The sequence below is a fragment of the Thamnophis elegans genome, chromosome 1 (genome assembly GCF_009769535.1).
Source record: "Thamnophis elegans isolate rThaEle1 chromosome 1, rThaEle1.pri, whole genome shotgun sequence".
Lineage (NCBI taxonomy): Eukaryota > Metazoa > Chordata > Lepidosauria > Squamata > Colubridae > Thamnophis > Thamnophis elegans.
Window position 1 is genome coordinate 16,681,305 of NC_045541.1, and position 288,358 is coordinate 16,969,662.

At 40.1% G+C, this 288,358-nt stretch overlaps 4 protein-coding genes and 1 long non-coding RNA gene across 6 annotated transcripts; 1 reads left to right on the top strand and 4 right to left on the bottom strand.

The window, feature by feature from the left end:
- Positions 1–70,761: 70,761 nt before the first annotated feature.
- Positions 70,762–85,165, top strand: ZSWIM2 (zinc finger SWIM-type containing 2). Its single transcript, XM_032226757.1, is given in 15 exon segments — positions 70,762–71,045; positions 74,936–75,012; positions 75,808–75,848; positions 76,070–76,204; positions 76,207–76,282; positions 77,721–77,972; positions 79,080–79,164; positions 80,816–80,928; positions 82,125–82,278; positions 84,676–84,699; positions 84,701–84,915; positions 84,917–84,960; positions 84,963–85,028; positions 85,031–85,113; positions 85,115–85,165. Coding segments are annotated over 15 exon segments (1,560 nt in total). The 5' UTR covers positions 70,762–70,901.
- A 4,594-nt stretch (positions 85,166–89,759) lies between these two features.
- On the bottom strand, positions 89,760–133,405 carry FAM171B (family with sequence similarity 171 member B). Its single transcript, XM_032236521.1, is given in 13 exon segments — positions 89,760–91,672; positions 91,675–91,893; positions 91,896–92,352; positions 92,354–92,556; positions 92,559–92,607; positions 92,610–92,682; positions 93,229–93,304; positions 103,651–103,767; positions 106,294–106,464; positions 110,529–110,687; positions 112,635–112,727; positions 115,880–116,113; positions 133,109–133,405. Coding segments are annotated over 13 exon segments (2,325 nt in total). The 5' UTR covers positions 133,287–133,405; the 3' UTR covers positions 89,760–91,376.
- Positions 133,406–144,257: 10,852 nt separating this feature from the next.
- On the bottom strand, positions 144,258–231,429 carry ITGAV (integrin subunit alpha V). 2 transcript variants are annotated; one of them, XM_032215584.1, is made up of 30 exons: positions 224,948–231,429; positions 204,273–204,400; positions 182,570–182,661; positions 181,285–181,399; positions 179,612–179,673; positions 176,711–176,756; positions 174,630–174,755; positions 173,424–173,468; positions 171,462–171,505; positions 171,303–171,359; positions 169,221–169,273; positions 167,301–167,509; positions 165,206–165,397; positions 164,798–164,843; positions 163,997–164,098; positions 163,063–163,121; positions 161,637–161,791; positions 160,706–160,843; positions 160,226–160,293; positions 158,090–158,237; positions 156,865–156,957; positions 156,460–156,539; positions 154,322–154,402; positions 154,120–154,225; positions 152,254–152,412; positions 151,045–151,158; positions 148,929–149,042; positions 148,280–148,390; positions 146,761–146,883; positions 144,258–145,122 (listed from the first exon to the last, which is right to left on the bottom strand). In XM_032215584.1, the coding sequence occupies exons 1-30, from the start codon at positions 225,097–225,099 to the stop codon at positions 145,027–145,029; spliced, it is 3,114 nt and encodes a 1,037-aa protein (XP_032071475.1). In that variant the 5' UTR covers positions 225,100–231,429; the 3' UTR covers positions 144,258–145,026. The 2 variants fall into 2 exon arrangements, with proteins under 2 accessions (XP_032071475.1, XP_032071483.1); XM_032215592.1 differs by lacking the exon at positions 148,929–149,042.
- Positions 231,430–240,637: 9,208 nt separating this feature from the next.
- On the bottom strand, positions 240,638–252,891 carry ZC3H15 (zinc finger CCCH-type containing 15). Its single transcript, XM_032218919.1, has 10 exons — positions 252,651–252,891; positions 247,193–247,294; positions 246,910–247,021; positions 246,661–246,813; positions 245,784–245,875; positions 244,500–244,682; positions 243,766–243,912; positions 243,540–243,641; positions 243,166–243,292; positions 240,638–242,004 (listed from the first exon to the last, which is right to left on the bottom strand). Exons 1-10 carry the CDS (start codon positions 252,729–252,731, stop codon positions 241,811–241,813), a joined length of 1,293 nt encoding a protein of 430 aa, XP_032074810.1. The 5' UTR covers positions 252,732–252,891; the 3' UTR covers positions 240,638–241,810.
- Positions 252,892–268,577: 15,686 nt separating this feature from the next.
- Positions 268,578–286,506, bottom strand: LOC116515390. Its single transcript, XR_004256244.1, has 2 exons — positions 286,350–286,506; positions 268,578–268,799 (listed from the first exon to the last, which is right to left on the bottom strand). It is a non-coding gene; the product is annotated as an uncharacterized LOC116515390 (long non-coding RNA).
- Between the last annotated feature and the right edge of the window lie 1,852 nt (positions 286,507–288,358).

A 288,358-nucleotide genomic window follows, 5' to 3' on the forward strand; every position in this document is an offset into this window, starting at 1 on the left:
CAGGACAACACTTAACAAAAAAATTCAGAGAGCTATTAGAAAAGATGGCAGAACAGTATTAGAAGAGAGAAGCAGTACTACATCTATAAAAACACGGATAATGTAAATAGATCCAGAAAAAACAAAGACTTCCAAGAATTTCAAATTCAGGAAGTTCCAACCTTGAATTAATATGCTAAATGATTCCAATAAACAGATTGTACTTTATTCAATTAAGATCAAAGAGACATAAAAGATATATTGAAATTTAGTAAAGAGAGATATCAATATCCACCCTATCTTAGGAAGTATTCTCCAACCTGTATTATTAGACATGAAATTATATCACCATCCTGATCATTACGAAGTCAGAAGGCTAGAGGAATTGATGGAATATCTACAGAAAAATGGCAAGCAACAAAAAAAATCAGTAAAAGTTCTAACAAAACTGTCAGTAAACTTGGAGAATGACACAGTAGAAAATGAAATCAGAAAAGATCAGGCTGTGTATCAATGTAAAAAAAAAGGAGTCTTAACAGATTTGGCAAACTATCATACAATATCCTTAATTTTACCCAGTAACAAAACAGAGGTGGGTTGCTCCCAGTTCGGCGTAGATAGGGAAAACCAGTAGTGGCAGCAATGGGAGGCTTCACCCACCCACCTGGGCGCTTCTGCACATGTGCAGAAGCATCACACACGCGCAGAAACACACAAGTTCATGAGCAAACCGGTAGTAAAAAAAAAATGGAAACCCACCACTGTAACAAAATAATGCTAAGGATTACCCAACAGACATAGAATCATACACAGAAAGTGTGATGCCAGATGTTCAACCTGGCTTTAGAGAAAGCTGAGAAACAAGAGACATTGCTGATGCATGCTGGATAATTGAGAAAGCCAAAGGGTACAAAAAATAAGTCAGTACGTGATTCGGGTTTTTTTTAGCAAGTTCTTTGATTGGGTTGACCATAACAAGCTTTGGAATGTCCTGAAGGGAAATCAGACATTTTATGTTATTTATTTATTAATCGCATTTATACACCTGCCCATGTCACAAAATGTTTCTGCGTAATTGATTGCGCTTTTCACTTGCAGTTTTTAAATATATGTCAATGCTATTAATTGGGAGTAAAATTCCCAAGGCAGCCAATTTAAAGCAAACATATATTCACAAGAATTGTTGATAACTTTATTACAGATAGGGAAAAATGTCAATGTAGCTTGTAGTGCAGAAAGCATGTAGAGTGCATAAGGATTTTACAGGTAATTTATAGTGCAATACTATACATACACTTTATTATGTACATACACGAGCCGAGGTGGCGTAGTGGGTAGAGTGCAGTACTGCAGGCCACTTCAGCTGACTGCTATCTGCAGTTCAGCGGTTCAAATCTCACCGGCCCAAGGTTGACTCAGCCTTCCATCCTTCCGAGGTGGGTAAAATGAGGACCCAGATTGTTGGGGGCAATATGCTGACTCTGTAAACCGCTTAGAGAGGGCTGAAAGCCCTATGAAGTGGTATATAAATCTAACTGCTATTGCTATTGCCAAAAGTATTTGCTCACCCATCCAAATAATCAGAACCAGGTGTTCCAATCACTTCCATGGCCACAGGTGTATAAAATGGAGACAGTTTTTACAAACATTTGTGAAAGAATGGGTTGCTCTCAGGAGCTCAGTGAATTCCAGCATGGAACTGTGGTAGGATGCCACCTGTGCAACAAATCCAGTCGGGAAATTTCCTCGCTCCTAAATATTCCACAGTCAACTTTCAGCTGTATTATAAGAATGTGGAAGTGTTTGGGAATGACAGCAATTCAGCCACGAAGTGGTAGGCCACATAAACCCGTCCAACATCAGTGTGTGACCTCACAAATGCACTTCTGGAAGAATGGTCAAAAATTCCCATAAACGCACTCCTGAACCTTGTGGACAGACTTCCCAGAAGAGTTGAAGCTGTTATAGCTGCAAAGGGTGGATCGACGTCATATTGAACCCTATGGATTAGGAATGGGATGTCACTTACAGTAAGTTCATATGCGAGTAAAGGAGGGTGAACGAATACTTTTGGCAATATAGTGTATATAGAGAAACTACACTATACTATACTATACTATACTATACATATATAGAGTGACACAGTAGTTCAGTGGCTAAAACACTGAGCTTGTCGATCAGAAAGGTCGGCAGTTTGGCAGTTTGAATCCCAAGCGCCGCATAATGGAGTGAGTTCCCATTACTTATCCCAGCTTCTGCCAACCTAGAAAAATAGGGACCATCTTTGGTGGGAAGGTAACAGTGTTCCGTGCACCTTCGGCATTTAGTCATGCCAGTCACGACAGTGCTGGCTCATTGACTTTGAAACAGAGATGAATACCGCCCGCTAGAGTCGGGAACAAGTAATATATATATACGAGGGGAATCTTTACCTCTACCTTACTATACATATGTTTCACAAAGTAGATCCCCTTGGATTCATTGAGATTTCCTCAAAGAAAATGAGGAATGTTAAATCAGGCTACATGTTAGTAATGTTTGAATTCCTTGTTGGAGACTTCCCATGTTTCTTTTACAAACCAAATAGAGATTTGGTTGCTTCTTTAATCTCAACCACAAAAGAATGGTTCAACTGATCCCTTCTCCACGAAGTTACTATTTGCTCTCAGAATTATCACTTGATTCAAATAGAATTTTGGATGTAAAACATCTGCTGGGCAAAAGGCAATTTTTGGCAGACAATAAATGTTCCAGGTCCAAAGAATGGATTTTGAATTTACCATTAATAGAATGGTCCACTTAGATAATATTCTCCAGTCCTCCCCCAGCTCAATTTGTGGCCTTAATGCTGAATGCAACATAAAGCAAGAAATGGCGGCTGTCTCTTTCCAAGCCACTAAAATGCTTTGCATCTACATTCTGTGTGAGATCATGTCATATGCAATATATAACATTTTATAAAACCTAAAACAAAATGTTCATGAACTATCTCAAACAACTATAAGAATAATAAAATAAACACACACAAAGCAACAAATAAAAATACAAATGAACAAGCATTTGTTATTAAAATTCCCATTGTTGCATATCTATTACTATATCTAACATCTATTTAATAATTCAGACTTTAACTTGTTTCACTCCTGTCATACTTTACCAGCAATTTCTGAATAAGGCACAGCAAATGTTCCAAATTATATGATATAAGATTTTTAAATTCAGTCGAGTCTTTAGAAGTTCCCGCTTGTTTCTTCAATTATTCTAATATTATGCTGCTTATTGGAAGATATTGCAATCAGTGAGCTAGATCACCATGAAATCTCAAAAGAATTTACCTTCAATTTATTTTTTTTAAAAATCAAACCTTACAATCCAAATAAGTTGTTCTCTCTCCACTGAGTGAATATCTTTGTATTTTCATCTTTGTAAAAGTGAACGTTTAATAATGAAGAAAGAGGAGGAAAATTCAGGCTTATGCTTTTTCTGTATTTATCCCAGTTATTTGATACTTATTACTTATTATTGCACAATTTCTTATGAATTGATTGTTTATTTTTAGTTGTATCAGACCATCTGGAAATTGTGTCATTTCCACATATCCTTTAACTGATATGAAATTTAAATGTTCAGACTGCTTGGTTTTTTTTCACTTTAAAATACTTCATAAAATTTTTAAAAAGTTATATTTGAGAGTCCTACATTTCATTCTTTAATACATTTGAGAATCCTCATTATTTCACAACTGAGTTATTACTAGGTACTGTACCTGAAGATGAATTGCAGACACAAAATGCTGCAAGAGGGGCATGCATAAGTGTACCAATGTGCCTACCATCCCTGTCCTAATATTTCTTTTTATTCGTATCCATTTCATGTATCCAAAATCATGTTTATACTTATATGTGTTATCTAATATATGCTTGACAAAATAAATAAAATAAAATAAAATAAATGCAGAAGCCTATATGTTGTGGGGGGATGAGGTGGGACATTTTTAACAGGGTTCGGTCAACGTTGCAGTTGTTCTATTTTGGTTACCTGTTTCTTTCCAGATACAGTTCAAAATAATAAAGTCTGCATGGAATAAATCCAGGTTACCTATAAGAACACCTCCTGCCGAAGGGATATATCTATTCTATTTAATCAGTCCAAAGCAGTGTTTTTCAACTTTGGCAACTTTAAGTTGTGTGGATTTCAACTCCCAGAATTCTCCAGCCATTTCCTAGAATTCAGAATAAGAGAATAACTGAGTTGGAAGGGAACCCTTGGAAGGGATCGAAAAAGATATGAGGATTTTAACGGCTGGCTCATATTCACAATTCTGAGAGTTAAAGTCCTCATATCTTAAATGACCAGTTTGAAAAAACATTAGCCTAATGGGAGATGCTCTGGCTTCCTTTTCTTCAACAAATTAAAAGGCAGGGCCCGGAGGCATCTTTCCAATACTCTGCACTTTCCTCTGGAAGCGTTTTCCTTCCAATCTAGATGGCATCCATATTCCTATCTTTTTGGCAGACACTTAAGATTGGCTTGCTTACTTGAAAGTAAGCTGACTTATTCAGTTCCCAAATACTCCATATGAGTTTTCCCTGGAAAACTGTTTAAGGAAGAGCCTCTGTGAAACCAAATTCTATTTTCAGAATTTATAGCAATGGCTGTGAGAAAGTAAATAAATAATAAATATAATTAAAGTGATTCCAAAGGCTTCCATCTAGCACTTGTGTTTAGAGCAAAGGATCACTGAAATCAGTGGTGGGTTTCAACTTATTTTACTACTGGTTCGCTCTTGTGCATGCTCACACTCACGTGACACTTCTGCACATCTGCAGAAGCATCTGGGTGGGTGGGTGGAGCCTCCCCCACTGCCACTTCCAGTTTGCCCGATCCAGGGCAAACCAGCAGAAACCCACCTCTGACTGAAATGAATTAATGAAAGTCCTAAAAAGTGACAAAATGTACAGATTTTGCACATAAAGATACTCCTACGGTAAGGCAGTGTCAGTCCTTGCAAATATTTTCTGCTTCACAAGTCGGAACCATGTGGTTAGGGTGCATGTTGACTAAGTCAACCTCATGCAGGGTTGCAAGAAGGAGCTGTATTTCTTAGACTGCCTACTGGATATTAGTTATGTAGTTCTTGCACAAGAATGATGAATGCAACCTGGAAGGACTTCTCTGCACTCACTCACTGTGGCTTCAAGGAGCAAACACCACAACCTCCTTACAGAATGACAGCAATCTGAAGAACATTTGCCATTCACTTGCTCAGAAAATACCACCCCGTATATCGAAACAAGGAACGTAGTTTGCACGGACAGAACAACTTTTCATTATCAGAGGAAACACAGGGGCCCTGAATCAAGACTGCCTTCTTAAGGATCTCCTCTGAACACAATGAGAGTGTTGTGTTTCTCTTGCCACATATGTATTTTGTCAGGACTGCTTGACCCAGAAATCTGGAGATTCCTGTCTGGGGTGTCAGCTTGATGAATGGAATGCTATGATTTGTCTGATCTGAACCAAGCTGAAATTTGGGCTGTGACTGCAGGGCTGGAGACTGACAGCATAACCCATGACCTTGATAACACTTCCTATAAACTCCAATACACATTTGGTATTTCTGAACTTTTTATTATACCTACTAGAGATAAGTCACAGTCTTCTGGTTTACAGTCTTTTTCAAATGTTCTCTGTCATGGCTGGCAGAATCTTTTTCCTCTCTGGATGTAAAAAAGTGACACCCTTTTCCAGAAGCACAACTGCTCCTTTCCACATCAGCACCATTCTGGGGAAGTATTTCTGTCTTCCCTCTCCTCTTTGTAAATTAAATGAAAAGAGAGGGGAACATTGCATTAGGAACCCCCCCCCCAAACTAAAGTTGAGAAGGGGGCATTAAATATGAATCTGACCCAAAAACAAGGACAGCTGCTTTCCAGAGAAAGATCTGACAAAGCTAGGCCTCTGGGTGTAACTGAGTGAAGCTAGGGTTTTCTGTTCTTGTTAAGTAAACAGAGGTCAAGTACAAACAATACCATCCTCCTCCTTGTTTACCCAATGGTGGGGGGTTGATGAAGAGATTACCGCAGAAAGTCTCAGTCAGTGTCTTGATTCTTACAAGCTTCAGACTGGCAAGACGCCAGATTCACTCTTGGAACACGGTTTCCCAAAAGCACACATTCATCAGAATGATAATTCATTGGAGCCCTTTCTTTGTCCTTGCGGACAATAACCTAAGGACAACCTAAGGATAACACCCATCGACCCACATATTTCAGTCAACACATACAGTATATGCATACATAGGCCTACTCTAAATAGAGTTATTCGTTTCTAGATTTAGACTGTTTTTAGATTACTACTAGAGTATCCCTGATCCATTGGGTCATTGTTCCAGAAATATTTCCTTATCTAAACCAGAAGCAGAATGACCACAGGTGGGCAAAAAAGCAGCGGGAGTGGGAGTGACCGCCAACCTCCTTCAGATTTTCCCACCGAGTTTCCTTGTGGGAAGCTGTCAGGAAGCATCAGAATCCTTCCTCCCTCCCTCCCTCCCTCCCTCCCACCCACCCACCCACCCAAGAGTGGGCTTCAAAAATTTTAGCAAGGGGGTTTCTGCCTGGTTGCTGGGTGGGCGTGACCATGGTGGGCATGGCCTAGTTGGCCTCTTGCACCATGGCGGTTCTGGAGGCTTTCTTTGAGCCTCTGGGAGGGTGAAAATGACCTCCCCAGGCTCCAGAGGCCATATGAAGGCCAGAAAGAAGCCCATTTCTGGCCTTCCCGAAATTCCGGTAGGCCTGTTTTTTGCCCTTCCTGAGCCTCCGTGTGCGCCCTGCATTTACCTGCAGGGTAAGCCACTTGGGGAGTCCTGGGAGGGGCAGGGTGGGTGGGGCCAGCCAGGAGTGGGATTTGGGGGTTCTCCAAACTGCACAAAATCTTAGCTAGAGGTTCTGCTGAACCCCTGAGAATCCCCAGCAGGCCATCTTCTGCTTGCTGAATGGAACTGAAGTCCATCTCTAGAAAGTGAGGGGGAAACAGTTTTTAAAGAGACTATGACCAAGATAAATGAGAAACAAAGAAAGGCAACTTTCGCCCAGGTGAAATTCTAGCTGATGCTTTCTGTAATTTTTGAAGCCTAGGGTTACATTCCCAAATGTTTATTTTTTTCCCCCTGAGGATGATTTATACTGAAATTATCTGAGTAGACATAGTTATATTTGTATTGTTGGCAGCATTCCTGTCCTATTTGAAATTAACTCCACTGGATTCAAGTAGTCATGTACAAAGTTGGGCAATCGTGTGTACAGCATCTACCATCTATGAATGAATATTCTGTAATGTTCAACCTTTAATTTCAATCCTTGTTTCTTGCAATTGTGGGCAATTGTGTATGTTGGAAAATGTGAGGACCACCCATGTATATAACCACCCTTTTCCTATGTTTTTGTCATTAAGGTCACAAGAGTTCATGTTTTTCTGCAAATGAAATGGTGATTATGATTGTGTTGGCATATACTTTTCCATCCCATCCTTTTAGGGTCATTTGAAAATTAAACTTTGCATTGTTCCCCCACCCCCATTCAATATTTACCAATTGAATTATTTCATGTACTTATGTCACCATCATCATAACAGCTAGTAATAAAACTTGCTGATCCAGAATGTACTTCATCAGAGCTTGAGGCAAATGGGTCTCCAGCTCAATGAAAAGAGAGAGGGAGGGAGGGAGAGAGGGAAGGAGAGAGAGAGTGGGGAGGGAGGTGTGCTATTCATCTGGCCAATTTGTTCTTTTCTTTTCAGCCTGTTTATGTGAGATAACAGTTCAACTTAGATAATACATGAGTCCTTATTATCTATAACTGCATTCAAGACTTGCAACCACTACTGCCACTTCACTCAGGGGCGTGGCACGCATGCACATTTGATGCGTGCTGCATGCGCATGCACAGTACCACTAAATTTGCTCTGTGCATGCACAGAAGCAAAAAAACAAGTTGACACCGCCTATGGCGCCGCTCTGAGAACTGGTTCAGGGGCATGACAGGTTCCAGCAACCCAGGCCGCCAAGTTACTACCAGTTCAGCCAAACTGTTCCAAACTGGTATGAACCCACCTCTGCTCCTACTTGTATTATCACTTGTACTCTCTAATAAAACAGTTGTCACCCACTGGTCTGTTTTTATAAAATGGGCTAGTGGTAGCTGCAGGGAGATGGGAACTGAGACATTGGGAAGCTTGTGGTGTTTCCAATTGAATGGCAATGAATTCAGAAATCTTTATCCACATAAACTTCCTCTGTGGACTACACAGAGTATAATCTTTTCTAAGGGCTGGTCATAATAATAAAAAATGTCTGACTGTATCTCCTGCCCCTTCTTATAATTGGGTAATTAGGGAAGAATCTAAGTGACTTTTGAGTGTTATCTTGCTTCTCTGGACTTTAAAAAATTTCAGTTCCTTTTCCATAGGTCCTTGCATATTTCTGTCCAGGTCATCTTCCTTACTCTCTATGTTCAGGTCCTTTCAGTTCAGATGGACATCACTATGCCTGTAGTGTCTATTGGTAGTTCAAAGTCTTGTCCATTGAAGTATCTGTGATCAGTAATATCCAGTATCTTTAAAAACACCTAGCAACCTTGTCAGAGGGCGCATAATGGCTCAGTGGTTGCTGAGCTTGTCAGCTGTAAAACTGACAGCCTAGCTTCAAGACCAGAGTGACATAGGATGGGCTGATCATCCATTATTTGCTTCTATCCCCCCCCCCCAGCAGTTTGAAAGCATGCAAATGTGAGTAGATAAAGAAGTACCACTTTGATGGGAAAGTAACAGCATTCCGTGCACCTTGGTGCATAATCTTGCGGGCCACATGACCATGGAAGTGTCTTCCGACAACACACAGTCTCTTTCAACTAAGAAACAGAGATGAGCACTGGCCCCTAGAGCCAGACATGATAAACCTAATTTATCTTTTGTATCTTTAGCACCACTAGTGATCCCATTTTATATAATAAAAAGGATTATAAAATTGACTTTAAAATTTCTATATTGAGAGAAATGAAATGGGTCAAACTAAACTAGACTATAAGTACAAAGAGTAGAAAATTAAATGAAATTAAATAATTAGAACTAATTCATTAGTATATTCAATAATTTTGTGAATAAAATGCTAACATACTAAATTACCAAAACTATTATGTAAATAATTTTGTTGAGATCATTGACCAATTTACCTGTGCCAGAAAGACATAGAGTCATGCAGTAAATTCTATAACAAGTGCAAGAAAATTGTGTGCATGTTCAGCAACACACACACACACGTGTGTGTGTGTGTGTGTGTGTGTATGAATGTATGTGTATGTGTATGTGTGTGTATATATATATACATACATACATACATACATACATACATACATACATACATACATACATACATATATATATATATATATATATATATATATATATATTTAGTGTCACATACACACACACACACACACACACACACACACCACAAACACAGACCCACAATCCCAAAACTAATTTGGCATTTTCCTGTGTAAAGCAAAGCAACTGAGAGAATTTTATAACATTTCTGGAGATGTTAGTTTGGGTCTGGCTGCAAAAAAACAAATGAAATCATCCTCAGAATGGGTGGAACTTTTATTAGTGAATAGAGTGAATAGAGTTGTGTGAGTGGGCACAAACTGCTGTTGGAAGAACAATGAGGAACAGCATGGGCTAGAGTTTCAGGTTCTTCTAGGTCACAATCATGACTGCAGAAATGTCTCAATGGCCTTGAAACCGAGAGGAGCATCACCCTCGATAATCAGGAATGACTAACGGAGTAAAATCCGCAAGGGCTACTCTCTCTTTTTAGGTCATAGTAGTTCATTCTGCCAGAGGGGTATAGTTATACATTCTCTTCAACATGGTAGAGGAGGACAGATTAAACAGGTAAAAGAAAGAGTTGTGTTAGGCAAGTAATTTGATGGCATGAAGGATTGTCTGTTTATATTCTGCCAACATTGGTTTACTATATTTCCCTGCCCTACTTAAAGAGCTACCTATGATCAGAGGTGGGTTGCTCCCGGTTCGCCCCAGATTGGACGAACCAGTAGTAGCGGTGGCAGTGTGCTCCACCTACTTGCCCGGATGCTTCTGCACATGTGCAGAAGCTTCTGTACATGCACAGAAGCGTTGCATGCAGGAGCACATCCGAACCAGTAGTAAAATAAATTGGCAACCCACCACTGCCCGTGACCATTTAGCAATAGCAATAGCAGTTAGACTTATATACCGCTTCATAGGGCTTTCAGCCCTCTCTAAGCGGTTTACAGAGTCAGCATATTGCCCCCAACAATCCGGGTCCTCATTTTACCCACCTCGGAAGGATGGAAGGCTGAGTCAACCCTGAGCCGGTGAGATTTGAACAGCCGAACTGCAGAACTGCAGTCAGCTGAAGTAGCCTGCAGTGCTGCATTTAACCACTGCGCCACCTCGGCATTTTTCAGCTCATCAGTAGTATCTCAACATCTTCTTTTCTGCTTATCTGTTACAATTGCCTTCAACATTTCTAGCAGTGGTGGGAGTCAGCCGGTTAGGAGCGGTTCGTGCGAACCGGTAGTTCTGGTGAGAAGTTCTATGATATATGTGCTCAATGTAAAGGAAATGTATTGGTAGCAAAACAGTTAAGTTGGTTTTTAAAAATGTTGCTGGTACAATTCGCCTATCAGTCACGATGATATGGCCTTTGTAAAATCACTGATTCATAGTTTATCACAGCACTTGAATGTGTATGCTTTCTTGCTCTCTTCCATTATTGTCATTATTACATGTAATGCTCCAAGACATTGGAGTCTGCAGTCTAAAATAGCATAATCCTGATATACAGCTCCCAGGATATAAGCTTTTTGTAAGAAGCAGCTCTTAGTTAGATTCAACAATGGACATACATTTCTCTTGATGTCTTCCTGTGTCCCCCATTACTGTCCCCGAGGCCTACATATTATGGTATCAGAAAAGGACACAAGTCTCTTTCGGATATTAGCTATTTTAGGGACTCTGATCTAGAAATCTGTCTTAGCCCCAAACAATATAAAACAAAAATACAATCCCTGCATATATCAATCTCATTTGCCATGGAGAAGATGACTCTAGAATCCTTTCATCCAGGTCCAATGCCCTACATGGCATTGGACCTGGATATCTGAGAGACCGTCTCCTGCTACACACCTCCCAACGTCCGATTAGAACCCACAGGCTAGCCCTCCTCCGGGTGCCGTCAACCGGAAAATGCCGGCTGGTAACCACTCGGGGGAGAGCCTTTTCTGTAGCTGCGCCGGCTCTGTGGAATGAGTTACCAACAGAGATCCAGACCCTTCCCATGCTCGCGGCCTTCCAAAAAGCCACCAAAACCTGGCTGTTCCGACAGGCCTGGGGTTGCTGATTTTAAATCAGGTCCAAACCCCCAGATAAGCCAAATGTATGTTGTGTTTTTTTAAACTGTTTTTGTTCTTTCCCCCTATGTGTTATTTTATTTCATTTCGTATTTGTAAGCCGCCCGGAGTCCTTCGGGATTGGGCGGCATATAAACTCATTAAATTGTGAATTGCGAATATAGGCAGTGATCCCACTCCTTGGAAGCTATGAGAGCTCCCTTTTATATTAGAAGTAGCTCCACTAGATTTAGGAGGTTTACCCCTAAATCTACTGGTTCTGATCTCTAGGATTTGAACTGTGGATGAGAATCCCTTTGATTGCAACAGAGCATAAAGTTACCAATACCCTCCAAAAAAAGGCATGGCACCTGTTTTCCCTCCCCTCCTGACCTGACTCTTCACTTTTCACAACTGGGTGACAAATAAAAATCCAACAGCTGCCCCTCTCTCTCTCTCTCTCTCCTCTCTCTCTCTCTCTCTCTCTCTCTCTCTCTCTCTCTCTGTGTGTCTCTGTCTCTCTCTCTCTCTCTCTCTCACACACACACACACACACACACACACACACACACACACAAAGATATGAGACATGAGAGGAAGTCCTCAATGAATTGTTATGTACTCATTTTATGTATTCATGGCCATGTTATACTTATTTATATCCATCTATTTGTACCAATCTCATGTGATAATGTCCATATCTATACTAATATCTGTTGCCTTGTACATGTTGACAAAATAAAATTAAATAAATAAATACATTTTTACTTCTCTTGCAGCTGCTACAAGCTCAGGAACTATAGTCAGGAAAATAAGGAGCAAACTAGGGCTGCCCAAGGAAGGAAAATATTGATAGTAGAACAGCTAAATGCCTCCCTCTAGTGACTCTGTAATTCCCCAAGATACTTAAGGCAGCTTTCCAATGAGTCCTTCAACAATTAGGGGAAACCCGATTTTTAACAATGCTCTTAGTCCACAACAGTGGTGCCTTCCAGAACTCTTGGCTACAATTCAAATAAACTTCAACCATTGTAGCCTCTATCAGAATAATAATGTCATCTTGGAAAAACTTCAAGACATCAGTTTGAAGAAGGCTGATCCATAGAGAAAGATTAAGTAAGCACACAACTACAGCTTCTGGGGTTTTTTTGTTTTTGTTTTGTTATCACATCTCTACCCTCAAGATGCTTTGGTTTAAAATTAGATCATAAATAAATACCTTTTTTTTAAAAAAATTCTATTTCCTGGGTAATTTTCAAGCTGCAGAAAGAGAACAAGTTATTCACAGGCAGGCAAACAACCCTCTAGGAAAAATTTAGGATGTTAAATGAGGGCATTTCTTTGTTCTGGTTAGAAATGGATTAGAAGTTGACATTCACAGTCTTTTTTTCTCACTCTCTATAAGAAATTGTTATGCAAATGTTGTGTGGATATTCTTTTGCACAATTCTTCCCACCTTTCTAAGATTTAATCATGCTGGATTAATTAGGATTAGAAGCCTAAATGAAGTGATTGGAGCTCCCAAGTAACATGAATTGTAGGAGAGATGCAGTGTTATTATTGTTTTTGATTGAATCAGTCTGTGTGTGTGTGTGTGTATTATGACAAGTCTGCAATTTAACACCAGGACTCAAAGGCTGAGCACTATACAATGATAATGATTAAATGCAATAAACCTGGTCTTGATGTTATATTTCATTATATTACTTTCGCAGTAACAAAAAAAAGATACTAGATACCCTTAAGTTTTTAATATCCTGTTGTTGTAGTTACAATCCCAATGGATAGAGCTGAAAGTTCAAATACTCCAGTGTAATATAATGTAACGTTTTAATATGATTTCTTCAATAATGGTCATATAATAACTACAAATATCTCTGGCTAGTCTTTTTCACTTCTGGAGTTAAAGAATCTTGGGGGTTTCAAATTGAGAGTCATTCATATTATTTCCTGTCTCAGTTTCCTTTAAGTAAAAGTGTTGAGGACGAACACAATTAATTTTGGCTTTCCTGGTTTATATAATGTACTTAACTGTATTGTTTAACAACAGGGCTGGGTTTAATTTAATAACCCAAAATGACATCTACTGTGTAAATAATGTATACAACCATAAATAAAATTAACAAAAATCAAGGAACTGTGCTAAATAACTTTGTGTGATCAAGCTATAAAATGTAATAAAAGCATCTGAAGTGAAATTTAAGCAGGCCCAAATTATAACATTAATGGATTGACATTACAAATATATCAATTGAAAATAAAAATTGATCCAGGTGCTTTTTTATTAAGTTAGGCCTCTATGATCAGTTTATATTCCTCAAAAAATTACTGAGATAGTTATGAGATTTTTTAAAAATGTTGACTTTCATGGTACTATTTTCCCCCATTAGCCTTTTTCTCCAAATCACATTACGAAAGCAGTAGATGAAAATCAAAGATGGAGGAGGAAGCACAAGTCTTGTGTGTTTTGTAGTATTAATTTTTTTAAGCAGCCACAGCAGGCTTTCCAAACAAATGAAGGAATACTTGTCATCAGGGACAAAGGATTCTTTTCCAATATAGCTGGAAGGTGAACTTTATCTGCTTGATCTCTGTTCTTAAATGGCAATTACAGAAGTCGTAACGAAAAGACATCTATATCAGAGGTGGTATTCAGCAGGTTCTGACCAGTTATGGAGAACCGGTAGCGGAAATTTTGAGTAATTCGGAGAACCAGTAAATACCACCTCTGCCCCTGCCCCCATCTATTCTCTGCCTCCCGAGTCCCAGCTGATCCAGAAGAAATGGGGATTTTGCAGTAAACTTTCCCTGGAGTGTGGAGGGAATGGAGATTTTATCCTTCCCCTGCCACACCCACCAAGCAACACCCACCAAGCCATGCCTACAGAACCGATAGTAAAAAAAAATGAATCCCACCACTGATCTATTTGTCTTGCAAAGCCAACGCTGGGTAATGTTTCTCTGTTCTGCTCTAATATAGTTCTTTCTCTTTTTCCAAGCAGAATTGGGGTTAAGTCACACAACATATACATCACATCATAGCACTGCCATGTTAGTCTCCTAAATATCTGTTTCTGGGAAGGAATTTTTACAGTGGAAAAGCAGAGGAGGGGAAGAAAAAAATTACATTTTATCTACCCAATATCACCTCAATATCACCTCACAATAAATTGACTTTCCACAGGGCTTTCTGTAGGGCTTACACAGAGAGTTTCCCAAGCTTATCTGTTTGTTTATTCAGTGTTGGTACAGCCCAACTCCAGATTAAGTGTAGGTAGCTCCCCATATAAGAAACAAAATAACAAATGCAAAGTCAAGATGGAAAACATTAAACAAGGTGGTAAAATCAATCAAAACATATGTCTTACAACCAGTAAGGTGCTCCAACTACTATATTAACACTAGCCAATCTGAGAACTTTTCCTCAACACTTGCTTACTTTTGGATAAATAATTCAATCCCCTGTGAAGTGGAGTTAAGAACACTAATAATTTAAGGTAATTTTTATCTAGAACAAAGGTAGGCAATGTGGTGATCACAGTTTTCTCAGTGGTAACCAGATTCCCTCTCCCATCTGACTTTTGAAGAAATGCTTTTTACCGAAGGAACAAAATAAAGATCAACTTGGTATGTGCAAAGCAAAAGTCTAGCCTTTAGCATCATCATTATTTACACAATTGCTACGGAGTACCGTAAAGATCCCAAAGAGAACCTGGAAATCTAATTCATAAACAGATAAATTTATCTGTTATAGGGGCCATTTTTGTGAAGAAAGAGGTAGCTCTGAATCCCATTCAAACAAACAATTGGTTCATAACCCAAAGTTCCACATTCCAAATATGTTTCCAGTCCACATTGCTCACCATGATTAAATCCCTTCTTTCTTTCTTTCTTTCTTTCTTTCTTTCTTTCTTTCTTTCTTTCTTTCTGTCTTTCTTTCTCTTTCTTTGTTTCTTTTCTTCCTATCATCCATCTATCTATCTATCTATCTATCTATCTATCTATCTATCTATCTATCTATCTATCATCTTTTGGCTAGGTTTATTTTATATGATAGAAATACAGTTGTTATCATAAGCAAAGTATTTGTGATTCTATACATCTGCAAAGATTTTTCAACCAAAGCTAACTCAGCTTTATAAAACAAAGTTCAGCACTTCATAGAAATACTGTACATAAACAATCCTTTTTTGCTGATATGTTTCATATCAATAAGCAGAGCTGTGTAAATCATGTTCCATATGAAAGACGTTACCCACTTTAGCTCTTCAACAAAACATTTGGATCTGGTCTTAAAAAAAAAAGAGCCTATCTTGGATTTTATTTGAAGATTTAAGTACATACACCAAAATATTCATATGACCTATCTCTATATATCAGCATCAATTCATGTGTTTCCACTAGATCTTTCAACATTGTCATAGATAGCCAAAAATATGGCTAATGACAGAGAATCAATTAAAGGGTCATGTCCTACAGAAAACTATGACATTTTTGGGACAAAAGTAGATCTCAAAATGATGGTATATGTACTTTTTTCACCAGCCCCTATCATTAAAATCATTTTGAATGAAAAATGAATTTGGGATTCAAGTCATGAACTATTCACATACGATGAATGATATTATTTAATATCATTGTTCTGATTAATTTTACAAACCCAATTCAAAGTGGAATATGTTGTCATATTTTCTCAGGGTTTCACTCACTATTGGTAGGGCTTTTTGGGGGGTGGGGGAAGGTCATGTTTTGTATGTGAACAGGAAAAAAAAAACTGTTCACCAGTGCTGGAGAACCACTGTATATCTTGTGGGTACCTCTGTGAATACTTCTTTGTAGATCTCTGCATACGTCTTGATCATTTGGGGGGAAATGTTGCCCACTCTACATAGTTTTAGCTCAATGCTAGAAATATGCAAAACATTGCAAATTTGAGGTTTTTCAAATTTAAAACAACCAATTTCAGGCACAAGATATCTTGTTTCAAGCACTAAGTAGGTTGTTTGGATCATTTTGTACAGCAAGTGATAAAACAGTTTTATTCAGGTTCATATTTTGCTTTGAGGTCAATGTGCTTCTAAAACCATTGAAACAACCTTTTTTTAAAAAAAATCACAATGGAGATGTTTCAAATACATCATTTTGTGTATGACATCGATGCCATTTTACAGAAACCTCTGACCATAAAGTCTGACATTTGAAAATCACACAATTTTTAATGCCTCACAATCCATTATGTGGCTTTAGATGATAAATTAATGGATATCACTAGACAATTTGTGACCTCTTGGGTCAGCATTTCAGAGATATTTCCTTACCAGATCTCTCAATGCCTTCAACAATGGCAGAGCTTCTAATGTAATTTGAAAAGTTCTTAATAATCCAGGGAGAAATTTGGAGATGTATCTGCCTTGAAAGCACTTCATATTGAATTGTATAGCATGGTCAAATAATCAGAAGCTGTCTACAGGAAACTTTTTCTGACATTTCATATGTCATAAACTGCTCTAAGATAGTGTTTATATCATAAAATGTTTTATTGAATTTCCCAAACTTCAGTTCCACAGGAGTAATGAATCTTGCTTTTTATATGCACTCAAATGAATTAGCTCATTTAAGCTACCTTGTTTGAAAAATGTTTTGCCTTATCATGTACCATTTCACCCAGTTAAAGATTAAAGATGCAAGAGTTTAGTAGTATATAGTTTAATTACCAATTTGCAAAGTGGAAGTTGGGTTGCTACTGAATTTCTCTTAATCACTACCATACTTATGAGATGGTTCATACATCAAAACGTTAGCAGATATTGTCCTTCTGTTTCTTCCTCCGGACAATGGTGAAGGGGGAAGAAAGGAATCCCTCCATCATAACAAAGCTTTGTTTCTACAGGATAAACCCTTGCATTTCATAAGAGATGTTTTCTGTTGTGATTTGATTTTGTTCTCTGAACACTCCTTGGGATTTTTAGGGTAGCATGTCATTCCGTGATGAGAATCTTTGATATACAAGAAGGTGAAAAAGAAGAAGAAATCCTCTTACAGCAATATCTGAATGCTGTTGTAACCTTATCGTTTGTGCCAAACATTTTTCTTTTTACTGATCCTGTTGCTTTCCCCCACCCCTTCACCTCAAAGACACATTTTATACTATGTGAGTAATGGAGATGCTGCTGAAAAAGCAAACTTTAACCATACTTTTCTGGATGAGAAGTTGGTATTCTGATTTAACCTAAGTTGATTTCACACATACCAATAACCTATTCCCTCCCCCCTTCCAGTCTCTGCCTCTCCCCTCCTCCCCATCATGTCACACCAAAATACTACCTTTCCTTCTACCTAAACCTAGCTTCTCTTGAGAAAGATTACCGCCAAATGTTATATTTTCCCCATTAGTACAGAGTAAACACAGCTGTGCCAGTGACCTTTCTCACTACTGAGAGATATTATCCCAGACTTCTGCTGAGCTCTGCAAAATACAGTATATGAAACATCAGCTACCTTCAATGTCCCAGCATAAAATATCCGGGAAGTTCATCTACTTGCTCATCTTCTTTTCTTTCTCTTAACCATCACTGCTGCTGTCCAGAAAGACAGTTAACAATTATGCTCCTCAGCCTTGGTTTCCCCCCCCGCCCAGCCTTACAAAACACTTCTTCCTGTAAAAACATTTATAATGATTTTTTGAACAAAGTATGTTTTTTAAAAAAAAATTATATTTTTTTATTTTTATTACACAGACAACACATACAGACAACAATAAAAAAAAAAAAAAAAAAAAAAAAAAAAAAAAGCATCATCACATACAGCATGTCGTTTGGTTACAGGTGTTTTAACATCCATATTCTCGAATAACTTTTACCATCACAGATTTTTCATCTAGTATAACTAAATACCTCACTTTCATTGTACAGTATATGTTCAATTACGATTAGTATTATTTTTTTCCCAATAAATCATAATTCCCTTACATTCTTGATTATCTATTTGATAACAGTATACCTTTATATAATCCCCATGTGAACGAAAAGATTTTTTTTTTACCAACCATTTATATTTATATATCACTATTTTCCATTATACATAATTCCACCAATCAACTATCAGGTATGCTTATGTTCATTGTTATCCTTGTACCTCATACCTTCAAACAGAAATCTTATTCCTTCATTTTTCAACAAAATATTCTAAATAGTCGCTACATATATATACAAATTTTTAATTATTCCCTTATTAAATTTATCAACAACAAGATATCATTGTAATATGTTCTTAAGATTATACATTATATCACCAATCCTCTATCAAGTACACATAAAATCGTTGTTATCCTTATCCTTTTTAAAGCAAAAAATTCTAAAGTATTCAATTTGTAGATGTATCAGTTTTTCATTGTATCGTTGTTAAGAACAAATTATGTTTTGACATGATCGGGACCACTCTGACCCACCCAGCTGTTCTGCTCACAGAGTGGTTTGTGCCAAGGGGGCTAGTATAACTCACCACAGCCTACTTGGCAGTGGCCAACTCACCATGGTCAATTCTTCATGGGCGACTCACAGTGGGACAAGTCGCCATGAGGCCAGAATTGCATTTTTGAAGAAATGGTGGAATAGAATCATTAAAGAAATGGTACAAGGGGAGGGGCAAAATGAAATAGGAATGATAAAAATTACAAGAAGTTGTTTTTATTTTAAATTGTAAAATAATTTTAAATAATTAAATGGAATTGCTGAACCCTTCTGTGGCGAGTTGTCCCATGATGAGTTGGCCATGGTGAATTGTCCTGTGATGAGTTGACAGCAGCAAGTTGTCCACCACTACATCTGGTGACAGTATTTTGTGCATACCTCCCATCATGCTTCCTACCAAGTATCACTGCTTCAGTTTGGGAATTGAGATGGTCTCAGGCAAAAGGAAACTGAATTCTGTAATCAGAGACTGATTAGAGGTGGATGAACCCAATGTCCTTAAAATCTCCACTATGTTTAAGAGCTTAATGGCCTCGTTCATCCACCAGTGCTGAGACCTATGAGACAACCACTGTCCTGTAGTCTCCTCGTGAGAAGCAGATACCCAGTGCACAAATGGGGAAGCTGTCATCCTACCCTTGTCTGGAGAGGTTCCATTGGACTGAACTTGCTTGCTGCTGTCAATGATCTCCCCGTTGAGATCCGGACACTTACTACCCTTCCGTCCTTCCGCAAAACGACCAAGACCTGGCTGTTCCGGCAGGCCTGGGGCTGTTGACTTTGTCCAGCCCCATCCTAAGTGTGAATGTTGTGGACCTTTTAATGTTGTTTTGTTTTTGTATGTCTTCCCCTTCCCTTTTTTACTTGTAAGCCGCCCTGAGTCTCTAGAGAGTAGGCGGAATACAAACTAACTAACTAACTAACTAACTAACTAACTAACTAAATAAATAAATAAATAAATAAACAAACAAACAAACAAACTTATCACCAATCCATTAGCCCACTCTTTGAAGATGTCTAGTTCACCATTTTCATCACCCAGAAGTCCTAGAAATCTCTGCCTCATAAAATCCTATGAGGCTTTGGAAGTTATCCCTATATCGCATGCAATACTCAAAGCAACAAAAATAAATATTCCTCATTATAGTTATTTTTCATTTACTTCATTTTTAGTCAAGCATATATAGGAAAAATCACCCCTACAACCCTTAAACTGCTGTTCAATTGTCCTTATTTCAGAAAGATCGAAAGTAGCAAAGAATACTCCAGATGCATCTTCTGAATACTCCAGAAGAGCCGATGACCAGCTATTTCCCCGTCCCATTAACATGATTATTGATTAGAAAATGATGGAAGCTAAGGTATGATGCTGGAACAGGTTGCATTCTGAAAGGCATATCAGTTTTTTCTCTCCTTCCTGCTGATAGTTTTTTTAGGATATTCTGATTTTCTTAAAAGACCAGATTGCTTTTCAGAGGAATCTCTTTCCAGGGTTTCATTACAATCTGAACAAGTTGGAGTTTTAACACAACAGCTGATCACCAACTGCTGTCCAAAGCAGCCAGAATGTTACTGTACGCATGTATCTACATTTCAGAGTTTAAACTCTATGCTTCTCCTTCCTGCTCTTCCAAGTTAACAGGACCTTGGCTCATATATTAATGTTCTTGGAAGGCAGCGGAAATATGTTGATACAACAGCTCTCTCTAGCTTGGTAATTACTGGTTCCTGCTTTACCAGTCCCAGCCCTTTGAATGTATACCCCCTTTCCATGTTCAACTGAAGAATCAGTCCTGGTATTTGAAGTGTCTGTTTCAGTCCAGCAAAGACAGAACCTCTTCCTCCTCAAGAGAGTTCATATAAATACAAGGCTATGCAGGAGAATCCTATATGTCTTTTCCACAGCAATTGCCACTGAGTGGGATTTAGTCCCTTTCCAGATAAGTATAGGCTTTCAACGTATAAGGTAAAGGTTCCCCTTTAACATATGGGCTAGTCGATCCCGACTCTAGGGGGAGGTGCTCATCTCTGTTTCAAAGCTGAAGACATCTCCGTGGTCATGTGGCCACATGACTAAATGCCGAAGGCGCATGGAATGCTGTGCGTGCGTGCGTGTGTGTGTGTGTGTGTGTGTGTGTACAGTATATGCTGGTCTTGTTGTATTCGGGTCTTTTCCCATGTAAGATTGAGATTGTCTTGGCAATGTTTCGGCGAGGTCTCAGGCTGGTGTTTTTGGCTTAAAGCATGGCTGGAGCTGTCGTCTTTCTATAAATCTTGTTGGTGTGTGTGTGTGGAGTGCTGGCTTTGTTTCAGTAAGTGGATTGATTGGATGTGTGGCTCTATCATGATTGGTAGATTGGTGCTGGGAGACTCTCCCCAAGAACCAAGACACAGAACGAGACAATGGCATCACCCTCCTCCCTTACATCAAGGCACCACAGATAAAATTAGCAAAATCCTCCACAAACACAATATCAAGACAGCCTTCAACAATGGCCAAAAAATGGCCAACATCTTAAGAAGTCCCAAAGACAAAATCCAGCTAGAAAACCAAGGAGTCTATGAAATACCATGCACTCCACACACACCCACTAAGATTTATAGAAAGACGACAGCTCCGGCCATGTTTTAAGCCAAAAACACCAGGCTGAGGATGGCGAGTGAGACCTCGCCAAAATGTTGCCAAGACAATCTCAATCTTACATGGGAAAAGACCCAAGAAAAACTACCTACCTACCTACCTACCTACATACATACATACATACATACATACATACATACATATACATACATATATATATATATATATATATATATATACATACATACATACATACACACACACATAAATACATACATACATACACACACACACACACATATATATATATGTGTGTGTGTGTGTGTGTGTGTGTGTTCGCGTTGTATTTGTGCTGATAAATAAATAAAGGGAGACTAGTATAGATCTATTTCAAGCTATTTAGCTCGCATCAGCTAGCCATACCCTTACTGGGATTCGAACCTGGGCTGTTTTGACATATTAGGCAGTTGTAACAACACACACACACACACACACACACACACACACACAATTGGCAGTTAAGCAGTTCCTATCGTAAGAATGATACAGAACACCATATTGTTGAACTGCACATTTTGTTGAACTGCACATTTTGACTGCACATTTTGACAAGTTTTAATAGTGAAATGTGTATTTTGGTTCTCAAACAGAAAGAAAGCGAAAAGGGACTAATATTTTAAGCAAAACGTTTTTGACTAGACTAAGCAAATTGTTCTTCCCTGTTTCTCATCCATCCATGAAGTTTTAAGTGCTCTATTTGTAGTCTGATACCAATCACAAGTCAACAAATATTGTACAATGTCATTTTTATTGGCTCATCTTACTGAGCTTCTAATGCTCCCACAGCAGGGAAGGTGATGGAATTCTTTGCCTGATTCCCATGTTGGAATCAGACTGTGCAAAATGGAAACAGAACTCTTGGTATAATGTTACCCCTTTCCAATTTGTCTGTGTCTGTTAAGAGGTTAGTACAAATTAAACTTGCCAAAGGCTCAGCCACTGTTCAGCTTGGCAAAACTATGAGACATCCTATACATTTCATTACAAAGCCACGGTTGCCAATATAACTTTAATGTTTTTATATCTGCTCATGTACTTATGCTTGTTTATATATTTAAGAAACCCCCGAAGGCATACAGTCTTGAAGAAAACCTACTCAAAATGATACATGCATTACAATTTTTCTAAATAAATCTATTTCCTCTGAGTCATAGCCAAACCACTGCAAATCTTCCAGAAAGAAAGAAAGCTATCAAACAAAGAAAGAATCATCACCACCTTTGGCCAGTAGAAGCAAATTGGATAGATTCCAATTTGAAACCAGAAAGCCATGGTGACTAGCCTTTGCAATGTACTTTAGGAAGAAAAGATAACAATAGCATTTGCATTAGCAATAGCATTTAGGGTTGCATGCTGCCCTGTAGTACTTTACAGCATTCTATGGGTGGTTTACAATGTAGAAGCATTATTTGCACATTGCTCCATCAGTCTGGGTTCTCAATTTATTGACCTCAGAAGGATGGAAAGCTGAGCCAACCTTGAGCCCTGTCTTGAACAAACTCCTGGCTGTGGGCAGAGTTTGCCTGCAATATTGCATTCTAACCTCTGCACCACCAGAGCTTTGGTTGTTGCACCATAAAAATTAAGGAGAAAGAGAAAGAAAGAAAGAAAGAAAGAAAGAAAGAAAGAAAGAAAGAAAGAAAGAAAGAAAGAGAGAGAGAGAGAGAGAGAGAAAGAGAGAGAGAGAGAGAAAGGAGGGAGGGAAGGAAGGAAGGAAGGAAGGAAGGAAGGAAGGAAGGAAGGAAGGAAGGAAGGAAGGAAGGAAGGAAGGAAGGAAGGAAGATTGGTTCAAATTATCTTGAATGGAAACATGAGAACTATAATTACTTTGCCTGCTTGGTTATGTAATGTCTACCTTGATGTCTTAATATACTTCTGAGTTTCCTTATCTAGCATGGACAGACTTGTCAGTTTTGGGACTAGAAATTTTCTGAAGATAAATATACAGTATAAAGAATTCTAAACTATTAATGTCATAAGGTTTTTTTTGCCAGAAAAATAATGATGGACACCAAGTCTGTACACTATTTACTATTTCATACTAAACTTAGACCTAGTCCTAAAATATTAGCATTCTACTGATTGTTCAGTGATACTAAGAAAGTTATGAACTTCTTGACAGAACATTCACAGCTACTTGTTTGCCATTTTGACTAGATATGTCAATATTTTGACTGGACTCCCAGGAACATATCTATCCATATTCAATTATTGTAACTTAAAATTCCTTTTCACTCCCAATGATGTCTCTTTTCTTGGCTTAGGGTAGCCATATTAATAACCTAATAATAAATCTATTATACAAACCTACAGTATATGATATCTAAAATCTATACTGTAATTATAGCAGAGTGTGATAGAACTAGTTGGATCAGTAATATTCCTGTTGCTAATGCCAATATTCTTCCTGAGATATTAATAATTTCTAACATAAGCCTTGTAAACATTGGCAAATGAACAAGAAAGGCAAACAGCAAAATTACAAGTATGGTACAGGAGAGTGTAAAAAAGATGACAACTGTGGCCAAAGTCCCATCCACTTCATACACGTTTCACCATCTCATGTGCCTTCAAAGGGGTGAGGCTTTGATCATGAGGTCATAACTGCCATCTTGATTCTTTTCCACGCATCAACTGCCCCAGCTGTGAGACAGCATCTGTGCAGGATGTTTTAATTTATTAATTATAATTTATTTCAGCCCCTATGGTTACTTACTGGCTGCTGTCTTCTTTTATTCTGTTTTCTTTACACTTTAATGTTGCTATGGAATCAGGGACATCAAAATTAATTCAATCAATCAACTTAGATTCCTATGCCTAAATAGCACTTCCCAGCTCTGTTCTATGATTTGGGGATATATCTTCATCCTTTTTCAACCCTATAAAGTAGACCAGGTTAAAACACTAATTCCATAGAGATGTAAAACTAATTGTATTCAAACTGCATTGCTCTCTCGCCATAGCAGCTCTTGTTCTTGTCCTTCAAGGCCATTCCTTCTGCCTTCTACACCCCTACAGACTTCTGAGAGCACCTAAAATCTCTTCAGAGGAACTTCCTGAATAGATGAGAGGGATCTTGGAATCCTAGTAGATAACTATTTAAATATGAACCAGCAGTGTGCAGCAGCTGCCAAAAAAGCCAGTTCTAGGCTGCGTACACAGAGGGATAGAATCAAGATCATGTGAAGTGTTAATACCATTTTATAATGCCTTGGTAAGGCCACACTTGGAATACTGCATTCAGTTTTGGTCACCATGATGTAAAAAAAAATGTTGAGACTCTATAAAGAGTGCAGAGAAGAGGAACAAAGATGATTAGGAGAGGTTAAAACATATGAAGAACAGTTGCAGGAACTGGGTATGTCTAGTTTAATGAAAAGAAGGACTAAGGGAGACATGATAGCAATATTCCAATATCTCAGGGGTTGCCACAAAGAAGAGGGAGTCAACCTATTCTCCAAAGCACCTGAGGGTAGAACAAGAAGCAATGGGTGGAAACTAATCAAGGAGAGAAGCAACTTAGAACTGAGGAGAAATTTCCTGACAGTGAGAACAATTAATCAGTGGAACAGCTTGCCTCCAGAAGTTGTGAATGCCCCAACACTGGAAGTCTTTAAGAAGAGATTAGATAACCATTTGTCTGAAATGGTATAGGGTTTCCTGCCTAGGCAGGGGGTTGGACAAAAGACCTTCAAGATCTCTTCCAACACTGTTACTATATTCTACAGTAGATTTGGGAGGAAAAAGAGGAGCAGGAGAAACCTATATTGAACAAATGAAAGTTCAACATGTGCAGTGGTAAACTTTATTCGTTATATTTATATGTTGCACAGTTTTTAATCTACTTTTTTTTATATTCTCCACGTCAAATTCTCAAAGATTACAGACCTGTCATATGGACAAGCCGGATATAGAGTGCAGACTTTCTTATCTATAGTTATTGATATTAAGGCAAGTGCTGTCAAGAAAAAGATTTGTTCACCCTGTTCATATAACTATCTAGCATTGTACATCTTTCATTTATTATATCTTCTCCTACTTTTTTAAAGATATGCTGTTTCCTTTGCCATGAAGGGAATAATAGGCTCATGTTAAAGTCAAAATAAACAAATCAATCTTAGATGTTATGCTACACGAAATAACCCATTTAAATGCAATAAATATCTTGCGTAAGAGAAATGAAAGTGATATTTTTCAGTGTAGCTAGTGCATCTGCTAGGTTTGGTAAATAACTGCAAAAGATTAATTACTTTGATCTCAACCCAGGTAATCTCGGAAACCATTTGTCACTCTGACATCTGTAGACAAACATCAAAATCTATATTGAGGTGGCTCTTGAAACCTAAGATCATTCACCCCTTGAGATTTGCTTTGAGTAAAATTGGACATAACAGGTGTTGTAGTAGAGCCTACTCTCTCTGCCAAATCATCCTAACACATAGCACATTCTGATCCGCATATAAAAATCCAGGAAGGAAACCTGCCCTTGTGCATTCTCTCATCCTGCTGAGCTTGATTTAAGCTAAACGAATGCAAAACTTGATCTGTTCAAAAGCCCTCTTTAAAAAGATAACTGCATTTTTAAACATTCAAAGTACTACATTATTTCATGCTGCCTAATTGTTTACTGTATAAATGCCTTAGACTTATGCCTTATGGCTCAAGCGTTATCTAAAGTAATCACATCATAAAATATTATGATGAATAATAAAACAAATAGCTGATTATATAAATTAGCTAGGCGCAAGTAATAAATTCTTTCCAGAATTCATGCCTATGCCTACACTCACACAGACGCTCTTAAAACTTGTTAAAATTCAAAACAGGGAAATGTGCTGCATTCAAAACAGGGAAATTTGCTGCATTTCTCCAATCTAGCTGAATAAAAGTTTAACCCTTCAACTTCCTCCCTCTTCGGAGGAGTAAGGAGTATTCTATAATACAATATTGGAGGTGAGCAATCTATCATAGGGAACATTCAATTTTTAAGCACAAATTGGCTAGACAATTTTCATAGTCATTTAGCCGTCACTTACCTTTCACCCAGTGTCACCTGGTGACTACTTTAACATTAAAATAACCACAGTCATTTTATTTTATTAAAATGACCGCAGTCATTTATTGCTTTTTTTTTTGCTGTTGCCAAATCTTAAGACACTAAAGGGTTAATCATAATCATTTTCACCTATTGATACAGATCCCACCATCAGGATTATTTTAATATTTACAATATTAATATATTGTATAATTTAATATTAATTAAATATTGCAATATTTAATATCGCTATCAATATTTTCTCCTACTCTTAATTTATTTATTTGACTTATACGACCACCCATCTGAAACAAGAGACTTGGAATATGCCCTGGGAATCATTGCCTGCAGATCGAGTCATTTTCATTTCTGGGCACATGATGAAGCAATTTAAGAGGTACAGTCTGGTTTTTTTCTATAGAGTCCAAAGCAAATGAACAGTACAAAGATCATCCTGGAGAACTTCATTTGTAGAGAAGCAAAGAAAAAGTTGAAAATACTTTCATGCAATATGGAATGCTTAAGAACATTGAAGCCTTGGGGAAGAGATTGAAGAAGAGAGCCCACAGTCAATTTCATCAACTGTATGTCATATGAGAACATCATCTTACAATTTCTCTCAAACAGTGCAATACCTTGGATACCTGAAGATGCTAAAGGGGGAGAGACCCAGAAGTCTCTGCGGTTCCCATTGATTGTTCCAAAGCTAAAGGAAAGAATAAACAGATCAAGAAACTCTTGTTATATAGCTATTCCATATTACTGTTCTTTTAACAGACTAATAAAGTTGGAACAAACATTGAAGGTCTTCTAGTCCAACCCCTTACACAAGCAGGAGACCCTATACCATTTCCAGTCTCTTCTTAAAAGCCTCCAGTGATGGAGCAGCCACAACTTTTGAAGGCAATCAGTTCCATTGATTAATTGTACTCAGTGTCAAGAAATTTATCCTTAGTCAGTTTGGGTCTGTCCTTGATCCATTGCTTCTTATTCTGCCTCCAAGTGCTTTGGGGAATAGGTTGATCCCACTCTTCTTTGTGGCAGCCCCTCAAATATTGGAAAACTGCTGTCATGTTCCCCCTAGTCCTTCTTTTCATTAAAACTAGATGCAGCTAATTCATTTAATCATTCTTTGTATGTTTTAGCCTCCAACACCCTAATCAATTTTGTTGCTCTTCTCTGCACTCTTTCTAGAATGTCAATATCTTTTTTATATCATGGCCACCAAAACTGGATGCAATATTCCAAGTCTGGTCTTTTGGCATAACAATTGTTGGAAGAGTCTAAAATATGGTATAAATAGCTAGCTAGTGTGGCTGAAGCCAAAGTCCAAGGCCGGAAATAAAAGGAAACTATAGCATGTAATGAGAAAGCTTAAAGAATAAGGATATGAGAGAAGAATATTGCAGGGGCAAAAACTGATTGGAGGAAAGGGGTGATTTGCATAAATTCAATTGGCCAAGAAGCTCCAACAGATCCCATTTGCTAAGAATCACCTGAGTGTGCCATTTGTGGAATGGACAGTTCAAGACAGCAGATTTTATATACTTTACAAGTGCCTCAGGATGCTGTTTGCTTAATGGGGAGATGATTACATTATCTAAGAAGAATACCTCCAAGGATGATTTAAGATTGTTTCACACTTAGATTGTGGGGAAAATTAAGGCAGTGTCAAAATATATTTCACGGGTATACCAGAATCAGATACAGTTAAGGAAAATCCCTCTGAAAAAAAAAGAGAAAAAGGAAGGAAATGTGAAAGACATCTGCCTCAGAGGTGGGTTGCTCCCGGTTAGGCCCGGGAGTGGTGAGTTGGCCTGGGTCGCAGAATCAGCAGCAACCCACGCAGGCCACGCTACTCGAAGCGGTTCCCTGGTCTCTTCTGCCGCTGCTGGCATGTTTCTGTGCATGCACAGAACAATTTACAGGCTATAGCGCATGCATGAGCAACATGTGGCAGGTACCCGCGTGAAGCGAATCCGTACTAACCGGTACAGTAACCTACTCCTGATCTGCATGGAAACAGAAAAAGTGGGGGAAGTTGAAAGCTGTAAGTAATTGGTTAACTCTCATTTGTTGCGTTCCATCCACATATGCACAGTTTGAAATATAAATTTCAAGATAAGTTGAGAATTGTGGGCTTGAAAAAAATGAGGTCTTTTTGCATTCCAATGGTCCATGTGAACTGTCCAAATAATGATAAATATGCCGTTAAATTTTCTGCCTCCATATGAATCTCTTGTTGATACTGGCTGTTCCTATTTAGAGACTATTTAAAGGGACAATTTGTAAAGTCATACCCAGGTCACATATTTAATTGGGACATGGCTGGTTTACAGTTGCTAACAATCCTGATGTTCAGTAATGAGAGCTGAGGAATACATATATAGCAATACCAATAGCAATAGCAATAGCAGTTAGACTTATATACCGCTTCATAGGGCTTTCAGCCCTCTCTAAGCGGTTTACAGAGTCAGCATATCGCCCCCACAGTCTGGGTCCTCATTTCACCTACCTCAGAAGGATGGAAGGCTGAGTTAACCTTGAGCCGGTGAGATTAGAACCGCTGAACTTCAGATAACAGTCAGCTGTAGTGGCCTTCAGTACTGCACCCTAACCACTGCACCACCTCGGCTCCCTATATAGGTGAATGGAAATATGGTTTTGTTTTTGATAAAGAAAACAGAAAATAGCAATAGTGCTTAGACTTATATACTGCTTCATGGTGCCTTACAGCAGTGACAGACTGGTTAACAATGTCAGCATATTGCTTCCCACAATCTGGGTTCTCATTTTACTGACCTTAGAAGGATGGAAGGCTGAGTCAACCTTGAGCCAGTCAGGATCGAATTCCTGGCAACGGGCAGAGTCAGCCTGCAATACTGCATTCTAACCACTGTGCCATCAGGGCTCTTTAAATAATATTAATAACAATAGCAACAACAATATGGCTGTAAAAGGAGACAAACCAGTTTCAGGTTATATGAAAGCTATTGCACTTCTCTGTATGAAAAAATATAAAAGCCCCATGAATGAGGCAAATTATTATACATTTCTATATATGTCTGCAGAGAAATCAATCCAATTGAGTTTAATGGCTCTTATATCAGGTATGTAATCGTAAAACTGCATCCTTGGAATCCTGCTTAAAGTCCCTGTTATGGCCAATGTGGCTTGTTCCCAAGAAAGGAATACATATCTGTTCAAAGCCCAGAGCAGTTTAGGTCTATCCAAGTTGCAGGGATCATGCTCTTGTTCTTAAAATATACACCACCAAATTGCATGAACTGTAAACACTATAAGTGGGCTGACATTTCTCATAAAATAATATTATAATTGATTGCATATGTGCTACAGAGACAAGTGATGAAGGGGAAGCTCCTCCAGAATTTTTAAAAGCTCAGAATGGTTTCACTCTTAATAACATAGCCTCATTACTGGGATTTTTTTCGTACTACATTGTTTTAACAATTTCTTCCATCTCATTTCCATTAGCATTGGGATTTTTTAAAAATCATTAAAATGCCATTCTTTGGAAGTGTTGGGAACCCTCCCTTTAAAGCAGACATCCACAAATCTTAAAGTTGCCAAGATTGAGAAACACTCAAGAGAGAGTGAGAAGACACATTCATCCTCTTTGAGCACAATGTAACATTATGGTATGTCCCAGTATTGCTAAATCAGAGAAGCATTTTAAAAATAGCTCAGTCCTTTTGTTTGTTAACAGTTTACAGTTCCAATTTAAACCAAACTAAAAGAAAATGTCCTCAAGAGGGATGGAAGAGGCGTGTTCTGATATCAAACAACACACAAGGCAAAATAAATAATGAAGTAATATAATAAGGTGGTGCTATCAATTATGTTTAGCTTCGGTGGTTTTGAATATGGCTGGATGACTTTCAGACGATGAATGATTTGCACTGCAAGCAACTGAAAATGTTGAACAGACTTGTTAACAGACTTGTTAAATACTTCATAATTTACTTTTTAAAACCATCCCCATTAAGAAACAGTTCCTCGACCATTTTCTGGCTGTTTTGAGATAAGAATTGCAAATATTGCAAATTCTGGGGAGGGAGGGAGGGATTTAACAATCGGAGGAAGTCCTGCCACCAGCTTTTTAGCATTCCCTTGAGACTTATGAATGTAATGAAGGACTTCATATTTCAGTGCATGTAAGATTTCAGGGACTTTTGCCTGTGTCTTTTAGCTTCCCTTGAAAATGGCATTTCCCCCCTGTATTCGGAGTTCTAAATATATTTGTTTGAAACACTGCACAATCTATCTTAAGGGAACTTACTTGAAATGCCTTAGATCAGTGGTCCCCAACCCCCGGTCCGCGGACCGGTGCCGGGCCGTGGAGTACCTGGCACCGGGCCGCGCAGCGGCCGGGGGCCATGATAGCTGATCTCCCCCCCGCCCTCTTGCTCTGCTCGCCCCGGGAGGGAGGGGGCGGCGGTGGCGGCCTCGGCCCGAACTTGGGATGCTGCTGGCGGAGGCTGCCTGGGAGGCGAAACTTTGTCCGCGGACTCGCCCGGCCCGCCTGCCCCGTGGAATGACGAGGGGGGGAAGGAGGGGGCGGCGGCGCTGCATTTTCCTCCCAAGGAGAAACTAAGGTTGCGGGGGGGAGGGGCGCAGCGCGGCCGTTTCGGGGGAACTTGGGGAGCTTCGCCGTTCCGAGAGGCCGAGGGAGGCTCCGCTGCGGGAGGGAGGGGAGGGCGCCCGCCCGCCGCCGGCGGCTCCCTTCGCCCAGCCTGGCACCACAGTAACTCTCCAGGGCTGTCATTTTGTCGCCGAAGCGAAGGCGCGCACTTGGCCTGGCGGCCGCTCGGGCTGAAACGACGCGGAGCCTCGTGCTTCCCATGGAGGGGAGGGGGCAGGCGGCTGACCTCCCGTGTCGCCAGGCGGTTCGCTGACACTTCTGAGAGGCGAAGGCTTCGGTGCGCCAGGCCTCCCGCCCAGCCCCGAATGCCAAGCCGACTGCGGCTCCTTTGACCCGCCTGGTGAAGCGCCCGTTGCCGCCCCCCGACCGAGTCTGCTTCTTCCCGTTTTATAGCTGTGTATTCTACTCCTTGTGAAGAGTCAAATATGGTGTCAAGATGCGTATTCTGTAAACTCTGGGAATGCTCCATACTTCATGGAGGGATATGAGTTCCTTGAATGTGTTGCATGGAGTCTTGCGGATACAGGCTCAAAAGGAAATAGAGAAATTCGGCTATTTAGAACTTACTCAGAATGTTCACCTAAGAATAACGCAGGTTTATGCCAAATTTTCATGTACTACTCTTGAGAATGTTGTCAAATCAGATTTTACTTTTTAAAACATTAAAATAGCTTAAAAGAAGCAACCTAGTTAATATTCAATAAAATTTTACATTTTACAGCGCGCGCGAACAACGCCCCCCCACTCCTGCGCGCCCTCAGCGGGCCACGGTAAAATTATCAAAGGCTGACTGGTCCGCGGCGATAAAAAGGTTGGGGACCACTGCCTTAGATCATCTCCTGACAATGGGATTTTATTGATATGGCTCAACTGTCCTATGCCCTGATGTAGCTTCAGTGGTTAGTACACACTTTATTTTTGTCCATTTGTGACAATGCCTATTATTTCGACCTACCACAATATCTCAGGCATGTAGCATCATATTGTGGTAACTGATGCCTTGACAATCTTCAAATTAATATGGTGATATACCACTCCAATCCCTCTATTACCTTATTTAGTCTATTTATATTCTCAACTTTCTTCCATAGAACTCAGAACAATGTAGGTCTAAGTGATTACCAGTAGGAGACATGGTTAGTTTTGGAATCATGATTCAATTGTCTTACCCTGAAAATACACACTAAATGGATAACTGACACTCAGTGGTACACTCTTAATATATTCTTACTACATAATCAGTGTACACCAGTGGTGGGATTCAAATAATTTAACAACCTGTTCTCTGCCCTAATGACTATCTGGGTAGGTGGGGCTCAGTGGTCATGTGACTGGGTGGGCTTGGCCAACTCAAGGTCACTCAGGTCGATGGGCGCTTCGCCTTAGCTGTTACAATGTAATAAGGGTTAATGGGAGAGGCGGTTTCTGTAAGCAGGGCAATAAAGATTAGGCTAGAAACAACACTAGAATGTTTCCTTCCTGCCTTCCTTACAGGATTAGCCCTGTAAAGTGGGGAAAAACAAAAGGAGATTTCTTCCAACAAGTGGTTCTCTGAACTACTTAGAAAGTTACCAACCGGTTCTCCCGAATAGGTACGAAGTGGCTGAATCCCACCACTGGTGTACACCTTCCAACTTATAACATGAAGATAAACCTGCCATGAAATAACTAAAATAACTGAAATGTGGTTTTCTATATTGCAAGATTAGGTAATATAAGGAAGAAAAAAAAACAGTCCAATTGCATTTTGGGAAAGTACCTTTGAGACAATTACAGCCTGGATGACTGAGAATTTCCACAGACATTATACATTTGCTTAGCACATTTCCTTGCCCCTGTGACACTAGTTGATGATACCAGATGATATCATATTTGATGGTCCTGAAGGATTCTGAGAGATCAAATAAAATGAGTATAGTTATGTTCCACATCTCAGCTAAGTCCTATCATACTTCATCAAAAAGAGTGACTTTCACAATTGACATTCCATATTTAGGTCTGACCCAGCTCATCTATTTTGTCCAGAGCTGTTTCAGATCAGTCAGCTTCCTTAAAAAGGTTAAGATTGGATAATAGTTGCTTTATACAGCAAGACAAGGGAAGGCTTCAAAATTTTTAGCAAGGGGTTCTCTGCCTGGTTGTTGGGTGGGCGTGGCCATGGTGGGTGTGGCCTAGTCAGTCTCCTGCACCACAGCGGGGGCGGGGTTGTCCTCTCTGGGCTCCGGAGGTTTTCCTTGAGCCTCCAGGAGGGTGAAAATGGCCTCCCCGGGCTCCAGAGGCCCTCTGGAGGCCCTTCCTGAACTTCTGGGAATGGGCTGCATGGGGACTCCTGGGAGGGGAGGGGTGGGCGGGGCAAGCCAGGAGTGGGATTTGGGGGTTCTCCGAACTGCACAGAATCTTAGCTAGAGATTCTCCTGAACCCCTGCGAACCCCCAGTAGCTCACCCCTGCAGCAAGGCCCAGAGTTTGCCCATTAAAGTGGGAATGCACCAATACCATCTTTATCAGCACTTTCTCTCCTGCAATGAGACATTTACCACAATTTTCTGGCTCTTTTCTGGAATCATGTACTGGCCAGTTGAGGCCCAAATACAGTTCACAGGAGTCAGAGCTCATTTCACCAAGGATTCAGTCCAATTCCTCAGGAACCATAGATCCAGTGGTGGGTTTCAAACCTACTCTGTGGGTGTGGCCTCCTTTGTGGGAGTGGCTTGCTGCCCATGTGACCGGATGGGAGTGGCTTGCCACCCATGTAACCGGATATGAAGATGCCGAAGACACTTGTCAGAACCACCTTAAATTACCTCACACACAGCACTGGCATGCATAAGAATATGATGTAAACTTGTTTTTTAAAAGGCATCTTTGGTTTGCCTTAAAACAACTTCAACTCACACAATGTTCTTATTGCACCACAAACGCAGTAGTCATCCTTACCTTTCACAGAGGCACTGAGCTTTATAAATATGAGCATGATAGTGTAGAGTAATCCTATCCAAGGACCAGTGGTGGGTTTCAAAAAATTTTGGAACCTCTTCTGTAGGTGTGGCCTGCTTTCCAGGTCCACTGGTGGAACCTCTTCTAACCGGTTCAGTAGATTTGACGAACCGGTTCTACTGAATAGGTGCGAACTGGTAGGAACTCACCTCTGCATAGATTTAAACCCTTTCCAGATAACTAGCCTCAACTCTTGCCATCATCTCATCTGACAGTTTCTAACTCCAAGCCGATATCAGTGATATCACTCAAATTTGCTGTCATACCTCAGTCAAGTAAAATTCACTCATCATCCCCCATACTGTACCATTTCATTTTTCAAAAACCCTCAGAAAATCAAGGGGCCCTGCCATTAATGTGAAAGACTGGCCATTCAGGAGTGATTCTAACAAGCCTTCATGTTGCCTTTATATTTCAAAGCTCAACTAGGCTCCTACCAGAATCATGCTCCAAGTTTGAAATCCCTCTATCCTGTCTTCTAGAGAGAGCATGCATCTAATCATTTTTTACCCCTAAAGAAATGGAAATTGTTGGTCAACCATGCAGATGGAAGAGTGTTAATGGGATCATGTTTTACTTTTCTTGAGCAATGCAATAGGATTACATATTATTGCTTTAGGACTACACTATACTGTTTATACTTTGTTGATCTGAGCGTGTAAGAAATATTCTAGTATATCAGATAATTTTTAGAGCTTAACCATCACAGTAACCAGAGGTGACTAGCTTGGCACCTGGGATTTACAGCCTTCACAGTTCCACTCCTTCCTGCAAAAAAGAAAAAAAAACATTTTAAAACTACAAGACATAACCCAAAGAGGGCTAACAATATTAAAAACAAAGAGGTCCTCCTCCAAATAAAAAAATAAACCCCAGAAATATTGGCTTTAGCAACATATGTAAGATAACAACATTGACCTTTGTTGCCTCCTGGAAAATGCTAACTACAACAATTCTTCTACCAGTCACATTCAGGGCCTTCTTTGCAAGATTCCGTGCTCCCTGAAATGATACAAGGCCTGTCCTTACTACTATTTCTTTGGCAAAATGGTGGTTGCTTCACTATAGAAAGCACTGTAAGTTCTAATGGGGAAACTACTTAAGGCCTCCTACCAGGGGTGAAATTCAGCAGGTTCTGACAGGTTCTGGAGAACCGGTAGCGGAAATTTTGAGTAGTTCGGAGAATGGGCAAATATCACCTCTGGCTGGCTCCAGAGTGGGGTGGCAATGGAGATTTTGCAATATCCTTCACCCAGAAGCGGGGTAGGAATGGAGATTTTGTAATATCCTTTCCCTGTCACGCCCACCACGCCTACAGAACCGGTAGTAAAAAAAATTGAATTTCACCACTGCCTCCTACCTTCTAAAATAATTGCCCACTGCAGTCATAAAAAGAGTAGAAATAAAATGTCTCTTAAAAATTAAGCCACATGAGTGAATGCTAAGTACGGTAGTTGTAATTTTAGCATCTTTGGAATTAGTTACCTTTTAGATACCAAATATAGAGCAACTGAGTACTTTTGAACATAACATGATATGGGCTGCAATTTATACTAACACAAGAAGAAATAATTCTTCTTTTACTGCCACAGATAAAAACTAAATAGCATCATAAAGTTTAGTACAACTTCTGAAACACTGCATTGTGGTCTTTCAAATATATAACCCTGGGAAGTGAGGTGGGGAGGTAAATCTGAAATTATGTCTGGAGGATAAAATTACATCATTGATTTTTTTAAAAATGTTTGGCATATAAAAAAAGAATAAAATATATTGATCTAAGTACAAATGGACCATTAAAAGTAACCCTTCTTGAAGTTGAGTTTGGCTCCTTGGTGATTTCATGAAGACATTCAGTACATATAATTTTCTTGGCAATAATATGAATATGGTTTGCCATTGCTTTCTTTCCTATCTGATCCAAGGCTCTGACATTTTCTGGGAATTGCTCATCCAAGAAGGAACCAGAGCTGACCATCTTAGCTTTTCAGATCAGCCAGAAATTGAGTATAGTGGTATATCATGTAATTGGAACTATGGAACAAAGAAGTAAACAAAAAGGTTTGTCTTCCTATGTACTAACAATTATCTTACCCTTTCCTGTAAAAGTGCATTAAATGAAATATGATTAAATAAGATGTACATTAAGTTCATCTGAATCAAACATAATAATGTGGTGGCGCAGTAGTTGGAATGCAGGATGCATTATGCCAGATCAGCTCAAAATTGACTTAGTCTTCCATCCTTCTGAAGTCAGTAAAATGAAGACCCAGATTGTTGGGAGCAAAATGCTGACTCTGTAAACCACTTAGTGAGGGCTGCAAAGCACTATGAAGTGGTATAGGTCTGAGAGTGCTATTGCTGTAATATCTTGGATGTTTTGCTGGCAGGTGGCATATACAGTACATCTTTTAAATAGATATATTAAAAAGGGAAATTGAATTAATGAATGACTCTTTAAAATGTGGAGCCGCAGCCAAATATTGGGCTGTGAATTATTGTTCTAACTAACCAGCACAGCCATTTCCACCCATGTTGTAATATTGATCCAACATTCTGAGACACTTAGCAATAATAATAGCAATAGCACTTAAACTTGTATACCGCTTCATAGTGCTTTACAGCCCTCTCTAAACTGTTTACAGAGTCAGCATATTGCCCTAAGCAATCTGAGTCCTCATTTGACTGACTTTGGAAGGATGAAAGGTTGAGTCAACTTTGAGCCAGTGAGAATCGAACTGCCAAACTGCTGGAAGTTGGCAGTTAGCAGAATTAGCCTGCAATACAGCATTCTAATCACTGCGCCAACCCAGCTCTTAATTTACTTAATCTTCATTACACAATTTACCACATTTTTGGAGTATAAGACGCACCAATGTTTTGAAGAGGCTTTTTTTTAAAAAAAAAGTAGGTAGGTAGATAGAGGGATAGAGAGGGAGAGAAAGAGAAAGAAATACAGTAGGTAAGTAAGGAGAGAGAGTAGTTTAGATAGATAGGTAGCTAAAGGGATAGAGAAAGAGAGAGAGAGGGAGAGAGAGAAATTGAGAAATACAGTAGGTAGGTCGGGAGAGAGAGAGAGGGTGTAGGTAGGTAGAGGGATAGAGAGAGAAATAGAAAGAGAGAGAGAGAAATACAGTAGATAGGTAGGGGGAGAGAGAGAGTAGGTAGGTTGGTAGATAGAGGGAGAGAAAGAGAGAAATACAGTAGATAGGTAGGAAGAGAGAGAGAGTAGGTATGTAGGTAGGTAGGTAGGTAGATAGAGGGAGAGCAAGTGAGAGAGAAATACAGTAGGTAGGTAGGTAGGTAGGTAGGTAGGTAGGTAGGTAGAGAGAGAGGGTGGTTAGGTAGGTAGGTAGGTAGATAGAGGGAGAGAGAGAAAGAGAGAAATACAGTAGATAGGTAGGGAGAGACCAGGTAGGGAGGTAGGTAGGGAGGTAGGGAGGTAGGGAGGTAGAGAGAGAGAGAGGGTGGTTAGGTAGGTAGGTAGATAGAGGGAGAGAGAGAAAGAGAGAAATACAGTAGATAGGTAGGGAGAGAGTAGGTAGGTAGGTAGGTAGGTAGATAGAGGGGGAGAGAGAGATAGAAATAGAGTAGGTAGGTAGGGAGAGAGAGAGAGAGTAGGTAGGTAGGTAGATGTTTGCAGGTGTATTTATCCATGTGCTGGAGAAGGAAATCACTGACAATCTGCAGCACTTAAGACTTGTTTCTTCTGGCAGAGCACTTGATCAATCTAATTCTTATTAATCACTGTAACAAAAGAGCTTTCCAAAAGGAAAAAAAAGTTTTTGCACTCTGCAAACCTCCCCAAAATGGGCCGTTTTTTGCAAAAACGGGCCTGTTTTTTTCAAATAAAAGGCATGATTAGCCTTGGGAAAGCTTGTAGAGTGCTCCTGCGGGGTGCCCCCCGCAATGAGCAAAATATGGCCTGTTTTTTGTCAAAAAAAATTGCATGCATAGCCTTATGGAGGCTTATAGAGTGCTGCTGGGGGCTGGGGGAGCAAAAAAAGGGCCCATTTTCTGCTCATTTTTGCCCTCCCCAGCCCCCAGGAGCTCCCTGAAAGCCTCCATAAGGTTATGTAGTATGCACGGCCATTTTGGTGAAGGGGACAGGGCTTTGGGAAGCAAAAAAATCCTGTATTCGATGTATAAGACACACCCAGATTTTCAGCCTCTTTTTTGAGGAAAAAGGGTGCATCTTATATTCTGAAAAATACGGTAGATGCTCCTATGCAAACTGGCAGAAAAGAAAAGGGAGATTTCTTTTGTCTAAATATATATATTTTTCTTCTATCCATGTCAGGTAATAAGAATTTAATAGCTGCCAGCTGATGTAAGGTTGCAAACTGTAAGCTGATGTAATGTAATGTAAGGCTGATGCAATGAGATGTCTCTATATATAGGTGGCCATTAGGAGGGTGTTTCTTTCTCTCTCATCATGTATCTCATTTTTTTCCTTGTGTTCGCAGCTGAGTGGTAAGGTAATGTTTATGCCTGTATATAGTTGTATATATAAACCACTACCAATTGTCTAATGGCTCTGTGTGCTGTGTTTTACTCCTGGATCTATCTCATAATAATAGTCACACTGCGAAAACGCTTAACAATCCAGTGTGTCCAATTATATGTTCATTAGAGTTACTTGAGAGGACACACTGCAAAAAGCTGCGTTATACTTGTAAATGTGTTCTCTTTAGGAGCCACTGTATGAAATGAACAATTTAGAGTTGATTATGCTTCAGTGCAGGCAACACATTTCCAATTTCATCTTAATCATTATCTGTCCACCTCCTCCACCAATCCCTTCTCATTCTTTTCTCTCTGTGGTTTAACTGAAACCATGTGACAAATGATTGCCAAATTCTCTCATAAGAAGGAAAAAAAACACCCACTTCGGGGTGGTTTTTTTGTCCCCCTCAATTTCTGATTTAGGATTCTCATGTTATCATTCTCAATTAGAGTCATCACAAGGAAATGTACTGTAATAACAAAAAATAAGAGTCATATTATATAACGATGAATGATTAACAGTAGTGGGCTGAATATAAGTCTTATGATTCTACACTATAATGAATTCTAGGTGATCATTTTTGCACAATCAGTGTGTGCTGATATTTTATTCAAAATAAAGAAGCACATTTCCTTGCAATGAAATAAAAGAAAAGAAAAAGGAAAATAGAATTATGGCATCAGATAACCTTTATTGTCATGTTTCTGTGTACACGACACACATTAAAATGAAATTCCAATGCCCACTTTTGAAAGAAAAAAACCCACCCATCAACCATGTCACCATCCCAAGGATAACAATAATAATATAATAACAGTGGCAGTATCCAAACGCCCCAAGTTATACAAAATGGATAATATCCAGCCAAGAATAATCAGACAAGGAGCTAATTTTATGACATTCCCACATATTCTTCCTTTAAAACAATTCATTGTGGCTTATAAAATTATCAGGCATTATTTCTTGGCAGGACAGAATGTTAACATCCTTAATGAGTTTGGCATTGATGTAGAAAAGTTTGACTTTACTTCATCCAACTCTTATTCTAAAATTAACAATAGTCTACATTATAGCTATAATCCCATGTAATTCTAAGCATCAGATCCCAAAATTAAAATGTGATTATTCTCAGTTTTATAGGTATTTATAAGTCCTTCCACCTTGTGCATTTAGGAGCTATCATGCCCCCATCGGAGCCTGAATCTGCGGGAGAAGTTGAGCTGGAATTGGAGCCGACAGAGATCGAGTGGGCAGCTTCATTGGCTTCAGAGGAAAATGGGCAGGAGCAGGCCGAGTCAGGATTGGGATGGCTTGTAAGAACAGGGGCAGGATGACCAAGAAAAGCTAAGCAGTGAACATAGGAGACAGAGCTCAGGTGATGAGCAGGGACCGCCCTCTCCTAATCCTCGAGCACAGAGAGAGGAGACAAGGCGAGAACAGCGCAGACTGGCTTGGATAGTTGGGTGGAGAGCACACCACCCCTCTTCATAACGCACATCTAGGGACTGAGATTGTAGGGGGGGCATTTGTCGGGAACAAAAGCTGACTTCTTGGAGTGTTAAGTGCCAACATTTGAACTTTCCTGGATTCCTTGCATTCTTTCTGAATGTGGATACTTACCTTGCTCCTTTGCTTCCTAGGTAGGTTATAGGTTATAGGTTTATTTCATTTATATGCCGCCCTATTCCCGGAGGGACTCAGGGCGGCTAACAAACCCAGGGGAGGGGGTAATACAGACAAGGCAAAAACAACAAACAGAATACAGAGAAACTTTTAAAACAATCAACAGTCACACAATTCGAGCGGGGAAGGGAACTCATCAACCCCAGGCCTGTCGGAACAGCCAAGTTTTAACGGCTTTATGGAAAACCTGAAGGGAGGCTTTCGTGAACTTCTCAACTTGCCCTGCTGGATTTCTTGCTTTGCAGCCGTGATACTCACAGCATTGGGCTGAACTATTTGCATCCATATGCTGCTAGAGGTGTGTGTCCATACAGGTTATCATTTACCAGAAACATGGGAGTGTTTGGGCAAATTTGGAGCAATAAAGGGGAGGTTTGAACTGCCAGCTGCCTATGTTGCCTCTGTGCCATGCCCCAGGTCATCACAAGAGTCTTGCCATTTTTATCATATATAAAAACAAGGTTCCATGAGCTCTCTCAGTCTATTGTCAATTAACCCAAAACAAAACCTCTGGTTGCAATTATAAATTTACTTTAAAAATCTTATGATTCAAAATACATATTGATCCCGATATTTTCTCACATATCCACCAAAGATGAAAAATGTACCATCAGAATGATTAAATTTACAACAAATATTTGAAATTCCATTATACATTTTTAACAATTTATTGGGTATCAAATACCAGCAATAACATCATTTTATAAACATGTTCTTTAAAGTTAGAATTCAATGTGAATTTCAGTCCTTTCTTCTACATATTCCTCATTGGTCCAACAGCATATTCTATCCAAGATTTTCTACCTATCTTATATATTTGTATTTGTATTTATTGTCACTTATAGGCCGCCCTTTTCCCTGAGGGGACTCAGGGCGGCTTACAATTCATGGGAGGGGAGTGCAAGACAGAACGTAAAATAATATGTGAGTACAAATAAAAATAGCAATGAAACACAACATTCATTCAACATTCGGGTGGGGTGTATGAAGATCTTATCCCCAGGCCTGACAGGATAGCCAGATCTTAAGGGCTGTGCGGAAGCTCTGGACTGTGGTGAGGGTGCGAATCTCTATGGGGAGATCGTTCCAAAGGGTCGGAGCTGCTACTGAGAAGGCTCTCCTCCGCATAGTCGCCAGTCGGCACTGACTGGCGGATGGAACTCAGAGGAGGCCCACTCTGTGCGATCTGATGGGACGAAGGGAGGTAATCGGCAGAAGGCGGTCTCTCAAGTACTCAGATCCACTACCATGGAGGGCTTTATGAATGGTAAGTAGCACCTTGAAGCGCACCCGGAGATCAACAGGTAGCCAGCGCAGCTCGCGGAGGATGGGTGTTATGTGGGCGTACCGAGGTGTGCCCACTATCACTCGCGCGGCTGCATTCTGGACTAGCTGAAGTAGCCGGATGCTCTTCAAGGGCAGCCCCATGTAGAGCACATTGCAGTATTCCAGCCTAGAGATCACAAGGGCTCGAGTGACTGTTGTGAGAGCCTCCCGGTTCAGGTAGGGTCGCAACTGGCGTACCAGGCGAACCTGGGCAAATTCCCCCCTGGTCACAGCCGACAGATGGTGGTCAAAAGTCAGCTGTGGGTCCAGGAGGACTCCCAAGTTGCGAACCCTATCTGAGGGGTGTAGAATTTGACCCCCCCCAGCCTGAGCGATGGAACACTGGCCAAATTATTGGGAGGGAAACACAATAGCCATTCGGTCTTGTCCGGGTTGAGTACCAGTTTGTTAGCTCTCATCCAGTTCTTAACGGCCTCAAGACCCTGGTTCATCACATCCACCGCTTCATTGAGTTGGCACGGGGCGGACAGATACAACTGCGTATCGTCCGCGTATTGATGGTATTTTATCCCGTGCCTCCGAATGATCTCGCCCAGCGGTTTCATGTATATGTTAAATAGTAGGGGGGATAAGACCGAACCCTGCAGCACCCCACAAGTTAGGGGCCTCAGGGACGATCTCTGCCCCCCAACCAACACTGACTGCGACCTGTCCGAGAGGTAGGAGGAGAACCACCACAAAACAGTGCCTCCCACTCCCACCTCCCGCAGTCGTCGCAGAAGGATACCATGGTCGATGGTATCGAAAGCTGCCGAGAGGTCAAGGAGAACCAGGATGGACGCATGGCCTCCATCCCTGGCTCTCCAGAGATCATCGGTCAATGCGACCAAAGCGGTTTCTGTGCTGTAACCAGGTCTGAAGCCGGACTGGAAGGGGTCAAGATAACTTGCTTCCTCCAAGGTCCGTTGGAGCTGGAAGGCCACCACCTTCTCAACAACCTTCCCAAGAAAGGGGAGGTTGGAGACTGGATGGTAATTGTGACGGTAATTGTTAAGAACGGCTGGATCCAAAGATGGTTTCTTTCTATAGTTTTTAACTTCTTCATCCAGTTTCCATTAGCAATAAACATTTATATATCTAAGCAATAACATGATCATCATTTTTCCACAATTCCATCTCAAGTTCAACCTTACAACTTTTAAAATAATGGTACTTTTTAACAAATTTAAATTTTTCCATCAGTTGTGCATAGGAAAGCTATAAGTGACATATGATGATGATTGAACATCTATTCAGTTGTGTCCAATTCTTGGAGATTCGATGGGCCAGGTCTTTTCCCTCATTCAATCTTGAACAATGTTGAATTTTTCTGTGCTCTGATGTGTCAGCTTTGGTAGGGTCCAATGACATATATAACCTTCCAATTCCAGATCTTGTTTTTAACAAGGTCTTAAAAGAAAGGCAGTATTTCAGCATAGGTTAACCATGTTTGTTTAACTGTCGTTTCTGAAGTGTTTAGTTTCTAAACTTTAGAAACTGATAATGCTTAGGAACATAATGCCTATGAGTTTCAAGCCACTAAAACAGAACAAGAAATGCATACTAGTCAATAATAATGTTCCCTTGTTACTGAAGAAATCTACCTGTATGTTTTTCTAAATGTCTCTTAGCATAATTTTCTCACACTGCACCCCCTTTTGTCCCATGACTGATTATTAGCATTAGTATTTTTTTTTAACCTTGGCAGCTTTAAGATATTTTGACTTCAACTCTCGAAGTTCTCCAATCAGCATATTGGTTGAGGAATTTGGGGAGTTGAAGTCCACATATTTAAACTTGCTAAAGTTGAGGTACACTAATGTGAATAATGAGAATTGTTGCCTGTGACACTTGCTGTGCTTTAATTTAGATTTAAACTTCTCATGGCAATAATTGTGATTTAGATTTAAGCACCTCACAGAAACAATTGTGAAATCTACATAGTCTAAATAGTGCTTTTCTCAGCAAAATTGATGGGGGAAAAAATAACCAAAAATAAATTGGGCAAGAAGGTTTTGCTCTAATCTAAAGAAGAAAATACTGCTAGTACTGAATAGTTATGCAAATTTTGTTATGTAAATATTTACATATCTCAGAGGAGGAATATAAACATTGTGCTCCAAGCCACTGAGTGTAAACACATACACAATTTACATTTAAATAAATAAGCAAGAAAATACTACAAGGCAAAGGCGACATAGTCACACTTAAACTTTATTTTGCTTCTAAAAAAAGAAACAAAACTCAGAAATAAAGACATTGTTCAGTAGATTCCAAAGATAGGCTCCTTCAAAAGTCTGTGGAGAAGACAGATATTTATTTCCCACATTTGAAAAAGGGAGTTTCCACTGGCAAACTTAATGCACAGCCGAGTAAAGGACAAAAATAGCTTCACAAAAAGCTTTTCTCACAGACTTTCTATGGTAGGAAGGAAGATAAAGTTTAAGCAAGAACCGCATATCCAACATCTGAACTTTAAAATCCCATCACAATAATTGCAAAGAACAATATGCAGAGCGGGTCTTTCCTCCTCCCTTTCTTCAGATAAAATCTGTTAGCTGCCTGTCACTTACATATCCTGACAATCAACTCAGAAAATACAGTTGATGGACACCACTCTGTAGAACAGCCCTTTTAATGGAAGAGGTCATGACAGGCAAACAACTTCAAGAAAGTGCTGGGATTTATTTCTAGATAATAAGAGTTTCCCCATGGAACCTTTGCCCGGTTAAACAGATTCACAATTGTGCCACACCCATGTTTGCTGCATATGTGTGGTCACCACACTATGGTGGTTAAAGCTGGGGAAAGAAAGGTCCTGGGAAAGACCTTTGTCTTGCAGAACCAGAAGAGAGCATTGCCAAAGATGAATCAGTAATTCAGCTAAGTTTATGGCACTGTTTATGTAAGAGAATAATCCCTAACCTGGCAGAACTCAAAGGGAACGGGGAGAAATGTATGTTGAAACTAGCAAGAATAATGTCAGCATTGTGAGTAATCCATGTAGGAAGCACATCCAGAAGAGCTAAGTCTACATCATGGTAAGTTACATTAACAGACTCTTGTAAATCTGAAAGTGCATTTCTCCCCCATGGCCTTTTACAGTCCAAGAAGGGTTTCTTCTGAGATATTTTCCTTGCCCCTTTTCCTTTTTCCCTATTCAGTTGCTGCTCGGCCAATCATTCCTCCAGCTGGCGCTCCTCCCCGTCTTGCAAGGTCATTCCCATATACCATTAAGCAAAAATAGCTGGATGATTTTGGATCAGTCATTCTCCCTCAGCCCTAGAAAAAAAGGCAATGATAAATCACTTCAGAAATCTTGCCAAGAAAACTGCAGGGATTGGTCCAGGCAGTTACCAAGAGATAACACTGATTTCAAGGGGAAGGAAGGAAGGGAGGGAGGGAGGGAGGGAGGGAGGGAGGGAGGGAGGGAGGGAGGAAGGAAGGAAGGAAGGAAGGAAGCCTTTTGTTGCTGACTATCAATGATGGAGTGGTTTATTGACCATTACATTGGTCAATGATGGTAAAGTAATAATTTACAAGCTAATTGGGAAGTTCTCATTCAAAGAAAACTGCCTAGAATATGTTATTCTCGTCATATTTTTATTCTTCTTGCCTGCCTGCCTGCCTGCCTGATTTCTATAATAAGCAATCACAAAGGAAGTTACCCAAATTGGGTCATGGCAGCAGGCTATGTGTCAGAAAGTCTGGTACATGTTGTTAATTGTTAGAGTCAGAGAGAGGTAATGTGGTTCTCAGAAACTGGGAATCAGAAGCAAAAGATGTGGACACAAATGTGTTGTGCATAGGCCAGTTATGTTGGAGATGGGGGGGAGGGAGTCTGCTAGAGACTGAGAAAATCAATGCTTCTGAAGTTAGCTAGCCGTCTTTAGGTTCTTGGTCAAGTGACAGTACTTAGTGCTTTGAGTGAGTAGTAAAAGATCCTCTGTCTGATTGAAACCTCTAAACCAGGGATGTCAAACTCGATTTCATTGAGGGCCACATCAGAGTTGTGTTTGACCTCAGGGGGTTGGGTAGACGTGACCAGGGTGAGCTTGGCCAGCTCAACGTCACTCATGTTGGGGCATGTAGTGGCATGAATGCTCTGCCAGCAAAAATGGAACTCAGAGGGGCTGTGCGCAGCCGTCCTGAGCTCCATTTTTGCTGGCAGAAGGTTGCAAGAGGCCATCTCAAGTAAAATGGAGCTCGGGGGTGTGTGGCCCTACTGAACTCCATTTTTGCTGGCAAAGGCACTGTGGGCCAGCCCTTTGCTGTTTCCATGGCGACCCCATGGTCCAGATCTAAGCACCCCACGGGTCAGATTCGGTCCGTAGGCCTTGAGTTTGACATCCCTGCTCTAAACTGAAACTGTACTACAAGGGAATAGGTAATGGACACTATCTGCTGGGATCCTGATCTGATATCTCCTTTGAACCTTAGACCATCAAAGGATGCTTAATACAAAAACAAGACTGAATAAAGAATGAGGGTGTGGCTTATTTGGTTTTCTCTTGTGAACACAACTGCCTCCGCTTATAAAATCAGGCTATATATATATTTAATGCAATAAATAAATTCAGCCGACTTGGAATCAAACCATAATTAAGAAAACTGTGATATAGCTCAACATGTGAATTAGAGATTAAAATGGTATTTTGAGCCACTTGATCTCAGCTTTTGATACCTGATAGCTACATTTGCCTTATCAATTATCTTGCTTTGAGAAGACATTTTTGAAAGGCACAAATTCACATAGCTGGAAGAGAATAATTCTAGGTTTTATCTGCACAATGGCCTCTTCCGGTTAAATGAATCAACAATTTTGTGGGTACATTATGGGTATGAAGGTATGAAATAGCTTTCTTTCTTTAAGACAATCATACAAACTGTGATCCCTTGTAAAAAAATGTTGGAAATGAAGCTTTTGTCAGTTTTCTATATTGCACTTGTTTCTTTAGGCTCTCAAAGAACTGTCTCAGCAGGAGGACTATAAGAAAAACTGCATTATTTGAACAGCTGAAGATCTGTTCGGAGACTTTACGATGGGAATATTCTGACCTCTGGACACTCTATAATAGCAGCTGTGCTCAACAGCTACACAAATGCAAGGGGCACTGAATTCTTCTGTTAATTCAATGAAAAATACAAAGACATTCTTAACCAAAAAAATAGAATGGTATTTCATCATAATGTGCATCTTCATAATGTTTACCAACTAGTGTGTGTGTGTGTGTGTGTGTGTGTGTGTGTGTGTGTGTGTGTGTGTGTTTCAGCATAACTCTGGAACTTGCCTCGAGCAATTTCAACCAAACTTGGTATACATATGACTTACTCTCTGGAAACAAATACTGTGGGGGTAAGACACCCCTAACACCCCTCTAGGTGTGTGTTCTGTTACAATACAGCCTGTTGTGCCTTCAAATGGCTTCTACTGTACTGTTGTAAAATGACTTCTACTGTACAGTGCAGTGGAGTTGCCATGGTAACAGCTTCACAGTACTCCACAAGGGGGCTCCCTCTGGTAAGGGGGAAAATCCAACATTACAAATTATGTTTGGTCCAGACATTTTCCCCCTATAAATAAATACCCAGACAATGCCGGGTATTTCGTTTTAATATATTTATACAGATACCAAGAAATGTTCTTATTTATAGTTAAAACCGTCCATAATTATAATAATAATTTTCTTCTCTGTATTCATTCCAGTCCTGAATTATGACACTTTATGGCCTAAAGCAGAACAGCAAACGGCACTCCCAACCTCTAGGTAAGGTAAATATTCCACAAGTCTGGTTTAACTATTTGACTGAAACTGGAGGGAAAAGGATCCTCCAAAAATCTTCTCCATGTCTTTTATTGAAAAATTGTAGTTAAATATATTAGATAACCAAAGATGTTTCTCTTGACAGCAAAATCAATTGCAAAGGGGAAATTGCAAGGAAAATTTACTCTAACCTTGGTGCCCTTAGATGCGTGGAAGCCTAGGAGAAGTCTAGAGAGTGCACAGACTGATAGGTAAGGTTTTAGCAAACTGCATGTTCAACAGTGGACTTGGGACACAAAATCTACAAACCGAGAAGCTCATAGCAAAAGTTGCTCCAGGCAATGAAGGTTAAACCTGTTTTCTCAAAATCTTCGGGGGATGAGCTTGACAATTATTGTGGCAGAAAGAACTTAGCTAAAAACCATAGTGGCATAGTTAGAATGTAGTAGTGCAGGCTGCCCATAGCCAGGAGTTCAATCCTGACTGACTTAAGGTTCACTCAGCCTTCCATCCTTCCAAGGCTGGAAAAATGAGGACTCAGATTGTTGGGGGCGATATGCTCACTCTACAAAATGCTTAGAGAGGGCTATAAAGCTTTATGGTAAGTGGTATGTAAGTCTAAGAGCTGTTGGTATGGCTATTCTAATCTTGAGACTTCCGAATTTGGTACTAGGGTATATATTTCTGCTGTTTGTGTGGATGCATATTTAAAACTCACCAGGCTCTTGAAGACATCATCAGTTGCATGAAAGAGCTTGAAGGTCTTCCTACCCAAACACTTAAGAACCTACACAGTCTATCCCCTCCCTTCACCTTTCAATGTAGAACTCTTGCATCAGGGAACCAGCAATGGCAATTGGAAGGCACATCTACACAGAGTTTCTAAAAACTCCTTCCTTCACAGTGTAGCATGTCCTTCTCCGCATTCATGACACAAGCTGAACAAACTTCCCAATAGTTTCAAACTGACCTTTGATTGTATATACTATAATGATGCTGACATAAAGAGAACGCCATAAGCCTAGCATTGTTCCTCTTCTTTCCCACCAGCTGGCCAATAGGAAAGTGCAAAGAACGTCACTCAGTGGTTGGTTGATGAGCCACCACCAGACATGGAGTTCAAAAAATAAACCTTACCCTTCCCCCCAAAGGAAGTATAATAACTTACTATTGTTCCATTTCCCTCTCCATATTTCTGTCTCTCTGCCTGCCTATCTACCTATCTATCTGTCTAGTTTTATTCTTCACCTAATGAGAAGAGCCGAGGTGGCGCAGTAATTAGGGTGCAGTACTGCAGGCCACTTTAGCTGACTGTGATCTGCAGTTCAGCGGTTCAAATCTCACCGGCTCAAGGTTGACTCAGCCTTCCATCCTTCCGAGGTGGGTGAAATGAGGATCCGGACTGTGGGGGCAAGTTGCTGACTCAATTTGCTAAAAAAAATTGTAAACCGCTTAGAGAGGGCTGAAAGCCCTATGAAGTGGTATATAAGTCTAATAAATAAATAAACAAACAAACAAACAAATAAATAAATAAATAAATAATGGTACGAAGCAAAAAACAAAAAAAGCAGAATAGTATCCAAGGAAATGTTCTTCCTATTAGTAAAAAGAATCAGGCGTATGTTACATAAAGGAATATGCCAATGTAGCTCATATGCCCAATAATACAATACAATACAATAGCAAAGTTAGAAAGGACCTTGGAGGTCTTCTAGTTCAACCCCCTGCCTAGGCAGGAAACCCTATACCGTTTCAGACAAATGGCTATCCAGCATCTTCTTAAAGACTTCCAGTGTTGGGGCATTCACAACTTCTGGAGGCAAGCTGTTCCACGGATTAATTGTTCTGTCAGGAAATTTCTCCTCAGTTCTAAGTTGCTTCTCTCCTTGATTAGTTTCCACCCATTGCTTCTTGTTCTACCCTCAGGTGCCTTGGAAAATAGTTTGACTCCCTCTTCTTTGTGGCAACTCCTGAGATATTGGAACATTGCTATCATGTCTCCTCTAGTCCTTCTTTTCATTAAACTAGACATACCCAGTTCCTGCAACCGTTCTTCATATGTTTTAGTCTCCAGTCCCCTAATCATCTTTGTTGCTCTTCTCTGCACTCTTTCTAGAGTCTCCACATCTTTTTTACATTGTGGCGACCAAAACTGAATGCAGTATTCCTAGTGTGGCCTTACCAAGGCATTATAAAGTGGTATTAACACTTCACGTGATCTTGATTCTATCCCTCTGTTTATGTAGCCTAGAACTATGTTGGCTTTTTTGGCAGCTGCTGCACACTGCTGGCTCATATTTAAATTGTTGTCCACTAGGACTCCAAGATCCCTCTCACAGTTACTATTATTGAGCAAGGTACCATATATACTGTATCTGTCCATTTTGTTTTTCTTGCCTAAATGTAGAACTTTACTCTTTTCACCATTGAATTTCATTTAATTAGATAGTGCCCAATGTTCAAGTTTGTCAAGATCCTTCTGTATCTTAAGCCTATCTTCTGGAGTGTTGGCTATTCCTGCCAGCTTGGTGTCATCTGCAAATTTGATGAGTTCCCCATTTATTCCGTCATCCAAATCATTGATGAAGATGTTGAAGAGTATTGGGCCTAAAACAGAGCCTTGGGGTACTCCAGTGCATACTTCCCTTGATGTAGACGCAGTTCCATTGAGGACTACACATTAAGTGCAGTTGGTCAGCCAGTTACGATTCCATCTGATGGTGATGCTGTCTAACCCACATTCTTCCACTTTATCTAGTAGTAGGTTATGGTCTACCTTATCAAATGCCTTACTGAAGTCCAAGTAAACTATATCAACGGCATTACTCTGGTCCACTAATTTTGTCATTTTGCCAAAGAATGCAATAACATTAGTCTGGTATGATCTTTTTTGACAAATCCATGTTGGCTTTTGGTTATTACTTTGTTTATTTCTAGGTGTTTGCTAATTTGTTGCTTGATTATCTTTTCCAGAATCTTTCCTGGTGTTGAGGTCAGGCTGATAGGTCTATAGTTTCCTGGATCTATTTCTTTTCTTTTTTTGAAGATGGGAACCACATTAGCTCTTTTCCAGTCCTCTGGCAGTTCCTGGTGCTCCAGGATCTCTGAAAGATATAGTTTAGTGATTCTGAGATCTCGTCTGCCAGTTCCTTCAGAACCTTGGGGTGTAATCCGTCTGGTCCTGGTGATTTGAAGTCGTCTAAGGTAGACAGGTGCTCACTTACCATTTTCTTCCCTATTTCAACTTGTGTTCCTAATTTGATTTTTGTAGTGCTGTTTTTGATAGGTTGGACTGTTTTATCCCTTTGTGTAAAGACAGATGCAAAACATGAGTTAAATAGTTCTGTTTTTTTCCTGTTGCTTGTCACCTTCTTGCCACTTTCTCCCAGCAATGGACCAATTGTTTCCTTAACTTTTTGCTTGCCTTTAACATGTTGGAAGAAGCTTTTTTGTTATTTTTTATTTTTGTGGCAAGCCTTTCTTCATTGTGAGCCTTAGCTTTCCTTACTTCGTCTTTACAGGCTCGGGCTATTTGCTGATATTCTGCCTTATTTATGTCCCCTTCTTTCCACTTTTTATACTTATCTTTTTTGTCTTTCAATTTGTCAGAGAGTTCTTTATGCAGCCATGCTGGTTTCTTTTGGGAGCTGTTATTTTTCTTCTTCATTGGTATTATGCTTGACTGGGCTTTTGTAATCTCATTTTTCAAAATTTCTCAAGCTTCTTGAGTTGTTTTCCCCTTGAGGATTCTCATCCATGGAATTCTTCCCAAGCTCTCTCTAAGTTTATTAAAATTAGCTCTCTTAAGTCCAAGACTCTAGTTTGACTTTGTTCTACTACTTGTGTTCGCATAATGTTGAATTCCAAAATTGCATGGTCACTTGCCTCCAGGGTTCCTATGGCTTTAACACCATAGGAACCCTTTGGTGGTCTCTGTATTTAAAGACTTGGTTGTTGACTTTGTTCTAAACTTTTTTTTTAAGATGGCCTTTAGAGTAGAGTAGTAGTTGTTAACTACAGTATTAGTGGTAGGAATTTTAGTGCATGTTTTTAATTTAGGGTTAATAGCCCATTACCGGGTTCCTGTGGCTTCAACACCTTCTATCATTTCCTCTCTGTTAGTGAGGATTAAGTCCAATATGGCTGATCCCCTTGCTCCCTTCTCTACTTTTTGGGAAACAAAATTGTCTGCTAGGTTCATTAGGAACCTGTTGGATCTTCCACTTGGTGCAGAGTTTGTTTCCCAGTTGATGTCAGGGTAGTTAAAATCCCCCATTACTATTGTGGTGTGCTTCCTACATACCTTAGTTAGCTGACTATCAAAAGGTTCATCTACTTCCTCTGCTTGGTTGGGTGGCCTGTAGTATAGACCTATGGCAATGTCATTTCCCCACCAACCTTTAAAATTGACCCAAGTGCATTTGAGATAGTTCTCATCATTGTTGTGCTCTATTTCTGTAGAGATGTAGTTATTTCTTATATATAGTGCAACTCCACCTCCTCTTTTATTTGGTCTATTTATTTTAAATATTTTAAATCCTACTAGCTGTATGTTCCATTTGTGGGTTTCATCCCACCAAGTTTCTGTAATGGCAACAATATCGTATCGTATAAGTCAGAGAGAAATTTAGAAAAAAATGATTGTTTTGTCTATGACACAAAGTCAAGTCTATCCCTCATTGAAGGCAAGAGAGTCCAGTCTGAAAAAGAAAAGGCTATAGGGACACTTAGTGTGGGAAAAAAGGGAGTGTGGGAAAATCCTAACAGAACATGGAGATGGCATAGCTAAGGGTGACCTTTGTCAGGCATTCCCACAAATTCAAAGTCTACTGCAACTCATAAAATCTGGGTGTCTTTTCTAAGTTACTGGACTTGATTTGGGAATATGACTCTCCTCCTAAAAACAATATTAGCAAGAGGAAAGATTGGGAATCCTTCCCGTTGCAGGAGAAGTGCCATAAATCTTAGGGATATATGAGCTTTAAAATGGCTATGTTACGCCCATGGGATTACTGTATGTATTTTGTCCTTCAGAAGTCGTCCCATCGTAAGGCCAACCATGAAGCCTCAGAAACAATGAGTAAGGCTCATCAAGAGGGTTCCTTTTCCTCATTACTCTATTTGCTATGATTCTCAACCTTGGCAATTTGAACTCATATGGACTTTAACTCCCAGAATTCTCAGCCAGCATTCCCAAGTCTTCAAGTTGCCATGATTGAAGGGGAAACCCCCTGCTCTATTGCTACTATTAATGTACAGGGTCTTTTTGCTAACTGGGTCCCTCTTCTAATGTGTGGATTTCAATTCCCCAAATCCCCAAACTATCCATCCGTCCATCCATCCATCCATATCATATGACATACAATGTCAGGAAAATCTACACATGCTAGACACAATGCAGTCCTGACAGCCTAGATTTCCCAAACAGTACAACGATGGCTGAGAATTTGGGAACTCAGGTTCATACATTTAGAATGAACCTAAATTATGGAAGGTTAATTGACACTATTGGTGATGGTTGTTCAAAGCCTGAGACAGAGGTCCTTCCCATTACCTGGCGCTTTAAACCAGGCATATCCAACCTGCAGCCTCCAGGCTGCATGAAGCCCACAATGTGGCCCTACAACATTGTAAATTTTTAATTATTATTTAATAATAATTAAATAATAATTATGTATGCATGTATGCTTACACACACATACATACACACATCAACTACATTAACCGTATATTATTTATTTTATATGTGACCAAGACTTTTCCTCTTCCCTGCATGTGGCCAAATGGTTAGTCATGCTTACTTAAAACTCAAGGGTGGGCAGCTCTTGGTCCATCAGCTACTGTACTTGTGGTCCTAATATAGTTTTGCAGCCCCCAGGCACTTAGAGCTAAATATTTAGCTTATTTTGGGGAAAGGGATGAATTGAGATATTTAGGAAGAGAAGTGAGTGCCTTAAGTCTTTGCTAAATTACACATTTAACCCTTTAAAATGTTCAGAACCCTACTTTTTCCATTGATTGCTTTGCTGCAAAGCTCTGGAAATACCAGAGAATTCAGTGCCTCTAAAAATTTTATGTAGACTGTGTATTCTATAGCTCTTCCCCGAGATGGAGTTGTTATATTTGCGGTATTTTAAAAAAAAGTGTCTCTAAAGAAAACATGGTCTGAATGACAGGACATTGCTGAAATGAAGTGCTTTAAGTTCTTCTGAAGATTTATATGAATTGGATTAGAGCCATCAAGACATGGATTTTGAATTGGTCCCAAGTGCTCAGTTCAAGTTGAGAGAAGCTCTTTTGCAAAGCAAGCCACAGACAGAAGTATAAAACATTTTGAAAACACCATAAACGCATGAGTGAGCAAACGCTTCTGGAAAGTTCCTCAAATGATGATTAAAGGCTTAAGAAAGAATACTTAGGGAGATATAAATAAATGTTTTCTAAGACAAAAGAGAGCCAGTGGTGTAGTAGTTAATGTACCAAACTAGAAACGGGGAGACTGAATTCTAGTTTTGCATGAGGCATAAAGTCAGCCGAGTGACCTTGGACCAATCACTTATTCTTGGCCCTAGCAAACAGACAAGGGCAAACCGCTGCTGAAATCTTGCCAAAACACTGTGCAGGGATTAGTCCAGGCAGTCATCAGGAGTCAACACTGTCTGGAAAGGAAAGGAAAGGAAAGGAAAGGAAAGGAGAGGAGAGGAGAGGAGAGGAGAGGAGAGGAGAGGAGAGGAGGAAAGGAAAGGAGGTTCAGTAAGTTTCACATTTCCCTATATTAACTTCTATACACCTGTTTTCTTGCTAAAATTATCAATTTTAGCAAGAAAACAGATGTATGGAGGTCAATATAGGGAATGCTACTCTTTCTTATTCTCCCTCTCTTTAGTCTGCCTGTTCACTCTCTGATAAATTACTATTCTTGTGCTGTTGTGTATGTAAGCTTTTATTGTATTTGAAGGAAATAGACCACCCCTGTGTTTCCTAGCCAAAAACATCAAGAAGTATTTACACATTGGCTTTTTGGATTCTACTGCCTAGTTTTTAAATACTTTTCTTGTGCCTCCTTTTTCCTGGCATAAGCTAGATCTGAGCTGGGTTATTTTCAACAAGGCCTATAATAATCCAAAAATTGTGCTGGTACCTGGAACAATACTGTAAGCCAACTAGAGTTGTTCTGTAGTAAGAGGGTGGCCAATAAATTCTTTAGACTAGACAGCTTTATGGACTGGAATCCATTTATGGACTTTCTATGTGTTTAAATACAATAACAGATGGTTAACAGAGGGATTTCAAGACTAGTGCAATATTTGGGCTAAACTGTTGACTGGTGTATCTATATACAAAGTAATAAATACAATTCCTAGCTTTTCTACAACAGTGCCAAAAGTCATTAAGGATATTACATTCTGTCCTGCCAAAAAATAATGCTCGATAATTCCATAAGCCACAATTAATTGTTTTAAAGGAGGAATATCTATGTTTTAAAGGAAGAATATGTGGGAACATCAGAAAATTATTGCATTCTTTGACAAAGTGACAAAACTAGTGGACCAGAGGAATGCTGTTGATATAATTTTCTTGGACTTCAGTAAGGCATTTGACAAAATAGACCATAACCAGAGGTGGGTTCCTACCAGTTCGCACCTATTTGGTAGAACCGGTTCATCAAATCTACCGAACCAGTTAGAAGAGGTTCCACCAGTGGACCCGGAAAGCAGGCCACACCTACAGAAGAGGTTCCAAAATTTTTTGAAACCCACCACTGGTCCTTGGATATGATTATTCTACACTATCATGCTCATATTTATAAAGCTCAGTGCCTCTGTGAAAGGTAAGGATGACTACTGTGTTTGTGGTGCAATCAGAACATTGCGTGTGTTGAAGTTGTTTTAACGCAAACCAAAGATGCCTTTTAAAAAACAAATTTACATCATATTCTTATGCATGCCAGTGCTGTGTGTGAGGTAATTTAAGGTGGTTCTGACAAGTGTCGTCGGCATCTTCATATCTGGTCACATGGGCAGCAAGCCACTCCCACAAAGGAGGCCACATCCACAGAGTAGGTTCGAACAATTTTTGAAACCCACCACTGACCATAACCTACTACTTAATAAAATAGAAAAATGTGGGTTAGACAGCATCACCACCAGATGGATTTGTAACTGGCTGACCAACCGCACTCAATGTGCAGTCCTCAATGGAACTGCATCTACATGGAGAGAAGTATGCAATGGGATACCCCAAGGCTCTGTTTTAGGCCCAATACTCTTCAACATCTTCATCAATGATTTGGATGACGGAATAAATGGGGAACTCATCAAATTTGCAGATGACACCAAGCTGGCAGGAATAGCCAACACTCCAGAAGATAGGCTTAAGATACAGAAGGATCTTGACAAACTTGAACATTGGGCACTATCTAATTAAATGAAATTCAATGGTGAAAAGAGTAAAGTTCTACATTTAGGCAAGAAAAACAAAATGCACAGATACAGTATATGTGGTACCTTGCTCAATAATAGTAACTGTGAGAGGAATCTTGGAGTCCTAGTGGACAACAATTTAAATATGAGCCAGCAGTGTACAGCAGCTGCCAAAAAAGCCAACATAGTTCTAGGCTACATAAACAGAGGGATAGAATCAAGATCACGTGAAGTGTTAATACCACTTTACATTTAGGCAAGAATGTTTATATATTTTTCTTGTTAAATAAATATGAGAAACTTTATAAATATTTATAGCCTCATTATGTAAGGGAAAGAGTATTTATCAAGTTTTTCTGATTTTTCTTTTCAGCATCCAGCCCTGGGTGGATTTTTTATATATTTCATCTTGGATGTATTCCCCCCCCCCTTTTTTCCCCTTTTATGTACACATTTTTTTTTCCTTTTTGCTGTTGTTGGATGTATTTTTTCTGTTTTGTTTACTATTTTGTATTTTATTCCTACTGATAAAACATAATAAATATATTCAAAAAACAAAGAGAGTGGTCAAAAAAATTAATTAAAAAATAAAATTAAAAACTCTGAAATACCCACAATGGAGGAACAGTTGGTGAAGATGACAGGATTTGCAGGTGGCAAAACTGACTTGCCTGATTGGGGAAAAGACAACTACATTTGCCAGTGACTGGAAATCCTTTATTGATTTTTTCTTTTTTGCTGAAAATGGTAAAAATGATCTTAGAATTCATGGATTCGACAGTTAGAAAAAGTAGAATATTCATAAGTCAACTCACCATGTGACGGAAGTTGATCTTATGATCATTTTTTACAATGATAATTAAGCAAATTATGTGATTGTAAGTCTGAAATCAGTTTATCCAATGGGCGGTTTTAGCCAAAAAATGGCAAAAAAAAAAAAAAAAAACCCATTGCAAAACATGATCATGTGAATGTGGTTCACTGCAACAGGTTGTAAATAAGAGCCAGTTACCAAGTATCTGAAATGCAGTAATGCGACCATGGCAGTGGCACAGCAGATGTAACTTTGAAGAAGTTTCATAAGTAACTTTTTTTTAAAATCCATAGTAACATCAAACAGTTGTTTAGCAACCATTTTTAAGGTGAGGATTACCTGTACTGTGATTTGCATTTCCAGTCATGGGTAAAATATTGTTCAAGAAGAAGGCCATGATATCTCTTCATACCTCCAGTATCTTTTCTACTATCCCCAATTTATCTTTGTTATTTTTTGTGAGCTGATATCACACTCTCACAGAGTCTGTCAAACTGCAGCCAGATGGCATTTTATTTAAAAGGCCCAGAACTGTTCTGAGGAGTAAATATGATATTGGAAGAGGAGATTTTATTTGCAGAACCCCAGGTTCCTATGTAGCCTTTTTTTTAAGCCAGTAGGACAATGATGTTGACAGGCATAAAGAAAATCATCTATGTACATTGATTTTAACAGGCTTCAAAGTGGGAAGCTTAATTGTAGACAATTTGTTGGACAATGTAGGAATGAAATGCTGAATTAGATAACCTAGCGATCTGCTGTAGGAGAGATCTTTCCATATTTTTGAAGTCTTCAAAGAAAAGTCCTCTGATGCAAGCTAGACTTTCATAAGACATAAAGGAGGAGCAAAGGCATGTGAGCCTTTTTAGGAAGCAACCTTGTCCGTTCTGGTTAGTTTAAAGTCTAAAGCTCTGTTTGGACTCTGTTCTCTGTGTGACCTTGCAAAGCTAATTGCCAATTGGGTCTTTGGCAGCATTTCAAGGGAGATAAAGGTGGGTGCTTATCAGCCTTATCCTGAAAGACTTTGGCAGACTTCTGTCGGACTCTTTGCAAACTATTGGAGACTCATTACAGACTATGAATGAATATAATTCACAACTGTTGAAATAAAAAGACTAAGCCTGGGCTTTTTACTGTCTTATATATAAAATCAATTAAACCAACTCTGTTATAACTTTAATGTACAATGATAAAATCATTATTTAAAAAAACATACAAATTAAACAATCACAGGTTTCTAGAATAATAAACGCTGTTATTCTAAAAATAACACGGCATGGAAGACCCAACATCTTGTCTAACCCAAGGCCTGGGAGAAGGAATCAAGTGTTAAGACTCCTAAACATGGTCAGGGTGCTGGTCAGACATACAGTATCTTGGGTGACCGATATTCCACAGGTGTTGTGACAGAGAAGGCTTCCCCCCCCCCTTTTTCGCTTTGGAGGGCAGCACAGCTTCTCTTTAACTGACTTGGTATTGAACTTAGGGCACACCTGCCCCATAGGACTGCTAGAGGAATGACTGAAATAATGCTTACAAACCAAACACCTTCCAACCCTCCTAAATTGAAATATATGAAATGAAGCTAAAGAGTTCTGCCTGATTTTTTTTTAAGTGTTTTTGCTTCAGCTTGGAACAAAACAGCCACATTCAAAACATTCTGTCAGAAAAATGTTGGGCTTTTAAAATATAATTTTTATTCAAAGAAAATTTTGCATAAGAATAGAAGCCCCAAAGAAAATGTAGACAGATGAAACAATTTTTTTTAAAAAAGGAAAAAGATAGCAAAAAAATAAAGAAAAAAAAATAAAGAAGTGACTTTTGATTTTCTTTTGCAGTAGTTGCATGTTAATTACTATTTCCATCCTGCCAAATTACATCTCATGGTTCCCTTCTTCCGATAAACAACCCTTTTAATCAATAAATCCCAAAATGACCAACTCACTTTTATCCATCATCAGCAAAATATCCATAAAGGAATTATGATAGAAAATGTTAAGTTACTTTCGACTGAACCAAACTGACAGTACCCTAGAATAAACGTTGAAATGGGCCATATGTTCTGGCCATAGGAAACAATAGGTGGGATAGTACTCCATATTGGAGTGCTACCAATTAAATTTCAGAAAATTTGGCCAAGGGGTTTATTTAAAACATGATTTTTTTTTAAGAAATGAAAATAAATCTCTATCAAAAATGATGGAATCATACCTCCCCTCTCAAAAACTCTGTTTAGATTAGAATCTATTGCAGGCAGTCTCTTTCTCTCCTACCCTCTCCGTTTCTCAAGAAGAGAAAGTAGGCAGAGATTGTTTTAATTTGTTTAAATATAACATCTCACTCCTGAGCCATCTCCTTATTTGAGAAAGAACACTAACCACTTTAATAAACAGGTTAAAGGTTAAATAGCACAGCTTGAAAATAAAACAAAAAGCCAGTCTTAAAAATAAATAAGCAAAACAAAGTAGTACAGATTGCATTTCTTCATTCTTATGTGATTTTCTTAACTTTATAAATAAATGAAATGCAGTCAGTTGTCCATAGGTACAACTGCACAGCAATTTGATCTGTTTTTTTTTCTTTTCTTTTTGTATCTAGCTGCCAGGGGTAAAGCAAGGAACAAGCAACTGTGACATCTTTGCTGACACTTCTGATTACACATACTGGCTGCTGGCTGTAGAAAAATAAAAAGAAGACTGCTGATGCAACCGAACTGCATGAAATATTAACATTGCACCAAGTGCACCTGCAGATCGATGTCAGACTTGCCTACAGAATAAAACCCAGCACAATGCATATGCAGCAGGTCTCCCATTTACTCACCAGTATGCAATCCCTTAGCAAAAATTAGCAAAAGAAAAGCCAATAGAGCTGGCAGGCTGGCAAAAATTCATCTGCAGTCTTCATCTGGGCACTGACCAGAAAACTGCTTTCTTCCTCTGAGGGCTCCAGGCTCATCCAGACCACATTGGTCTAGACCCAGCAGGCCTCTACTACTGCAATAAAGACTATAGGTTGGGAGAAGTTTCAGAAGAGAGCAGCGCCAAGAGCTCAAAAGAGCCAGCATACCTGAATCAGTGGTGGGATTCAGCCAGTTTGCACCTATTTGGGAGAACCGGTTAGTAACTTTCCAAGCATTAAGAGAACCGGTTGTTGGAAGATAGAGCCGAGAGGCGCAGTGGTTAGGGTGCAGTACTGCAGCCACTTCAGCTAGTTCTACAGCTCGGCGGTTCAAATCTCAGGATTGACTCAGCCTTCCATCCTTCCGAGGTGGGTAAAATGAGGACCCAGATTGTTGGGGGCAATGTGCTGACTCTGTAAACCGCTTAGAGAGGGCTGAAAGCCCTATGAAGTGGTATATAAGTCTAACTGCTATGGCTATTGCTATTTTGTTTTTTTTCCATTTTACAGGGCTAATCCTGTAAGAAAGGCAGGAAGGAAACATTCTGGTGTTGTTTCTAGCCTAATCTTTATTGCCCTGCTTACAGAAACTGCCTCTCCGGTTAACCCTTATGACATTGTAACAACTAAGGCGAAGTGCCCATCGACCTGAGTGACGTCAAGTTGCCACGCCCATTCAGTCACATGACCACTGAGCCATGCCTACCCAGCTGGTCATTAGGGTAGAGAACCAGTTGTTAAATTATTTGAATCCCACCACTGACCTGAATGATGTCTACTTAAAGCATCCACTTTCAAAGAATCTCTGAAAGCACATTTCCCCCCTCATGCTTGCAACACTCAGAGCAACTGCTTTGAATCTGAAATGTTTTGCACATTTTATAACCTAAGGTTTCATGATCAAATGTGAACCATGAGTATAAAGGGTTACTTTAAGTTTTAAAAGCTGAATCTACACCTACTAACACGTCTCGATTAGTGTGGTTAATGAATCCCACAAACTGTTGCATTTTTTTAAAAAATCCACACTATTTGAAGTGACATTTCTATGGAAAATAGGGTAATTGGTTCCAGCTTGATAGTACTAAACAATCAAATTTTTGAAAGATACATTTTTATATGTTTCTAGTATTATGGCAAATGATGAAAAGAATATGCTTATAATTTAAATGTATGGTTAACAAAGTCACAGTATGATCATAGAAAGCAAAATAAAAATAAAAATATTTACTGCAGACTCAGAGAATTCTACATCTTGTCCTACTTTAGCATTGCTATGATCACATTCGTGTCTGTCAAACACATCTGATATTTTTGCTCTAATGCAATAAGCCTCTTTTTAAAATTTTTCTACTGCTTTCCTGTGATGTAATCTTCCTTTACTCCATTTGGCACATAGAAAAATTAGCAGCAACTGCCAACCGAATTGCAACTGGGCATTGCACACACTAGCCTCTGATTAATTGATTTGAAGCACCTTAAATAGATATCAATTTACAATTCACACTAAACTGAATAGTGCATTTGCACCAGAGGTGGGTTCCTACCAGTTCGCACCTATTCGGTAGAACCAGTTCGTCAAATCTACCGGACCGGTTAGAAGAGGTTCCACCAGTGGACCCGGAAAGCAGGCCACACCTACAGAAGAGGTTCCAAAAATTTTTGAAACCCACCACTGCTAAAGAGTTAGGGGGTACAAGGATCTTGTAACTTGACAGCTTTAAGACTTGCACGCTTCAATGCCAGAGTTCCTGAGCCAACGTGGACTGGAGGAGGAATTCTGGGAGTTGAAGTCCACAAGTCTTAAAGCTGTCAGGTTTGAAGATCCCTAGTTTTTTTTTCTAAAGAGTTAGGGGTGCAAGGGTCTTATAACTTGACAGCTTTAAGACTTGCATGCTTCAATGCAGAGTTTCTGAATAGCTACTTGGACCGACCTAAGTACCAATTCATAATTCATATCTGGTCACATGGGCAACAAGCCACTCCCATCCAGTCACATGGGTAGAAAGCCACTCCCACAAAGGAGGCCACACCCACAGAGTAGGTTCGAACAATTTTTGAAACCCACCACTGATTTGCACTAATCACAAGCTACCTGTACATACTGATATTATTTCTAGGTATCCCTATCTACCCTATGGTTTGTAATGTGGAGAATAAATAAATAAACAAATAATCAGACAAATAATCAAATATTAAATAACATTGAATATACAGATAATGCACTACATTAAGAGACAAGTGTGGTTGCAACTGTTTGGTTAGTCTAACTCATACATTCATAAATAAAGAGAGAAAACTATTACCACTCTGATTAAGTCATGCTTCCAAAAACTACAAATATGGATTTCTGCTGCCCTCTTGTGACGATCTAACCTCAAGTGAAAATGCACTTTTCTTGTACTGGTCATAGAAGCCTACGGTAATTGCAGTCATCTATTTGAGAGGGAGGGGGAGTGTTTCTCTGTGTGCAAGTATATCAGTGGTGGGTTTCAAATTTTTTTAGAACCTCTTCTGTAGGTGTGGCCTGTTTTGTAGGAGTGGCTTGGTGGTCATGTGACCGGCCACTTGGAAAATGTGTGAAACTCACTTAACGACGCTCTTGCTTAGCAACCAAAATTTTGGGCTCAGTTGTGGTCATAGGTTCTCTTTCTTTCTCTTTCTTTCTTTCTTTCTTTCTTTCTTGTCTTTCTTTCTCTTTCTCTTTCTCTTTCTCTTTCTCTTTTTCTTTTTCTTTCTGTCTCCCCCCGCGGATGGCCTCTGGAGTAATCGCCGGCCACGCAGAACCTCGCCGCTGCTTCATGCCATGGAAAACATAGCGCCCCCATGCTTAGTTGCAGTTTACTTACAGTTTACAGCTTAGTTATTGCTATAACTGCTATAGTTGCAGTTTACTTACCTCCTCGGCAGGCAGCAATTGAGAGGCCAAGCAGGAAAAAAGGTAAGTGGGTTTAGATAGGGCTCTTATAGGCAGGTGGGTGATTGATGAGCCAGCCAATCAGTGACTGGTGGGCAGGGCAAGTGTGGTGCGGACGGGTGGGGGGAGGGAGCTGAGACCGGTTCTAAACAGCACGCTAGATTTGTGGAACTCTTCTATAGAACCGGTTAGACCGTCAGGAACCCACCCCTTCCATACAGGAAACACCCCTGTATGGGTTTTTTGTGTGCCCGTGTAAATAAACAAGCCAGCTGAGTGATCTTGGGTGAGTCACTTTCCCTTCAGTTTTAGAAAGGAGGAAAGTCAACCACTTTTGAAAAACCTCACCAAGAAAACTGCAGGGACTTATCCAGACAGTTTCTAAAAAATTGGAACACAATTGAATGAAATCTCTGTGGTTTTGTATGTTGGTGTTTCATACCCTGACTACTGCTTACCTAATACCATTGCAGCTTACAATAATTACAAATTACATAACAAATTACATATAACAAAAAATAAAAGTAAAATCAGTACAAAATATTGAATCAAATTAAGGGTCATTAGTAAAAAACATTGCCACTAAGGCCTAACCACACCAAATGGTCCAGAGAGATTCAACACTCATACATATTTCCCCCACCCCTGGCATCTATCTATTCTTACTAAACTAATGCCCAACAGTAGTACTCTGTGGCATCTCTGTAATTTAAATACATATAATAAGTGAAATGCAGTCAGCTAAGTTTAAAAAAGGTTACTCATAACGACTAAGTTGCATCAGATCTGAAAATATTATGCATTATTATTTTATCTATATTTGTGAGGAAGGCACGTATGTTCTTGAACTAAGACAATATCTCAATTTACTTATCAGTTTCACTTGTATTGTTCTATGTGCATTATAACAAATTTTTCTGGATCCCATTAATTGATTATGTGCTGCCAAGTCTATGTCAGCTCTTAGCAAATGCATTGATTTCTCCAGGATGCTCTAAACCCATCTTAGGTCATTCAGATATTCCCATGACATACCCATCAGAGGGGGTATTCAGCAGGTTCTGACCAGTTCTGGAGAACCAGTAACGGAACTTTTTAGTAGTTCGGAGAACCGCAATTATCACCATCTGGCTGGGAATGGAGATTTTGCAATATCCTTCCCCTGCCACGCCCACCAAGCAATGCCCACCAAGCACACCATGCCCACCAAGCAACGTTCACAGAACAATAGTACCTTTTTTTGAATCCCACCACTGATACCCCATTGCAGAGGTGGGTTCCTACCAGTTCGCACCCTATTCGGTAGAACCGTTCGTCAAATCTACCGAACCAGTTAGAAGAGTTTCCACCAGTGGATCCGGGAAAGCAGGCCACACCTACAGAAATGTTCCAAAAATTTTTTAAACCCACCACTGCCCCATTGCCATTGTATTAAATCCATCCATCTTGATGCTGATTGGTCTACATTTTCTGACCTTCCATCTTTCCAAGCATTATAAGAGTTCTTAATACTGTGAGAAATATCTTCGTGTAATGTGTCTAAAATAGAATAATCTGACCATTTCTACCCTTGAGTGAGAATGGATTGATTTACTCAAGATGCCATTGCTTGTTTTCTTCATTATTCATGATGTTCTCACGGGTCTTCTCAGACATCAGAGTTCAAAAAAATTTCACTACTCTTTCTATCCTACTTTTTCAAAGCTTACTTTTCACTTTCATAGAGTGAAAAGGGAAAGACTTTGGCAGCACAATTATGTTAGTAGATACATTATAAACATTATAATAAGCAGAATAGTACAGACATGTCCCATATTTGATTCCATATTCCATATCTTAATATACAGTTATGGTTGTTGTAGCATAATTTGATGCAGTGTAATAGTGCAGCATTATATAATGCAACACATGACTTTATATTTTCTATTAATTGATAACAAATCAATTTCTGTTATCAAGAAATATTGTACAACTCTTCTGTCTAAATCTCCTATAGAACAACCATGCAGTATCTATGGCCAAAAAAGTCTGTTTCAAAAAATTTAACAAGAGGTAGAGTTAATAAAATCATGATGTCACTATCAAAGTAATACATTTTAAAAGGTTTTCTACATATAATTTCTCTTTCAATTAGATCACTAGGAGTTATTTTCATTGCCTTTTTAGAAAGTCATTTCATTTCCTTATTCATTCCTTTATTTGTATGCCGCCCTTTTCCCTGGTGGACTCAGGGCGGCTCACAATTCAAAAAGGGAGGGGGGAAGACAAACAGTATTCCAATATGGAAAGTATTTTAATAGTATACTAAGACATGGCACTAATTATTTTTTAGGGACTGAACATGTAGTATATATGTAATTACTTACATACCAGCACATATTATTGGCCTGTGAACGTACAATTATATACTTCAGATCTATTAGAGAAATATAATTTAAGAATAGTATAGAAGAATATTCACATCTTAACCAAGAACTATTATATAAAACATGAATGCTAATTTTTGGGGGAGGAACTCTGCTAAATTAAATAGAAATATGGTCCTTCCCTCTCTCATCTTGCCTGATTATTTCTTATATTTCTTTTCCCTTTTGTTTCCAGTGACATGTAATGAGCAGGGGAGAACAATTTCTAATTCAAATTTTTGTATTTGCATTCTGTGTTTTCATTGTGTATCTATTAAAACAGATGCACTCTTGGGCCATTCACTTTGTCTCAGCCCAAGCGACCTCACAGGGTTGTTGTGGTAAAAATAAAGGGCTGAAGTATTAGATATGTTCACCTTCTGGAGTTAGGTCATATGTATTGTATTGTATTGTATTGTATTGTATTGTATTGTATTGTATTGTATGTATTGTATTATTATATTATTATATTTATTATATTACACTATACTATAATTTGTCATCATTATCATCTCAACGTACTTGATATCAAAAAAGCAAGATGACAAAGTAGCCATCTTATGGCAGATCTCATATTACACCAACTATATTTCCTTCTTGATCCATTCTCACCCTACAGCAGCCTGAAAAAAAAAGTGATGCTCAAATTCATTAAAATAAAACAGTATTTTGTTCATGTCTACATGAAGAAATGAAAGACAGGTGCTGTGGTCTTGCCCAGTTACATGTGACTCCTTTTCAAATGTTCTCAGGCACTTGCGGAATATCTAGAAGGCAGAGCAGAAATAGATTCATGCTTTTTACTTCCCTACATTTCTTTGTTCTCCTTCACTTTTTCTGGTGGAGCAGAAAGTGCCCACCTATGGCTGAATTGATCTGCCGGGCTTCCAATCCCAAGGCACCACTCTGTGTACCGCCATTCACTGTACTGTATGCAGGGGTGGGTTTCTCGCCCCTTTCCAACTGGTTCGGTTGGAACGGGGCCGGCGGCGCCCTTGTGCACGCGCGCGGCGCACGCATGCGTATTAGCGTCTGTGCGATCCTCCAGCTGCTCCTGGAGGATCGCGCAGGCGCTGTATGCGTCCTGTGCATGCGTGGAAGCGCAGAACTCGTCAAAACCGGGTAAGGAGCGCAGGCGGGCGGGTGGGCCCTTCGCCGTTCCCGGAAGTTACTTACCTCCGGGTTCGCCGACCAACCGGTTCGCAGGGACCGCCGCAAACCGTTGAAACCCACCCCTGACTGTATGCCTTTTCAGGTCCTCAAAAGTTGGAGGATGGGGAGATGGCCATTCAAGGAGTCCTGCCTCCCACCACTGCTTACTATGATCCACATCCAATGTGGACAACTATGCTTTTCTTTACCACGTACGGTAGCGGCAGTACATGACTTGGCGCCTTTCTGGTCAATCTTATCACACGTACAGAACTGTGTCATGAGCTGAATGAATCTCAACAAACCAGCCTTCGATTTCAAACCAACCTGACTCTTTTCCTGGCATTTGTTATTCCGCCAAGCACAAGGCCATGCTGGTTTCCTGTATGGCAACACTAGTCCATGTCTGGCTTTATTATTGGCTGGTGAAATAAAGTAGAAGACAATGCCCTCTGACCCAGGGAAACTGCAGAATCTTATCAGATCCTTTCCAGATATTTCTTAAGGAAATAGACAATGAGGGTTCGCCCTATTTAGGAAATGTTACTTTTCTTATGTCGGTAATAATCATTTTTTAAATTGTCATTAGATAAGCACTTCTGTACATTTGAGTCTACTCTTTCCAGACTATGCACTTTGCATAATGGGATATAGCAAGGGCAAACACCTTATTTGGCACATTATGTGTATTCTTTAAATTTACACTTGTAATGGCTTGTGTGATTTCAAAACGAAATGTATCAGTAATGGCTAACCTTTTTGTTGTTGGGTGTCAAAAATGCATGAGCACGTGTGCAATAACACATGTGTGTGCCGGCACCCATAATGCAAAGTGTGCACCCACATGCATGCACAACCATGTGTGCCACACTGTTCACCTCCAAGCTGCTTGGTATTTCCTCTGGAGGGGTGGGGGAGTCTGTTTTCGCTCCCCCCAGGCTCCAGGAAAGACTCCAGAGCCTGGGGAGGGCAAAAAAAACGGGCCAACAGGCCTACTGGAAGTTCATAAACAATCTGTTTATGGCTTCAGAGCCTTGGAAGGGTGGAAAGCGGGCCCAATGGGCCCAACTTCTGGTAGGCCCATTGGCCTGTTTTTCCCTCTCCCCAGGATCCAGAGGCTTTCCTGAAGCCTGGGGAGGGCAAAAAAACGGGCCAACAGGGCCTACTGGAAGTTCAGAAACAATTTGTTTATGGCTTCCAGAGCCTTGGAAGGGTGGAAAGCGGGCCCAATGGGCCCAAACTTCTGGTAGGCCCATTGGCCCTGTTTTTCCCTCTCCCCAGGATCCAGAGGCTTTCCTGAAGCTGGAGGAGGGCGAAAATGGCCTCCCCTGGTCTCCAGAAGGCCAAAAATCAGTTGGTTGGCATGCACATGCGCACTGGACCTGATGGCTGGTGTGCCAGCAGATATGGCTCCCTGTGCCACCTTGGCACACGTGCCATAGGTTCGCCATCACGGAAATATATTGATTTCAACTACATGAAGTACATTGTTCTGAAGAGTTATTTTTCCCTTTTTTTTCCGACTAAGAAATTCTTTGGGATTCTTAAATATGTAAAGGATTACTCTATAATTCTATGACAAAGAAGGAAGGAGGGAAGGAAGGGAGGGAGCGAGGAAAGGAAAGAGGAGAGGAGGAGAGGAAAGGAAAGGAAAGGAGGAAGGAAGTAAGTGTTGGAAGAAATGTCCTTCTGGGTTCAGTTCCAAGTGAGGAAAAAGACACTGGAGACATAGAGGCTGCTTGGAAAGATGGTTTTAATGGTGGACAAGACCACATGGCTTGAGCTCCTGAACAGAAAAGGGGGATCACATGCTTCAAGATGTTGGGTGAAGAAGAAAAAGGGCAGAAATGCTGAAAGACCCTGGTTTTATGCCCTCTCTGGACTTTGAACTTGAGCTTGTATTCTGATTGGTTGACAGACTCCCATTGGGGCAGGGGGAACTCTGTAGGCTGTGTTTTGCGTCCAAATTTGGTTGAACATTGCTTCATCCTATGTGCCATAGGTGAGATGGGTTAAGGGCTAATACTATCATGCCTTAATCTCATCGCTCTGGAGCTGAAGGGGGAGATATTTGTTATGTAGAATAGACTGGCTCAGCCTTTAATGGCCCATTGACAAAGGTGAGGGCTATTAAGAGTGAGTCTGTTTCCTGCCCAAAAACATGTTTCTCCATTTCTTACCCAGGGAAATATAATATTCTGCTTTTTCAATATTTCCTAGGATATTTCATTTTTCTAGGAGAAGGGTTGGTTTTAATTCCTACAGAAGAAGGCAGGCAGGCAGGCAGGCAGGCTTCAGGATAGAGAAGTCACTGAAATTATCAAATAATTAGATCATTTGGTAATGTATAAAAATAATTTATATTTGAGCTGGCAAAAATATAGTAATGAAAATCAGCTAGGTATTTGCCAGTGAATTTCAACAGTATTTTGTAGATATACGAGAAATGGAAATAATTCCTGAAGTTTCTGTATTTTCCAGATGAAGAATGGTTGTCAAAAAATAAAATCATTGGAACAAGACTCTATTTTTATTTTGCTAGCTGTAGAGTAGTGACTCCTCTGTAAGTAACTTCATAAAAATGTAATTGTTGGAGTCTTAACTACTAGATTCCATGAAATTGGGAAGGAAGTTGAAAACTTAAACAGGATGCAGAAGTGAAATCTATTTTCACTTGCCCCTCTCCTACTTTCTTTTTCTGTTGCAATTAAGAGTGGCAGTCATGTATAGGTCACAACAGAGAGATTCTGAACACAGCGGAGCTGGGACTGGATCATATCCAGGCAAAGCAATTCAACCCTTGGCATCTTTCTTATAGCCACAAGTGCTGTTAACTGATGCTCCCTAGCAAGCCATGTTGAAGGAAGCTTCCCTTCAAAATAAAAGCAGGTTTTATAAATATATGAAGTGGAAACATTGATAATGGTCTGAGTCTATAATAAATGTTATTGATTAACTGAGCTGATAAGACTTCATTACTTCCAAATTACTGAGAAAAATTTAAAATGCATTTTTCCTTTGTCTCTTTTATGCAGCAGGATACACTTTTAAACAAAGCTGCAACATCCTTCCTATCTGTCGTTTGTCTATCATCTATCTATATCTATCAAATCTATCAATCTATATCTATCTATCATCTATCTAATTGGTATCTCTATCTATCATCTATAATCAATATCTAGAATTGATATCTAAAATTGATACTATCATCACCATCAATCTATCTATCTATCATGATATCAATCTATCATCTATCACTGATCCCTCCATTGTCTCTCTCTCTCTCTCTCATCGATATCTATCATTTATCATCAATATCTAGAATTGTTAACATCAATACCTATCATCCATCCATCCATCCATCCATCCACCATCCATCCATCATTGAGATCTATCATCTATCGGTATCCTCCATCCATCCATTACCTACCTACCTACCTATCATTGATATCATTGGTATCATCCATCCATCATCTATATATCTATCTATCTATCTATCTATCTATCTATCTATCTATCTATCTATCATCCATCATCTATCTATCATATCATCTATCTAATTGATATCTATCAAATATCTAGAATTGCTATCTAACATCAATACCTATCATTAATATCTATCTATCTATCATTTATATCGATCAACTATCTATTGGTATCATCCATCCATTATCTATATCTATATCTATCTATCATCTATCTATCTATCTATATATCTATCATCTATCTATCTATCTATATTATCTATCTATCATCTATATCTATCTATCTATCTATATCTATCTATCTATCTATATATCTATCTATCTAATTGATATCTATCATCTATCATTAATATCTAGAATTGCTATCTAACATCAATACCTATCATTAATATTATCATGATATCTATCTATCATTGATATTTATCATCTATCTATTGGTACATCCATCCATTATCTATCTATCATCTATCTATCTATCTATCTATCATCATCATCTATCATCTATCTATCTAATTGATATCTATTATCTATCATTAATATCTAGAATTGCTATCTAACATCAATACCTATCATTAATATCTATCTATCATCATTGATATCTATCATCTATCTATCTATCGATATCATCCATCCATCCATATATCTATATCTATCTATCTATATATCTATCTATCTATCATCTATCTATCTATCTATCTATCTATCTATCTATCTACCTACCTACCTACCTACCTACCTACCTACCTACCTACCTACCTACCTACCTATCATTGATATCTACATTCTATCTATCATTGATATCATCCATCCATTATCTATCCATCCATCCATCCATCCATATCCATCCATTTATCACTGATATCCTATCTATACATCCATCCATCTGTCTATCATGTGTCTATCTCTTTACCTATCTACCTAGCGATATATCTCTACCTCTGGACGGAGAAAACAGGTAGAACAATAGATCGAGGGGGACAGAAGGGAAGATAATGAGCACAGATATACTGTAGCATCTTTCAACGAATCAGAACTCAAGGACAAAGCGCAAACGTAGGAAAGAGGCTGGAGAAGCGTGAGAGAAACCCCATTACGGCTCTCCTTCCGTCACCTTCAGTCCACGCCCGGCCGGCCGTCTCCATGGAAACCCCCGCGCGCTTCTCAGCGACCGTTCTTCCTCCGGTCGCGTGAGGCCTTCCTCGCGCGGGTTGCCCCTCTTCCTCGGAGCGGCGCTTCATTCGCCAGGCGGCTCCTCTTCGGAAGGAGACGGTTTTGGTTTTAGGGGCGGCGGCAGCAGCTGTAGCGTTCATGTCGCGAAGGCGCGTTTCCGCCAGCCCGGAGCTGAGCTGGCGACAGGATCAGGCGCTGGGCACCACCATGCGTATCGTGCGGGAGCTGGGCCCCACCGCTTTCATCCTGCAGGAGGAAGACCGGAGGGCGGCGGAGCTCAGGGTAGAAGAGGGGAGAGGGAGGCGGAGGGCAAAGACATGGATGGGACCCTCATCCCCGTTGACGCAGCTCGGGAAGGCGCAGAGGACTCGCGTGGGTGTGGATGCCAGATGAAGTATTGGGCTTTGCATTCTTTTCAAGAGACCAGAATTTATCTCTTGCAAAGCCAACCCTCCAACCCTCTTTTAGTTTCCCAACTAATTTTAAAACTTAGTGGCATCACTAACACACAAACTCCCAGATTTGGGATGTTTTAACTGTGGGTGGAGAATACCTCTGAGCATGCCTTTTGCTCACGGTAGAGTTAATATCTTAGTTCAACATGTTCCCTTCCCTTAGAAATGCCTTGAGGCCTTGAAAGTGAAGGAAACACTGCCCAAACACTGCACCTCATTATTATTATATTATTATTATTATTATTATTATTATTATTATTATTATTATTGTACAATTGTATCACAGCGGCCAGTTGTTTCGCCGGATTTGGCATTGATTACTAGTCGGGCCCCACCCAGGGGCCTAGGACGTCGTAACGTATTTTCGTAATATGCGTGCAGATCCAAGCAGTGCGGCTTTTTGCATTTGACTGAAGGTGATTTTGTCAATTTTTAACTGTTTTAAATGTAATTCCAGTGCTTTTGGAATAGCACCCAGTGTGCCAATTACCACTGGAATTACCACTGCTGGTTTGTGCCATAGTCGTTGAATTTCGATTTTTAAGTCCTGGTATCTTGCGATTTTTTCATGTTCCTTCTCGGTGACCCTGCTATCACCTGGTATTGCGATGTCTATGATTGTGACCTTATTTTTCTCAACCAGTGTGATGTGGTGTATGCGCCAGTATTTTGTCGGTTTGTATACGGAAATCCACAAGATCTTGACCATCTGATTTTCGGTGACTTTTTCAGGCTGATGTTCCCACCAGTTTGTTGCTGTTTTAATATTATAATTTTTGCACAAATTCCAATGGATCATTTGTGCTACTGAATTGTGCCGCAATTTATAATCAGTCTGCGTGATTTTTTTACAGCAGCTGAGTATGTGATCAACAGTTTCATCAGCTTCTTTGCAAAGTCTGCATTTGGCATCATCAGAGGATTTTTCGATTTTGGCCTTGATGGCATTTGTGCGGATAGCTTGTTCTTGCGCAGCCAGGATTAGTGACTCTGTTTCTTTCTTTAATGTACCTGTTGTTAACCATAACCAAGTTTGTTCCCTGTCCACTTTATCTTTATTTTTTCCAGAAATTGACCATGCAGTGCTTTGTTCTGCCAACTCTCCATTGATTTTATCACATCTTTTCTGTCTTGTTTTGTCTGTTGGGCCTTCAGTAGATTTGTTCTTTACTTCGATTAATAGATGTTCTTGACTTTTTCTTCTTCTTCTTATATTATTATTATTATTATTGCCTTTAACATTGTCAGTGTATGTTCATAGTCATTGTCAAATTACGTTCATAGTCATGCAGGAAGTTCATAAGCCAAGTGAAATAGTGATTATATGCTCACTTTCGTTGATTTAGGGGTGGATTATCTAGTATTGCTATTAGAAAAGGGAGATACTCTTCTTACAACCACAATGGAGCCCAAAATTTCTGTTGATAAGTGAAAAAAAATTGTTAAATGAGTTTGTCCCAACTTATGAACTTTCTTGCCACAGTGAATTACCGCAGTTCATTAAGTGCAATAACTCTGTTATACCAATTGTTGAGTGAATCTGGCTTCCCCATTGACTTTTTGTCAGAAAGTTCACACATGACCTTGGGACACTGCAACCATCATAAATATGACCCAATTGCCAAGTTTCTGAGGTTTTAATCACGTGTGTGAGAACCCTGCAAGGGGGATGCTGCAACGGTTGCAAGTGTGAAAAAAAGGCATGTCACTTTTTCAGTGCCGTAACTTTGAATGGCCACTAAATGAACTGTTATAAGCGGAGGACTGCCTGTATAAACCTATGGCCAATTCTGTTTGCACTAGCAATACTACTGATTTGATCTGTTTTTTTGTTCTGAAGATAAAAAATTTCCTGCATACTTATGCAGAAAGTTCATAAACCATGTGAAATACTGATTATATGCTCCCTTATGTTGATTTAGGGGTGGATTATAGCAGCATTGCTATTAGAGAAGGGATATTATAAACCTATGGCCAAGAAATACTGCTGATTTTACCTTGATTTGATTAAAACTAAAATAAGTTATCCTAAATATAAAACTAATTGATTACTGATGTGCAATTACTGCTGTTGTCTTTCATGTCATGAGCCACTTACTTTTCTCTGAAGCCCTGTCACTTGACAAGTAGCATTTGCCACTGTATAGTCATTCCACAAATCTCCTTGCTTTTAATATCCTCTCATTATCCCAGCCCAACTGATAGGCCCACAGAGATATATCTATTATCCCATTTAGTGAGAGACTGCTGCTCCATGCACAAACACACACCTGCTATTTGAATGGAAAACTCCGTATTGGACTTCTTATATTACACTTTGTAGCAAACCTGCTCATATTTTCTCTCCTGCTGCTAGTTGAGGTACCTATTGGGATCCTATCTCATTATTTTTTAAGTTCTTTTCCCCCCCTTTTTTGGTAGATATAAGCAGTTTTCTGCTGCCAGTTTTGTTTCTCCTCAGGGACAGTACTAGTTGCTCTATTCTCCATACTTGCAAGGGAAAGCTACACATCTTGTGTCATAAAACTGCAGTACAACAAACTTCTCAAATCTAGGCTTAGAGCTAATTTTAAAAGTATTAAAAATATCATTCACATTTTCTCCAATGGGCATATTCTGGTTTCCTTATTGATGAGCAGCTTCAAGTCACATTTTGAAATTCTGTAACACAGGTAGTCCTCATTTTACAACTGGTCAGATAGCGACAGTTCAAAGTTATGACAGACCTACCTGGGGGTTAGTTTGAAGTTCTGATGGTCACACTCTCCACTTTAGCCACATGACCAACTTATGCACTCAGCAGCTAAGCTATATTTATTGCCATTTGCAGTGTCCCAGGGTCTCATGACTGCATTTTACAACAGTTTTGTAAAACTGTTATTTATATTCACTGGCTTGCTTAACAATTGGGTTAACTTGACTGTCCCCAAAATGGTCATAAAATTGGATTGGTCAAATGACTGAGCTGTTTTATGACTCACAACTCAAAATCATGATGGGTAGGCTCCATTATGGTTGTTTGTCAAGGACTACCTATATGAGATTAAAAACGTACGGTGCAAAGTGCTAAATATATTCCGTACTTGCAATATGAAATTATTGAAAAGTTGAAAGAAAAAGAATAGAAATAGTCTAGTCTTCTGTATAGCATACACAGAGCAAAAGTGGGACATAATGAACAATGCTTTTCAAGTGGGAATTTGATGTATGTCACAACATTTCTAGTTTGGAGGAAAATTGTCATGCTGTGGGAGTATCTGATCAAAAAAAGCTTTTATGTTATGCTTAGTAGTTAAAACCTATGATTCATAATATGCAGTTCACACCTAGTCATTGAAGCAATGTATTCTTATAGCTTTACAGAAGTACATTTTGATATCATTAATGGACTTCAGAGGACTTTAGAGAAAAAAAAAGACTAATTGTCTTTTTCTTCTGTTTCATTGAATGATAGATTTTGATATCATATTTTGAAACTATGTGAATGTAAATAGGTTTTTCTGAGAAATAGTACATTAGAAGAGAAGTAGTTGTTACACTATTTCTAGTACTATTAATCTGTCTAGTACTATTCCAGATACACCGTATAGATAATACGGGTAAAATATATATAATTTCAGTAAATGATGTCTTTCTGCATCTTAGTTTTCATTTTTCTCCATTTTATAAATGCTGTGGTATAATTATTAAGCATTTTTTCTATTGTTTTGGTATAAGGTTTCCCTGGGGAACCCACATTCATGCAGCTGCTCAGTATTTCTGAAAGAGAAGGACCTTTGTAAACATATCTGCTGGTAAATTGTTTTTATTAAAATGTAAAATGATACAACTTTCTCATTCTATTTTTGGTGTACATTCTGCAGTGCCTCTTAATGTTATTTGGCTTTTTAAAAATAAGATATTCTGCCATTGGGGAGGGAGGAATCAAGATAAGGTAAAATAGAGAGATAAAAGGACAAAAGAAGATAGGAAAGGAGAGGATGCTGAAAGATGAGAAAAAAGGCTTGTGTATGAAAAAAGTAGAGACAAATTATAAAGTTTTCTTCTAGAAAGTTTTAGATTGATTTTTTAGTATTGGAAGACAAAATGTTCAGGGAATTCAGTCGGGTCCGAGGCATTTTTAGAAATAAAGATAATATTGAAGGTCTGGAACTTTTCAATATTCCATTTGTATTTTTCTTTAATTTAAAAAAAAGGGATATGGGGAGTATGCATGTATCAAAAAAGGAAATATCTGGTTTGGAAATCCAGTTAAATCTGTGCATAAGGAGAGCTCCTAAACATCCATCAGGGAAAATAGAAGACAGCATAATGTTTCACCAAATACAGGGTTGAATATGGGGAAGAGGGTCAATAATTCCTTTGTTTGCTATGGGTTACAGGGTACAATAAGAAATATGAATGATAGTTGTAAACAAACAAGTTTTAGTAAATGTCATACAGATGAAATACAACTTTAAGGAAGATAGGGAACTGTCTATCATTTTTGCATAACTGAGCTTATGTTATGCCTTTAAAATTGAAAAGCCAGTTGTATTTAAATCATAAAGTTACTGAATAAATTATACTTAATTTGCTTTTAATTTTAGGTTATTACTAAAAAAGTTCAAACTTCCAAGAGACCATGAATGTAGGTATAAGTTAATCTTGTCATTTTAATTTCTGTTTGGAATTCATTGCATGGAACATTTGATGTTGTATTTGCATCCCCCAGAAAACCCGTCTATATTCACCATCACTCAGATGATCATCCCGTAGCTGGGAGGGAGGGCAAGAATTTGCAACAAGCAAACGTATTGTATATTTTGGGGCTTCATTATATATATTAAAGTTATTTTTTTTCTTCAACAGATGCTTTACAGATTGGTCTGTTAGAACGAGAAATTAACTATCTGCTTCAAAGCCCACAACTTTCTCCCCAAGTAAAAGTAATTGCCCATTCTCTTAAGGAATTGAAAACAGTTGATGATGGGTATGTTAAACAAAAAATATTGATAATGAGGATATATGTCCTGTTTGCCAGGAGACGCTACTCAAAAAAATGCTTCCTGTCACTTATTGCAGGTGAGTCCCCCTTGGATTTAAATTGCTAGGAGAAAGTAACATATTTGTAATCATGCAGTTTGACTGATGTCATTTTCCTACATTTTCCTATACATTTGTAAGAAATAATGTTTGGGGGGGAGTTTTAGGAAGCATATGCTACCTCATTTGGATTCATGTCCATAATTCCACTTTACTCTAGAAGTGTTCCATGTGTTACTAGCAAAAGATTGCAGCACTCCTCAGAATGGCCTTGTTTGGCAGGCACTGCTGCTGTGAGATTGGCAACAATATCTGGAAAATCACAAGTTGATCCCTGGAGAGGCTATTTGATATTTGGACTCACAATTTTCAGGCTCACAAATACATTTACTAGTAGTATTCTTTGTCACAATTTTAGTGATATTCTCTCCTTTCAGGGTTAGATTTTCCTATGTAAATATCATCTGTGTTGGTTTTTACATTACTGTAGGATATATTTTTTTATTCTATTCAGATTGGTGGTCATCAAATTGATGCTGGCTGTGAAAGCCCTGCATCAGTATTAAAATTGTTTATTTTCGTAAGTAGATAACTAGGAAAAGTATTCCTTTTTTATTTGGAATTTAAACTTTAATCTTTTTCTACATTAAAAGCAGTCTATGATTCTTTAGTTACCAAGTACTGGTACAGAAAAATAGAAAAAAAAAACCCATATTTCAGCATTTGATAAAACTGTGTTATCTCCTCTTTGCTTTTATACAGAACTAACAGGATTTCTTAAATAAATACCTGACCAAATTTTGGTAGATCATGTTACAGATAACTAGCAGAGTTGTAGATGGAATCCCAAGTTCTATACAGGCTACTTGTGACGTCAGTCCCTTATTTTGCATTCTCTAAACTCTAGAGCCTGATATAGATTATGCCATCATTTTTTGTGGCAGATTCTATTTTTTAAATGTTTCTTTATTTTTATTAGTTACATTGTTTTGCAAAACTCCTTGAGGATTTGGGTTTTTTTAAATTGTCTTAATTTTTTTTTAATTTGGAGATTATTTTTGCATCACACAACTTTCCCATCATGGTCCTAGTATGGTTTTCTATTATTAAAATATTGTCCATTCCTTTTCTAATGGATCATCTTGAATTTCACTATTTTTAGTAAGAGTTGTATATGTGCTCACAGAAAAGTATTTACTACCCGACAATTTGGCTTTAAGAATTTGATACATAAAATTCCATGACAACAGGTGGGTTACTCCCGGATTGGCCTGGATTGGTAGTGGCAATGGCAAGAGGCTCTGTCCACCTGCCCAGACACTTCTGTGCATGCGAGCCGGTAAAAACCCACCATTGCATGACAACAAATGAAAAAAATGTAATTCTAGTGAAATTTAAATTTATTAAATAAATATTAAATGTATTTAAGTTATGTAGCATTTCAAAAAATAATTAAGTAAATTTCTTGTGTACACAGGTTTGGTTGTGGGAACAACATACATACAGTGTGTATGAAAATTTTGATTGATCATCAGCGAGATTTAGAGAAAAATTCTTTAGTAAAGTGCCCTCTATGCAGGGAAAATTTTGCACCACTGAAGCTTATCTTGGAAGAATTCAGAAACTGCAAAAAACTTGTGACTGCAGCAGAAAAACAAAGTCTTAACAAACACCTTGGAATCCCTTGCAATAATTGCAGAGTACTACCCATTGAGGGAAATTGCTACAAGTAAGCATTTAAGGCATTTAACTAGTTACACCTGAATCAATTTATTTGTAATATTTCAAGCATTTTTTCTGCAAGGAATCAAAGATGAAACCTTTGTGATTATTATGAGTAGCTATGTCAATTATTAGCTCAAATTTTCATCTAAGTTCATATATTAAATAATGCCACATCTCAAAATTGTTTCATGAAAGTTTATTGGTGAAATCTTAAGCTTATTGCCTAATGAATAAACTCTCTGGCACCCAGTACAACCAGCTCCCTAACAAAAAGATGTAACAAAACTCTACTTTATCTATGATTATGTCTTGAATCATAGGACTCAAATTTTATTCACATTAATAATATCAATTTATATAGTTGGTTAGGTGAGATTTCCATTAGGAAATATTAAAACTCAATGTGACATTTGCAACTATTTTTAAAGTTCCTTAATAGGAAATGATTAGATTCTAGTTTCTTTAAAAATATGATTGACACTAAAAATGTAAACATATTTAGCTGTACAATTAATTTTAATGTTAACTATATATTTATACAACTGCATATATACATACTGTATATCAAAATTATTTTTCCTCAATGAATCAAAAGTGCCAATTAAATCAGAAGAGAAAAAAAGACTTTTGCACCACCTAGTGTCTGCTTGAGAATGAGTTTTCCCCCCCGCAACTTTCCTCATTTCATTTGAAGAAAATATAAATCAATTTATTGATAGCATCCAAGAGCATGAAAAGCTTCTAAACTACTGTGTGCATTGCACTATTTCAGTATGTAATGCAAGATTATACACAGAGTAAGTCTTTCCATCTTAGCACAGATGTCCACAATGAGCCACAGTCATGAAAAAACGAAGCAGTTTCACCCTATTGTCATTGCATTCTGACATTTAGTGCAAGTACAGAAGACATAAAATTGGTGTCATGACATCATGAGGCAGGTTTTCACTTTCTGCTCAGTTGCCCCTCTGCAAATGCTTGTGTTTATGAACATGAAATTTTAGCTTGTTGATCTATTTTATTTTAAAGTAGAACATTTCTTTAAATCAAACAATACTGTTTTAAGGAAGGTTTGTATAAATGTTATTAATATTAATATTATTATTTCAAGGTGTACTGAATGCAGTGATTACCATCTATGCCATGGATGTTTTCAAAGCTTTTGTCATCCATCACATACTTTTTCTTTCCGAGAGGTATAGTATAAATTCCCTCCCTTAAAAAAAGCGAACCTTAATACAGCAGTTTTAAAAGCAAGCAATAGTAAAGGAAACTTAATTCTTCCTATTATGCCTTGTCTCTAAATCAAAGAATGATTTGGTTATTTTATTTGCTTGCTTTTAAAAGTGATGTATATTCTTGTACTGTACTGTAGTCTAAAAATCAAAATAAAGATGAGATTCTAAGTACTGTTTCAATCCAATAAAGATCTCTCTGGCAGTATTTATATTTGAGTTGATATGCATGTAAGATTAACTTGAAGCCTTCTTCTTTTAGCTGCTTTCCTTTTCTGAACAGAATATTGGGTTTCCTTTCAACCATGCCTTGGTTAATAGCTGTGATGCTTTTAACTTAACCAGTGGCCCACTAGCCTAGTTCTGTTGAGCAATACAACTCCTCCCAAATCCAGAGTTGAGCATCCCACTACTAGTTGTGGAGAATCATAGCCTCTGAATGAACACAATAGGGGTGAAATACAGCCTTTTAGAAACAAAATTTTCCCAATTATCCTTCCTCTCTAACCTGCTTCTTTCTCCCTAAAATGAGAGTAAATATTCTGTGGCAGTTGATGTAGCTTTTTACAATTCTCTGGGAAAAGCAAGGTATTTATCGTGTAGAAATGGAGCTTCTCAAGTCTGTGTAGTAAATGCCTCCCTATCTGCTTCTTTGGAAGTAAGGTTGAGAAGAAAGTGTTACTATGTTTGATCTCTCCCTCATGGGCAGAAGATGTTAAAATCATAGATCCTAGAATATAATTCTAGCAGTTAGACTTATATACCGCTTCATAGGGCTTTCAGCCCTCTCTAAGCGGTTTACAGAGTCAGCATATTGCCCCCAACAACAATCCGGGTCCTCTAAGGATTCCTAGAACTAAAACTCTATAAAGTAGCTATTTGATCTAGTTCAAAAGATATTTTGAAATGTCTTGTGTAAATATTTAAAGATATTTTAAAAAGCAGCTGGCTTTTCATCCTGAAGGCTTCAGTTGAAGAAAGCTTTGTATAATTTATTTACTGTTTTGTTTGGGGATTTTTACCTTTGTTTAACCTGCCTATAACGTTGACAGTATTGGTATGCCCTGGTGCAGTTTTATTTGCTCATATAACCTACATAATTTTTCAACTCTTCTGTCAGGAATACTGAGACAGACCTGCTGAAGGGAAGTCTGTAACTTGCTAATATCAATCCTGGATCAGAATTATTTATACAAACTGGAATCTGCCATCCTATTTAACCTCCTCCTTTTTTCAGAGCCTGTGTTCTACTTACTAATTAGAATAAACTGTTACCCTGTGTCATCAAGTTGGTATCAACACTTAGTGATCGTACAATGTGAGATCACTCTACCTTCTCCAGGATAATCTGTCCCAACCTGACTTTTTGGGTCTTCCCGTGGTCTCTATCACCACTATGACTGAGTCCGTTCACATTATTGCTGATTTTTGTCTTCTCTTCTAAGCAAAACATACAGCAGTGATGTGTGAAATTAGTATTTATTCAGCTTTTTTTCAAATATCATTTTTATGTAAACTGAATTCATTTTTCTGCGATTTTACTGAAATGATACATGAATAATTCCCTTTAAGCAATATGTCCTGTTGCTTAGTTTCTTTATGTCTACTTCAGAAAAGGAATCAGAGATGGAAATCATTTGAACCAAAAGTGCAACTGTCAACAACAGAAGAAAATCCAAAGATTAATCCAGAAGAGAAGTTTATAGAAGAAAAAAACAAGGAACAGTAAGATGAAAAATTCAATGAAATTCATTTCAGTGTTTATTAATTAAAAAACTTAAAGGAGAGGTATGATTTAAGAAAGTAGTTATATTAATTATACATTTTAATCCATTTTATTTTAATATTTCTTGGTATTTATAAAGAAGTGTAATCTATTCCCAGTGGGCTTCCATAGTGCCAGTGAAACAAATATTCCTGTATTAAACTGACATTATTAGTAACTTTTTGTCATGTATGAGTCTGTGGTATTTATATGAAATCCATTCAAATCTTTCATCTTAAGATTTTATTTTTTCTAACTAAAACAATACTCAACTTACTTGCTCATCATGTTCACAAATGGTGATGGCCATTAAGTGAGATGATCAATCCCTTAACAATCCCTACTTCCTGCTCTCCTTGATGTCGTTTTTAAATGACCACTAAAGGACAATAACTGGAGTACAGGGTTTCTCAGGTGGCAGAGGCACTGGGAAGCCCAGTGCAAGTGCACAACCCCTTGCCCCAGGGCTTACACACTCTGAGACATCCTGTGCTCCACTTTCCATCCCCTAGGATCTCCACAGCCCTTGCGGCTCCTTCCCCATCCCCGAGTCCCTGAAGGCTTTCCCCTCCCCTTCAGATTCCTGTAGGACTTGGCCTCTTCCCCATCCTGTCACAATTGCATACTATGATCTCTGGAGCTCAGGAAGTTAGGGTGGGAAAGGGCACTCCATTTCAAGCCACCTGGGTTGCTGGGCCAAAGCAATTTTCAGCTGTCTGATTGCATAAGCGCCAGCTTCAAAAAAAAAATGGAGCCTTATGGGATCCAAATAATGAAGAGGCTTCCTTTCCTTTGCTAACATGAATGAAGCAAAGCAAATCTTTTGTTCCCTCCCTCCTGAGCTTTGGGGATCAATAAGATATAGGTAAGGAGGCGCATGTGGGGACCGGAGAGGTGGGAAGCAGGCCTAAGGCATGTGGGGACCCGGTGTAAGGGATGGGAGATAAATGGGGGACACTGCAACATCCTGCAATTGGTCGTAAGGGTGAATGACCACAGGAACACTGCAATGGTCATAACTTTCAGAATGGTTGCTAAGTGACCAAATAGAAGTACCTGTACTTGTACTTTGTATCTTTTTCTTTGAAATAAGATTTTAAAATCAGATAAATGCATAAACTCATATGGAATAGATGCTCTGTTACATCTCTTTCAGATTCAGCTGCATACCACAGCAGGTAATGAACTCAATACCCAATATGGTGATTAGAAAGGGCAGCCCTTTACTTGATCCAGGTTTACAGTGTAGACTCTGTTTGAAGATATTCTGCCTTGGCCAAGTCACAAGGACCTTACCATGTAATCACAAGGTAAACGGAAGATCTGTTTGAGCAGGAGCTTAGTTGTTTTTCTGAAACCCAGGTTAATTTCCGATTTTTCAAGCCATTGCAACAAAAAAAAATGAAACGATTTAACATATGTGTAATATAATGTAAAGCCTGCATGCTGCTGTGACATACCTTTTTAATTATTGTTTTGCACTGAGGCAGACTACAGCGTTAGCAAGCAGAGTCTGGTGTCTGAAACATCTTTGTGAAATCAAGAAATTCTGTTTCAATCATTAGTGGTAAAGAGTCAGTGATCTTGTCAGTGATCATAATTCCACTGAATTTTAGAACTAGAACCTCAGCCACTTCCAGAATATGAACTACTTCAGGATAAAATGGTGCCTTGTTCCCAATCAGATCACATTTATAGTTCTAAACATCCTTTGGTGTTAAGATACTTGTCACAGCTACATTGGTTTTACTAAATCCAGGTTAGACTGTAGAATGCAAGACTCTTAGTCAAGTACAGCCTCAACCATGTAAACTAACTGGATGGGTTTGGAACAGTCACTCTCTCATCCCAACCTACATCAGAGTAGCTGTGGCATAAAATGGATGATCTCCCCCAAAGGCTCCTCCAGGTCAGGTATGAAAATCACTAGTCTCTGCAGATATGGTTGTACAATGTTCAATGTTTTTTGAAGATTAGTCTAAATATTAGCTTAAGTTTCTCTTTTTCCTGCATTGTTATTCTTCCTATGTATCCAGTTTGGTCACTCCTCTTTCTTTCTTTCCTCCTAAGTGTGGGTTCCTTTTCCTATCACCATCTTCTCGTTTCCTGCTACTTGGCTATAAGGAGGAAGGGAAATATGCATTTCTATGCTATTGCATTTTATGTAGGAGAAAAAAATGGTTGGGCTATGTGAAGGAGGCTCAGTTGCTTCTGTAAATAGGTTACCTTATTTTAAAAGGCATTTTTAATTCATTAATGTATGCTTATTTTGTTCTATTTGTGCTGTTTGGTGAAGTGGGGGGGGGGAGGCACTGATACTGTACATGGAAGGATATACTGTAAATTTGCACATACCCATATTTTTCGGAGTATAGATGCACCAAGATTTTGAAGAGGCAAATTAAAAAAAAAAGTTTTTGCACTCTGCAGACCTCCCAAAACGGCCCATTTTTCACGTAAACAGGCCTGTTTTTTGGTCAAAAAAAAGGCATACATAACCTTTAGGAGACTTATATAGAGTGCTCCTGGGGGTTGGGGGGGGGACAAAATTGAGCAAAACCCGCGCCCATTTTTTCACTCATTTCTGCCCTCTCCAGGCCCCAGGAGCACTCTAGAAGCCTCCTAAAGTTATGCATGGCTATTTTGGTGAAGGGGCTGGTTTCGGGAGGCAAAAAATGAGTATTCAGTTTATAAGATGCAGATTTTTTAGCCTCTTTTGAGGGAAAAAAGTGCGGTAAATACCTTGGATAGTTCCAGACACTGGCAGCTCTTACATTGACAAGATAGGGAAACCGTTCTACCCACCCCACTAGATCCAACAAAAGGGGCATACTCCAGGTCTTTGCAAGAGACCAAGAAACCATTTGCAAGATGGACAGCAAGTAAATAAAATAAATATTTATTGTGGTAAATCAGCTACTTCACTTTCCTAGACTCTGTTAATAACCTTGGCTATTGCCTGTGTGGCTACCCTTAACTTGAGCAAGATTCACTACTAGGTATTTTTTCAGTTAATTATTTTCAGATATTTTTAGAATCATTAGAGTGAATAGAAGCCATTTAGATGCTTAAGTCCCATTATAGGCTTTGCATGAATCCAAATCCAAGTATCCCAGATAGCAATCTAGCCCGTTTGAACACATCCAAGGAATGGGAGCCTTTTCCCTCTCAACGGCTCTGGTTCCCCTTAGGAAGCTTCATTCAAATCTATACTTAAACTAGCTTGTTCAAATATTGTATGAAGGTATTTTGCTGAATCTGTGACCCATTGTGTTTACAGTTCTAAAGACTATTAAATAACATTACTTCAACAAGAACTAATTTTATTTAAAGCCTTCTAAATGAGCTTTTATATTCTTAGCATCCCTCATAACTCATTTTGAATGATCATTTTGAGCTTTTGAATACATAAAAATACAATTTATATTGCTTCAAAGGAAGCGACTCAGAAACTTCTTAGTTGTTTCCTAGCAATTCCAACAAACCTTAATTAACAATTGTCTTAAAATGCATGACACAGAGATAATATGGATGTTAACAGACATCAAGAGATATCTCTTCGATCATGGCATTTACTTGCCTCAAAGAACTGAATGGCAGCTCAGATGTATTATTTCATTTTCACATGTAATACTTGACTCATGCTAGATACATAAATAATGTTGGCGGAAAATTACCAAGCTTAATACATTATGTATTTTATTTAGTTCCACAGAAAATGCATTGATCGTCGGTTTTGCAGAAGAAAATGCATGTCCTATTGATGACCATGTTGTATATAATCCATTAACTTGGGAGACGGCACCAAGCAAAGACAAAGTAACTCAATTAGGGTCTCAAGCAAAGCACCTCCTTGCAAAGCAGCCTGGGCTGGATCTTTTTATACCAGGCACTGGATTGTCTATCAAACAAATAAAGCCTCACCATGTCACAGAGGTATCTCAAGTAGTTTTCAGGAAACTGGAATAAGAAAAAAAATTCTGCAGAGACTGAGCAAATTTAACATTGAATGGTTTCAGCTATCCTTGTACCAGAGATGCTGGTTCTAGCTTGCTTAACACTCAAAACCAAGACATTTGAAATTTTCTAGACATATGAAGGGTTTAGTCCTTATCCCAAAGGCTCATGCTGATACAGTTACCGAATAAAGTAGTTGGTACTGATTTAAGATTATATGCAAATTGAAAGACCGATTAAAATTGTAATGCTACATATTTTTAAAGAAAATAGATTCTATTGTAGTTGTTTGGATGTACAAGGATCCAGATGCTTTAGGTTTTTTATATAAATTTAAAAAATGTGAAAATCATTTTTATTTGGTTTGATGTTCAATAAAGTTTTACATAAAATAGTGTTATCAGCATTAAAAAAGTCTTGAAGGATTTTTTTTGGCTGCAGTAAATTCAACTTTTTCTTTTAAGACTAATATCTAAATTATATATTTGAATATATAAAAAGATCAAGACCCAACCATTTGACACTCAACTATTTGTCCCAATTCCGTTCTTAACTGATTTTAAACTCTAATTTCAGCTTAAATGGTAACTACCCATTTTTGTGGAAATATTTTTCTTGCTATCTTTGGTAACTGGTTTATTGTTTTAACTGAATAATAATGTTAATCCAAATTCTAAACTAAGTTTATACTTATTAGCATCTTCAGTGTTTGTGTCCCTTGGGAGAGAAAGAGATGATTAATAAAAAAACATTTGCTCTTTCTTGCCGATAAAAGTGGAATCCCCTACAAAGAGATAAATTGCTCTTGTAATGGCATTGTAATAAAATGTTTTATTTAATCATGAATGGTAGCTCTAGTATGAAACCAGCAAATAAATGTAATAGGAAATATTGCTTTTATAATATGAACAATAGCAAGTATAGCAAAATATAACCAAACGAATTGGATGTACAATTCCACTGGCCTACAAACTGGAACAAATGTTTTACAAAACTGCTATCCATATTAATGTATTAAAGTTGAGTTATGTAAAGTACCCAAGTATTATCCTGTTACTTCTTTCAGTTTATGTTAATAAAGAGCTATACATATTTCTGGATTGCTCAAGTGCTGTCATTACTAAATTTAGTATTTGCGATGGTTTAAAAAAAACCTCAGATATGGATGAAAATAAGAATGTTGGATTTGAAGTGATGCACTAGTAATCCATGCACATTTAACAACCATATGCTATATTCAAAGAGAGATTTTCTTTTATGGAGAAAACACCATATACATTCAGGGTGTACATACAGTCAGAACTGCAAAGTCACCATGATCATGGAACAATGTCAGAATGTGGAATAAAATAATGGGAATACTTGAACCAGGCATTCATATATGCCACTTCAGGTCTTCTAACCAAGATTATAATTAATACTGGAACATCCCTATGGATCAACAATATTTCCAACTCTCAATATAATGGGTTCACCATGCATGACTGTCAAACCTGCCACAATCCTTTAAACCTAGATTCATTATTTCCAAGCTTGTCATTCTGAAGCAGTAGCACCTCCAGGTATTATCTAGCACTGCCCAACTCACTTCTTGAAGCATGGCATTTTAGCAATTTCTGCAAGCTGCTCCTTTCAAGAGTCCCTGGTACTTGTATTCACTTGTGTGGGCCGTACAGTGAATAGCTGTAACACATTCTCCATGAGATGCAACAATCGATTTGTTTTTTAAACAATCGAGAATTACAAAGTTATTGGTAAGATTTTTTAAATTAAACTTAGTGTCTTATAAAGTGTAAGATATAGACAATCCATTGGCACTGCAGTAGTTGCAAGCCAGGAACAGCTTATTCCTGGTAGAAAAATGTAAAAACGTGAAAAGGATCAGCATTAATAAACCAGAAATACAAATTTAAAATAATAACTGCGCTGAATGATAAAGGAGGGGCAAACGTCAGATCTCTACTTGGCAGGATGAACAGGTGGGCCCAAATGCAGCAAGAGTGACCTAAATGATTTTGTAATCTTAATGGCCAATTTTGTAAATATGGAGTCTAAATTTATCTAAACATCTCTCCATATCACGTGGGGTTGGAATTGAATATTTAGCAGTTCCTCTATTAGAGAATATCTCAACTTTTAATAACATCTGTCCTAAAGGGTTTATTTCAGTGGCGACTGTTTCCATGTCTATTTCAGATTCTGTTGCAGCCATTGCTGCTCACAAAATTGGATTTCCAATACAACTATACTCTTTAAGACTACAAGCATATGTAACACATGTACTTATTTAGCAGGAAATTCCATTGAACTATAAAGAGCTTCCTTCTGAATAAGCATGCATACATAGAACTGCTCTGTGAACATGCATGCAATACAGTAAAACTGAACCGGTATGACATAGAAATACATTTTAAAAAACCCACAAAGATTCTACATATGCTGAAGAGTTACACACCAGTATTTTAATGTTAAAGAACAGTGTATCGCAATTGGGAAATGTACAATTCCTTTATGTGACAATTCTTTTTGTTATTTTCAAAATTAGTTTAAATTTCAGCCAACTAATTGATACAAAATATTAAACAATGTATTGTTTCAGAAATATTGATTAGGCATTAAGAGGAATACCACCATCAAGTTTACTAGGCATAATTCTATCACTGCTGTTTAAATATAAAATGGCAAAAACATTTTTGTTTGAAAATTATTTAATATTTCAAAACGCTTAAAATGTCTGGTGCTATTTCAGTGCATGTGTCATCTATAAAGGGAAAAGCACTTCTTTTCTGAAAGTGACTTCCAAAAATATTTTAATATACATTATATTTAAGTCATTATTATATATCCTAGATACCCAGAGAGGCATTTGTGCTTAGATTAAATTTGAAATATCTTAGTCTTACCCTTTTATGCACACTCTACTAAGAACCAATAATGTGAACAATTAAAGTGGTAAAAAAAGATTTTTCTGGACAAAATAAATGTTAAAAAGTTATGATATTCATGTAGTTACTTCTAAATTATATTAAAGAACTAACAAATATCTTTACAATCCCCAAGGCATGTCATACCTTTTGAGCGCCCCTAATGTTTGCAAATTTAAAGTTTAAAAAATTGGCATGGCCTAATTATCAAGCTGCAGATGAGACAGTAAAATGTTTGAATGTAAGTATTTCTTAAAGCCTTTGGATGTATACCATTGTAGGATTCAATGCAAGAACAGGATAACAAATGAGTTTATCATCTCTATACAGCCATTAATATTGGCTCCATTTATTTCCAAACTGAAGAAAATGTCCATCTTGTCTCACGTATATTCTGTAAGCACATACATATTTTCATTAAAATCCACCACTGCAGACTAATAGCAATAGCAGTAGACTTATATACCGCTTCATAGGGCTTTCCGCCCTCTCTAAGCGGTTTACAGAGAGTCAGCATATTGCCCCCAACAATCTGGGTCCTCATTTTACCCACCTCGGAAGGATGGAAGGGCTGAGTCAACCCTGAGCCGGTGAGATTTGAACCGCTGAACTGCTGATCTAGCAGTAGCCTGCAGTGCTGCATTTAACCACTGCGCCACCTCGGCTCTTATGGTATGCGTATCACACTAGTCCAGTAAAAGTAACCCAAATCCTCAGGGTATTTCTTTCCCATCAGTTCAAACATTATGGCCTGCAAATAAATAGAATTCAAATCTCATAAGTTGAGACAAACCAACTATAATATTTTATTCAAAATCCATCATTTCTGTATCATTGTGCCTTTCAAAGTTTCATTTTTTCTTTACATTTTTTTAAAGAAAAGCAAACCCAAAACATAGGTAGTTGTGTGGTTCCACACTATAACCTTTCAATAAATGTTGTGTCATTCAGAAACTACTCCATTTTTCTTCCAACAAATCTTGGATTTGATTAAAATGCTACTATACTTCCATTCATAGTACAAATGTAAGAAGGCCTTTTTATTATTTATATAATTCATTTCTCTGTATTATTTCAAACAAAAAAGCCCTATGAGAATATTAAAAAGATAACTCAGAAATGTTAATAGAATTTTTTTTCTGATCACACATAATTAAAACTGATTTTTAGCAAGGTAGGGTACTTTCTGTTCACACTCAGAAAGACCATTACCTTGCTATAGTTGGAACATGATTTCTGTGCCACCTGTCCCCCATGAACCTATACGTTTCTGTATACAAATTTTTCTATTTATTTCAATATAATGAGACAAATGAATTTTGAACTGAAAAAATAGGGTGGTTAATGCTTCAACCACCTTCAGCCTTACTGCAATAGAAATAAGCCATTCCTCAAATGATTATGAGATGATGAATGAGAAAAGCCTCTAGTTTGCAATAAGTTTCATTTTACTTTGACTTTAGGAACTTTCTGATAACAAAATAGTATCATTAGATTTTTCTAGCTGATTGCAAAAATCAAAATTCTGGAAAATACTTTGGTTAACAGGCTTCTCTAGCTATAATTCACTTATGGATATCAATTTTTCTCTTAGCCCAAAATGAATTATCGGAAACAAATTTATATTCAAAAACAAATGAACATTGTGAACATTTTTTTCTTCTATAGTTCCTTCTTTTCTATTCTTACAATCAGTTCTTCATATAATCAGTGTTTTAACTCTATAATGAATTCTATAACCTAAGGATGGCTGTTGTCTTACAGGCCAATCCCAGCTTCCATTTAATTTATACAAACACCCCAATTGAGAATCCCTGAACATGTTCATAGTGCACAATCCAGTTATGACACACAGTAGATACTTCTAGTGAATGGTAAATCAGTTGACAAAGTACACTACCATGTTTAGTATAAAGACATGTATAATTGTCCGGCATGAAATTTACTTTTGTCCTATTTGCAGAAATGGCTAATGCCATTTAACATTTGTCCACATCTTTAATGCCTCTTGTCAAGTCCTCCTTCTATCCCCATATGTTCACCCTCCCATTTTTACACCAATTCTCCTACTTAAAAGTGTCTCATAAGACATCTAATGTAATGGATGGAGATTTCCATTTTGTATTTAAAAAAATTACAAAAGATATACAGGTAATACAAACGTATCAATATCTTAATTGCATCTCCACTGAAAAGGTAATGGTGAAAGTTGTTCAGGGGAAAATAATAGGTTGTCTTGTAATTTCAGGTAGTGATGTATGCATTTTTAACTTTTAATTTGGATACTTTTATATGAAACAAGTTCCACTGAAATCAACAGAATCTAATTCCAACTAACCATATTTAGAGCTGTAATATGTATTTCAGAGGACTCCATATAGATTCCAAAATCCATAACTTTCATTAAGGAAGACTTATCTATACATGTTGGAATCCTTCCCCAGGGAATCTTCCAAAATCTTCATTTTGCATACTATCAAACTATGGTGTTCCCCTTTTCTGCCTTACAGATTTATTATCAGATTAGAAATTATGGGTATAACAAAGTGGTCCCATCATCCCAATTTTTCATTAATGATTATAGTTATGGCTAAATTTATCCAATAGATTTCAACAGCTCATAAGCAACTATTGAATTTCATGACTTAGAAAAAGCTAGCTGAAAAGGGAGGCATATATCAAATTGCTTAATACCGCACCTATTTTGTCTTTTTAAGGCTAGTACAGAATGCTGTTTCTGGTGGGAAATATCTAAAAAGGCATCTTTTTGACCATGTTTACGATGGCACACATTGTGGGCATAAAGGGCCAAACTCTGCATTCATTACACTAATATAAATCCAGCTATCCTAAAATGGAGCACAAATTTGGCTCAATACAAATTGGAATGGCAGAAGTCTTCACACTAGAAATACCTTCTGGATAATAGGTCCTTAATTTCCCCTCCCCAACCAGAAAAGGCTATATAGGAATTATAGTGAGGCAGGATGTTCTATTAGATTACGAAATACAAGATCGTCTATCGGCATTTCAATGAAAAATACCATACTACACAATATCAAACCATATTATGACAATGTCCATTATCAGACACTAGTTGCAAAAATAACAAACACTTTTCCCTAAACCAATGCAATTTGGTATCAACAAAACTTCTCATTTATTAGACAGGAATCTCATTTACCTGTCAAAGCAAGTAAATGCTTAATTTCAAAGCAAGTAATGAGATTCCATACTGGTGTCTTCAGAGAATGAATGAATGGATACAGCACAGATAATCTTTACATACAGTTTTAGAAACATCCTGATGTTATAACAACTGTTGAAAGCAAGGTGAGCTAGTTTGCAGAAACAATACTTTTTATGAAGATGTAATCTGCTCTGTCTCTCAAAAAAAAAAGCAATCTCACCTAAATCTGACTGCCCCACTGAAAATAACCAGTGCAAATTTACAAATAAAATGATAGAGAGGAGGAGGTAAAGTCTACAGGACATGAAACAATCAGAAGATAAACATCACTGTAATGTTAGTTTTTTGGAATGAGTGGTCTCTCGTCTTTCTTTTTCCAGATGTTCGTTTTGCTGTCTGTCTTAATTAGACGTGGTATTCCCTGTTTCTTCCCAGGGGGAGGGCTGGCCTCATGTTTTTTGGCCATGTTTTTTCTTTTAGGCATCTCTTCCAGGAGCTCTTGCTCTACGATGGGGTCATTACTTCCTTCTGGCATGTGCTTCACAGCTTGATCCTCCGGGGTGGAAAGCCTGGTCCCACATTCAATGGTACTCAGATCCAAGTCTTCTAGGTAAAGTACCTTAGAATGCTGCGTGCTTTTATAAAGGTTTTCTCCCTCTCCAATTTCCGACTTGGATTATGCTCATTCATGTCCACACCTGAGTCTAAGCTAGTATCATTGCTCTCGGTCTTCCTGCCCTTCTTGAGATCAATGAATGAATGCCTCACTTGAGCTATTGGTTTGCCATCCAGTGACACAAACCATGCTCTTGGATGTGGACACTGTTTTCCTTTTGAAAGCTCCAGTAAGGTTGCTCTGAAATGCCCTGAAGTTCTGATGAAAATGGTGTCATCACCACAGCTTCATTTAATGTTCCTGGGACAGAAACCGACTCCAGCAAGCTACTAGTGTAGCGACCCCAGTTGGCAGTCTGGGGGGACAAGCTTTGTTGCCTATCTACAGCCACTGTTTCATCTCTGGAAGTCGGTTCCTGCAAGAGAGCGTGCATTGGCATTTTGGGCAATGTCTGGGTATAAGTTTCATGGCTCATACTCTCCATCACAGGGGTATAGACTAACTGTCCTTTTCTTGGTAAAGTAGCTGACTTTGCAGCATGGAGTTGCTCCTGGGAGTGAAATAGTTCAGATGTTTGAAGCATAGCACCAGGCTGACTATAGAGATGTATTAATTGTTCTGGGAGGGAAGAGAGCCCATAGATTTCCTCAGTCATTGGGAGATACTGATTCTGTTCTTGTACATTTGGGAAGGAGGAAGGCTTCCATTGAGGTGTTTAACTGGCGAAAGATGCCTCAATTCTGTTTTGGCTTCCAAGGACTGGGGGAGCTCCTACACTGGAGATTTTTAGCAGAAAATTGATAAGGAGTACCTTCCGTGTAAACTTTAAAACTGTCTTGGACTTTCCTTTCCTCACCTTCAGCTGAAACCCGTCTCTGGGGGCTATAAATGCTACTCTGGGTGAATACAATCTAGATTTGTCATCTGGCTTCAAAGAACCCTTTGGCTGCATCAAACGTGATTTATGTGAGTTGTTGAAGTTGTTTGGTCTTTTTTAAAAATGTCTAATTTAGTAGGACTTTTCTTTCTCTTTTTTGGATGGCCACATTATCCCTAAAAAAAAGAAACAAAATAAAAAGGAAATATTAAAACTATGTTTTAATATAGATCAGTGCAATTAGTAGTAGTCTAATGCCACCAGCTTATTTATGTAATTTACAAGCTTATCTTTCTTGTATAGGAAGAAAACATCCACTTAATTTTGGATTTTACCAAATCATATATACCTACCTATATTTGAAGCAGACTATTGCCACCACTAAATCAATCAATCTATCTATCTATCTATCTATCTATCTATCTATCTATCTATCTATCTATCTATCTACTATCTATCTATCTTAATTGCACATTCGTCAGGATTCTTCAAAAACAGTATAAAAGAAGCGTATTACAGAACATGTAGGGTGGAATTAGCATTTCCTTTAGGCGTAGAAAGTGGACCAAATTGTAAATCAATTATCTTTCAAAAGCAGAATTAACATGAGCACTAATTCTATGCTTTCAAACAATGTATGCTGTAATCAATTATGTGTGTGTGGGCGGGATGCATTACCATCATATCCTGTCTTACCTGCAATAGCAAAGCAGAAGTGCAAAGAACCCAGCAATGATGGTGATAGTGCCTCCTAATATCGCCGTGAGGAATACTGTGTGGTAGGCAGTGATATCTTAGTAACTGTTGTAAGAATGGAATCTGGTTTTTAATCGGAGAAAGAAAATACAGGGAGAAATGGAGAGAAGTTACTGGTTTTTGCATTAGCACAGACTGAGCATTCCGATATTTTCAAACAGTGTTCTTCCTTTACAATCCTGACACTGTTCTTTCAGCAAACACAAGGAGACATTGCTGCAAGTTTCCAGCAAAAAATGGAATAGAGAGGTTCACTTCAGAGAGCATGAGGTCCACAATTTATTTATTATAGAAGCAGTTTAATGGTATGCAAGATGCCCTGAAATCAGTTTCATTCATTGTCTTAATATTGATGGGGTTCTACCTCAGTCAAAATCATTCAAGCAATATGCCTACAAGTAGTTCACAGGTGTTGTGACCCACCAGCAGCAGAGACAGACTGTGAGGAGTTTGGGGAGGAGCATGGTCAATCCTGGAGGTTGAGGAAGGCTCGGCGAGGGCTCTGCGTCAGAGGCAGAGATGGGGCCAAGGCCGTTTGGCAGTTCTCAGTTGCCTTCAGAGCTACACAGCAGTGAGGCAGAGGAACAGCTGGTCTGTTCCCAATGTGTGCATGTGCAGAGCTACTAGAAGAAAAGAACAGCTAAGAAATCAGGTTGACTTGGAAGTAAAGTCACAGGTGGACGGTGAATGGCCCCTCCCATAGGAAATAAAAGAGGAGCGTAAGGGGAGTAGGCTTTTGCAGAAAACAATTCATTCGTTCATTCATTCATTTCAGGAGTGTGAAGATCTGTCCCATGAATCTCAGAGATTCTGTGCCAAGTCTTTCCTGGCACAGCACTGAGTGTGGAAAATATTTACATGGCAGCTTTCCAAGCTAGATAAGGTCTGTGGTCATAACTTCACTTTTGAAAGACTGTTTACTAGGCCTTTTGCTGAATGTGAAATGAGAGGTATTCACATTCGTTTAATAAAAGAGGTTTTGTCAGGACCAGGAATCTGCTTCATGCTTTTTGGGGTTACAACAGCAATTGGGATAAGAATTTGGGTTGCTAAGCAATTGTGGTCATAAAGTGTGACATCACACAAACAGACCGTTGGCTTACCTGAACGGTCGTTCTCGGGGCACTGCGAAGAGAGCCCAAATGCTGGTTAACACAGCCTATCTGCCCTGGACTGAGTGATGTTTTTCTTGACCACGCCTCCCTTTGCCTGCACATGCTCAATTCGAAAACGAAGGAACCGTCCTGTAATCAATTACAGTCAATACAGCACAATCGTTCAATACTAACACCCGGGTGGGTTTGGGCTCTCTTTGCAGTGCCCCGAGAACGACCGTTCAGGTAAGCCAACGGTCTTTCTCCAGTGCACTGCTCAGAGAGCCCAAATGCTGGGACATGCCCAAGCTATTGAGTCCCAGGGTGGGGAAGCGCCGAAGCCTCTGGCATTTCAGCCACTCTTGTAATACTCTTCTGCCAAAGGATGCTTCGGCTGAGGCAAAGGTGTCAATCTTATAGTTTCTAATAAGGCCGTGGGGGAAGCCCAGGTGGCCGCTCTACAAATGTCTAGGATAGAGGCCTGGGTTGCCCAGGCTGCAGACGTTGCAGCACTCCTGGTGGAGTGAGCGGTGATTCGTCTCGGAGCCGTCTTGCCCTGGTTGCTCATATGCCAGTTTGATGCAAGCACGTAGCCAACGTCCCACAGTGTGAGAGGAGACCTTGCGGCCCAGGGACGCAGGGAGGAAGGAGACAAGAAAGCCTCTGACCGGCGGTAGTCCTTTGTTCTCTTTACATACGTGCGCACGGCCCGTCTCACGTCCAGCTTGTGCCACTCACGCTCCTTAGGGTGAGAAGGATGGGGACAGAAGTTGGGCAAAATAAGTTCTTGAGTCCTGTGAAACAGGGAGTTAATTTTCGGAGCAAATGACGGATCAAGTCTCAATATTACTCTGTCCGGGTGAACTACGCACAAATCCTCCCTGACAGAGAGCGCAGCAAGCTCGGCTACCCTGCGAGCGGATGTAATGGCCACCAGGAAAGCGGTTTTGATGGTGAGGTAGCGCAGACTGGTCTTTTTTAAAGGCTCAAATGGGGCTTTGGTCAGGGCCTTAAGCACAAATGGAAGATCCCATGACGGATACCGGTGAACAGTTGGAGGGCTGATGTTCGCTGCTCCCTTGAGAAAGCTCTTGATCTGGGGGAGCTGACTCAGCGAGCGAGAGGAGCCCTTTGCCAGGATGGTAGACAACGCTGCAACCTGGCATCTGAGGGTGCTGACTGCAAGGCCCTTATCCAGACCCTCTTGCAAAAAGTCTAGGGTCTGGGGGATCGAGGCTGAGGAGGCCTCTATGTTCCTAGTCTTGCACCACCGTGAGAAGGCGGCCCAGGTGGCATCGTAGATTCTAGTCGTAGAGGGCTTCCTGGACGCTTGGATTGTCCGAATGACCTGGTCAGAGAATTTTTGCTTTCTCAGGAGCTCCCCTTCAAGTGCCAAATGGCTAGCTGCAGCCACTGGGGCTCCGGATGGGTGATGGCCCCCTGGCTGAGGGCAATCTTGTCCCGGGGGATTCTCCAAGGTCTTTGAACTGAGAGGCTGACCAGGTCTGCGTACCAGGGCCTTCTGGGCCAGAAGGGAGCCACCAGAATGAGGTCTGCCTTTTCGGTCAGGAGCTTGTTCACCACTTGAGGGATGAGCGGAAGCGGAGGGAAGGCATACAGAAGTCCCTGAGGCCACGCTGACCTCAGAGCATTTGTTCCCTCTGCCTGGGGCGAGTGGTAGCTACTGAAGAAGCGTGGGAGCTGTGTGTTGTTGTGTGTGGCAAACAGGTCTACCTGTGGCTTGCCGAACCTCCTCACGATCTGCTGGAACAGGTCCGGGTGCAGGCGCCACTCCGAGTGGTCGATGCGTTGGCGGCTCAGCCAGTCTGCTTCCCGGTTGCTTACGCCGGAGATGTGATCTGCACTGAGAGAAGCCAGATGACGTTCCGCCCACCTGCCCAGCGCTTCTGCCTCGAGCATGAGGGCCTTTGATCGAGTGCCCCCTTGCCGGTTTATGTGCGCTTTTGTCGCCACATTGTCTGTCATCAACAGTACATGAGCCCCTCTTACTAGAGATGCGAACTTTCTCAGCGCTAGGCGAGCTGCCCTCAGTTCCAGCCAATTGATGCTGTGGGCGGCCTCCCTCTGAGTCCATCGGCCTTGGGCTAGGTGGCCCTGACAGTGGGCGCCCCACCCAGGAGGCTGTCATCCGTGGTGACAACTAGTCTCTCCGGCTCCTTGAACAGGCAGCCCTTCCTGACTGCCTTGGACCTCCACCATGCCAGAGACCGGATCACCTTTCGTGGGAGCCGAACCCGCCTGAGTGAGTTGCTGTTCCTGGCCCTCTGCACTGGCAGCAGAACCACTGCAGCTCCCTGGCGTGAAGGCGAGCCCAGGGAACCACCCCAGGCACGAGATCATTATCCCTAGGAGCTGGGACAGCTGAATGATGGGTACCGACCTGGCAAGGCTGCAGTGCTTCACTCTGCGTCTCAGGTTCGACAGCCGGTCTGGCGAAAGAAATACCTGGCAGGAGGTGGAGTTGATGACCGCACCCAGGTGCTGTATACAGGTGGATGGTCGGAACTGGCTCTTCTCCATGTTGACAGAGAAGCCATGGTACTGCAGGGTCTGCACAGTTAGAGAAACATCGCGGTATGCCTGCTTGGTGGTGAGAGAGTGAATGATTATGTCGTCTAAATCAGTGGTCCCCAACCCCCGGTCCGCGGACCGGTGCCGGGCCGTGGAGTACCTGGCACCGGGCCGCGCAGCGGCCGGGGGCCATGATCCCTGCTGCCTCTTCACCCACACGCGCAGCCTGAGATCAACCCCGGGACTCGAACCCAAGAGCCGCCTCTCCGGTCCAAACCCCACTCCCACCCCGGCCGCCCCGCCCGGCCCGCCTTGGTAGCCCGTGGAGACGGAGCGCGTTCGGTTCACCGCTACCTGGGGGCGCCGTCCCCATGACGTCACCGCGGAGTCCTCGCCTCCTTCCCTGGCGAGGCTTTCTCCCCGCCAGCCAATCAGAGGCCAGTCCGCGAGCAAGCGGGGACAAGTTGCTGGCCGGTCGAAGCAGAAGCGGGAGATTGGAGGGGGGGGAGAGAGAGAGGAGAGAGTGAGAGAGCGAGCGCTGGGCGGGTGGCAGCGCGTTTCCACAGCGGACTAGGCGCACCGCGGGCTGCCAACCCCCCCCCCCCTCCACACACACACACACATACACACACTGCCTCCCTGGCAATTGGCTGCCCAGGAAGGGAGCGGGGAGCTTTCACAGATAGGAACGTGATGGGGTTTGTTTTCTTCCCCCACTCCTGAGCCCTTTTTTTTTTTTTTTGCTTGCCTTCTGGGGTCTCCGCCGTGGAGCAGCCGAGGTCAGATGGGGAGGCGGGGGGAGAGAGAGAGAGAGAGAGAGAGAGAGATGGGCGGGTGGCAGCTGTCTGTAAAACATCTTCCCCTCCCCACCTCCTGGCAGCCAATTGCCAGAGAGGCACGGTGGGGGTGGTGGGGGGTGGTGGGGGTGGAAGGAAATAAAAAGAGAAGTTGCCCTTTCATTTTGCAATCTCTCTCTACGACCTTGTTTCATTCTCTTCCCTTTTGTTTCGTCCTCATTTCTCAATCTCAGCAACTTTAACACTTTTGGACTTCAACTCCCCAAATTGCCCAGCCAGCTAGATATGATAGATAGATGGATAGGTGATTGATAGATAGAGAGGGATGGATGGATGGATGGATGGATGGATGGATAGATGATAAATAGATAAATAGATAGATAGATGATAGATAGATAGAGGATATATACACATACACGCATACACACATACATACACAGAGAGAGAGAGAGAGACAGAGACAGAGACAGACATGGATGGATAGATATCACAGAAGTGAGTACACCCCCTCACATTTTATCAATATTTAAGTATATCTTGCAGCAGTTTAGACATTAATGGCTGGGGGCCATGATCGCTGCAGAACAACGCCCCCCCACCCCTGCGCGCGCTCAGCGGGCCACGGTAAAATTATCAAAGGCTGACTGGTCCGCGGCAATAAAAAGGTTGGGGACCACTGGTCTAAATAACATTCCAGACGAACCGGATGGTTGCGGAGATGAGCCGCTAGCACTGCCAGAATTTTGGTGAATGTTCTGGGCGCAGATGATAGCCCGAAGGGAAGAGCCCTGTACTGGAAATGCTTCCCTTCCGCGTAGAACCTCAGGAACCGCCTGTGGGCCACATGGATGGGGACATGCAGGTAGGCCTCTTTGAGATCTATTGATGTCAATAGGTCCCCCTCCTCACACAGCCCAGGATGGAGTGGAGTGACTGCATCTTGAACCTCTTGTAAGCCAGATGCTGATTTAGGCTCTTGAGGTCCAAGATGGCCCTCCACCCCCCTGAACTTTTGGGCACTAGGAAGAGGATCGAATAGAAGCCCCTCCCCTGCTGATCCCTGGGGACTGCTCTATCGCCTCTATCTCTAGGAGATGGCAGATTTCTGCCCTCATGCGTTCCCTCTTTTCTGGGTTCCTGGGGGTAGGGCAGTGGATAAACTTTCTTTGGGGAACGGATAGGAAGTCCAGGAGAAGGCCCTTGCGAATGGTGTTGAGGACCCACTTGTCCGATGTTATCTCCTCCCACCTGTCGGCATACAGCCGTAGCCGACCCCCGATGGGGGGATCCCTGTGACCGTCACTTTCCCTTACGAAAGGGCCGGGATCCACCACTGTTGTTTCCTCCTCCTCGGAATGGTCTCCGAAAGAAGACTGGGATTGGTGGCACGAGCCCCGAAGGATCTGTCTTGGTGCCTATCCCCCCCTGCCTGAAAGGGCCTCTGATAGGAGGAAGGGTGAGAAGATTGCCCTGTTTCCTGGCTCCTGTAGGGTCTCTTACGAAAGGACCCCGCCCCTTTCCCGGTCACCCCTTTTAAAGGTTGCCGGAAGGATCTTGCGTTTGTCCTTGGTTCGGTGACAAACTTGTCCAGGGCCTCTCCAAACAGAAAGCCCCCTTTAAATGGGGCCGATGCCAGCTTCCATTTAGCCTTCATTTCGGCCTGCCAGTGCCTGAGCCATAGGAGGCGGCGGGAGGTGATATTGGAAGCTAGAGCTCTGGAAGAGAATTTTGCTGCTGTCAAGGTGGCATCCGCCGAATACTCGACAGCGGTAATAATCTTGGTTAGCTCATGGCGCCACCTAGATTTCCTGGGCGGGGGTCTGGACCTGAGTTGGCGCAGCCAGAATAGGGTGGCCCTAATAAAAAAGGAGGCAGAGGTGGATGCCTTGATGGCCCAGGCAGACGCCATGTGTGTTTTCTGACATGCCTTTTCCGACCTCTTATCTTCTGCCTTAAGTCCCTCTAGGAGCTCAGCTGGCAGGTTGGAATTGGAAGTCAGAGACACGACTGGGGCATCTACTTCTGGGAATTTGAGGATTTCCTCCATTTTATCTTCTACTGCATGTAGAGTTCTATCCCCCCCACTGGGGTTGGTCAGGGTGCCCGGCTGTAGCCACTGGCGCTGTACCGTGTCCATAAATAGGTCTGGCACAGGAATAACCTCGGGAGTTTCTACTGTCTCTTTGAACAACCCATGCTTAAGATCCTTGGAAGTGGAAGCCTGAGAGGCCTCAGGTCTGGAAGTGGGGCCTAACTCTGTGGCCGTCATGGCTTTGTGCAAGATAGACTTGAATAATGACGGTTGAAACAGGCCAGAGAATTTTGGCTTGTCAGGGTGGGGTTTTCGTCTTCGGAAAGGGCGAAAATCTCCCCTTCTTCCTGCTCAGAACTTGATAACCCAGAGTGAGAGGGGCTTGAAGATGGGGAGGAGGATACAGGCTCCTTAGAGGTGGAGGCCCTAGGTTTGCGTTTCTCCTTTGGGGCCTTGCCCTTGCGAGAGCCCTTGCGCTTAATGCCTTTAGCTATCCCTTGGGAGATGGCTAAGGCAATTACCTCCCTCATTTCATCTGAAAGAGCAGGACTTTTTCCCCTTTTTTTCTTTTGCTTACTGGGCCTGCGACGGCTAGGCCTGCCTGAGCTGGATCCACCCTTCCCAAAGGGGGAATTCTGGACAGAATCTCGTTCCTCTCCGATGGAGGAGCTAGGGGAGTCGGGGTACCCCCAAGATGCTTCAGGAGATGGATCCCTGGATGCATAGTTATCCCCAGACAAGAATTCACTGTCCCCGGGGGATTGGGCCTCACGATCAGGGGAAGCTGACTCCCTGCTGTGACGGTCTGGGCTAGGTTCTGGCTGAAGGGGCCTTGAAACCTCCCTGGGATCCACTGTGGCTCTTGGAGAAGACCTTTCAAGTGAGCCTTGTGCCCTTTGCCTTTATTTACAGAGGGATCCAGCTTGCAGCGCTTGCTGGAGGGCCCCACCTGATCCCCTAAGGCCTCCCTGCATTCCTCAGCCATTTCAGGTCCCCACGAGGCCTGGAAGATAGCTGGAGTTGGGATGGGCACGCGCTGGCCTTTGCAGTCCAAAAGCGCTGGCAGAATCTCCAGGAGGGAAGGGCCGCCTTGGGGTCGGATTTCCTTCCTCCCACCGCCCTCGGTTCCCCGAGACTTAGCTTATTTTCCGGAGGGAGAGACTAGCTGGCTTCCCAGACTAGCCCCCAGCCTCCCCGCGGCGTTCTGCAGTCGTTGAGGGCTCGCTGAGGCTCCGTTGGCTGGCTGGGCTCTTCTTGCTGCCTTGTTCCTCGCACGCTCTGAGCTCTGCCGCTCTGCCCAGTGAGTCGGAGCGATCCAAAATGGCGGGGGGTGCGCACGCAGCCGCTTCCCGCTCTTCCAGCCCTGAAAGGCGCGCGAAGGCTCCAGCCGTCGCTGCTGTTGCCGGGCAAAATGGAGCAGGCGAGGGAATCCTAGCAATCCGGCTCACCTGCTTTAGAGCCTTCTCAGAGCCTTGCTGGACTTTTCCTCCCCCTGGGACGCCCCTGTTCCAACAGGGAACTTGGTTTATCCCACTAATTGCTCCCTTGCTAGCCAGCCCCCGCTGTGCAAGCCTTTCCAACCCCCTGCAGTGCTTGCAATTAGCAACAGCAGGGAACCCGGCAGCCCTTCTCTTAAAGCGACGGAAGCCTCACTGGAGGCAATAGACAGACCTGATGTAGAAGCATGATTTCCTCTATCTGAGAATTTAAACGTGGTCCAAATTGGGAAACTTTTTCCAGCCTTTCTGCTCTTAGACTGGAGCTCTCCCAAAACAGCCCTAACTCGGGCGGACTGAGTTTTCGAATTGAGCATGTGCAGGCAAAGGGAGGCGTGGTCAAGAAAAACATCACTCAGTCCAAGGGCAGATAGGCTGTGTTAACCCAGCATTTGGGCTCTCTGAGCAGTGCACTGGAGAATTCATGGTTTAGCAACAGCAACCTTAGCGGTCTAGGCTGCTGTTGTATCCTTAAGACAGCACAAGTTGTTAAGCAGGAAGAGGTGAGAGTTCCAGGCAAAGAAGCCAATAGGTGAGGGCTGCAGGAGAGAGCTATGAACAATAGCAATAGCAATAGCAATAGCAGTGGACTTATATACCGCTTCATAGGGCTTTCAGCCCTCTCTAAGCGGTTTACAGAGAGTCAGCATATTGCCCCCAACAATCTGGGTCCTCATTTTACCCACCTCGGAAGAATGGAAGGCTGAGTCAACCCTGAGCCGGTGAGATTTGAACCGCTGAACTGCTGATCTAGCAGTAGCCTGCAGTGCTGCATTTAACCACTGCGCCACCTTGGCTCTTAGCCAAGTGGGGGAGCTGTCACAGGCAAGTGCTAAGGAAGGGGGGCAGGTGTGTAGGTGCAATGGAGGGCCCTGCAGGGAGGCACTATGGAGTACAGGTGGACACCTAGGCCAGCACATGGACTGGTGCCACAGGTGGGTATTACAGAGCACACATGGGGGTACGGGTGCCACAATTGATGGGAGGTGCCACAGGTGTTATAGAGAGCAAGCTGGCGAAAAAGCAGTGGGAGCAAGAATGATTTGAAACCTGCTGGCTTTTGCCATTGATTTTTGCTTGTGGGAAAACCAGCAGGGAATGTCAGAAACCATAATCATGTGACTGTGGGCACCCTGCAACGTCATAACTGCAAGCCAGGCACTGGGCATCTGGCCTGCAATCTTGTGACCATGGGGATGCTGCAATGGCTGAAACTCCAAGGAATGGTTGTAAGTCCTCCCCATTCAGCAGTGTCATTGTTGCAGCAGATTGTGGTTTGTAATCTACTTACAAAAGAGCAGGACTTGAGACCACGAAAGTGAGAGAAACAGGTTTATTGGATGCATCGAGTTCAGCGTGTTCACACACCAAAATCTGAACTGCCTGAGCTCTGCCCAGGATCCTACTTTTATGCCGTGTTCCACACGGTGCATTCTCAAGGCGTTTCCATACACGAGACAAGCATGACATTTCGAAAAGGGGAAGTTCATTTGGAATGTTACAGAGAAGTACATAGGAGAAATACAAAAAAGAGAAGTTCCTATTTCGTCTTAAGCTGTCAGCAGCTTTTACCTCTGTTCTATCTCTCACCCACGTCTGGCTTCCTGTGCCCCCACTTTACAGGGTCTTGCCACACTGTTCAGCCCTATTTTTAATACTTATGAGGAAGTTTGGGGAGAAAGTTCACTCCAGCTAAAAGTCAACTTTGGGACTCCAGGGCACTAGAATGAAAAGCCAAACTAATATGAATTTATAAGGTCCATTCTATTAAGACCACCTAACCTGGCCAGCCACTGGTGGGTTTACCTGTGCAACCCCTGCTGCATCATCATAACTTTAAATATTGCTGAATGAGTGGTAATCTGAGGACTACCTGTATATAGAGAGCATTAATCCAACAAGATACATAGATCTGGGTCATATTATACAAGTACTATATTCACATGCACTTGTCCTTCCTGCTGAAGGTTTGATTCACATTCAAGCAAAAAATTAATATACAACCTGAGCAGACTGGATCTGAAGAGTGAAGCTCATGCATATTCGATTTTGCAACATGTATTCTAAATAGGACATTGCTTCACTCTAGGAACTCTTTCCTAGGCTTCTGTTAGGAACTGAATTACCATGTGATGTTAGATGTTTACTAATATAAATCTGCATATCTTGTAATATCTAATTGCATTTACCTTGGCATCATCTGGAATATTGGAATGAATATTGTATTATGACCCAAAGTCATATTTCATAAGCCTAAAGAAACTTCACCTTCCACATAAAAACAAGAGAAAAATCTCATCACCCCAATTAAATTTGGGAAGAATTAAGACTTCTAGTTCTTGCGTTCTGACTTTATGAAAGTAATAAAAATTAAGGCAGACATAAAACAATGTCAAATTCTCCAGTTTTACCTCTGGTTCCAGACAATGGGGCTGCTATCCAATATCCCAGACTTGGAGCAGTATATGTCCATACTAAGTGATCATTGATGTTCTTTACCATTCCCAAACCACGATTGATCCAAGCACCTGGTAAGATAAGACCCAAAAAATAAAATAAAGTAAGATGCTTTCTTTCAGACTTTCAACTAAAAATGGATAAATCAAAAACTTTAGGCAACTCTTTTATACTTATAACGATATACCATATTTTTCAGACTGTAAGACGCACCAGTGTATAAGACACACCAAGATTTTGAAGAGGTAAGTAAGAAAAAAAAAGTTTTTGCCTTCCCTGAGTCCCCAGCAGCACTTGAAGGCTTCAGCAGGACTGGGGCAAGGCAAAAATGTCCCTGTTTTTTGAGAAAAACAGACAGGTTTTTGCAAAAACTGAGGCTTTCTGTCTTCCCCCAGCCCCCAGCAGCACTCTGCAGGCTTCAGCAGGGCTGGGGTAAGGCAAAAAAGCCTCTGTTTTTGCAGGGGTGGGGCTTTGGGAGCCCAAAAGTGGCTGTATTTGGCGTATAAGACGCACCAATATTTCCACACCCTTTTGGGGAGAAGGTGCTTCTTATACTCTGAAAAATGCGGTACTCATAATGGTAGAAGTAATCGTATTAGAGGTAGATCCATCTAGTCCAGCATTGTTTTTCTAAAAGTAGTTAATGATGTACTTACTGCTCTATCTTTAATACCTAGAACAGGTAGTCTTCATTTAACAATTGTACAAAGCTGGGATAGCCACATAAAGTATCTCAGGGTATCACACGATCATGTGTCGGGGCAGATCAGTTTTATGACCCGTTACAGTGTTACATGGTCACATGACTGGGTTTGCTTTAAGACTGTAGTATTTGCTTACAGAGCTGTGGTAGCAAAGTGTTTAGAATGCAGCATTGCAGGGCTAACTCACTGCTCACTCTAGGAGTTTGATTCTGAGCCGATCAAGGTTGACTCAGCTTTCCATCCTTCCGAGGTGGGTAAAATGAGGACCCAGATTGTTTGAGGGCAAGAGGCTGACTCTGTAAACTGCTTAGAGAGGGGTGTGAAACACTGTGAAGCAGTATATAAGTCTAAGTGCTATTGCTATTAACCACCACCATAAAAAAGGCTTGAAAATTGCTTCTGGCCACATAGGTGTCTCAACTTATGACCTCAACGATTTACAATAATAATGCCAGGCTCAATTGCAATTGTAAATTGAGGACTATTCCTCAGTTATGCATCAAAGCAGCTAAGCATTTATTATTATTAAAATGTAGATCTTAGATCGTATGCAGGTTTTCCAAGAATGTATATACAGGTAGGTTCCATCCTTCTCGGGTTACAATGGCAATTTGGACTGTAATTGCTGTTGTTGAACAATGCAATTGTAAAGTGTGAATCACAGGGCCACGTTGCTTAATGACAGTAATCCTGGCAATCCTGGTTGCCACTGTAACTCTAGGATGTGTGAGGTTTTAAGTGAGAAGAGGCAGGCATGTAAGATAAGGAATGTGGTGGTGGTGGGTTCCACCACAAAACCGCGCTCGACTAAACCGCGCCCGACTAAACCACGTCGCTGACGTCATCAACAGGGCAACAACAGCGCGGAGACAGAAGCACGCTGTAAACCCTAAACCTAAAATTAACCCCTAAACCTAACCCCCCTAAACCTAATCCTAAACCTAACCCTAATCCTAACCCTTAACCTAACCCTAAACATAACCCTAACCCTTAACCTAACTCTAAACCTAACCCTAACCCTAACTCTAACCTTACCTTAAGTTGAATCGGCTTGCTTTCAAAGCGCTATTTAAAGCGCCCTTCTTTCTCTGCGCTGGCTGTTGTTGCCCTGTTGATGACGTCAGCGACGCGGTTTAATCGGGTGCGGCTTAGTCAAGCACGGTTTTGACGGGTCACGGTGGTGGTGGTGGGTGTGGTGGAATGGTTGCTGTGGGTGAGTGGAGAGTGCTACAGATAGATGCTAGCGAGTTTGGACAGGTCTCAAAGGGCCTCGAGTAGCTTGGTGGATGCTGTGGGAGGGCAGGAAGGGGCTTCGGGCAGGTCAGGTAGTGCAGTAGTTGGGCAGGGGGTGCTACAGACTATGATCCCTGGGACTCCATAGCGGACTCCTCAAAGAAAAAGGAGGAGGTGAGAGCTATTTCCTGGGGCAACCTGTAACCTTCCCTGTTGGCTTCCTCATTGACTTTGCCTGTGAGAAACTGGCCAGGCGGGTCACAAATGGTGGTCACATGACCTGCCTCACTACAACGTCATAATTAATTGTGAGCTGGGAACCAGAGTGCCAGGACTGCAATCACAAGACTGTAGGGATGCTACAACGGCTACAACTTTTTTAAAAAAGGTCGTAAGTTTATTTTTTTCTAACTCTAACTTGCTTTGAATAGACACTGAATGAACAGACATAAACTGAGATCTCTCTGTAGTCTGCAACCCCTATGCTCAAAAACTGGAAACAAGGATCTTGCATCAGCTGAATTTGCATCTAAGAAAACGTATTTAGGATCATCTCGATTGGGATTATTATTATTATTCACATAATAATAAAGAAAGCTGATAAAACTAAGCTTTCTTCCAGTTGTAAGCAACATTATTTGGCTGTAAGAGATCGCTCACCCGTTTTCATATCAAAAGTCCAGGCTGAGATAGGTTCTCCTGCTTTGACTGCACTTGTAGGCAGAAGAGGTAAGGTGATCTGGATGGAGCCATCCACCTGCAGTTCTTTCCCACTCGAAAATATGTTTACGCAAATTGCAGCAAGGGGAGTCAATTCAATACTTTTGAAACCTAATCATACAGAAAAGATGGCATTAATTTACTTTTCAGGAACATATAATAGTTTTGAAGCAGCTTCATAAAATGAGTGCTATTTGCAAGTCATACAGAGGGTTTTTTTCACCCACTATCTCCCATTGGCTCCTGTCAAACTACTACTATAGCTATTTAATCTGAACCTGGAAATATTCCACTCCTGGAGTAGAGGCAAATGTGCTTACTGAAAATAGCTTTCTTTTATTTAATGTTTTATTACGTTCCAATCAACACGTACATACGTAGATTGTTACATCTGTAAAAAAAAGCGGCATTTACCATACTGTGTTTCCTCGAAATAAAACAGGGTCTTATTTTCTTTTGACCCCCGAAATAAGCACTTGGCCTTATTTTCGGGGAGGTCTTATTATTTTTGAGGTTCAGGAGGCAGCTCATGGCTGCTGCTGTATTGCAATATTTTCAGACAGGGCTTATTTTCAGGGGAGGGGCTTATTTTAGCGCATGCACTCAAAAGCCTGATTATTACCTGGGAAGGATAGTAGTTGATTAAAGCAATCATATGTGAATTTAAAAACAGAATGACTTCTGTAAAGATCTTAATATCTTTATTGAAAGAAGCAGATGGCCATCCTCCCCTATACCTCTCCTCAGCTTCTGCTGAGCAACCCCCTTTTCCTTTCACCTGTATTTTTCTAATTATCTGATTATAAAAGTAGATTGGAGGTAAAATTAGCCCACTAAAGTAAAAAGAAGTCTGAAAACAAAGGCTCTCATGAGCTTCATTTCACTGAGTTTAGAAATATGGGCAATATTGAGCTTAACCACCAGATGGAGATAAAAACAGAAAAGCACTTATATTTCCCACTGTTCATAAATAAATATGAAAGCATGTTTTAGATGACATCCAACCCAAGAGAGAGATTAAGAAGTGACAGATCCCATTCACCACCCAGGAAGGAGTTGGCAAATGGATAATTTGTACTAAAGTACTTTCCAAGGAATATTGGCATGTGGTGGGGTTCAATTTTTTTTACTATTGGTTCTGTGGGCGTGGCTTGGTGGGTGTGACAAGGGTTGGTGGGTGTGGCTTAGTGGGCATGGCAGGGAAAGGATACTGTAAAATCTCCATTCCCACCCCACTCCAAGGGAAGGTTACTGCAAAATCCCCATTTCCTTCCAATCAGCTGGGACTTGGGAGGCAGAGAATAGGTGGGGGTGGCGCCAATCAGAGGTAGTATTTACCAGTTCTCCGAACTACTCAAAATTTCCGCTACCGGTTCTCCAGAGCTGGTCAGAACCTGCTGAATGCCACCTCTGATATGAATACTTGCCAATGGATTGATACAGCAAAAGGGACCAACCACCAGTTCTGATTTGTAGAGAGTTTGATCTCTGCAGCCATTCAAAAGCCAAACAAGCAGTAATGTAAATTGGCTAACCTTGATTGAATGTGATACACCTTTTAAGTGCCGAGGTGGCGCAGTGGTTAAATGCAGCACTGCAGGCTACTTCAGCTGACTGCAGTTCTGCAGTTCGGCTGTTCAAATCTCACTGGCTCACGGTTGACTCAGCCTTCCATCCTTCCGAGGTGGGTAAAATGAGGACCCGGATTGTTGGGGGCAATATGCTGACTCTGTAAACCGCTTAGAGAGGGCTGAAAGACCTATGAAGCGGTATATAAGTCTAACTGCTATTGCTATTAAGCCAAATGACCTAACCTATGGATATTATGAACGGTGGCTTCTATATGAGATGTCATGCGATATTGTATCAAAGAATAATGAATCAGCCTTACATCTACCTCAGTACTGCCTAAGCTGGGATACAACAGCTTTCCAGGTATTCAGACAATTGCTATCAATGACAACTATTAGATACTTCATGAGATATTCTTATTTCCATTTTTGTACAAGCTACTAAAAATATGAGCAGCACAATCTTATAGACATTTAATCAGAAGTCTGATTTAATTGACATTATTTTTCTTATTTATTAAAACAAATGTTATTTCGACAAGTTTTACAGAAAACAGAAAAAGTAAAAAAAAGTTAATACATTTAAAAAACCTACAAAAAAGTAAGAAGGAAGCTATCTATGCTTTTTTTCCCCTTAAAAGAATTTGCAACACTGTATAGATAGTAATCTGATGGGGGGGGGGGGGGGACAGTACAAGCAACTGCCTTTCATCCACCAGGATCTGACTGAAAACAGAAATGGAAAAAGTGAATCTTTGGTACCAGGTAAACTCAAAACAAAAAGACAGGTAGAAACTAACCATCTTCCTTTAATCTATTTTAGAGCTATATCCTGTATGCACTTCACTTGGGAGCATTGCTGCTAATTAATTAATCAGGTCACATGAAGATGAAAAAGAATGACAGCCCCTCCAACACCAAAACACTCATAAAACTACCACATGCCCTTAGGACTGAAATTGTTTTTTTTTAATGCACATATAAATTATTTGAAAGAAACATTAGAAATTTCACTATAATCTAAAGATGAAAAACAAAGTGCCTCAACTGTGTCCCCTGCTAGTTCTTTAAATGCAAAAGGGGGAGTCATATATTATTGATTCCAGCTGTGTTCAAGCTCCCTGTATCCAACCACCCAAGATCCATCTGCTCATGGCTGATATTAAACTTCATTATTACTATACTCATTAATGAATTCATAATGACTTCCAGGTATTTAACAAAGGAGGAGGTACTGAACTTTTGTGAATACCTGAAAACCTTCTCTCCAAAATTCGAAGCTATTTCTTAGAACTTCTAATGTTAGAATGGTTGGCTATATAGTGGTTCTCTGAATTTGATTTTTCATTTACAAACATGTCATAGCCAAATTCTTAGATACCCCGAAACATATCAATTCTTTTAAAAAGATTGGTGTTTGTCAAAAAAATAAGTATATTTTGTGCATCACCATTGTTGCGTCTCCAGGCATGTAAATTGTCTACCTTGTTAAAAAGAACTTTTGATAGTTTCCCTTGTGTTGTTTTAATCTCTTTTTCAGAGGTTCTGTCTTTTTGTAAATAAATTGCTCCATTCCATTCTCCCATTAAGTATCCACTTTCATATGGCAAGTCCATTGATTTATTCATAAGTTCTTTTTAAAAAGTAACTTTGTCTTCATTTGGAGCATAAATTCTCATCATCAAAATCTGGGACTCATGTAAAGTAGTTTCACCCTCCACATATCTACCATGATCCTCAGTCAGTATCAATTCTGATTGTTTAGAAATTAAGTTTGTTGTTTAAGTTCCAATGCTGCAACTGCAACTAGAAACTAATCAGCACATACCAGTTAACAATACTACGTGTTAATTTGAATGTGCAAAATTTGTTGTAACTTCATGAATAGTTGTACACTGAGGACTATCTATATTTCCTGCAAAATGGTAGAGTCATTAATATGTTAATTATGCAATAATCTTTCCTATTGGCTAATGTTACTATTTCAAAAACATAAAAAACTAAGATAGGTTTTTTTCTAGATAAATGGTTTAAGAAACAACCAAACCACAGAAATTTTGAGTAATATTTTAATTAAAAATAATTTTATTCACATTTTCCTTCCTTATTTCGCTACATTAAAAAAGTATAGATTATCTTTCTCTGTAGCAGAAATATTGAGTACAGATGCCTAAAACCTCTCCTTCAAATCATATATGCATCCATGATCTATTTTCAAATTAATATACATTTCCTTTCTTCTATTTTTGGTTTATTTTTTCACTGTCCTACTTATCATCTTTGTCATTTTCTCCTATTGATGCTGTATATCTATTTCAGTAAAATGAAAAATAAACATAAAATTTCAAGTAAGGAATGCTGGACATTTTGTCTTTGGAACTGCAGCACATCTGTAATGTAAAGCATATCATCACTACATAGTTTTATCAACTTATAGTCTCAAGGCTAATGGCTCCTTAGGTCTGCTAAATATTTCAGTCAACCATTACTCATCTAGGTGGTTACATTCAAAGCCCACAATAAGGGGATGAATACTGGCACAGAGCTTTTAAACATGAGGTAAGAATGATAAAACCTCAAGAATTAATGATCAGTCTGACTTACCTGATTTATTTAAAAGAATTCCTGTTGTATAGAAGAAATGCTCCACTTTTAAAAACTGCTGCGGCACTGTAAGATACGCTGTTACATTAGTGATATGGTGGTTCACAGGAAGTTTAATTAAGTATTTTGGAAACTGAACACTTGGCTGAGATTTCGCCTCTGAAAAATAATTAAAATTTTAAACCAGGAATTTAGTAAAGCTTTGCTTAAATAATCATATGACCAAATAAGAAATACTACAAACTGACTATGACCACGGCCTATAAAGAAAAACTCTACAAAATGCTTTATAGGTGGCATTTGCTGCCTGCAAAATTGGCCAAAAATGTATAAGAATTACTCCACCAAATGCTGGAAATGTAACCAGATCCTAGGAACATACTACCACGTGTAGTGGAAGTGTAGGAAAGGAAGGATTTACTTGGAGAAAATTCGTAATTGGTTGGAAATGATACTGAGCAACATACTGAATTCAAACCTTTTAGGTATACTATCGGAAAGTTATGACAAAGCAACCATATATTTAGTGCTACATATATTGACGGCAGCAAGAATTATATATGCCAAATATTGGAAAAATGTGAACACCCCATCAGATGAGGATATAATTAGGAAAATCTGGGATTGTGCTGAAATGGATAGATTAACTTTAAAAATTAAAGATAAAGAAGATTCAAAATATTATTGGACATGGAATACATTTTATGAATTGATAGAGATAAGAGGTAGAAATGAAAGGGAAAATAAGTTTACGAATGTCAATAATTGTTAGTATGGAAAATAAAGATGTATAAAACTATGACTATAGTATGGGAGAAATTGTAAATAGGTTAATGTGAGAAATTTAGTTAAAGCTCTTTTTCTTTTCTCTTTTTGGTCATATTACTATAATTGCTGTTATTATATTAATGTTATAGTTATTAGTTTGTGTGTTAAGATTTACTATTGACTTTTCTTTGGCTTTGCTTTATTTGTAATTGTTATCCTGACATGGCACCGTCATGTTAAAAAAGAAAGAAAAAAAGGAATACTTTTTAAAAAACTCTTTCCAACCAATTACATATACTTGCAAATATTCTGCAAATATGCTACATGAAAGCTAACATTAGAAAAATGAGATATCATAAAAGACAAAGCCACGGTGTATGCAGTACTCAGTTACTAAGGCAATACAAACAGAGCTTATAAATCTTTCTAAAAATATAACCAAACTTAGAAAACATTATTTTAAAAAATGAAAAATAGAAAAGGTAGCAATGGTTAAGTCACTTTTACTTAACAAACAAGACGCAGTTGAAAGAATATCAGGTGGATTTCAGCTGTTGATAAAACAGCAATAACAACAGCCTTTCATTATTTTTTCTCCTCGGTATCTCTTTATTTTTTAATCCTGCATTTTAGACAGCAAGCCTGGGGAAACTGGATTAGATTGGATTTAATTTGTGTGCAGTGACCCATTAACATTTCCTCATTAGACAGAGGAATGGGAAGGGAGAGGTGTTGATAAAAATGTGTGAAAGCGGCTTTCAGTCAGCTTTTTCCCTCTCTTGCCACATGTAGCATGGAGAGATCCTTCAAGAAGACAATGCCCATCTTCAATACAAATACAAACAGGGGCATAAACTCCAGCAATTCTATAAACTATTCATTGTGGGTTACCACTGAACTGAAACAATACAACCCACCTTCTTTTTAGTGCTGGAGAGAACCTATTCTAGAATTACATTAAAATGAGTATGATGTTGTGATAGAAGAATGTGGGACTAGGGTCGGGGTCATCTCTTTTGTGTTTGAAATAGTCACTTCCTCTCAACTTAACCTCCATTATTGAGCTGCTAAGAGGATAAACTTTAGGCCTGAAAAGACGTGCATCTTCTGGCCATCCAATAAATCCACTAACACGAATTAACAATTTAAGCATTCAATACAAGTCTGCGTTTGTTGTTTTACTAAAATATAAAATAATTCAAATAGCTCTAACTCTTTGCATCTATTGTTTGCAGCCCATACTGAAAAACATAATCTGGAACTTTACTGACTTCACCACATGGTTATATCTTAAGAGAAAATTGTTTGCAAACATAGGTATGTTTTGTTCTTACTTACCAGATAGTTTCCCAGTGATTAAAACTGTATCATCAAACAGCCATATATTTGCTTGGCTTTGGGGAAACAATGAAAGTGTAACCGATGAATATACTGTGGGAGATAAAATAATAATATATTATTACTTGCCCTGTAGCAGTGGTGGGTTTCAAATTTTTTTTAGAACCTCTTCTGTAGGCGTGGCCTGCTTTGTAGGAGTGGCTTGCCAGCCATGTGGCTAGGTGGGAGTGGCTTGCCAGCAATGTGACCGAGTGGTAGTGGCTTGGCAGTCATGTGACTGGGTGGGTGTGGCCAACTTGTAAAATGTGGTGAAACTTAACAATGCTCTTGCTTAGCAACAAAAATGTTGCTCAGAAACTCTGGCATTTGAAGCACGCAAGTCTTAAAGCTAGCAAGTTACAAGACCCTTGCACCCCTAACCCTTTAGAAAAAAAAACCCAGGGGTGTTCAAATTTGACAGCTTTAAGACTTGTGGACTTCAACTCCAGAATTCCTCCTCTAGCCATGTTGGCTCAGGAACTCTGGCATTGAAGTGTGCAAGTCTTAAAGCTGTCAAGTTACAGGACTCTTGCACCCCTAACCCTTTAGAAAAAAAAACCTCCAGGGATGTTCAAACTTGACAGCTTTAAGACTTTAAGGTTTAGATAGGACTCTTAGAGGCAGGTGGGGCGATTGGTGAGCCAGCCAATCAGTGAGAGGTGAGCGGGGCAAGCTTGGTGTGGATGGGCGGGGGATGGAGATGGAACCGGTTCTAAACGGCACGATAGATTTGTGGAAGAGGTTAGAACTGGCAGGAACCCACCCGTGCCCTGAAGAGTAGTAAAACTTAGATGGGAAAAGCTAAATCATCTGAAAAACATAATGATTATATTGAGTTTGATTAAATAAGGCGAAGGCTCAATTCCAGGGCCATCTATTTAGCAGACTTCAGATACAAGGGTCACCTTTCATTTTGAATACTATCTCCAAACAAAGGATGCCTGTTGGTTGGTAAAGAAGAATCAGGCAAGAGTTACTTTTCTCAGGGCTCTACTAAATCAAGTTTTTCCCATAATGAATTTTTCTAGGATGATCGTAAGAGTCGTGGTGGCGCATGGGTTAGAATTCATTATTGCAGGCTAATTCTGCTCACTACCAGCAGTTTGATCCTCACCAGCTCAAGGCTGACTCAATATCCTTCCGAGGCCGGTAAAATGAGGATCCAAATTTTGGGGGTCAATATATTGACTCTGTAAACCGCTTAGAGAGGGCCATAAAGCACTGTAAAGCAGTATACAAGTCTAAGTGCTATCGCTATTGCTATCATTGTATGAGCAAAGCCCTAAATCTCTCAACACGTTTTTATATTTTCTATATATTACTCATACACTTGACACACTTTATATTAAAAATAATGGAAATTTATAGATTTTTGTATATAAGCCTAATCATTTGACTATAGAAGATTTTATGTATGACAACTAACATAATGAAAAAAGTATGAAAGTAACCAGCTAAAATTTAGTAGTAGTAGCAGAAATCTGATTTTTACAGATATCAGGATAGGATTTGTTTTCCTTTCTTCTTGCCTTGTGGAGAAGGAAAAAGAAGATTCATTTTGAGCATAATTCTTTGTAATTTTGCTAGATATGCTCTTTACCTTTTGCGTGAAGAATATATTCAGGTTTTTTTATTCATGTATATCTTAATAAAAAGAAATGGAAGTTTCAATACATACAGAAATTTATGTATTGAAGCCTCCATTTCTCCTCCTTATATACAGTAATTTTAATTTTACATTTCATCTGCTAAACATGTTATTTTGGGGGGAGAAGCATGAATATATGTCCATTTATGCATGCAGAATGTCCCATGTTGTTAGTTGAAAACGTAAGTTATTTTCAACAAAGTTTAACCAGATCAGGGGTCTCCAACCTTTCAGACCTCATGGACCACTAAATTCATAATTTTAAATCCCATGGACCACTAATATGATCTGCCTAATGACCAGCTGGGTGGGCATGGCTAAACGGTCATGTGACTGGGTGGGTGTGGCTAACTCAATGTCACTCACGTCAAGGGGCACTTCACCAACCTCTACTCGCCCCTCCCTTCCCAGTCACTCCTCGCCTGCCACACAGGCTCCTTAGGGCCCCAACAGGAAGCAGTTGTTGGGAGCTAAGCAGCCATCGCAAAAAAGAGTTGACAAAACAGCTCAGTTCAAATTGGATCTGACCGAGAAGGAGGCTCAGTAGAAGCCTTCAATGAGGACTATGAGCATAGACTTTGCAAGCAAAGGGAAATCCTGTGGGAGTGCAAGGCCAGGTACTGGCGCCTGGAGGCTCAGCGGGCCGAGATGGTCAGCCAGTTCCAGGCCATGATGCACTGGAACAAGGTCCTCCAGCTCTTCGCCACCAGCGGCACTTCCCTCCAGCCTTCACCCAAAGGCCCACACCAGGAGGCCGAAGCAGACCTCAAGTCAGAATTTGTGCCCCTCTCCTACCCATACAAAAAGACCCCAAAGGGGGAGACTCTCTGCAGCAACACTAACAGTCATTGCATGTATCCATCCCAGGGGCCACAGTTTGAGGACCCCTGATTATGTGCAATATAAACAAATGCAAATGATTTTTCTGTGGAACACCAAAATTTCCCCATGGACTACCAGTCCACGGACCACCAGTGGGTGACCGGTGGACCAGATGATACAACAAGAAATAGAAATCCAAAAAACTGGATTTGACAAAAATATGGATTGACAAAATGTAATTGTGCAAAGGCTAGGAGAAAGATAGTGTATCACATGTGGTCTGTTGCGAGAAATGAATGTTTATTAAAACAACAAATGTCTGTTCCTAAGGGCATACTTCTACTCATTTTATTATATGGCACTGAGGATTTCGTAAGTTAGGAGGAACAAAGGTACATTTAATGCAGTGAGAATGGATTATTTAGGTGGCATTGTGTGTAAAAAATAAAGGAGATTGGGTGAAGACTGAAAGGGTGACGAACATAGGAAAAAGCAAAAATAAGTGACCAATATGAAATAAATGAATTACTAAGTGATTTTGCTCAATGAAAATAACAACTGAATCACAGAACAAATTTTTAAAAAGGAAATTAAATGGGTAGAAAGGAAGGGGAAAATGGAGAGGGCAAGATGAAAAGCATATGCCACCTAAAGAACTACATAATTAACTTTTAAAAAATTGGCTTAAAGAAAATATTTTTTTTTTAAAAAGGTGTTCTTAAGCTTGCTTACTTACTTGGCATTCTCCCAGTTTTCCAAGGTAAAGGTGTTAACATGTAACCATCTTTATAAGAAACAATGGTTAAACTCAGACCTAGCTGATAGGGAACCTGTATCAATACTGCTCCATTCTTTCCAGTTAGAGTAGAATTTGTTTTCGTATAGTTGACAAAGATGTCCACAACAGCTTGCTGTAGGTACTGGTGACTGATTATATCATTAACTTGCACTTTCAGGGTAAACATAGGTGCTATAAGAAAGAAAAGAAAAGAGTAATCTCAATTATTTTATTTAAATTCCAGCACTTTTTTTTAAAAAAAAAGAGTGGTTTTTGATTTCTTGGGGATGCATTTTTGAACATCTAGGAAACATTTGCAGGTTTCATGACTTCAAAGAAAGCAAAACATGATCCATAGTAACTGGATTGCTAAGACTTCTATGGAGAAATACATATTTGCATTTTCTTACTTATATCCTATAAAGCGTACACTGATTTTGAAGATCCATAAGGATGACTTGTGCAGAATATCCCCCACCTTCAAGTGAAAAAGTAGACAGAAAGATAGAAGAGGAAAAAGTATGAGACGGGCTATGGCATAAAACCAATAGAGTTCCTCTGCATATTTATGAGGTATATATGGTGGACGGAATAGAATAAATACATTTCACCAGGCAAGTTAGGTTGACTTCAATCACATTTCCAATTTGGTAGTTCACAGTTTTCTTCAGCACATATTCAGTTACATCAATAGCAATCAAATATTATTTCATCTGAAGCTAAATATAATTTTTATATAATTTGGAAGCTGACGTTCTCTGAAAAATTACACTTACAGAGAGACTAAAGCTTTGTGCACTCTATATGTTGCAAATGCAGAAAGCAGGATGATTTACATCCTGAATATAAATTGCTATATACAGTAATCGTTTTTCTAAGCCTTGTTCAGAAATAGTGGAGGATCTTAAATCCTATTTTTCCTGAAGTATTTTGGTACCGAAAAGCAAATTCCCATACTCCCAAAAAAACCTTGTTTCACCTGAAGATGCCATTTCACTGTAACAGTTAATGCTATCATTCTATAGCTACTGTTTTGATTTTAAGGCCAAGAAAATTTAACCTGGAATAAAAATGGAAAGGTTAAAAATCTGTAACTCAGATAAAATGTGTTATCTTTGGCTCAATATTTCCTCAATTACCAGTTAGAAAATACTGTATACCCTTAGCAACTTATCTGAGATTATTGGGCGGACTGTACTGATAGCCTTCCAGTTGCAAACCAATTTTTCATTGACTGTTTCAAATTACAGCGAAGGTAAACAAATAGTACCTTATGTCCAATCCCCAAAATTACAGCTGCTACAGTGCCTCTGAGCTCATGTAATCAAAATTTTGACACTTGGAAGCTTGCTCTCACTTATGACTGCAAGGTTGCTACAACTCTCTCTACCTACCTATCTCCCCATCTCTGCTATTTTGGGGCCCTTCATTTCATAGTCTCTGTTGCCCTAAACTCTGCTGTTTTATGCCCTTTGCTGTCTTTTTGTTCTCGCTGATCAAGCATACTCAAGACTGGCTCTTCACAAGCAACTACTGGCTGCATGGGGTCTTCTTTTCAAGAGCACATGGGGGTGCTTTCCTCATAATATTACAGAATTACATGTGGCCAGCAGGTTGCCCCGTGAAGGGTCTTACTAGGCAGGCCTAAGTAACGGTGGACACCAGAAGATGGAGAAGATCTGATAGCGTGATGGAGTAGGGAAGCACAAAGCTACAGATGCCTTGAGTACAGGGCAATGAGGAAAACTGGGGCTTTGAACCCTGCTGCTGGGCCACGATAGCTGAGGCTTCGTGCTGTAGTGCTGGGCCCATCGCATGTCATCCAGTCACATTTCCAATAATGAAGGTAGAAAGTTGCGTAGAAGGGGAACAGAGCTGTTGCTTTCAATGGACATTTTCAAGAACTGGAAGATAGGCCTTCGAAAAGCAGCAGAGTCTAAGTATTGTACTGATTGTTTGTTGTAGAACTAAGAAAACTCACATTTATGTTTGATTTGATTTGATTTTGATTTGATTTTATTTGTCTTGTATGCTGCCCACTCCCGAAGGACTCTGGGCGGCTCACAATAGACAAGGGAAAGGGGGAAAACTAGACAAAGACAACACTTTAAAAACAAAACCACAACATTCACAATTTCCGTGGGGCTGGATATTCACAGGCCCCCCGGCCAGCTGGAGCAGCCAGGACGGTAGTAAGGGTCCGGATCTCGACAGGGAGATCATTCCAGAGGACTGGAGCTGCAACAGAGAAGGCTCTCCCCCGGGGGGGTCGCCAGCCGACATTGGCTGGCAGATGGAATCCGGAGGAGACCTAACCTGTGAGATCTAATCGGTCTGAGGGAGGTAATCGGCAAGAGGCAGTCTCTCAGGTACCCAGGTCCGATGCCATGTAGGGCTTTATAGGTAGCGACCAGCACCTTGAAGCGGATTCGGAGACTAATGGGTAGCCAGTGCAGCTCGCGGAGGATAGGTGTGACGTGGGTATACCTGGGTGCACACACATTCGCTCGCGCGGCTGCGTTCTGGACTAACTGGAGTCTTCGAACACTCTTCAAGGGCAGCCCCATGTTCCCCAGTTCCCTACAGAACTTTTTAGGACAGTCTCTTCTCATCCTGATTTTCCTCACAGGTTTGCTGATGTGACCATAAAATAAAAGGATATCCTCCTTCTCTACTAGACCACTTTGAGCTTCAAGAAGAAATACAGAATACAAATACAATAAATAATCTAATCTATTCAAGGCTCTGAAGTTCACTAGCACACATTATTGTGCAAAGCAGCTTCCATGTTGGCTCTCTACTAGCAAGCACTCAGTTCTGGTGTTCAGAAATAAACTAAGTGCTTTTTATTTATTTATTAGGGCTACTTATTAATGCAATCAATAATGGGTGAACGCATATTAAAAGAATATATATGTTTCAAGGATCCTCAGTGGAGGCAGCAATGGATTCCTGGATGCTATGCCTTCAGATATGACTGATTACCACTTGAATTCCTGTCAATGAAGTCTGGCTCACATGTTTTCTATAGCTACTCTAAGGAGAGACACTTGTAGCAACAACTTCTGTTTGGCTCATAAACAAGTTCAAAATTCTGACTTTCCTTTAATGCATGTGGAGGCAGTCCCTCCTGTAATAAGTCGTTCATGCTTCTTAAGATAAAACAGTGCTTATTTAGAAATCTCACTTCCTCAGTTCCTAATAACCTTTGGCCTCTGCCTCCCAGCAATTTGCCTCCTTGCAGCAAACAGCCTGGTTAGCTTCAGCACAGACTGATTTAGCATGAGCAGCTGATTGGCGGTTGGATTGGCCTCCCGGAATACAACCTATCAGCTTTTCCAGGCTGCGGGAATCACCACCCATCACCGCCACCTATCACTGCCTCCGCGCATCTCATTTTCAGCCGCCGTATGTCCCTTTTTTGGCCCATTCTAGGTGGTGGGAATAGGTGGAATGGGCTGAAAATGGGATGCGCGGAGGCCGAAAAGTTATTCACAGAGGCCGGAAATTGGGCACACGAAGGGGGTGGTAGGTGGCTGCAATGAGCTGTGATCCCTGCAGTCTGGAACAACTGATAGGTGGTATTCCGGGAGGCCAATCCAACCACCAATCAGCTGCTCATGCTAAATCAGGCTGTGCTGAAGCTGACCAGGCTGTTTGCTGCAAGGAAGCAAATTGCTGGGAGGCAGAGGCAGATTTTTTTTTCTTGTCTTCTTCCCCAAAAGCTAGGTGTGTCTTATAGTCCGGAACGTCTTATAGTCCAAAAATACGGTAATTATTTTTTTTTAAAAAAAAACCATGGTTTTGTTTGTCTTTGAAATAAACTTTTTAAAAAAATAATTGCAAATCATACCTGGGAAAATTTGCTAATCATTAGCATGTTGAGTGTCACTGTTGTGTTGCTGATTCCAGGAATCAAATTTGCATTGCTGTTTATTGTGAATACATATTTTGCAGATTCTAGATTTCAAACATACACTGATTTGCCTCTTTAGTCACCCTACTGGAGCTAATAGAGGGAAGGACATGGCATTTAACTCAACCCACTGTGCAAATCACTCTTATAGGTAGGCATTAATAAATGTAGACCAGGGTATTTCAAACTATGTTCCCTCAAATTTTAGGTTATATGAAAACTTAATAAATTTACTTCGAGAGTCTAAGGACAAAAAAAATTTCAAACAGCCAATTTTTCTATCACCAGAGCTTCACCTCTTAAGCACGACTTAAAACTCAGGTTCTGGGGTCTCAATAAGTTTGAAACCTTTGCTAGAGTCATCTGGCAGCTAGAGTCAGCAAGGAGTGAGAGTGGTGAGGAGAGACATGTGGTGGGATCTTTGGTGCAGCTGCATCATTAATTGATAAAGATATTTACATACCATGACAGTTCCCTAGGAAATCTGGGGGGAAAATTAGGTGGGGAGAGGGAGAGTAGTGCAAGGTGGTGGAAACTGAGGATCTGGAAGGCAGCTGCAATGCTATGCAAAATAAATCAACTTCATGAGCTGTCAGAAATGGCAGTTGCTATGGGCTGCCGTTCAGATTGCTGGAAGTAAGGAGGACTGATAAACACAACAGAATGTCATTAGAGTTGGCAGGGCCAGGGACTAGAAAGGTACCTTAACAAGGCCTAGAATTCTACCCTTGTTCCCACTGCCTGACAGGCTGATGAGAATCTGCTACTCAGTGGCAAGGGACTGGCTTGCATAGGGAGGAAAGGATGTGTGTGTGTTTTCTTCTTTGCAGCATCCCCAATTTGGGGGGGGGGGGAGGGTTGTTGTGTTCTGCTTTGCCAAGCCCAGTCTCCTCCACCTGGTCATTGTGCTCTTAAGATCTTCTAAGATTGTCAATAGCCTTGCCACACCTCTGAAATAAGATTAAATGGTCCAAATCCCTCAAAACAGCAGTTCTTCTAATCTCTAACATATTAAGCTGCCAAACAGCAATGACACAGGATTTTAGATCACACTAAATCGTATTGTTGACTGTCTTTCTGCATCATTTCCATCAGGAGGTACAGGTAGCTCTCGACTTACGACCACAATTGAGCCCAAAATATATGTTGTTAAGTGAGACATTTGTTAAGTGAGTTTTGCCCCATTTTACGACCTTTCTTACCACAGTTGTTAAGCGAATAACTGCAGGCGATTAGTTAGTAATACAGTTGTTAAGTGAATCAGGCTTCCCCATTGATGTTGCTTGTCAGAAGATCGCAAAAAAGGGATCACATTGGCCTTGGGACACAACAAAGATCATAACTATGAATCAGTGGCCAAGCATCTGAATTTCGATCACGTGATCATTGGGATGCTGCAAAGACCATCACTGTGAAAAATGGTCATGAGTTATAATTTTTAATTGCTGTTGTAACTTTGAATTGTCACTAAATGAACCGTTGTAAGCCGAGGACTACCTGTACAGTGTCTGAAGAAGATATGCCAATCCTGACACTCAATAAATACTTGTTCAGAGCTTAGGAAGAACAACCCTCCTCATATATATTTAAGACCTTGATTATGAAAACTCTGGGAGTTACATCACATAAAAACTTCTCCTTTGGCAATTTTCTATGAAACTCCAAGATGATGCTAACCTTGTGAAAGTGATATACCATTCGGCCTATAAACCCAGAAGAGCAAGAAGATGCTATCCTAATCTCCAGCCAGAAAATTAAGTTTTTGAGTTTCGTTTTTAGATTAAATTAGGACACCGTATATATTGTTGTCTATGGGCAGCTTCTTTAATCTCTTAATACCTACAATCCCCATCTTATAAAAGGTGCAAGAGAAATGTTTTAAAAATGTGTTACAGGGTAATCCTTGAAAGTTGTCTTTTTTAAAAAAAAAAAAAGATCTACTATTTCTGCCATTTTTTTTCCACATCTTGCCAAGAAAACATGACAGTAAGGATGAGAAGATGAAGATGGTCATAGCCATGTCACTAAACACTTTCTCTGTTAAGGTACTTTTAATGTCTTGGTCAGGAGTTAGCAATTTTTTTCTGTAAAGGGCCACATCCTGGCCCTCTTCTGCCATTATGGCTGTGTCTGGCAGGCCTGCAAGTGAAGAAGTTACCAGCCAGACAGTTGGACAGACCAGCTCATCAGTAAGGAAGCTGCCACCACCCAGGATGCCCTACCCTTGGCCCCCAAAAGGCCGAGGCTCAGGCCTGAAACTCTGCCGCTTGCCTGCTGTCCATTCTTATCTCACAGCCCCCATAAAAACAAGCATTTGCCCCATGAACTATAGTTTCCTGTTGTGGCCCAGCAGGAGCCGTTGGAGCTGCCACCAGACTCCGACAGCGAGGGGCCCTATGAGTAGGCTTTGGAGGATGTGGAGGATCCTGGACAGGGTTCCGACTCCGAGCAGGGCGCAGAGAGACTGGTTGGCCACCAGAAGGCGCTTGAGCCTTGGACCAGTGGGGAGGAGACAAGGGGGAGTGATCCAGAAGCCAGCAGTGAGTTGTTCCTGGATGCACGCCATCAAAGAGCTACTAGGCGTCAGGAGCAATTACGAAATTACAGGTGATTGTACTCAGTTGGTGGTCATTAGCTCCTCTCCAGACTATAAAAGCTACTTGTGCACACGGCCCTCTTTGTAGAAGTCAATGCAGGAGTGAATGTCGGAGGACAGTACTGTGAGCTTGGCAGGCTGGATTGCTGCCAAGCCTTATCTGTGTTTATTGCTGCCTGAGTTTGTCTGAGTTGCTGCCAAGGTCTTTATCTGTTTGTTATGCTTGGCTTTCAGCCACCGAGGTTTTGGTGTTTTGCTAATTAAAGTACATTCCAGTTAAGCTTGTCTCGGCATTCGTTACTGGACGGAGGAGGGGTCAGAACAGTTTCACAACCCCTAATCCAACTTTCTAAATCTGAAAAGGCTAATCTATGGCATAAGCAGCCAATAAGGGGGGGGGGGGGGGTATGTTAAAGAACATTTCTGCATCAAAGATGTATGGAATCTCATTCTGTTCCTTAGCACTAAATTCGTCCAGGGATCTTTTTACAGTCTTTTCAGTTTGCTCTGTTTAAAAAATTCCTGATGTAAACTTCAGATTTTACCAGACGTTGTCTCCAATGTGCATCTCACTTGCCAAGGATCTCCGAACCCCATGTGCAGGGTGATTTATTTGGTCATGGTTGAATGAATACCATCATATTCCATGTCTCACTCATGCTATTTCCTGCTCAGACTTATTAAAGATATGAAAGGTGCACTGACCTATAAAGAAGAAATCTGTTATGCTGAAAATACCAGTCTTCTCACTACATTAATTCAGCATGCACAGTATCACAGAAGGCCAACAATAAAAGCAGCTAATAGATTCAGCTCACTCCAGTAGGATAACTCAGAGGGAAGCTTTGCCTCTCTGTGTGAGTCTGTCACAGGTCTGGAGGTGGGCCAGGCACACAAACACAGACTTTTTCCTCTAGTGAACTGATAAGTAGAAGGTGAGAATAGGAGCTCTGTTTCTCTTAGAAGAATGTTGCTGTAAAAGAAAGAATGGCTATTGTGCTGCCACTATAGCAGGCCTGCCAAGCTGGCGGCCTGTGGGCAGGATGCGTCATGCACAGGCCACACCCACCCTGGCTCTGCAAAGGCAAGAAAACTTCACAATACGACATGTAACGCCATCGAGTTTGACACCCAGGCACTATAGCCGTGATGCCGAACCTTTGGCACGCTTGCCACAGGTGGCACACAGAGTCCTCTCTGCGGGCATGCGAGCTGTCACCCAGATCAGCTTCACCGTGCACACGCCTGCCTGTCCTGCCAGCCAGCTGATTTTCGGGTCTCTGCTGTGCATGCTGAAGACATGTACACATGCACGGGAGGGGGGAGCATGGGTGGTTGTCCCCCCCCTACAGCCTATTTCTGTTCCAGGAGGTTGCAGGGAGGCCTGCTAGGCACAAAACATGGTGCGGGAGGCTCGCGCGCATGTGCGGTGGGGGCACAGGGGGTCACGCACATGCACGTGGGTCATGTGTGTATGCATAGGGGGCATTGCATTAGGGTGTGGGCACGCGCATATGCACTATCAAACAGGCACGTGATTTCGGCACGCAAGGAGAAAAGGGTTAGCCACCACTGTCTTAAAAAACAACAAAACTCTAGGGAGAACTGTCATTTGCATTTAAGTGTACTATGCACATTCCGTGCATTTTTAAAATTTCATAATGAATACTTCAAGAAAGAGGATCTCTAAACTGATTAACTTTACATTCAAATATTAATTCCAAAACTTAGTTAAATGGGGCTGTTTTAACTTTTCAGTGCATAAATCCTATTTTAAATTAATACAAGAGGAATTGGTGTTTTTTTTTAACCACCTGTATTGCTGGAAAAGGCCATGAGCAAGTCATATTGTGAATAAAAGGCTTTGCCTTTTTGATGGATTCCAAAAATTAAGGCTATTCCCTTCTAGAACTCATGGTGTTACCTAGTTGGCTAATGAAGTGCCTGCAAAAAAAATAACCAAACTCAGAGAGCACTAAAGACTCCACAGTTCAAACTTCAGCTACAAATACTCTCTTCTATTCCACATAATGATGGCCTTCTAAATAAACCATAATTGGTATAGTGGTAAAGTACAATGCTTTATAAGGGACGTGGTGGCTCAGTGGCTAAGATGCTGAGCTTGTCGATCAGAATGGTCAGCAGTTTGGCGGTTCGAATCCCTAGCGCCGCATAACAGAGCTCCGGTTACTTGTCCCAGCTTCAGTCAACCTTGCAGTTCAAAAGCACATACAAATGCAAGTAAAAAAAATAGGAACCACCTTTGATGGGAAGGTAACAGCATTTTGTCCGCCTTTGGGCATTTAGTCATGCTAACTGTTCTGACCCCCTCCTCCACCCAGTAACAAATGCCGAGACAAGCTTAACTGGAATTTCACAGCACTTTAATTAACAGGAAACATAAACTTCGGTGGCTGAAAGCCCAAGCATAAACAAACAAGCATAAACAAAAAGATAAGAACCTTGGCAGCAACTCAGACTTCAACATAGACAGATAACAGCTTCTCCAGTGTTATGAATGAAGTTGAATCCTGCAAATCAGACTCCTCCCCGAGTCCCTTCTTAAATACAATCTTGAAAGGAGCCTAATTACAACCAGCTGAGTCCAATTATCTTTTGTAACTGCGTAGCTGTGTTTTCCGTCAATCTGCCCGGCGTTGCCTGGCATCCAGGACCACCTCCCTTTTCTCCTCGTCACTACTCCAAGGCCTGACGTCATGAGAACACTCCCTTCGGCTCTCACCGCTGCTCCATGCCTCAGGCGCCTCCTGGTGACCAACCAGCCTCTCTGCGCCCTGCTCGGAGTCGGAACCCTGTCCAGGGTCCTCCACCTCTTCCAGAGCTGACTCATAAGGCCCCTCCCTGTCGGAGTCTGTTTGCAGCTCCAACGGCTCCTGCTGGGCCACAACACTAACCACATGACAAGGAGAACGTCTTCAGACAGCGCTGGCTCTTTGGCTTTGAAACAGAAACGAGTGCACACCCCTAGAGTCAGGAACAACTAGCACATATGTGCGAGGGGTACCTTTACCTTTACAATACAAGTCAGTATGCAATCTTCTTTGGGCTTAAATTATACAATACACTACAAAAACAGAAAGTCTCATATTTTTATTCTACCTGAATTGGTTAACATCCAAATTTCTCCATAACTAGTAAAATGCAGAAATGATAGACTAGAGCAGTGTTTCTCAACCTTGGCAACTTGAAGATGTCTGGACTTCAAGTCCCAGAATTCCCCAGCTAGCGAATGAGGAAGATTACAAAAGACACAGAGGGTTATCTTTAGCCTTGGTATTCTGGATTATAGTAATATGTTGATCCAACTTTATATTTTAGTTCATCTCATGCATTCAAATTCCACATCAAAGGGACAGCATTTACCTCTTTCTAGACCTGTTGGAAGTATATTGAATAATTCTGCTACAAACCTTTACCTCCAGACCTCACTCCCAATCTGCCTCCTAAAATGGTACAGACTATCCTGAGAACTGGATCCCTGTCTATTAGGTTTGCAGGCAAGTGCATTTCCACATGCTTGTTCCTTAATAATGTTCTAACTAAAGTACCCAAAAGCAATTTTTTAACGCACAAGCAGATTTTCCCCAAATATAAAGCATATACAGCATTACCCTGTTTCCCTGAAAATAACACCTCCCCGGATAATAAGCCCACTCGGGCTTTTGAGCACATGCGCTAAAATAAGCCCTCCCTGAAAATATTGCACGACAGCAGCAGCTACGAGGTGACCATGCTCGCTACCTCCTGCACCTCAAAAATAATAAGTCCTCCCCAAAAATAAGGCCAAGTGCTTATTTCAGGGGTCAAAAGAGAATAAGACACTATCTTATTTTGGGGGAAACACAGAATCAAGATGCATAAAATCATGATTTTTATGTTTTTGTATGTGTGACAGAAAGAAAACTGACTCATCTGAGCTGTCATGCTAGAGAAGGCTCCTGCGTTTTTATTGGACAGCAGAGGTGATTTAACCAGCAAGTACTGGAGAGCATAACAGCATACATGTCACCGGAAGGCAAAATCATAAAACAGCGTCTCACTTATTTTGACCGTGCCATGTGGGGGAATTCATTGCAGAAATCAATTACGTTTGGAAGAATCAGCAGTAAAAGGAAAGCAGGCTGTCAAAGAACACAGCAGCTGGACACCATTAAAGGTGACACCAGCCAGAACATAGAGCAACTCATAGTAGTGCAAGATTGAAAGATGTGGAGAGACAGAATCGTTGAGTCAAGACACAATGAATGGATATCATCATCATCTTCTTCAAGTGCATCTATCTGGTGACATCCGTTTTAATTGTGACAAAAACTAATAGTTTTTCTGTAGAATAACAGTTCTACTGAACAAGTCAAAAAGATTTAATGGCCTGTCCTATATGATCAGCCCCATCTTTTTAAGACACGTGTGTATCCTGCCACAAATAGTTGGGTTGAAGCGGGGGCTTGGTGGTCATGAGAAAATACTTTCTGGTACAATAATTGCTGTTTCAAGGAACAGCTTTCTCCAAAGAGATTGGCCCAGATTTTAATGATATAAAATATATATGGCAAACAAAAGAAATAGTAAAGATTGTAACCAAGTAATGCCAGCAAATCTGGGAACATCACAGCAGCCAACAGACTGGAAGAGATCAATCTACATACTAATACCAAGGAAAAGAAACTCAGTATCATACAATATTTCTAATTTCACACATAAGCGCAAACCCCACCACCACCATCACACTTAAGACCATCCAATACAGACTACAGCCATGGAGATGCCAGATGTACATGCTATAAATATAATAAGGAGACCACTAATCCACAGCATCACTTTCTGATCCAGATAAACTGGGACTCAAAGAAATGCAGCATTAAATGACCCAGACTGTCTGCTCTTAAAAGTAATCCAGACAAGACACACAAATCATGAGTCTTAACACTGTGAGATCCATTTTCACTGGCAGAGGGTTGTAGAAGGCCGTCGCAGCTGAAAATGGAGCTCGAGAGCCCGTTTTCGCTGATGGAGGGACCAAGGGACAGTCCTTCGCTGTTTCCAGGGTGGCCCCGAGGGCCAGATCTAAGCACTCGGTGGGCCGGATCCAGCCTGCAGGCCTTGGGTTTGACACTTCTGGTCTAGAGTCTATAATTCCTTGGTTGGATGTATCTGTAATGGGTGTGGAAGGCAGGAGGGAGAGTCACAACCTGAACAATTGCATACAAGAGGAATGGCAAGCGACTCCCAAAAACTAAAACCATACATTTCTTTTGGCCTAGGGCAGTGATTGCTAACCTTTTTTCTCCTTGCATGCCGAAATCGTGTGTGCCCACTCACAATGCAATGCACCCGCACCCCAGGGCATACATGTGCGACCCACCCTGCATATGCACCCCCCCTCACCTGGCCTACTCGGCCTCCTGCGCCACGACGGGTGGGCGTTTTTGCCCTCCCCAAGCTCGGGAGGCTTTCCTCAAGTCTCTGGGAGGGGAAAAATGGCCTCTCCCAGGCTCCAGAGGCCATCTGTGTGGCAGAGACCCGAAAATCAGCTGGCCGGTGGGAGGCATGCATGCATGCGCAGTGGAGTGGAGCTGAGCAACAGAAAGGTCTCTGCATGGTGCCCTAGACCCAGATGGCGAACCTATAGCACACACCTTTGGCATGCGTGCCATAGGTTCGCCATCATGGGCCTAGGGGTACCATTAAAAGATTAAGTCACTAAGGGAACCAAGAAAATTTGGAGACTTTTGATGTTAGACAACTACTTGAAATGTTGTCAGAATCATCATTATCACCATCATCATCCTCAGAGGCCCCTTCAGCATTTTACCATGCAATTATTTTTTTTAGAAACCTCTTTACACTATCTTAGTGACCAAGAGAGACTGATTTCTGAAGCAGTAATAATACAAAGATGCCGGATAGCTAGCACAGAAAAAAAAAAAGGGGGGGGGGATAAAAACCAAATAAATTTATCTCCAAACTCAGGAAAAAAAATACTGTCAGCAAGATGTTACATTTGAGTAATTTAATTCCCCCCCCCCACTAAAATCCATATAATTCTTGATTCATTTCAAGAATTATGACAGAAAAGGCCCTGAAACACCCAACATCTCTTTGTAAAAAAATAAAATAAAAGGTCCAAATGGCATGTGCTGTTTAACTGCATGCATTTCTAAGCCTGAAGAATATCACGTTTTTTTTCAACCCAGGATTAGATTTGGATTCTTTGTAAAAAAAAAAAAATAGGTACCAACTATAATAGCTATAATCACAATTCACCAAAAATAAAAATAAAAATAAAAAATGGACAGCTATCCACCAACCTTTTGCTATCCTTTCTCTAAGTTACATGCAATACTTGGTATTCTTAAGGATTTGGATAATGATGGGACCAATCAACGTTTCAGTCTGGTAAATGCTTGCAGAGGACATAGGGAATGGCCTTAAAGGTAAGCCAGAAAAGCTGCTAGCAAAGGAGTGGAGTGGTCAGATAAGCAGGGCTTAAGTCCTTTCTAAGAAATTAATTTGAGAAAATCTCTCAACACAGGCCTCTCCTTAGTTCACCCAAAGATAAAGTGAAGAAAAAAAGAGAATTATTTAAACTTGCAAGATTCAGTTACCATAGTTGTCCTGACCTATGTAACTAGATCAATCAGTGCTTCAGTGTGCGATGCAAGGCTGTTCTTATGAGAGAAGCAGCCACAGCTTTAGTTATTCATCCTCAGAGCTAATCCAATTCAGGTGACTGTAATTGAAAGATTTGAAGCAGCGGGCGGGATGACAGGGACCAGTGATTAGAACAGGCTCCTTCTCCTCCTCATGGTTTTTATCTTAAAAGTAGCAAGCAAGTAAATAAACACAAAATAATATATAATATATAGAATGACCACTAAACATACGTTAATTTTATTTGGGGGGGGGGATGGTGTTTGACAGTAAATTTGTTCAAGCTCTAAGATTCCTATCACCACCCTGCACCATGAAAGAATTCCATGCACATGTGCACAGGGGGGGGGAGGCACGCATGTGCAGGGGAGGATCATGCACGCATGTGCAGGGGGTTGCACACACATGCACAGGTGGGTGGGCACACGTGCACATGCGATAGCGTGCACACGCACACTTTTGACACACCTTTAGAAAAAGGTTAGCCATCACTGAACTTCAGTGCCCAACTGATATTGAGTATTATGGAAGCTGCTATCCAATATAGCTAGTCAGACCAGTTTATGTGTTGAATTTTGACCAAGAACACCTGGATTCAAATCCTTCTCTTATTTGTGACATCATTTATTATTTGTTATTATTCATTTATTATTCTCTTATTCTATATTTTGCATACTGAAGCTGAGGAAGATTGGTCGTGACATTTTTCCTTTATTCTTAAAATATAAAGTAATCTCCTTATTCTATAGCAGTGTTTCTCAACCTTGGCAACTTGAAGATGTCCGGACTTCAACTCCCAGAATTCCCCAGCCAGCATTCGCTGGCTGGGGAATTCTGGGAGTTGAAGTCCAGACATCTTCAAGTTGCCAAGGTTGAGAAACACTGTTCTATAGGATCAATTCTCAAGAGCCCTAGCATGCTTCACAGTTCTTTACAGCCCTTTCTAACAGTTTACAGAGTCTATATATTGCCCCAAAAATCTGGTTCCTCGTTTTACCGACCTGAGAAGGATGGAAGGCGGAGTCAACCTTGAGCCGGTGAAATTTGAGGTGCCAAACTTCTTGCAGCAGGCAGTCAGCAGAAATAGCCTGCAGTACTGCATTCTAACCACAGCTCCACCATGGCGCTTAATAAATTCATTCAGTTTTAATAGCACATTGAATTTTTAAAAAGCCCCCCCCCCACAAATGTGCAGTTATTTCCATGATATTTTCCATAATATGTTTTAAACCCACACTTTATCATTACTCAGTCATTGAAGCAAATACCGGTAAATGTATTGGAAAATTCAGAAGAATACACAACCTCAAATTGTAACTATGCTACATAGCCTACCTTATTATCAGATAAATGCAAAGCTCAGGTTGCATAAATATGTGGATCAAAGTTATCCCCCCCCTCTTAATCTTATTTAAAAATGCCAGCTTCATTTAATCATATCACTATATCTTTCAAATGGATGCTGCTTAACCATAGAGTCACATTTCCATAAAGAAGAAATGTATTCTTGACTCTCTTGCCAGAGACACATTCAAGCTATACTGAATTAATATGAGGATTTTTAAGACATAAATGATGAGCTGCTAACTTAAAGTAGCTCTGATCCAAACATTAAAAATAAGGCTTCATATGAGTACCAATTATTTAATAACATAACTGTAATGTAGGAGAATCTGCAAAGCAAGATTCATTTCAGAATCTTCTTATGGAAGAAACATGGTACTCACTATTAGCAGGAAGGTATATATGTGGGGAGGGCAGGAAACAAATGAGCTCATAGATTTGTATCAGAAGGGAGATGAAATACAGATTTCATTTCATTTATTAGACTTGTATGCCGCCCTATTCCCGGAGGGACTCAGGGCGGCGAACAGACATATGGGAAGGGGGATACAAAAACAAACAAAACAAGACAAGATACAAAGACAAGTTAAAACCACACAGCAATCAGCAATTCGAGTGGGAGCAATTCGAGATTAGTCTTTGCAGCCAAGATCCAAGATACACTTACTTTTAAGGCATGTTCACTATTACCTTACAAACTAAAGACCACTTTCAAGTGGCATACAGAATATATTGCAAAGCCACCACTTATCCTTCAAAGGGTAATGCTAAATGATATAATATTTGAAGACTTAAGAGAAAAAGAGACAGCAAAGTTCACTCTGATTAGGAAGAGAGAGAAAACCTTTATCATTAAAAAGTATAGGCAATGTCACAAACCAACACTTCTTTTGTAAATTAAACCATAAATTAAAACCATCAAAGATGCAGTCACAGATCACTGAATAGCTACACTCCTGACTGGATGTGTCATACATGACATTATTTGAACCAATGCCCAGTGAAAGCAGAAAATGGGAGTTGCTCAATATTCAAACACTAGGATTTGCACTAATGTAGAACTGTAAATATCTAGATATATACTGAATACATATGTGCACGTACAAACAGACAAAATTTTGATATGCAAAAAAAAAAAAAAAATCCAAAACCCTCTTGTGCTTAAATTATGGACTCTAGCCTACCAATCAGAGGCATCTTGTATAAATAAGAATAAAATATTTTCCTTTCTGTGGTTACAGGGGAATTGCGAAAGACAATCGAGTCGCCATATGCCAAAGGAGCTGCTTTCATATTCACTTTAAAGTAGAGCTGCAGCTGCTCTTCAGGAGAGATTAAAACCCCCGCAGTGGGAAAGGAAGAGCAACTGGAGGGCTAATTCACACCTCCCAAGAGGCAAGGAAGCCGCTTCATTAAGCACACAGTGGTCAAGACCCTTCCCCAGCAACCCTACCCATAAATAACAAGTGACACATGTGGTCTAATGTAATCCCCCTGAGAAAAGGGGAGTCTGCTAGACTTATAAGGAAAAGCTGAGGCATCAAAGGGAAGGCACCTACCTACACCTGGGGAAAAGCTGTCTGAAGGCACAAATTGAAGGGGGAGGGAAGCAAGTAAAGGGAGGGGAGGGGGCTTACCTATAAGAGATAAAAGTAAGGTGGATTTTTTTTAAAAAGAGGCAGATGACATTCTCCAGAGAGAAAACATTTGGGGACCAGAGAAGGTTTATGCTACACCACCATTATAATCCTCCTCTCCAGAAGCCAACCTTATTTCAGTGTTTTTCAACCACTGTGCCGTGACATAGTGTAAGGTGTGCCGTGGGAAAATTACTTTATATATAGTCAATATAGGCACAGAGTTAAATTTTTTTAACATTTTCTAATGGTGGTGTGCCTCGTGATTTTTTTCATGAAAAAAGTGTGCCTTTGCACAAAAAAGGTTGAAAAACACTGCCTTATTTCCCTACCTAGGAAAAAAAAAAAAAACCCTTTCTAAAAATTGTGGAACCTTTTGATGAAGAGCGCCCTTTCCCCGGGCTTCATTCCTTATTCCTTTCCTCTCCTCCCGCCTCCCCCTTTTCTTTTTAACCGAAGGGGGGAAAAAATGAATTCTAGCCTCCTGGCCCTTTTACCCGTCCACCTGAAGGCAAGTCGTGAGATGGATCTGGCGCAAAGGATGCGATGGGGAGAAGACGACGGGGGGGAAAGGGGGGCCGAGATGGCCGCAAACTCAAAAAACAAGGAGGCCGTTTACATAATTGCAGGAGGGGGGGAGGGGGTGGCAGAGTATCTTCGTCCCAGAGGGAACGAGTAGATGAGCTCTCTCTACTCCCCTGCGAGTCTGGCGCCTCCATCCATCCAGGCTTCCAAGCGCCAGGCAGCCGTGCGCCATCCTTAAGAGGAAAGCCAAGTCTTTACAGGCGAAAAAGGAAGCGCGAACCGCTGCTGGCCGAGGAATAAAATGAAGAGAGGAGGGAAGGACCGAAGCGGATCTAAAGGGAAGGGAATGGCTGGAAGCAGGGAAGGAGGCAGGGAGGAGAGGCATCCCTCGCAGCGCCCCAGGCGCCGAAAGGTGCAATGGGACGCCGAGGATGCCATTGGGTCGCCGGGAAGAAAACCTTCGCCCAGCCGCCAGGGCCGAAAAGAGAGGCGCCTACCTGGAGCAGCCATGGAGGAAGACGGCGTCGACAAGCCGGCTGGCTGAGGAGGACGCCTGGTTAAGCCGACGGCGCCGGTGGCGGCCGCGGAGCCCGGGCGGCTCTTCAGCAACGAGAGGAGGCAAAACGTCGCGGCGGCCAATCCCAGCAGCGAGGAGGTCGGCGGAATCCCAGGCATGGCGGCCAGCCGGAGGGCAGCGGAGGCATATTGCGGGTGAGGAAGAGCGGCCAAACGGCGAGAGCGCAGCCGCCCGGGCGCAGCTGAGCCGCCGCGACGCCAAGGAAGCAGCGCCCGACTCTTTGCGCCCCCGCGCGCGCCTCCGCGGCTCTCCTGCAACCACGTGATACGGAGGGAGGAGTCAGAGGGGAGACGAGTCTCTCTCTCTCTCTCTCTCTCTCTCTCTCTCTCTCTCTCTCTCCCTCCCCCCCCCCCCGGGGGGATTATTTTATCGACCCTCACCTGTGCGTCGTTATGTTTGGGGAGTTGCTCCCTCCTGGAGGCCACCTGGTGCCTTCCAGATGGTTTGCAAGACGACGCCAGATCCTGGATGTTGTAGTGGCTGGAAAAGCTCCACTTAGATTTGGGATCTGATTTGAGGCAGCCTGCTATCATTTTTCTTGGCCTCTTGGCGAATATCTTGTTTCCCAGAAATGGTGCCTTGGTGCCCCCCTCTCGCCAAGATGCATACATGCCTAAAGGGAGCAAGATCGGACAGTGGTGTATATTAACCATTAAGCAGACTAAGCAGTGCTTAGGGCGCCAGGCCTAAAGGGGCACCACAAAATTGAGAAAGGAAAAAAAAAAAAAACCAATGAAGATTTGTACAGAATGTACAAAGGAGGGAGGCACTGTGGGAAGTTATCACCCAGCCCTCTCCCAGAAAAATGAAATATCCTAGGAAATATTGAAAAGGCAGAATGTTTCTCTGGATGTGAAAAGAAGCATGTTTTAAAAGACAGAATAGTTCCCTGTAGTTTCCTGCCCACCCCCACTTTGTCAATAGGCCCATTAAGACTAGCCAGGCTAGCCCACTTTACATAATAAAGACTTCAGCAGCAGCTACAGAAAGGCATGATAATATTGGACTTTTACTCAACTCTCCACAGGGCATCTGAGAACTCATACCTGGATTCAAAACAGTCTAGAGAGTAGCCCCCTGCATGGCACCATGGGAGTCTGACAACCAATTATAATACATTTCTTACACAGGAACAGGAAACAGAGAGATGGGACTAAACAGGGTATAAAAAGCCTAACAAGCCCCTCCCTCAGCCCTTCTCTTCTTCTCCACCAACATTGAAGCATATGATCTCCTTTTCTGTTCAGGGCTCAAGCCATGCGGCCCTGTCCAACAATAAACCATCTTTCCAAGCAGCCTCCATGTCTCCAGTGTCTTCTTCCCCACTTGGAGCTGAACCCAGAAGGACATTTCTTTCAACATATAGACTGTTTTTTTCAGCAGGCGTAAAGAGACAATTCACAATTCTAGTAACATTTGGTTCTACAGGAATACACAATGTTTATTTTATTTTGGATCCACCAGAAACCACAGAAAATTACCTTTGCCCTTATGCCAAAACTGTAACCGCCCATGCTTTTATTCCTCCTCTTTGCAGCTGATATTTCAAGGTCTGTTCCAGAAGCAGGACATTCATCAATGCCCCTATTAATTTGTTCTCTTGGTCAACAGGTCATGAAGATAATGGTCTTCAGCACAGTTAGGTCTACAGCATATGTCTCTTTATATTATCATGAGTAATCACTTCTGCCTTCCACATCTCCCACCTCTACCCCGCTTATTCATTGTAAGCTTTTAAAATATATCTCTGAAACTTATGCTATATTGTAAACAACAAATTTCACTTTAAATATTAAATCCCTGCCCCAAATCCACATTTTTAGCATTATAGGGACACAAAAAGCTTTTGCATTTCTGATTACATGTAGATTAATCTTGTCCATGACTTAGAAGTTATTGAACTGGAAACAACATCGAGATTTCAAGCGGAAAATAAGATGTACCAAAACAAAGCTTAAAAAGAAAAACAAATGACAAATTAGAGATAACATATTCTACTGTGACAGTCCTCTGAGGATTTTTAATTAAAAAGTAAAATTACAGCTTTTTTTTTAAAAGGTTAGCATTTGCACCCAAAGGAATGAAAAATAATCAGTGTCACTTCAATTTTTAAAACAGATGGTGTGGGTGCAGAAAATTTGGAGGCATAAGGACAAAAAGGGGAAATGATAGAAAGTAATAATAATAATAAAATAATACTGATGGGACAACCAGCTTTGTAGAGAAGCTTTTCTCTTGCCTTGTGAATCCAATTTTTTTTTTATAATGAACACTGTATACTTGGGTACAACATTTTATCAATAATGCGTACATAGACTTAATTTAAAAAAAAAAACATTCTTCAAAGGCTACTGAATAAATACAGCAGCTCTAGAATAAAAAGACAAAATCCCCAAAAGTTGGAGGCAGAAAACAGGGATAAATTAACAATTTCAAATTGAAGAGGTGTTTTGCATGAGTACTATCAAGCATGGACTTTGAGGGATTATTTATTTTTTTATTTTTTTGTAAAAGAGCTATATTAAAGAGTGAGCAACGAATTGGGTAGCATTGCTAATGATTCCACATTGCCCTGGTTGGTAAATAAAATAAGAATGGCAATGAAATCCTAAAGGAACACTTCAAGCTGGGAGAATGGTTGCTTTTAACTTGGAGCAGAAGGAAAAACAGTAAACATGGTAGATGTATATTAGACATACGTAATACAGAAAATGAAGCTAATGGGTGTGCCCTGCCCTCTTAATATTAGAACTCTGACTCATCTATTAAAAACCAATGCAAACCATTCAGAAGCAGTAAAAGAAAATATTTCACACAATGCATTGTTAAGCTGTGAAATCTTCTGCTATCAATTGTGGCTAGGTCAGCAGTTCTGGACTAAACAAACATAGGAAGAATCAGGCTGTTTGGATGGCTATTTGCTCCAGCATGAATCACAGACAGTGCACTTCATAGGCCAGCTGTTCTGTCCCCCCTTCTTCGCTCGTTAACAGACGACAGTCAGACAGACTTAAAAGGAAAGAACTTTATCAGCCTCGGCTCATGCTGACTGCGAGCCCAAAAATAAACATAAATAAAGTCTCTGGCAAGAAGATAACAGAATGCAAAAACAAAGTTCTCTTACAAAAAAAATCACTTCTCCAAGTGTCTCGCACAAACAAACCACAACCGATGAACGATGAACGTTGACTTCTGCAACCAGGGCGTGGCACCATCAGTCCTTTTATCTCCAGAAGACCACACTAACGAGACCCAGCTGCATTGTTATTCCTGCATCCCAACTCAACTCACAGCAAACTTCTGCTGAGTCACAACAGCCAGCTAGCGATATGTGGAAGAGAGCTATTGCTTTCTGCTCCAGGGGTCCCCAACCCCCAGTGCCTGGTCCATGGTCTGGACTGCAACCCGTTCAGAACTGCGCCATAGAACTGGTAAGTGAGTGTGCGAACATGCCAGTGGTGGGTTTCAAAAATTGTTTGAACCTACTCTGTGGGTGTGGCCTCTTTTGTGGGAGTGGCTTGCTGCCCATGTGACTGGATGGGAGTGGCTTGCCGCCCATGTGACCGGATATGAAGATGCCGACGACACTTGTCAGAACCACCTTAAATTACCTCACACACAGCACTGGCATGCATAAGAATATGATGTAAACTTGTTTTTTAAAAGGCATCTTTGGTTTGTGTTAAAACAACTTCAACACATGCAATGTTCTGATTGCACCACAAATACAGTAGTCATCCTTACCTTTCACAGGGGCACTGAGTTTTATAAATATGAGCATGATAGTGTAGAATAATCGGTTCCACCACAAAACCGCGGAGGACAAAATCGCGCTCGACGAAAGCGCGCATTTGACGTCATCACAGCGTGACGAAAACATCGCGCTGTGATCGAAAAATGTAAAAATAAACCGAAAACCTTACCCTAACCCCCCAAACCTAACCCTAAACCTAACCCTTAACCTAACCCTAAATCTAACCCTAAATGTAATCCTTAACCTAACGCTAAACCTAACGCTAACCCTTAACCTAACGCTAAACGTAACCCTAACGCTGTAAACCTAACCCTAACCCTTAACCTAACCCTAACTCTAACCCTAAACCTAACCCTTACCTTTATGTGAATCGGCTTGCTTTAATTTTAATTTTATTTCAATTTTTAATTTTTTTCGTCGCGCTGTGATGACGTCAAATGCGCGCTTTCGTCGAGGAGCCAAGGTGGCGCAGTGGTTAAATGCAGCACTGCAGGCTACTGCTAGATCAGCAGGTCAGCGGTTCAAATCTCACCGGCTCAGGGTTGACTCAGCCTTCCATCCTTCCGAGGTGGGTAAAATGAGGACCCAGATTGTTGGGGGCAATATGCTGACTCTCTGTAAAACCGCTTAGAGAGGCCTGAAAGGCCTATGAAGCGGTATATAAGTCTACTGCTATTGCTAAGTCTACTGCTATTGTCCTCCGCGGTTTTGATGGGTCACGGAATAATCATATCCAAGGACCAGTGGTGGGTTTCAAAAATTTTTGGAACCTCTTCTGTAGGTGTGGCCTGCCTTCCGGGTCCACTGGTGGAACCTCTTCTAACCGGTTCAGTAGATTTGACTAGGTGCGAATAGGTGCAAACTGGTAGGAACCCACCTCTGGTACATGCACAAAACCATCCCATCTCCCCTTCTGCTGTTGCTGTCTCCATCAATCCACTGAGCCGAAAAGATTGGGGGACATTGCTCTACGTCTTGTTTGTAAGCTTCCTGAATTCCTTCGACTGGACTCTCCATTTATATGACATGCTGGACCAAAACCGTTATTGCCATGCTACAGCCCTTTGCAAAGTTAGGTCACCTCCACAAAATGCAATATGACCCACGTTGCAGTTGGAATGTCCTTCAGTTTAGGACTGCTTGGGGGCAAATTTTGTGCATTACGGTAGTTAAAAATAGGGCTTTCTCTGAATATGTGCAACCTTAGGATCTTAATGACAGGATACGTGTAATAACTATATTTTATATGGGCCTGCTTTTTTTCTGGTAGAAAGCCAGTACATCTAGAAAGTAAAGGATTGAGGAAGATTGCTTTTGTCATGGTCTGAAGTGCACACCATGAGGAACTTACACTGTCTTATAATTCATTAGGTTAATGGGACTGCAGGCTGATCCCCCACCAGCAAACTCAAGGAGGCTTTTACTAATCTACCGTAATCATCATCATCAGCTGCTGGTGCTGTTGCAATCTGGCTTTGCTGGAAGCATTAGAGTTCAACTTTAAAAAAATAAATCTCTCACCTTCACATAAGCCAAGGTGTGAAAAAAAATAGTCATTGTTTGTTTGCCAAAGAGATTTCCTATTAATTTAAAACCAGTGCTTGGTATATTTTATTATCCATACAGAGCATTTGGTTTTTGTTTCCAAGAAAGCACAAAATATATTCCACTGAGATTATTCAGCAAAAATGACTGTGTTGTTATTGCTGGATATAAAATAACTATCTTGGAGATTATGTGAATGTGTTCAAGGACACATTGCTGACAGGAAACACACTGTAGCTTGCTAGCTTCAGTGTTTTATCCTATCTTGAGTATTATTTTCTATTGGGTATATAACTCTTCATCTACCACAATAACTTTGTTGGCCCTTTAAACGGCCCAAGACATATCTTTTCATGGAAAAGACTACATAGATTACAAGGAGATTGGACAACCATTTGTCTGAAATGGCATAGGGTTTCCTGCTTGAACAGAGGGATGGACTAGAAGATCTCAAGATCCCTTCCAACCCTGTTATTTTGTAAATTAGCAAAAGTTGATGGTTTTCCCCCTACTAAAATGGAGAAAAATACCTTGAATAGAATAATGGGGATATTAAAAATTTGATCACCATCAAACAGCAAGCATTTTACTGGTTATTTTTGTTAGTATTTTGAGTGTTATTTCTACCACCTACTGCCAGTGGAAATCAATCAGGATATTATAGAAGTTGGAAACAATTCCATCATTTTTCAATTTCTTCATACTCGAAGAGCAGGTGGCATTATAGCTAGGATAATCTTCTTGCAACTTTATTTTGTGTGCCCGTTGCACCCTGTGCTCAGTCGATCACGCACTTGCCATCTTGTTTGGATTCCTGCCTGTAGGGGGCACATGGAACATTGCTGCTATGCAAGCCAGTTGGCTTCCAGATCAGATTCAAGGTGTTAGTTATCATCTTTAGAGCCCTTCATGGCATAGACCTGATTACCTGATTATCTTGCTCCTACAGCAGTGGTTCCCAAACTTGGCAACTTTAAGACTTGTGGACTTCAACTCCCAGAATTCTCCAGCCAGCCGGCTGGAGAATTCTGGGAGTTGAAGTCCACAAGTCTTAAAGTTGCCAAGTTTGAGAATCACTGTCCTACAGGATGAATCCACCCTACTTGCTCCACCAGAGGCGGCCTTCTACAGGTCCTGTTGACCAAGGAATTTCAATTACGGGGGTTGAGAAGCTCCTGAAGGCTTTTGTCCTCTTTGCAAAATGCTTTTCCTTCGGACAACAATGGCCTGCAGAGGTACGAAATGTATTTTGCAAAGGAGACAGAAGCCTCCAGGGGCAAAGTCTGCCTCTTTCATACATACAGAGGTCCCAAGTTGTAACAGGTATTCCCTCCAGTGGAGTTTTTATTTGGACGCCTCTCTCTCTGACTTTCTTAAGAGCAGCCACAACTTTATATGAAAGTTTAAAAAGTGCCATACTTTTCATTGTACATTGTTGTTCGCCAGAATGTTGGAAATACTCCAGAGAAAACTGGTGGAACATGAGGAATTCTTTGTTCTTCGTTGAAGAGTACAGAAGCAGAAATCAGTTTAATAACTAATGTGTAATCATCATTATACATTACAAAAGAGCATAAACCGTGCCAGTGCCACGGAGTTTTCATCATTGTTTCCCTTCCACTTTCAATGGCTCTGTAGTAATATCTGTAATATCTGTTGCACAAGAATTTGGATACATAATACAGGAATTATGGCAAAAAAGCTCTGTGCCGAGTTTGTCCATTCAGAAGTATTGAACACAACATCTTGGACTAATTCTGCTCCTTCAGGTTGGCCATTGATATATCTGGGAAGAAAAGTGTATAAAAGTGAAACTATTTGGGAAGGAGATCAAGTGAGTAAAATTTTGTACATGCAGAATATGAATGAAAGGTGGTTGATGTGCTTGCAGTTTCTTATATTCAAAACTTTATTTATTCAGATAAGTGTTTTGTATTCAATAATACAAGCCACTTCAAAATAGCACATGTGCACACCCACACCCACTCTTCCATTTTTACAAGGTATCTTTTCTCATATTCCTTCAGACCAGTGGTGGTTTTCAAATCCCGTTCCAACCAGTATGGTTGAAATGAAGCCGGTGGCGTCCTCATGGATGCGTGCAGCGCGTGCATGGGTCTTAGCGCCTCCGTGATGCTCCAGCTGCTCAGTGGAGTGTCGCACAGGCACTGTACGCATCATGCGCCTGCTCGGAAGCGCAGAATCCTTTAAACACCAGTAAGGAGCTCGGGCGGGCGGGTGGGCCCTCCGGAGCACCGTATCGGAACGGTATCTGGTGCTCCACGCTAGCTCCGGTACACGCGTACCGGGGTGTACCACCTGCAACCCACCACTGCTTCAAACTCACTGTTTCTCATTGGTACATAAATGCCACTGCTGGTCAGCAAGAATAAAATAATTGATAGTAAAAAAAAAATCAATATATATGTTACTGTACACACGAACCTGATCATATATCAAACACTGCAGTTCAGCCTATTTAGATTTTGCTATTCAGCAAAACTGAAGGATAGTATTTAGGAAAACTAGTAATAACATTTCTCAGACATGGGAAGCTTTATAATTTTTATTAGTGGCTGAACATATAAACTTTGACAGCTTTTATATGTGGGACCCATTTGTCTTTACAGTAACCAGTATCCTCTGCGAGCTGCGCTGGCTACCAGTTGGTCTCCGGACGCAATTCAAGGTGTTGGTTACTACCTTTCAAGCCCTACATGGCTTAGGGCCAGTGTACCTGCGAGACCGCCTACTGCCACATACCTCCCAGCGGCTGGTGAGATCCCACAGATTGGGCCTCCTTCAGATGCCATCAGCCAGACAATGTCGGCTGGCAGCTCCCCGGAGGAGAGCCTTCTCTGTGGCTGCTCTGACCCTTTGGAATGAGCTACCCCCAGACATCCGGACCTTACCCACTCTCATGGCCTTCAGGAAAGCTGTTAAAACCTGGCTATTCCGGCAGGCCTGGGGCTGTTGACCTCATTGTGAGGTCCAGCCCCGATTACAGCGAATGCATGAGTTGTGATTTTAAATCTGTCTTTTTTTTCTCTTTTTTATTATTTCTTTCCCCTTCTTTCTGTAAGCCGCCCGGAGTCCTTCGGGATTGGGCGGCATATAAATCCCATTAATAAATAAATAAATCAAAGAAATCATAGTAATGGTATAATATAGAATACTAAGAAAATAAATAAATATTTCTTTTATTTCTCAACTAAATTATACCCTTACATTACCCCCCAAAAGACAAGAAAAGACAATGTCTAAAATGAAGCCATAGAATGTTGTTTTAGAGTGGCTTTATGTACCTGGCCTCAGTGATCTCCATAAACAAGCTCTTCATATAAGCCCCTTCATTTTTTTTTAATCAACGTTCTCGGCTGAGGCCTATGCTTACCTGTGTACTGAAAATCCCTGCAAGCATCCCAGAAAATCTCAAAAAGAAGTTCAATTTACTCCAGTGGTTTTAAGAGAGAACTTTAAAGCTCATGGGCAATTGAAAGGAATGGGTGGTGAGGAGACAAGGAACAAAATATGAGACACAAACTCAATTACTTACGTACTTGTGTGTAATTTTGTGATGCCAGGACCAAAGGATGGTGCATTGTACACTGTACATAGTTTGTCATTTTAGTACAATTGTGGCTAACGCTAGATCAGTGTTTCTCAACCTTGGCGACTTTAAGTCCTGTGGACTTCAACTCCCAGAATCCCCCAGCTAGCGAGAGCTGGCTGGGGGATTCTGGGAGTTGAAGTCCACAGGACTTAAAGTCGCCAAGGTTGAGAAACACTGCGCTAGATGCCTGGGTCGAGGTGTTTTCTTCTCCAACATCAGCATAATAGCAATAGCAATAGCAGTTAGACTTTTATACCGCTTCATAGGGCTTTCAGCCCTCTCTAAGCGGTTTACAGAGTCAGCATATCGCCCCCACAGTCTGGGCCCTCATTTCACCCACCTCGGAAGGATGGAAGGCTGAGTCAACCTTGAGCCGGTGAGATTAGAACCGCTGAACTGCAGATAACAGTCAGCTGAAGTGGCCTGCAGTACTGCACCCTAACCACTGCGCCACCTCGGCTCTCGGTCCCTGACAGTAGAACAGGGACGTTAGGCACTACTGTCCTCATCTATTTGTATTCATTTTTTTTCGTTTATAGCCATGTTTACATTTATACCTGTGATCTTGTACATGTTTGACAAACTAATAAATACAAATGTTTATTTATTGACAGCATTTAAATAGCTGTCCTCGTAGAATCAATTCTGGGTGGCTCCCAATCAGCAGCATGTTTCTTGCACTTTACTCAGAACAAACATTTCTCTCTCCGGTATTCCCATGCTTTCAGTTACTGGATTCTTTTTTACAATCGTACCCTGAAATTCAAGCAATTTTGTTTGATGCCACACTCAAATGTTGCTGGCTGGAATGTAGCAATAGCAGTTAGACTGATATACCGTTTCATAGGGCTTTCAGCCCTCTCTAAGTGGTTTACAGAGTCAGCATATTGCCCCCAACAATCCGGGTCCTCATTTTACCCACTTTGGAAGGATGGAAGGCTGAGTCAACCCTGAGCCGGTGAGATTTGAACCGCTGAACTAGCAGTCAGCTAAAGTAGCCTGCAGTACTGCACTCTAACCACTGCGCCACCTCGGCTCTATGTAGCAAATCAAGTGCAAAAACTCTGGAATGGATACAAAGTCTGGGCATAAAATTGGACAAAGGCTTTAAAAACCACATCGTTCCTCAGCATCATTACTGCTTGACCACTAAAACAATAAATAACCTAACATTTAGGTTTATAGATGGGAGTGTACTTAGCTAGAGGACACAAGAACTTTTGTTGGCCAAGTTTGCATTTAACATTTGAGGGAGGGGAGCTGAAGGCATGTCTTATCTCACATGTAAGCAGGATAGATCTTGAGGGAATGTTGGGGGTATTACTTTACTTTTAAAATTGTGATAGCCCATTTTGAGGGCTTACACTAGAGTTTCTATGGGCTTTCCATCCCAAAATGCTGTCAGTATTCAGCAATAATTTCTCAAAGAGGAAAAGGGGGCTCAAAGATTGGTTGAAAGTTGGGGGTCTCAAATTGCCCATCTATAATTTACTTAGTCCTTTATAAGAACTATGAATATAGGAACCAGGATTAATTGTGATTTTACTTTCTGAGAGGAGGATGATGTTCCTTTAAACTTATTATTAAAGCTACTCTATTTCCCTGAAAATAAGACCTCCCCAGATAATAAGCCGAATTGGGCTTTTCAGTGCATGTGCTAAAATAAGCCCTCCCCCCAAAATAAGCTCTCCCCAAAAATATTGCAACACAGCAGCAGCCATGAGCTGACCACGCTCGCTGCCTGCTGCACCTCAAAAATAATAAGACCTCCCCGAAAATAAGACTGTGCTTATTTCGGGGGTCAAAAGCAAATAAGATCCTGTCATTTACGCTTATTAATACCATGTTTTTCCCCAAAATAAGACCCTGTCTTAATTTCATGGGAACACGATATTAATAAGCTTAAATTAGATTTTTAAATTTCTATGTGAAAAGTAGAGTTGAAAACTGAAAGTATCTCTGAGGAAGTGTTAAAGGAATAGCTTTATTGAAATCACTATGGTTTTTATACTTCCTGAAGTCTTTCAAGGTCTTTTTTTTTAAACCAGAAATGATTCCAACCTGTTTGTAAACCTGGAGCTTCAAAGTAGAACTAAATTATTCAGGAACACCTTAGAATTATTTATTCTAAATGTAGAATTTGGACTACTTGGCACAGATTTTGATTTTTTTTTTTAATGTAAAAAAACCACTGAAAATTTAAAACAGGTATCAGAAAACGATTGCATGAATCAATCAATTTCATGGTGCTACATAAAACTGGATATGGGAATTGGTAAATGGGATCTATGATCTTCCGTACAACCGAAGTACATCTTTCGAGGTGAAAGATTCCATAAAGCAGAGAGCAATTCCTTAAATGGGAACCACATCACGGTGACAGCGAGGTCCTCTTCTATACAGGAGTTATCTCTAAATAGTCAATTGAAGTAGATCTGTCAGTATTTCAATCAATGCTTCAATGCTGTTCATATCTCCAACTTAGAAAAGATGATACATTCTTCAGAAACTGGCGAGTACCTTGGGAAAGTCCAGTTAAGAAGTTCAACAGCAAGTCTTCAGTTCATGTTCATGTTCTCTGGAGTTGTTACAAGTCTGCAAGTAGTGGAGGAGCTCAAGTTGTACCAATAAAAAAATAAAATAAAAACAAATCACTCCCCCACCCCCTCCTCACTTTGTCTTTTGAACATAGTAAGCAAAATTGTGGCACTAAAATACATTAGTCAGTGCACCTGTATTAGTCACAAATGTGGGCGTGATTAATATGAGGGAAACAAACACGTGTCACTTTCAGTTCCCAGTTAATTTTGCCAATAGCAAAAAAAAGGCATTTGCTATGCAGTCTTCAAGGATCAAAATGCATATTTCTAAAGGAAGTTGTCAATCATTCTAAATCTTTTGGTAAAAGACGCAGTTAAAATACTGCTTAAGCTTCTGTGGTCCCTTCTCCATTTTCATGAGGTTGCAGTTGCTCTCTTTCTTGTTCTTCCTGAGGTGGCCGTACACGTTTGAAGAAACCCACCTAAAATGTAGAGAAGACATTTTATAGTAGGAAGTGGGATAATGTCAGGTGCAAGCAACCAGAATAACTCCATGAATAGACCAAAGCAGTCTCTTTATTGTTGATAAAGAACCTTTGTTGTTGAGACATATAAAACCTATTTATAAGAATCTCACCAGACTTTCTGCATTCTCTAGAGAAGCTATAGATAGTAATAGCACTATAGCACTTAGACTTATATACCGCTTCAAAGTGCTTTGCAGCCCTCTCTAAGCAGTTTACAGAGTCAGTCTATTGCCCCCAACAATCTGGGTCGTCATTTTACCCACCTCAGAAGGATGGAAGGCTGAGTCAACCTTGAGCCAGTGAGATTTGAACTGCCGAACTGCAGCTAGCAGTCAGCTGAAGTAGCCTGCAGTGCTGCACTCTAACCACTGTGCCACCTCGGCTGTTTTAAAGATAAAAGTTTTAATAAGTCTTGCCTCTGCCATTTCCTCCCATGAAGCAACACTGTGCTGGGACATCTTTTTATTCCTTCCTCTCCTTTAATTGATGATTCCACTACAGATATAGCAATTATTAGCAAACTTTTATTTCCACATAAACCTTAAGGCTAGTATTTTGATTATTGGTAATGTATCAGGTAAGTTGGAAAGATCTGATATACCATACTAGTATAATCCTCTCACACAGAACATGCATATTTATATTAATCTATGCATGCCAATTCCTATTATTTCCACAGAGAACCTTCAAGCAATAGTCTCGGCCAAGAGAGCAACAGTTTTTCAATTTAATTTTCGGCTTACTCTTCTTCCCAGGAAAAACTGTGGCAAATGGCTATTGACAATATTTGAACAGGTCAATCTTGTCTACAAGTTTATATGTTCCAACTTCGGAGCCACTGCTTTACTCTTGTTGGCAGGATAAAAATAGAGATGAATACACATTTTTTTATACCACCACCCCGATTTTCAAGCCACAGAAAGGAAAAGAGTCCCACATTTATTTATTTTAAATATCGTATATTTAAACCCATCTTACGTACAGTAATCCTGAGTGGCTCACAGAAAAACACAATAAAAGAAGCATACAATCAGAATCAAAATAATTTTAGGTGCCCTCAAATATGAATCTCTCAAACTTGAACATTCACCTTTACTGGGCTCCAGACACACCTTAGCCCATAACTTGAGGGAAGCCAGATCTTTCAAGCCTTTTTGAAAACTAGAATAGTAGGATCCTACTGGAACTGGGGAGAAGGTATTCCACAGGGCAGGAGTAGGCATGGAGAAAGCATGGCTCCATAGTGCAATTGAATAGACCTGAAGTACCTCAACTGTCCTTGATATTTCCGGAAGGGCCAAAAAATGAGAAAGAGGCTACCTCTCAATAACCAGGCTTTATGCTATGAAGGTCTTTAGAGGTAATAGACAGCATCTTGAATTGCATCCATTACCTTTTGGGGGGAGGCTTTCCAAAAAATCAACTTTGTCAATCACAAGGAGAACCCACCTATTTATTTCAATCTAACAAAGCCAATACTCCACCAGTTCATAGTTACGAAACTTTCAAGTCTTCACACTGGATTAAAACCGGAAATTATTTCAAACATTTCATTTATTATTAACAAAAAGTGGACATTAAGTACTCACTTACCTTGTGCATTATAAAAACAAGAAGGGCCAACAGTAATAATCCTGCTAAGACAGCCAGTATGATTACCCATACTTGTACTGTCATTGGTGCTGGCTGAATACCCCACAAGATGTTTGTGGTAACCTAAAAAGGAAAGAAATGTCAACAAATTTTACTGAAAAATGGGTCAGATAAAGTGGGTCAGCGATATACCGTATTTTTTTGGAGTGTAAGACGCACCTTTTTCCCTCAAAAAAGATGCTGAAAACCTGGGTGCATCCTATACACTGAATACAGCCTTTTTTGCATCCTGAACCCCCCCCCCCTTCACCAAAATGGCTATGCATAGCCTTTAGGAGGCTTTCAGAGTGCTCCTGTGTCTTGCAGAGGGCAGAAATGAGTGAAAAACGGGCCATTTTTTTGCTCAATCCCCCCCCCCCCCCCAGCCCTCAGGAGCACTCTATAAGCCTCGTAAAGGCTATTCATGCCCTCTTTTTTTGACAAAAACAGGCTCATTTTCACGAAAAATTGGATTTTTTTGCTCATTTTTAGGGGCCCTACCCCCCCAGGAGCATTCTACAAGCCTCCTTAAAGGCTATTCATGCCCTTTTTTTAAAAAAAATGGGCTGTTTTGGGGAGGTCTGCAGAGTGCAAAAACTTTTTTTTTTTAATTGTCTCTTCAAAACCTTGGTGCGTCTTATACTCTGGTGTGTCTTATACTCCGAAAAATACGGTAAATGACAACTTCATAGCATAGTACAAGATTTTCATCACCATCTGATAGAATGAAAGTCACAGAGGAAAATTTAATTGGCTTATGATTGAAGACCTATAGATGTGCTGCAACAGAATCTGTAGGATCAAGCTTTCTAAAACATGTTATAGAAATAAAAAGTGCATGTTTCTAGCCCTTAAGACAACAAGGATATGTTTGAAAGACTAAGGAATTGGAATTCAGAAGACAGGGAGACACAGCTTGAACAAAGGGATGGGACAGAGACTTGGGCTACTTATCTCCTACTTTGCCTTCTGCTTGAGATTCTCCATCCAGTTGAAAATCATGGATATCTTAGGAAGTTTGTGCATGGTATTATAAAGATCAAAACAGAAGCCCTTTAAAGCACAATGTTTTTTGGCTAAATTTTATTGGCTTTTATGGAACTAAATTAAATGCAGGCCATGTTTGCCAAGTAAAGACCATTCTAAACTGCACTATCAAATAAGACTGCCTAGTCAAAACTAGTTTTTTTTTTATAAATAGGAAATTTAAGCAAGTGTTATTGTGCATGTAAACAGCTGCTCTTCTCCACCCCCAATAAATGAGTCCAAATTGGACAGCAGTCTAGGTCACGTCCAAAGCTCTTTAAAAAGCTGAAGTTTAATAAACACTTAAGCAGCATGTAATTAGATGGTATAAATCTGGCTAGCCACTATGTAATATTACGTAGCAAAAACAGCAGAAGTTGATCAGATTATTGTTTCATTTCATATTAATTACACTGACAATGTTAAAACTACTTTTGATTATCAAACAGCTTACTATTGTAGAATTCTGGACATCTTCAGGAAAAGAAAGGTTCTTGTATGGAAACTCGATGACATTGAAAGACGCAGATGACTTGAGAGAATAGGAGTGGTTTTGGTTCTCTTTCTGTCATGGGAATAATTACAGAGAAATGTTTTATTAGGATCAGCTATTATCTGTACTCAGGACAGGGGTGGGTTCCTGCCAGTTCTAACCTCTTCTTAGAAGAGATTCCACAAATCTACAGTGCTGTTTAGAACCAGTTCCAGCTCCCTCCTCCCACCCGTCCGCATATCATCAAGATGAAGAGCGAAAGGAGGAATTCTGGGAGTTGAAGTCCACAAGTCTTAAAGCTGTCAAGTTTGAACACCCCTGGGAGTTTTTTCTAAAGGGTTAGGGGTGCAAGGGTCTTGTAACCCGACAGCTTTAAGACTTGCACACTTCAATGCCAGAGTTCCTGAGCCAATATTTTTGTAGCTAAGCAAGAGCGTTATTAAGTGAGTTTCACCACATTTTACAAGTTGGCCACTCCCACCCGGTCACATGGCTGGCAAGCCACTCCCACAAAGCAGGCCACACCTACAGAAGAGGTTCTAAAAAATATTGAAACCCACCACTGACTCAGGAGCAGAGTGAAACTGCAGGAATGATACCAGATACTTACAGTCATGAAAGTCTGAGCCCAAAGGCGAGATTTCAAGTAGAGAATTGCAGTTTTTCCCCTCTCTAGGCGACCAACTTGGCAAAATATTTTTAAACAATCTGCGTTTCCACAACCCTGGCATTTAAAAAGAAGGAGGATAAAAAAAGAACAGTTGGTTTTATTCAGTTACTCAGCTACTTGTTAGATTTAATTTACATATTATCATTTTCTAGCCCAAGAGTTGGTGATACAACCACACAAAGTTCCATGCAGAAAAGGGGCAGAATTTTAATTGCATGGGTGAGGTTGCTATCATGACGTTTTTGACCCATGAACGCTCTGGTAATACTCATAAAAGTATATTGTACAGCTTGAAATAAGCAACCGTAAAGAAGTCCATAATACATTCTTTTTAAGAACTCTAGTGTTCCCAGGAATGTCTGGAAAAATGATTTTTAGATAAAAACAAAATTATTCAGTTGGCAAATCAGTTGCAGCAGCTTGCACATCATACATCAAAGCAGCATGAAGTGCAGTGAGGGGGCAGCATTAAATCACCCCTACTAAGGATCATTGAGACCCAAGTTTTTTGACTCTGCAGTGACTGGACACTTCTCCATGTGTAGGCTATACTTCAACTTGCCCCTGCTGGAGAATATACCATAAGGAGAAACGATGAGCTGGACACAACAGAAAAAGGAGTTCCTTCAAGCCACTTTTTTTCCACTAGAAGTCACACATAAAGAAAGCAATATGCAGTTCCTGAACTTCTCTAATTCAATCTTGATTCAAGAATTAACAATTTAGAGACTGGTTTTCCATTGGGTAAATGAAATTATAATATCAAATAAATATATCTATATCTATATATTTAGTGTCACAACCCCTGGTATGCCCCAATTATGGGAGGAAGCTAACTGCTTCCATTATCTGTCAATCGGCTCGTCACAAGAGTCCATCATGACATAAACCCAATATTTTTACTGTTGCCTTTGTTATATTTGTGGTTTTTTTTAAAATTTGTGCCACTAAATATATACCTTCTTCCCTGGCTCCAGCTGATAAGGAGGAGGACCTGTGGCTTAATGGCTAAGACGTCTGCCTAAGATGTAATACAGCACAGGTTCGAATCCCAGTAATGGTATGGCTAGCTGATGAGAGCTAAATAGCTTGAAATAGATCTATACTAGTCTCCCTTTATTTATTTATCAGCACAAATTAAAAAAAAACATCTATATCTATATCTATAATCTATCTATCTATCTATCTATCTATCTATCTATCTATCTATCTATCTATCTATCTATCTATCTATCTATCATCTATCTAGATGAAATTGGTTTGAACAACTTAAAATTCAAAATGTATTGCTTGAAGGGCTGAAGAACAGAGTGAAGACAAAGGTTTGCTTTCTGATTCGGTTTTTCTACTGTTTAGACCCTATTGTATACTACCTGCATATATTCCATGTATTACTTTCAAGTATATCCTGGTGTATTTGGCTGTTATTTGGCTCAGACTCTAATTTATATTTCTACCAGCTAAAATTTACTAGATTCTTAAGTCATTGGATTTAATTTAATTATTCAGAGACACTCTGTTCTACTCTATTCATACCTGAGACATAGCTAAACTAAAGAGAAAAGTCTGCTGAAGATGTGAACTGTTTTGAACAAATCACATTTTATTCATCTTTCATCAATATTGACATTTTGAATTATTCATTGAAAAGCAGCCAGACAATTTCATTTCCAGTTAGAGTCTTAAAAGATTGAAATAGTTTAAACGTTCTATAAAGATGATAGATAGAGATGGAGTCAGAGACACAGACAAGACCAGTCAGAGAGACAGGCAGCCAGACAGGTGAGCAAGGAGGCAGATAAAATCCCCTATGGCTCTTGACAAAGAAAATAAGTTGTTCAATCAGCAAAGTCGAGGGCTCAGAGAAAAAGAGAGACAACTAAAGAAGAAACAACTGTACTATCAACTTGCTCAACAAGTAGCCCTTGTACTCTGACTAACTAGTGCAATAAATTGATTCCAGCATTTGCTTCACAGAATACTCATAAACATCTGGTCCTTCTCCTAAAATATTGACAAGGGACTGTTTACAAAGCAGTTAGCACAAAGACTTTACCAAAGTTTGTACATCTTCCTCTGGAACACCTAGATCTCTCCGGTGGATTTGATGATTGCGGGTATCTTCTCCACTAAGCGTTTCGTTCCTTTCATCTTGCTGAGAAGTTGATACCTATATAATCAAGATTGATTACTAGCACATTTCCTGAACAAACTCCCAATGCTGTTAATCCACATTTATTCGTGGATGTAACTATGTGTGATTCACTAGAACATGCTGTTTGCCTTGTTCTCCTACCCACGTACAACGTCAAAGACTCAATGTCAATGAGGAAGCCAGAAGAAACACTGGGATGAATAAAATCAATGCATACGGTGGTGCACTGATTAGAGTGCAGTACTGCAGGCTACTTCTGCTGACTGCCTGCAATTTGGCAGTTCAAATCTCACCAGGCTCAAGATTGACTCAGCCTTCCATCCTTCCAAGGTGGGTAAAATGAAGACCCAGATTGTTGAGGGCAATACTGCTGACTCTGTAAACTGCATAGGGCTGTAAAGCACTGTAAAGCGGTATATAAGTCTAATTGGTATGGCTAAATGATAAAGAACATAAAGAAAGTTGGGGAACACCTATAAAGTGGCATAATATTTCATGCATTAACCCTACAACATGGAAACTAACTGATTGCAGATTTCCTTATGGAAACAAAGGGCTGCCACAATCTTTTAAATCATGGATTGGAGCTGCTTCTTCTAGCCATTTTTATACGTCACACCAATGTTTATAAACCTTTATTTATAAACTTAGAAACGGTGGGAAATAAAAAGCAGACAAAAAACTCCATTGGTTTGGCAGTGGTATAGAGAAAATTGAAAAGTGGGGATGTGTCTCAACAAAAGGAAATAAAAAGCAGACAAAATATGTTTCGGAAGTTGATAGTGACATAAGGAAAACTGAAGGTTACACCCCAACAGAGGGAAATATAATATAATATAATATAATATTTTATATTATAATATAATATAATATTTAATATATATATATACACACACACACATACATACATATACATATATACATATACATACATACACACATACTTAGTACAGGTCGCGCTACTATCTCATTAAAATTGTGTTTTTTTCCCCCTCTGTTGATGCCAAACATGCTTTATCGGTACAATTATTGACAGTAATCCTTATAGTTTAATACATAGACAGGTAAACAGCTTGGTATTTAGATAATCTAAATAGGCTTTCCTTTTACCTTAATTTTTAGTGGGTTAATCTCCATATCAGATGTACAGTTCATGGGTCCTTCAATTTCATATTTGATGATATATAAAAGGGTATTATTGTTGTATTTATACGGCCACTGAAGATTGAGCATCAGCTTGCTGAAGGTACTTGGACCATTGTTTCTGAGCTAACAAAGAATTAGAAAACGAATCAGTTTAATAGGAACTACTTTCAATGAACCAGTCAGCTTCCAAAGTAGACTTGCACAGATTATGACTCAGTTAGTAAAAAGTCTCTGCATATAACTCCATGAAATATTTTAATTTACTACTTAAAGCCAGTCAATAATAAGCAAATCTCAAGACTTTTCTATGCTGCTTAGAAGTGCACAAACTGGCTATAAATGGAACTATCTTAAGAAACCATTTCAGGATTTCAACCCCCTCCTCCTCGTATACCAGGGTGATTGCCAGGCAAAATTAGCATGGTTCTGATTGGCAGATTCCCTTGCTTTTCATCCCTCCCACCCATACCATGAAAGCAGGCACCAAACATAATCTTTCAGAACATGTGGTTTCGATTGATTAACCTTTTTCATGAGCCCATCTCTGTTGATTCCCTCATGTACTTGACAATTTGATGCACCTACCAGTGGACTGGCAAAAAAGATACCAATATTTCATAATGCGTACAGTTTGTGGGAGAACTCTTGTGGATTTCATTTAGTTAAAAACATTTAAAAGGTATATGTTTCACTTTCTTATCAGTGAACTTTTTAAAAAAAGCCTTGCCTTTTAGTATTTCACCAATGAACTTGTTAAAAAAAAATACTCCAGAATTTCATATTCTGCCCATCTCTTTTCCTCTGCTTTTGGCTCTTTTTCTAACAATTTAATCACATCATGACCAGGTGGCTGAATGGGGCAGAAGTAACAGAGAGAAATGGTGACAAAAAATAGCTTGATGGTCCAGTGGGAAATGAAGGGAAAAACAATCAATCAGAGAGAGAGGAGTTTTCAGAAAGTTTGCTGACAGTTTGATGCTTGGGACAAAATAATTGTGCAATTGTGTTCTTGATACAAAGCGGAGAAACCACGCAGACAAACATTTATTTCCCTTCTATGAAATGAAATACAGAAGGAGAACTGGATTGCACTATTTTTGCCAGTGCAAATTAATTAGCCCCAATCATGGTGTTGCTATGGAGTTGGCTGGCTTTAGTAATCTGACAAATAAACAATCAATTTGTAGTATAAAACAATAAGTGAGGCTGCACCCTAGTAGACTGTGTGTGCACAGAAGATGACATGACACATTCCTTCCCACGAAGAAATTATAAGTGCCACGTATACATGGTTGATCATGCAGATCAACCCACAGAATACGGCAATGTATGGTTTGCATTTAGCCTAATAGGACCAAAATAGGTTAGGTTTAGGGCGCGGATTTGCCCTCCGCGGTTATGTCATCGCGGTAGGGTCGTTTTTTTCTTAGCGCTTCGGACGGCGCGGATTTGCCTCCGCACTTATGTTGGCGCGGATAAGGGCTTCGCGGTTTTGTGGTGGAACCCCAAAATAGACCTGGGATAGAGAAGGTCAGAAAGACGACCTTGATAATGGTAAACACAGTTACAGAAGGCTGCAATATTCCACATATGTATCAAATTGTCCATGCCAGTTGGGGCATGCTGTGGTTCAAATCCAGTACTTCCAGAGGGAAAAAAGTTAAAGACCGCAGTAGTAAAGGAGTGCCTGAAGAAGGTGTTTGGCTTTTCCTTTGGAAATCAGTAGATTACCCACAACTTACTGGTACAAGAAGAGATAAAAGTGTGAAAAAAATTTTTCTCTATCTTCAGATCTATGATTATTATTTACCATTCTGAGCGCCAACATACCTCATAGATGTGTTGAACTAAAGGCCCTATGTCATCCTCTGTTTCTGGATTTTCTTTTGGTTGCCAGTTGGGAATTGGGAGGAAAATATGATCAGGAGAAGAGACCCTAAATTAGGTGAGAAACAAACAGGGATGAATGGACATGGTGCATGGAGCAGAACCCTCAAATCAAGACAGAGGTTGTGAAGGGATCAGGACTCACCCTCTGATTTCTACAGCAGCTGAAATGGCCAGGTCCACCTGATATGAGCTCACTGGGCTTAGGTTGTTAAACAAATTGGAGCTGTAAAATAAAGCAGTTACATGGTAATATTCAAGCTATGGTAGGCCATCAGATTCAGAACTTTGGCTATACCAGATATGTAGCACTGAATACTATTCAGGAGTTATGTTTTTCCTGTCCCTTTCTTTCCCCCCCAATCTTTTAAAATGTGCATAAGTCTTCCCCCCTGCTGCTCTGCAGAACATCAGAAAGGACGTTCATAAATGGAATATTCTCCTCAGAGAAGATAGTTTGAATAATCCAGGTTCCTAGACGCCCACTAAAGATGACAAAATTGCTCTTGTCTTCATAGTTGCATTTGTAAGGTCAGTTATTGGAGTCTTTTGTATAAACGTTCACATGTTTACACAGGTCTTGAAGAAATCTAAAACAAGAATGTGATTTATTATCTAAACTCATTTCTTCCTCTTCCTGTTCCTCTAGTTCCTCTTACTTGCATGCAAATCAATATATTACTTTTAAAGCATTCGCAAGCATGTCTGTTGAAAATTAAACCTTTATGGTTAAAAATAATGTTATTATTACCCATGCAGGCCAAAGCTATGTTGCCAAAATTAGATGTTTCTAAATGTATATTTAAGGTATAATATCTATAAATCTTCTTAGTTTGATGTAGAACTATATAAAAGTTAGAGTCTCTAAACAACTGTATGTTGTCTATGCAGCATACAACAAAGCGGAAAAGCACATTCTAGTTACCTTGTGAAGTGTGAGGAAGGAATGGACTAAATGAATCGCCAGTATACTTGTACTTTGAATTGGGTTTGGAAGTTATTGCAATCATAATGTAGGTGTTACTTCACCATGACAGACTTGTCCCAACAATAGCCTAGTTCAGTGATGGCTAACCTTTTTCTAAAGGTGTGCCAAAACTGTGTGTACGTGCGCTATCATGTGTGCGTGCCCATCCCCCATGCGCATGCACGAGCAACATCCTCCCACCGCACATGCGCACATGACACCCATGCGCGTGCGCATATTGGGGAATTTTCACCCTCCCCAGGCTCCGGAGGCTTTCCTGAAGCCTAGAGAGGGCAAAAAACAGGCCCAACAGCTTCAGCCATTGAGCCGTTTTTCGCCCTCCCCAGGCTTTAGGAAAGCCTTCGGAGGGCGAAAAATGGCTCAATGGCCTAACCGGAAGTTCAGGAATGAACGTTGGGCCATTTTGTGTCCTCCCCAGGCTTCAGGAAAGCCTCTGTAGGCTCCAGAGGCTTTCTTGAAGCTTGGGGAGGGCAAAAACATCCTGCCCTGGCTCTTCAGAAGACCGAAAATCAGCTGGCTGGCACATACATGCACGCCGGAGCTAAGGGCTGCTGAGCTGGCAAATGTGGCTCCATGTGCCACCTCTGCAATAGGTTCGCAATCACAGGCCTAGCTACTGTATTCTAACAGCCTCTGACCTGCCCACAATGAGTATACTGTGGTAGTCCAATCATTGTTGATTTAGGTGTGAGCAATCATTGCCAGGGTACTCTTGTCTAGCTAGTTATAAATGGCTCATGAGCTGAACAAAAGTAATTATTAGGAGTTAATGTTGACTTCACTCTTTCCTAACCTTTATTACAGTCTCCTTCATTATGAATGATCCATATTTTCAAGCATTATCTCATTTTCATTTTCTCTCTTCTACTTTCCATCCCCACAAACATTCCACATTTCATTTTCCCCCCTCCCTGCCGGTAATGGGCTATCAACCCTAAATTAAAAACATGCACTAAAATTCCTATCACGAATGCTGTAGTTAACAACTACTATTCTACTCCACAAGCCACCTTAAAAAAAATTTTAGAACAAAGTCAACAACCAAGTCTTTAAATACAGAGACCACCAAAACAATAAAATAAAATAAAAGGACAACCTGAATAATTCCAACTCTAAGGCTAGAAATGAAAGTTAATGAGATGAAATTTAAGTTATATTTAAGACTAAAATACTATGCTCCTATATTTTAATCTCTTACCACAGGGCTATCCATATTTTAAAATGTTAAAAAGAATAATTAGTAATAGATAATCGTATTTAATAATAACAAAACACATGTGGTAAGTGTTCCTTACCTACGGATCTGTAGATCAAACTTGACAGAAGTATCCATCTCAGATTGTTGATGAACACTAAAATGAAGACCAGCTGAGAGCTTTAACACAAGAGAAAACATACAGGTTTTAATAGGCAACATCCCAAAAGAGACTGAAGCTTGGATGCTAGCTCTGAATCAAGGTGTGACGTCGTCTCTCTATCTCAGGGGTGTCAAACTTACATCATCCCGATGGCATCACGTGATGTATCAGGACTTTCCCTCCGCTTCGTTAAACTGGGCGTGGCCAGAGTGTGACGCATCCGGCCCATGGGCCGGGAGTTTGACAGCTCTGCTCCATCACATTCTACCAAGCCCCATTCTATAGATGGGTTCCCCTTCTTTTATACAAAGAGACCAAACGAAGAGTTGAATTCATTTTTACCTTTGTTCCTGCTTTCATAGGATTTCCAAGATCACAGACAACCAACCGAGTTTGATTCTCAGTCTTAAATGCGCATGAAAGTCTTGCGAAAGCCTGCAATGAATGCAAATATTTTCCCCCCAAAATTAAATAGCCATGGTACAATAGTTCATTTGGTATACCAGATAAAGTGCTGATATACATCATAAAATAATCATGATACATAAAATAATAAATGAATTGGCTTAATTTACTGGTCATCGGATGCAACAGGAAAAAAAATATGCACTTGCATTTTCTCCTGAAAAAGTGAATTAAGTACATAGTCTAAATTATTCACTAATGCTTACATTTTTTCCAACAACTTTTAATTATAATTACATAATTAGGCATATGATTTTGTAAATATATGCCATGTCATAAATTTGGATATAACAGATGTTCAGAAGTAACAGATTCCTCATCCCCTAAACATCCCACAATATATTTAGGTTTTGCTGCATTATATTCTGTTTGTGGCCAACCACATCTCTAATATAAAAAACTCATAGAAATTCCGATATGTTACATTTTCCTTGGTTGACAATGTAAAATGGTTGACAATGTAAAACTAAACAAAACTAAACAAAACCTAGTAACAGCTTTTCAAAGGCAGAAAAGCAACAGAAAAGCTGAAATAAATACACTTTTGTTAAGAAGCCATTACAGAACAATTCCAGCAACTGTGGTGTAGACCAATGTTTAGGGAAATAAGTATAAAAAACGTTGTATCTTTCTTCTGCCCCAACAATGTGATGGGCTGCATGATCCTCTCTTTGGGAAAGGAAACCTGGTTTACATTTGTATTTGAGTGAGTGTGTGGGAGGTTGCTGCTGAGGGATGCTTGTTTCTAGGTTCTGGAGTAGACATAAACCTACCTTTTTGCCTCTAAGGAGGCCCAGCTCTTGGGCTGAGTCCCTTGCCTCCCACCCACTCAAAACAAGAAGAGACAATGCCTTCCCTGGTTTGTTCTACTTGTTGATTGTAAGCTCCTTGGGGCTGAGAAGAATTGCTGCGAAACTGACTGAGTTTGTATTTGAGTGATCTGTTGTCAGCTCTCACACAAGATACAAAAGAATACAAAAGAATTGCTGGATCGGAAACTGATACCAAGACTTTCTGCACTGAAAGCATAAACTGAAGCTTTGAGCTACTACTCCAATAAGTAGCAATAACAAGATCATTCGCGTAGACTCACAAGACTTACCTCATTGTTGCGAACTATACCAATGAAGTCTGCTTGTGGTGGGATGGTTACAAAGAGTTCAGCTTCATAGGCTCCCTCACCTAAGTTCTGGGTGTTGACAATCAGGGTTAATGGATTGTCGTCCCCAATGTAGATTTGTTTCTGGTCACTGCAAAAGACCAAGACAAAATAAAAGTGATTCCTCTTGATCAAAATATTTTTCCAAATAAGTAAGACCTGTAGTCCAATGTGAGGTTGAGAAACTGCTGTTTCTACCTCCATAGATCTGATCTTTTGAGACCTTCAGTGGTGCATCCATCACCATGGTACTAAAGTCCATCCATTTTCTTCGGGTTGTCCTCTTCTCTTGCTTTCCACCTTTCCTAGCTTTTAGAGGGACACATTGTGTCTTTGCATAATGCACCTGAAGTAGGATAATTTGTACCTGGTCATGTGTGCTTTGAGTGAGAACTATGGATTGATTTGCTCAACGATCCATTTGTTTGTTTTCTTGGCTGTCCACAGTATTCCCAATCTTCTCAAACACCAAAGTTCAAAGATGTCAATGTTTTTTTGGTCTGACTTCTTCAAGTCCAAGTTCTTCACTTCTGTCCAGTCTCATAAGGAATACAATTGCCTGCACGGTTTTAATCTTTTTTAGATGCAGAACCTTCACAGCATCTGAATATCTTGTCCAAGGTCTCCATGGCTGTTCTACAAAGCATTGCCCATACAAACAATGCCATCCTGGGCTTTATCTTTATGCTTAGGAGCAATTAATGGAGTTATGGGAACTACTTTTATATCACACATGTTTGAGTCCTAACACATTTTGCCCCTTTCACTACTTTTATAAGCTAAGGCAATCCGGGATAAATGAATGTAAATTAGAGAAATGACCGGAGGAAGCTAAATTCTATAAGTGCTTATCCTATCCCAAATGTTGCCTCTTCTTTGTATCTTCTTCCTGTAGATTTCTGTTTGTAATGACAAACTTATATTTTATATATGCACAATAAAAGCTACATGACAGGCCACATTGCGGGTGGGGGGAAGGTTCCAAAAGAATTTGTTTCTGTTACTCATTTCCCCTCTTTTGGCAAAATGATTTTTCTTTAAAATTTTGTTGCTCATCTGGAGTTCAATTTTGAACTAAAAATGATTTCGTTTTTTGTATCTCAACAGGTGCCCTTTAAAAACATTACAACAGTTGCACATTTGGAGGACTGAACACTCTCTTTAAAAAACCTAATATACAAATACATTTAAATTCATTTAATTTCTTTTCATATAATTTCTTCCATAAAGTCTCTGCTCACAGTTTCCAGGATAGCTAAAGCACAAAATTATTGTTAACAAGCAATCTTTGATTTAACATCATGAATTGTTCTGAAAATGATATACTGTCTTGTTTGTTAACAAGGCACTGAGCAAGGCAGTCAGCAGAGTTCTCAGTGTAAACAAAACAATCAGATTTAAATAAGTGCTTCCTATCTTCCAACAAAAGTGAAAGGCATGTGCGCATGAGCTAAAGAGTCTTTCATTTCTTACTTTAAAAAGTAAGGGAATATGTTGCATTGAGTGAATGTCAGCACATCAAGATGAGCATAAAATCACAGAACTCCAAATATTTCACCATTAATTCAATAGTCAGCTAGCCTGGCAGGTTTCCCAGTCATGATTTAGCTAAATCAGAATAAATATTGCAGACCAGAATGAAGCCTCTCAATGCAACTGATTGCCCACTATCCAAGTGTGGAGAAGTCAGAGACCTTAGAATCTGTTATCTGGATTTCTTCCTTCCATGCTTCCACATTAATAGACACTTGGCTGGTTGCTTGACGTTCAACAGCCGAGACATATAAACCTAATAGCGCTCTCTAGCCTGAGAACCACTAGGCCCTCCTTGCCAATTTTCGGTTTTATGCCCTCATCTTTACATTTGTGCTTATTTAAACCTACGCCTTCAGTGTTCATCATGCCGGCCACATGATCACGGAGATGTCTTCGGACAGCGCTGGCTCTTCGGCTTTGAAACGGAGATGAGCACCGCTCCCTAGAATCGGGAACGACTAGCACATACAGTATGTGTGAGGGGAAGCTTTACCTTTAATTATATTTATATACCTTTAGAATAAAAAATCAACCAGAATTTACCTGTCAACAGTTACTTTTAAATCTGGACGGCAGATATTATCTTCCCCACAATCCAAAAGAATATGAGCCTAGATTTGAGAAAAAATAAAATTAAATCCCAAATATCTGACTCTTTATTCTTGTTTTGTCAGATTACTGAAGACTGATGTAACTCATCTTCAGTTTACTTTGGCACTAAGCCAAGTAGTAATATGAAAACTTTTCTTGTGGGAATAATTTTTTTAATAGGGAGGAATAGCAAAATACTTGGTGCTTGCATGCTTGGTTCAACTGAGTTGGTTTCAACTCAGAAAAATGACATCAAAGAACTACTATTTATTTTAAAAGAGAAAACTGTAAAATTGGTCAGAAAAACTAATCCAAAGAGGGGAAAAGTTAATATCCTTTCTTTCTCTAATACAATTTTTTAAAAATATCATTAATATTAAAGAAAACTTTGCTGGTTGCAAAGAATGTGTATTACACTTCCCAGCTTTATACCTGTCTGCTGATATTTGCAGGAGTGAACTGGTTGAGGATGGGCTGTAAACCAGTAGAATCCAAAGCAGTTTTGTAATCCAGCTGATATTCCATGAAGATAGTAATTGGAGTAAGCTTATCTCGAAATTCAGTTTCATCCTAGAAGGGAGAAAATGGGCTTATGTCTTAAAATAAAACAAAAATCAGAATTTGGCAAATGTTGTCTGCCCTTTGAGGGAGACCCTGTCAGGAAACAGATGTCACAAGTCTGACTGAACTCTACTTTATGGATATAAAATCTAGTATTAGAATCCTGAAACCTGACTAAATTTTCTTCTTCCTCCTCCTCCCTATCTCCCTCTTACACTCTGGTGAATTAGAGAGGATCTATATTTCCTCGTCACACTTTTTGTTTCCTGTGCTGAAAGCATGTTTTTGAATGCAGATGTTGTTTCTGTCTAGTTTCTGCACAGTCATTTCTATTGCTCTCTACAAGGGTCTAACACAAATATTTGCAAATATTTGTAAGAACTGCATTAGCCTAGTGGTAAAGAGAAAAACCACCAGCTATAAAAGTCTGGCAAGTTCCAGAGAGATTTAAAGAGTCAAAGCAGCAGTGAGATCAATGGGTAAAATGTTTCTTGCTTCTTTAGATTTCGTTTTCTCCATCTTTGTACAGAATCAAGGCAAGTCCAAAGAAAATGCTTGACTCCAAACACTGGATCAAGAAAAGTGACCATCCGCATGGTTTATGTTCCATTTTATTTACAGCTGGACATTTTGCATGGACAAAGCCATTCCATTCAAAAATATATGGAGAAAATATCTATGGTAAAACTGGATAATGTAGAAATCATCAAGTTGGCTGTTGACACCGGAAGCTGCTAAGATAAACCATACCACACAAAGGAAAAAGTGAGTCAGGGCAAAGTACAGTTGTATATATTTTTACCCTTAAAAAAGCATCAAGTTCTTCACAACTCTTTCGACCTCCTTTGGAGACTGTCATGTTCTTTGAGTGGCCCGATTGTCTGTTGTGGAGAAACAGAGCTCGCCTTATGGCACCTTTTTGTTTAAGTTTGTCCAACAGGAGCTCCACGTGGAAAGCTATCACCAAACACAAAAAAATATTTTAGTAATACAGCCTTTAGATCTGTGTGTTCTCTGCAGCAACCATTGGTAAGGTGTTTTTCTCAGTAGTTGCAAAGGCTGCCTCTGAGAAGCTTTCAAGGGAGATCCAACACCATTCATAATATGAGTTAATGGGGGTTGCAGAAAGCAAATATGGTGGCAATTGCTCTTGTCCTTTATACGAGATATCTCAGAGGACTTTTTTTAGATGCCTACTTTGACGCCTTGTTCTCAAAGTGAAATAGGAGGTGTAACCTCTAGTGCGGAGGTCTCAAATTATTATTAGGACTCCATGTTGGACTGGTTCATTAGCCTAAAGGCTGCAACGGACTTTTCATTCATTTATACAAAGGCTACTTATTTTAGCCGTGCGTGAAAATGCTGAATCACAATTTCCACCATCCTTAGCAGTTCCATCTAAAGATGAGGGGTGGTAGGTATAGAAGTTACGCAACATTATGGCAGCCTCAAATAGGCTATTTGAGTTGGCAGCTGTTGATCCTGGGCACCTTGCCTGACCCTCCAGATCCTTCCTCACCTATTCTGCCCTACTGACCTGTCCTAGTTGGGCTCGTAAAATTTGACTTAGGGAGAAGTGGGGCAGTACTTGCTTGCCTTCATGTTTGTGATCTTACCCATGTGCCCAACCCCTCCCATAGAAAGCCCCCAAGCTTTCTTGGCTGAAAAGGCTAAGAATGAGCGGAATAAGCAAACAAACACATGCTGTAACAGAATGACATAGTTAGAAGGGACCTTGGAAGTCTTCTAGTCCAACCCGCTACTCAGGCAGGAAACCCTATGCCATTTCACAAATGGTTGTCCAATCTCTTCTTAAAAAATTTCAATGTTGGAGCATTCACAACGTATATGCAAATGTAATCATTCTTGGCAGATATTTGCAGCAACTGTGGATGACCAGAGCACCGAGCTATTTTGTGTGCCCTCAATCCCTATTTTCATGGTCTGGTAAATAATTAATCCTGAGCTTTCAATATCAGAGACCAAATGGATGTTGCCTGCTACACGGCTCAAACTGCTTCTAAAAGTGAATCTGTTTCTGGTCAGCAATCAGCACAAATCCACATTCTAGCTAGTACCGAGTGGCTTTATTTATGTCTTATACTGGTGGAGCTTGGACCAGTATAATCCCAAATTTAAAGACTTGTCAGTTTATTGTATGAACACACAAATACAGCATGTTAAACTATTATTCTACATGTGCAGTAAAACAAATCTATAGAACTTACTGAGTTCCGGGGGGAGATTCCCTTTGCCATCAGCTTTTAAGCAGAACTTTACTCTAAAACTATTGAGAAAATTAAAGAATAATTAAAAACAATATTTTGGGGGGAATAGACAGGCCAAGTGAAAGATGTAAGTCTATGAATATTGAAAGGGTATGCATTCTCATGTGCTCTCTGATCAGAGTTTCAGAATTGGGACTAGGATCCAACTCCAGTGCAAGACTCTTGATCCCAAGGGTCATTAAATTTAAATTTTAATATAATTCTTTACCACTTCTTCAATTTGCAATTATTAAATATATGTTATTACTAGATTAACTGATCTGTCCTGCATATACAGAGCAATTTTAGATGCTTAATTTCAATCAACCTTGAGGAGTCTAAGATGAGTTGTATATTTGTTAAACTATTATTTATTGAGGCAGAAAGAGAAAGTTCAAGAAACTTTTCACATAGTTGTAAGTCTAATCAAAACGGTTGGGAATGATTAGATAAAGGCATAGGCAAATTTACACCATTCAACAGAGTGCTACTTTTCTGGGTTGAATTAGCCCTCAGTTTTGTTTTAATCATTCAAGAAAAAGCTTAGAATTCAAATTCATGGAATTCATCAGGATTCAAATGGGGCTTTACATCCTATATACAATGACTCTAATTCCTTTCCCATTTGGAGTAACCTTTTAAAGTGTTATAAACATGAAGAAGGATTTGCTGCTTTCGAAGAAAGGAAACTCACAATCAGATATAAGGAAGCAACCTTCTGTAATTAAAATAACACATTTAAATCCTATGGTAAGATTAGGAAGCATGGTGAACGGAAAGACACTCGCCCGACACTTGCATTATTCACTTTCATCAGCTACAGATGTTCCTGGTTTCTTAATTTGACTTATAGTGTTAATTGCAAAGACTTAATGGGGAAATCTATTGAACTTACCAAGAAACCTTTTGACCATTGTCTTCACAGATTTTGTTCTCTGGATTTAAAATTGTTGGTGTAACTTCTAATCCAGCATTCACAGTAATGACCGGCCGGGCCCTTTGAAAAGGAACCAAGAAAAAGTTGTCAGGGGAACCTGCATGAATCACTAGATAATGAAAGGTGAAGTTGTACATGCAAAGGAGTTGAAGAAGAAAGTAGAAAATAGCAAGAGGGAAAATATTTTGAACAACAATTTTAAGCAGAAATAGCCACCAACCTAATCAACGGACTTGGACAACATTGCTATGAGAATCGGGGGCTTTTTTTGTTTCCTACAAAGCTGTAGGAAATTATGCATGGAACAGACAAAGAGAATGAAGAGACTTTTCATAGTATAGGAACTTAAAATCAACTAATGAAGCTGAAAGGGGAGAGATTCCAGGGAAACTAGTATTTTTAATATTTTCCTCCCAGCACATAGTCAGAATTGGTGAATTCATTCCAATAAGATACAGGAATAGCTAGCAATTTGGATGGCTTTAAAGAGAAAAAATCAAACTCATGACAGATAAATTTTCAAGTCACAATGGCTTCTAAACCAGAGACAGCATGTTTCTCGACAAAGATTGCTAAATAATTTCATGTCAGAAGATATTAATACTCTCACAATCTATTTGTGAGTTTTCCAGAGACAACTGGTTGTGACTAAAACCTGGTTCCAAGCGTGCCTCCCATTTAACAAGAGCTATTTTTCTTTTCTTTTCTAGCTGCTGATGTGAACTGGATTTCTCTACTAATATTCTTCTGAAAACATACCTGTATAAAGCAACTCGGTCAACACCAAAAGCTCCTACAATCAAGTCTGAAAGTAGAAAAAGCATATGCAGATTTTTAGATTGGATATCTGTCTTTATCACCATTATTAATATTTTAAAACTTAATAAATTAAACTAGGGCTTTTCCTGAGTTAAATGCTACTTTTAATCTATAGAATCTTGCCTTGCATTATATTCAGTTGTGTCCACTAGCTACAATGGAATGCAAAATAGAGCCTGCATATTCCTCAACTCTGTTCTACACAGCAGAGAACATTCTAGAGAAGATTAGGGGTGGATGGGTACAAGAGGGTGAGTTGGGAATAGAAAGGAGATAAAGATACACCACATAAATGCTAATATATTGCAATCCACTGAATATAAGCCATTATCACTATAGACACATCACCTGGGTAGCCATTTTTGTCCACATCAATAGCTCCTTTCAGGGCATATCCAAAACTTGGTGGCATTGCTTCAGAGGCCCATTGTCCTTCAAGGACCTGCGATGGCATTCCATTCAATCCTGTGGCTCTCCCATTGTATATATAAACCAGTCCTTTCTTGTTTTCTCCACCATAAGGTGCTGCAATTGCTATGTCTGCAAGCAAAGTGAAAAATCTTTAGCATCTCTCAATATGAACAAACACAGGGTTATGGAATATAGGGCTGCGGATTAAGTTGGACTAAGCCAGGGGTCGGCAACCTTAAACTCTCCAAGAGCCATTTGGACCCGTTTCCCACAGAAAAGAAAACACTGGGAGCCACAAAACACTTCCCGTGCCTGACTATTTCCCGAGTGCCCCCAAAACCAGCATATGTATTTGAATTAAAGGTTCTGTTTTCTTCTGAAACTTTTCTTTCCTTGGATTTATCCATGGTTGGCCTACTGGGGGTCGAAAAGCTCAATAAATTGTGTGCTGATGGGTGTCACACATTGGCGGTTGTGATACATATTTTTAGCGACAGGGAGCCGCAGCAGAGGGATGAAAGAGCCACATGTGGCTCCAGAGCCGCAGATTGCTGTCCCCTGGGCTAAGCCAATGTACATTTCAAGGAGTTCTGCCATAATCCATTTAGATCAGGGGTAGTCAACCTTTTTACACCTACTGCCCACTTTTGTATCTTTGTTTTCTATTTTTTCTAACTAAAATTTTCTAACCGCCCAACGGTTCCACAGTAATGGTGATTTATAAAGTAAGGAAGTAACTTTACTTTATAAAATTTATAAAGCAGAGTTACAGCAAATCCCTACCACCCACCATGAAAGCTGGAACGCCCACTAGTGGGTGGTAGGGACCAGGTTGACTACCACTAATTTAAATCAACAGTGGACTTCCTCTTAAACATGGATTACAGCCAATTCAATCTGGTAGATATGTTTTCAAATTAGTGGTGTAAAGGTAGACCTATATTTTCAAACCAGTAGTGTAAAGTATGCTCATTTGTTTAGTGAAATTATTTTGAAATTACGATGACCCTGAAAAAAATGGTGGTTACAACTGATCTTCTAAGTTCCAGCTGTCCTAGCATCTCCTCCATCCAACGATTGAAATTTAGGCATTTGGCAACCTGTTTGGACTTATAATCAGTTGCATTGCCCCATAATCACATGACTGCATTTGCCAGATTCCCTACTGGCTTCTCTAGAAAATCAATGGGGAAGCTGGCAGGAAAAGTTGCAAGTTGCTGGAGTAAGTCTTCTCTCCATCTGCATACCCCACTTATGCTCATGCCATGCCAATTACATGTGCACTCTCCCTGACCCTTGTCATGCTTCCCTTGCATCCTCAAGCACCCCTCAAACACTCCATCACACTCTTCCTGACTCGTGCCTCTTATACACGCCTTGCATCTCCCCAACCTGCACATCCTTTCGCCCCCGCTCCCAGCTGGTAGCAGCCACTTACTTACCTTCCTATCAGTCTAGCTCTTGAAACTTCCAGTCAGCTTCCCAATGACTTTATTTATGGGAAGGTAGCAGGAATGTGCCTTGCCTAACAACAGTGGGATTTGGTTACCTACAGCAACTGGGACTCTAGGGATTGCTATCACTGTTGTCATGCTTTACAACCATATTGCTTAGCAACAGAATTTCTAATTCCAATTGTTATTATAAATTGAGAACTGCCTAGTTTAAAAGGTATATTTTCAAATTCAAAGTGTAAATAATTTAGCCTTAGTCCTATTAATTAGAGATAATTTTATGTAAGGTAGTCCTTGATACAGAAGTGCAGGTCGTTCCGCAGTTAAAATAAGTGTGTGTATTCTTTATTTGTGCAGTACTTTTTCAAAGCTTCATATTTTAAAAAGACACATTAACTCAAACAACATTTGCTTGCTAGATTAGAGCTAAACCTAACAAAGCATTAAAATAACAAAAAAACCAACCCCAAGTTATAACTAAAAAGTTTAAAATCCTTTTGTGTTGATTAAACTTTTTCCTGTGAAAAAGTTTAATCAACACAACAGTAACAACAACAATAAAGACTGAATGCATTTACCATTGAAGCCATCCTGATCAAGGTCTCCCAGAGGGGCAACTGAACTGCTGAATCTTGCAAAGACTTCAAAGCCATTTAACTTCATGGCTGTAGTTTGAAACCCTCCGGAGGCTTGTTGAAGGTAAAGAGACACCTGGCCCACTTCCAGAAGCTTGCCATCTGAACCACGGTCCATAAAGAGTGGGGCACCTACAAGCAAATCTGTATAGCTAAAATTGAGGGCAGAGGCAGAAAGAGACGGAGAGAAAGTTGTTCATTCAGTACAAAGATTGTATCTGTTATATGCATCACTGTAGCCCATTATGCTTCATGGAATACACAGCAACTGGGGGAAGAAGGAGAGGATGGAGATCCCAAGAATGCAAGGAGTTGCCTATGACTGGCACTAAATCCCAGGTCGTATCTCTTGTGGGCAAAAGAATTATAAAACAGACAAGGTCGCAAGTATAACAGTCTGATTCGAGAATCAGTCCCATCAGTGGTACTTATGCCTGAGGCTTAACAGGTTTAGGATTGCACTGGGGGTATAATTCATTAGAACAAAAACCCCTCAAAGCAGGGGTGAAATTCAGCAGGTTCTAGAGAATCGGTAGCGGAAATTTTGAGTAGTTCAGAGAATTGGCAAATACCTCCTCTGGCTGGCCCCCGAGTGGGGTGAGAATGGAGATTTTGCAATACCCTTCCCCTGCCATGCCCACCAAGCTAAACCCACAGAACTGGTAGTAAAAAAAAATGAATTTCACCACTGCCTCACAGAGATGGTTTAGTCATAAAATGCAGCAGCCAGGAGTGAGGGAGGGGGAAGGGAAGAAAGGAGGTTGAGGACTAGGAGAACTAGAGAAAGGAGTAGTACAGGTTGTGTCATTTAACTACCACAACTGGGATTAACAGTTCACCAACAAATGCGCGCACGACAAAAGCGTGCCGACAAAACCGTGGCGAGAAAACCACGATGTCGAAATCGCGCTCACATAGGTGCGCCGACAAGAGCGCCGACAGAAGCGCGCCATCAACAAACAACGCGAAAACAACGTAAGAACCCTAAACCTAACCCTAGCCCTTACCTTAACCCTAATTGCGCTTCTGTCGGCGCGCCTTTGTGGGCGCGCTGTCGATGGCGCAGTTTTATCACCGCGGTTTTGTCGGCGCGCATTTGTTGTGTGCGCATTTGTCGGGTCGCGGGGATTAACAATTTGGTTGTTAAGTGGTTGCTACGTGCTGTGACTATGCTTAGGATCTTTCTTCGGTTTTCCTTTGCTTTAGAAACCTGCAAAGGTCATTAATGTAAGGGTTGATTATAAAGTCTATTTCATCACCAATCATAACCAATCAAGGCAGCTGCTAAATGAGGACCACCTGTAAAGGCTGATGAGAGAGATTGAGGCTGCAAATACAACCAAAAGAATAATTTCTCTACTCACAGAATTTGAAGCTCTACCAGGGAGGATTCAAAAAGACAATATACGGTACTCATTGTATATACTCGTGAATAAGCCGAGAATGTTACACCCCAAAAATTAGGTTCTATTTATCATGGGCTTAAAATCAAGTGATTTTTACAAACGACAATCTAACACTTTGCAGTTTTTTACTTATTGCTGCGGTTAAATATTCAAGTGTCAGCTTATTTGCAAGTGATGCATTTTTCCTGATATTTTGGCTGAAGTTTTGAGGGTTGGCTTAATCTGTGGACAGATTTAATCTGTGATTAAATATGCTATTTGTAAAATGTTTGGAGAACTATATCAAGCAATCTTAACAGAAGAAACTCCCAGAGGGGGGAGGGGTATAGAGTTAAATATGCATGCTAACAGATTTCCATTGTTCTTTCAAACATTTTACTTTTACCTTAGGCAAGATTTTACAGAAACAGATTTTATTTTTCCTTTTCAAGAAGTATGAAACAAAAGCATAACTTACTGATCTCCATTGATATCCGTGGCAGCTACAGAATATCCAAAATAAGCAGCTATCTGGGTAACAAAATTGAACAAAAGAAATGCTGCATTAAACAGAAATACCTAGGAGTTAGAGAGGTATGTTATACCTGCGAAAAGCTTTCTTGCCATGCATATTTCAAAGGCTAGAATTATAACCTTTTTTCTCCTTGTTATTTCTGCATATTTGTTACTTTATTCTCAGAACAGAAAATAGAATGTTTTCCCTTGTTATAGAAAGCATTCAGATCACATTTTACTCTTTTTATTTTATTAACAGTAATATGAAGGGAAGCACATCACTGGATATTCTCCACCGTTATAACTACTCATAGAATTTCAATTTTAAAAGGAATAAGGGGCATTTATAAATGGTAAGGCTGCTCCAATGGGACTGAAGTTGAACACTGATGCCTTCAAGCAGGGTTTCTCAACTCTGTAGGGTTGTGATCTCCTAAAATGATGAATGAATGGTTGTGATTCCATCCTTCCCTTAGATAACAATTTAATGGAGACTAGAGGTAAATAAGAAATAGGGTATTGTTTCAATAATTAATTTTTAATGAAAACAAACAACTTCGCAGCTTTTAAAAAAAATAAAATATTTTCATTGGGGATTACAAATAAAAAATTAAATAAAATTTAAAGCCATATTTCTAGTGGGAAGGATGAACTTATAATGTAATTCCCAAAGTCTGAGATTTATTTCTGAGATCACCATTCTTATTTCTTGTTCCACGTTTAATTTAGATGGGTCATTCTCTTTATAGCAGCAACTGCGGAAAATCTTGACTTTGTGATCACTTTGACTGGATGCAATAGGAGTAAGTACAGTAGAATCTCTGGTCACGACCATAATTTGTTCCATAACTTTGGTCGCAACCCAATTTGCTCGCGACCCAAATCTAATTTTGGAAATTTGGCGCTTACAAAAAAAAATGGCGGGTAAGGGGAAATTGCCCCCCCCCCCAAAAAAAAATATTGTGAATTTTTTTGTCAGAACCCAATTTGGTCATGGTCAGAGGCATTCGTGACTGTACTGACAAAGAGCCACCTTTGGATTTATATTCTGTTCTCTCCCTCCTGCATCATTTGTTCTCAAGTCCCCAGGGCATCATAATCCACAGTTAAAAAAACCCAAAGGCCTGGAGAAGAATAGATTGTGAGACATGATGACTGTCTTCAAAGAGCAAAAGACTGCCATGTAAATATATGAGGAGGATCAGAACAAATGGCTTGAAGTTGGAAATCTGCAGATTTTGGTTAAGCTTTAGGGTAAAATTCAGACGTAAGAAATTGCCAACAATGGAACAGACAGTTTTAGAAGACAATGGGTCCTCTTTTACGGGAAGAACCAGAGTTCCCCAAACTTTCCACCTTTGTGAATTGGTGGGGGGGGGGGGATGTTTCCACGCAAGCAGCTGGAAAGCATGCGTACAGCTCTATTTAGGTGGCAGTGCGCATGCACACCTGCCACTCACTTAAATGGCGCATGCACATATTCACCCACTACTTACACAAGTGAGAATGTGTGTGCATGCCAGCTGTTTCTGCAGCCCGGTTGCAAACCCCTCAGGTTGGGGGCCCCTGATCTAATCTCCAAGGGAAATGTTATATGGATATATGTTATATGGATATTGTAAATCTAGCAGTGAGCAGGGTGTTTACCTCAGATGGCATATGCTTTTATATCTGTAAGAGGTAAAAAACAATCCTTTTGCTATTGGCCTGTTCAGGCTAATTACTAATTGCTCTTCTTCTTCCATTAGTTATTTCACTTGCTAGAATCAGAGGGAACATTGAACTGGGGAAGCATCTTCCATCAGGTTAGCCAAGATCACCAGAAAAAAACACCTTCTCTCAGAATTGTAATATACAGAGGCCATGATGATGTTTGAATTTGGTTATCACAGCTGGCTTATGACCACATTCTCTTTCTAAAATATTTTTTTATCCAATTTTTTTTCCTCATGTATTTTGTGTATATCATCAACAATATTGCTATCCTGATAAAAGATAAAGATAAATATAAAAATATTTCCCTCTTATAGAAACCAAGCCATACCTGTTCTCCAGTGAAGTTATACATGGATGCCATGGTTTCCCCATTGTAAATGGATACCTGCACAATGCATATAAATAAAGTTCTGTACCATTGCATATTTGAGTGGCTGCTAAAAAGAATAAATCAATTATTTAATACTGCCTTATTTAAATTCCTTACCATGCCCAAAGTTTTTGCTGCTCTTGGGACACCTGATACAAAATCTGAAAACATAAAAGGAATTTTTCATCACCTGTGTAGGTATAATCAATGCCCTTCAGAAAGTTTTCCCCTCTAGTTCATTATTCTTATTTTCACAAAGGCATTAGCTTTTCCCATCTGTTCAATCATATCTGATTCTCAGAATATGCCTGACCAAATCCTTGCTGTTTGCTTGGCAGAGGTTATGGAAGTGGTTTCTTCCTAGGTAGAGAGAGTGACTGATCGAAGACCACCCAGCTGGCTTTGTGCCTAAGATGGGGCTAGAACTCACAGTCTCCTGGTTATTAGGCTGAATTTTAACCACTATACCAAACTGGCTCTCTATCATTAGCTACAGTATAAGAAAACTATTTTAACTAGAACGAACAGATTCCTTAAGTACTTATAGATTGGCAAAGATATACAAAACAATAAAGACAAAATATATGATATACTGGCTGTAAGTAATGGTAATAGGAGGAGAATCATGTAAGACCGTGGGAACAAGATGTATAACAAATTCTCCTTGCACAGAAATTCCTTTTAAAAATGCTGTCTCCTTTTCCTTTGATTTTGTTTTTCCGGAGGGTTTGAGCCAGTGGCATAGGCCATTTCTAGATAGCTGCACTTTCTTTTTCACTCCTGGGATCTAGTCTGTTTCTTCTGGAAAGTTCCCAGTCTTCAAGAAGCGTTTAGAGTCTTTTAGAGAGATATGAAGACCAGGGAAAAGACTTTTGAGTCCACTTCACCCATGATACCTGTTCCACAGATGGAGGAACAGATGGGAGGGTCGGATGCATATTTCCGCAGGTTTGATTCACTCCAATTCACTCAGGGATACAACTGCCTTTTTGGAGTGACTCAATTCCATTTTGCTCAAACAAAGTTGAACTGTAGAATTGTAGAGCTATGGTGCCGCAGTGGCTAGAATGCAGTACTGCAGGCTAACTCACTGCTCACTCCAGGAGTTTGATTCTAAAGTGCTCAAGGTTGACTCAGTCTTCCATCCTTCCGAGGTCGATAAAATGAGGACCCAGATTGGTGGGGGCAATTTGCTGACTCTGTAAACCGCTTAGAGAGGGTGGTAAAGCACTATGAAGTGGTATATAAGTCTAAGTGTTATTGCTATTACATCCTGAAGGAAATTATCTTATATTGGCATCATTCTTCTGCAGGGCTCTGGGGAAGCTTTCAAAGGTAAGCACCAGTTGTGCTTCCTTAATAGCAATAGAATAGCATTTATACACTGCTTCATAGCCCTTTTTGAACGGTTTACAGAGTCAGCATATTGCCCCCAACAATTTGGGTCCTTATTCTATTGATCTCGGAAGGATGGAGGGCTAAGTCAATCTTTGAGCCAGTTAGAATCAAACTGCATGCAGTCAGCAGAGTTAGCCTGCAATACTACATTCTAACCACTGCACGACCATGGCTCTTAAAATTATGTGCATCAAGATTATGTGTATCCATGGGGAAATGAGGGAGGGGAATGATAAATGAGTTTTCACTGCAACACAAATTCTGTCCCTCAGGTACTTGCATGGATTGTAATGAAAACACAAAAAGGGACTACATTGTGATATTACATTTTGTCATTATAAAATGAGAATACTTCTGAGAGGCAGAATATATTGAAATGACACTAACAGTCAACAACAATCTTCTATTTTCACAATCTCTAATGAGGCTCAGAAACCTCTTACTACATCTGCAATGAAAGCAGAAAGAATTTTCTCTGATCTTTATTCTTTCACAGCCCCAAGGAAAAATACAGTAGCTAAAATAATTACACGCAGACATGCAAAAGTTAATACAGATTTCAACAGGTCATCTGGATTATTTATTTCCTAGCACTTCTTCAACCCCCCCCCCCCCGCTCCGCCCCGTGTTCAAAATTCATTAGTTTCTGGACAGTTTGTGCAAATATGAACCAAGACATACCTTCTATGCCATCACCATTGAAATCCCCTACAGCAACTGAATAACCTGTCAAGCATGTAAATAAGAAAATGAGAACTCAAGAATTAATATTAATAATTCAATAATTCATGGAGATACTCTATTTTGAGATACACCCAAAAACATATTTAGACATCTATTTTAAAATAAACCTGTTCACGGAGCTGCTGAAATCATTCTCACAGTTGACTGATAGGGGGTGCTATTTCTCTTTCAAAATTGGAAAAAACCCGAATATAGGTAATCCTCGACTTACAACCATAACTGAGCCCTAAATTTCTGTTGTTAAGTGGGACATTTGTTAAGAGACATTTGCCTTACTTTATGTCCTTCCTTGCCTCAGTTGTTAAATGAATCACTGCACTTGTTAAGTTAGTAACATGGTTGTTAAGTGAATCTAGCTTCCCCATTGACTTTGCTTGTCAGAAGGACACAAAAGGGGATCACATGACCACATGAGTCAGTTGCCAAGTGTCTGAATTTTGATCACATGACCATGGGGAAACCGCAAAGGCCATAACTGTGAAAAATGGTCGTAAGTCACTTTTTTCAGTGCCGTTGTAACTTGAAACAGTCACTAAATGAACTGTTGTAAGTCGAGGACTACCTGTACACGGTTCACTGACAAATGCGCAATAGACATATGTGCACCGACAAAACCGCGATGGACAAATGAGCGCCATCAAAATAGCTAATTGATTTTTGACAAAATCGCGCTGACAAATGCGCGACGACAAAATTGCGACAAAACCCTAACCCTAATTTTTTTTCGATTTTACTGTGCTTGTCATTGCACTTTTGTCGTGGAGAATTTGTCGCCGCGATTTTGACGTCGCGATTTAATCGGCGCTATTTTGTCGGCGTGCATATGTTTAGCGCGCAATTGTCGGGTCATGCCTATACGCAACTGCAGAATTAGAATTCACTACCCAATACAGCTTAAGTATAGACTGCATTTTTAAAATAATTACTTGAAGAGTAAAATTGAAAACTCTCCAGTAAATATGTGCCAGTCATACATTTTTTTTAAAAAAAAAATATGGCTATATATAGGACAGTTCTTCTTTTGGAAACATCAAAAACAAACATATTTTCACTAATTTCATTGGGAAGCTGCATCCCAGTGAGTGTTAGCATCGGTTTTATCACAAATTTACAACATTTCCTGTTTCAGAGTCAAGTACCCACCCAAATAACTGTCATCGAAACTAGCACTAGCGGACCGCGTTGCTAACTGGTTATCATATTTGGTGGTGTAGACTTTAGCGCTGTATTTTGACACAATCTCAGCCACTTGATCAGAGATTAGCTGGCCTGGAGAAAAACAAACGGGAACACCTTGAAATAATACAGTTCTGAGCAGATATTTGTTGTCTCATCATAAAATGCAATTCTATAATGTCAGCTTGGAAACTAGTGCTACTGTTGGGGGGAGGGGGGTAATAGGCTGACTCTGTAAACAGTTTAGAGAAGGCTGTAAAGCACTGCGAAGTGATATATAAGTGCTATTGCTACTACTAGGTAATTGTGAATAGAACTATAGAGGAAAATCAAACTAAGTCTGAAAATAAAATAATGTTTTGGTTCATTTCAATAAAGAGGTGTGAAGAATTTAACCAAGCGTATCTTTGGCCTGATAAAAGGGATAAAGATAGCACGATCCTACGTGACTCACTCACAATTAAGTTACGATCTATAAGTCCTTAGCAGAGGTGTTTTTCCAATGAGGCAGGTTTATCAGGGCAAGCTGGTCTACCCAAATACGGGATGGAGCATACTGCTTCCGCCTTCCAGCCCCAATCCAGGAGCCTTCGCAGGCAGTCGCTTCCACAACAAATTACTTTTGTTTAAATTTAAGTTTCAGAGACACAACTAGTCTCTCTCTATTTTTTTGGCGGTAAATTTAAATTTAACACTCCATAGTAGAAGGTCTTCTATAGTTCATAGAAGTATACTATAAAGGTAAAGGTTCCCCTCGCACCTATGTGCTAGTCATTCCCGACTCTAGTGGGCGGTGCTCATCTCTGTTTCAAAGTTGAAGAGCCAGCGCTGTCCGAAGACATCTCTGTGGTCAGGTGGCTGGCATGACTAAACACCGAAGGCGCAAGGAACACTGTTACCTTCCCACCAAACGTGGTTCCTATTTTTTCTACAAGCATTTTTACATGCTTTCAAATTGCCGGGTTGGCAGAAGATGGGACAAGTAATGGGAGCTCACTCTGTTACACAGTGCTAGGGATTCGAACCGCCGACCTTTCTGATCGACAAGCTCAGCATCTTAGCCACTGAGCCACCGTGTCCCTATGAAGTATACTATAGTATAGATTTAACAGAGTGACCTGTATATCCATTATTTCAGTAACTTGTTGAGTGGCTCAACAAATGCACTTACACCTAATTCCTAGGCTTGAGTGTCTGGCTAAACCCACAATTAATAGCTGGAAAAACTGACTCAGATTAATCTTCACAACAGTATTCTGTGGTAGAAAAACAGCAATCTTGCAGCATTATAAAGACAAATCATATTCATTGCTGTTTTTGTATCTGGGATCCTAAATTAACAGAAGCATGAGGCATTAAAGCCTAACATGCAGATGTGCATAACGTAATCTCCAAAAATTCTCATGCTGAGAAAAGTCATTTTCAAATTCTGAGCAGAGCAATAACTTAGTTTAATAGTTAACTTTTGCCAAAAAAAAAGTCTCTGGATTGCAAAAAACAAACAAACAAACAGATGACAATTTAATGGAAGTAAAGAGTTTGCTGATAACTATCTGAAGTCTGGTAGTCCAGATAGGGTAATTTGATTAAATTACATATATAAATATGTAATTTGATTAAATGTAAATGGTCATTACTATTTGAAAATTGAGCTATTTCAGTAATGTGTAAACAATATAATCACTGTTTACATATTCTATGCTTAGGCCTCTGCCTGCTACCAGGAAATGTTATTTTATATTAGGATTTCTGTTATATTCAGGTGCCCTAAAAAGATATTTCTGCTTTACAACAGGGAATCCATTAAAGCTATTGCATTTTCCCTTCCTATAGCTGCTTATAGACTTACGAGGATCAGGCACCTCATAGGAGAAAAACAGATAAGAAAGTTCAATAGGAAAAAGACTATAAATTCCCACATAACAATTCAGCTACTTCTAACTCACAGTATCTGTGGAATTAAAAATTTAATCATTTTTGTTTTACATCACACCAAGGTTAAACAAATTAAGTAACCTTCATTTTATTCATCAAACCCCTTGTTTTACCTTGCCAATAAAAGCTTCCAGGTCCTCCAAGTAGAACTCTGTCTTTCTAGACAGGAAAGACAGAGATAATTTATTGTAATATCTAAAAATAAATACTCAGGCTGAGCGGAACTTGTTAGAACATTCAGTGACTGAAAATTGCGCCACTCTGTCTGATGAATGATTTTTGGGGTGAGGGTGGGGGTGGAGGGTCAGACATGTCTCGAACGTCACATAATTCCCTGAACAGAAAATATTAGTCAGTCTAACATTAGTATTTTTGTTTTTTATTTCCCACCATATTGTTAAGCGCATTTATATTTTGTGGTGTTCAACTTCCGTGTTTCACATTTCTATACTGTGATTGCTATTTTTGGGGGGGAAATGTTGCATAACACATCTCATTTAAACCTCATTGCTACCCATTGATTGAATAGACACCGTTAGGCAAATGTATTTTTCCCTCTCAATCTTCTGATTAGGGGAAAAAGATAATAATTCTCACCCACCATATAGAATAGTTAAGACACTAATGGTATGCATTAGGTGCAAAGCTAAGACGTAATTTAGGGGTGTGAACATGAGTTTGCTGAAGCCCAGAGGTGAATGTCCTCTTCTCTATCCTCTTCCGGGAAATATTAGGAGGTGGAAAAGATCAGGTTCTAGGCTTACACCAACTGTGGTCTGTGGCAGCTGTGGCATGTAGAATGATGAAAGCAGGCAGAAAGAGACCATTCGAATGATCAATCAACAAGAGAACCAATCAGCTGCTCAGAATTTAAATAGCGTTCCAAAGGAACAACCAATCGCGTGACCAAATGACCAAACTGGCACACAAGACATTTATAAGCTAAGCTAAGAAAAACCTGCTGATGATATTACCAGATCTGGTAATGAAACGTTCAGAAACTAAACTGAAACAAGCTTGGAAAGCAAACCACTACCATAATCTAAAGCCCCCAGCTACAAGTATTTTCTATTATTTCAAAGGGGAAAAAAAGAGTGTTTAGATGCAGACTGCTCCTTTCGTACATGTGTCATGATGTTGCACGCACATTTGAAAGGAATGGAGCTTATGGTGTGATATTGCTTTCATTATTTGGATAAAAGCAGCCAGCCTCTATGGGCGCCTATCCTTGAGGATAAAGTTTAAACAAAGAAATAAAGATTGCACTGGTTTCTGATACTGGCTTATTTTATCAGGCCACATTTTTCTAAATTTAATTTCTGGTTTAAACATTGCACTTTTATTTGTATGGTGTGACAAATAATGGCTTGAACAAGCCTTGTATGTAGGGATTGTCAAATTTTTCAACGTTCAATTTCCAAACATTACGGGTGCTCAAAAGTTGGAACATGCCTTGCGAACTGTATGGATATTTTGGTTATTTTAATACAATTGAGACATGCTTGGTAAGTAACTACATAAATATAACTTTTTAACATTTGTTCGTTTCATTTTACTGTTCCAGGCTAACACATAGTTAAGATTGATCACAGATGCATGGAAGCAAAAATCTCTGAAGTGTTCCTCATTATTAGAAACAAGAAACGAACTTGAGCCAAGATAACATTAAGGCTCTTTCACAGAATTCTAAATGTGTAGGAGATGCATCTCAACCAAATAAATTGTTCACTTTAACAGTCCCGATTTCTCAATTAATGCATTTACTATAAGGGAGGAAATAAATTTTCTGTGGTACATATCAAGTGCAGTCCTTTGCGTTGGACAAGGCAAGCTGAGATTACAGAAATGACATCCTACTCTGCTGCTCACTACTTCTGTCCATTTTGGACACATTTTCTGTTACTATATAATGACAAATGTTTGTACATAGAGGAATATATGTCCATTGCCTCCAACCGTGTATCTCTATGTATCCCTGCATTTTAAATTAAAATTTCAGAATTAAAATATTTGATGGGGGTTTAAAATATGAAATCAAAGAGAATTTTTTAAACCAAGTTCTCATCTAAGTGTAAAGGGACAAGATACAGTAAAGGATTAGCATATTTCTTGTTTGTTTTTAGCCATTTATTTTCTTTGTATATTTTCTCCCATGCTATCCTGGACAAAGTAAATAATTTCAGCTAGGCCAATTTCATCAAAAAAGGCAATATGAGGGCATGGCTGTGCCATTAAAGCCCCACCTTTTACACATGCATGCAATATCAATACAGCAGTGACGTGCGGTGAGGTTTATGGCTGGTGAGGCAAAAAGAAAGAAAGTGGCTTTTAGCCGCCCCGCCTCTATGTCCGACATAGAGGCATCCTGCCTCTATGTCGGACATGGAGGCGTCCTGCTGTTTTACAATCACAGAGGATTTCAACTCTCTCTTGCCTGCCATCATGAAAATGTAAAAATATAAAAGGAAAAAGGCAAGAGCTGCTGAGGTCAGGCTGGTTTAGCTGCTGCCAGAGTCCCCAATGGGTGACTCTGCTTAACTGTTTTAAAAAGCCTCTAAAAAAACCGCCCTCTACAGAAGGAGGCGAAAGAACCAAGTGCCTCATCTACATAAGGAATTTTTCGGCTTTTAATCCTTGCTTAATTCTGCTCGAATGATCATAAAGAGGCACGTGGTTCTCCTGCCCCTTCCTGTAGAGGGCACTTTTTTAGAGGCTTTTTTAAACAGTTAAGCATTAAGCAGAGTCATCCACTGTGACTCTGGCAGCAACTACCTCAGCCTTTTTCCTTTTACATTTTTTTTTCTTTTCATAATGACAGTGGTGACGTCCTGCCTCCCCTGACTGCACGTCACTGCAATACAGGTACAAAAAGGTCACAGGAGTGAAACAATAAGATGTTGCTTGTAAAGTTCCCTCTGGTCGACTTCCCTGCCCAGAGTTGGGTTTTACAGACACTTTGCCCTCTGCTGTGGAGTTTAGAGATAGAAGGAAACATGCAGAAATAACTTTCATACCTCAGTAAAATCAATGCTGAATCCACCTTGACAAAAGCCCTGTCCTTCAGCGTCAGTACTTGCTAAGGCAATAAGAAACAATAGAAACGATTGTAAAGTTTTGTAATACAAAATTTCTACGCAAAATGAGGAAAGCTGGTGTGCAAACTGAAGAGTCTATGAGAGTTGCTTGCTGTAATTTATTGTAGGAAAACTCAGCTCTGACAGGAAATATCCTTGGAGGCTGTGGCTGTTCTGGATAGCTTCATATTTAAAAGTTGCTAAAGTCTTCTTACTCTACATTCTTAGAAACCTCTTTTGTTTTTCCATTCCATTTCCCCACAGCACTATGAATAGCCCATAGTTCATTCATTCTTACCGCCTCCCTATTTTTTAATCCAGAAGTACTTATTAAAGATGATGAGAGGCAATAGTCGGTTCTGCAATTCCTCACTTACATTTTTAGGTGATGCAGGCCAGTTACAAGGTGATCACTTCACCAGCTGCTTTTGAGAATGCATTTCAGTGACAAGTAGCCTTGCACTTCCTACATCTCGAACAAAACTACACTGTTGGCAACCTGCTAGGAGAAGCATGTATTCTGCTCTGCCTGACAGCCACATTTCTGAGGCTGAACTCAGGCACCGGAAGCAAAATTGTTAACAACTATCTTTCTGATATCAGTTGACAGGACTTCATAGGGCTTTGTCAATCCTACATTGTGCAGGTGTGCAGATCTACGAACATATTGAACAAATGAGAGAAGGGTTTGTTCTGAATTATTACAAAGAACATTGGCTTAAAATACTGCCTGTTTCAAAATATAAATGGGAAAGATAAACATTGCTGTAGTGACATGTTGCTCTTCTATATTTACAACACAGTTATGGCTAGACATAGCAATGAAATGCAGTTTGCATTAAAACAGGAAAAGGGATTCCTCTGCAGATTCCTTGTAGGCTAGGGGAGAGTCCAAGAAGCTTTTTATGACATGCTTAATCCTCTAACTACAGAGCTTCAGAAAAGAAATACTAACCATCTTTTCATTTGTATGTTCTTGTGATCTTGTTTCTTTTAGTATTGCAGATATTGGCTGGGAGAGATGTTAAGGCAACTGCAAAATGGTTCCCTGAATTATTTTGAATCCTAGTCGGAATGGGCCACAGAAACTGCCGTTCATACATAATTTGGAATTGCTGCATGATTTCCCACAAATCTCCTAACAGATCAGCTTACTCCTGCCGAGTTAGAAAAGGGATCAATTCAGGGGCAAGTACGAAAGGATGAAGCTCCCATTATGATGTCACAATCTGGGTTTTTATCATTTTGGTATCCTCATGGATAGATACAGACTTGTGAAATCATAGAGATTGTGGCCAGGGGTGGATGGGACAGAACAAGTAAATCCAAGTCATCATATTCTGATTACCCTCTTCCATTCATTTCCAGATTCAAATCTTCATAGTGTTTTCTATGAAATCCAACTCTAGAGAAAGTGCTGAAAAGATAGATTTGCCTTCTCTCCATTGTTTTCTCTGTTAAGGATCCACCCAAATGATTGTAGAGAGATGAAGGAACAATACAGGAAATATGGGTGTTTAAGGCACATTCCTTTAAACAATGCATGAAATATGATGGTACATAGAAAACAGAATTTGTGCCGTAATTGTAACAACAACACATTGTCTACATACTTGACCTGCAAGGAGCATATTCAACAGCTTTAGACCCATCGAAAAGATAACAAGTTCCTACAGGTTCCCTCTGCGCTTTCTGTTCAGTTCTCCAGTGATATAAAGGAGCACATGCCTGCAGATGAAGTATTTAGAAAGCTCTTTAAAAAGGGCAATGGCCATGGGAAAAATCAAGGGAAAATAATGGTTATGAACAAACAGCTATGGAAAACAAAGAAAAACACTAATGTGCTGATGGTAAGTCTATTCAACTGAATACTGTTTACCTACTGGATACACTTTTCAAAGAAGACACATTATGTGCCTTTCAGAACAACTGGGCTGAAGATTGTCCCCCCCCCCCCCCAAAAGTAAAAGCACATTAATTTTGCAAGGAGCTCTACTATGAGTTTGCTGATAATACTAAACTATGAAGTGGGAGGAGTTGATCTGCTGTATTTTACAATTCAGTTAAGTAGTGGCTTCATGCATGTGCTCAAATGAGCCAAGAAAATTCAGGGGGGAAGAGTTTGTACATCAATTTTATGCTGATGTGCAATGAAGCTGAGAGAATCTCCATGAGGTATCACTTGCTCTTGAGCCCACATAATTGAGTTACAGTTGACAGAACTAGGATTTCAATACAAACATAGCCAACCCTTTATGCATACTGACTTGAAAATTCTGGGAGTTGAAGTCCACCGATCTTAAAGCTGCTGAAGTTGAGAAACACTGATTTAGAAATTTCATATTCTGTTTTCAAAGTCCTAAATGTGATTGCTACAGTATTCAGTGAACTAGTCACATAATGCATTTTTTTTCTATCTCCACTGACTGCCAAACTATCCCTGGACCCAATTTAAATTTAAAATGCTGTTTTAAAATCAATTACAGCTCTAATTAATTTGGCCGTGATTAATTGACAAAGCTATATTTATCTACTGGATGTTTATGGCTCTGATCAAAAAGTGACCTGTAAAGAAGAACCTTTCATATCCTTTTCAGAATTTATATTTGGATATTGTAAAGTAATTCATTTTGGCACAACAATTGAATATTTATTTAGTCCTTTAAGCATGTTATGATGCAGAACTTTTAGATTAGACAGCAGTTTTTTTTGTTGTGGTTTTTTTAATGTAATGGGCTGTGGGTTTTTTTGCTGCTAGATTTGTTTTTATTTTATCATATGTTTTAGCTTTTAAAACATATATTCATGTTCCAAAAATGTTTTTATTGCTTGTATTTTATGCCTCATGTTATGCAGTCATGGTAGTGATATGTGACAAGCCTTAAAATGAAGACTTACCAAAATTTTATTTTCTTTAGATCTCACAGATGCTCCAAACCATTGATGTGATTTGAATTCCAAAAGATCATCTACAGCAAATTCTCTGTTGCCTAGAAGACAAAATATTTAGACAGAATTTTGTGAACGTGACCTTGGAATGTGACAACATCGTAACTTTTTAATGAATAGCAAACTCTCTGAAGTGATAACAGAAGTATACACTAGTTTTTTCCCTCTTGTGACAAGTTTATAACCTCAAAGTTGAGCTTGTGAACCGATGCTACTGAAAGATCCTGCAACTGAGATAATGTGAAATTGTAAAGGTTGTAGCTGAAAAGACCCATCTAGAATGATTCATGCACAAAGAGTACATATTATTCAAAAGCAATATTAGCCATTATCAGCCTGCTTGCTAGCAAAGGCCTGAATGCTGTTTCATCACAGACTCTGAGATACATTCCTCTGTGACTTGATAAGAGTCAAGGTCCATTAGAAAATGACTGAAATACAAATATTCTCCTCATAAATTTAAAACAATGTGACTATGCAATATGTTCATAAACTGAAATTGATTTTTTTTCCTTCCTTCCTTCCTTCCTCCCTCCCTCCCTCACTCCCTCCCTCCCTCCCAGAAAAATATTACTAAAGGAATGCCAGGATAGAAAAATCAGGCCTACTAACTACAGAGGGTCCATAGAATTTAAGATATTTAACTGTGAATGGGTAATCTACATTTTAGTGCACTCTCATCCATTGAAGATTGCTAAGTAAGGGATACATTTCACAAATGAATAAAGGAATCAATTCTGCAATTGTCATGCAAGGGCTGTTGTGTATTACAAATATTTATTATTACAGTCAAAGACCATTACAATTAAAGCTACTCAAAGAGTTACAATTTCTAGAATAAAATAATAACAAATAAAATCTATGTTGAAGTCATAATTTAGCAGCCCATACAATTTCTAGAATAAAATAATAACAAATAAAATCTATGTTGAAGTCATAATTTGGCAGCCTTTCTACCAATTGCACATAAACAAGAACATGCACTAAGCTATAATGTAATATTAATCCTTAAATTGTGAAGGCCTATAGGCTCTTGCTTATGGTCGCTTGACCTAGAAAAAACATTGGGACCCCTCAGAAAACCTATACAACAAATATGCAAAACACTGTGGATCAAATTGCTTGTATTCATAACAAATATTGGACACAGTTTTTAATATACTATATATGGTATCCAATAGACCCTTGAGTCCAGATTTCGGTTTATGTGGCCTGAAGGCATGGAAAAGATACTCTCTGCGTTATCCCATCCTTGCTTAACCTCTATAATTCCATTCTGGTTTCACCTATGGCATCAGCTTCAGCCTAGTGGTAGGAGAATTGCTTTTATTACTCAAGGTCAAAGAGATGGTTGTGGCTTTTTGAGGTGCTGTTCTGCAGATAATCAGATATGAGACTCCGTGAAGTTGGTGTCTAGGAAATAGAAGGGTTTGCTGTTACTGTATTGGCTTTGCTGCTGCCTGGTGACTTTCTGTCTTGAGCCTTGTTTCAATACCTTGGTTTGAAGATATGCTGAGGAGTGTCACAAGGCAACCTTCTGCCTTCAGTGCTATTTAATAATCATATGGAATCATTGGGGTGATCATTAAGGACCTTGGAGCTATGTATCAATAATTTTGATTTTTTTAAAAATAAAGATATAGAAAATTTAGGTGGTTACCCATCTTAAATAAGTAATTCTGTGTTGGTAACAACCAATACATGAGAGTAAAACAATGTGATACAACCCTACAAAAAAAAACACCAATTAAAATAATAATAATAAAGATAACTAAAGAACTGCATATAACTTACTAGAAGACACAGACTGGTCTTTACTACCATCATGACCCTAAATCCAGAACTACAATTAAGAAATTGAAATATTTCTTTCGAAGTTTAGATGATAGCAGAGCAAGGGTAGCAACCTGATTGCTAACAGTTATAAACAGATCTGCAAGAAAGACTTCAATTGTCCAAGCCCTTGAGTTTACCTACCAACAATAATTTCACTGTGATTTCACTGTAAATGGGACAATGGAGAAAGAAATTAGTTTAATAGGTAATTCCTAAGTTTGGGTGTTGTTGTTGATTTCTCGTTGGGTTTGGATTTGGAAATCCAAATCACCGGCGTGATTAGGAGCTCATACTGCAACTTTCAGACGGCATAACATTACACACAGTCTTTCCTAACTACAGCTCTTCCTGTGCTGGTAATCCTGAAGACAGTTCTTGTTGCCAATTAGCTACTGAGCCCAGTTCAAGGTTTTGGTTATGATATATAAAGCTGTAAACTATTTAGGAGCAGGACAGTATCAGATCACCTTTGTCCTTATAGATCTGGCCAATTACTGACATCATCAGGTAGGTCCTGTTATGCACACCAGTGCCCACTGAATATCATCTGTAAATAACTGTAGACAGGTGTTCTCTGAGATGGTGCACGCACATTAAAAGCCATTTCTCCGATAATTAGGAAGTACCTATTAATTTCATTTCTTCAGCGTAACTGCTCAGTGCAAGCCACAACGATGCTACATGAATGACATAATCACGCTAAAGACGCAGACAGAAGGAAAGAAAGAAAGGTGGAAATGGAATTTATGTGACAAATGTTAGCAAGGTCAAAATGTGAAAAGATTCCTGGTCCAAATTGAATTATGTTTGGGAGTAATAGTAAACATAGGATAGGCAGAAAACTAGATGACAAAACTGTCTATTTTAGACATAGGAGGGCTATCAGCAAAAAGTGACTTGGATTCAGCAACTGTCTTAGAATTTATCAGCCATTCCTGAAATTGGTATAAGCTGACGCAGGCCACACTATTTTTAAAAACCTTCAAATAATTCTATATTTATAACACTTCAAAAATGCAGACTGGAACAAGAAATCCATATAAAGTTTAGTACAGATGCCTAATGCATGAAGTCTACAGCAGAGAAACTTTTTGTCAGACTGATTAAGCCTGATAGCAAGTGAGGAAGCAAAACAGGCACTAGAGAAATCCAGGTATAGAGAAATTCTTTATATTTTTCAGAATTTTAGAGTAAGAAGTAAGTCTTTAAACTACTGGAAACAATCTGACAGCTAGTGAAACCGATGTCCTGTCAACATAATACATTTTGAATACCTGGTTTCGATATAACTAGAACTTATGTAACTGAGCTAGTGATATAACATCAGGACACTCTACATCAGGAGTGTCAAACTCACAACGTCACTTTGTTGTCATGTTTTTCCCATTCACTAAACTTGGGGGAAGAACGTGACCAGCATGTGACACATCTGGCTCGCGGGCCACGGGTTTGATACCCCTGCTCGACATAAACAGCTTTATTCTTTAATTATGCTGGTTAAAGACACTCAATTTTCCTGCTATCACATGCTTCTCCACTGATTAGAGCATATGTTCAATCCATATTTCTATGTGATGAGGATTAATCTTCAGTTTGTGTCCACTCATTCATTTCCAAACTGCTTCAAGAACCTACTAAGCATTTCCATTTCCTCCTTGTGACTAGATAATGAAAAACATACATCAAGTTATGTATTTATCTTCAAGCTGATGGCATTTTAGCCCCATTTGCGGAGATCTTCTTTTGTGGATTCATGTTGATGCTAAAAGGCAAGAAAGCCCAAGATGAAACCTTGAGGCATTTCATAATCATCCAATCATAAACAAGTCACAAGGAGATCATAGTAGATGGTATTCCAAACTCAGGAAAAGCCCAAAAGAAGTAAAAAATATTTATAATCTATCTCCTGAAGTAAATAATCTACTTCAGGGGTGCCAAACTCATGTCGTGATGGTGTCGTCACATGACGTATCAGGACTTTCCCCCCCCTTGCTAAACTGGGTGGGGGCCAGCACGTGACACATCCAGCCTGCGGGCCACGGGTTTGACACCCCTAATCCACTGAGGCAAGTTACCCCTCAGGAAACTGATTAAAATAATCAAGGTTGTTGAAGATTGCTCAGAGATCTTACCGCCCAATCTTTAACTTTACTAAAAATGGCCAATTTGTTAATAGTGCATGACTCAAGCTTTGCTCACTCATCTCTATGAGCCAATGAGTTCACTGAAATATCCCCAAGTTTTATATTATCTATTCATTAACTTCCTTTAGAAAGCAACTCAGAGTACCTCTAAGATTATACCAGCACAGCTAAACAATGCTCTCATTAAGTAAGCATAGACGGTAATGATTAAAAGTCCTCTCTCCTGTGAGTCAGCAGCTCCTGTGTTAATTTGGTAGACTGCTGGCAATGAATCTAAACTTCTTTGTATGCTAACCATCTTGTAAGGAAATCTATGCCTCTTTAGGCATATTATTGCTTCCTGTTGGGGAAATCCCAAAGTAATGGCTATTTCTGCCAGCAGCCAAAGCAAATAACAGCTGATCAGTGGTGAAATCCTCTGAAGTCTGCTTCCGGTTTGGTGAGACTGCTACCCAGCGTGCGCCTATGCACCTGAGGCACACCCACGCAGCACTAAAAAAGGAGGTAAGTAGAACAAAGAGAGGGGGAATCCGCTGTACCACATGATTAAGATTAGCTAGAAAGCAGGAAATCTAGCAATTCTAGCTAATATAAATTGAGTGTCACAGCTGATCATTGGAAATACTGGTTCGCACGCACCAGTAGCATTTTTTACTACCAGTTGGGGCGAACCAGTCCAAACCGATAGCATTTCACCCCTGCAGCTGATTTAAAATCTTATAAGTAGTTCATACTCATAGTATAGGACAGTTGAAATTCTACCACTTACCGTATTTTTCAGAGTATAAGATGCACCAAGATTTTGAAGAGGCAAATTTTTTTTAAAAAGGGTTTGCACTCTGCAGATCTCCCAAAATGGGCCCGTTTTTTGTCAAAAAAAGGGCATGCATAGCCTTTAGGAAGCCTATAGAGTGCTCCTGGAGGCTAGGGGGGCAGAAACAGGCTATTTTTCACTCATTTCTGCCCTCCCCAGCCCCCAGGAGCACTCCGGAAGCCTCTTAAAGGCTTTGCACGACACTTTTGGTGAAGGGGGTTAGGTTTCGGGAGGCAAAAAATGCTGTATTCAGTCTAGAAGATGCACCCAGATTTTCAGCCTCTTTGTTGAGGGGAAAAGGTGCATCTTATACTCTGAAAAATACGGTAATTTTCTGCATTGTCAATTGTGAAAAATTTCTGGTAAGACACACAATTGCATTCTTATTATGGGTTACCGTAAGGGTCTGAGTTTGAAATCCAAACATAAATAAACATCCTAAGCCTCCTGCATTTTAAGACTTCCACAACAGGAAGTCTCATACACAGAATTTTGGCAACTTGATCAGAGGGATTTCAGAAAGTCACTCTGACTTAAGTGTGTTCTCAATTAGCAGCGATCCACAACTAGTTGCAAACAGTTACAAATTCACATACTGTCATTGCCACATCAGTTAATCTTTGAGAGTCCATGCTTTTCTTAAGGCTCATTTCCCCATAAGTGTAAGAACAGGTAGTCCCTGACTTATAACAGTTCATTTAGTGACTGTTCAAAGTTACAATGGCACTTTAAAAATGACAATTTTCACAATTATGACTATTGCAGCATCCCCATGCCTGGCAACTGATTCATATTTATGACGGTTGTAGTGATCTTGTTTTGTGATCTTCTGACAAGCAATGTCAATGGGATTCATTTAACAACAGTGTTATTAACTTTACAATAGCAGTGATTCATTTAACAACTAAATGAAAAGTCATAAAATGGGGCAAAATTATCTTAAGAAATGTTTCACTTAGCAACAACATTTTTGTGTTCAATTGTGGTCGTAAGTTGAAGATGACCTGTATTTAAAAAATAACTTCAAAAATTGGGTTTAATTTATCTCTAAATACAGTAGCATATATATATATTTAAAGTCACAACCCCTGGTATGCCCAAATATGGGAGGAAGATCACACTTCCATTCTCTGTCCTTCGGCTCGTCACAAGAGACCATCCAGACAGAAACCCAATATTTTTTACTGTTGCCTTTTTGTTACATTTGTTATATTTGTGCTGATAAATAAATAAAGGGAAACTAGTATAGATCTATTTCAAGCTATTTAGCTCTAAATCAACCTGGCTGATAAGGAGTCGAGCTCTGTAGCTCAATGGTTAACACATCTGCCTAAGAGGCAATAGAGCACAGGTTCGATTCCCTATATATATATAGTCACAACCCCTAGTATGCCCAAATATGGGAGGAAGTTCACACTTCCATTCTCTGTCCATCGGCTTGTCATAAGAGACCATCCAGACAGAAACCCAGCATTTTTACTGTTGCCTTTGTTACATTTGTGTGTATTTGTGCTGATAAATAAATAAATATTCGAATCCCAGTAAGGGTATGGCTAGCTAGCTACACACACACACACACACACACACACACACACACTTAAAGTCACAACCCCTGGTATGCCCCAATTATGGGAGGAAGCTAACTGCTTCCATTCTCTGTCCTTCGGCTCCTCACAAGAGACCATCCAGACAGAAAGCCCAATATTTTTACTGTTGCCTTTGTTACATTTGTGTAGTATTCGTGCTATATTTATAATCTCAGTACAGAAAGCCAGCAATTAATTCATCAGAGCCACAGCGGAAGCTTACAATAACTAAAGATGAGGGAAACTGTCTATTATAGTAATATTTAAATTTTACAGCTTCAGGAAGCGCTTTTCAAAATTAGTTAACTTTCCGATAAAACTTTGAAAATTCACTTCCTCTGCCATCCCCATTCCGGAATGCAAAAAATATTTTCTAGGGCGAGGACTGTGCTATATTCCCAATGTTGCTGCTGAATTAAAATACCCAGTCTTCCTCACCATCAGTTATGTTTCCAAGGGACTCTGGGAATTGCAACTCAGAAATATTTAAGGCAGCAAAGGTTGCCAAATCCTGTTCTAGGACAAATGTTAAGGAGACCATAAGAACAGTCCTGCTATTTCAGACCAGATGTTTATCTACAGCAGGGAAGTCAAACTGGATGGCCATTTCATGTGCAGGCCATGCCTACCCCAGCTCAACGAAGGGAAAAACCGTCACAAAATGTCACGTGACGCCACAAGTTTGACACCTGTGATCTACAGTATTCCAGCACCTCAGTGCTAAGAGTGGGGAACTGGCTGTCTATTGGAAGCCCTCTCAAGCAGCTCATCAACACCAATAGCTATTTTTCAACTAGATGGAAGTAGTCTGCACCCATCAGGTTTAGAAGTCAGGTAGTCCTCAATTTACAACATTACTTAGTGACTATTCAAAGTTACAACAGCACTGGAAAGAAGGAACCTATGACTATTTTTCACACTTACGACCCTTGGTCCATGGTCACATGAACAAAATTTAGATGCCTGGTGACTGATTCATATTTGTGACGTTTGCAGTGTCCTGGGATCATGTGATCCCCTTTTGCGACTTTAGGACAAGCAAAGTCGACGGGGAAGTCAGATTCACTTAACAACCTGTTACTAACTTAACAACTGCAGTGATTCTCTTAACAACTGTGGCAAGAAAAGTCGTAAAATGGGCAAAATTCACTTAACAAATTTCTCACTTAGCAACATAAATCCTGGGCTCAGCTGTTTATAAACCGAGGACTATCTGTACTATAGTTTACATGAAATGATATTCAAGGCTGAGCTAAAGTTTCACTTTTCCTATATATCATTTGAAAATGGAAAGATGTCGTATGGAAGGGACCGCCTTCTGCCATTTGCCTCCCAACGACCAATAAGATCACACAGATTGGGCCTCCTCCGGGTGCCGTCGGCCGGTCAATGTCGGTTGGTGGGTCCCCGGGGGAGGGCCTTCTCTGTAGCTGCTCCGGCCCTATGGAACGATCTCCCCATAGAGATCCGGACCCTCACCACTCTTCCGGCCTTCTGTAAAGCCACGAAGACCTGGCTGTTCCGGCAGGCCTGGGGCTGTTGATTAGTATCCAGCCCCACTCCAACTGTATGCATGTTGTTGATACTTTTAACACTTGTATTTTATTTTAAAATTTTTTAATGTGTTTGCCGCCCAGAGTCCCAAGGGAGTAGGCGGCATACAAATGCTAATAAATTGGAAATTGGAAGGTATAGAATCACTCTTTTTCTCATTAAAAAAAAAAAAAAAAGAATCCCTGATCTTCCCACATTGAATGCTGCTGATCTACTGGAAGCAACTCTAATGACTGCATAAGAACACACATTTCACAAAAAACAAATATATCAGCTAATAGAGAAAAAGCCTTGGCCAATCTCCCAAGGATATACAGGCAACGTTCGACTTACAACAGTTCATTCAGTGACTGTTTGAAGTTACAACACCACTGAAAAAAATGACTTATGACCGTTTTTCACACTTACAACCTTTCCAGCATCCCTATGACCACGTGATCAAAATTCAGGTGCTTGGCAACTGGTTCATCTTTAAGATGATTACAGGGTCCCAAGGTCATTGATCACCTTTTGCAATCTTCTGACAAGCAAAGTCAACGGGGAAGCCATTTTCACTTAACAACCGTGTTACTAATTTAACAACTGCAATGGTTCAGTCAACAAATGTGGCATGAAAAGTCATAAAATGGGGCAAAACTCACTAAAGAAATTTCTCACTTAGCAACATAAATCCTGGGCTCAATTGTGGTCATAAGTTGAGGACTACCTATACAGTTCATCTGTCGCAGTGACAAAGAATAGCATGCATTAAAGTTGTTGCCACAGCAGCTTGCTCAGAGTAGTTGAAATATTACTTAAAATAAGAGAGTCCAACATATCTAAAATAAAGGTGCTTTGAAGATGGAGATTCACATGCAAAACATTTCTATTTGTATTTTAGCAATGTTAAATTCTATTCTTTTTGACATTTCACAATTTATACGGCTACCACATTTGCCATGGCTACACAAAGCATAATCAAGGAAATATACACAGAGAAAAAGATTAAGGTAGGTCACTTATATTGCAAGTAGTTTATTTATGAAAATATTTTTAAGGTCTCATCCATTTCCAAATATATTAAATGCAGTTCAGAGCAATAGCTGAATATGCATATGAGAAAAAACAACTTGTGTTTACAAAGCCATAGTGTTTTGACACTACTACTGAAAAGCATGAGACTAGAACAATAAAAATCAAACATTCAACTTGAATAGAAAATCAAAGAGGAATATTGAATATTCAGAAAAAAAAGAAGTTGCATCACAAATGATAAGATCTTCTTACACCTTATGCAGATTGTTCATTTGCAGAAACCTGCACTTCTGTAAAAGAGAATTAACAGAAGCACCTTATTTAAAATGCTTCCAGCATGAAGATTTCCAGAGGACATTGTTTAGCAACAGCATCATCACAATGTATACAAAATAAGACATCTTGACCACTTAGGATCAAATGACATTTGGTAGAGTAGTCCTGCATCTTTAAATATGAGACAAGTCTAATCAAATATGAAGTAGGAACTGAAAGACACTGAAAGCAAAAAGAGGTTCGTGAAAAAATGAAGAACACTCCATTTCTCCATATGATGCTAAGAACTTCATGTTCCTAGGTAGGATTTAATAACAGAAGTAAATACAATTAGGATAAAAACATATCTTAGTTTTCCTCAAAAATTAAGGTAGTGGTTCTCTCTCTGAATGGTCTGCAAATATCAATAGACCAGTGGCCTAGTTAGCATCTGTGATTGCCTTGGGCTGAACTGGATACTGTATCCTGCTCCTATCAGTTTTCAGAGTCTTTTTTGGTGAGATGGGTTGCTATATAATTTTGATTATTAATAATAACAACAACAACAATATAAACCAGTGATACTCATTGTCATCGGGTCACTTGGTACCATGTTCAAGAAACACATCAAGAAATTGCAGCTTCCTGCAATAACACCAGCGGAACTGCAAAAAACTGCGCTACTTGGAACATCTTATATTTTAAGAAAGTACTTGGTTGATACCTAGGATGCTGGCAGCAAACCGTATTAGCACCAGTCATTGGTATTTGTGATGCGTTTTTGAATGTTCAGTTGACTGAGTTTCATGTTTAATGAATAAAGTATATAACAACAACAACAACAATAATAGATTCATCTCTCAACAATACTAATTAAGTCAGGCCATGTCTATCAAACTTTAAAAACATTTGCCAGGTTATTCCGCCTCCTTTACATGGATATTCTGAAGCTGTCTGGAAAAACTTCATCTGAAATAAACTTAATACATAACAATGTCTGTTTATACATGCAAAATAATGCAATGGATATTGGATTACACAAATGTGTCACCTGAACTATCAACAGGGAACAAATAGTGAAAACTAAAGGAATCGAGATACCCTATAGAAATAACAAGAATTTGGATGAAGACTGTAACTACAAATACCTGGGCATGCATCAAGCTGACAACATCAAACACAAGTCAAGAAGTAGTTTAGAAATGAAGATATGAGAATGAAGAAGATCTTAAAAGTCTAAACTCAGGGGAGGAATGTATCATCAGAGCAAGTAACATCTGGGGAATTCATGTCATTAAGTCACAGCTGTGATAGTGGGCTAGACTCAAGCAGAACTAAAAGCCATGGATAGAAAGACCAGAAAAATAAGGAAAATGAATCATGTCTTTAATCTATGCAGCATTGTTGATAGACTCTACTTACCAAGGAAAATAGTTAGGTGTGGAATATTGCAAATATATCAGACAACAGAAGAAGAAGAAGAAGAAGAAGAAGAAGAAGAAGAAGAAGAAGAAGAGGAGGAGGAGGAGGAGGAGGAGGAGGAGGAGGAGGAGGAGGAGGAGGAGGAGGAGGAGGGGATTGGAAGAATATTTGATGGATGATGAAGAAGATGCACTGAAATTGGTATCCATGAAGGCTTACTGAAAACCCGAAAGACCAAACTGGCCTACCAAAAAAAAAAAAAGACCAAACGAAGAATAGAAAAGAGACATGGCACAGCAAAGTGTTACATGGTCAGTACATAAAACACTAACAGGTAAAGCAGATAACTTCAAGACCTGGCAATCCCCAAGAGCAAGAAAACTGAAGAAAGAGACAGAGGAGCTAATTCTGGCTACACAAGACCAAGCCTTAGGAGAAAATACATATAAAACCAGAATTGAGAAGACAGCAAATGCTGTCTCTGCATTTGGTGGTATGACATAACACAAAGTTTCTTTCTGGCATAAGCTGACTACTGAATATGAATTAGCCTTTACTGAAAAGAAAAAAAGCTTCTGATTTAATAAGGTGGACATGGGGCAAAGGTACTGACATTTCAGGAACTTTGCCACATATAATAATGACCCCATTAAGCCATTAAAATAATTCTAGGCATTAATTTATCTAATGTATGCACAGTGACTAATAAAACAATATCGAATGTCATCTATTATGGTGGGCATGAAAGAAGGATGACCATTATGCTTTTGCAAGTTTGCCCTGATAAATTTTGGATTCAATTAGGGCCAGGTTGTAATATTTTAATCAACATTTTTTTTTAAAAAAAATGCATCACTATATTTGGGCATAGCTGAACCAAAACGAGATAAAGTGCTTTACTAAAGAATAGTAAATTTTCTTACTATGTTACTGCAAGTCAATGAGAGACACCCCTAACTATTTTCTTTTTATGACATCATTGTCTCTTAGCAAGAATACCATTGTTGGCTTCAGCATACAAAAGAAGGCAAAGAAGGCAAAAGTACATTTTAAAAAAGCTTTGATTGAGCCAGATCAATTATTTTCCTTGGCATGCTACCTATACATATCCAACTTTGGCAAGGATTGCTTTCAGTCACTATTGAAATATGTTAGCAGAATACAGCAACTGCTTACTTCACAAGATAAATGTAGTATCTAGTGAACCACATTTTATAAAGTAGCCACAGTGCCCACTAGATGTACAATAATGGACTATCACCAACAACCAATATGGGGAGGGTATAGAAACTAAAATCTCAGGAACTAACATTGTAGAAACTAAAAACAGAGATTACATAGAAATTACTTTTAAATGAGTTATACTTGCAATGTTCTCTTTAATTATTTTTATCTTGCTGAAAAGTTGACGCTTATTTTTTTTAAAAACGACTTGATCTTTCAGTTTAAGCAAAATTAAATTCCTCAGATGCTAAAATCCATCTAGACGTTCTGTTCCTATACCCTCTCTTAAAACAAAACAAAATGAAACCATGCTAGACAACGTCTCCTTCCCCTAAATCAGCTTTATGCTTTCTGATAGCATCATCACAAGATTGGAGGTCTTCACACAGCTCTAGAGAATGCTGAGATATAAATTGCTCCCCAATATACCTCCAAGCTTTTATATTTTTTGTAAACAGTATTTATTTCTGCCTTGGGAATATAATAGAAGGTGAACAGCAGAACATCATTCTCTACACATCTTAACATAAAGATAAATCAATCTAGCCAGATTAAGACACAAGATGCATTCTTACCAACATCCTATACAAACAATTCCAAAAACAATTTGAAAAAAGGAACCAGCATTACAAATCTATCAATTTATCATTTTAACCAATCTTTAATTGGTTGCACCAATTTTTACGCTTTGTGGCAAAAATTTTGTCTAAGACATCCTGAAAACTGAAGTCAATTTCATATGTTAAGTATTAATAGCGCTATCAAAATATTTGTATAAGAGGCTGAGGGTAGGGTCAAATGCATCATCGGTTTGGAATCTCTACGCTCCCATAAGAGTCTTAAATCCAATTTCTCTCTTGAAGTCTGTTGACTCTTATCTGGCGCCAATTCACCTTGAACGTTAGTAGTTCAGATTGTTGTATGTAGGTAGCCTGAAATAAACTAGTAGTACTTTTGAACTCTATCCTGGTTCCTAATATTTGCGTTTGAGGTTTTTTTTTTTAAAACGTTCCTGTATACATTTTATACCTATGTCTTTTGCTATAAATTGATATTCAAATGTCAAGAAACTCTGATCTTAATCCTAACTCTTTTTTAAGCTTTTCTTTTTCTTTTTAATGGAATATTGACAGAACATACCAGACAGCACTATTGAACATACAACAATATGCTTCTGAAAAACCATGTATATGATTGCACGAAGAGTTCTCAGATAGATTGTGACCTCCTAGGAGGCATCAGCAAACATGAAAGGGTTGTAAATTTGAGGGGTTTGCACATAAACACCAGGATGGTTCTCAGAACTTGTTCCTACTCTGCCTGGACAAGCCGGCTGTCAGCTTGTCTAAGCTAAGCCGAGACAAAAATTTCCAAGCATAGCCCGACAGGGCTCCAATTTTGCAAGTCTCATGGCTTACACCTGGCAAGCTGCATTGCTAACTGGACTTGCACCCACACTGGCTGGATTTTTGAGCAGCTGTCTCAAAAGGAAAACTCAGACTTCAGGAATTACACATAACGAAGCAAGTTCATCTTTCTGTTAAGAGCAATGGTTTAAAATTGTAGGATTTTATTATTTATTTTCAACGAAAAGGTTTTTATTTTATAAGCATGCAAGGCTCTACCATTGTTGAGTTGGACAGTTGAAACTAAAAAGTGATTTTTAAATGTGGTACAATCGTTTCTTGCCCAACACTTCAATAATAACATTTTATTTGAGGAGAGAGTGACAGAAGTTAATTTATCACTTGAAAGTGTCAGGGCATTAGAATTTTTGGGAACCCCTTCTTGAATGAGGAGGCTATAGACATTTTTCTTTGAAATGAACAAATAAATTAACAAAAGTCTAATTTAGGGGAAATGCAACTTTTCTGACTGCCCCAGTTCTTTTATTTTAAAAGCTGAGGGTGGGGGCTAAGCTGCTTTTGAATTTTGCCATGCTGTCCTCTTTCTATTAGTTACATTCTGATCCTTCAAGGTTTTCAGAGATTTACACACTATTCTATTTTGAGTAGTATCAACTTCCAAGTTGAGGAGACCATAATTGAGAATTCTGAATAGTTTAAGCCATCTAGAGTGAATATACAATTTGAAAAAGTTTATCTATTTCAGTGGGAGCTTTAGGAAAGGCCAAAAATAAATAGATAGAACAACAGAGGAAGATTTTCAGTTGAATCAGCTGTTCCTAATAATAGTTTAGCAAAATTATCTAAATCAGTCTACTCTTTTTATTTATTTATCAAATTTATATGGCTACCCATCTCACAAGAAGTGGCTCTGGCCGGGTATAGCAAAAAAGAAAAAAGTTTAAAAACAATACATATGTCAGACACAGTCATATTAAAAAAAAAGATTTGAGCCTTTTGCGGTTTTTATGTTATAAATGTCTTTGCTGAGTCATTATATTTTCTATTTTAATTTGCTGATTATCCCCATAATAACATGATGTGAGGATCATGTTGGTAGGAAAACATTTGTATGATGAACTTATAAAAAATAGTTCCTTTGACTACCTCTTCCCTCTGCTCCCAAAACAGCACTAAACCAAATCAAATCAAACCACCCACTCCGCATTAGTTCAACCACATTTCTGTCAACTTAATCAACTTCATGATGGGGGAAGGGGGAAGCAACTCTTCACCAATTTCCCCTTCTCCAGACCTCCAGCACACATTTTCTGCATGATTTTTTTTTAAAGCATCAGCACAATTCCTGAGATGGAGAAAGTTGAAAAGATGGTGCCCCTTTAAAATTTGCCGCCCACTAAATGGGTCACAGAAATATCTAAGCCTGCCTCCCTGCTTCCCTGATGGTGTCAGATCTCTCCGACAAAGCTGTCTATTGTCGGCATTGTGTCACTGTGATCAACAGTGCTCTGGACAGTTCAGTGAGAACTGAGCTGTGTTCCCCCATAAAGGAAACCCTTATTTTGAAAGCTTATTATGCACATGTTAAATGGGAATTTGAGCAGTAGAGTTGTTTGTTCTGAATATATCCAGCCAAGGTATTCAAGAAAAGGGGAGAATTTGGTTTGGTTTGGTTTATTGGATTTATATGCCGTCCTTCTCCCAAGGACTCAGGGCGGTGTACAACATTAAAAAAACACATATTGCAAAAGTTAAAAAAATTAGATAGAATATTCAAAAAACAAACCCAATTAAAATTAACAATAACATTTTAAAAAAAATTCAATTAAAATTAAAAATAATCAATAATTTATTTGTTTTGTTCAGGCCAGGCTGGCTTGCTGGAAAAGCCAACTTTTTAGGGTGCATCAGAAGGACCAGAGGTCGGGGATTATACAAAGCTCCAGGGGCAGCTCATTCCAGAGGGAAGGCGCTGCCACAGAGAAGGCTCTCCCCCTGGGGGTCGCTAGCCGACACTGAGGAGGCCAACTCTGTGGGATAGCACTGGACGGTGGGAGGCTACTGGTGGCAGGTGGTATTTGATATTACATGGGCATCTACTCAACCTCTGTCCACTTAATGACAGGATTCAAACAATACACTCCACCTTAGTGTACTTAGCTAGAGTTTCAGGGACTGGTCACAGCATTAAGGAGTTTTAGGCAGTAGGTTAAACAGCTCTTCTGACACTGTTATGCTAAGAAATAAACACGGTTCTAAGGGAAAAAAAACAGGAAAATAAACAATTGTACAAATTACAAAGATTGGGTTCATGTTAGAATTAATTTAAAGTGATTACAGGGATGCATCTTCATTGGGCCCCAGAAATGTGGGGCCTTCTAAAAAAGGGCTGTCTCATCACTCCCTGCATATCTTTTTCCTTGTGGTCTGTCTGTTGCTTCCACCAATTTACCGTGCCTATGCCATTTACAGGCAAGAAAGGAAGAGCAGGGTACTGATGTTAATGGTGAAAAAGAATAAAAGCTTCAGGTTTTTTTTTATCTGACATAATTCCTGACATCTGGTCACCACCCCCAGCCTTAGGCTGCAGTGAGGACTATGCAGGCAGAGTGGACTGTGTGACTGAGATATAGGAACAGGTACAGCTCAGAGGTGGGTTGCTCTGGTTTGGCCGAACCGGTAGTAGCGTTAATGGGAAATTCCACTCACCCGCCTGGATGCTTCTGCGCATGTGCAGAAGTGTTGCACGTGCGCGAGCACGAGCAAACTGGTAGTAAACCAGTTAGCAACTCACCACTGCTACAGCTGCTTTGTAGAAGTGTGGAGGATAGAAAGGAAAGAAAATAGTATTTAAAATAATAGTAGTTTCTCTCTCTCTCTCTCTCTCTCTCTCTCTTTCTTGCCAAGGGAATGTCTGTCTCTCTTTTTAAAAAAGAATAATTTAATTTGTTTAAAAAAATAAAAAGTAATCTATATTTAGATTTTGATTCCTTCTCTAGGTACTTTTTAGCTAAGCTATATAAGTATTCTATTTTATATATACAGTATATAATACCGTGGTGGCATAGTGGTTAGTATGCAGTACTGCAGACTAATTCTGCTCACTGCAGGAGTTAAATCCTGATGGGCTCAAGGTTGACTCATCCTTCCATCCTTCCAAGGTGGGTAAAATGAGGACCCAGATTGTTGGGGGAAATAGGCTGACTCTGTAAAACCACTCAGAGATGGCTTGCAAAGCACTATGAAGTGGTACATAAGTCTAAATACTATTGCTGCCGTAGCATGAGTATATCTTGTAGTATTAATCTAGGACTATGTGTCCTTGGATAATCCTTGCAACATGGTACAGCACTGGGCCCTGCAATTTCCTTAAACGGGCCCTGGTTCATGTGAACATATAATCCCCAAACGAGCCAACTATTTTATAACTATGTTATGGCAACATGTGAATTTAACCAATTCTATTTTTTTTGGGTGGGGGGGATTATTACATTTTCATGCCAGGTGACATATGTTATACAGTTAAAAGAGGAAGGTAAAGGGGAATACGTTCTGCATTTCTGCATATTCATTTTGGAAGACAATAGAATAAGGCTTCCTGCTTGAGCAGAGGGTTGGACTAGAAGAGCTCTAAGGTCCCTTCCAACTCTGTTATTCTGTTCTGTTCTATTATACTACTCTGGAGATCAGTAAAAGGAGTGGCTTTCATGTTTCTTGAGCAGTCTTCGGTGGCTAACACTTCCTTGCCTCCTAAAGGCATAGATGACTAGGCAAGCATTCAGAATTCATGGGGGCCTCCAACTTGGACTAATACATATGTTTTGTACCAAGTCTTGTTTTACCTTTCTAACTGAGTGCACCTCTATATGGTACCATCCAGAGGTGGTATTCAGCAGGTTCTGACCAGTTCTGGAGAACCTATAGCGGAAATTTTGAGTAGTTCGGAGAACTGGTAAATACCACCTCTGACTGGTCCCGCCCCCATTTATTCTCTGCCTCCTGAGTCCCAGCTGATCGGGTGGTAATGGGTATTTTTGCAGTAACCTTCCCCTAGAGTGGGATGGGAACGGCGATTTTACAGTATCCTTCCCCTGGAGTGGGTTGGAATGGAGATTTTACAGTATCCTTCCCTGCCATACCCACATGCCATGCCCACCGAGCCATGCCACACCCACCAAGCCATGCTGGTAGTAAAAAAATGTGAATCCTACCACTGGTGTCATTACCATATTTTGGGAACCAGATGGTTATTTTTGGAAGTATTTTTGTTTTGCCACTTTTACCAAAAATGTGGCTAGTAGTACTTTAAACTTTTTCAAGGTGAAGTATCTATTTTACCCATTAACATCTACCTTCCCCTAACCTGGATGATCCAAATGCTGTTGGCATTGACTCAGTGATGTCACCACATCGTCAGACATATTCCCAGAACCAGGAAAAAGAAAATTAAAGTAAATCTTCTTCATTTTTTTAAAAAGTCAAATAAATAAATATCCCTGATTTAGAATAAATAAATATCCCTGATTTAGTCATTTTTTTCCTAATAAATGTTTCAGTCGAAAATTTGTCCTTTATCTTCATAGTAATTTATTATTTGAGTTAAGCAAAAAAAGAAACCTTATTCCTTTCAGACAAATGGTTATCCAACATCTTCTTTAAAACCTCCAGTGTTGGAACATCCACAAGTTCTGGAGGCAAGTTGTTCCACAGATTAATTGTTTTAACTGTCAGGAAATTTCTCCTTAGTTCTAAATTGGTTCTTTCTTTGATTAGTTTCCACCAAATGCTTCTTGTCCTACCCTCATGTGCTTTGGAGAATAGCCTGACTCCCTCTTCTTTGTGGCAGCCCCAAAGATATTGGAACACTGCTATCATATCACTCCTAGTCCTAACCAATTTCTTCCCATTCTCCTATAAAACAAGCTACATCTTGACTAGTCAGGATATTACTCACTGTCTGACAACTCCATAAGTTGAGACTAGATGAAAGGCCTGCTGGACCTGTTTCTATGTCATGAGATGTGACGAGAGCCTGGGTTCAAAAATAAATGCATATTCTCCAGAGTGTGGGAGGAGGCTGGCAAGAACTGCTTCAACCAAAAACCCAGCATTAGTCTTATAGACGTGAAGTAGAAGATGGACAATCCAAAAACCTAAGGGAAGGATATTACAATAAGGAGAGATTTTATTCCTTTTAACAGCATACTATTCTTATTTAAAAGATATCAAGGGGCCGGTATATGAGAACAACAGTACAACTGCAACATACAACTGTGCTCTAACCAGCAAGCCTGTTTAAAAATAGCCTAAATCCTCAGATTAGACACATTAGCTAAGCAAGCCATAGGAAATTCAGCCAACAACGGTATCACATCACAACAGCTTAAAGCAAAATGAAATAAAACAAAGGGCTGTCCTCATAAAAAAAAATCCTACTAATCATCCCCACATGATCTGTAAAGGCCATTCCACATGCTGTCTTAAAACAAACTGCAACAGTTGGGCTTCAGCAGCACAAACGAGTCCATCATTGCAGGCATCGACAGAAATTGTATTCGACAGAATAATACCACATAGGATAAACATTAGGAGAGGGTTGCCCTGCAGGCCACAAGTACCTTCCAAAACTCCATTTATGGTTACCCAGCATCCAAGATTATGATACTGAAATTCACTGGCAAAATGATCAACTTTCAGCATCCTGATTTTTTGTTGGGATGGCCAACAACAATGGAAGTGGAATAAAGTAATTTCTTGGAATCAGGTAGCTGTTATTTCTATCTTTGAAATGTCCCTTCCAGGTCCAAAACTGCATCAGGGAAATTCAACCATGATGCCGAATTTAGGAGGATTTATATGGAAACAGGAGCAGCTTACCTCCAAGAATTTTTAACCTACCCCAAAAGCCAAAAAACAGTATCACTATTCTTCTAGTATTATCACTGCTTCACCCAAAAGTTGAATTGAGGTACATGGCCCCTCAAATGTTTCCTGACCCTGAAATAAAGCAACCTTATCCAACCAGGTGCCTTCCAAATAGTCAATTCCAATATATGTGGACAGATGCAGATTTGGAAAAGGTAGAAGACAGCATGAGGATGGGCTGAATGTAAGAATGCAGAAAAGAGCTACAGAACCAAAGACCTCAAGGCTGCAGGCTACCTAGAATTGTTCTGTTTCATGTAGGAAGAGAACTTTATTCTATACACAGGGGGCAGTCATAATTTTGTTAGTTCATGTATTTATTTATTTTAAAATGAATGCTAAGCAAAGTGAGTTTTTGTTCTGACCTAGTGTGAACTATAGTATGCTCTCAAAGTTAAGTTGTGCCTCCTAAATCCTGAGCTTTATTAGCCCATTGAAACCAGTTTTATTGTATGCTGCTCAGAATTGTGATTCTGAGATGGTGGGTTATATGAATTTGATAAATAAATATACTGTGCATAGCATCACACCAAACAGAATAGATTATAATCAAATCACAATTGGCTTAACACAACCAATAAACAGAGAAAAACTATTTTAACATCATAAGGATTCTAATCATTTGCTTTCTAAAATCTAATTTCTGCAGCATTCCATAATCATGTTATACCTATGTTCCTTTCCAACCAGGAATGCAATGCAATATTATATATCTTTATAACATGGGTCTCCCAGGCGTGTGTGTGTGTGTGTGTGTGTGTGTGTGTGTGTGTGTGTGTGTGTGCCAAAATCTGCAACAGAGAGGGTATGGTAGTGTTGCTACACATGCAAAAAAAGGCAAGGCTTTGATTGTGATGTCACACCCACCTTTTTGTAGATTATGATCCAAAGATGCTATTGGTTGGTAACCATTTGCAGCAGGTCATTTTGCTCCAAATTTGCACTGTTCATTTTCAAACAAGCAACATCAGCACTAGAAATGGAGGAAAAGTACATTCCCACCCACCCCTTTTCTACTTATGAAGGATCTGAGCATTAAAAACATTAATCTCTCTGACTCAGTATCTAGGGGTGAGGAATTCTTCCCTTTCCAGTTGCAAATATTTTGGTTGGAAGGCTTGGAAAACACTGTATCCAAAACAGAGCAATCCTTTGAACAAAAACAAGTAAAAACAGATCTTTATTTGTAGGGGTGGGGTGGGGGAGTCTGGCTTAAGAGAGCAGAAACATCCGTGTACCTTTTCTTGAACTCCATATGAGTCTTTTTCTTATTCATATCCATTCCTAAGTGGTGAGGGACTCTGAAAACTGCCTAACATAAAGTAGGGAGGAAGGATTAAGAGTATTTGGCGATTTCATTATACAGTATATGTCCTGTGGAACAATTTCAAGAAGTCAGATTCTGAAGGACTGATAGAAGAATCTTGCTAACAGTAAGAAAAGCAGAACCAATCATTCAGAGGATCATCACCTTAAACTGGCTGCATCCAGAAAAAAAGCTACGTGGCCCTCTTTTAAGGATACTTTCTCTCTGATTGCTTCCCTGAGCAGTGTTGGGCATGGTGATCTAACTGGTCCTTCCAACTGTAGGGTTTGAACGTTCAGGGGTAACACTTCGTACAAGTATTCTTGGTTTCTAAATTAGGCTAAATCCCTTTCCTCTTTCTCTTGGACATTGTAAACATAATTATTTTATCATGTCTGTTTTCTGTTTATTATCTTCTTATTCTGAAAGTCCATATTTAATGTTCGTAAACTACATGAAAACTAATGCAAACCAAAGGACATTCGATCATAAATAAGATTGTGGCAATTCAATGCACTGGGTTATGCTGGTATTTCCCATACAGACAAAAGGAATGCAAACATCTTATACATGTCTTTAAATATTCAATGCACAATTAGTGAACATGGCTTACACGCGTTATATATTTATTGTCAGTAACTTCAGCCCAAGCAGACAGGCAACATCAGTTCATATGAGTTATAATAAGTAGTTGGGTTTGGAGATCTCTTTTAACTTGGCTTATATACAGTGTAATTTTTCATCACAGGCCCAAACTTGTTCCTTTGCATAACACAAATTCCTTTTATTTCTTCTAAGAGTAATTTCTATCTCCTGGGATTACAGGATTCTTTAACGACTGCCAGAAAACACCCTAGATCAGAGGAATGCAAAAATCGTCAGGCCTGGTCTAGATACCACCCAACAGATTCAGATTCAGTCCACATCCACTTGGCTGCCTATCACAAAAATCTAACCACTGTGGGTTTTGAAACAAAATATGCCACAAGATTCTTCAGTTTCAAAGTGACTCATATCGTAAAAGGCTTTAGCCAGCAAAGGTGCCATTATTTGATGCCAATGCCTTAAAATAGCCATAACAAGGAATTTTGTTTAAAGTGTTTCTCATCAGCACCAAATATTTTACGAGTGGTACATCGCTTTCGTCTTTGCAATTTAGTCAGATCTCAATGGATAAAAACATATCTTAAAAGATTAAAGAGTACCTCTAGCATCAAATATGATTGGCTGACAGTTTTGATTGATATTCCAGTTACACTTGAGCACCTGGCCTCCTTCTACAATCCCAGGCTGAGTGGTGTTGGCCTTTGGAGCACCCACAAGAAGAAACATCCTGCAGGGAAAAACAATGAGTGAGAAATCTGAACATTTTACTTGAAGCAGGTTAATCTGAGGTATGACCTAGTAGGTAACTTCATGTAAATGCAATAATAACAGTAAAAAGAGGAGGAAAGCAAATGTAATGAAAGGGCCATAACACTAAAGGTTATTTTATAAGAAGAAGTAAAGAAGAACTTAGCATTTCTGACTGCCTACAATTTTCCCCATTACAAGGAGATCTGCTTGCCTGCATGACTTCATCTCCAGTTGATCTAGTATGTCATTGTAATTCACCAGCTGCATCTGAAAACCCAGCCCAATAGAGATTTGTTAAGTATCCTGTTTTGCTGCTTGACGGAGGTTAAAGTAAATGTTCAGATAAATTACACATCACTATTTTCCTTGATTTTTCTCGTGGAAAGACTTGTGATACACATTTGATTGGGACCCTCATGGCCAGGGAAGGAGGCTCCAGTTGTATCTTTTAGCCTCCTTCTTTTCTTCTTAACTTCAATTCTGTCCTGAGGATTTTGGATATACCTGAACTGCATTTTTATTCCCAAAGACTTTCCATGCCACCATAAATATCACATCAAGAAACAGGAATTAGTAGTTGTTGGAAAACATAAGCTCGCCATTTATACTTTGTCTCCCCCAACCTGTGAAATACATCAACCCCCCCCAAAAAAAAGAGAACAAAAAAAGGAGAATTGTAGGTTTTTAAATACCTAATGCATATGACAAAGAATACTTGTCAACCATTTCAGATGCAACATGCAACTTAAAAAAAAAAAACATATGCAGCTCACGCCCTTTAAACTGGAATGCTAGAATACCTAATAACTGCAGCTGACCTTGATATCATAGTAAATAAGTAAAGGCTAGGATCTGGGAGGTTTGTGTAACTAATTGCTTTATGTATTGATCCCATGCTAAATGTTGAGAGTAAAGAGGTATAATATAAAGCCCCTCTTACATCAGAGGTGGTATTCAGCAGGTTCTGACCAATTCTGGGGAACTGATAGCGGCTCTCCAAAATGTTTAAAAATCTGGCCCCAAATTGTTGGAAGTGTAAAAAAACACTAGGCACTTTTTATCATATGGGGTGGACGTGCAATGAGGCAAAAGATTATTGGAAAGTGATTCACTCATGGTTGGAACAAATGGTGGGAGACCAAATCTTGTTTAAACTGGAAATTTTTCTTCTAGGTATAATACCGGAGGGGTTTAAGAAAGATACACTTTATTTAATTATATATGTACTAACTGTGGCGCGCATAACTTATGCACAATATTGGAAAAAAGAAAATACACAATCAGAGCTAGATATAATCAGAAAAGTGTTGGCCTGTGCAGAAGCAGATAGGCTCACTCTTGAACTTAAAAATAAAGGGGAATCAGAATATTTTGAAGTCTGGAACAGATTTTATGACTGGTATAAGACAAGGTAACAAGACTGGAACAAACTGTATATATTGTGATTGGACAGAAGGATTGATAATGTATTAAGGCTAATTGTCAATGGTTGAGGCTAGCTGTATATAATGTGAATGTATGGTCACTTCGACTTCGTGGTACCGCATTGTTTTAAATGTAAAAATAATTAAAAAAAATATTGGAAAAAAATACCACCTCTGACTGGTCCCACCCCCATCTATTCTCTGCCTCCTGAGTCTCAGCTGATCGGGAGGAAATGGGGATTTTGCAGGAACCTTCCTCTGGAGTGGGGAGGGAATGGAGATTTTACAGTATCCTTCCCCTGCCACGCCCACCAAGCCACACCACGCCCACCAAGCCACGCCCACAGAACCGGTAGTAAAAAAAATTGAATCCCACCACTAAATACATGTTATCTTAAAATCCCTAAGTGATTGATCTTTCTAATGTAACATTTGGCTCACTTGTGACTTATTCAGTACTTATATACCTTCCAAACAAATGGACATTAATTTCCAGAAGTCTTAGTACTAGCCAGGCTAGCTAGGAAATATTAGCAGCTCAAATTGGCTCCATGTTCCTGAAGAAAGCAATTTGAAAATTTCAAACTGCAAGACTGTGAAAGAAAAGAGGCACCAAGGAGAATTTTACCTGATTGTTAGGTCATTTGGAAAAACAAAATATTTCCATGAGCCATATTTGAGTAAGCAACTGGTATTATCTTAAGTAGTTTTGTAGCCTCATGAGAACTAAATTTTATTGAATGTGACATATTAAAGTTGTCTAGCGTCTTCCCCCAGAAAATTACACTTAAACTCAAACAAAAATAAAATATTGGCAATTATTAGCTTAAACTATGCTCTTTATGCTTTAAGCTTATCTGGTGTTTCCCCTCTCAAATATTGTAAAACATCAGGTATATTTTCCTGATGTTATTGTGCACAATATTCCACAGAAACATTCCAGCCATTAACTCATATATAATTTTAATATTTTGTTTCTAATATTTCGTTTGAGATCATGTTATAATTAAAATAGATTCTTTTTTAAAGAAAAGGAATGTGTGCCTTCAAATCAATTTTGACTCCTGGTGACTGCCGGGACACATTCCTTCTTCCTAAGGCTGAGAGAGAATGACTGTCCAAAGATCACCCAGCTTGCCTGTGTCTAAGGTAAAACTAAAACTCATAGTGTCGGTCAAGCTCAAGGAACCAAAAATGAGGTGGTGATTTTCTCAAATGAGTTTCTTTATTGCTGCTTGCCCATAAACAGGAATCTTGCCAGACTAAAGGACTCTTAATGTAAGGGTTGGACAGATGCATGTTGATGCTGCAGAATAAATTAAGAGATTGTGGCATATATCAATATAAGAAGGCAATATACCTAACCAGAATGAGGATTTTTTTCCTTTCCTTTTTTCAAACATCTGAGAAAGAAATATATTTCACTGATATCACTTGTTACTGTTCTTGAAAATGGTATCCACATCTGTGCTGCTACCAAATGCTAATTAGTACTATTTTTTTTTCTTTAGTATATTTTACTTTAAGACGTGTTTATCCATCGCTTAGGAACACAGAGGAGATTTTAAATATATGTTTATTTCTCACTATCTTAGAATAAATTTTAAAGAGTTTTTGAAAATCTAAGCGGCTGCTTCTGTGAACGTGGAATAATGATATCTAAATTAGTGTTTCTTAAATGTTTTTCTCTCAGGACTACTGTCTACTGCTAAAAATTATGGAGAAACCCAAAGACTTTATGCATTATATTTTTCATATTATAAATTAAAACTAATGGTGCTACCATTTCTCACTACTACTTGATAGGCTTTTAATAATGCATTATTTCTCAACATAGCTGCAAAATAATTTTGATTTTGAGGAATGAGAGTGTCTTGGGAGATCTCTGGGATCATAGAACCAACAGTGTCCTAAAAATTGCTGAATTTAAAAAACTGAAAACCCAGCCTCTATGTGTGCAACTCCCAAAAGAATTTCAACCGTATGTGCGTCTTGCTTCTTTGGATTGCTGCCTTATCTTAAATCTTGATTACTGCATTTTTTAAACGTCTTGGTTGAAAACTTGCTGGTATCACTGAGGGAATATTATGAGTACCTAAAGAAGATAAAGCAATTCCTTAAAAAGAAAAGGAAAGAAAAGCTAAAAAGTTGATAAGTATGATTGGTTATTCAGTCAGATATGAAAAGGGATAATGTCCTGGTGAACTTCGTATGTTTAGAAGTATCTCCCATGTATTTTAGGAATGTGATTGTGTCAGTTGAGAGTGGGATGATCATAGTACAGACTGCATGTTGTCTGGCGTTATGAAATGCTGACTAAATGTGGGAAGAGGGTGTTACAAAACATCAGCAAGAACTTAAGGGAGATAAGAGTCATGAATTTGAGATGGGCAGCTGTATAAATCCAATTATATCTTCAGGAATGAGACAGAGGCTCGTGTCCGGTAACTCTGTAACCAATTTATTTTAACACAACTTGTAACAGTAACAGGTAACAACCAGGCAGGGTGCTGGTTTAACAATGTAGCAACAGAAGGATGATCTGTGTAGAGAGAGAGGCAGAGAAGCAGCTCCAGCTGGACTGGAGTGTTCGTCTGCTCTGGTGCTGAACAACTGACAGTTTGAACGAGTCTGCCTTTTATAGTTCCTCAGACTCGCCCGGCAACTGACAGGCGCGTCTGATTGGCTAAGACGCGCCTGGCTGCTGCCGAGCTGTCATTCGTAACAGCGAGGACTAACTTTTACTATACAACACTTCTTCCCCCCCAGCTGTGCGCATGCGTGATGTTTGCGCACGCGTAGTCTTGTAAGTATACAGGAGAACGGCGGACACGCCCCGAACGCCGCAATTGCATTGCAGGCGGATCATCGCATTGATGTCCCTGTCTGAGCTCCTCCCCTCGGGGAGTGAAGCTCCAGGTGACGTCTGATGGCAGAGGAACCCTGAATGGATGACTCCCACTGAATGGTAAGCTGGGCGAAGGGGGCGCGGCCGAGGATGTTGACGGCTTATGACTAGGCCGGTAGGCGGCCTCTGGAAGGGGAAGGCTAGGTCTATGTTGGCCTAAACGTAATGGGTTGGGGTTTTCAACTCCGGCTTGAGAAGCACTGCTGGGCTGTGATACTGAGCTAGGCTGGCCTGGATTGGAGAAGGCTGGAGAGTTGTGGTTATTTAACTGCGGTTGCGGATTCAGGTCTGGCTGAAAAACGGTTAAGCCAGGACCTTGCATGTCGGCTTGAGAATCATTTTCTGATGACCGGCGTTGTCTCAATTGATCCAGGTGTCTTCTCCAGGTTGATCCATCTGAAACTCGAATCCTGTAGGAAACGGGCCCTGTTATTTCGGTTATAATTGCGGGCACCCATCTCGTCTCTCCTCCATAGTTTCTAGCCCAAACCAGGTCCCCAGGCTTAAAAGTGCGGGAGGGGGTTGGAGGCCCCAGGTTGCCAGACTGAATTCCTGAATAGACGGGATGCAATCTATCCAGGGTGGTCCGCAGGTGCCTGCCCATCAACATCTCCGCGGGGCTTTTCTGTGTCAGGGGGCAAGGTGTGGAGTGCTGTGCCAATAAGTAAGCATCCACCCTTGCCTGCCAGTCTCCACGGTTTAGACGGCCCAAAGCCTCCTTGGCAGATCTAACCGCCCTTTCCGCTCGGCCATTGCTGGCCGGGTGGTAAGGGGCAACCAGCGCGTGGCGGACCCCTTGCTCGGCCAGGTATGTTTGGAACGTTGTAGACGTGAATTGTGGGCTGTTGTCGGACACTACTGTGTCCGGCAACCCGTGGGTTGCGAACAATCGTCGCAAGGCTCGCACAGTACTGTCAGATGTGGTGGAGTGCATGAGCAATACTTCCACCCATCGAGAGTACGCGTCCACAACTATAAGGAAAGTCTGGCCGTGAAAGGGGCCAGCGAAATCTATATGTATTCTAGACCATTGACCCCGAGGCATCTCCCATTCCCGGGAGGGAGAGGAAGGAGGAGATGGTCAGGACTGCTGGCAGGTTTCGCATTTGGCGACCCAGGCTTCGATCTCTGCATCTAACCCTGGCCACCAAACGAAACTGCGAGCAAGGGCCTTCATTCTGCTTACTCCGGGGTGACTTTCATGGAGACGTTGCAGAATCTGTTGTCGGAGGACCGTTGGGATGACCACACGGTCGCCCCACAGTAGGCAGCCTGAATGTATAGAAAGCTCCCACTGTCTGTTCTTGAAGTGCTTGAACTGAGGTGGTAACTCACCCGCAGACCAGCCTCTCAGGACCCAGTTCAATAGCTGTGACAGTGTGGGGTCAGACCGAGAGTAGGCGGCCACATCGGTAGAAGTCAATGGCAATTCTAACTGAGCAATTGCCAGAACAGAACGGCAAGGAACCGCTTGATCTTCCGTGTCCGGAAGAGGGCAGCGACTAAGGGCATCTGCATGCCCTATTTGCTTGCCCGGACGGTAGCACAGGGCGTAAGAATACGCCGCTAAGAACTCCGTCCAGCGGGTCATCCTTGGGAACAGGATAGGAGGGGTCGGTCTATCACCAGCCAGTAGCCCAAGGAGTGGCTTATGGTCTGTGAATAGGGTGAAGTGCCGCCCGTATAGGTAGTCGTGAAACTTTTTGATTCCAGACACTGCAGCCAGAGCCTCCTTGTCAATCTGGCTGTAGTTCCTCTCAGCCGAGGACAGTGTTCTGGAATAAAAAGCTATGGGGGCTTCTGAGCCGTTGGGCAGGACGTGACTCAGAACAGCCCCCAAACCGACGGGGGAGGCATCACATGCTAGAGTCATGGGCATCTTGTCGCTATATTGCACTAAGACTGCCTCTGACGTCAGCAGGGATTTGACAGCCGCGAACGCATGCGCTTCGCGGCTGCCCCATTGCCAAGGCGCGGATCGGTCGAGCAACCGATGTAGCGGCTCGGCTAGTGATGCCTTGTGAGGGATGAAAGGCGCATAGAAATTTAGAAGCCCCAGGAACGATTGGAGCTGCGCCTTTGTAGTAGGAGTGGGAGCGTTCCTGATAGCTGCCAATTTAGAAGGGGTAGGATGAATTCCCTGGGCATCAATTGTGAAGCCCAGGAAATCCACTTGGGGCACAGCAAAGAAACATTTGCTGCGTTTAAATTTAAGACCCGCGCCCCTGAAACGGTCGAGGACTTTCCTCAGTACTTTGATGAGGTCTGAGCGGCTGTCAGCAGCGATCAGGACGTCATCAAAGTAAGGTACCACTCCAGGGAGCCCATGGAGCAGACGTTCCATGAGGCTCTGGAAAATCCCCGGGGCAACGGAAACGCCGAATTGAAGGCGGCGACAACGGAAAGCCCCCCGGTGGGTGACGATGGTTTGGGCAGCCGCCGCATCGTCATCCACAGGGAGTTGCTGGTAGGCCTGCGCCATATCCAGTTTAGCGAAAATACGGCCCTGCCCCAAGGAATGGAGCAGGTGCTGTACAACAGGGACTGGATAGGGGTTTGCCTGAAGGCCAAGGTTGATGGTCGACTTATAGTCGGCGCAGATCCTAATGGAGCCGTCGGCCTTCACCGCAATCACAATGGGGGTCTCCCAAGGTGAGTGGTCGACGGGCTCCAGTATGCCCTGCGCCACGAGCTTATCGAGCTCAGCTTCAACCTTTGGCCTTAATGCAAAGGGCACCCTGCGGGCCTTCAGTCTGATTGGTGCAACCTGGGGGTCCAAGCTAAGGGATATGGGGCTGCCTTTGTAATGGCCTAGCTGGCCATCAAAGATATCAGCATAGTCTGACAAGACTGCTGCTATGTCTGGGGGCGTGTCCGCAGTAGAATGAATCCCCTGAAGGGAGATACCCAAGGGAGAAAACCATTCTAACCCCAGAATTGCTGGTAAAGGTTTCTGAACAATTAAAGCAGGTAAAACAGCGCAAAACTTGCCATAAGAAACCCTCAAGGCATATGAACCTAGGATAGAGATATGGGAGCCTTGATAGTCTGTTAAAATTGCGTTAAGGGGTGACAAGTGACAACGTTTCACGTGGGGGCACAACATAGAAAAAGTGTCCCAAGAAAGAAGGGATTTTGATGAGCCGGAGTCCACTTCCATCTGACACGGCTTCCCTTCAATCAGTATTTTAATATTGATTTTGTCCGTACCCTGTGAGGATGAGTTGATGGAGGTGTCATGCAGGGACGAAGAAGCTTGATTGATGTTAAAGCATTCGTCTTGACGCTGAGCAGGTTTCCGCTGCTGCGAGCTCTTCGGCGGGGGTGGAGGAGGACCATATGGAAGAGGTGGCTCGATTGCTGCAGAAGGAGTAGGAAGTGAAGCCTTGCAGACATGGGCTAAATGTCCTTTCTTTCCGCAGCGGCGGCAAACCGCTGCCTTGAAGGGGCAATTAGCCCGGGCGTGCGCTCCGCCACAGCCAATGCAAGCAGAGGAGTTTGAAGGGAAACGGCTGATGGCTTGACTCTGTCGAGGCTGCTGACGGCGGGGTTGTGCTCCAAGTCTATCTACCTGAAGTTGTTGTAGATAGTCAGGCAGGGGGGCTAGCTCATCAATTAGATTTGTAATGTACGTTGGCTGCTGGAGCGGAGGAGGAGTTGGAACGGTTGAGGCTTGAGTGGCAGGTAACCCTCCAGCAACCGTCATCTGCGCGAGGTAGCGTTCTATTTCGTTGGAGGATGAATCTGCCAACTCCGCAGCGCGAGCCTCGTCTATGGCATAAGCTAATGTGACCTTAGGCTTGCCCAAAAGTCTACGCCTGAGAAAAATATCCTTTAGGCCACAGACGAATTGCTCTGCGAGATTTGCCTCAAGATCTGGGAACTCACACTGCGCTGCAGCAACTCTCAAGGCTTGCAAAAATTGATTTACCGTTTCTGCAGGCTCTTGGACTCGCCTGCGGTAAGCGAAGCGTCTGGCTATTTGAGATGGAGTAGGTGCGTAGTATGCCTGCAATCCGTCTGTTAGTTCTTGCCAGGTGAGGTCGTACACCGCTCTAGGGGCGGCAAAGGACCTTGCGGTGGCAAACATTTCTGGGCCATAAGCCGTAAGGAAGAACCCACATTTCCTCGCTTGAGACTGACCTTGACGGTTGTTAGCGATTAAAAAGCATTCAAACCGTTCAAGAAATGCCTCCCAGGTTTCACCTCCAACCCCAAAAGGGGCAAACATTGGCATTCCGGCCATAGCAGTTGGTTGGAGAAGTGGCAGTTGGTTCCTTTTTCTTCTGGTTACAGGTCCCCAGTCCTCGTCGCCAGTATTATATCTTCAGGAATGAGACAGAGGCTCGTGTCCGGTAACTCTGTAACCAATTTATTTTAACACAACTTGTAACAGTAACAGGTAACAACCAGGCAGGGTGCTGGTTTAACAATGTAGCAACAGAAGGATGATCTGTGTAGAGAGAGAGGCAGAGAAGCAGCTCCAGCTGGACTGGAGTGTTCGTCTGCTCTGGTGCTGAACAACTGACAGTTTGAACGAGTCTGCCTTTTATAGTTCCTCAGACTCGCCCGGCAACTGACAGGCGCGTCTGATTGTCTAAGACGCGCCTGGCTGCTGCCGAGCTGTCATTCGTAACAGCGAGGACTAACTTTTACTATACAACAGAAATGCTGACTAAATGTGGGAAGAGGGTGTTACAAAACATCAGCAAGAACTTAAGGGAGATAAGAGTCATGAATTTGAGATGGGCAGCTGTATAAATCCAATAATTGCATAAATAAAAGCCTTAACCACATTTGCTTCTATTATTTATTCCACTGGTACAGTATAACTCACCTGGCCATTAAAAATAAAAGAGCACAGTGGATTTAAATTGCAATTTAGTCGTCACTTATAAACCCCTTCATGGTATTGGACCTGGGTACTTGAGAGACCGCCTGCTGCCAATTACCTCCAATAGACCGATTAGATCCCACAGATTAGGCCTCCTCCGAATTCCATCCACTGGCCAATGCTGACTGGCGACCACCCAGAGGAGGGCCTTCTCTGTGGCTGCTCCAGCCCTCTGGAACGAGCTCCACGTGGAGATTCGAACCCTCACCACCCTCCAGACCTTCCGCAAAGCCCTTAAAACCTGGCTGTTCCGACAGGCCTGGGGCTAATGAGCTTTTGTCCCCCCTCGAATGGTATGGTTGTTGTGTGTTTTTAAATTGTGGTATTGTTTTGTTCGTGTTTTTTCTTTCCTTATTTGTACCCCCCCCCCCCGACTTGGGTTGTGAGCCGCCCTGAGTCCCCTTCGGGGAAAAGGGCGGCATAGAAATATAATAAATTCAATTCAATTCAATTTTCAGTCAAAGCAATCTTTTGCAGGGTGATAGTTAAGACTTATAGGATGGACTAGCCCTTGCTATTATGTTTCTTTCTTAAAACAGTGAACTGACTTTAATGAGCTTGAGAGCCATCCTAAATGTTCAGTATTATGAATGGCTGGAGATTATGACCACGTTTCAGATACTTAGCTGTTCCTAGCCTACCTATTGTCCCATAATTTTTAAGCAACATCAACACTGGAAATTCCTAATGCTGGAAAGAACCAAGGCGACAAGTACACATCTTGTTTTAGTAATATTATTCTCATCCTTCTGTAATTTTCACTAATTAATCAACAAAGGCTAAAAGCCAAGGATCGGCAACATGATCGCCAACATCCGTTGACAGATATGGCACAAGAAGAAGAAGGAGGAAAGGAAAATGCCCAGAGCAAGTAAAAGTAAATGAAACTTAGTGCTTGGGCTACTGCCAAGTATTTCATAACTAAAGGACTTCTTTTAAACCAAACAACCATGTTGTTATCATAAAGCAATGAGCAGTGGCTGTGATGCTTCAGACAACAAAGCTTTGATGTTACTGTAGGAGTGAACCGCAAGACAAAATTCACCAGTCAATTCCACTGCATAAACCATGTTGAAGAGAATCCAAAAACTATGTAAAATTTAACACTATAACTACTCTCAGTAATCCAATGCCAATCCTGCTCTTTGAAATCTCAACTCCAGATGTTAAACATGAATAAGTGGTTCGCCTACTGAATTTTCAATTTATCTAGTATTACTCCCTGGCCATCTTTCAAAAACTCTTTTTGCTACTATAAGTTGCTTGAGTTGGGCATGTAAAAACTGTCCTATGTTTTAATAGATCCTAGTCTTTTCAAACGGCTTTTAGTTATTTGAACAATTCTTCCCCTCCTGGCCTCAGGATCCAGGGAGTATATACCTAAAAAGAGATTTTTACTATTAAAAATAATTATAGAAGAAACTATTCTAAGAGTATGTATTTGATGTGCCTGGAGCATAATTAATCTAAACAATGCAGTTAAAATGAGATCTTCTAATAATACAGGGGAGCAATACAATCTAGCAATAGACTGAAACAATTATGCAAATTTACAGAGGTCTTCCAAAAAAATTGTGAATGGTTCATCAAAGTTAAAAAAAGGGTCCCTAATACAGCAAAGATATTGGTACAGTACAGAATTAGTAAAAATATGGTTATGTGTGTTGATTAAAACTAAGCCAACATAATTTGCAATCTGCCAAGCCAAAAATATTCCAGAATGGTCTACATAATCCATAAATACATTTTTTTTAAAAAATATTTTAATATGGCACTATTTATATTTGACAAATCTATGCTAGCATTTACTCATCAGTACATTTTAACTTAAGTTTCCTGCATTTCCTCCCCTAATTCTATTTCCCAGGATTTTTGAAAGACAGTAAAAGAACTGAGAATGCTTCAGCAATTATTTACATAAGTTCCTAGTACAGTGTTTCTCAACCTTGGCAACTTGGCAATCTGAAGATGTTTGGACTTCAACTCCCAGAATTCCCCAGCCAGCGAATCTTCAAGTAGCCAAGATTGAGAAACACTGTCCTAGTATATTCTATTCCATGCAACTAAAGCCCAATTCAAATCAAATTTATTAGATAACATTTAAAACTGCACAGTTAACAGTCCTATAACTATGTAAACAAACTACAAGTAGGATTAAATTTATTACACAGAACTCTGACACTTTAGAGGACTAAAACCTAAAAGGAATTTTAATGTAAATAAAATCCTGTTTGGACAACATTAAAACAGAAGTGCACATCATGAGAATGGCTCCAAATAAGCACTTCCCACACATCACTTAAATGAAGTTTCCAGAAAAAGATCCTTTGTGTTTGCAATAACTTTCATGTCTATGAAGGTCTATGCTAATACGGGATGGGGGTTCCAGGAGGTTAGTACCCAAACAACTAAGATTTTGCAGAATTCCATTAAATTCCTTTCACTGTTAGGCCGTGGAAAATTGTTTCATGGAATTTCCTCAGAGCTGTTATGGTACAAGTTGCTTTATGAGCTTTCCTCTTTATTAATCTTAAGTTTTGTTTCGTTGTTTTACAATATGTTCATGCATACTTTATGTCATGATTGAGTATGGTGCAGAGGTTAAGGCTTCAGGCTAGAAACCAGGAAAATGTAAATTCCAGTCCTGTTTTAAACATCATCCAAGTGGCCCACTTTGGGCCAGTTACTCTCTTTTAGCCCTAGAAAGAGGAAAGGGCAAATCGCTTCTGAAATCTTCCCCCAAAAATTGCAGGGACTTGATCATGCACAGTCACCAAGAATTTTTTAAAAAAAAGGGGGGGGGGATTTATGGTATATTTTAAAACATGCACTATTGAGAACTTCAGTTTTATGCTAACAGGTTGACTCCATTACTAAAGGAAGGCTATTAATATAAATTGTATTTAAATTAGTTGCAAAAGAATCTTCTTTTTAATTATTTTACTAAAGCTTTATGAGGCAGCTCTATTTCTTTCTCTTAACAATTACTGCTTGCATTTTCGTCTTTAAAGAGAAAATGAGTTGTTACATTTATCTTTTTTTAAAAAAGGTTTAATTTTATTTATCTCTGATTTCATTTGTTGCATCTCTTGACATTATAGGTCGAAGAAATGGTGCTATAGAAATTAATGTTTTGCTGTTAAACCATTTCAACTGCCAGTCTGGCAGCCCAGATTTCGGAAATCTTATTTCTCTTATACATTGGGTTTAGGGGGAAATGCCAGGTGAGGTGCCTTTTTGAAAGCAATGATGGGGGCAAACAATGTGAAGGTGTATCCACCCCCCCCAGCAGAAAACTTTCTTGGAGACATAATATGAGAGGTTTAGCGTTCCATATCGTTTTGTTTCCATTTTACTGACTCAATAGTGCCTCTACACTAGCTGTTTCAAAACTAAAATTATCCTGTAATGTAAACTTATGATCAACACTGCATATACAGTGCCATATTTTCCAATGAAATCATGGACCATTAAGTGCAGGTATTATTAATACTAATCCCTTAAAAAGATGTCCCCTGAAATACATGTAATATTATATAAAAGTGGGTGTAAAATAATGTGAAATAATAAAACAGCAAGGTCTCTTAAAATATAAATCAACCTCAGAATAAAAAAAAAATCATATTATCTTTATCTTACTCAAAAAAATGCTAAAAGAAGATCTGGACTTTTCCTTTGAACACAAATACAAATTTACACAGTGGGAACATTTGTATAAGTCGTCATACTAGAATAGACAAAGGAACCAGAACAAGACCCAAACCCCAATCCTTAAACTTGCCAAAATAGTTACTGACATCAAACAGAATTAAGTCAGATTTACTGTAATTTATAGAATAAGCAGACATTAAATCAAGTTTATGAATCAATTAAATGAAATGGAAATATCTTGGTCTATTCTAAGAGACAGTGTGGATAAAAATTGATATTTTTTGTAAAAAAAAATCGGATTTTTAACATTTAAATTGGATTTTTAAAGTTTTTTATCATATTTATTTTAATAAAATGCTATTGGAGTAAAAATCTATCTAAAGATAGTTTTCTATTTAAAATACATTAATAATTTAGTTTATTCAGCATGAAATGGAGCTTAGTTATGTAGCATGAGGCTGTATATTCTCTAATACTTACATTTTTTGATAAACTCATTCAATGAATCCAAGCTCTGCAAGCTGAGATAATATGCACTCTAAAGAGGAAACCTTCATTTTGTTTGCAAATACTAATATTAAACATTCTAACTATCAGCAAGAATGAATCCTTACATTTAAAGAGCTCCTATCATTTCAGATCCATCATGGCACTGTCTGTTAGCGGGCATCCACTCACCTGCTACCCGTCATGTCTCCCTCACCCTGTTATGTCACTGCCGCATCACCAGCCGTCCCATTAAAGTGAATGGGACTGTCAGTGAGTCAACAGTGGGTCAGGGGAGGAGCTGCTACAGGACAGAGATGACAGTTGCTCTTTAAAAATTATGATTTAAATTGAGTTGATTTAAATCAAACCTTTTCACTAGTGATTTAAATCATGATTTAAATTGACTCGATTTAAATCAAATCCACTCTGCTAAGAGTACAAGCCTATATATGTTCATTCATGTGAAAGTTCATTGAATTACAGATATGTGAAAACAGGATTACAACAGCAGGAACTGTTGTTTGAACAGAACCAAAGATAAAGTTTGGGTAGGAAACAAATAAGGTGTAACGATGTATTCAATGATCAGTATAAGAGCATTAAAATACACAAAAAGTAATTTTCCTAAGCACATCTAGCAAGAATGCTACAATTGCAATGGTGACATAATTAAAGCATCTTAAAAGCACTCAAGATAAATAAATTCCAATCTATGCTATAATCTTTATTTTTTTATAAGGAGTAAAAATACATAAGTAAATAGTAGACTATCCAAAGAATGTTAGTATTGGAAAAAAGATAAATATACAGGTAGTCCTTGACTTACAACCATTGAACCCATAATTTCTGTTGGTAAGTAAGATGTTTCTTAAGAAAATTAAGCCCGTTTTACGAACTTTCTTGTCACACTTGGTAAGCGAATCACTGCAGTTGTTAAGTTAGTAACATTGTTGTTAAGTGAATCTGGCTTCCGCATTGACTTAGCTAGTCAGAAAGTCGTTCACACAGTCTTGGGGCACTGCAACCATCATAAATATGAAAGAGTTGCCAAACATCTGAATTTTGAACACATGACCATGTTGATGTTGCAATGGTCACGTGAAAAATGGTCATAAGTCACTTTTTCAATGCTGTTGTCACTATACCAAGTGTTACAAGTCGAGGAGTACCTGTATACATAATTTTATAACGTAAACCGATGAAAACCTACTGAGAAGATAAACCCACAGTATTTTAATAGTGTTCAGATTAGGGTAGAATCCATTACTGGTTTATAATCTTGAATATAGTAATTGAGATTCACCTCAAAGAGGAATATAGCCTTAATTGACTTTAATGAGATTTTATACCATAATAATGCTCTCACTAGGTTTATTATACAGTTGCAGTTGTATTTTAAACAATTTAATGATGCACTGTGATGCTTTGTAAGCCATTTCAAATAAATGTGTTTCAGAAAAATGAAACAAGGATTTTCATAAATAAATACTTATTTAATTATATAACATTCCAGATCATCAGATACTCATATTTCTAAATGTTTTACATATATTGTAGTTATGCTGCCTGGAGTTCTTGGGTAGTTAGCAGTAAAACTAGTTTGATAAATAAAACAAGAAACAATCAGAATGGAACAGAAGCAGTTAGCTATTTAATAGTTAGGGGGCAAACTACAGTACTCAATGTTAAATGCTATAGCAACCAACATGATGTCACTTCACTACTGGATGGAGGCAGAAATGTCCAGCTATCGTTTTCCATAGTTTTATGGATTTTTCAATGATTTTTTTAAAGGTCTTTAAAGGTTTGGCTAACTTATGTGGTCATTTACACATTTCTCTTTTTCCATTTCCTGCTGCAAATAATAAAGAATTCTACTCTTTTGATTTGGAAACACAATTTCTGAGGCCAAACAAAGTGCATTCAAGGGCTAGATATTTTATTTGTTTGTTTGTTTATACGCTGCCATCTCATAGAAATGTAAGTCCGGGTGATATACAATATATAGATATGGCCCCATTCCCCCCACAATGGGGTTGCTGGTCTTTACAGCTTTTAATCGCTGGCTGGGGAATTCTGGGAGTTGAAATCCAGACATCTTCAAGTTACCAAGGTTGAGAAACACTGTTTTAAACCCTTTCACAATACAAGGTTTCTACAATAATCACCACGGAATCCCTATGTTTAGAGGCGTCATGTCGAAAGTTAGGTAGAAAATATTGACCAGGTTACCTCAATTAATCTGGCTGCCAAAATTAAACAACAAAAAAATGTTACCCTGGAATGAAACAGCAAAGCCTTCAGATATTTTTTTTTTCCCCATTAGGCATGCCTTTGTTAGAACAGCATGCAAGCTTTTAGACCGCCTCCTGCCAATTACCTCCTTGCGACCTATTAGATCACACAGATTAGGCCTCCTCCGAGTTCCATCCGCCAGTCAGTGTCGACTGGCAACTACGTGGAGGAGAGCCTTTTCAGTAGTAGCTCCGACCCTTTGGAACGATCTCCCCGTGGAGATTCGTACCCTCACCACCCTCCAGACCTTCCGCACAGCCCTCAAGATCTGGCTATCCCGTCAGGCCTGGGGTTAAAGATTATAATCCGTCCCCTCCCGAATGATGAATGAATGTTGCTTCTATTTTTAATTATGTACTGTTTTTATATGTCATTGTGTGTACTCCCTTCCCTATACGTTGTAAGCCGCCCTGAGTCCCCTCAGGGAAAAGGGCGGCCTATAAATAAATTTATCTACATCTATCTACATCTACATCTACATCTTTTGAGCTCTCTCTAGACTTGGGAAAGAAGCAAAGGCATTCGAACATGACCAATGAAAGCGATTGGACAGCTCATCTCAGAGCACGTCGGAACTACCAGTGAAGGCACTGGTTAATTACTTCATTTGTAATTATATTTCTACCACCAGGAACAAGAGCAGGGGGCAGACATTTTCTGCTTCTGGAGGAAAAAGCCGATCCCTTCCTTTGACACCACTTTACATAAATAAGCCAACTGGATCTGTGACAAGAGTCACCACATCATTAGGCTCAGTAAGATTAACACAGAAATGGTAGCTAGCTAGTATTTCTCTCCCAGGGCTCTTACCATTTATCCAGATATAAAGGGGGGGGGGTATTTTTTTGTTAGCACCAAAGATTCACCTTCCAGATTTTTTGGATTATGTAAATGGGGACTGTGCTTTCCTATATCTTAGGGAGCAGAATATTTTGGCTCAGTTCCTTTAAGAGATGAACATTAAAGACTGGCAATATGATTGTATCCTAAAGTGGTGATAGCCTAACTTAAAACAACCTGGGAAAGGTTTTCAGTGGACTCAGCTTAGTTCCCTAATTCATTTATTACTACTTCTGGTATGCTGCCTGAATAAAGATATAATACTAAATAAAAAGATAAAAATAAAATGGAAGCAGAATGCTCCATACCATAACTGGGTTGACCAGGTTGCCCTGACCCAAAAAACAATTAATCTTTCCCCTGGTATAAGTGACAAAGGGAGGAGAGCCTGTGGCCTAGAGGTTAATACATCTACCTAATATGTAAGTAGCCAGGGTTCGAATCCCAGAAGGGTATGGCTAATTGATGAGAGCTAAATAGCTTGAAAAAGATCTATACTAGTCTCCCTTTATTTCTTTGTCGGTAAAACATACATTCAACACTTAATAAAAAACCAGCAACATAGTAGTTCACTGGATTGTCTGAACTTAGCCATTTTGGTTTATCAACCAACTGTTTATGGCTAAGTGCTCGATGAGCCAGACTAATTTTGCTTGATTCTGTGAATCACAGCTTATTATGTGAGAACCTAGCACTTATTTCTGATATCAATGTATGTTTGAACAGAGGCCTAGTTATCGAGAGATGATAAAATGTTGATTTTAATCTATCAAAGGAAATCCCAAGAAAGTCCAGTTGCCTTCTGGGGAATAAGCAAGCTTGGGACATCCATGGCTTTGGATGATTAAGAGTCTCCATAGATAGGGATTGGATTCATGGTTCATGTATCTCAAGACTTACGAAAATCAAGTACTCTGAAAGAATATCCAATGCTGAAATCCGCCGAAGATGTGATATCAATGAAAATGTATCTGCCATTATAGAACTTAGACGCTGGCGCTGGCTAGGCCATACATTGAGAATGCCAGAAAATCGAATCCCAAAAATTTCCCTGCTTGCAGAGCCTGGTCCGACCTGGAAACGGCCAAAAGGAGGTGTTCGGCTAACCACTCTGCGTCACTTCAAACGGAAAGCCGAAGATATAGTCATGCACCCATTCAATCTTAGCCGAAAATCATATAATAGCGACTGGCTGCACCACCTGACAACCCTAGCCCAGGACCGAAAACAGTGGCGCCAAATTTCCATGGAAGTCGCCTATACCCACGAAGGGTGAAGAGGCGTCAAGTACAAGTACAAGTCATGTATCTCAGTGTTTTTCTTTTTAATGTTCCAACAGTATTTTCTGAAAATATATAAAACAAAGATAAATCCCCTAGGAGCAGTAGGATTTAAATATAATATTGCACTTAAGACTTTTCCCCACTTCCATCTAGTAATGGCACAAATATGACTGGTAACATATTTTTTTTCTGCTATATCTCTACATCCCATTCCCAACCCATGAATAAGGTGGATAAATAGTAGCTTCTTGTTATTCTGTCAAGGTCCTGGGGAAGCTTAAGGTATAAGCTTTGTCCAGTGGTGGGTTTCAAATTTTTTTAGAACCTCTTCTGTAAATGTGGCCTGCTTTGTGGGAGTGGCTTGCTGGCCATGTGACTGGGTGGGCGTGGCCAACTTGTAAAATGTGGTGAAACTCACTTAACAACGCTCTTGCTTAGCAACCAAAATGTTGGCTCAGGAACTGTGGCATTGAAGCACGCAAGTCTTAAAGCTGTCAAGTTACAAGACCCTTGCATCCATAACCCTTTAGAAAAAAACCAGGGGTGTTCAAACTTGACAACTTTAAGACTTGTGGACTTCAACTCCCAGAATTCCTCCTCTCGCTCTTCATCTTGATGATGTGCATATGGGCGGGGGGAGGGAGCTGGAACCGGTTCTAAATGGCACTGTAGATTTGTGGAACCTCTTCCATAGAAGAGGTTAGAACTGGCAGGAACCCACCCCTGGCTTTGTCATTTATTGCCATGGAGAGAAGTCAGGTGACTGCATGAGTTAAAGCACAGGCAGGATAGGACTCAGCAATGGAAACAATCATTGTTGGGCTGTTTCTGCTGTTTGTTTGTTTTCTGACTCAAATACTGTACTTGGACTCAACAGCCAGGAAAAAGTCTTAGAAATGCAGCTTGAGGCTAAAAGTTACTCCTAGGATATTTATGGGGGAGGGGGGAGGATATTGGACAGCAAATCGTATTGTATGACCATATCAGCAAATATAGTCATTGCACACAGAAACATAATTACACTCAAAATATTACCGGTACTCATAGTTAAAATCTTCACTTCAAACACTGAACTAGTAAGAAATTCTATTCTAATAAAAAAAAATATTCCAAGGGGCATAAGAAGTTATCAGTAATTATGGAAACAGAAGCCTAAGGAAAATATCTCAATTTTTCCTGGGGCATCATCTTCCCCACTTTTCCATTACTTTGAACTTTTTGCCACCATAATCAAAATGAAGCACTGTCAAATAAATTAGAATTTACTGGATTGAGAGTGCTTTGAGTAAAAACAATGTTCAGTGAGGCACCAGCTTTATAAACTGAAAGAGGTTTTTTATATGTTTACACATGATTCCTGTCAAAGGTTCAAATATTCAAAGAAGCATTGCTGAGAAACAGTTCTATTCATGGAGTATTATTTTTATTTTCAAAGGCCTTTTTTATTTTTCCTTGTTTGGGAGCTTATTGCCCCCCCCCTTTACAATGAAGCACAAAATGTATTATTATTTCATCAAACCAGTGAATCATTCAATGTACAGTAATTGCAATACTGTCCTAGCCTCAGATATACACAGTGTTGTTTTCTTTTTCAAAACTAAGCATCTGGTACTTTAGGATTTGTCGTCACATCTCAGAGCATACAGTAAATTGTATACAAATTATTATGAATAAAAAGTGCTTTTGAATGTAAGTCCTTAAGTCGGTAGAGCAAAACATTAGCCACATCTTCTACGTGTTTTACAGCATCCAATCACTCTTCACCTAAGCACAGCTATCTTTCCCAACTACAAAGACTATTTGTTCTACGGACTGGATAAGAAGACTTCAATCTACAAAGTGTATTTGGATTTTATCAAATCCTCTTATTTCTGCTTCTCCATAAGGGGAAGGGAAGCCTGCATTCCCCTAGCATTTACCTGGGAGTAAACTCCATTGAAATCGGTGGGATTACAGTACTTTACCTTCCCTTTCAAACAGGCTGAAATATGTTCAAAATGTAGGCAAAAGATCTTAATGAAACAAAGGTTAATCTGGTTTGACAAGGAGGGTGCTTGGTCTCAGGAGAATGCAGGTAGTCCTCGATTTACAACAGTTCATTTAGTGACCATTTAAAGTTACAACGGCACTGGAAAAAAAGTGAGTCATGACCATTTTTCACACTTATGACCGTCGCAGCATCCTCGTGGTCATATGATTTACATTCGGATGCTTGACAGCTGACTCACATTTATGACCTTTGCAGTGTTCCCAGAGTCATGTGATCCTCTTTTACTGCCCTTCTGGAAAGGAAAGTCCACTGGAAAGCCGATTCACTTAACGACAGTGCAATTAATGTAAGAACTGCACCATTAGCAAAATGTAGCAAATCCACTTTAAACAATTTCTCACCCAACGACACAAATTTTGGGTCCATTGGGAGTCGTAATGGCAAATGGTAAAATAATAATAATAATAATCTACATCTGATTTTCCCTTTCGACCCTTGCTAATCTAAATCGCCCGGCAATTCCTTTCAAAGGTAGATCCTATCCAAGCGCTCAAAAGAGGGACCGAAGCGGATCCAGTTCAGTTCCCTTAAAGAACTTTCCTGGGATTTCACCCAAACGTTTCCTAGCTCTCTATATAATAGACTAAAAATTATATGGGAAGCGGCGGAGATTTTTTTATTTATTTTTTATTTTTTAGCGTTTGCAGCGGCGCTTTGCAAGGGACGCGCCTGGCAAGAGAAGAGACTTACGAGGAACGGTCGGGGGCGAAGAAATCCACCGCGAAGCCGAAGTAACTGCCGTCGGAGCCCGAGTATACAGTCGGGCTCTCCGCGTCCAGGTTGAAGGCGCCCCCCGGCGCTACCAGGCGACCGGCGAAGAAGAGCAGATAGAGCGCGACCATGGTGAGCCCAGGAATGCCCAGCTGATGCCCCTGGGAGGGTGTGTGTGTATGTGTGTGTGTGTAAGAGAGAGACAGAGAGTACGTGTGAGAGAGGGGCGGATCTTCCCGGATTTCTGATTGCCCGCCGCCGCCTCCCCCTCTGTCTATCCGATGCCCAGCGGCGGAGGAGAAAGCGGCCGTGGCAACGCCGAGCAGAGCCGGCGGAGGGAAGGGAAAACAAAAACCACCAAGCCGCCCGACGTCCTCTCTGACGGACTGCAAAATACTCCCAGCCCAGCTCGTCAGCCGGCCTCAAGCACTTCCTTTTTTGTTTTCTTCCCTGTTGTTTTTTTCTTCCCCTGGACGGGTAGGAGGACGTGGGCGGAGAAATCAGCAGCAACCGCCGCCGTCGCCAGCCCTGAAACGCGGTCGATCCGCCCCCTTCGTGTTTTTTTTTTTTTCCCAAAAAGAGAAGGAGGAGGGCGAAAAGAAAGCGGAGGAACGAAAGGCGTCGCGTCGCGGGCTCTGTGGCCGCTGAAAGGGGACGGGCGAGCGCTGGTGCCAGAGGGCTGGAGGGGGAGGGAGGGGGAGAGCCGGCTGGGGTCACCCTGAAGTGCTTGTATGTATGCATGCATACATGTATAATATATACACTCCGGGTGTTAGGAGGCTGGAGGAAGTCTCCAGGATGGCTGGGCCGAGAGCTGCGCGCTTTTAAACAATGCTATATTAATAGGATACACTTATAATAATTCGGTGTACGTGCGAACGGAGCCTTGCAGGACTTGGGAATTGGAAGAGCAGGATTCTGAGCGCGAACTAAGCATGCGCGGAGCAACCAGGCGGCTGCCCGTCTGGAAAGCGGACATGCTGAATTGACTGGGCTGTGGAGTCCCAGGGTGGTCGGAATGGGGAGATGTGAAGTGGGGGGAGAAACGCTGTGCGCTCGATTTCAGCCCGCCCACCGACGGGGGGAGGGAGTTCGTGGATGTCTCATCGTCCTTCGAAGTGCCTTGGGGACGATGAGTCTCTCCTGGGGTTTGCTTATTTCTCCAACCCTGCCCTTTCCATGCGACCTCGACGTGTGCCAAGGCATACGCGGGGAGGCGAATTGCAAAACCCTCCAGGAAATATAAAGGTCACCTCTGCCTTCCTACTTTGGTGAGTTCCTTTTCGTGACGCGACAAGTCGGGTTTAATCGAGGTCTTCGATAAATTATTCAGGGCTGTGATTCCCCCCTCAACCCCCCCCCAAAAAAAAACCAAGGGTGAGTGATAAAACGGACGACTCTTCATTGGTGGCTTAAATATTTAAAGAGGCCAGTAAGTGGGGCCAAAAAGAAGAAAGTTGCGTAGACGTCTATGGAGTCCCCAAAGGTGCTTTTTCAAGGTGTTTTAGACCTTTTTTTTTGTAATTAGTTTTGTTCTGGTGAGCTCCCTGTTGTGCATAATTTTCCATAGCAAATTATTCTTGTAGCTTGATGAAGGTTGTTTTTATATTTGCTGAAGTCAAAGTTGAAACTGAAAATACAATTATTAGCAAGGCACTCTTTTGCACAGTTTGCTAGGAAATGTGATGTGTACTTAGGGTCAAAAAGGCCATCCTATTATCTCCAACCCAAGGCCACGCGACTACCCCACATATGCTTCCTTTCTTTGAGATAAGTGAGAACATAGGGATTGTTTTAATCATACTTTCCTGAGAACTCATCTAAATAAATTCAATGTTCAGTGGAATGTACCGTGTTTTCCTGAAAATAAGACAGGGTCTTATTTTGGGGAGGTCTTATTTTTGAGGTGCAGGAGGCCCCTTAACCTTGGCCTGCGGCTCAGCTGGTCCAGAGAGGGCCGGACGTTCTGTGTCTGTTTCTGGCACGCTCATGCTGGGCCTGCTCCTCTTTTTGTGGCGGCCACTAAGAGAAGGGGTGCGGTAGCTAGAGTTTGTGGGAACGGTGTCCAAGAAGCTGTTCCACATGGATGGCAGGCGCATGTGGGGCATGTTCCCCCCCTCCCCCTTGGGAATTGTGGACTGGCTGCATGTGTTTAAATATCTTAGGACAGGGCTTATTTTAGCTCGTGCTCAAAAGCCCAATTGGGTTTATTATCTGGGGAAGGTCTTATATTTGGGGAAATAGGGTACTTCTCACTCAACACAGGAAACTGCTATAGCGCAGGCCAGTCATTCCTTTCAATATTGCCTATTTTGACGGACTGCAACTTTGGATAAAACTGGCAAAAATCTTTCCCCCCCCCCCTATCAATTACATAAAGTTCATTTAACTGGAAATGCCAGTGATTTTCTACTTGATGGGAATGTGCTTTGCTTCCTTGACCTCTAGTCTATACACCTCCCAATTCACTTCTTTAGTACTGGGCCATAAGTTTCATTTGAATGAGGACCCTTTAAATTTAAATAAATGCATTTATTCAACTTTGCATTCTCTATATGTTTTGGATGGTAATTCCAATAATACCCAGTGAAATAATTTTGGAGTTACAATGCAGTGTGTGGAAATAGGGCTTGAGGTGAAATGGTGTGGGTTTTGGGTTTGTTTTTTTGTTATTGTTGTTGAACATTTCCTATGTATTGGTCATCACATACTGACATGAGCCAATCACACGAACCAATACTGGTTCGGAGTATGAAGCTCTGATTGCAAATCATTATTTAGCTCTATAAACCTTACCTTGAGCTAGTCATTGGCTAATTATAAGTGGTTTGATTGGATTATCTATAATTAAACAAACTGCTTTAGCACAATGACAACTATCAGTATCTCATAGGACAGAGATAAAGATAAAGGGAAGGGAAGAACTCTTGAGCTCCTCAGGAACAAGAGGATAGCATAACAAATGAAATTATATGTGCTTTTCAGCACTTGAGTGATGGACACTCCAACTGAGTTTTCAAACAATATCAAACTGAATATAAATCAGCAGTGTGATGGCCTTGCAAAAAACAAAAGGAAGATGCAATTTTATGCTGCATCAACAGAAGTATTTTTCCCCAAATCTCTTTATCCTCCTTGGGATACACTCCATCTGAAGTATTGTGCACTACACTTTAATGTATGCCATAGACTGGGGGTTAGGGACATATGACAGCATTCTTCAAATCATTTAGAAGTTATCACAGAGAAAACAGATCAATTTTTTTTGTTTCTCATTCCAGAGTTCAGAACAAGGAATAATTAAATTGAATTACAGGAAAGCAGGATATTGAATTCTAGAAGAAATAGGCTTAGCAATCAATGCAATTTATTGTTAGACACCAATTACTGAGAGGAGTGGTAGGCTTCCTTTGCTAGGTATGTACTAACAATGGCTAGGTAGCCCTATGCCTGGCATGAAAGCCAGCTGAATGACCTTGGGCGAGTCACTTTTTCTCAGCCCAATTCATCCCACAGGATTATTGTGTTGAAAATAGGAGGAAGAAGGAGACTAAATACCTAGACTTTTAAATGAGATGTCTATGTATATTGCTTGTGTTAATATGTATAAGAAAATGTTATGTATTTAGAAAATCCTAAAATTAAGAGTAGGTTTTCCTGTGCAGAGCGATGGCAGTTGAAAAAAAGTTTTGCAACTCTTGTGGTGATATTAGGAATTTGAGTAAAAAGCAAATGCTGTCATCTTTGCAGCAGATTCAGTGCTAGGCAATCTCTGAAGCATTAAATACTAGGAGTCCTTTTATTTAAGGAAATCAGGTTATATGTTTGCACACTGTAGCATGTTCAATAGCTTCAGGAAAAGTCCCAGGTGACAGTAAATCTAGAAAAGGAGGAATTACATTGCTTGCAACAGAATGAAAAAAATAAAATATTTATAAACTTGAATAAACGTGAGTTGAGAGCTGTGCCACAGTGATCTTTTAAACTTTTTTGATCTTCAAAAACAAAAGGTTAAAATATAAACTGACAAGAAAGAAAATGTTTCTGAAAGAAAAAAAGAAAATAGAGATGCAAAAAGAAAAAAGGAAAATGACTCTTGACTTCCTTAGGTAGATATGAATAAAAATACATCTGACTCTTATCCTAAGGTTAATATTTGTCTATATTATTTCTATAGTCTCATATACTCCTAAATCAAATCCAAAAATGGTTTCCCAGAAGAAACAAAATTATTCAAGGTCTTGTCCTTATTAAAACTGTCAATTTCACCATCTACGCCAATTCCATCAACTTCATTATCCATTCTTCCATTGTAGGTAATTTGTAGATCCTTCAGCCTTTGTGCATATAAAAGTTTCACTTCTATTATCATACATAAAAGGAAAGTTCCATAAGATGTTTCCTTTTATTTGTTTCCATTAAGCCCCAAAGAAAAGTCTCTGGCCAATAGTGTTGTGATGGTCTTGCACCTGTTTAAATCTGCATCAGACTTTGTGAGAAGGCTGTGTTTTGGGGAATTTACTTTCAGTTTAAACTACTGTAGTTCTTTGTCAAGCAGCTGCTTATTTGTACAATTTGTTCAGCACCCTACTAGATTTGAAAAGTTTTTAAGTACTGACAGATTAGTTTTCTTCACCTCTCCCAGAAAAGTTTACTATATTGTTTTTTCTTGCCGGGTTTTCTTTCCAACATTATTTTCCCAACGTTACTTATCTTTTGATACTTGTCACAAGCAGCTGATTTCATTAAAGCAGTTGTTTGCTGAGTCAGTGAAACCACTTCCCACTCATCTCCCACCCAACTTAGTCACCATTATCCTGGAAAAGAAATAATAGAACTGTTACTGTATGGACTCCTTATACTTACTAAAAATATTCTAGCCGTCTGTTTGGGTTTGAGACAGACATTTCCGTGCGGGTATGTCTGCCCAACCTAATATTTTAAAACTCTTAGTCTACATTTCCTGATTGTAAGCAATGACTTGCTTAAATCATGTTTTTATTGAAATTGCATTTGGTTGGGTTCATACGTTAAATAAAAGCCAGTAAAGACATTTTGACTCACCACAATATATGAAAACAATTAGAGTAATAAGAAATATGTTGAAATCTCAGAACAGTTTATTTTCCCCCCAATATTTTATCAGGTATTTTTTCTACATTTGAAACTGCCAAAAATGACCTCTAACCATAATCCCCAAATCTTTTCATAATAGCTTAGTGAATTGTTTGAATCACGTCTTAAAAGTTACTACATTTAAGTATGGCAAACACTGCCAGTATATCCTAATGGGACATAACCTAACTGAAGAACTTTTGTTTCTAAAAAAGTAAACGTTGAATTGGTTTTTGGGCAAAGAAATTGGTAGCTATTATAGGTAGTCACCTGAACTACCCCAATTGAGGCCAGTAATTCCTTTATTTTTGCCACTGCTGAGAATTTGTGTCTAATGAAGAATGATCCCAAGCCTGGAATGGAAAAAAATGGGATTGGTTGTGGTCTATGCAGCTCACCAACCACTCTTGCTATTCCTAAAAACCCTCACATTGTGGGAAACCAGAGATTTTTGGCTACAGTATATTATTGTATTTAGTGAGTTTGGGCGGTGGTGGATAAGAAGCAAACATGTTGCCTTCAGCCTTTAAAGATGTGTAAAGTACCAGTTTTTCCCCCCTCTTCCATTCCTTCCAGAGTCACTTAGAATGTAGCCCTTGCCAGGCCATGCAAAACCTGGTGTGTCCCTCAAATTGAAGGAAATTGCACACTCCTGTCTAGACAAACAGGATAATAATTTACTTCTATTCCTTTGCTCCTATGTCTAAATTAACGCTTGTCGTGCTGCCTGGATTTGTGGAGTGATTAACTAAATCTGACAGGTAAGTGACTAACAAAATATTAGTAATACCTGTTTCAGTCTGGACAGACAAAAACAGTTTGTGGTTAAGTACAGTTCTTGTGAGCAGTCAATTTTATATCACAGAAAAGTAGTTGTAAAAATCACATTTCTAGTGTAATTTGCTCTGTGGCTGAGCATGGCTACAAAATGAGGAGGCAACATGGTTGGAATCTCCTTCCCAACAATAAATAAAATGTGCTGAGATATTTATATTTGTTCTGTATTCTGTTTCCCAATTGACAGGGGCCACCAGGCTTAATATCCAAAAGCATGACTGATGCTCTTTCTGTCCCTTATTGGGCCTTGAACCTGACAAAAAGGGTCCAGATAAACCACTTTACCAAGGATCTTATGAAGCTGCAGCGCAAGCACCTTTCCAAACATCTTGGTGGTTGAAATGGGGAGGTAGGAGACTGAATGGAAAGGTCTAGCAATGGCTTGAGAGGAGGGTGCACCGGGACTTCTTTAAATGATGCTGGAAATATTCCATCTCAAAGATGAATTAACCTTCACTAAGACCTATCCAGGTCACCTCCCAGGTTGTCTTGACCAGTGTTTCTCAACCTTGGCAACTTGAAGATGTCCGGACTTCAACTCCCAGAATTCCCCAGCCAGCGAATTCTGGGAGTTGAAGTCCGGACATCTTCAAGTAGCCAAGGTTGAGAAACACTGGTCTTGACCATCCAGGAGGGGCATGAATCTAAATCATATTTTAACATGGTTATAGTCCGGAGGACCCTGTCTACTTTCTTTGATCCAACCAGATCAAGCTGTTCAGTGTTATCTCTTCCCCAGGAATCTCCAAAGTAATTACATGCTTGACCTCCAACTGAGAACAGATCCAAGCCATTTTATTTGCCAGGTGTACTGCAAATTTCTCAGCATGACCCTGAAGATGAATTTCAAAGTCCCTTTATCCAGAAAAGATTGGGCAACCCTAAACAGGGCTGTTTGATGTCATTCTCACTGCTACGAGGTAGGCTTAATAGCAGCTGCAACTGGTGATTGATCCTCTGTAAACCACAGGGAATGTTGGGAGATAGACCAAAACAGATTGCAGAGGCACAATATTTCCAAGGTCTCTGTCACCTCATTATGCAGTTGCCATGGCCTCAGTAGGGCTGTATAGCAAAAGTTCAGGAACAATTTCCAAATTCCTTTGGCACCCCAGTGGGTCCATCAGTCACTTAGGCCTCAATTAATTGACATGGGTTAGGATTTGAGACTTTCACTCGGAAGATAACCCAGAAATGGTGTTGCTTTGTATAGTTGGGAATAATTGTAGCAAAAACATTTCATTGTCCTCATATATATGGCAACAGGTAAAATAACAAGCCTTAAAATTGTCAATGAAGATATCAAAATGGTAGCTAGCTTTTGGCTTTTAGGATCAATTATCAACAATAAAGGAAGAAGCAGTCAAGAAATATGTTGCAGACTAGATTTAGTAAAGCAGTCTTGAAGGCCTTGGAAAATAGTTTCAGATACTATGATGTGTCTATACCTATAAAGATCAAAATAGTGTAAACCATGATATTCCCTGTGACATACTATGAAAATGAATGTTGGGCCTTAATGGATTCCATCTTACAAAAGTAGGACAGAAATAACATTGAAGTCTTCTGAAACCTTAGATAGCCAAGACCACCAACAAATGGATCAGTCAAACAAATCAATCCAGAGTTCTCACTTGAGGCACAAATAACCAGGGTCAGATTATCCTACTTTGGACACATTAGGGGAGTACCTAGTTCCTCAGAAAAGATTCTGTTATTAGGTGAATACCTAGTTCCTTAGAAAAGACTCTAATGCTAAGAAAGGTAGAAAGAAAGAGAACAGGACAACCACTACTGTAGCAAGTTGGATGGACTTAATTACACTGGCAAATGAATGCAACATTGGAAGACCTGATCAACCAGATTAGGGACAAAACATGGAGAAAATCTGCCTGGTTGCTAAGAGTCAACACCATTGATGGCACATAATCATCATTACATGATTCTTCACACTACTGTATAAACTAACTCAACAAGAAGAATGTTGACAATAAATACATTAAAAACCCTGACAAAAACTCTCAGTGGTTACTGCCATTTCTTTTAGCAATAGCAATAGCAGTTAGACTTATGTACCGCTTCATAGGGCTTCCAGCCCTCTCTAAGCGGTTTACAGAGTCAGCATATTGCCCCCAACAACAATCCGGGTCCTCATTTTACCCACCTCGGAAGGATGGAAGGCTGAGTCAACCCTGAGCTGGTGAGATTTGAACAGCCGAACTGCAGAACTGCAGTCAGCTGAAGTAGCCTGCAGTGCTGCATTTAACCACTGCACCACCTCGGCTCCTTTTCTCTCTCTCTCTCTAATAAAATGCCATTTCTGTTTTTAATATGTGGGAGGAAAAAAGAAAAACAAAACGGTATGAAAGAGTAGGAAGCAAGATTGGCAGAAATCTCAAATGTTTCTTATTAGATGATTTCATGTTTAAGGATGAAAATGTATTCACTTTATTTTTTATTTAAAAACAAAGCTACAGAAGTCTGTGACCAGATTAGCATTCAGAGGCAGGCCCAGCTCAGTACAACTACTCCAGTGATTTTTTTAAAAAATCACTGACTTTGTAGGAATCTTGATAACAGAATATCTTGGATTGGCATGCATCATGTGAAAGACAGACCCAGGATTCATCTGATAGAAAGCAGCCTTTTGTATTAATTATATAATCTTAATATTACTCTCTTGAGGAACTCATGGTGGACTGTAGTTGTTGGTTTCTTCCTTCTGAAGATCCAGCAGGTACATTTAAATGGGACAATAGATACGAAACAATTTGGAAACAAAGTACTGATTCCAGACTAAATTATAGCCCTTTTAGGCATGAAAGCTGACTGGGTGCCTGGGCCAGTCACTCTCAGCACAATGCATCTCACAGAGTTGTTGGGATAACATAAGGCAGATAGATACAAATTCAGTTTCATGTCTTAAAAGTTGAGAATTGAGGCTTTTCCCCCCTTGAAGTACTGATGTAATCTCAGTTTTGCCTGTGAGCATACAAGCATCACTAGATGTTTCCCTCTGGGCTGTCTTCTTAAATTATGATTTAGGGATCATAATTTAGGTTGGGTGGACAACCATTTTTATTTCCCGGAAATATATTTGGGCATCCAAATAACTGGAACTTAGCATTTCCATTATGCTCAGCCAAGCTGCCCTTAAAAGGAAAGAACTAAGTAGCATAACTATCTGCCAACCTTTATGTTGAATGTCATTTCTCTGGCAAAATATTGTGACTAATCATTTCTCTGGAAGACATTTCTCATATTTCAAAATGTGGCCCCCAATGTTAGTCTGTGCAGCCTAACTGATGCATCTTTCATTTACAGCTAGTTTTTAAGGGTGTCACATCGGGATTTGCAAATGCAAAGGCGGGGATAAATGATGAGCAGTATCAGATCAGTAGGGGAGACAAGGACTGCTTAGTTAGTACTGTTAATTAATTCAATAATTTCCTATTATTCAAGACCCAAAGAATGGGAGCAGGCAAAAACATTGGTGATGGGCACTCTGAGGTCCTGTCTGAGCATATTTTGGTGATAGGATTGCTAATCCAAATCTTAAGAACCTGTGGAGGAAATTAAGTCCCATACCCAATGGAAAGGTGCTCCTTCAAGGCGTTTCCTCCTCTCCCACCAAGCATTACCAGCCAGCAGGCAAACCATCTACAATCACTCTTCAATGAGGGCTAGGTGAGTTTTGACTAGCAGTTGTCCAGGCTAGCTATCAAAACTTATTTGTGGATCAGGGATTTAACTCTCTCCCAAAAGAGAGTAAATCCATATTCAAAGGTGTCTAGAGCAGAGGTGTTAAACTGGCAGCCTGCAGGCCAGATGTGTCATGCACAGGCCTCACCCACCTCAGCTCTGCAAAGGCAAAATACGTTGCGATACATCATGACATCAATGTGACAGGGCGAGTTCGATACCCATGGTCTAGACTAGAGCAATAGTGATAAGTGGGAGAGTGTCACATCATGAAGCACCCTGGAAAGAGACTCGCTCTTACCGTTAGGTACACCTCCCAATCACTGGTCAGCTGCTCCTCCAAATGACCTGGATTTCTGAACCAAGGATCAACTCAGCATTCTTACAATATGAATCAGCCCGATCTCGAGTTACCTTTCATCGGGGCACCATCAAAGAAGCAAGAACCACAGAGATTTTTATTTAAAAATGTTTAATGCAAGAATTGGAAACCTATCAAATCTTGGAAAATGTAGTTTATTATTACTGAGTTTTATTACTGAGTTCATTAAGGTAGACCATTTGAAAGCTTAGAATTTGTCTTAGATTTCCTGCAACCAGGACTGAGCTGCTACTTATTGGAAAAGCCACTAACAAACTCTGCCATCTGTTGTTTGTTTATGTCCAGATTTCCTACACTTTCTCAATCTCTCACATCTAGCTTGAAAGATCCAAGCTTCTCCAATACTCAAAGTAGAATGGCCCAACAAAACAGTACCTTACTAGCCTAAAGGGTTACTTCCTCCTGAGGATCATCTGACTGTGACCTTCGCCCTGAATGGTTGGTGAAATGTCAAATTATGCCCATGAAAAAATTGCTATTTCAGATATGGATTGGGAATATGATGAAGGCAAAATAATGAAGATATGGCAGAAAAAAACAGGTCATCTAGGCATGTTCATGCTACGATTAGGCACAAGAACGAAAAGGCTCATATAGTGTAGATGGATTGTGGCATTTCTGAACAGTACAGGAAAAGAGGAGATTGATTTCTGCCAAATCATTCAAATATAGCCCCCTCCATAACAACATAAATTTAAGCACCACACATTTCTACTCTTATCTTGCATTGTGACACCTGCTTTGATTCCTATTCATTTACTGGACTGAGAAAAAATAATTGTGTATTGCCTGCTTTCTTTCATTTCCTTGTTCTAATTCCAGTAATAAATGATTCATCAAAACTTCACCAAAGACAGGAATCAGAAATTAGTCTCACATGCAATTCCATCGTCTTCTAAACGGAAAAGTGACTCTGTTTTTAGATCTGTATCAGAACTCATGACCCTTAAGCTTATTTTCCCTCAGGAAATGTCCAAACGTCCACAAGATACATTTAGGTGTTTTCCTGCAATTGTCTAAAAATAGTAGTTTTTCCTGAACCAAGTAGTTATTATAATCAATATCAAAAGTATAGATAATTGTGAGATCAAGTCCAAATGTGGACTTTCACATGAATAGAAAATATGTGAGGTGGCTTCACTTTTAACCTGAAGTAGATTTCCAGTTTTCTGTCGTAAAAGATGCCTAACATGCCTAACAATATGTCATAGGCAGTATTTCTATCATTAATGCTGTTTTTTCAAGAGAATTATCAATATATTTTTCAGAGTGTGGTTTACTGTATTCCTGCATAACAATTTATCTTTCAGAGAAAACGTGTTTTTGGTTTTTTGAAACCAGGAGCATATAGTGAGAGATTCATATGTTTATCCAGATTTGTAAATACCCAGTTACCACTCATTTTAATATAATAGATTAAGACTTCTTTTTCTATGTATTCTAATACAAAAATGCATAAAATAAATATATAAAGCACAACAGAAAATACTTATTCAAACTATCCCTGTTAAAATATATTCTAGGTTTGCATCCAAAATGAGCAATAAATCATCTCTCTGAGTTTGGACACTGAACAAGCTGCATCAGTGGAATCAATACCTTAGAAATTATCTAATGTGCCATATATTTTAAATCTAATTTGCATACATAGTAGCAAACATGAACTTCACTATTTTCAGTTTATTTATTCCCCCTACCTTCCACAATTAATGCATACCAATTTGTTAAAAGTGTACAAAATAAAGCCCTTTCTAAGCAGAGCATGTTAAAATCCCTGGTTTAATCCATGTTTGCTATATTCAAACAATGTATTATGATGAATTTATTGGCATCTATTGCAAATCCATTAAAAAAAATTAAAGCAGTTTTAAATAATGTCTGCGATGACATTATGGATAGGAAATATACCTGTTTGTAATAGCTGCTAGCAATTAGGTAGCCTATATTAAACAAAATTGACTTATACTGATTTGATACAAGTCAGCTTTCTATGAATTCAGAACTCCCTTCTGAAACATTTTTATAATAAAGTCTTGTTCAATATAATTCTCTGTGAAAGTGAAGCTAATGATCCAAAAGCTAAAATTGACCTGAATTTTATACATCTTTATACATAAAAAAAACACAAATATATCTGAAATACTGTAGATTTACATAATAGAATGCCCATAATAATTAGAAGTTCCTCATGAAATGTTTGCAGCTGTTATGAATTGTTTTAATGAAAGGCCTACCAATCACCAAGTAGTATTTGGGAGGCATGGGGATGGGCATTGAGTCCTTATAGACAGTAATAGGCCCACAGGCTTATATTAAGAGCTGGAATCTTATTGCTTTCTTTTTTTTTTAAGATACTAATTAGCACGCTTAGATTTTGCAAACTAGCAATGGGGAATGAAGCCCTGCAAAACAGCAACACTAAGTTTCCTCCTTCTATTTTTTTTAAATAACATGGAAGCAGGAGAGGTATTCAGTATCCAAAGCCACATTCTCCATTAGCTCATTAATTATTTACAACATTTGTTACAACAGCAACAAATATCTATGGGATAAATCCTCAGACTTAGATTTCTTAGATTCCAGTGTAATGACTAATAAGCAATAATTAAAGTGAAGGAGATGATTAACATACCAGCGTGCATACCAGTAAAACGGCATTTGGAGTAAAATCCGCAGGAGAAAAAGACATGGGTTATGTTTTTATTTTTCTGCACAGATTCTGTACTGGTTACAGAAAAAGCTCTTAGAAAATATGAAAAATGTAGAGTTGTTTACTATATTTTATTAAAAGCATTTTTCTTTGTTGCAAATACAGTATGCACTATAGACAGATCCAGACACTGAGCTAACTTAGGGAATATAAATTTCATGGAGACATGAGCCAGTTTTATGAACATACTAGAGTTAGAAAACATTTGCCTTATCCTGTATGATACTTTACATGGTAAAGTATCTGAACTGATTTACGTATATACTATGGCTTTGAAAAGAAGTGTTCCATAAGTCAATATTAACATAGGGTAAGCTGTTCAAGTAAATGAGATGACTTTTAACTAACTTTCATTATACTTTCTCATGACTGTTTTCACTAGTGCCACAAAATCCACTTAGTCAATACACCCATATGTCCCCTGAAGCCACAAATATAATATATTAATAATTTAAAGTAAACATATTCCCTTGAAAGCAATTTGTGCCAATTTAGTGCCACATTATTTTTCTTTAGATTGCATGCTAGAAGTATGTAATCCATAACTCCTATATTTTTAGTGGGATTGGTTTTCTTTGGGAAAATGTACATTTGAAATGTGAAGAGATTAACCAAAATTGAGATTCCAATCAATTAAAGTTGATATTTTCCATGCTAGGGTCCCAGTGAGGACTGAGTCCTGAACATTGATTAATTACACATTTAAGTTTGTATTAGGCTAGATTACGTTAGTTTTTAAAATGTATAAAAGGAAATGTTATTTACTAATATTAGTAAATGTATTAATAAATAACATTTCCTTTTATACATTTTAATGATACTTCTAAAAGTTACTTTTTAATATTAACGTTAATATTGTATATTAATATTTTATATTAATATTACTGGCGCCAAAGTAGTACATGCATGTACATATCTATAAACATGTGTCAACAATTGCCAATAGCAAGCAGTAAGACAAAGAATCAGAAAATGGATGCAAATTAGACATAAAAAAATAAAAGGAAATATTTCAATGGAATTTTTGTTTTTGTTTCACAATAAAAATCATGTACATTGTTTCCTGATACAAAAGTTCGATATATTTACTATGTCTACTGATTCTTCATAATTGTATTTGTTTCTGCTGCATACACCATAAACCTATACTTCTTTGGCCATAAATAAGTCTTGCTATGCTAAAAAAAATGTATGACTTAAGAGTGTAATGTTCATAACAATAGGGACACATTTTCAATCACCTTGAATAATAAACATGAGCTTACTAATATTTCTTCTAGCATTCTAAAATAATTATATCAGGCAGTACATTGTTTACAATCCTGACATCTTACAAAATGTATAAATGATCTATGCACTTACCTTTCCAAAAATGTTGACTTTTGAAGAACTTTTCAACCTTTTTCAATTTAATCTCTCTCCGTCTGTCTTCTATATTTCTGTAAGCCAATCCTGATAAAACATCAAATCCACATGATTTTATAGAAACTGAAAGTTGCTGTAGTAAGCAAAGTTTTGTGGATGGAATTCCAATTCTGTGTTGACCTTAAAAGTTAGGACTTGAAAACCTCTTTTGAAATGCCACAAAAACTAATTAGAAACAAGTCAACAAATCACATGCAAATCAAGGTTCTCTGGGTGCACCTGAAGTATTTGTAGGGCTGTGCACAATTTAAATCTGATTCAGAAGAATTGGAGCCCTTTAAAACTATGGCCTCTTTCTGCTATATTCTGTTTCAAACTCCTGTGTGACTCTGAAAGGTACTCTTAATTTAAAAAATATAAAATGTCATTGCCATAGGACCATCTCATAGTAATAAACAGACCAAATTGCTTGGTCAATTCCAGTAAATTCCTTTACTAGAAATATAAAGCACTTCACTAAACCATTTACATCATTTCCATCTTGATAATCTGGATCTTTTTCAATAGAAGTTTTAATAGTTCTATTAAATACTTGTCAAGCAATATTTCAAGGAATCCTAAGGCTCATTGGAAGGAAGAGTTTGGTTCATGAAAACAACAAATGTGACGTGATTTTAGCTACAACCCAGAATTCTCTTATCCTAAATTCTTATCCTCAAGAACTTATTTTCAGATTTAGGACATTATCAAATTTAGCAAGATACTGTGATTTACCAATTTTGATATACTCCTTCCAAAATCACAGATGAGAATTTTAGATGCAATCACAGTTTAGTAATTTATGAAAACCTGCTTCTTAATAAGTTACTATATGCAGAAACAGAGCTGAATATTTAGATTACTGAAAAAAATGCATAGCTTCATCTATTAGTCAAAAAATTAAATCACTTTCAGAAAAAAAATCAATGTATTTATATTTCATTATAGTTTGTTTGATGTAGTAAAAAAGAACAATAATGAAAAATAAATAGAGCCATCATAATTCATTTTCTATAAATAACATTAATAGGCTTATTGGATATTTATTTTTGTTGTGAAGATTCTTCCAAACTTTTTTTAAAGAAAAAATATGAAGATGTCCAATTACATTAATATTCCCTTTGCAAACAGGTATGCTATGATATGTTGTGGTACTTAAAAAAATAAATGTAAGCTTAGGTCCAAAAGTCTCTGCAGATTTGGGAAATTAAGGCAAAAAACCCAAGAGGAATAATCTTAAAAGGGGCTGGAGGGAGAAAAGGACTGACAAAGAAGAAACTGGATTTGCATTTATATAATTTATACACGAAGTATAAAAATAATGGCAATCTTGAAGAGCCATTTCACTATACATTATATCAGCTTTGTTTCCTTCCTTAATCCAGTAGGAAGCCAATAGAATTCCAGGAAGATTTCATTTACTAGTCTACAACCTTCTCTTTTACAGTCAAATATCAACTTACAACAAAAAAGATAGTACACATTTCTCTGGATTTGGGGCAAGGAGTTGCCTTTTCCCAGCTAGATCAAGCAGTGAAATTACTTTTAATTCCCAGTGTTCATAATCCTCTTTCCAAATAATAAGTTTTTGAATTTGTACATAAGCTGTTGATTTCAAGCTAGACACAAAAGTCACTTTTGAAATGAATACAAAAGCCCGACTTCTAAGACACATCAAAGTTCACAACAGTCAGACAGCCCTTCTTACACCATTGCTTTGCAATAAAATGTTAGGATAGCTTCTGAATGTCATAAAACAAAATGCAAAGCAAATATTTAACATTAATCCACCTGGCTCATACATTTTATGTAAAATGCCATTGTAATACAGTAATTCATGTTTCAATTATGTGCAACTTGTTTTTACTTTACTTCTAGATAATAAAGAATGTTTGATTCCTCCTCTAAGACAGGTGACTCAAAGCAGAAATCTAAACTAACACAAAATTTACAGTAGATATTGATACAAGAATAAAGTTGTGGAAATCACGGCTCATTCTGGATATTTGGTTTGGTTTTTAGATCGACAAAAGGAAGGGATATGCATTTGCATTCAGTATCACTACCTCGAGTTTACAGCATAAACTGCATCCATCTATAAAACTGCTTTTGTTCAAGTCTACTGTTGCCTGCAAAACATGCATGTATACTGGGACCAATATTTTCAATCATATAGCCTTTATTTTACACTTTTGTCAGTTATGTTTAATATGGAAAACAGAGCCCCATACTAGAGTGTCCCTTTATGAGTCTCCATCGTGAGCATGTTTGCTTTAAAATTCTGATCAATTTCAACACAGAGAACAGCCATTTCGATCTGTTACCATTATACAATATATATAATATACATATATATGTATCATAAACTTCAATCATTCAAGCACACTTAACTTAGATGCAGTTGTGCTTTGATCTCCTCAAGGACCCGACAGCAACATTCAACTTCATATTCTGTGGAAAATTAGCTAGTCTTCTACTTTTGAGATTTCATTACAATATCCCTGTATATTAAAGGAATCTTCTCAGTGTATTACATGAAGAGTTTATTATGAAACTGGTTAAGACTGAATCAGAAAAAAAATGGTGAAATATTTCTGCTTTAATGTTCTTTCCAGAATCACATGAGGAACCAAGAACACCCCATTTAAGAAATTTAGATAAACCAGATGAAGACAATGTTTGATTTGCTTGTTCATTCTTCTAAATCAAGTGTGTTTAATTCTTCTTCTAGTTCTTCCAAGTCCTCGCCAGTAAATAGATTTTCATCAACAGGTACAGCATCAATTACACCATTTTCTGGGTTGCCTTCCATGTCACTGTCAGGATCTAAATCACTTTGCTCTCCATTTTCAAGTCCACCCCCTGATGCTTCACTTAACTTGTTGTCTGAAAAATAAAATATTCTTATTTAAAATTCTTAAAATTAAATTTAAATTTAAAATTATTATAATTTGTGTGTGTGTGTGTGTGTGTGTCTGTCTGTCTGTCTGTGTCTGTCTTTCAGTCCCTGTTAACCTCTGACCACTGCCCAAAGTAGTCCCTGCAATTTCCTTGGCTAAATTTCGGCAATGGTTTTGCCTTATTTGCTTCCTAGGCTAAGAGATTGTGACTGGCTCAATGTCCCTAAACTGGCTGTGTGTGTAAGGCGGGATTTGAACACAAGGTCTCAGTTTCTAGGTCAGTTGCTTGATCACACAAACTTGTCTCTATTTACACATCAATCATATTTAATATCATTAAAGACTGATGTACCTGAAAAATATATCAAAGCTAAGAAATTATGAAGTAAAACTATTGAAGTATTATACTTAGAAATAAACTTTTCAGAAATCAGGAGTCTACGAGTTGATCTCCTAGACAAATGTATGTATTTCAAAAGTTGCAAAACGTTCCTTCTGAGCAGGCAGATTTAGGACTTTAGCTTTATTTTCAAGAAGAGGTTTTGACTCTTCCACTTGGAAATAACTTTATCATGTTTTTGCACACATTTTTATGTTATACGGGATAACTTAAGAAACATTTTGTAATTTTGGGGAAAAAAACCCTTGTATTTATATTTTCCCATGCATATGTTCTTAAATAGGATTGCGTATTTCAATTCCAGTTCTTTATTTTAAAATAATGCCATTTAATTGGTGTCTAAGATTGAAATCTAGAGAGACCAAGCCATCTCCAGTCTCTTTTATTCTGCAAGTAATGCTATCTAATTTATTACTGAAAGCACTATTTTCTCTCTCAAATGAGTTGCAGATAGCTGTTAAATATAACTTTGTTAGTTAACCTATGTTTTATTTTCTGTCATTTCAAATACTATTTTTTATTTTTAGTCGAACAGTTGGGAGACTACACATGTAATTTAAATAATATTTTATAGGATTATTAGTATTTACAAAGTATTCTGTTTAAAGAACTCAATTATCAAAACAAATTACAGATGCAATAGGAATCATATTTTGGGATTCACTATTAAATATAGAATAATATTCAGAATCTAAAAATTACCAACATCTTCCCCATTAGCATAAAACAGGTTCTTAAATGCCTTACCATCTTTCTCAGTGGAAGCATATGTGCTAAATCGTTCCAGACTAGCTACAGTAATTCCAGTCTCATCCACATCTTTTGGAACATAAGGATTCAAGTCGATATCATTTACACGGACAAGTTCATCAACCTGAAGTAGAAGAAACATGGTTTCCCATAATTAGGCTTTCTAATTAGTGTTTCTTCTAGCAAAAAAAAATATCAAAATTAATTATCCCTGTATTTAATAATGTTGATGTTCAATTGCCTGTGCACTGGACTACAACCTTAAAACAAGTAGTAATGGAGGAATTTAGCATGTGCATTTAACTACAGGATGCTTGAATTGTGGAGGGCTTTTTTTTCACATATACATATTGCTCTTGAAGCTGCTTTACCTCATCTTCTTCTGCCCCTTGAATATAATGGGTATCATCTGCTTCTTCATCATCTGCATCAACCAGTTCTGGACGGAACTCAAACACTTCACGCCCGCTGATCTAGCCATGGAGAAAAGGACCAACATTAAGCAGATATGTAACAATTACAGACAGATGGATTTCAAAATAACGTGCATTAATAATACTATGGCTTAATTTTGCTATATAAAAAAGAACAACATACCACCAATGCTTTACCAGCTTTAAAATCTGCTTTCCTTCTTTCCATATCTTGCTCAGCCTTATCAATTTTTTCTTGTCTTTTTCTTTTCTTCCATGCAAGAAAAGACTCTAAAGTAATTTTAGTAACATTTGATCCTAAGAGAGAACGCTGCAAGATAAAAAATGAACACTGAGTGGGATCTTAAAAGACTTCCTTTTTTCTCCTTTCTCTCTCTCTAATACATTAAAATCTAAATGCATCACAAATCTTTTCAGAGAGATGGTCTGTGAGTATATATGGTGTAAACCCCTTGAATTTCTAGCTTATTTGGAACCAAAGTCCAGACCATGTTTTTAAATTGTGGGTTCCAGAATCTACAAGGACTTGGAAATATAAAGTATAAATTAAAATTAAGGTTAAAAAACCCTCCACCTATATTAATTTCATATTATTACTATCCAATGACAAATTTATTATCATAAAGATATCCAGTTAAGATAAATGGGTGCCCCCTGGGGCAAATACTAGCATTTATTTTCATGTCTAATGTTGCAGAAATTAAAAAGCTTAATTTTTTAAAGTAAGCTAATAGAATACTGTAGCGCTATAAAACTTTCCCAATAATTAAAAAGTTACTGTAAGTTAATAATATCTTTAAATTTAACATTGTCAGCTATACTCAATTAATGGGATACTTTCATTGTCCAAATAACTGCATTCCTTCCCCTCTATTTCAGGGCAAGTGGCTGTATTACCTCTTTTTCTATTAGATCTTCTAAAGAAATTTCTTCTTCTTTTTCTTCTTTCTTTTTGTCCTTTTTCAGCACAAAACCAGGGGGAAGTGCATGGCGGTACATACAATTGTCACCTCCACCAGGACAGACCCAAAACCAGCCGTATTTATTGCTTTCAATAGCATCAAGGAAATACTTGCACACCTGCATTAAAAATTTAGCATCAAACTTTGTTTTATATTTTATATCCACAAAAGAATGCTTCTATTTCCTGGGGACAAAATGCAAACATATGAATTCGCCTGGAGCAATATTAAAGCAGCTTGAGAATGTAATATGGCAATATTTGATTTATTTGCACAGAATGAAGTGCCCACATTCATTTCCCCCCCAAGATGTAGGAGCCGAGGTGGCGCAGTGGTTAAATGCAGCACTGCAGGCTACTTCAGCTGACTGAAGTAGCAGTTCTGCAGTTCGGCTGTTCAAATCTCACCGGCTCAGGGTTGACTCAGCCTTCCATCCTTCCGAGGTGGGTAAAATGAGGACCCAGATTGTTGTTGGGGGCAATATGCTGACTCTGTAAACCGCTTAGAGAGGGCTGAAAGCCCTATGAAGCGGTATATAAGTCTAACTGCTATTGCTATGTAATTGTTTTAGTTAAAATGCTCTTATTATGTATTTGACACCAATCCCTTCAGATGATATTACTACATTTGTTATCTCATTCTCTATTCATATTAGCATTATCATAGTTACTTAGTAACTATATAATCCTGATTATATCTGAAGTCGCTCTTTATGATTGGGAAAAGGTAGTTTATACAGTACCTATATTTCCAAAATTATTCCTTTATACTGACACATGTATCATTCCTTGAAATAGGATTTGTTTTCTCTACATAAATCTCAAGCCCACCTTCATGCCTTTCATGTCTAAAATAAAATAGAAGTAGTAAAAACAAAGTTGGAATTACACCCAGAAAACATTAAATAATCTATGGCAAAATAATTATATGCCTGAGATAGTTGTTATTCTATGGAGTCCATATTTCCTTGCATTGTATTATGATCATATGCTATTACTGAAGTTAATTTGTCCAGGCTAAAACAAGCTATACTTTTGAATCGTGGAAGTTTTGAAAACCTTCCGCTATTATTACACTAGCCTTCCATAGCACACAGTGAGTATTTCAGTTCATTTTATCAGCAACTTTCTCTTCTAGATGGAGAGAATACACAATGAAATAATATGTAACTCTAAAGAAACTAGTACAAGTTCTTTAATTATGAATCAAAAATACATACGATTTGTGTTTTAGGTTTTTTCTTTTCAGCTTCCCCATGCTTCTTGTTCACTACCTCTTCCAGCTTTTTTTCATCCCAGTTATCCATTGTGTCTAGACAGAAGAGCAAAATGTTTCACGAAATGTTTTAAGAAAGCACCTTAATCACCATTAACAACCTCTCCATTACATGCCCAGTCAAAGAGAAAGATTTCATCGGTATGCTTATGAATATTTAGGATATAAGATGAACAAAAGGAAATATTAAACTTTAGGTATCAATTAGTTCATACAATGGAGCAATGTTATAAAACATAGTAAATATTTGATTTGAATACCTTAGCAAATATTCATGCTGGCATTTTAGACTGAATATGATTTAGCATTATATTAATGAACTATGCATTCAGGTAATGTCACCCAATCCCCTTTCCTAGTTGGTTGATAAAGACTTGGAATTTTTCATTGAGACAAATTGCAAATCTGCACTTTCATGCACTATGCATGAAACTGTAAAAGTCAAAATATTTGTCTAGATTTAGTTATAGCACTGAACTGTGTCTGAGTAAAACAAAAATCCAATATGTTTGATCTCCTTATATCTCCTTATAGTAAACAAAAAGCACTATCCCATGCTTAATAAGATGCACTTACAATGCTACTACACTGTTTCTGTTATTATGGAAGCCTTTATGGAAAGCATGATGAGTTGGGTTTTAAATAATTATTTATAATTTTTATTATTATTGTCCTGAAATGACAGGTAACCAAGAAATACCTTGTTAAAATGGTAGAAAACAGATCTCACAGCTACTTACAAAGCTGCATCTAAGAAAATATCTACCCCAATAAATATTATTTATATTAACTTATAGAACTGTTTTTCAGAAATAACCTACCTTTTTCAAGCTCCTCATCTCGTGCATCAATGTAGACACTTCTCTTTTCGCACTTTCTCTCTAAAGACAAGTCATGAGAGAATTTGCACTTGTCTCCTTTTGTGCACTGCCCTTGCTTGAAGAAGGCACAGACTACTGATTTTGGATCTGCTCCTGTAAATTTTACACATTGTTTACTGTATTTTTTTCACATTTAACAAACAAACCTGAAGTGCACACTAAAAAAATGTAATTTATTAAGAAAATTACCTTTACTTATTTTTTGAGCTGCAACTACAGGTTTGAAAAGCTCATTTAGTTCTTGTAATTCTTTCTTCTTATCATCTTTCTTTAATTTTTTGTCACCATCTACTTGAGCAGCCTAGTAAAGCATATCATCATTAATATACATAAGTAATGGTTGAATATTTAATTTAGTATATAATTATACTACCCATAGCCATATGGCTATAACTATAGATATAATAAAGAAGCAATCCAATCACGATATGTGCAAAGGGAAAAGAAGAAAGCCTAGTAAATATTTACTTACCTGACGTGGGTTTTGTTGACCAAATTTAACTTGGTGGGTCACTGCCTTGATAAACTTTTGTTGTTTTGCTCCTTTCTTGTTCTTTAAGCCAAATGTTTTATCCTAAATTTGAAATATTTGCATGAGTATTAGCATTACATTTTACAAAATTTATGTAAAGCAATCCAGTTTTTGAAATTTATCCCTAGTAAGAACTCTAACTAAAACCATTTTTGTTTTGTTAGAATACAATTAACATTCAAGAGTACGTCCACTTGATTAATAAAACAGCATTTTTTAATGAGAAATGCCAATCAAAACTTATTTCTTCCTTATCCATCAGTCCAATTTCTTGCAATATATATATATATATATATATATATATATATATATATATATATATATATATATATATATATATATATATATATATATATAAATATATATATATATATATATATATATATATATATATATATATATATATATATATAATATTATATATTATATATTATATATTATATATTATATATATATATACACACACACACATACACACACACACTGAGGTTTTCACGGGAGTTAGTATGTAGGTCTTTGGTTATTCGGGTTTTCTCCCGCGTAAAATTTGAAGTATCTTGGCGACGTTTCAACGAAGTCTCATTTGTCATCTTCAGGCTTGTTTGCTCGACTTGGTGTTTCCAGGAGCAATGTGAGATCTCAGCTGTTTCTTCCTTTTAACTTTTAACCTTTTAACTTTAATCAGAACACACCTCCACCCAATCAGAACACAGCCAAGCTCCCACCCAACCGGCTCAAACCCCCACTGGCAGTTAAAGGGAAGAAACCGCTGAGATCTCACATTGCTCCTGGAAGCACCAAGCCGAGCAAACAAGCCTGAAGATGACGAATGAGACTTCATCGAAACGTCGCCAAGACACTTCCAATTTTACGTGGGAGAAAACCCAAATAACCAAAGACATAGATACATACATATATACATACATACATACAAATACATATATACATATATACATATATACATACATACATACATTTTCTTCCCAGACACACTGTCTGGTGGTTGTATCCATATAAATACAGTTGGCTATTGTGTTTGGTCTTTGGTCATAAATAAAATTTGGATATTTAAAATTGGTCATTAAAATAACTGAAAGTTTTTAATTTCTCAAAGCCCTGCAGACTCAGGATTGTAATAAACATGCCTAGGTGACAATAAAACTGAAGCAAAATATTCTGCATACAAAGAAAGCTAAAAAGAAAAATGAAATAGAACTGTGCATATACCCTAAAATTCTATCAACAACAATATCAGGCTATTAAAGTAGATGATCCACTACAATGATTTATTTGAACATAATTAAGGTGGAAGCTTTTAAGCATTTTTATTTCCCTTCATATAACATAATATGCAAACAGCCTTAATATAGATCTGAATACCTCTTTGGTTTTTCTCTGCTACAGTGTTACAGTTCAACCAGTTAAATCCCACATTTTTATAGGTTAACGTATTTTTCACTCCAAATGATTCCACAAATCTTGAAACTGTCTCTAACCTTTCTTTGGCAACAACAATCAAGTTATCAATTTCTATTTTTAGCAAGATATTCAAACTTCTCAAACCCTGTTAGAAGATAGTAAGATAAATCCCTAACTTTTTTAAAAATGAGTTCAATTAATATTATATCCATAGCACTGTGTGGTCTAATTATTACTTTATCTTTGCCTTATTCTGAAGTTTATAAATTTTGCAAATATTTTGTATAATACCTTATAAAGAAATTAACAAGAGCGACAGGAGCAAAAATGATACCTTAGACTTTACTGGAGAATGATTAAAATTTAAGCAAGAGGAACACTTTCTCCCTAGCAAATTAATCTGAAATTGTACATCAGTTTTAACAAATTAGTAGCGTGATCATTTCTTTCATGTCTAGCACTGCCATCATCAAAGTAGGAAATTATTTTGTTCAGATATAAAGTGATTCAAGAGTGTTTTTTATAATATCTAAAAAACTGCAATAGTGTGTTGAGTTATTCCAAGAAAGCCTGAGTATGCCAACTGACGTAAAGCCTTACACTGCTTAAGATTTTAAATATCACAGAATCAAACCACTTTCTTCCGATGTTTTGTTCCTTTTCACAGTATTACCCTTCTTCTACTACTCTCTTAAGAGGTAATAGTCACAGCTAACCTTTTCTTTCTTGAGCCCATTAAAACTAGTCTCTTTCGAACCTTACTTAAGCTGAAACAAAGTATACATAATTGAAATAATCCTATATTCTTCCCATGCCTTCCATTCTTTTCCTCTGTAGTTTCACTGTTTCCAATTTAATTTTAAATTCTTTGAAAAATGGACTTGTGAGATATTTTATTAAGTATCATTCACTTACACAGCTCTATATAATAATATAACCAAGTCCACAGGTTGTTTTAATACCCTATATTAGTGATGGCGTACCAATGGTACGCGTGCCACAGGTGGCACACGAAGCCATTTGTTGGGGCACACGAGGCACTGCTCTGTCAGCTGGCCAGCGCGCATGCTGGCCAGCTGAGTTCACCCTTTTTTAAAGCCATTTTTCGCCCTCCCCAGGCTCCAGAGGCTTTATAAGGACCTGAGGAGGGCAAAAAGAGCCTCCCACCCCCAAGGCCTATAAGCTTCTCTGAACCTCCGGAGCGCAAAAAACCTGGCCCTACGGGCAAACCGGAAGTTCAGGAACGGACTTCCTGTTTGCTCCCAGGGTCGTTTTGACTGCTCCGGAGGCTTCAGGGAAGCCTCCTGAAGGTCCCTGAAGCCTCCAGAGGGCTTCCGGGGGGGGGGGGGGGAGGCTGTTTTCACCCTTCGCATGCTCCTATAAAGTCTCTGTAGCCTGGGGAGGGCAAAAAAAGCATGCAAAAATGGGGGGTGTCGCGCCTGTAGTGCATGCATACACACTGGGGGGTGTCACACATTGCATTATGGGTGCAGCACGCCTGCAGATGACCCCCCTGAGCTCCCCCCACTTATGGCACGCGAGCCAAAAAAGGTTCGCCATCGCTGCCCTATATTAATAACCTCAAGTCTAAAAATATTTATTACTGTATTCATTTTGGTAAACTATAATAGAATATTAGTCTTGTGGATGAACACTGATATCCTTGATTACTATTGCAGGAAATATTAACAGAATTTGTCTTTGCACAAAATCCAGTCCTATCAGTTTTACCCCGAGATTTAAGATGACATATCATCTGAGCTGTTGCACCACTAAAACTTTTTAGAGGCCCAATACATTATTCCCTCTCACAACATCATAAATTATCAGTGTAAATCATACAATAGTTCAAAATAAATTTGGCTTCATGCAATTGTTATATAAAGGCCGTCCAAAGCTTTAAAAAGATGTCTTGTTTCAAAGATTTAGGCAATATTTCCCTCGAAGCTGCTCTGCAGCCCCTTCAAGGCAAAGTGCTCCAGCACAAGGTTCTACAGGAGAAGACTGAGATAAGATTCTTCTTTCTTCACCACTCACCAAAGTGTTTCTGGGTTGAGGTGGTCTGAGTGGAACTCTGTGCACTGAGCAACAGAGCCATAAGGCCTGGAGCCCCTTAGGCACTTGCCAAATATCTTCCAGGAAAAGTTGTTTTAGTGCATGCTGTATCCTGCAGCATTGGTCCCAACTATTTATAAAGCCAATGCAAATTACTTCACAGAAATAAATTGCATTGACCCTGACAAAGAATCCCATGAACCTCCACAGTACAAATCTATTCATGGAAGGAAAACTGTTACTCCATATAGGTTTAATTATAACCAACCCCAATGTGCATTATGTTGTATATAGGTACAAAACAGAACTTTAAGCACGATACTTTAATTGATGGTGTTAATTCCTTGAAATTACATCCATGTGTTTGTAGCAGCACTCCAGCTGTGCTCAATAATTCTTCCTATTAACAGAGTTGAATTTTTTAGCCTAGGCATGTAAAAAAAAATTTAAAAAATCTTTTTCAATTTTTAACTTCTATGAAAGGATTCTCTGGGGCTTGTGAACCAGCTCTTTTCATAAATCTCTATAATTTCAGCCAGCCAATATGGAGAACCAGCGAAGCCTTGGCTCAAATATTCACTCACAAAGTTCACTGGGTGACTTTGCACCATTCCTTATCTTTCTCAGTTACACTGAGAAACCACACAGGACTGCCATTATAAGGATTAAATTATTCCCATAAACGTCATTCTTTTTAGTATCTAAAACAAAACATAAGTGGGTAATAAATCCATAATAGTAGCGGGATATAGAATGATTCTGAGAAAGCTACCTACAATTAGGAACATTTTTATACAGTCCAAAATTAATTCCAGCATCAGTTACAAAGGTGAACAGATGCCTTGGCTTCTTTACATCTATTTTTTTTTCATCATCATCCCAGGCTTCAAACTAAGACTGAGATAAAAAAACAAGGTCTCTAAAAGTTTCTTTAGCGAGTAACATATAGCCAGTTGCATTTCTCTAAATATACTGTTGCTTAAAGTTACCTACATATGCTTTTAAAATCTTAACAGGACCCACAAAAGTCTTGATGCCTAGTCAACAGGTAGTTCTCGACTTACAGCAGCTTGTTTAGTGACCTTTCAAAGTTACAACAGCATTGAAAAAAGTGACTTATGACCATTTTTCACGATTGCACTATCCTCACAGTTATGTGATCAAAACTCAGATGCTTGGCAACTGACTCATAGTTATGATGGTTGCAGTGTCCCAGAGTTATGTGATTCCCTTTTGCACCCTTCTGATAATCAAACTCAATGGGGAAGCCAGATCCACTTTAACACCCCGTGTTAGTAACTTAACTGCAGTGATTCGCTTAACAACTGTGACAAGAAAATTCGTAAAACAGGACAAGCCTCACTTAACAAATTTCTCACTGTAGCAACATACATTCTGGGCTCAACTGAGGTCGTAAGTTCATCTGCTGTGGCAGGGACCAAGAATACCATGCATTAATGTCGCATGCAAAACATTTCTATTTGTATTTTAGCCATGTTAAATTCTTATCTGCATCTATTCAGTGGCAAGAAAAGTCGTAAAATGGGGAAAAACTCACTTAACAAAATTTCTCACTTCACAATATACATTCTGGGCTCAATTATGGCTGTAAGTAAACTCTTTCTCCCCCCCCCCCCAGGGGTCCCTAAGGAAGGGGAAACACTCACAAGAAAGGGGGCGACTTCCTCTACACATTTCTCCCTCTACTAAAAGTGATCTAAACCCAAGGAGGAGCCAAGGCCCGTCGGGCCCCAACCGCCCTCCATTTATACCCCTCCAGGCGGCAAACTGGCTTGTCAGGGAGAGGATAAGTCCGTTTCCCTTTTCCCCGCCAATGCTCCTTTGCCACAGGCAGGCAGGCAGGGAGAAACAACCGGGAGCCACGCGGGAAGCCTCCCACGGTGAAGGGGCCCGAGGGACTCACCTCAATTATCTTCTCCTTCTTCTTCTGATCCGCTTTTTTATTCCCCGCTGCCGCTGCCGGGGCCGGTTTCTTCGGGGGCATTTCGGGGCGGGGGGGGGAGAGGGAGGGAGGAAAAAAAAAAGGCCCCGAGGGAAAAGCAGCCGCTCGCTTTGACTTAACGGCAAGGGAGAAGCGGAGGGGGCGACCGACGAGCGAGTGACGAAACGAGCGTGGAGGAGGGAGCCCGGCCGGAAGAAATGCCCCAGTTTTGCGACAGGCCGCCAAGTGAAGAAAAGCGGCGGAAACGCAAGACGGAAGTGCGGCTGCGCAAAGTGGAGGCGGCGGCGGCGCACCGCAGCCCCGGCGAATGTATTCATTGAATAACGCCCACAATGCATTTCGCGAGGGTAGCTCTTTGTGTATTACGTCACCGAGTTCTTTCTTCTGATTGCGAAGTCTGGTGGGGAGGGAATAGAGGGCGGGAGGCGGGATTAGGGCGAGATTGAAAGGGCGACGCGTGCCGAATCCACGCCTTCCTTTTCAAGTCCGTCTCTATACCTACGATATTCCTAGTTGGGCCCGCGGAAGGGAATCTGCTATTGCCTTCTGGATTGAGAGGTCCTCTCTCTCTCTCTGTCTCCCCCCCCCCTCTCTCAGCTTGCTTGTTTTTTTTTTTTTTTTTGCTGACGTTTTATTACCAAACTAGGTAATAACATCAGCGCTGATGATGTTACGCAGTTTGGGTAATGAAACGTCTGCAAAAAACCCACCAAGCTCATGAGGGGACCCCCTCATCTCAACCCTGAGCCACAAATAGTCTCCTTTATTGGTGTTTTCTGGATTTTTTTTTTAAAAAAACTTCTCACTCTAACCGGGAACATCTCTGATGACTATTTTTTTGTGCCCATGACATTTATTTTTATTTATTTATTTATTAAATTTGTCAATCGTTTACAAGTGTTGGAAGAAATGTCCTTCTGTGTTCCGCTCCAAGTGGGGAAAAAGACACTGGAGACACGGAGGCTGCTTGGAAAGATGGTTTTAATGGTGGACAGGACCACATGGCTTGAGCCCTGAACAGAAAAGGTGATCACATGCTTCAATGTTGGTGGAGAAGGGAAGGGAGGAAGAGAAGCTGAGACCCTAGTTTTATGCCCTCTCTGGCCTTTGATCTTGATCTTGTATTCTGATTGGTTGTCAGACTCCCATGGGGCCATGCAGGGGCAACTCTCTAGACTGCGTTTTGAATCCAGGTTTGGTTGAGTTCTCAGATACCATGTGGTGAGTTGGGTAAAGGGCCAATATTATCATGCCTTAATCCCATCCCCCTGGACCTGAAGGGGAGAACTCTTTATTATGTAAAGTCGACTAGCTCAGGCTTTAATGGCTCATTGACAGAAGGGGATGGGCAGGAAGCTGCAGGCAGCTATTCTGTCTTTTAAAACATGTTCCTTCCTTTTCACATCCAGAGAAATATTCTGCCTTTTCAATATTTCCTAGGATATTTCATTTTTTCTGGGAGAGGGCTGAGTGATAACTTCCTACAATAGGTATAAGAATAAATATGAGTCTGGATGAAATGGGTACGAATAAATGGGGACAGTAGGACAGGGACGGTGGGCATGATGGTGCACTTATGCATGTCCCTTACAGACCTCTTAGGAATGGGGTAAGGTCAATAGACAGTTTAAGGTTAAAGTAAATCCTAGTTAGGCTCGAATTTGCCTAGCTTTTTGAAATTCATCCATAAAACCTTATTAACGTGTCTACCGTATCATCCTTTCCATCCATATATCATTATGTATATGGGAGGCAGCCAAACAGATATATGCCTATATTACACCAGAGGCTTCGTGAACCTCTTTGTAAACATCTCTGTCAAGATCGCAGCAACCTAAAGAACAAGAATATTGGCCAGGTGTAGTGTGATTTGGTTGGTTTTCAAAGATAAACTCAAAAACTCGATTGAGCTGTAAACGATTTGATTTCTCATCCCATTTGTATTTCAGATTACTTCTGATTTTGGAATTCAGACAAGCTATTTATGCCAGTGGGAGGATATTTTGCCTCTACAAATTTTGAACTCTGCTCTTGACTCATTATTTGTTTCCCATTTTTGCTTAGTAAAACTGATGTAGGAGCAGGTTTGGCTTTCTGTCAAAAACTAACTGCAGCAAGCAACAAAGATTGTTTAATGATACAAGAACCCAATTCCTGTGGGCTTCAGTAAATATAATGAGTATTAGGGCTTGGCTAACACTTGCCTGCCTTCTATAGTTTCTGCTCATGCTAAGCAATCTGTCAGGCTCTGGCAGTGGTGAAATTCATTTTTTTTTACTACTGGTTCTGTGGGCTTGGCTTGATGGGTATGCCAGAGGAAGGATACTGCAAAATCTCCTTTCCCATCCCACTCAGGGGCCAGCCAGAGGTGGTATTTACTGGTTCTCCGAACTACTCAAAATATCCATTACCAGTTCTCCAGAACCTGTCAGAACCTGCTGATTTTCATCCCTGGGCTCGGGGGCCCATCATTTGGGCAATGGTAGCCTGATGGAATTGAGAAAATGGATTTTACTGGTGTCAGCTGGAATGAGATTCCTCCAGAGATTTATATACTCCAACTTGACTTTATTTGGCCGAGTCCTTAAGACCTGGCTCTTCTCAGGCTTTGGGCTAGAATAGGAGACAGACCCCCACCTCGTAGGTTATCTGAACTGTAAAGTATTGGTTCTTTTTTTGTACTTCATCTAAATTGTTTTATTTTAATTGTTTTGTATGCTAACCAGAACTATAATGGTGTTTAAATGTCAGTTTATACTGATGAAAGAAATGTCCTTCTGGATTTGGCTCCAAGTGGGGAAAAAGACACTGGAGACATGGAGGCTGCTTGGAAAGATGGTTTATTGTTGGACAGGACCACATGACTTGAGTCCTGAACAGAAAAGGTGATCACATGCTTCAATGTTGGTGGAGAAGAAGAGAAGGACTGAAGGAGGGGCTTGCTAGGCTTTTTATAACCTGTTCAGTCCCACCTCTCTGTTTCCTGTTCCTGTGTAAGAAATGTATTCTGATTGGTTGTCAGACTCCCATGGGGCCATGCAGGGGCAACTCTCTGGGCTGTGTTTGAATCCAGATTTGGTTGAGTTCTCAGATGCCATGTGGTCAGTTGAGTAAAGGGCCAATATTATCATGCCTTTACTCCCATCCCCCCTGGGGCTGCAGTGAAGAAGTCTTTATTATGTAAAAGGGACTAGCTTGGCCTTCTTAATGGCCCATTAACAGTGGGGATGGGCAGGAGGCTACAGGCAACTATTTTGTCTTTTAAAACATGTTTCTTTCTTTTCATATCCAGAGAAATTCTGCCTTTTCAATATTTCCTAGGATATTTCATTTTTCTGGGAGAGGGCTGGATGATAACTTCCCACAATACATTTAAATAAATACTTTTCTTTGAAATAGTACCGTGTTTGTCTTGTCTTCCCCCCCCCCCCAGCGCCATCTCTGTATTTAATTGATCTCTTTTTTTAAGGAAAAAAATTAGAGAGATGTATATTGACACAGTTGTTCTTCCTTATTCAAAAATGTTATTTAAGATTCTGGAATCAGAATAAGATGCAAACTACACAGTGGTGAGTTGCAGGCGGTATGCCCCGGTATGGGTGTGCCGGATCCTGCCTGGAGCACTGGGTACCGTTCCGGTACGGTGCTCTGGAGGGCCCACCTGCCCTCTCGTGCTCTTTACCTGTGCTTTAAGCTTTTGGCGCTTCCATGCACGTGCAGAGACAGGTTTTAATACCCTTCCTGTTGACCAACAGGCCTCACCTCAAGTAGGAAGATATTCCAGAGAGCAGGAGCCATGGAAGAAGTAGCTCTTCTAAGTTAGGATGGTGTGTATTTGTTTATTAAACCTTATTTTGGTGCAACTAAAATTATTACTTAAGAAGTTCAGGTAAAACATCCATGATTTTTTTTAAAAATAAGACAATATAAAATATTTTTAAAAATGGAATACAATGGTAGGTTGGTTCTCATCATTAATTGTTTTCGGAAGGTGGGATGAGTACTAAAAATAATGAGTATTAAACAAATTTTACCCATAAGGAATAACGTAATGAGTCACAAGGCAGTTGACAGCAACAAATTCTACCTTGTGGATTGGATTGGATTGGATTTATTACATTTATATGCCGCCCTTTTCCCCGAAGGGGACTCAGGGCGGCTCACAATTCAAGAGGGAAGGGGGTACAGACAGGGGATAAAAAGACGAACATAACAATACACAATTTAAAAATACACAACAGCCATACCATTCGAGGAGGGGGGGCAAAAGCTCTTTAGCCCCAGGCCTGTCGGAACAGCCAGGTTTTGCGTACCAAGCAAACAATGAATACAGGACAATTTGTGTGTGTGTGTCAAAATGCATTGCGTACCAAATTTGATGAGTTTCAAATTGAGTACCAAGGTACCACTGTATAAGTAAAAGTAGACATGAGGAAATTCCCATCGGGAAAGCCCTCTGAGATAGGACTCTGACATTCTAAAGATTCTGAATGTTAGTGCATTTGTATGAGATTCTGCATGCCTTTTAGACTATCCTCCTACTCCCCCCCCACAAAAAAAAATTCAGCACCATTTCTTCAATTATGTCACATTCTAAACATAGCTTTGAATTCCTGAATGATAATTCCTGTAGTTTCTGCTTGCAAGCCAACTAAACCTACGGAAGCAGGTTACACAACTTCCCTATTTGAATGATAGATAATTTGAATAGTAATTCCCAGGCTGAGAATGGACTTTTTGAGATAGAATTCATTCTATGTTCGTGCATACATACGTTAATTTTGAAGAGAAGAATAATAAAAAAGAAATACCCATAAGAGAGACTCATGCAACAGCTTGAAGCTACCAGGAATTGAGCTTGACTTGAGACAGACTTTACTTTTTGTATGAAATGAATGATTATGTACACATAAGCATGAAATATGTCTTTTAGATGTCCTAATGTTCACCATGGCAGTGGTAATGATAGAATATTCAGCCTACCTTCCACCTGAAATCTGACATCATATAATAATCCTGCATTGATTGATACTCCATCCTGCATTTTATTAGGCTGAAAAAACCTTATTGGAGCTGGATAGACATGTAGAAGTTTTCAAAGTTAGCAGCAGATGGCAGTCGACATCTGTTCCCAGTAGCAACACAATATCTCAGAACTTAATTTTATTTCTTTTTATTTCAAAAACCAAAGAATACACCAATTCTGAAATACTTTAACTGAAGCTTAAGTAGGTTGAATGGAAAAAGATATTTCATTTATTGAGAAATATTAGAGTCCTTGGGGAATTGATAGAATTTAGTGATATATACTAGTGGTCCCCAACCTTTTTATCGCTGCGGACCAGTCAGCCTTTGATAATTTTACCGTGGCCCGCTGAGTGCGCGCAGGGGTGGGGGGGCGTTGTTCGCGATGACACATTGATTGTGTACCTGCGCGGGGCTCTCTTCCCTGGAGCCTTTGCGCATGGCCCAGGAGCTTTTGCGCACGGCCCAGGAGCCTTTGCGCTGCAGCGATCATGTCCCCCAGCCGCTGCAGCGATCATGGCCCCCGGCCGCTGCCGATCATGGCCCCCGGCCGCTGCGCGGCCCGGTGCCAGGTACTCCACGGCCCGGCACCGGTCCGCGGACCGAGGGTTGGGGACCACTGATATATACAAAGGGACAATGCCCACTTTCACTATTGTTATTCATCCTAGCTCTTAACATTTTGAATAGAGATGTAAGACAGGATGAGATAATTCCTGGGGTGAAGATTTTTAAAAAGTATGTAACCTAAGGCCATTTGCAGATGATTTGGTTTTAATTTTGAAAAGCCCTATAGAAGAAATATAGATGTTAATGGACAAGAACAAAAAAAATTGCAGATATAAAAATATATGGAAGAACAACAACAACAAAAAAGCAATTGTTCAAAATTGCTTTCAGATTTAAAAAATAATAAAATATCTTATTTGGCTTGTTGCTCACTTGTCTTTAATGCTCAGATACAAGTCTCTGCAATTATCTTCACAAGATTTTTTTGCCATTGCCTCCTTCCTAGAGTTGAGAATAAGTGACTGGCCCAAGACTATCCACCCACTTTGTACTTAAGATGGGACTAGATTTTCTGATTTCTAGTCTGATGCCTTAACCCCTACACCAAACTGGCTCAAAATATCTGCATATTAAAATGTAATTTTACATAGTTTAAATGTAATAAGAAGTGTATGTTATTTCAAAATAAATATGTAAAGGTTTGCAATTGAATTAAGAAGTATGTTCTAAGATGGGAAAAGATAAAATTATCATTGTTGGGGAGATTTTCTGCAGTATAATGGTTGTGCTATCTAGACTGATTCTTGTTTTAAGCAATATCTGTTTTTACAAATGACAAACTTTTTAAACAATGGCAAAAGATGTATCTAGATTTATACGGCAAGAAAAAAAGCAAAAGTTAAATATAAAATTCTTCAGGATACAAACAAAAAAGGAGGATTAACATTACCCAATTTTAAATTGTACTCTGAAGCTTGCTGTTTGGTTTGAATGAAAGAATGGGGAATTCTTGACCAATAAGAGAAATTTAGAACTAGAAGGGAACGACCTGAGTTTTGAATGGCATGGTTTTTATGATATGATAAAGTTAATGTGAAGGTAAAGATTTTCCCTGTCCAGCTTTATTGGGCAGTGGTAATCTCTGTTTCTTAATCAAGGGAGCAGGCATTGTCCAAAGATACTTCCATGATCCTAGGGCCAACATGGCTAACAGAACGCTGTTATCTTTCCATGTCTTTTATAGCCGCGAACACGTGCGCTTCACGGCTACCCCATTGCCAGGCCGCTGACCGGTCAAGCAGTCGGTGTAGCGGCTCAGCTAGCGACGCCTTGTGGGGAATAAACGGGGCGTAGAAATTTAAAAGCCCCAGGAACGCCTGCAATTCCGCCCTCGAGGTGGGTACAGGTGCGTTTTTGATGGCGGCAACTTTGGAAGGAGTGGGGTGGATGCCTTGGGCATCAATGAGGAAACCCAAGAATTCTACTTTGGGAACAGCAATTTCGCATTTGCTGCGCTTTAGTTTCAGTCCTGCCTCCCTAAAACGTGTGAGAACCTCCCGCAGTATTTTCAGGAGTTCCGAGTGGCTGGGGGCTGCGACCAGGACGTCGTCGAAGTAGGGGACGACGCCTGGGAGCCCGTGGAGCAACCGCTCCATGAGGCTCTGAAACATCCCCGGGGCAACCGAAACGCCGAATTGGAGGCGGCGGCAACGGAAGGCCCCGCGATGGGTGACGATGGTCTGGGCTGTAGCCGCATCGTCGTCTACAGGAAGCTGCTGGTAGGCCTGTGCCATATCTAGCTTGGCGAAAATGCGGCCTTGCCCTAAGGAGTGGAGTAGGTGTTGCACTACGGGGACCGGATATGGATTTGCCTGCAGGGCCAAATTGATGGTCGACTTATAGTCGGCACATATTCTCACCGATCCGTCGGGTTTGACCGGGAGGACTATGGGGGTTTCCCAACGGGCGTGATCTACGGGCTCGATTACCCCTTGCTCTATAAGCTTATCAAGTTCAGCGTCTACCTTTGCTCTCAATGCGAAGGGGACCCTGCGTGCCTTCAGCCTAATGGGAGCGACCTGGGGATCGAGGCAGAGGGAAATGGGGGTGCCCTTATAACAGCCCAATTTCCCATCGAACACATCTGCGAACTCGTCTAGAACGCTATCTACGGTGAGGGGAACTACCCTGTGCACCCCCTCTATGGTGAGGCCCAAGGCGGGAAACCAATCCAACCCAAGGAGAGCGGGCAGATCGTTCCTGACTATTAGAACTGGGAGTTTCCCCTTAAAGTCTCCGTATTCCACTCGGATGTGGAATATTCCTGCCGTGGGAATCCCCTTTCCCTGGTAGTCTAGGAGGGAGACCCCGACGGGGCGCAATTTGCTCTGGGGAACCCCGGGACAAAGGCGGGAAAACAGGGCCCAAGATAGGAGAGAACGGGAAGACCCGGAGTCTACCTCCATTCGACAAAGCTGACCTTCGAGACGGACGGCGGTGCTGATTTTGCGATCGCCGGGGGGAACGCGGGAAGCCTGGTGGACCACGCAGTCGGCGCTGGAGGGCTGGTAGGTTGAGTGGCAGTCCTCAGCTCGCCTCGCAGGACGTGGCTGTTGGCGGCGTTGCGGTGCCTGGCGCTGGTCGCTGGGCTGCATGAACGATGGGGCTGGCACGAGAGCCCGGCAAACCCTGGCGAGGTGTCCTTCTCCTCGGCAGCGGCGGCAGACGGCAGAACGGAACGGGCAGGATGTGCGGCTGTGGCGGCCGCCGCATCCGCGGCAAGGTGCGTTTGAGGCTGGCTGAGCTGGCGTCGGTGGTTGCTGGTGTGGCCTCCGCTTCGGCTGCGTCCTCATTTGTCCGACGGTTTCCTCCTCCTCGTCTTCAGCAGGAGAGAGGTCGTCGACGAGGTTCGTCTGGGTGGAAGGTCCCGCGGCGGTTTGCGGGGGGGTTTTCAGCTGGAGGCGTTCGATGTCGGCCGTGGATTGTTCGGAGAGCTCCGCTGCTCGCGCGGTCTCCACGGCTTGCACCAAGGTGATTTTGTGGTTCCGGAGCATGCGGCTGCGCAAATGCGCGTCGCGGACCCCGCATACAAACTGCTCTACGAGGTTCTCCTCCAGGTCTGCAAAATCGCACTGGGCGGCCACGGTGCGCAAAGCCTCTAGAAACTGGCTGATGGATTCGTTGGGCTTCTGCACTCGGCGGCGGAAGGTGAAACGGCGTGCGATCAGAGAGGGTGAGGGAGCGTAGTGGTTCCTCAGCCTGGACATCAGCTCGTCCCACCCGAGTTTGTAGGCTGGCCTCGGGGCGGCCAGGGCTCTCGCAGAGGCGAACATGGAAGGCTCACAGCAAGACAAGAAGAAACTGCATTTCTCCTCGTTGGTCTGTGCCTGGTTCCTCGATGCGATTAAGTAGCACTCGAAACGCTCCATGAAGCCGTCCCATGATTCTCCGGCGGATCCGAATGGCGCGAAAGGAGGAAGCGCTGATGCCATCGTGGTGTGGAGCCAGAGAGGGGGGAGGAAGAGGGCGGAGAAAATTTTGCGTTCGCTGCCGGAGTTCTCAGCCTGAGGTAACGTTCGTGCTGATTCAGACGCGGTGGCAGCTGGCTTGTTCTACTCCGTGGTCGCGGAAATCGGTATCCCATCCTCGTCGCCAGTTTTGCATCTTGGAGCGAAGGGAAAGGGACGCGACAAGCGGGTATGCAACAGCAACCTTTATTAAAAACAGAGTGACTACGATTCAACTTGGCGTGGTTCGCGCCAAACATTTATACCCCCGGGTTTGAACGAGGAGCCAATGGGGCGTCGATTAGCTCGACCAATCGGGGCGAGGATTGAACCGGCTCCGCCCGGGAACCAATCAGAAGGGGAGTCCTTTTCCCCGCGCTTGTATTTCCCGCGCTAGTATTCAACACATCTTGGTTCTTATACATGTTATTTTAGTGGGCATTTATCAATTCACTTTCCCTCAGTTTCTTTTTTATTTTTTTCATTCTCACAGCTTTTTTTGTTTATTTACATCCCCACCCCTTTAATCTTTTGTGTCTTATGATATTGTTAAGACATCTTTAATGGAATATATTGCTTAGGAATCCAAGATTATCATACTGGAATTTAAAGAAAATGTGTAACTATTGGGACAAAAGAAAAATGGCCAGGGCAAGAGTGTACGGTATATTTCTAAGATCACTATAGTATTTCCAAAAAAATAGGTAGGTGATAGGTAGATAGAAGATAGATGATAGATAGATAGATAGAAGATAGATGATAGATAGATAGATAGATAGATAGATAGATAGATAGATAGATAGATAGATAGATAGATAGATAATTGCAAGCCCTGGAATTTTTTTTAACCTTGAATTTGGGGCTGTGATTTATTAGTTCATAGATAGGTTCTTGAATTATATTAGAATTTTATATGAATCAGCACAGTGTGTGGCATTTGATTAACTATGTAACAAATGTTTAGGAAGATGATGAAGAATGACAGTTACCCATTTGAGTTATTGCTCAAACTAATTGAAGTTGGCCATGGGCCAATCTTTAAGCTCACTTTAGCACATTTAAAGCATATGTTGTTCCCTTCTTCCCAATATCTAGATTGGAACTCTGCAGATAATAGATGGTTCCATATTAGAGTCATTTACCACTGTTGAGCCATTTATTTTTCCCCAGTGATCTTGAAGCAGAAATGAATGGAAGGGTTTTTTTATAAATATTAAATATTATCCAGCCCTCTCCTTTTTTTTATGGTCAAGATTCTCCTATAATCTTTAAAACAGGCAAATCTTAGCAAATAGCATTTTCCTTGTAGATTTCATTTCATCTGAATTGTTACCAATAAATTTGGTTTGAAATCAGTGATGGACTCTCTTAATTGCTTTCTGGGCAAACTTTTTTAATCGTCACAATGACACTTCCTGTTTTGGAGGTGGGGGCAAGAGGCTTAATTATCAGTTTCATTTTTTTTCTTATTTTTATAAAGTATTAAAGTTGGAAAGATAATTATTATTCTTAAAATTGATATAATAATTCTTAAAATTGCTATCCAGGGACAAAAGAATAATTTTTCTACACTTATCACTTATAAGCTATAATAAACAATCAGAAAGCAAACTTAGAATTATTTTGTTTGATGGCAGAGATAACTTATAGAATGGATTAGGTTGGGCTAGAAGCTTATTGAAGACTATGATGTGGTTTGGTCAACATAGCAGGCCAGAAGTTCTCCATATGAACGATGGCAATTATAACACTTGAAATAGGATGGCAGATCCAAAGGTGACCTCTATGTGCTAATTCCAACAGCCAAAGATTTGTCAGGTAATCATTTTCACATAAAATGTTCAGGGAAGTGTCAATTAAGTATATTTGCTTTCATTTGTGTTTTAGTTCTCCCATGCTACATATTGTATATTGCTAGATAGTATAGGGCAGTGTTGGCGAAACTTTTCAGCACGCAGTGCCGAAACAGGAGCAGGTGTGCGTGCCGGAAACCAGAAGAGCAGCTGCCTGATGTGTTTCTGGTTTCCAGCACGCACATACGCACTGGCCACCTGAGCTTCTGGTTTCTGGCACGCATGTGTGCACAAAGACTAACTGGCTTGTGTGCATAGTGCACCAGAACCTAGAAGATCATCTTTCCAGCATGCACATACGCACTGGATGGCTGCTCTTCTGGTTTCCAGCGTTCCTGCGCAAGTGAAGACCAGCTGGCCGGTGCGCCAGAACCTGGAAGAGCAATGGGCAACGCCTCACAGACCTGGAGAGATGGCTTTGCGTGCCACTTCTGGCATGCGTGCCATAGGTTCACTATCACAGGTATAGGGAAAGATGGAGATAAGATCTTGAACATTTAATTCCATTGTAGCACAGTGTGTGGCATTTGATTTGCAGGATAGCCTGCAATCCTGTCTAAACTCATGAGGGTTTCTAGAGAAAGCAAACTCGAAAAGTCCAGTCCTCCAGAGAAACTTTCCTTTAGGCTATTTACACTTGCCTAGCTGATAATCGTAAGATTTATAAGGAAATAATTTTATTTCTAAATTAAGCAGCAGGCATACTGTGCAATGTAATTTAAAATTGATTTCATTTCTCAGTCTAACTGAAAAGTATTAAGGATGTCAGATTGATGCATGGCATCTAATCAAAGGGAGAGTATCCTAGTGCAGTTTTGTATCATTAACATTTGAATGTTTTCACATGATAATAAATCCTTGGTGCTTGCAAAGTTCTTTGATATTCCAATGGTAACAATATTATTCCAGCAGCTTCATTGTGATCGTTTTAATGTGTTTTCCTTCTTGGAGCTTGTTTGAAAAGCAAATGACTGCCATTATGAATGCTTCCAGGACAAAAGAAGAAAAGTTTTCAAGGTGTTATAGTAGCTGGATATTTATGCATTGCTCATTCTATGGAAAAATAGTCTAAAAGCTGGAGTGGGGGGGGAATTAATGAAATATGTTTAAGTCACTTGCATGATCCAATATTTTGGTATGAATTTTATGACAACAAATATTTTCTTGGAATATCCTTAGAAATAATTAGGGTTTTTCTTCATGTTCAACTAAAATCTCATTAAAGGTTTTTAGCAGGCTGATGTAGATGCAGGTGATGCAGAATCTCTATGAAGGACCAAAATCAAGTTTTGAAAGTTTTGGAAATCATTTGGTGATTCAGACTGCTTGAGACTGCTTGAGTCACGTGCTTGATCTTTAAAAGCAGCTACACAGATTGAGAAGTGGAATCCAGTGAGCTACAAGTTGTAATCACAGAAGAAAGGTTCAATGTGTTTTTTGGTAAAGCAGAGATGATGGATGGCTTTTAAAGTGGTATTATGTTAAACTCTTTACCACTTTTTCCATGCTAATGAGACACTTGGATGTCAGGAATTGTACCAGCACATCCTCAGCTCTCTTTTACTCTAATGGGCGGGATGTAGGCTAATTTCAGGTATATGAATGTACTAAAAAGAACACCAAATGCCCACTGCAATGCATTGTATCATTCTGAATAGCAGAAAAAATCATTGGAAGGTGAAATTTTAGATGTGTTTCAGATCTTGCTTACAAATCATTTGTTTTCTGGCACAGGAACACAATTTTGGCAAGACTTTGGGATGAAGGTGGAGAGATAAAAAACACTCTTCCTAGTAACCCATCAATACCGTCCAATGGGACAGGATTATTGGATTTAGTTTTGCTAATGTGGTTCTCTCATAGGACAACTAGAAAAAAGTAGTGAGTAGCTTGGTGGGAGGGAATTGGACAGGATAAGGATGAGAGTTAAATGCCCAAATACATCCTCAGTTCCCAAAGTAATTTTCCATACAGCATATAGCTACCAGGAGCCGAGATGGCACAGTGGTTAGAGTGCAGCACTGCAGGCTACTTCAGCTGACTGCAGTTCTGTAGTTCGACTGTTCAAATCTCACCGGCTCAAGGTTGACTCAGCCTTCCATCCTTCCGAGGTGGGTAAAATGAGGACCAGGATTGTTGAGGGCAATATGCTGATTCTGTAAACCGCTTAGAGAGGGCTGAAAGCCCTATGAAGCGGTATATAAGTCTAACTGCTATTGCTACCATGGATAAAAAGATTGTCCATCTATGATCTAGTGGAAAATATTCTGCCATAATGGAATAACTTTGTTTGAACTGAACTGCAGCATCTTATAAATTTACAGGATATTTACTGTCTGTCTAAATACCTGGATGACTAAAATAGCATTGCTCATGCAAAGAAGGGAGGAACTTGTATTGTCGGGAGAATCAAATCCATGAAAGAAACAGAAATGGAAAGATAAATTTAAAAAGCTGTGAAAAAGAAAGGGACAAAATCCTTCCCAAAGCTGAGGAGTGAACGTGCTCAATGACCATACAATACGGGCCAAGAGTGAGCACTGGAAAAGATGGTTGCCATTTGTTAGAGATATGTACCACGTTTTCTCCAGAAGCTTTTAGGACCCATAAGTAAAATGTTTTCCTCCATTCCCCTTCTTCACCAATCTTGTAGGCCAAGTTGTCTGAGAATTTCAGTCATTCAGTGAACTTCCATGTCTGAAGATAGACTTGAACATGGATCTTATTGTCTTATCCAACAGGTTCACTGTTATATCATACTAGCTGCAGGGGTGGGGGTAACATCCTGTGCAGTTCGGAGAACCTCCAAATCCCACTCCTGGCATGCCCTGCCCACCATCCCTACCCCTCCCAGGAGTCCCCACGCAGCCCATTTGAATGCAGGTAAGTGCAGGCGAAGGCTCAGGGAGGGTGAAAAACAGGCCTACTGGAAGTTTGGGAAGGCCAAAATGGGCTCGTTTCTGGCCTCCAGAGGGCCTCCAGAGAGTGGGGAGGCTGTTTTTGCCCTCCCGGAGGCTCTTAAAAAGCCTCCGGAGCCAAGGATGGCAAAAATGCCCCTCCCCACCATGGTGCAGGAGGCCAATTAGGCCATGCCCACTATAGCCATGCCCACCCAGCATCTGGGCAGAGAACCCCTTGCTAAAAGTTTTGAAGCCCACCCCTGACTAGCTGTCACAGAAGATGGCATTTCAACCTAGCTGGCACTTGAATCAAAATTCCCTGCGCTGTAATGTTAGAGAATCCGATTTGTATATACAAAAAAGAAAAGAAAAAAAAAAAGGAGTTATAGCATTTTACTGTGGAGTTTTTTTCTACAACTACAACATGTGACCTGACTCTTACTGGTAATATAGGCCTTATCAGATATGCTTTCAGATCTATGTGGGAAATGGACTGATGACCTATTCACAATATTCTTGAGCCCTTTCTATTATGCACAAAAATTTGCACAAAATCTTGTGCAATTGTAGAAGTAAAAGGCTGGGACTGTTGGGAGAGACAGTGGACAATGATGCTACTGTCAGCTCAGACTACAGTATGAGATAAGAGACTTCTTGGCAGAGAAAGTAGAAGCCTGCAAGGAAATTGGAATTGAAAGATAGAGGGAGAGGTCACTCTGAAAAGATGAGAAGAAACAAATCTTAAAAGAGTTTTGAAAAGATATTAAAGTTGTGCATAGTAAGCGTGAATTATCTGTTCTTACTAGAAGAATCTAAGGTGATAATGGATCTGTGGAGTCATAGCCACTGTATGAATCATTACATAGATACAATGGTAAAAAGGTTGGTTTTAATGACAAAAAGATATTTAGAAGTATATTCAAACCTAGAGTTAACTATACAGTATCTTAATCTCATTCCTTTCAATCCCCCCCACCCCATTTTGCTTCCCACTTCTTATTCCTAGTCTGCACATGTTGTTTACCAGAAAAGGAATGCTATAATTATACACTTGCAAGTATAAGGTAGCATGAAATTAGTTCTGTCGAAAGAGTTCAATCGGCCATTTTCTCTTGCTTCAGTATAACAGCATTTACTAACATAGTCCAAGGAGGCAAAATATCTTAATTCCTTGACCGGATAAACCATGCATCTAGTCTAGTCAATGGGTCAAATGTGATCAGCTCTTCCCCATTTATTTTCTCAACCATTGTTCATTGGATAGGTTAATAAACAGAATATACCAAGCCTACAACTCTCATAATCACATAGTGTCATCAACACATCATCATTTCATGCTAAATTCATCCATGGTTTATGAGGTCTGTGCATTCCAAAACCTTTACAGATAAAGAGCACGTCTAACTTCGTCTTTTTAAACAGAGATAAAATAATATATAATTTTTGGAGTTAAACTCGGATTGCTTACACCATGATAAATAATGAACTAATGAAAATGTTGATAATTACTCCTCTAAAATAATCCCTTCTCTGTCTCTTAATTAAGATTTAAAATTTCTGAAACTGTGGATTACTTTTCAAAATAACATGTTGTGAAATATGCCCAAAAAATATACACACCTTATTGATCATTAAATGAATATACAGTTATGTAGCATTTTTATGAAGTGGAAAAGAAATTATTTAAACGAAAAGGATATGTTCTCTTTTTTTAAAAAAAATTCTCTTTGTAGATAATACCTTAACTTTGCATCTTAGATATTAAAGAGAAATTCACAGCTCATATCTGAGCTTTTTTCTCCTGCTCAAATCCAAGTCTTTATGATTCAAATGGGCAAGAGTAATCACCAGCTGTGTTCTGCTTTAAAAGAATTTATTCAGTTATAGTAATGTGTCTTATTTTAAAAACACCAGTTGTAACATTCATAGCAGCCTTTTCTTTATGTTCATTTCTAGTCAGTAACATTGCTATGCCTGGGCAAATTTCCATCTCTATCTCAAGTGTACCATCACTGTGATTTAGAATATACATTTTATTTTTTAATTTCCTGGGTTATTATGGCCCTATTGGCACTTTGACCTTTTAGAATAGTACCTTCTTAAACATTCCTTATGCGCTTTCCTATCATCGTTCCCAGTCAGTTTGGCGGAGGAAACATTGGTTCTCTTTCCTTCGTGCCCAAAAGAGGATACATTTGTTGGATTCTTACACATCAAATGTAGGACTTCACTTTTGGTGATACAGCAGCTGATGCAAAAATCTTTTTTTCGGTGTGTAATCACCACCCAGTAGTCTGCAACAGCCTTTAAAGCCTTCTATGAAAACCCAAGAGAATATATATATAACAGTAAAACATAACAAAAACCTCAAGCCCCCTCTCTCCGCCATTTTATAACATGAACATGAAGGCAGGGGAAAAAAAGCCTTAAAATTCCCAAAGCTATGTGAGAACAAGGTACAAAAATGAAACCTGTGTTGCAGAAAAAAAGAAAGAAAGCAGAGTCAGATTTTACTGTAACGTTACTTTAGAGGGGGCAAAGGGCTTGCTTTCCTGAAATTGATTGAACATGGAATAAACACTTGCCGTCCTACATGGAGCATGATGTTAGTGTTCCTGTTAGCATTGTAGCAATGCTTGCCAAGAGCCTACATCTGTTTCTTCCTAAATAATTTCTACTTTATTCTAGAAAGTGTGCTTACAGTCTGAGTCCTTAGTTTATGAAGGTTCTGCAGGCTGTTTAGAGTTTAAAGCAGCTCTTTTCTTTATGAGCTATTGACATCCCTGTCATTAATCATTTCTTGAACTCTTTCTCCTTACAGCCAGCAGCGTTAATGAAATCAGACCTTTAATTGCACAATTCCTCAGGGTGGCCATAACTATCCACCTTCCCAATTTGCTTGTCATTTGTTTTATTCCTATACTTGAACCAGAGCGAAACCCATGTTTTGTTTTGAAATCACATTTGCGCAAAGATAAAATGAAAGGAAACAAAACAAAAGGCCGTTTATGGAGGTGATGCAGGATAATGGCCCTGCAGCAGGGAAATAAATGGCAAGTGACAGAGCAAGACAAAGCTGTGGAGATCATCACACCATCTCCTTCTTGTACTACCTATTGCAAAAACACTGTGGTGAACCAACACGGGGAGGCTAGCATTTCAGCAGAGGAGTTCAGAGGAGAAAAGGCAGTGTTAGAAATAAAATTGGGAAACATAGAATTAGAATGGCTCAGCTGTAATATCATCTGGATTTTTTGTGGGTGTAATAACTAAGTGAATGAATAATAAAACAACTCCCTTTGGAACAATACATACAAAGACAATATGAAAATCTATAACTCATTAAAACAAGACAGTCCAAAGAAAAAATAAGTAAGAATGGAGACACATATAACACATTTCTGAACACAGAGAGAGGGAGAGACGGAGGGGGGGGGGGAGATTGGCCCCCTAAAATTCTGGCCCTAGTGCTTTGGGGTGGTTTTAACAACCATCTTCTTGGCCAAAAGGTCAAGACTAGCTAGAGTTGAGATTAACTCCTATGATTCAGTGTGGGATTCAGATTTTTTTTACTACCGGTTCCATGGGCGTGGCATGACTTGGTGGGCGTGGCAGGGGAAGGATACTGTAAAATCTCCATTTCTTTCCCACTGCAGGGGAAGGTTACTGCAAAATCCCCATTTCCTCCCAAATCAACTGAGACTCGGGAGGCAAAGAATAGATGGGGACGGGGCCAGTCAGAGGTGGCATTTACTGGTTCTCTGAACTACTCAAAATTTCCGCTACCAGTTCTCCAGAACTGGTCAGAACCTGCTGAATACCACCTCTGCTATGATTTCATGAAAACATGTTATAATGTTCAAGCAACTATCTTTCTGGGGCATTTTCCTCTAATCTATAGCCTGCCGGACAGGAATTTTTTGGCCTTTTCCAATCCAAGTAATAACCAAGGATAATTATGCTTAGCTCCTGGGAATCTCCCAAGATCAAAAGGTGCAAGCCCATAACTGGGCAAGTAAGTGATAAACAAATTGGAAATATGGAAGCAGATTGTATGCAATGGAACAGAAAATAAGCATATAAAGCAAGAATCATTGTGGGATTGATCTCCCCATGGAGTGATTGATAAAACCTGAGATGAATTGTGAACTTTTTAAGGTAATTGGTACAGAAATGGAAAAGCTCATTACTGTAATTGCTTTTTCTGTGCTACAACTCAGTTCTCATTTAAGCAAGCAAATAAATGGAACAAGTACCTTGTTGATTCTTGTTGGCTGCCTATAGCGTGTCCCTGAAATCTGCATTTGAGGCATTACCTACCGGTATGTCTAATTATTTACAATTGAAAATCTAGCCAAGTTATCAATTTAAAAATCTATTTTGCACTGTGGCCATATTCTACTTGGAGCCAGTTGGCCTACTGATTTTGCTTAAAAAATATCTAGAAGCTGGATATCTGGCTTCATTGCATAGTAATAATCCAGGTAGTTCTCAACTTACATCAGTTCGTTCAGGACAGAAGTTTAAAATTGCAACATCACTGACGAAATTGACTTACGACCATTTTTCACACTTACGACCATTCCAGCATCCCCATGGTCACATGATCAAAATTCAGATGCTTGCCAATTGATTCCCGGGGTCATGCAATCCCCTTTTGCAACCCTCTGAAAAGCAAAGTCAATGGGGAAACTACATTCGCTTAACAACCTTGTTCCTAACTTAACAACTGCAGTGATTCACTTAACAACTGTGAAAGATCAAGAAAGAAGAAAGGTCATAAAATGGGGCAAAACTAACTTAAGAAGTATTCTATGAAGAAAATGGAAAATTGGCAGTTGGACTTACCTGAACTGCATGTTTCGACGAGAAGTGTGGGAGGAGTAACCATTGGGTATTAACCTAATCTTGATTGCCTATTGGAGATTGAGGAAATCTTTGGAAGCCACACCTCCTGCTGGTCCGGTGGCTAGCCACTTTAACCGAACATCTGAACGGTATCTGAAAGGAAGCAAAAAGAAACAGCCAATACCAATTCTTCCTAGCTGTTGCTTGAACCTGGACGTGCTCAGGCCCTGCTTCACGGCGAAGGTCACCATAACGGGCGGGAAGTGACTCCTCCCACACTTCTCATCGAAACATGCAGTTCAGGTAAGTCCAACTGCCAGTTTCCGAAGAGAAAGTGTGGGAGGAGTAACCATTGGGACATACCAAAGTTAGTTGTCCTGGGAGGGAATGGACGGGCCTGAGCCCCCTTGCGTGTCTAGGACGCCCTGAAGGACCCTCCTGCCGAAGGCAGCGTCCGCTGAGGCGTAGGCGTCCAATCTATAGTGTCTAATGAAGGGAGACGGGGAGGCCCAGGCGGCCGCTCGACAAATCTCTTCTAGGGGAGCCTGGGAAGACCAGGCGGCTGAAGTGGCAGCACTTCTAGTGGAGTGTGCTGTGATACCCTGTGGGACCTGGAGACCCCGAGCCTGATAGGCCTGAGATATGGCCGCTCTGATCCATCTGCTGATGGTGGCCGAGGAGACCTTAGCCCCACGGGTGGAAGGTTGGAAGGACACGAAGAGGGCCTCTGATCGTCGAAAGGGAGCCATGTGTTTCAGGTAGATGCGTAGGGCTCTTCTAACATCTAACTTATGCCAGGATTTCTCCCTCTCCCCGCAGGGATGGGGACAGAAATCCGGAAGGATGATCTCTAACCCTCTGTGGAAGGGGGAGTTGATCTTGGGCATGAAAGAAGGGTCGAGTCTGAGGACGACCCTGTTCTCTAGGAAGGTGCAGAGGTCTGCTCTGCTGGAAAGGGCATTGATCTCTGAGACCCTTCTAGCTGAAGTGATGGCTACCAGAAAAACGACCTTAAGGGTCAGGAGCTGGAGGGAAACCTCCTTCAGAGGCTCAAACGGAGCCTCCGTTAGAGCCTGGAGGACTGTGGGAAGATCCCAGGAGGGGAATCGATGGACCGCTGAGGGTTTCAAATTCGCCGCCCCTTTGAGAAAACGCCTGAGAACCGGGTGTTGAGATAGGGGGGGAGCGTTCACCCCCCCCTAGGACTGTGGAAAGAGCGGAGACCTGACGCCTAAGGGTGCTGGTGGCGAGGCCCTTCTGGTGACCCTCCTGGAGGAAGTCCAGAACCTGAGGAACCGAGGCAGTCGTAGGACAGATGTCTTTACCCTGGCACCAGTCTGAAAAGGCCACCCACGAGGCATTGTAGATGCGGGTGGTGGATTGTCTCCGGGATGCCTCTACCACCTTGATGACCTCCTCGGAGAACTGAGCCTGTCTCAGTTGTTCCCGCTCAAGCGCCAGACGGTCAGATGGAGCCACTCCGGGTCTGGGTGCTCTAGGGATCCCTGGTGAAGCATCACCTCCCCTGCTGGTATCCTCCAGGGAGGAGCTGTGGACAGGTCCACCAGATCTGCCAGCCAGGGGCGGCGCGGCCAAAAGGGAGCCACCATTATCAGATCTGCCCTCTCCGCTACCACCCTCCTCAGAACCCCGGGGATGAGGGGAAGGGGGGGAAAGGCGTAGAGAAGACCTAGTGGCCAGCTGCAGCGTAGGGCGTCTGTGTCCATGGCTCCCGGGGTCGGGAACCTCGAGACGAACTTTGGTAGCTGGGCGTTGTGCGGTGTCGCAAACAGGTCCACCGTCGGATGGCCGAACCTCTCGCAGATCCTGTGGAAGATCGAGGGATGGAGTTGCCACTCTCCGTTGTCGATCGTCTCTCTGCTTAGCCAATCTGCCTGATGGTTCTCTGTTCCGGAGATGTGCTCCGCCTTGATGGACGCCAGGTGTTTCTCCGCCCAGTGACCCAGGCGCAGCGCCTCGTCGCGGAGAGCCTTGGAGTGGGTGCCTCCCTGTCTGTTCACGTGTGCCTTGGCCGCTACGTTGTCTGTCAGGACTAAGATGTGTTGACCTCTGACCATGTCCTTGAAGTGTCGGAGGGCCAGGTGGATGGCCCTGAGCTCCAAGCAGTTGATGTTGTGCTTTAGATCTGTTGGAGTCCACCGACCTTGGGCGATCTGGTTCTCCAGGTGGGCCCCCCAGCCGAAGAGGCTTGCGTCGGTGGTGAGTGTCATTCTTGGTGGATCTCTGAAGAGGCAGCCTCTGTTCAGAGCTGGGGACAGCCACCAGTGGAAAGATAGCAGCACTTGGGGTGATACTCGGATCTTGAAGGTCGCGTCGCTTGTCCCGGACTTCTGATGTGGTAGCAGGAACCACTGGAGCTCCCTGGCGTGCAGTCGGGCCCAGGGGATGATCCCTATGCACGAGATGAACTTTCCCAGGAGCCTGGAAAGAAGAACTACAGGGACAGAGCGTGACTTGCGAACCTCATGAATCATCTTAACGATGCTGTCCTTCTGATCCTGAGAGAGGAACACCTCCCCCGCTACAGAGTCGATAATGGACCCTAGGTGAAGCAGCCTGGTGGAGGGCACGAGGTGGCTCTTCTCCAGGTTAATGGAGAACCCCAGGGATCTGAGAGTGTCGATGGTAGTATTCAGATCCCTTGCAGCTGAAGCAGAGGACCTGGCCAGGACAAGTATGTCGTCAAGGTAACAAAATAAACGGACAGGGAGGGAACGTAGGTGACCAGCAGCTGCAGCTAGCACCTTGGTGAAAGTCCTGGGGGCTGAGGCCAACCCAAAGGGCAGGGCTCTGTATTGGAAATGGTCCCCCTCATGGGAGAACCTCAGAAACTTACGGTGTTCCGGGGCGATCCTGATATGCAGGTATGCCTCTGTAAGGTCGATGGAGGCAAGGAAGTCGCCCGGCCGGATGCCCTCCAGGATGGATCTTAGAGAAGCCATTTTGAATTTACGGTATACCACCCTGGAGTTGAGTAACTTAAGGTCCAGGATGGCTCTCCAACCCCCCGAGCTTTTGGGCACTAGGAAGAGGTTTGAATAAAATCCTGACCCTTTTTCCCCCTCTGGGACCCTCTCGATGGCCCTGATGTCGAGGAGATGTTTAATGGCCTTGGCCTTAAGGGCCCTCTTGTTTGGGTCTGAGGAGGAGGAGAAGGTGCGGAACCTACTGGGAGGAAGGGAGCGGAACTCCAGGCGAAGCCCGAGCCTTACCGTCTGGAGAACCCACTCATCCGATGTGATACGCTCCCAGGCATCTGCAAACATGGAGAGGCGACCGCCGATGGGGTGATCCGGGGGCGGATCACTTGAATCTGCGGAAGGGACGACCGCCTCCTCCACGAAAGGGCCGCTTCCCCTGGTGTTGGCCCCTGAATCTGTTCTGAAATTGTCTATCCCCCTGCCTCTGAAATCTGGGGTTTTGGTACCTCTGGCCTTGGCTGTCTCCTTCAGGTGGTCTGTAGGAGGTCCTCCTAGGGTACGGTGCATGGCGGAAATCCGACCGCTTGTTCGTTGACGGGAGGATCTTCCGCTTGTTTTTATCCTCCACAAGGAGAGGCTCCAGCGCCGTCCCGAATAACTTGTCCCCGGTGTAATCCACGCCGGTTAGGTGCCACTTCATTCGGGATTCCGCCTGCCAGTGACGTAGCCAGAGTAGTCGCCTAGAAGCAACTGAAGAAGACATAGCACGCGACACATACTTTACCACGTCCAAGGTGGCGTCCACCGAGAACTGCGTTGCCGCAAGCATCTTGGAGATGTCCTGCAGGAGTCGCACTTCAGAGGCTGGGGTCCTATCCCTCAGTTGCTCCAGCCACAGGACCGTGGACCTATTAAAAAAGGAGGCAGAGGTGGCCGCTCTGATAGCCCAGGTGATGGCCTGGAACGTCTTGCGCAGAACAATGTCTGCTCTCTTATCCTCAGGCTTGAGGCAATTAGCGGTGTCTCCTGCTACGACCGTTGAGGAAGATGCCAAGGTTGCCACCGGGTTATCCACTTCCGGAACCTGCAAGGCTTGGGCAAAGGCTTGGTTAAGATTATAAAACCTTCTTTCATTCCCCCCTGGGGTTGGAAAAGACCCTGGCTTTACCCACTGAGATTTGAGCACCTCCATAAACATATCTGGGGTGGGGATTTCTTCCTTAGCTACGGGGGGCCTATGGAAGGGCCCTTTCTTCTTCTTGCTTTTGCCCTTGCCCGAGGACTCAGCTGCGGGTTGGTTGGATCCAGATCAGCTGTGGCTACTGCCTTGCGTAAAAGGGAGCTGAACAAGGAGGGGGGGAAAAGGCCCGCTACGGTGGAATCCTCCTCCCCCTGGGGGACCTCATCCTCCGAAAACCCCACATCCTTTAGTTCCCCTTCCTCGAGGTCGGATGCCTCACTAGCCGTGGATGGCGAGGGAGACCTGGCTTCCCTTGCAGCCGAGGTGCTAGGGCGATCGCTCAGCCCTCTGGGGGGATCCTGGGGGGCCCTGCTCCTGGGAGCCTGTGGCTGCTGAGTTAAGCTAGAAGCCATAACCTGGGCCAACGCTCTGGCAAACATGTCTTGAAAGCTGCTGGTTAGATCAGGCAGCTGAGGCTGGAGCTCTGGTGGTTGGGAATATTCCCTGGGTTCAGGGGATAGAGGTGCTAGGCGAGGCCGGGCTGGGCTGGCTGCTCTGCGGCCAAAGGGATCCGCTCTCGAATCCAGTAGGGGAGCAGGGGAGAGAGGAGGAGAAAGAGAGCTGTGCCTTCTCAGAGATCCCCCTGGAGAGGCTGGGGATGGAGATCTGCCTACAGCCCGGGCAGAGGCCCTGCGTGGGGAGCGAGATCTGGGGGGGGGAAGGGCTGATGGTTGCCCTGTAGTCCCTGGCCGAGGCCTTGGTTGCTCTGGTTTCCCTCCTGGGGGATGGATTCCTGGGTGCCCTGGCTTTGTCCCTCCTAGATGGGGATCTGCCTCTGGGAGCAGGGGAAATCGCTCTAGAGGACCCTTCCTCTGGATCCGCACCCCCCGGGGCTCTGGGCCTAGAGTTTTTGCTCCTAGTCGCCTCTGCCATTACTCACGGTTTGTTGCTCACCCACGTGCTCCTTCTGCAGCCGGCTGAAATAAATTCCCTTCCTAGGGATAGGCTCCGCCTCTCTCTGATTGCTTGCAGGCTCTGCTGCTGCCGGCAGGCAAGGCCCTGAATTTCCCCCCGGATCACCGGCGGGGCAGAGCAGAAAGGAAGCCTCTTCCGGCTTCCTACGGCCTTGTGAGTGCTTTCAGTGTCGGAACACTGTTTACACACTCCCACGTGCTCCTAAAATGGCGACAATCCAAAATGGAGGCAGCTGGTGCCGTCTGGAGTCTCCTTCCTTCCTCCGGTGGAAGCCTCTTTGCAATCCTGGAAGGGTTCTGGGTTCTCCGGCTTCCCTGGGCTCCTCCAATCTTTGTCTGTAAGTTTTTCTGTGATCCTGGCCCTTCCTGGGGCCTCCACCCCCTTTGGGAAAAACGGGTGGCCCTGCAGGCTTCTAATCGCGCGCTCTGGCAAGCCGAGGCTTGATGAGCAGCTGGAGCACAGCAGAAGGCAGGTGAGGTCAATTTAAATTGAAATCCCTTGCTGAGGCTTTTCTTGAGAGTAAAAAAACTCCTGACTCTCGGATGGAAAGGAGAGCAGGAAATTCGCTCCAATTAGGCCGAGATTGAGGTTAAAGTGGCTAGCCACCGGACCAGCAGGAGGTGTGGCTTCCAAAGATTTCCTCAATCTCCAATAGGCAATCAAGATTAGGTTAATACCCAATGGTTACTCCTCCCACACTTTCTCTTCGGAAACATGCCAGAGGCTCAACCATACAAGACAGATCTCATCAGAGGAGCCAGACGAAGAGTGTTTCCACCATAAATAATATAGTGAGTTGTAGTTTACAGAAACCTATAACACCTGGCACCTAGGTCCATGATGGCGAACCTATGGCACGCGTGCCACATGTGGCATGCAGTGCCCTCTTTGTGGGCATGCAAGCCATCACCCCAGTTCAGCTCCACTGCACATGCATGCATGCTCCCACAAGTCAGCTGGTCTTTGGGTCTCTGTTGCACATACGTGGGGGGTGGGAAGGCGTGCAGAGGGCCCATGCATGTGTGGGGGGATGTGTGTGCGGGGGAGGCCATGTGCTTGTGTAGGGGCAGGGTGGGCAGGGAGGATACATGCATGTTGTGGTCGGGGTGAAGCATGTGCCAGAGGGCACACATTGCCTTTTGGGGGTTCGGGTATGCTTTGGGCACTCAGTCAGGAAAAGGTTAGCCATCACTCCACTAGGTGTTTGGAGTTCCTGAACATCTGGTGAAAAAAGGGCATCCCTCTAGTTGACAACATCAAGCAGATGGAAATGACTAAATCATGAAAATGAAGAAGATCTTAAAATCCAATAGCCGCCCAGTCGACGCGGAGCCCACCAGCGGCCAGGCAGGTGAGGGCGAGGGGGCCGAGCCGGGCAGCTGAGCGCAGCAGGGGAGGCGGCTGGCCTCGCTCCCTTTGCCGCAGAGCAGAGCCGCCCTCCGTTGGGAGGCCAGCTATATATATTGATATATATTGATATATATCACAGTAATTATGTATTTTATTGTCTCTCATGTAATTTACAAACTTAAAAATGGGAGATGAAAGGGCCTCATAAGTGGAATAGCCTAGGGCCTCTTTTCATCTAAATCCGGCCCTGCCAAAGAGTGATCACTTGACCTTGAGACACAGCAAGGGTCCTAAATATGAACCAATTGCCAAGCATCTGAATTTTGACCAGGTGATCATGGAGATGCTGCAGAGGTTGGAACTGTGAAAAATGGTCACTTTTTTCAGCTCTGTTTGTAACTTTGAATAGACACTCAATGAGCTGTTCATTTGTACGTTGAGGACTATCTGTATATTTATGGGATAAGATTCCTAAGAGGATTTGCAACAGAAAGGGGGAATTCTTCAATTGACAAGAAACATCGTTAATAGCAACAGGGAAGGAATGCATTTACTATAAATAGTTTGCCTGTTACGTGTGACTATTAGTTAGTCTAAAACTGCCAGTGAGGTGTAAGAATTTTCATACGCTCTGTATGATTGATCTGCACAGCACAGGAGGTTTGCATATTATGCTGCTTTCTATGTTAATCATAGGCGTCTCCTTTTCTCTAGGAATTTAATATAAGCCAATTAGAACTTCTGCTTTTAGGGCATCAGATTTAACAAAGTTTTTCTTTAAACATAGTCTTTCTCCCTTTTTATTCATAGGAAGAAATATTTTTACGATAAAATTTACTGTGGTATTTATGAAGTCTACAGATATGCATGGATGCATTTGGCCTGAACAAAACAATTTTTTTAAAACATAATGGACATTACCCTTAGAACAAAAAGTATGATTAAATAAATCATATAGACATTACAAAAAGAATGATATTCTAAGGGATCTCAAGCATTATATTCGTACCTTATCCACTTCAAAAGTCTTCATTTGTCTTCCTGAAAACTGCCCCACATACCAGCAGATGGCAGTCCTGACTCATTATTATTAACAGAGGTTTTAGCCTTGAGAAAAAGTATTCAGTTGCATTGCAGGAAGCTGTTAAGACTTTTAGGTCGCAAGTCAAACATGCTACTGAGGGGTCAAATGTGGAAATATAGTAATTAAATACATACCCACCATGCTATTATATCTTGTGGGGTAAGCAATATTATGTTAAGCATGAAAAAAAAAGTAAAAATAGCAAATCAAAGAAGTTGGAAGCTGAGATGATAAAAGAAAAGAGAACTAAAAATAGTTTGCACAACATCCTTCATTATGCTTCCCTATACATTTCTAATCTTACAAATCATCCTTGCTATAACCAAATTTACACACCACTTCATACATTGCTTTTTGTCCCCTTAAAATTACCTCATAAATTCCATGTAGGCATTGTGGGAAGCCTCCCCCCCACAAGAAAAATGAAATATTTTGAAGAATATTAAAAAGGCAGGATATTATATTTCCCCAAAGGGAGAAATGGTGGAACATGCTCTTAAGGGAGACAGAAACCAGCTCTAGTCTCCCTGCCCCCAAGCAGAAACTGAGGAGGCCAGATATGCAGATTTGGTAATCCATTCAAGGTAGGCTATTTTGAAACTCCTTGGCAGAATGGTAGGATTAGAAAGCAGCCCCTCACCCAAGATCCAACACAGGACGAAATCCATTAGCCACAATAGGAATTGTCCAAAACCCTTTCAGAACACAAACTCCTTGGATTCGACAGGAGGTTCTTGTAGAATATTCTTAGCTATTCTAAACGGGCCAGCAACAGCAACAGCCTATGCTGCGCCCTGATTGGCTGGGACGCAGCATAGTCTGTTGCTAACCAGCCAGTGTGTCCTGATTGGCCGAGGTACTGCGTCAGCAGTTGCTGTACAGTACTCGGCCCCTGATTGGTGCTTAACTTGTTACAATCTTAGTATAAATACCTTGGCGCGATCTTGGCTATTTGGAATCGCTGTCAGCTCCTGTTTTGTTTGCAATAAATCTGTTCTTGTTGAAGTCCTGGCTCTCACATCGTTCCTGCCTCGATCCTCTAAAGTTCTCCAGCTGGACAGACACGGGGGATGTGAGCTCTGAAGAGCCTCACATGAACCCTGTCTGACAAACCAACTCCAGGGATCCTTTTTGGATCAGAACCCCCTGGAAGGGGGGGGGGGTGAAGAAGGGACAGCATCTTATCAGACCCAGGGGGAGGCAACAGGTCCCTCACAGGTCAGAGATTTGCCCTCTGAAGCGGAGTCGGGGTGGCAGCATGGCAATATGGTTGCACAAGAAGCTGGCTTCCAGCCAAATCAACTGAACAGGAGGGTGAGGTCAAGATGAAAGACTGGTAAGAAAATTCATTTAACCCACAGTCATAAATCAAAACTTGGAAAAGGCAAAGAATCTTGAGAGTACAAATAATATTAATAGACAGATCTGCATTTTGGCAAAAGGAAAGAAAGAAAGGAAAATGGAGGGTTGAAACACTACCCCACCCCAAAAAAAGACATTTGTTTGAAACAATTCAGACAGAAAGGGAAAAAGCAGAGAAGTGACAAACCCACTCAAATACAAATTTTAAATTAGGTTTTGGATTTGAAATAGAAACCAAACATTCCGAAGGAATTACTTCATCCAAATGTCTTCCAACTAATATATTTTAAGCAACTCCAATTAATAAGAGGTGGAATGCAACAATGGAGAAAGATCAAGAAAAAAGCCCTATTTTCTCACTGACAACTGATAACCTAATCTTGCCTGTGTGGGAAGTTTTAACCAAATGCCATAAATCAGAACTTGGAAAAGCAGGAGGCGAAAGAAACATACCCGGGTTTAGCTGTATGCAAGTGTGTTCCAATTGATATATTTTGAGCAACTGTGGCCAAAAGACCAAGATGCTCCCATCGTTCTTCTCCACAGCAGCTGAATTAGATAAATTTAAGGTGGACCAGAACTCTGAAATAAGAACTGTATAATTAACTGTAACTTTGGAACTAGACAGTATGGAAAGGTGGGAATTTGAAGAACCACATGAAATTATTAAAAAATATGCATAAATCATTAAAATCAAGCCTAAATAGAATTCTGAATTCAGAGAAGCAGGTATTTAAAGAAGAAGGGAAGGAATAAGAGGGGAGAGATAATGAAGGGGTAGAAACGGTTGGAAATAAAAAGCAGACAAAAAACTCCATTGGGTTTGGCAGTGGTATAGGAAAATTGAAAAGGAGGGATGTGTCCCAACAAAAGGAAATAAAAAGCAGACAACAGATGTTTCAGAGGTTGACAGTGGCATAAGGAAAACTGAAGGAGTTATGCCCCAGCAAAGGGAAATATAAAAGATTTCTTTGACGGTGGTTTTGGGAAAATTGAAGAGGGGGGACATGTCAAAACAAAGGAAGAAGGCAGGAATAGAAAAGTGGGACCAAAGACTTACTAGGAAAAAATCAGACAACTAGAAATTGTTATATGGGAAAATACAAAGCTGAGATAAGGGGTTTACTCCTAAATATGACAATAAAATTAAGTTGCCAACTGATTGATTATGATAATGGAAAGATAATTAAATAAAAATTAAAATATATGCAATATGGACAAATATGAAATTGAGGAGATTGTAAAGCAGAGGTTTGTGATTCACTTTTATACATGATAATTAAACTGATTTGCTAATTGATTGAATATGACAATAGAAGGATAATTAAGCATGGGTCAAATTATACAAAACATGGACATATATAGAACTTCTAAGATGATGAACAAAGTGAGATGTGTACCGCTTGTTAGTCTATATAGTAGATTAAGGGAATTGTAATGAACATTGAACAGTAAAAATATAGACAATTAAGGCAAGATATGGAAAAATGGAGAGGGAACATGAAATATACTTACAATGGGAAACTATTGAGATTTAAAGACAGACTCACAAGGTGGGGGCATGTAAGGATGCATAATTATATAAATATAATGATGAAAATAGCTGAGAACTATAACCAGGTCTACATCTCAGCCCAAATGAGGCTTGGGGGTGGGTTGGATTAAAAGCACAATGACTATATATGTATACCTTTTCTCTCTTTTTTTTAAAAAAAAAGGAGGAAGATATATATTAAAATTAAATATGTATATTGAAAAGGAATTATAAATACCATCAACATAAAATGGAGCTCGCTCATTTTATATTGAAATACACCAAGAAAACGAGATAAAGAGTGTGAAGTAGAGGGGAGAGGGAAGAAGAGAGGGATAGGAGAGAGGGCGGGGGGAGAGGAGGAGAGAAAGAAGGAGTGGAAAGGGGAGAGAGGAGAAGGAGAGAGGAAGGGGAAGTAGAGAAGGACGACAGAGGGAAGAAAGGAGGTAAGGAGGCAGAGGAGAGAGGGAGAAGAAAGTGATGGATAAGGTACAAATATGGCGTATGGAGAACAGAAGAGCCAATAATTGTTTTTAGGAGTTAATGGCAAGACGAAATGATGTAAACATTTAATAATACAATATGATGTTGGCTATGTAATAGTATACATGTGGTGTTATGAAAATCAAAAAATAAAAAAAAACTTTATAAAAAAAGAACACAAACCCCTTCATTGAACCACCCCCAGAACAATCCAAACATCAAAGTCACAGAAACCTATAAAGATCCATCCACTCATTCAGCCCTTGGGTCAGCTGACCAGAATTACATGTGGTTGGTGGTTCTGCTTCCTCAATAAATCTTTCTGTTCAATCAGTCTCCATGTTTCTAGTGTCTTTCTCCTAGCTTGGAATGGTACCAGATGGATATTCCTTCCAACGGAGGGACTGTCTTGGTCTTCCTCTTCCCCTCAATCCCAGGCATTCTTCATTCGTATATTGGTTTTGCAACTGATCCTTATCCATTCTCATCAAAAGACCAAAAGAGCTGAACAGATTTCATTTTCTCTTCTTTCAACAAACATGCATTCCTCACAAGCTACGTACTGCCCTTTATCTTTCTACAATACTTGTAATTGCACATCTTAAATTTACCATATTTTTTTGGACTATAAGACACTCCGGACTATAAGACACACCTAGCTTTTGGGGAGGAAAACAAGAAAAAAAATCTGTCTCTGCGTCATCCCCAGCCTCTGTTTCGCTGTCCGTAAAGCCCTCTGCAGTCGATAACAGAGCTCTGGATCAATCTGAAATATAGACTAATTTGCTTATGGAGAGTGTCAATGGTTTGTTTAATGTGTGTGAAGGCTGCGTGTGTTCATTATGACTGAAGAATATTACTTGACAGAGTTCTAATTGAAAAGTGACAATGAAAAAAAAATTGTGAGAGGTGGAATGATTTTATGTCAGGCAAGGGATGTGCAAAACAGATTTTTGCTCTTCAGGAGGTCACTAAGAAATGCATGAATTTAAGAATAAATATTTTCCAATAAGGATATGTGGCATCTGCTTAGTGGTTAAATGTATTTGTGAATGATTTTTGTTGAAGCCATGAATAGATGTATATTTTATATGCAGATGATGCCTTGTTATGGATCCCACACTATGGAACAGCTTCTCCCTCTCCCCAGAGATAAGGATGGTGCCCCCTCTCCTGGGTTTCTGGAAATCTCTGTCTATGGTCCCACACCTTGGGTTGAAGCTTAGGAAAGAAGAATGAAGATGGAAGGAAAAAGAAGGGAGGTAGGGAAGGAGGAAGGAAGGAGGGAAGGAAGGAAGGAATGTGAGGGAGGCTTTGAGGGAAGACCTACCTTAGTATTTGGCCACCACAGATGCCCCCAACTTGAGTTATGTTAAGCTGGCCATGCCCACACTGGCTACACCCCCCAGCCTCCCAAGCTCAAACACAACCCTGATGCTGCCCTCAGTGAAATCGAGTTTGACACCCCTGGCTTAATGGGAGGTAAGTCAACTTTGTATTACTATCTAGTCCTTCAGCATAAAGCTGAACAAGCCTCAGGTCACTTGCTCTTTATTGTTGAAAGAATGGGTCAGCAGTTATGACAAAACCAAATATTTTCTAAAATTAGTGTCTGGAAGTCACCTCTCTGATAGAATGGACTTTCCTCACTGACACGAACTCAAATTAAGTTATCTATGATGTTTGTGTTCTAGGACTAATTACCCCAGGGAGGGCAGCCTATGAATCCCATATATTTGCTGAAGTCAACTTCCAACCCTAAAAAGCATGGACATGTCTAAAAAATATTAAAGATTATCCTTGGGCATATCAAGAGTGCCATAGATAAGCCATTCTTTGCATAGCTACATCAAGAGAGTGTATCTATCTGTATTTGGCCTCCAGTTAACTCACATAAGTAAGTGTATTTTATATAAGATATATAAAATGCACTTACCTGAAGCAAATTCATGAATATAATTAGAAAGACCTGTAAGACAAACATAACTTGATATTCTATTTCATTCTTCTTCTGTCCATTTTGGATGCTCCTAAATTTCTGTGACAATGAGCACGCTGGTGCTTCTGGAATTGTGATTTGGTACATATGTAGGTATTTTTAGGAGCTACCTCTTCTCTCTCTCTCTCTCTCTCTCTCTCTCTCTCTCTCTCTCTCTCTCTCTCTCTCTCTCTCCCTCTCCCTCTCCCTCTCCCTCTCCCTCTCCCTCCCTCCCTCCCCCTCTCCCTCCCTCTCCCTCCCTCCCTCCCTCTCTCTCTCTTCTTAGCACAACATATGAGAAATACATTCCCGAGGGAAAATTTTCTGAAAAGTTGTAACCGGAAACGCTTATCACAGAATGTTTATTTCTTGGCAAACACTGTCATATGATTTAATTTTGTTGCAGTGCATCAAAAATAATCTCAAGCTTTCTGTAAACTTCTCCTCTGCTTAAATCCTTTACAAGGAATATTTTTTCTCATCACTAAAGTTTGCCAAATATTTCAAGGCTACGTTTGCTATAACAGATAACCCCTTCTTCAAATATTTTGCACTAAAATGCAAGCTGTATTTAACAAGTTCACCAAGTTTATATTGGCTGGTATCTTTCCTAGTTTTTCCCCCACATAGCCATAAGAACAAAATTTCAGGCCAGGATATAATTTCATCTAAACTTTTTAAGAATAATATTTTTTAAAAAACAAATGTTTGGAAAATTGTTACATAGATAATCCTCAACCTCCGGCCATTCACTTAGAGACCGTTCAAAGTTACAGGGGCACTGAAAAGAAGTGACTTACGACTGGTCCTCATCCTTACAATTCCCACCATCCTCATGGTCACAGGATCAAAATTTGGGTGCTTGGTAACCAGCATGGATCTAGGATGGTTGCAGCATCCCAGGGTCATGTGATCACCATTCACAACCTTCCCAGGAGTCCTCTGACAAGCAAAGTCAATGGCGGAAGCCAGATCTACTCAATGACTAAGTGATTCATTTCAAAACTACAGTGATTCGCTTAACAACCATGACAGAAAAGCTTGTATAATTAGGTATAACTCACATAACAACCATTTTGCTTAGCAACATAAATTCTGGCCCCAGTTGTGGTTATAAGTTGAGGACTACCAGTGCATTATTTTTATAATGCATAATGTTTCTAAAGCTTATTTTTCTTTTCATTGTCAACATTTTTAATTTACTATCATTCTCTTTCTACCCTTCCTCTTCTATGCAGCCTTGAAAGTATACCAAGGGCAAATTCTTAAAAATAGAAATATTAACATTTTATGAGTTCTCAACTTAATAGAAGTGTGATCTGTTTCATATCTTGGGTATTTTTCTACCATGGCCTTATGTGTTTACTGATATGGTGGCAGGGATAAAGGGCAGGAAGTGAATTGGTGTCTGAAAACCTTTCAGATATTTGGACAAAGACACATATTAGAAGTTACCTCTGAACAAAATGTCCCAGTGAAACCCAGTGAAAGGGTTTTATACAAATCAATAGAGAAAATGTCTATTTTTCTTTGTCTTTGAGTGACCTCTTTAAATATTGTAGTTTTCAGATCCATTACTGACAGCGTGAACCTCTCCACCTCTACTTCTTTAGCATCAAAATGCTTGTCTGATATTTTTATTTCATTGTTGTATTGTCCTCTCTACGTCCAAGACAATTTACCTTTTGTCCCAAGTTCTCCTCTTCTCATATATTCCCCACATCTATTGAAAGTGGCCGTTCATTAAATAGCACAATATTCTGCTGTTGCTTTTGGGCAGCATCCTCATTAATTAAATGTACACAGGAATAACTTCCCTTCTTAACTTTATTATTCAGAGGCAAGGGAGAAATCCTATCGGTTTGGGCCAGTTCACCCGAACTGGTAGTAAAAAATGCTACCAGTTTGGGTGAAATGGTAGTCAGCTCTGCAACAATCAGTTGATCGTCAGAACTTTTAAAACTTTTAAAAAACTTTTTAAAGCATTTTTTTTACTACCAGTTCGGGTGTTCCGACAATCAGCTGGGTGACAATCAGCTGTGCTCATTCTCTAGAAAATAGGAAATCCTGCTTTCTAGCGAATCTAAATTGTGCGGCATAGCTGTTCCCCCCCCTCGCTGTTCTACTTACCTTTGCAGACTCAGAAAAGGCTACTTAGCACCTGTGGCGCGCATGCACGCATAAAGAAGTTCACCCCTACATAGAGGTATACAGATCACAGGAACCCCCCTTTCTTTTTCATGTTCCATCAGCTAGGCTGCTTTTTCAACACATCAAAGAAAACGGAAACTCGGAGACAAGGTTTAATGAGTAATGTCAAGCAAACAAAAAAGTACCAAGGTACATGTTTTCTTTCTTCTTTTTTTTTGAAAGCCTCTACTAAGTCTGAGCTGCTCTAACAAATTGTACCAAATGATTAATGAGAATTTTAGACCGAGATGATGGTTCTGCATTGGAAGAACAAAGAGCAAGTGAAAGAGATGATTATATCCAAGTGGAGAGTGTTGGAGCTCAAGGGAAGATTTTGCTGAAGGGCCGGGCAGAAAGGAACGTTGCTGTTATTTAAAGGGAGAAATGGCACAACTTGTGTGGACAATGGGGAACAAATCAAAGAGAGGCATCAAAGAGAGGGTCAGCCTCTCCCCTTTTTGGAAGAGATTTATAGCTCCCACCGCTTTAAGAAAGTTCAAAACATTCTTAAAGATCCATCTCATCCTGGGCACCCTTTCTTTGAACTATTACCATCTGGCAGACGGTACAGGATAATAAAAACAAGGACAAATAGGCTGAAAAATAACTTCTATCCCAGGGCAGTAACCATATTGAATTCTATGGTATACTGCAATATTGGCTTTTCAATTTTAATTATATAGAATGTAAAGGATGTATGTTTGTGTTTTTATTTTTATAGTTATAATATACACTGAAGTCGGCATTTAATTTTGTTGTACCGTGTGCAATGACAATAAAGTAAATTAATTAGCTATCTAACTAACTAATGATAAAACCAGGGCTTTGTGTCTGCTGAATAGGTTTGATGAAAGCATTGCCAGTGGATGTGGGGAATGTATGAGAAGAGGAGAACTTTGGAGAAAATGTAAACTGTCTTGGACACAGAGAACCAGAGAGGACAATACAGCAGTCAAATAAAAAGCAGTTTGATGATAAAGATGTAGAGGTGGTGATGATCACGTTGCCAGTAATGGATTTTAAGGCTACAATATTTGAAGAGGTCACTCAAAGACAAAGAAAAATAGACATTTTCTCTCCTAATTTGTGTAAATTCTTTCAATGAGTAGATATCACTGGGACATTTTATTCAGATGTAACTTCTAAATGTGTCTTTGTCCAATTTCCTGAAAAATTTTCAGAAGCCAATTCACTGGCTGCGCTTTATCCTTGTCTCTACACATTGTTCTCAAACAGGAAAATAAAAATTAAGAAATAGCTGGTGGCGCCAGAATGTAGCTGATCAAATGGATATAGCATTTATACCGCTGTACACATTATCTAATAAAGTTGACTTCTGATATCGTGAAACCAATTATTACCACCTCTAACTATTATATTATGCCAATTTTTGTATCCCGATTAATGTATTTTTAGCTTCTGATACTGAAGCTATATACTTACATCTAGATAAGATGTAAGTATTAAATTAATAACGACAGTCTTTCCAGAGACTCTAGAAAGAATGCCGAGAACAGCAACAAAGATAATTAGGGAATTGGAGGCTAAAACATATGAAGAACAGTTGCAGAAATTGGATATGTCTAATCTAATGAAAAGAAGGACCACGGGTGACACAATGCCAGTTTTCCAATGTTTGAAGGCCTATCACAAAGAAGAGGGAGTCAACCTATTCTGTAAGGTTGCAGACTAAAAAGCAATGGATGGTCACCAATCAAGGAGAGAACCAACATAAAACTAAGGAGAGATTTCTTAACAGAACAATTAATCAGTGGAATGATTTGCCTCCAGAAATTGTAGGCGTTCCAACACTGGAAGTTTTTAAGATGATGGACAATAATTTGTCTGAAATGATATAGGGTCTCCTGGTTGAGTAGATAGCTCAGCACTAAAAGACCTCCAAGATCTTTTCCAACTCTGTTATTCTGTTTTGTTATTCTTAAACTGTT

Bases quoted from the DNA above. Each gene is read 5' to 3' on its own strand.
- ITGAV (XM_032215584.1), bottom strand. From the start codon at position 225,099: ATGGTCGCGCTCTATCTGCTCTTCTTCGCCGGTCGCCTGGTAGCGCCG. The intron at 179,674-181,284 runs GTATGTAGACAA...TTATTGCCTTAG, and splicing joins ATATGCTCCTTGCAGGTCAA to CAAGTACTGACGCTGAAGGA. The intron at 151,159-152,253 runs GTAAAAGGAAAG...TTGATTATATAG, and splicing joins TTAACCCACTAAAAATTAAG to GTATCAACTTCTCAGCAAGA.
- ZC3H15 (XM_032218919.1), bottom strand. From the start codon at position 252,731: ATGCCCCCGAAGAAACCGGCCCCGGCAGCGGCAGCGGGGAATAAAAAA. The intron at 247,295-252,650 runs GTGAGTCCCTCG...TTTCAAATTTAG, and splicing joins AGAAGGAGAAGATAATTGAG to GATAAAACATTTGGCTTAAA. The intron at 243,293-243,539 runs GTAAAGCAGCTT...CTTCTACTTCAG, and splicing joins AAGGGGCAGAAGAAGATGAG to GTTGATGAACTTGTCCGTGT.